Source organism: Thermobia domestica, chromosome 14 (assembly GCF_964235325.1).
Source record: "Thermobia domestica chromosome 14, izTheDome1.hap1.1, whole genome shotgun sequence".
Taxonomy (NCBI): Eukaryota; Metazoa; Arthropoda; class Insecta; order Zygentoma; family Lepismatidae; genus Thermobia; species Thermobia domestica.
This window is the reverse complement of record NC_137467.1, coordinates 171,280,143-171,508,283: the sequence shown is the minus strand read 5'-3', so window position 1 is coordinate 171,508,283 and position 228,141 is coordinate 171,280,143. Positions and strand designations below refer to the sequence as shown.

Below are 228,141 nucleotides of genomic sequence, written 5' to 3'. Positions count from 1 at the left end.
TTTAAATCTTATTTAGAAAGGCACAAAAGGGAGGAAACAGGCTGTTCCCTTCGTTCTACTGAGGAATCACCACTGCATTACCAACAACAACCGCTGCAAGATAAATTATACAAAATATCAACTAAAAACTAGTAATAATACCTCCTATTACATGGAATTTGCTCGTTTGAGAAAAGAGGTTAAAAATGTCATCAAATTAATCTATGAAACATTCTTTCGTAATTCTGAAAATATTATCACTAAGAATTCAAGTGAATTCGTCGAATTTTATTTAAAAATAGGAAGAGAGATCTACCGTCAAAAGCATTAAAGTTTCAGGGTCATAATCTCTGTAGTAACGATGAAATAACGAATACTTTCTCGAAATATTTTAGAACCTCTATCAAGAACCTTAAGTCCAAAACGGCAGTTGGTTCTGAAGGAATTCCCTCCTATATTGTGAAGGGTTGAGCTGATATATTTAAATATCCTATATTAATTGCATTCAATTTATCACTAAAAACCAACACTTTTCCAGAAAATTTAAATCTGCTTTAATTTGCCCAATTCCAAAATCCAACAATAGTCAAAATAGATCAACTTTCGACCCATAGCAATATTACCCGCTTTTGCCAAAGTATTTGGGAATATCATGTATTGGCGAATCTTTAATCATGTCAAAACGGTTATCTCAATTAAACATCATGGCTTTATTCCACAAAGATTCATGGTAACTAATCTTGCAATTATTACAGATTTTATAGCGAATTCATTAGATGTAGTTTGCCAAGTCGATGTGATTTATATTGACTTTGAAAAGGCTTTTGAAAAAATAAATCACAACATATCATTGGAAAAAATAAAGCTTTTTCACTTTTCTCCGCTCTTGATTAAATTCTTCTCGTCACACCTGTCTAATCGTAGACAATCCATTCTTTTTTAATGTGTACAAATCTAAAGAATATATTGCATCCTCAGGAGTTCCTCAGGGTTCAAACTTAGGACCATTGTTATTTCTCTTGTTAATTAATGGCTTACCAGACTGCATTCCTGACCATGAAAAATTACTATATGCTGATGATCTAAAAATATATGCTAAAATCAATTCTCTAAACGATAACATAAAACTGCAGCAAGGTTTAGATCATATTAGTAACTGGTGTTCTTCTAATCAACTTGGAGTCATAGTGCAAGCAAGTGCAAAATATTATTGTTCACTAGAAGAAAATTCCCTTGTCACTTTGATTATGTAATTAATAAATATGTAGTAAATAGACATGATTCAGTTAAGGATCTTGGTGTTACGTTTGATGCTAAGTTAACGTTTGATAGTCACACTGCAAATATAACAAGCGAAGTATTCAAACCATTAGGATTCGCAATTAGAACAGGAAAAGAATTTAGGAACTCTTTAACATTACAGGAGTTGTACAATGCATATGTTCGTTCCAAGTTAGAGTATGCGTCTACTATTTGGAATCCATATCAATTAAACAATCGTAAGCAATTAGAAAGAATACATGGAATTTTTTTGTAGTTTCTAACCTACAAAGAAACTCACATTTATCCTACTTACTACAGCTATAACATTATCCTTGAGAACTTTCGTCTTCGAACACTAGAACAAAGACGTCATATGATTGATTTATTATTCATTCAGAAAGTAACTCAAAATATTTTGTACCGTCCTGGCTTAGTTTCTTCACAGAACTTTCATGTTTCTGCATTAAAAACATATAAAAACTCTAGCCTCTATTACTGTAAAAAATCAAAACCTAATATATTGATGAAATCACCAATCTGGAGAACAAGAGCTTTGTATAATAGAATGTGTGCAAATAACAATGAATTGGGTATATGTGATATGTCGCCTAAGAAATTTAGAAATGCCGTTATGAATATTTAATTATGTAATTCTTAACACTGTAATTTGGCTATAGTCTGTTGTGTTGACAATAAATAAGTAAATAAATAAACATTTTTACTTCTGAAAAGGAGATCACTGGGGAGAGTTCTCGATGAAGGGGAAGGGTCCCAGTATAGCTCCGCCACTGTGTTTAACGTGCTTACTTGTATATGTTTAATAACAAAAGTAATAAGGTAGAAATAATGGTCATTATGCAAACCTCTATATTACCATGCAGTCCTCCATACTCAGGACATTAACTTATGGGGAGCAGTTTGAACCACTGCTTCCATTAAGGTTCGACGCAATTCAAGGGAGGGAACTTCGAGTTAAAAGTTTTTTTTTACTTCATATGATAGAAAACAAACATAAATGTATAAATAGAGAGAAGCATGGAATAGGTTCAGCATCTAAAAGCAATTATAAATAATAAATAAATAAGCTTTAAATGAAACGAAAATCTGACCTAGGCACATTTCAGTGAAGTGTCTATTATTAGGGCCCACTATCAGTAAAAAAGTCAAGGATGTTATAAAATAGAGGATCTGCCCATAAATCTGTTCCTATTAAATCGATGAAGCCAAAAAAAAAAAAAAAAAAACAACCGAGCGTCGGCACGTCTGATTGGCTACTCTCGTTTCTGCCATCGTCTGATTGGCTACTTTCGTTTTCGCCACGATTGTTAGCTCAAAACATTGCGATCTTATTGGACGGAGTGGGCAGAGTAGGGGTGGCGAAACTGTGAAGTATGGCTTCAAATTTTGTTGTAAGGGCAGATCCTCTATTTTATAACATCCTTGGTAAAAGTCATATCAAATATTGTCTCTACAATTAACTTAGCAATGGACGTCTAATACTATTTTCAAAAGAGCTGAATATAATTGTAGGTATTGCTGTTGCCCAGTATCTGAACAAAATATATTTCCATAAAATGAAGCATAAATGTAATTAAGCTCTACTTCAATGAAACACCAACTAATGCTCCTAGAAGTAAGTTTATTAGGGTTCAATTTCTAGGTGGAATAAATTTCATATTTATTTAGAGGGAAGCTTCTAATTTTTAAAAGGGGAATCATATATTAATGCTTGTCCCTAAGGAAAAATCCAAGTTAGAAACTGTCCGCAGTAGTACTAGGGAGAATCAAGGACGCCGATTTCTCTGTAAATTTGGGAGGCCCATTCAGATGAAGACGGCATATATGAGGATTTTAAGACAAATTGCAATCAATTATATATTGCAATTGCAATTATGCCAAATATTGTATATTCTTAAATACAATAAGGGGAAGCTTTGCTTTGTATATAATTAAACACAAACATACTATTTGCTGAGCAAAACAATATATTCACTTAAAAAACTACATACGTGTTACAGTTTCGCCAACTAATTTCGCAGTTAGTTGGCCAAACTGTAACACGTATGTAGTTTTTTTTTTATGTGAATATATTGTTTTGCTCAGCAAATAGTTTGTTTGTGTTTAAACAATAAGGAGGCCCCACATGAGCTTTGGGAGCCCCCCTCGGTCCTTCTAGGATCGGCGCCCATGGAGAGAGTATATGAGTCGTCCAGTTTCAAATCGGCTCTTGTCCATTTAGAGGAAATCTCGGAGAACAGAAAAATGTGGGATCGATATGTTTTGTAGATATATTTGAGGGTGTTCAAATGATTCACATGAACACACTCAAGTATTTCCAGTTGTACAAAACATACAGATCGTACAGTTTTTCCCAATTTTCCGAGATTTTCTGTAAATGGAGATAAGCCGGTTTGGAACTGGACGGCTCATATACACTGTTAATATGGTATTTGCATTTATGAAATCCATTTTAAGTGTCAATGACAGCAAATAACACCAGCACTTACATCTTCGGTATCCACATATCTGTACTATTTGAATCCCTCCGCTAGTTATCGGTCCCTCTGGTTCTCCACATTATGATAGATCATAAAGCAAACACTTTTATGTTCCTAGTACCTATCACCCAGGTGAATACGCCTGCCCTCCAGATATGATTTATTGTAATATAGGGAAGTAATATAAAAATTATTTTCGATATACGCAGTGGCGTGTTTAAGGGGGCTTTCGGCCTTAAACCCCCCGAAATTTTATTTATTATTTTAAAGTAAATGAAATATCTTGCAGAATTTTCACATTTCCAGGAATAAAGTTAGCAAAGCCCTCCCCGAAACAAAATCGTAAATACACCATTGGATATACGTATAAAAGTAGCTAGCTCCAAAAAACTCATATCTGCTCCTCCGTCTCCCCTCCAACAAGAAATTACAGCTGTCATTGTCACTGTTTGGAAACCATTTGTATATCTATATTGTAGTAATTTGAAGTAACGAACCGCATTATTATCAGTATGATGGGAGTGGAAATGAAAACCCGAGATTTGAACAAACGATTTAAGGATTAGGAGATTATTTCTTTGTAGAATCTCATTTTTACTCATTAAGTGGTGGCACTAAAAGTGACAAACAATTCCTAATGATTCACACTGAAATTACAAAATTCTTCATTCCTTTCGGAATAACTCTAGTCCTAGCAATGACATTGGTATTCCGTTTACAGCGCTAGTTTCTCCTGCACCTGTGTGTACGTAGCGGTGTGTTGTAAATAATGTACCTTTGCTCTGCTTGATTTCCGGTATGAGTGTTGGAGATTTCAATGGTGAATGTGATTTTGTGGGAGAGAACTTCGTGTGAAATGTAAAATAAATATTTTTTAGCTGGTTTATGCGTCAGTCTTCCTGTTACTGTATGTGATTAATGTGTGCGTGTGAGGTAATCAGTTTGTAAGTTTGAGGAGCGAAGCATAATGATGAGTGTTAAGGCTGAATTACTATTGTGTTTGTGTATTTTGATTAGTAGGTGTAAATGCTGTAACGGCTTGGATGAAGGTAATAGTGGAAGGGTAAAGGTTGCAGATGTAGTGCAAGAACCAAATATTAAAACACTTCACCCACATGAGACTATACAGGCTAAAGGCGTGGAAAATGTTCCAGCAAGTCAGTCGGAAAATGGTAAGTTGACATATTATGTAATAGCTTGTTTTCTTGTTTCTTTTCATGTGTGTGATTTGGCTTGAGCAAAAGAGTTTCAAAGTTATCTTATTATTTTATTTATAGATATCTCTGGGAAAGGTATACTACATCGTCCACGTACTTAATAATGTAGTGGGCGAATTGAATTCAGTATTTTTCAAGGACGTATCCTATTTAATGATTTCGTTGCACTTTCTTTGCTCTCGTATTCGTCCCCTACATGATGGTTTCAAACCAAGGCACTTCGACGATTTAGAAAAAAGTGACGTGATCTGCTTATATATTATTCGCTTTCAAATTCATATTAAGATAATAATAGAATAGTACAGAAACAAGAAGTATTTTTACTGTTACATATCTTGAGACATTAAACCTAAATAAGCAGAATTTTAATTTAGTTGATAATGTGCGGGACAAGTTTGGGTACACAGCTTGAAATAATTGTTGAAAACTATAATTTTTTCACTAATTTTCTTATTTCCTTCACAAGATTTGTGCTGGGCGACATGATTATATCCTGCTTAGTAGCATAGATAAAGTGCAAGGGGGCACCAGAAGTAGCACAATAAAAGATACGGAAACTTAAAATTCATCAGTTTTTATTTTAATTTATGGAGTGTGTTTAGTACAAGGGGTCCAGAAGCGGGGTATGTTTAGTACAAGGGGTCCAGAAGCACGTAAAAAACGCAAAATTTACAGGAAAAATGAGTGATGCAAGTACTTAGACATAACATAACGTAACCAATTCTACCTAACCTAACATAAACTAACGTAAGCTAACCTGAACTAACCTAAACTAACGTAAAATTAGTAGAAATAAGCGAAATTCTATCATTTTTTGGAAAATTATGCGGGAGTCCTACACTAATATAACATAAACTAAACTAACCTAACGTAACCTAAACTAGCCTAACCTAACTTAAACTAACCAACCCTATCCCAAACTAACCGAATGTGAACAGAAATTATCAAAATTGTAACATTTTTTAGAGAAAAGAGCTGGACCCCTTCTGCTAAACATAGGCCCCAGAAGCTCGTAAAAAACACAAAAATTACAGGAGAAATGAATGATGCAAGTACTTAGACGTAACATAACGTAACCAAATGTAACCTAACCTAACATAAACTAACGTAAGCTAACCTGAACTAACCTAAACTAACGTAATATTAGTAGAAATAAGCGAAATTTTATTATTTTTTGGAAAATTATGCGGGATCCCTACACTAATATAACGTAACCTAACGTAACCTAAACTAGCCTAACCTAACTTAAACTAACCAACCCTACCCTAAACTAACCGAATGTGAACAGAAACTACCAAAATTGTATCATTTTTTAGAGAAAAAAGCTGGACCCCTTCTGCTAAGCATAGGCCTAATTTATTTATCGAAGCTCACATTAAACTTAAAATCAAATCAAATCAACTCAATTCACGTAGTAATGCCAAGCGAGCGATAGCGAGTGAAGGCGGGTTACTAGCCGGGTTGATTTTCACATACTTTCAAAAGATTTTCCTGATTATCACCGCCTTGTTTCACAAGCTGTATTACTGTTAATTCACATCCAAATCATCGTTCCTGTCTGTATACCTGCAGCTATGTTCACAATACAAATGCTCATTGCTTTCCCACAATCCAACCATGCGATAACCTTATATATATATATATTTAAACGCAACTGACGCTCTCCCTACATATTATCAAGCACACAAACGAGCAAATTATCAATTTCTTCCCTGTTAACTTTTCCCGGTAAAAGTTTGCTAGAAACGGGCAGTCAACTTTGGACCTGAACCCAAATTCAGGGGCGTTTGTTCTGTATCAATTCACCATACGGAAATAAAAAATATGTGCCAGAATGTACTACAATTGATAATATTGGGTTATGTTGCGGTTAGATTTACTTACAAGTCAAGTTACCTTCAAAACAGAGTCGTGTAAAGTTTTACAGTTTGGAATAGAAAATGACTAGGCTGTTTGCGTGTAAATATGCCTTCCGGATGTATGGCGTAAAAACAACAGTGCAGAAAACGTAAACTAATATATTTTTGGTGGCTACTAAAAGAACACGAATGCTGTCTAACCGAGTCAGGGCAGAGCGAAGCTGGTGGGTCTGCACTGGGTTGGGTTCGAAAGGAGCGTTTTGGCAATGATACGAGTTTCAATAACACTTTTCGTGGTTTTATATTAGTAACGCTCCACTTGTAAACATAAAATATAGCTTGTGTACACTGTGCAGAAATTTATTGTCGTAGTGGTTAACCAGCAAATCAGGTTTTTATGTTTCATGCTCGTTATTTTTGTATAATTCTGTGACTCAAACACGATATGTCACGACCTTGACATGTACGTACCTTTCCCCCCACTAAATCATAACAAGTGTACCTCTCCGCCAAATATTCTTTTTCGCGTCCGCATGTAGTCCCGCATACAACACCAAAAACAGCCTCAACAATTAAGGTTACTAGAGATGGTTCTCTAGTAACCTTGCTCAACAATGACCACCTTAACTTCAGCTATTCCCATCTCCTGACTTTCTCTCGATCTTTCTCACGAACCAAAATACATTATTCCGGTAAATTTCCTAAAATTGATCCGGCGATACAACAATTAACCCATGACAGGTATTTCACATTTGCTGATAACACACCGTTCGGACATACCACATAAAAACTACAGCGCGAGATGACACAAACTAACCTTTATTAGATGGCCACTAAAAGGCACAAATGCTGTATAACCGAGATAGGGTAAAGCGAAGCTAGTATGTCCGCGCGCGCATGCATTTGAAGGGAGCAGACGCGTCTGCGATGATAAATTTACGCGTAAGCAAAGGTAGTGAAAACATGCGGGTTTTCGCAGTGATACAAATTCTTGTCAGTTGTAATTGTTTTACACTTGCAACAAAATATTCCACTGGCGGACAATAGTATGTAATACAGTCATCTTTCGTACGTATTTACTTATTTTAATCGTCTAGTTGTAATGGTTTTACGCTAGTAACTCTATACTTGTGAACATAAAATTCAGCTGTATTTCTTACTATTTAATTCTGGAACTTGCAGAAATTTGTTTCTTATAAATATGTATTTCCATACAGAGTACGTATTGAATTTTATCTGAAAATTTTGCAAAATGTGTGTCTAAACTTCACCAAAACCGATAATAATAATAATATTATCTTCTTTTAAATTCAAGTGGGTATACAAGAAATTTTAGTGAGAATTTCCGGCAGATCTAGAATAAATAGTTCTTTGGTGACACTTGGCTTCTGTAGTCTCAAATACCTGTCAACATGCCTAAAAGCTTGTCCGTTTATTGTTTTTATTTTGACAATGATGTTAATATAATGTATTGCTTTTGTAGATGATACAGTCCCGCTTCTTCATGGCCTCTTAAAAATGCGTTACAGGTGGATGTGGGTGAGACAACTTTTGGGTTGACTTTACAATGTCTACTGTAGTTGATATTCGTAGACAGACACGGAAATTTACACTCGATTAATTTTAATAAAATAAGTTCAAACTTTTCTACTCTGCCGTACTCTACTTGTTCCTAGCTTACTCCACTCTACCTTACCCTACTCTACTATACGGTTTTTTAAGCGTTCCTACGTGTCGATGAGTAGTTGGAGCGTCCAATGTAAAGTTTACCTCAACTTTTATACAAGGTGGGAAATGAAGCTGAAAATGAATGATTTCTTGATCACTGTTAGAGTTTATCTTATTAACCACTCATTCACGTTAGGCAAAGGCGAGATTAGATTAGTTCTGCCCTGTCTGTTGCATAGATACAAAAAATGTTAACTATTATGCACATTATCACTGAGTGATAGTTGCTAACGCTTTCGCGTTTGGTGCGAAGGGTCTGAGTTCGATATTCGGTGGGACACTCGGTCGGAAAAGGTAATACCAGTTAAATGCTGGGATGGTACCTAGCAGAATGCATGGCTCATAGTCACATTTTTAAATTTAAAATAAGGAACTTAATTAAAGTTACTTATTTTTCAAGTTGGTCACTAAAAGTTACTTTTTTGCAGGGTTGGCTGGTTTAAACCATAGTTTAAATCAGCTGTTTTTTTTTTTTTTAAACCAACTGGTTTAAACCGAAAAACGAAAAATGTTCGTAAAAGTGTAACTATTCGTAAAATCTTAATGAACACGTATTTGTGGGTTATCACGTTTCACTCCCATATATTATACGTACTATATTTAGACCTAAATTCCCCATTCTTTACTCAAAGAGATTATATTACTAAAGCAACTTTTTTGTGTGTAACTTTGTGGATGTTTCTTTTGTGATCAGTAAACGTATTTTTACCAGGAGTCCTTCGTGAGTGAGTCGGCAGACATATCGCATTTGTGGCCAATTAGTCCCGGTTTCGAGTTCAAATGGAAGACAATTTCTCTTGGATGTAAGCCGAGAAGCTGTTTGGATTTCGCTTTAAGCTTATGTGACAGCTTCCAGCGTAACCGGGTTGTTGTATACTAACACTAAGGCGAAACAAGCTCACTTCTGTCCATATGTGATAGAAATACATAGAGCAAATTATTTAAACGAAAAAAAAAAAAAAAACCGGGTTTAAACAAAAAATGTTTTTTTGTTTTGTTTTTTTTTTCAATAAAAACCATGGTTTTTGTCAACCCTGCTTTTTGGGTGTTAAAGCCATTTTTTCGTGTAATTTATGTTTTGTATTGGCAGTTTTCTAAGAAAAATTTTAGAAAAATTGAAAAACAAAAAGGCAGAAACTTTTTATACCTTTTTCCATTTCACATAGGCTAAGTTTTTGTGAAAATATAAAAACCTGTTAGTATACGTTCCGGTTACTGCTTTTTATTTCGTTATGTATGCAACTGCATTTTTAGGTAACCTTTGTAATTTATTTTGAAAAGTATAATAAGGGTATAAACATAATCCACATTATTTGCTTTGTTCTCATTGTGTTAAAGAAAAATGACCTATGTTACCTGTTTACAGTTTACTTTTCATTGTATGCGAAATGTTGGATGAAGCCATAGTACCTGTCTTTACCAATCATATGGTACCAAGACAAAATTTGTAACAAACCAATTGTACAAGACAAAATTTTATTACCAGTTAATGGTACGTAATCTAGATACTGTGTATTAATTACATTAATTTTGTATTATTGGACATAATGAAAATATAGAAATTTGCCTTACCCCGTCCACATCAAAATTGAAATACGAAACCGTGCGAGGTATGTAATTAATAATGAACCTCTAAACACAAGTATTCCATTTTTTTTTTTTAATCAGCTGACAAAATAATTAGTCTTAACGTGTTAAAACATTACATATTTCAGTTATGATCCAGCCGGCCCTATTTTGGTTGAAAAAAATAGAAAATTGTAAAATTCAATTTATGTCCAAGTTTGGCATCAATGTTTAAGAGGCCTTATCACTGCGAAATTAAAATACCGCTAATTTTACAGTAATTCTGTGATACCTTCAAATAGATAAAAGATAATCGAAATGTGGGACAAGAGCGTCCTAGACAATACTATTTTCCATGAGGTACCGTTATCACGAGTCACCTAGTAGCTTTCCGTTTGCAGCCATTTAGAAACGCGAAAATAAATGCCGGGTTTCTAAATGGCTTGAAATCAAAAATAGATAAGTGAGTGGTGATAACGGTATTTCATGTAAAATAATATTGTCTAGGGAGGTCTTGTTCCACTTTTTGATTATCTTTTATGTGTTTGAAGATATCACAGAATTACTGAAAATTAGCGGTATTTTAATTTCGCCGTGATGGGGCCTCTTAAAGTTATTTTTTGATGAGATTTTAGTTACTTTTTCTTGTGCTTTTGGTCACCTTTCAATTATTCTTTTAGAAAAGACTAGACACTATGAGCCCTGATAATGATACCAAACCGCTTCCTTCATTCCAGGGCCGTAATTTGTGGGGAGCAGGGAAGTTTCCCGCTGTTCGAGGGGGACCCATTTTAAGACAATTTTTTTTTACTACATATCAGAGTTGGCTGGTTTAAACCAGCTGTTAAAAAAAAATGGTTTAAACCAAAAAACGAAAAATGTTCGTAAAAGTGTAAGTGTTTGTAAAATCTTGATGAACACGCAGTTGTGGGTTATCACGTTTCACTCCCGTATATTATTCGTATTATATTCAGACCTAAATTCCCCATTCATTACTCAAAAATATTATACTACAAAAGCAACTTTTTTTTTATATGTTTATAAATGTTTGTTTTGTGATTATTTTGTAGTTACTATTGTTATGTAATTGCAATCAAAGAAAATTTCTAAATATTGTTTTGTTTCAATGTTTACTATTGATAAAATACATCGAAATACCTTACTTTTTGTGTGTGGGAAAAGGGGGGGGGGAGTCATACAGACCCCACGAAAGGCATTTATTGAAATGAGAAGTATCTTTGGTATCTGTATAAATGAGTCTGAGCCAAAGTGGACTCAAATAATTCGTATCTTTATTCACTTTTCTTACTGATATGCAAATTAAGTCGTCGTTTTCTTTAATTTCGACCAATGAAAGTCGTTGTTAACTGACTTGAGCTAAATTAGTTCTTCTGTACTCCGTAGTACTTCGAAATTGCCCATATGTAATTGTGTATAATGGTTTCACTTGTGCAACTGTTTATCTTTTTCTCCTGAAATGACTCTTGACAGTTATATTAAGAAGCATGTTAAGATCAGTACAACGTATTTTTTTATATCAGGATTCCTTCGTGAGTGAGTCGGCAGACGTATCGAATTTGTGGCAAATTAGTCCTGGTTCCGAGTTCAAATGGAGGACAATTTCTCTCGGATGTAACTCGAAAAGCGGTTTCTATTCCGCTTTAAGCTTATGTGACCCCTTCCAGCATAACTCGGTCGTTGCATAATAACATCAAGGCGAAACAAACTTATTTCTGTCCATATATGATATGAATATATAGAGCAAATTATTTAAACCAAATAAACCTGGTTTAAAAAAATGGTTTATACCAAAAAAAACTTTTTTTGTTTTTTCAATAAAAACCATGGTTTTTGCCAACCCTGGTTTTTTACATATACGATACGAACATGGAATTATAAGTGAAACATCGAACAGGTTCAGTACAATACATAAACAAAACAGCAGACAAAAGGCCAATAAAACAAAAAACTGAGCCGTGGGCTCATTTCAGTAAAAAAAAAATTACTATTAGGGGCTTAGAAATATATTTGTTCATATGGCTTTGAAATTTGTCAATATTGTCCCTTTAACTAATTTGCCATGTATGGAACGGGCCCAGGGGCGTAACTAACGGTCCTGCAGAACTTGCTGTTCCGGAGGGTCGACAGGCTCCGGGGGACCGATATAGAGTAAGAGAGAGATGGAAATAGGGGGCCCAAGAATTAGAAAAACGGCTTTTGTAGGGGCCCAAATACACGTATTAATGCTTGCCCCCCTCCCCCAGAAAAAATCTAAGTTAGGGCGCTGCTTCATTCCTTTCTTCCTCCACAATTTCCCGGGCATTATGATCGCCGAGGGACGTCATACCTCATACGTAACGGGTTTGCATGACCATAAATGCCGAAAGCTAGAAATCTAATTTATAATCCTAATCTTACATCATCACTGACTGTATACATTGCGTAAAAAACTTAACAATTATTGGCATTCTGTATATTTTTCTTTCTCCTTACGTATGAATGCATTGTGACGCTGTTTGCGCTGGAATATACTGCTGCTAAGTAAACGTTATGTAATTATTTATCTATTTGTAGAAACAACTGGAGACTCCGCAAACATTTTCTGATACGTATGATTCTTCATTATGTATTCACGGACCCCAGAGTTCTACATTTTGTGGCTACTTTCCTTTCGAGAAGCACGTTTATAATTGATTTAGTCTGTCAGTGTAGTAGATTTTTGTTCAGTGAACTCAGAATTAAACTTCATTTGGGTGTTCTCATAGCTTACCGCTGTCGATCACCATTTTGTAGTTGACATCTGTTGTTGTTTTTATTTGTTATTTATTTTACCACTATTGCTGTTTGTTCAGTAGTTGTAAAAATTGTCAATAATTTTTGTTCATTTAATGAAATATCTTCTATTTTTTTTCTTATGCGGTTTATGCAGTTCATGCGGTTTATGCATTAGGCTGACGGATATAATACTTGTCTGTCACGGGTTCGAATCCTGCTCACATGTATTATATTGTCACTAATGGAAGCTATCGAGATATTGACACGAGTGCTCACATATTGTATGATATAAGAAACAGTTGAGTCAGCTTTATACTATTGCGTTTTGCTTGTCTCTGCTTTAAGTAATTAATTTAAGTCTTTACAGAGATCAAAATTCACTCTGTTTCGCTGGAGAGATATTAATTCACATTCCTTGGGTATACTTCAGGGGCGGATCCAGGGGGGGGGGACGATCGGGGCGATCGCCCCCCCCGAGAAGAGGAAACTTTCTTATATATATAAATAAAACCCATCAAAGAGTTTGGAGCCCTTAAAAGTAGCAGTATGACAACCCACCGCCTCCCCCCAGAAGTCGGTCCTGGATCCGCCCCTGGTATACTTGTTGTATTATCCTCTTAAATAAATAAACAAATGATCCGCACAGTATCTAGAAAATAACGCCCATTACATCACTGTTCATAAATTTTTAACTTGATTTATATCTATCCATTAACATGTTGAAGAGACCATGACTTCACAAATAACTACTTATGTATGTTCCGCTGGTAATCCTTGATTAAGGTGATATAATGAATGTATATACAACTAAAAACACTATCTCACACTTTTTGTGACTCGTTATTGTTTTCCTGGTTCGATCCCAGCTCGCGCCGTGTGGACTTTGTGGTGGACAAACACCGTTCTCGTGGGTTTTCTCGGGGTTCTCCCGTTTCCTCCCACTTTCTTCATTCCACCATTTCATTCATTTCTCATAATCACCGTCTCCTTTAGCCTAACCGGCATAACCGTGGACGACGTAAAACTTACAGATTTCAGTTCATTTTCGTTATTGTTTTATTACTCGAGGGGCGTTCTGGAAATAACCTCCGTTTGGTTAAAAAAAAAAAGAAAAAGAAAAAGAAACACCAAAGTGAATAAGAATGATTTATTATATACATCTAAAAACTCTCTCAACATAGTTTCCATAAACATTCAAGAACTTATCGTAGCTTAGAAATTCCATCAGCATAAATATCTCCCGCCTGTGCCTTGAGCCAGCCTATGCCCGCTTCATTCAGTTCTTCATCTTAACAAAAGCGCTAAGATTCAAACTATTTCTTCATATGCATGAGGAGATGATTTTCACGAAGTTTTCCATCAATTTATTGAACGAGTTCATCAGTGACTACTGATGGCTTGCCACTTCTTTCTTCATCATGAACGTTTGTTCGTCCACTTTTAAATGAACGAACCCATTCACGAACAACTCCTTCACTCATCACACTTGGTCCATACACGGCACAGAATTCCCGTTGAATAATTGCAACGGAGTATTCTTTTGCTGTAAGAAAACTTATAACAACTCGCACCTCTCACTTGGTGCGATTTCCTATTGCAGCAAAATTTTAAGACGCTACAGAGGTGAATCTAGTGATCAGACAACCCTCACTCGACCACGACTGGATGCAGACTCATCTACCACATACGTCTGTGCAAAGATGGTAGCGCTGCCCCCACTTGTTTACGCAGTGATCAATCTAAAGTTACTTTCCGATCACACCTCATGTATATAAGAAATGAAATATTGTTTGTACATATTTTATACCAATACCTGGATCAAGGATTTGCAAGTGGAATACAAAAACCGTTATATTTATGAAATACTGATCTTTTCAACGTGTCAGTTAAAAACTGATAAACAGTGATGCAATTATGGTTGAAAAAGTAGCGAGTTTTTTAAAAAAAATTATTTAATTTTTTATGATTTAAATTACTGGTACTTGATTATTTTTAATTGGATAAAATTGAAATGGCACGGTAGCTCAGTGGTAGAACAGTTACGTCTGCTGCATGGGGTCCTCGGTTCGATTCTCGGCCAAGTAAGTTTGTAGTGAATGACATTGTGTTTGTGGGTTTTCTTGGGGTACGGCCGTTTCCTTCCACTTTCTCATTCCATTAATTCTTCCATCATTATTCACTTACTTTAATCATCGTCTCCCTTAGCCTACGTGAAAGTTCTTCAAGGACGGGGTTCAAGATCCCAAGTTCATATAATTTCATATAGGTATTTGTATACGTTATCTTAATATGATAACTGTTTAATTTTATGTATTATTTATCTTGCACAAGAGAGGTGGGGTTTAAGTACCCGAAACCCCCTTAAATCAAATACTAGCATACAGCGGCTACGCGACCATTTGAGTGATATGATTAAGTTAAATTTTATATCAGTTGTGAGTCAGAATTTGGGCTTGATGGTTGTGTCTGTGTTTGCTGGTTCGCGCGACTGTGTTGTGAGATATTCAGTGTTAAAATGGAAGATGAACCCGATTCAGGTCGGATTACACGTAGTGACCAGCGTTCTTATGTCAACATCGAAACTCTACGTGGAAAGAATCCAACAGAAATTTAAAAGGCTTTGCTAGATGTTTGCGGAAATAGTGTAGTTGATCGTAGCACTATCACAATGGTCAGCTCGTTTTCCTGAAGGTCGTGTAAGCACTGTAGACGCCACAAGAAGTGGAAAACTATCAACTGCAACCGACTACACCTCGGAGATTATTGTAAATGACATTTTGAGAGGGGATCGGCGAAAACCATGTGAGGAAATTGTATATGAGGCCGGAATGTCACTCACTTCACTTTACAGAATCATTACTGGAAAGTTAAGGTGAGAAAATCTGTCGAAGATGGGCTGATGTGCTTGCAGCTGGTGTCCTCATTTTGCACGATAATACAAGACTGCATACTGCTCTACAAGTGAGGGAAACACTCGACAAGTGTGGATGGAAATACTTCTCCATCCACCATATAGTCCTGCTTTGAGCCCACCAGACTTTGATTTGTTTCCCAGATTGGAGGAACCACTCCGTGGAAAACGTTTTGATAGAAGCTTCCACTGAAGTGGCCCGAGTAATGAGACAGCTCAAATGCTTTATCCGGAATACAGAATTTACCAAAAAGGTTGGAAAGCTGTCATAAGCAAAATAAAGATTATATTGAAGGCCTATAAAGGCATTTTGTAGAGTAAATCATTTTCTTGCATAATATCTTTCAGTGTGCAGAACTTTTAAAATAACCCTCGTAAAATAGGCAGTGTAGAATATGTTACCATTTTCCAAACTGCAAACAGTTTGCATTCCGCTGCACAGTGAATATATGACCTTTTGAAAGTGTTTTGTTTTATGAGTTGAATACATTTTTTTACACCTCTTTCATCATAACTTTCTCATTATAAATTGTTCAAGATAAGCTTGCATATCAGCATGAATTGTGCATTAATAGAAATATTTGATTTAAAATTATCTGCACTTATTATGACAAAGATAATAGGACAATAGTTAAAAGTGTTTCAAATCTAGAATGGCTTCTTTCTTTTAATGTTTTCATTTTTCCTATTTATTGACAATGAGTTAAAATGCAGTAAGAATAAGCTTATTATACCAAATAGCTTGTTTCAATGGTTTATTTTGAACCGCTCCTCTACCACCATCTTGGGACGTATATTTGAATCGAAATGAAGTACAGTAGAGCCCCGATTATCCGAGCTAATGTTGACTGGATCTAACTCGGTTAATACAGGAGGATATATAGAAAATTTTGCACAGTATTTATAATTGTTGTTTATTGATTATTTCTCTTTATTAGATTATTTATTATTCTTATTGGACATACAATATAGTACATATAATTATGCATACACAAATAGGAAATAAGGCATAATACAATAAATTAAATACAGTTTGATATTGATGCGTATATAAGAAGAACAAAACACATATAAGGCAGTGTGTAGCATATATATTTAAGTTTCATGGTCTTCTGCTTTATGAAGCTGTCTCGCCGCTATATTACACAGAGGTAGCAACATCATAATGTCAGCTGGTGCCATGTCGTTTTGCTATTCGTCTTAGAACAGCAAGGGCGCCGATTTCTCTGTAAATTTGAGGGGGCCCATTCAGATGTAGAAGGCATATAATGAGGATTTTAAGACATTGCATTCAAATTATGCAAAACATTGTGGATTCATAAATACAATGCGGGGGGCCACATGAGTTTTGGTGAGACACGGGCCCCCGCGGCTCCCCAGGATCGGCGCTTTTGTAGAACAGTGCCTTCTCAAACTGAAACTCAAGACATGCAGCAATGTGGCAACGTTGGGCAGAGTCGCTATCTTTACGCCACCTGTATGTTTGCTTGAGGGTCACTACAAAAGTTTTGAGACGCATTGTTGTGGCACAGTATTTGAATTCCAACAATTGCGTTCGGTAGTGGTATCAACTCGCCTCGCTTATCGGCGTGGCCGTATCGCCTTCACTTGTTTGTTGATGTGAGCAGTATTCGGCTGTCTAGAATGGAGCTCGAAAGGAACATGTTCGGGCAATGATCCTTTACGATTTCAAAAGTGGTTTGAACGAGACACAAAGCCTTGACCGTTTGCAGGGAACATTTGGGGACCTTGTTCCTTCCCGTGCTACAATTTTTCGGTGGTTTGGTGAATTCAGAAGGGGCCAGACATCGCTTAAAGATGAAGAGAGAGCTGGACGTCCGGCAACAGCTGTGTCAGATGAAAACATTGCCGCTGTGGAACAAATGATTCGAGACAATCCTCGAACAACTTTCAAGGACATTGACTCTACAGTGAACATTGGATCGCCAGCAGTAACAAAAATTCTTCATGATCATCTTCGGCTCAGGAAGGTTTCATCTCGTTGAGTGCCTCACACTTTGACTGAACAGCACAAGCGCATAAGTGTGGAATGGTGTGAAGAAATGCTTGCAAGATTTGATGGAGGCAATTCTCGACCTGTCTTTGACATTGTTACTGGTGATGAGACTTGAATCTATCAATTTGACCCTGAAAATAAACGCCAGTCTACAGTTTGGATCTTTCCAGATGAAAATCCACCCACGAAAGTGAAGCGACCGCGAAGTGTGTGGAAGAAGATGGTTGCAACTTTCTTCTCTAAATCTGGCTATGTTGCAACTGTTCCACTTGAAGAACAAAGGACTGTTACTGCTCAGTGGTACGCGACTGTTTGCCTAATAAAAGTGTTCCAGAAGCTACGGGAACGGCGTCCAAGAACTGGATTGCGTAGGATCCTGCTTCATAATGACAACTCGTCCGCACACACGGCCAACATCACGATTCAGTTTTTAGAATCTACGAAGGTCAAACTTTGGCCCCGTGTGATTTTTTTCTGATCCCCAGGATCAAAGATCGCATGCGTGGGAAGAGATTTTGCAGCCCTGAAGAAGCTGTAGTGGCTTACGAGAATGAACTTTTAACACTTAAAGAAAAAGACTGGAAACACTGCTTCCAAAAGTGGTTTTCGATGATGCAAAAGTGTGTACAGTGTAATGGTGAATATTTTGAGAAAATGTAAGTGTTAAATTGATTTTAACCTTTTCAGGACGGGCAGGGATTTCAAGAAAATCGTAGACCTTTACTTTGGCGGCCCTAGCACCCCTCCTACTTCTTCCATGGGTATGAATTATACCTTGTTGGAAAGCTTATGAAACAAAGCTTCTAGTAAGATAACCTTTGAGGCTACCGTACCCAACCCGTAGAAGAAGAAGAAGAAAGAAAAAATTTAAAAAATATTTTTTTCGAAATTTGTGAGAGTCTGGCAACACTTTCTAGTCGTACGCTAGAAAAAATATTCTGACCTGTAGGCCAGACATTGATAATAATTATACCAAAAAATGAAGGGCAAAGGTACAATAGCTAGGTAAAAAAGAAAATCGGAAGATAGAATCTTGGTGAATCATCCTGTTGCTATTTTCCCGAGAAATTTTCGTCTACCCTTACGTTGGCAGGCTTGGCGACGCCCCTAAATGTCACAAGTAAACAAACCATACCTCGTTGGACACCTTATAGAAATGACATTTAAGCAAAGTAACTTTCGTGTCTCTCGGACCAAATTAGTAAAAGAAGAAGACGAAAATCATTTTTTTTTTCAAAAATACAATTCTTCAGATTTTGTCAGACTGTGGCAACGCTGATATATACCGTATGCAAGCAAAAAAAAAAAAAAAATCTCAGATTTACCCCAGACACTGGAAACAATAATATCAAAAAATGAAGGGTTTAGATTCAATAGGAATGGAGGGAAAAATTCTGAACACCGAGCCTACGTGAATCATCCTGTATTTTTTCGATAGATTGTGGTATACGCTAACATTGGCAAGTCTGGTGATGCCTCTAATTGTCACAAGCATATCAGCTATACCTCGTTGGAAACGTTATGAGACACCCATTTCAACAGGCTAACTTTCGTGTCTCTCGAACCAAACTAGTAAAAGAAGAAGAAGACGAAAGTCAAAATTTTTGCAAAAACTATTTTTTCCAAATTTGTCCGACTATGGCAACACTGGTATTTGTCGTACGCAAGGAAAAAAAATTCTCACATTTACGCCAGACATTGGGAACAATGATATCAAAAAATGAAGGGTTTAGATTCAATAAGAATGGAGGAAAAAATTCGGAACCCTGAACCTACGTGAATCATCCTGTATTTTTTTCGAGAGATTGTGGTATACGCTAACATCGGCAGGCTTGGCCACGCTCCTAATTGTCACAAACATAACAGCTATACCTCGTTGGAATCCGTATAACACACACATTCCAACAAGGCAAGTTTCGTGTCTCTTGGGCTAAATTAGTAAAAGAAGAAGACGAAAATCAAAATTTTGGTTGGATAATCCATTTTTTAAAAAATTGTCGCACTATGGCAACGCTGTTATTTCTCGTACGCAAGAAAAAAAATCTGACATTTACGCCAGACATTGGGGACAATGATATAAAAAAAAATGAATGGTGTAGGTGCAATAGAAATGGTGGAAAAAATTCGGAGCACCGAATCTGCGTGGATCATCCTGTATTTTTTTTCGATAGATTGTGGTATACGCTAATATCGGCAGGCTTGGCCACGCTCCTAATTGTCACAAACATATCAGCTGTACCTCGTTGGAAAGCTTATGGAACAAACATTGCAGCAAGATAACTTTCGTGTCTGTCGGGCCAAACTATTAAAAGAAAAAGAAAACAAAAATGAAAATTTTGGGTAGAAAATCAAGTTTTTCGAAATTTGTCGGACTATGGCAACACTTTTGTTTGTCGTATGCAAGAAAAATAATTCTCACATTTACTCCCGTTATTGTGAACAATTGTGCAAAAAATAAACCGTGTAAGTGCAGTAGGAATGCACTCTTACTAACGGCAGAGAATAAACCCGCATTGGTTCACCTAACATTGTTCGTCGCAAGATCATTGCTTTTCTTTCCTTTTGCTTCGTCAGGGAGATTTTTTTCTAAAACTAAATAACTTGTCAAAGGAGGGAGTTGAAAGAAATGCATATTTACGACCCTTAGATTCAACTGATAGCTACAGCTGACTTTGACCAGGCTAAAAATAGAACGGTGCGTTCTGAGGTGATAACTGTTTTCCTTTCTCTCTCTCTCTCTCTCTGTGTGTGTGTCTTTCTGTTCAATAAGTTATCTTGTTGGAATGTCTGTTCTATAAGCTTTCCAACGAGGTATAGCTGATATGTTTTTGACAATTAGGAGCGTGGCCAAGTCTGCCAATGTTAGCTTATACCACAATCTCTCAAAAACATACAGGATGATTCACGTAGGGTCGGCGTTCCGAATTTTTTTCTTCACTCCTATTCCACCTAAACCCTTCATTTTTCTACATCGTTATTTCCAATGTCTGGCGCAAATGTGAGAATTATTTTCCTTGCGTACGACAAATAACAGTGTTGCCATAGTCCAACAAATTTCGAAAAATTTTAATTTCCCCCCCAAAATTTTGACTTTCGTCGGCTTCTTTTACTGGTTTGGCCCGAGACACACAAAAGTTACCTTGTTGGAATGTTTGTTCCATAAGTTTTCCAACGAGGTATAGCTGATATGCTTGTGACAATTAGGAGCGTGGCCAAGCCTGCCGATATTAGCGTATACCACAATCTATCGAAAAAATAGAGGATGATTCACGTAGGTTCGAGGTTCCGAATTTTTTTCTTCACTCCTATTGCACTTACACCATTCATTTTTTTATATCGTTGTTCCCAATGTCTGGCGTAAATGTGAGATTTTTTTTCCTTGCGTACGAAAAATACCAGTGTTGCCATAGTCCGACAAATTTCGAAAAATGATTTTCCACCCAAAATTTTGACTTTCGTCTTCTTTTACTGGTTTGGCCCGAGACACACAAAAGTTACATTGTTGGAATGGCTGATCTATAAGGTTTTCAACGAGGTATAATTTGTGTGTCTGTGATAATTAGGAATGTCGCTAGGGCTGTCAACGTTAGAGTACCTTACAGTGGATATTGAATAATATACAGAATGTGTCACATAGGTGTGGTGTTCTGAATTTCTTTTTCCATTTGTATTGTACCGATGGGTTTGACTTTTGTGTATCATTGTCCCAAATATCTGTCGTAAATGTGAGATTTTTTTTCTTGCGCACGATGAATAACAATGTTGCCAGGGTTCCTCAAATTTGAAATATATTTTTTTGTCTTTATAAGAAAATATACAATAAGAAAAAGGGTAAATTCAATACCCCTCCTATTCACCCCTCTCAAGCCCAAAAGTCATGGACTGGGTATGGCTAGTTAGTATGTTCATTTGTCTCTATGGATACCATTTTTTATCCTTGTAGCTCCCCCAAATTCTGAAGGGAGAGAGGGAAAACTATAAACACCCAACTTTGCCCCCCTCCCCCTTCACGGCGGGACTCATTACATGAATGATATACACAGGATTAGAAAGTTCCATCCTTTCTGAAGAGATACATACCAAAATCATATCTCTGGTTAATTAGGAGCTGAGCTAGAGAGGTTTGAGTTGCTGGCTCAAGGGTTGAGCCGTTCGTCCTGAAAAGGTTAAGTATGTAAGTTATTTCACATCTCAAAACTTTCGTAGTGGCCCTCGTAACAGAGTAAACCTATCCTAATATTTAGACCCAACGAAGGAGAGACAGTTAAGCAAATTGTTCAAAGACTAACAGAAACAATAGATCCAAGGAAGGAAAAGTTAAAAATAACTGGTATGCGTACGACAAAGGATATTGTGGTACTGGAAACCACAACAAAAGAAGACCTAAACAGGATAAAGGATAAAGAACAAATAAAAAGAGATTTCAAGTTTGAGTAAACTAGGAAGCGAAACCCATTGCTGATAGTGTATGGCGTACCGGCTGAAATAAAAGACAATGCTCTCATAGAAGCTATCATCCAACAGAACTTTGAGGAGGAAGAATTAACACAAGCCCAAAACAAAGGCAAGATTTAAGGCTGGCAAGAGAGGGTAAAAGAAATGCCACCTGGTTATAGAGGTCACACCAAACATAAGGAAAATGTTGATTGATAAAAATCGCATATATATCGTTATGAATTATATAAAGTTAAAGATTTCATTGTTACACGTGCCAAGAATTTGGCCACATCACAAAATATTGCGAAAGCAAGGACAAAGTACGATGCAGATATTGCGGAACCCTTCGCCACAAAAGTGAAGACTGTGAAGATAAAGGTAAAAAAGTATGCATTCTATGTAAACTGAGACACAAAATATGCCATACTCCAAATACGGAAGAATGTCTTTCATATCGGGTAGCGCGTGAAAGGATAATCAGTAAAATAAATTATGGATAAAGGACACAAAGAAGTATGCAAGAAAAAGAAAAACAAATCACCAAGCAAAGCCAGAATCGACAAAAAACGCTTGGAGGAATTTTTGGATAGAAAAAGAATAGCTAGGCATCTACAATGGATAAATATATACAGGGGTGTAGCCACGGAGGGGTCCATCGGGGCCAGGCCCCCCAAATGCTTTCCTGACCACCCCAAATGACCATCTTTTAAAACATCATCATGAGATTACCTCGCTTCAGCCGTTTAAAAATAACAAAGTTTATATATAATTAATAATTTATGGCGAAATAGTATTTTACCGCACCGATCGAAAAATAGTATCGTATCTCTTCCTTATAGCGATAGGAAAATAGTATGGTCTACTTCTTTGTGACAGGAGATTACACAATTTACGGCGATTTGTATTTGACAATTTGAAGACAAACGTTTTAACAAGGTGCTATAAATACTACCATAAAACAATAGTACTGAATACTATCATATAGTACTGAATACTATAAATACTACCGTAAAACAATATGGCTGTTAATAAAATAATTGTTTTTTAGTCACGAATAATAAATAAATATTTTTGTCAGAAAATCTTAAAGAAATTAAGTGTAATTTCAAATAAATCAGTCTTATGTAACTCAAGAGTTCTGTCGCTTTCTGAGGAGGTCTGTGTTCAATTCGCCCTCACACCGTGAGTTGAATGCGAATGGAGATAAGGCAAAGGCCAGTTGTTTATGTTGGTATATTCAACATACTACCTGGTTGTGGCAGTTCAGTTACACCGAGAACTTGCGTAAGGATAGAGTGAACACAAAACCACTGAAGAGCGTCATAAGGGCGTGTACGCTGTACGACATCAAACTAGGGTCAAACGCCGCTACAGTGGCCTAAGGACGGTGACGAAACATTCGAAGATTCACCACGTGCCGGAAGACCAACACATGTACAAAATGAAGATCTTCAGGCAGCAATTGAGGTGAACAGTGGCCAAACATGTGAGGAACTGGGACTACAATTCAGTGTAAGTGTAGAAAGCATTCGGCAGCACCTTCATCAACTGCGGAAACACTACGGCGTGGTCCGGAAGTGGGCGTACCCCTAATTGTTGTTTTCTAACGGTTTTAGGTTTTACCCACATTTGTTTGGTAACATTGCTTGGCATTAGACAATGCTCTCTAGGGTTTCACAAAGCAATAAGTAAGAAACACTAAATATCACACAACGCAGGAATTGCGAGCAGCTATGGAACACGCCTTCACCCTCGTGACTCCAAGTATCTCCGCAAAACATCTGCGAGAACTTGGCGTAGAATTCAGCTGTGTTACGACATGGATGGTGATCATACCGATGTTTATGACTCTTCAGACTTCAAGGTAACTGTGTACAGACATTCTACCATAACTAAACTATACTGTTGAAACTAACCCACTTCCGGACCACATTGTACCAGTTGGGTCAATGGATCCACATGAATTGACTCCGGGCCAGAAGGCAACGCGAGCAGACACTTGTGTTTTTTTCGCTGTCTCGTCTGAAAAAAGAGGCATTTCTGGGCAGGGTGTTGAAATGTGATGAGAAATGAGTCCTGTACGAAGTTCCACGGCGCCGTCATCATTGGTTAGCATCCTATGAACCACTTTCAAAGCAGCCAAAACCAATACTGCACCATAAGAAGGTCCTCCTGTGTGTTTGATGAACTGCTCGCGGCATCGGGAACTGCTACCAGCTGGTCACAGCATCAATACAACTGTGTACTGTCAGCAGTTGAGCCGTGTTCAAGAAAAATTTAAAACTTTGGAGCCAGACTTCTGAATCCCAAAGGGGTCCTTTTGTTACAGGACAACGGTAAGCCCTGCGTGGCTAGGATGACCCGGGACTCCATTCTACGCCTTCGATGGGAAACACTGCATCCACCATACTCCTCGAATATTGCACCGTTCGATTATTACCTATTCCATCCCATGAACAATCACCTTAGAGGACGCCAGTTCAAATCCCTAGTAGAGGTGCAAAATGCACTTGATACCTTCTTCGCGTCACGGCCCACCAAGTTCTACCGAGATGGAATCCTTGGCTTTCCAGAACGTTGGCAGAAGATCGTCGATGCTTATGGGAACTATTTTTGATCTTCCAGGTATGTCTTGGGTGACATGAATGTTCGGAGGTGGTGGGTGAGAAAGCGATAGAACTTTCTTAGTTACCTTTATAGATAGGTTCTGTGTATTGAAATAGTAATGCACAAAGGTATAAGTTTTTTTTCCGGGACAGTAGTTCTTGGTTAAACATAATAAAAATACCTGGAATAGAATTTATGAAGAAAAACAATAAATTAGTAAATAATAATAATAATAATAATCTTTAAAAAAACTATTCTTAATTTTCGGGAAGGAAACCAAAATTTTCCAGATTTTCTGGCTTCAAAAACACTAGCTGCAACACATTTTTTTCTTTTTGCACATTGTAGCTGGCCCCCCTTCAAAAACGACGGCCCCTCCTACAGAAACCTGCTGGCTACACCCCTGAATATATACAAACTGAAATAGAAAAAGATAATAATACTATTAAGAAATCTCCTGACATACGTATATTGGAAGAAAAAAGACAAACGAACTACTCCAGATCCAGCAGCAGAAGAAAAAACACCTAAAGTAAATTTTGTGAATGGCGAGCAGAAATATCTATTTCCACTCAAAGAAGAACCAATCCAAGATAACAAAATTACATCAACTCAATCTCCGGAAGAAGCAGAAAATACGAAACCAATTTTCATGGACCCAACATAATTATATGATAATATGAGCCATCAATATAGATTAGCCAAATTGGAGGACAAGAACATTCTTAGTGTGGCATTTCGACAAGTAACTAGAGATCTACATGACAAGGGACGGACGATAACGTACCCTACGCTGGAAGAAGTCGATACAATGGAACTGAGAACATACGATCTTCCCGCTAATGGATGGGAGTTAATAGATCTAATAAATGAAGTATATGAGAGAAGAGGTATACACTGGGAATTAGAGAATGTATACAAACAGATGGTGAACGCCCACATGCAGAATCTGTTTCGACTGCAGCAAAACTGGTATGGACGCCTCTGTATACACCAAACATGCTTAACAGCTTACTAACATTAAAAATTGCACAAAACAACTCGCACAGGTCGAAACTTACGACAATGGAAGCAAGATTTGTGGAAACAAAAAAATTCGATTTAATCGCTCTACAAGAACCATATACTCAAGCCGTACCGTAAACAGGTCAGCACCGTAACTTACTGGTTAGATTATTTTCTGGGGGTGGGGTGGGAAGCATTATTACGCTTGTTTTTTTTTCTAATTCTTGGGCCCCCTTTTACTCTATGGGACCCTCAAAATCTGTGGGCCCGTTCCATACATAAATTAAGGGGATAATATTAACAAATCTCCATAACCATACAAATAGATATTTCTATTTTTTATTTTATTTTATTTTACTTAATAATCACCAGATACAGCTCAGAGGCCATTTTAAACTGGATTTTATTTCCACATATGCTAAATGCACAAATATTATTTCTAGGGCCTCTAATAGTAGATATTTTTTTTACTGAAATGGGCTTGACGACTTTTTTTTTAACCTTTTGTGTGCTGTTTTGTTTATGTAATATAGTGAACGTGTTTCATGCTTCATATATAATTTAATTTCGTATCGTATATGGAGTAAGAAAATTTGTCTTAAGGTGGGTCCCCCTCGAACGGCGGGAAGCTTCTCTGGCAAGGGGGGCAGTTGCCCCCCATAAGTTACGGCCCTGCTAGAGGTACTGTTATTTTGGCCCTAAAGCCTCAGGAAGTTGGTCAAAAAGGACAGCAGAAGTAAGGGGGACATTGGTAATTAGGGATGACCAGACGGATCCGGATCCGAAATTTCGGATATTGGATCCGGATCCGGATATCCGGTTCCTGGGTCCGGATCCGAAATTTCGGATCTTGGATCCGGATCCGAAGTTTTGGATCTTGGATCCGGATCCGAAGTTTCGGATCTTGGATCCGGATCCGAAGTTTTGGATCTTGGATCCGGATCCGAAGTTTCGAATATTGGATCCGGATATTCGGTTCCTCTATCCACACCTGGAGCTCCTCCGTGGCTAAGCGGTTAGCGTACGCGCCTTTGGCGCGGGAGACCCGGGTTCGATTCCCGGCGGGAGCTCATGTGGTTCGGATTCCACGTTAATCAGTAGGTCCACGTCTCATATAGCCTCGCTGCTGAACGGGACGATAAACTCAAAATCAACTCAACTCCTCTATCCACACCCGAAATTTCCAAGTTCAGATTCGGACTCCTGATTTGAATATTTTAGGCCTTAGATTGAGACCCAGAACTAAAATATCCATATGTATAAAATTGACTAGGTGAATTTTATCTAACTCAGTGGGAAGACAATTCAATTTAAATGACAAAAGATTACATGAAAATCTCATTTTCACATTTTTCGGGGTTAGACCACTGTTGCGCACACCCCATCATTTAGTCTTTAGTATATCTTTAAACGTACTACAAGTATGCCACTTTCATCTCAAGTCAGTAATTGTATAGATCTGCCTTTTGTTATATATTAATCGAGTTAGGATTAAAACTCGATTGTTTGTGAGACCTAAGATAATATTTTCAGAATGAGTTATAACGTTGAAAAACTGCATAGTAATCCTGCATATTTTCTTTGTGCCACATTGGAATTTAATGTAGTCTATCTTATACAGTCGGCTCTTATGATTAATTCAATGATCTGAACTCCTGCAGCATTACGCTAAAATCATGGATGTCTTTGAATTTTCGTCATTATTTCTATTTTTTATTACGAGCAAAATAAATATCATAAGCGGCATTTTACATAATACATATAGACGCAGTTCAGTCAGTTGATTGCTTAAAGTTTATAGCAAAGCTATTACATTTCTAAGACACTGGCGGCTTTAGGACAAAATCCATGGCTTTCCCATAAAATCTTAAATCTCTATATAAAAAGGGCAAAGTCCTGAGTGAGTGAGTGACAGATCACCGTACAGGCCAAATCGCTTAAGCTATAAACGTGAAATTTGGACAGTTTATTGGCTTTGTGACGTAGGATACTAACTAAGGAAGGACTTTGGGAAATTCGACAAGGAAGGGGGGAAATGGGGTGGAAAATAATGATGATTCTTGACGTTAGATATTTCAAATTTGGTATTTGGGTTTCTCATTGAAAATAATTTGATACTTGTTAAAGTGCTTTTTGATATTTAAATTAGAAGGGGCAGGGAAGATGTAGAAAGTAAAAGAGCGGGTGGTAATTGCAATTATTGCAATTAGTATAATAATATGCCTATATCTTGGAAACTTAAAGGGTTAGAAACATGGAATTTGGTATTTGGACTTCTCACTTAAAATAATTAGATACGTATTTCAACGTTTTTTTTTTTTTTTTATATGTGGCCCAGAAGGGAAGAAAAAGGGCGAGAAGAAAATTAAGTGGAGATTAGAATTATTGTATTAATATGTTCAATCCTTTAAGGTTAGAGACTTGAAATTTGGTATTTGCATTTCTCATTGAAAATAATTTGACATGTGTTTCAGTGTTTTTTGACGTTTTAGTAAAAAGGAAAAGAGAAGAGATGGAAAGGAAAGAGGGTGGGGATTGTAATTATTATAATAACATGTCGATATCTGGGAACCTCTGAAGGTTAGGAGCATAGAATTTGGTATTTGGACTTTACATTTGAAATAATTAGGTATGTACTTAAGCGTTTTTTGATGTATGTCTTAGAGGGGAAGAAAAGGGGCGGGGAGAAAAGACTTTTATATCTCGGAATCCTGGAATGTTAGAGAAATGAAACTTGTTATTTGAACAAAAATTCTTTATAAAATCTTTGAGTTTTACGTCCCACGCTTATGCCGGTTAGGCTAAAGGAGACGGTGATTATGAGAAATAAATGAAATGAAGAAAGTGGGAGGAAACGGGAAACCCCGAGAAAACCCACGAGCACGATGTTTGTCCACCACAAAGTCCACACGGCGCGAGCTGGGATCGAACCAAGGACCCCAAGCACCGGAGGTGAATGCTCTACCACTGAGCCACCGCGCCCCCTTAAAAATTCGTTATGTTTGCAGGCGTATGATGTGCGAGGCCGTAGACCGAGCAAATGTGTGGGCTGGGGGAAAGCCCCCATGTACTCGCACTGAAATTCGGTATGTCTCGGGATACCGGAATGTTATTACATACAATTTGATATTTGAACTGAGATTCGGTATGGTTGTAGGTTTACGAGGTACGAGTTCATAGGCCGATCAAATGAGATATCAGAGGGTCTAAGGGCAAATCCCCAGACATTTCTTTTGAAATTGATTATGATTAGAGGCTTTAGTGGTGCGAGGCCCTAGTAACGGGGGTCTAGTGGCGAAGCCCCCAACTAGCCAAGGTCTACTAAGTACATAAATGTATTTGCGTAATGACTGGAAATTGCATGTATGCCTGTGGACAAAATTGCATAAGTAGCCACGAGAAATGACAATCCTTTAAGATAAAAATTTTAAAAAGCTACCAAAATGTACTCTTGAATGAGTTTTATATTATGTTTGCGCAGGGCCGAATCCAGAACGGACTTTTGGGAGGGGGCGGATGGATTCTTAGGGGGCGGTTGGGGATGCTAGCAGTGAAAAATTACTTAGATGATCTGAAATTGCCACAAATTACTACTAAAGTACACTGTTAATGGTGGCGCTGGGTAGAGGCGAACGACTTTTCGCCCTCCCCCTGCATCCGCCTATGTGTTTACATGAATGATATAGCTCCTTATACAACCTATGCAGAGTTAATAGTAGTGGATTACTAATTACAGAGATATGTGTTACTGCTCGAGGCTCCATATGGTATTTTGTATACACATACAGTACATTAATACATTGATTTTGATACATTAATTGCCATTTAGAACTTCATCTCTACTACAATTCTTAATTCTAACTGGAGTGGTACGGTCACAGAGAAACGTATTTTTAAAGAAAGAAGAAAATCTCATCAAGAGCAAGAAAAGGAAGTTGCTCCTTAATTTGATTTGATCTATATTTTATGGGCTGTTCTATTAGCAATGGCCTAGCCCAACACGACTAGGAAATGGCCTCATTCAGTGACCACAATAACTCAGAAAGAATTAGAAAAGTAAGCAGCCTGAGTCTAATGAAGAAGCTTGGGCTTGAGACTAAGGTTTCATCCCAGCATTTGACTAGTGTTACAGAAAACAAAGGACAAATTTCCATCAGGACGACCGCTTTAAAAAAGATTTACTACCTTTTCGGTCAAGTATTTCTACTAGAATCGAATCTGACAATGAGATTGCTCTCACCTAAGTCGACAGTTTTACTCAATCAAATTTGGAGTAATTGTGACATATTAAGGCACGAAAACCAAATATCAACAGAATGAAGAGAACGCAAGGCTGTCACACGATCAGATACCAAAAGTGTCTTAAAATCTTATTTTAAGCATAGGAATGAAAATCACTTTGTCAATAATTTCGAAAATTTTGCTGATTCGGAACACCCGAATTTTCTGACACGGAGTTTCGAATCCGGATCCAAGATCCGGTTTTTCAGGTCTGGATCCAAGATCCGAAATTTCGGATCCGGATCCAAGATCCGGTTTTTCAGGTCTGGATCCAAGATCCGAAATTTCGGATCCGGATCCAGTGTCCGGATATCCGGATCCAAAAATATCCGGATCTGGCCATCCCTATTGGTAATGTAGAGAAACTGAGAGCTTTTAGGAATGAAATCAATACAGTAATAAGACCACTATGCAAGCACATTTAGCATATGCTAGAAACATTCATAAAGAATAGCGGTAAACTGAGATATCGTCATAGGTAATGGAATAGGCAGCAGTTTTTACATGATGAAGAATGATCTCTCACTAGTTTCACCCTGTTCGTGAAGTTTCCTTGAAAAAAAATGTATGTCATATGCAAGCTCTTGAAAGGTTCTATACCAGTGGTGTCCAATTATAATGAGCCTGAGGGCCCTAACCGTCTTTAGTAGTAAAGTGGAGGGCCGCAGCTAAATAATAATAATAATAATAATAATAATAATCTATATATATAAAAGAGAACGTACAAATCCTTTGTCCGCTCATCACGCTAATACGGCTGAACCAATTTCTTTTATTTTTGGGGGGTTATTAGGATTTGGACCCTAGATGGTTTTTATCATATCACTTTATTTTTCAATTACCAGTGTCTTGAGATAATTGACCATTCAGGTGTCCATTACGTACAAATCCTTTGTTAGTTCATCATAGGTATAAAAATAAACGTATGTATATGCAACCCGCATGACCGTGTCACTCGGCGGGTTAACATAAATGACAGGCGTTATAATGGTTTTTATCATATCACTTGAAAGCGAAAAAGTAAAAATTATCTAAGTAACAAAGTTTATTGCGTTCCGGGGTGACCGCAGCGAAGCGGGGCGGGTTAACATAAATGACAGGCGATATAATGTTAACATTTACTGCAATCTTCTATGGTTTTTATCATATCACTTGAAAGCGAAAAAGTAAAAATTATCTAAGTAACAAAGTTTATTGCGTTCCGGGGTGACCGCAGCGAAGCGGGGTGAACGCTGCTAGTAATAATAATAATAATAATAATAATAATAATAATTATTATTATTATTATTACGAGGCGTGTTTTTTAAGTAAGGTCCGTTTTGTTGTAGACACTAGTAGTTCGCGCGCATACCGCAACGAGCGTGTGCGTCATGTATCGGCATGCCTCGGGAACAACTGTGCTCAGTTTCAGCTCTGTAGCTGACCTGTACCGTTGTGTTCTGTGCTTTCACAATGTTTAAGACTATCAAGTTGCTCGCCGCGTGTGAGGTTCGCTCAGTGATACGGTTTTTGTCAGCAAGTAACCTGTCTGCTGCAGAAATTCATCGACAGATTTGCGAAGTGTACGGTGATATTGTTATGAGTGTAAGCAAAGTGCGTAAGTGGGTACGAGAATTCAAAAATGGCCGTGACAACGTCCATGATGAGGACCGCTCCGGTCGTCGTCCTTCGATTACAGACGATTTGGTGGCTTCAGTTGAAGCGAGGGTTCGTGAGAACAGGCGTTTCACATAACAGGTCTCTCAAACGAATTTCCTGACGTGTCGAGATCAGTGCTTTACAAAATTGTTTCTGAACACCTAAAGTTTAGGAAACTGTGCTCCCGTTGGGTCCCGAAACTCCTAACAGAGGACCATAAAATCCAAAGATTTGAGTTTGCGATGAAGTTCTTGACTCGTTATCACGAAGAAGGTGACGGCTTCTTGAGTCAGATCGTAACTGGAGACGAAACATGGGTTACGCATATCACGCCCGAATCGAAGCAACAGAGCATGGAATGGAGACACACATAGTTGCCTGTAAAGGTGAAGGCCAAACCGACTCTGTCCCAGCGCAAAATCAGGGGATAGGAATGGTGTTTTGTTGGTCAACTTCATGCAACGAGGAACCACTATCAATGCAGAAGCATACTACCAAACCCTGAGAAAGCTACGCAGAGCGATTCAAAACAAACGACGCGGCATGCTGACAAAGGGCATTGTCCTTCTCCATGACAATGCAAGACCTCACACTGCAGGTCAGATCCGCGATTTGTTGAACAGTTTTGGCTGGGAAGTTTTAGACCACCCACTCTACAGTCCTGATCTTGCGCCGAGCGATTACCATCTGTTCCTCCACCTCAAACAACACCTCAGAGGCAACCGTTACAATGATGACGACGATGTGGAAACGGCAGTGAACTCTTGGTTATCGGAGCAGGCGGCAAGTTTTTATGAAGACGGTATTTTGAAATTGGTTGAGAGGTATGATAAGTGTTTGAACAAACTTGGCAACTATGTCGAAAAATAGAGTAAAGTATGTACTTTCTGAAAATATATTTACTTTTTTGAAATAACCTTTTGTTGTGTACTTATGTTCAAACGGGCCTTACTTTTAAAAACACGCTTCGTATTATGCTACATATATATATATATATATATAAAGGTATTTGAAATATTACCTATTCAATCTGTGACAAATGAGGGTGACTAGCAGCGTTTACAAGGGCTCGGATATCTACATCTTTTCTTATTGTTGCGAGCCGTAGGAGATGTAAAAGAAAAGAATCTCCAAGGCAGTTTCTGAGGCAACCCTTCACAACTTTCATGGTGGTAAATGCACTTTCACACAAATAAGTACTATCAAACATTGACACTCTTTTCCGACCAAACTCACAGTTTTTAAAGAAAGCTGTTGCCGTGGATGCCCGCGTCCTTTTTGTTGTTCAGAAGCGCTAAATGGATGTTTTATTTCGAAAGAAGAGTGGAAACATTAAACGAATGAATAAATATAAATGAAAATACTATCAGTAATAAAAATCGAGAATCGTGAAAGCTTTGTGGGCCGTAGAAAACGGTTTGGCGGGCCGCATACGGCCTGCGGGCCGCCATTTGGACTGCGCTGTGCTATACTAGACGTACATTATCTTTCGTCTGCCTTTGTTTTCTTTCGAGAAGAAATCTTCGTCCTATCACCTATGGCGATATCAGCTTGGCACTATCCTCTATGGATGCTTTTCACATATGCTAAATGCAGTTGCGTTCTGATCTTATTCCTATATTGATTTAATTCCTACATCCTCTCAGTTTCTCTAAATCACCAATGACCCCTTACCTTTGCTGCTCTTTTTGACCAACTTCCTGAGGCTTTAGAGCCAAAGGGCTTGGCGAGTATATCCTATTATACCTATTGGTCTACGTCTACCTTCTGGGGCCCTTGGCAATGGAACTGTGAATAAACCCCTTTATGGGTATCTGAAGTGATGAACACAATGCTTTGGTCATTATTTCGCTATAAATACAGAAAGAGCAAAAATAATAAGTTTAGTGCGGTATCCTGTATGTTCATGGTAATTTCATGGTAAATGTAAGTAGGATACCAACCTTTCAGAACTTTAAAATGTAGAAAGTGAAGGAAAATAATTTTTTAAAGTGAAATCTATAAATAATTAAGAAGTGTAAAACATTGAAAAATTAATGAGTTAAGAGTAGGTAAAAAAAAAAAAAAAAAAGATTACCCACTTTATCTAAAGAACCATGTTTCAGTATCGAGGGACAGTTGCACTACGAATTTTGTAGAAGAAAAATAATTACGGTGACCACATACCTAACAGTTTCAATTGCAGCGGCTTATAATAATAGTCAAGTTGATTAGTACTTCTACCAGGGCGGGCTCTGTTCATATTCGCAGTTCACGTTTATTCGCAGTATAATGACGTGTGTATAGAAGCATTCCACATCATTTCGGCTGCTCGTATTGTTCGCTTTTGTAAATTTCAGTTCCGGTGGAGGCATAGCCTAATCGGTGGTAACAATGTAAATATTAGCTTTTGTTAAAGGGGAGGTTAAATACGTATGTAACACATGTGTATTTATCACCCATCTTTTTTTTTTCTTTCTTTGTTTTTAACTCATGCGTTTGCATACTGTTCGGAGTCGCACTCAAGCGTAGTTCCCACAGTTTCAAAGACTACAATAGTTGATTCGTAAAATGAACTACCAATTTTCGTTTTATTAGAGGTACAGTACAATGACATTAAAGTACACTTGCATTACTTTAGTGGCTTCAAGTTTCACCAGAGAAATCACATTTAAATTCGTAAAGATGCTGCATCATTTTTGGACGAGTCGAGCCTGCTGGCATGTATAATAATTAGTGTTGCTAGCGAGACAAGAAATGTCTGGTCTCGTCTCGTTACGAGAGTCAAGGCGACTTAGGCGAGAGGTACCTTTTTAAAATCGAGAGGACTTGTGAGGAACACTGGTTTACCCAGGCCTTGTACAGAGTGGCCCAAAAGTAGGTATAGAGACTTCCCATGTCAAATCAACAAGTCGTCAGACTTGACCATCTCAGATTTTTGTAAAAATTAGTGTACAGCTTTATTACAGTGGAAGATGAAAAAATCCCAAATATTACCTCTCCCCCCCTGAAAGTGTCTCCATACAGGGTGTTCAAAAATGTCAAAAAATTGCTTTTTCAGTTACAGTGATTATTAAAACTTGTCATAAAATGGTTACTATGTGCACTGGAGACGTGAAACAAACACAATTGGAAAGGTTAAAGATTGCTTTACAAGTTATACTGTATTGAAAAACCTGTAAAATAAAAAATAACACTTCAAAAATTCAAATTGATTTGAATTTTGAACTCCGCAATAGAAATGTCCCTGTGAATTTGTTCAAAATTGTCCAGATTGTAGTCTCATATGTGTACTAAAACACGACAAAGTTGCATTTTGGGCACTCAGTGGGATCCGATTCAAAATTCAACATAAACCAAGCATTGCATGATATTGACCATGTGAATATCTGGATTCAGATCGATATCCATTTGCCTGGAGTTATTTACCTGCAGCATCAAAGGAATTTATATTCAATTTCATTTGTTACTTGATGTATTCATTTGAATTTACACAATTATCCACCTTTCGAGTTATTTAGAGAGGTATTACGTTTCCGAACATTGATACATGTTATTTTCATTCCTTTGTTTCAGCATTGCTGTCACAGATATGTGGAAGTGGATAATTGAAATAGGAAAAATAATGTATTGACTGATTGTTTGTGCTGAAAGTGTGCGAAGTGTCACTGTGTTTCATAACACATTTGGTACAGATATTGTGGAAGGAAGGAAGATATATCCCTCCCTTTCATAATATGTTCTGTAATAGCGATCCTGAAACAAAGAAATGAAAATAACGTTACCAATGTAGCCAACATAAATTTAGAAACATCCATACTGACTAACAAGAATAATGACCTGTATTAAGTACTGTTCGGAAACCTAATACCTCTCTAAATAACTCAAAACGTGGATAATTGTGTAAATTCAAATGAATACATCAAGAAACAAATGAAATTGAATGTAAATTCCTTTGATGCTGCAGGTAAATAGCTTCAGGCAAATGGTTATCGATCTGAACCCAGATATTCACATGATCAATATCATGCAATGCTTGGTTTATGTTGAATTTTGAATCGGATCCCATTGAGTGCTCAAAATGCGACTTTGTGGTGTTTTAGTACACATACGAGACTACAATCTGAACAATTTTGAACAAATTCAGAGGGACATTTCTATGCGAAATTCAAATCTTAATTTGAATTTTTTAAGTGTTATTTTTTATTTTACAGGTTTTTCAATATAGTACAACTTGTAGAGCAATCTTTAAGCTTTCCAATGGTGTTTGTTCCACGTCTCTAGTGCACATATTAACCATTTTATGACATTTTATTAATAATCACTGTAACAAATAATTCCTTTTTTTTTTTTTGGCATTTTTGAACACCGTGTATGGAGACACTTTCAGGAGGAGAGAGGTAATATTTGGGATTTTTTTAAATCTCCCACTGCAATAAAGCTGTGCACCAATTTTTACAAAAATCTAAGATCATCAGGTCAGATTTTGCCATTTCATTGGTTGATTTTACATGGAATGTCCCTATACTGTCTCGTACTGATTAACTCATTGCTTTTTATATAATTTCTTATTGTTATCCATCAGGTAGACTTAGTTTCTTTATTATTTGTTCTTAATGTCTTTTTACTTATATCTTAAGCTCGGAACAGACGAAGCAAATAAACCTATAAGCTAAAATATTATACTTATACTTGATCAATACACTGGTGTACAGTGGCGGATCCAGGATATGATCAAGGGAGGGGCTAAACCAGAGTTTGCGGCTTTATCCAGTGTAAAGCAGGATTGAAGCCCATTTTATCCAGAGTATACCTGAGCGTCAAGGGAGGGTCTAGCCCGTTTAGCCCCCCTCCTTGGATCGGTCTCTGCTGGTGTATACCTACTTTCGGGCCACTCTATATTTTAAACATTGTTTTAGTGTTAAATGATTCGTAGTACAGTGAAATCTCTAAAGCGGACAGCCGTGGGGAATCAAAAACTGTCCGTTATAGAGAGGTGTCCGCCTTAGAGAGGTATCAATATTTCCTTACCAAAATGATACTGAACCTGCATTATCCTCTGCCATTGAATACTCTATGTTCTAGACACAACATGGAGATAAGATGTTATAGTTTTCTGCACTTTACACTTATCACTACTTACTACGTTTACAGTATGTTCCTTTAATTTGTGTGTTAATTGCAGTCCAGTAGTGTCTTTTTCTTTTTTTTAGACAATATGCGTACCCGAGGACAGAAGATACTAAATTTGTCTTCTGCTTGGTCAGTGATTATAGAGGGACAGTAGAATAACGTGTCCGCAGGCAACTGTCAATCACTTTTGTGTCTAAAACAGGTTGAGTAAGGGTGAAATGCGAGCAAAGGACATGAGGGTGTTGTTAAACAGATAATGCTTCGTCTGGATTGCTGAGTAGACAGTTCAGGAGGCAAAATGTTGTCATAACGCTTCCTTGGTGACACATGTATGAAGTACCGGTACTAAAAATGAATTTTTACTGTATTTTTCAACTTGTTTCTAGAGGAAGTGTCCGTAATACAGAGGCAAATAATACCTATAAAAGACAGAAAATACTGTCCGTGTCCGTACTAGAGAGTGTCCGTTTTATAGAGGTTTGCCAATATGAATTTCCCTATTACAGTGTTTGGGGATTACAAAATATGTCCGTTACGGGAGGTGTCCGTTAGTAGAGGTTTCACTGTATAAAGAAATATAAACTGATAAAACGATTATACGAACACAATGAAAAGCATTTTTCAACATCCAAAGAATTGAAGGTACTCCATTACACAATGTACTCCAATAATAAACGTAGTTTAAATATTGTTATATTATACCCTTTGTGGACCCCTCGTGACCAGGGCCGGCTCTACCATATGTGAAACACGCGCATTTGCACGAGAGGGGGCAAAATCTGTCATAACTATATTATTTAAAAATAAATGTATCTTGTAAACAGACTTTATGGTGATAGTAGTTAAATTTACTAAGCTGTACTACGTTCATACATCATGTTTAGGTCGCATTAATGTAAGTTCACATGGATAGTACTAAAGCAAATGGTCAAACAAATCCCAGCATGAATTGTTTGATTGTTGTTAAATACAAGAACTCAGTTCTCGAATAGTAACAAACACCTGTTTCATTTAGTTAGTTATCACAGTTTTAACATGAAAATTAGTGTTGTCTTTGTCACAAACGAGTTCCTTATCCTTGAAGGTGAAAACAAGTTTTTTTTTTTTTTTTTAACAGATAGAAGAAAAATCAAGAAATAAAGATGGAGCCAGTTGCACTGGAATTTCAAACTGATATATTGAGACTGAAGCTCGACATTAAATTCTATACAAAGGATTACCGTCTTTCCTCTGCAGATGTGTTTGTATTAGTGATGTGATATTTCACTAATATTATAGATCGTTATTTAAAGAAAAAACAGACACAACGAAATTGTATTTGTAGTGTTTAGGGCTCTCTGAGTTCGAAAAAAAAAATGAAATGAAATCTTTGAGTTTTACGTCCCACGCTTATGCCGGTTAGGCTAAAGGAGACGGTAATGATGAGAGATGAGTGAAATGGTGGAATGAAGAAAGTGGGAGGAAACGGGAGAACCCCGAGAAAACCCACGAGCACGGTCTCTGAGTTCGAGTGCACTTTCCCGCCCCTTCATTGTTCATGATGGATTACATACTTAAAATCACGGCTTTTAAGATTTGTTCTTCCTGCAGAAGGAGGGACGGAAGATGATGCCATTGAACGGGGCGACTAATTGCATAGGGCTGGCCCTACTTGTGACGATAACATTTTGGTAACTTCTAGGGGAAAGTTAAAAAAAAAAAAAATCAGGGCATAAATTTCGTACATACACTTACAAAATGGAGGCCAGACAATCTTTTCGAGAATCGAGAAGAGACGAGAGAAAATTTAGAATCGAGACGAGACAAGAGAACCTTACGTCTCGTCTCACCTCGTGGACATGAGTAACGTTAAACCAACAATTTCGTTTCTTATATATACAGAAAGCATTTGCTTATTTTCAAAAGTGAAATACCTACCACTGACTGATCCTTTGTATTTTGGTGCCTGTTGTTCGGATGAGTTTAAATTTGGCAGGGTTGTTTGCTGTTATTTCCATGGTGCTCGCTAAGAAAGGATTTTTTTTTTTTTTAAGTAAAGGGTGCTTCCATTACAAAAAGGGAGGTACTTCTTTTACCTCGCCAGTCGTAATTTTTGAACGGTTAAACATAGAAGAACGAACCATAATTAATTAATACTTTTCTGAACAGAGTATATATTTTTTTTAAAAAAATAAAATAAAATAAAATAAGCCATAACAGTTTCAATAACGTAACATTATCTTCATCAGACGTTACTTGGAGGAGAGATCTTCATAACATTCTCTTCCAATTAACGTCTGATGAAGATAGCGATAAGTTATTTGAACCTGTTACAGCTTATTTTTAATTTTAAATAAAAAAAGGTATATACTCTGTTCAGAAAAGTATTAATTATTTGAGAAAACTGAACCTTTGGTATCTAAGGATTTTTGTCACAGTATATAATTGTGTTACACTAGTATATATGCTGTATGGCATATACAGGATCGCGAAAGGAGATATTTTTTCTGTCTTCCTGTGTCTCACTTTCACAGAAAAACTTTTTTTGATCGTTGTGGCTTTCTTTTGTCTCACGTCAGGTTCTCTGTAAGGGATGATTTATATGTAGCATTTTGAATACTAATTGAAATGCCCGTTCTTCGCACGGCAGATTTATGGATTTATGGAAAATGTTAGAATACTATGTTTTAGTACTCTTTTTTTTAGTAGATTTATGGAAAATGTTTGAATACTATATTTGAACCCTTCCCTCCTTTTACAATAATCATTTTAATCGAAGCGACATGTTATCTAGTTCGAATAGGTGATAACGAATTTCAAGAATTAACTTTTCTGAACCCGTCAGCGATTTGAACGAAATCATAGACAATCACGTTGGGAGCCGTAGTGAACCCCCTCATAATTATCACAGAGTCATGAAATCGAAAATCCAAGGAGAGGCAATTGCCCCCTCTTGCCCCCCTCTGTAGGCGCCCATGTTTTTAACTTATTTTCGCAAGTTTAATATATCTGGCTTTTTAACCCTTTTAGGATTTATGGTATATTTATATACCATGGCGTAGTATCGTCTTGGACTGATTATTTAGGATCTATAACAGGTATATAAGCCGTTTTTTATTTATTGGTCAAATCAAGGCTGGACCAAAGAACATGACCGATTCAATTTCAAATCGTCCAACCGCATGAACGGTGAACGGAGTTCTTTACATTTTCTAGAGACCTTATCGAGTAGATTTCGATGCTAGAAGCAGATGGTTGATATGGCTTGTGAGGACAGAAATAAAAATGTTTGAAAGTTAGCAAAATTTTCACCATAGTTGGCAACATTGCTAATGAATTGCGCGATTCCTATTGGACTAACAGACGAACTTTTCCCTTCCACCGAAACACACCACTTTATATTCTTCCTACTATTGCGATTATGTTACTAAGTTTTTCGAGCAATTCGAGAGGAGGGCAGCCATATTGGAAGGCTATATATCGAAGATTTTTTTTTTCAGCAAAAGGAAAAAATGCGGGTCTAATAATTTTGTATGTATTTTCTCATTTTAAAAAATAAACTAAATCTGAGTCGTGTGGACTACCCTGGATGATTTGAAATGGAATCACTCACACCCAAGATATGTTTTGGAATCGGATGGTTAGCCTGGCGGCATCTATCTATCTATCTATATCTATATCTATCTATCTATCTATCTATCTATCTATCTATCTATCTATCTATATATATATATATATATATATATATATATATATATATATATATATATATATATATATATATATATATATATATATATGGCCTAAATTCAGACTTAACATTTTTTTCCGCCCTTTGTTTTCAAGATACAAGACAAATTTTGCACGCGTATTAATGTACACAACAATGATTTTTTTTTTTTTAAAGTCAGATCCCTACGTGAATCCAGGGCCTGGGCCAGAAGGACATTGAGTTTTGGCGGGAAATTGAAAAAATCCGTTTTTTCCCGAATTTTCCTGCTGAGATGTATGATAGGACATATGGGTGGTACCGTTTCAAAGAGCTCGTTATACTGAAGAAAATGGCGTTTGAACCATGACTCTAGTTCAAATAGAAATGATGCAGTACATGTTTTATATATATATATATATATATATATATATATATATATATATATATAATAGGTCACCTTCAGACTTTCAAAAATTTCTCCAGACCCTTATTTTCAAGATAAGGGATTGAAATTTTGTACTTGTCTTATTTACATTGTTAAAAAAAATCAGATCCCTACGGTAACCCAGTCCCGAGCCAGAGGGGGCGAAAAATTCGAATTTTTCGAAAAATCTCCCGGTTTCTCCCGATTTTCCGGTATCTCGTGTATTATAGGGACAAGCGTAAAATGAGAAGTATGCTCTATCGTGACAAAAAAGAAAGATGTATGAACCATGATCCTACGATAAATATAATAGTAAGGAAGCAGTAGCTGTTTGAGTGAAAGTCTAAAAATTTACCACAAAAACTGGAAATCCTAAAAGGGTAATTTATGTTCATGATTTGCGTGAAATCTACAAAGTTTTTTTTCTTTCTTTTCAGCATACTTCTGTGAGTATAGTGTCTAATTTCTTTTTATGATTACACGATGTATGTACACACTGAAGTGTTTTGAAAAAATATGGTAGAGTTAAATTATTATATAGTAAAAAGTTCAAAAGTTTCAATATATTATCAGAAGGTAATCAATCATGTTCAAAAGTGTCAATTGAAAAATAAAATTTTCAAATTGAACCCCAATCAGAACAAACGGCCAGCTACGGCAGGCTACAGAAGCAAGAGGGGGAAGAGGCTGTGAAACTTGGCGCCAGTGCCGCCGGGTTAATATAGTGATCAAAATTTACCTTCTACGGTTTGGAATAGAAATCATTAAAAGTAAAGTGGATGTTTACTTTTTTATTTTACTTTTAAAACATTACTGGTCTCCTTGTTAGCGGACTTGTTAGCGCGCGCAATTTCGATGTATGTATTCTTGGTACTGTTCCCGATGGAAACATTAAAATTTCCAGTCTTAACTCAGCATCGTGAATCAATTTAAGAAGCTACCTGTGGAAGCAAGATTCGATCCAGAAGTCAGCAATATTGACGCCTGGGGGCCAATGCGCCCCTAGTACCCAGTTGAATTACACCATCGGTCTGATGCAATTCGACTCATCTTTTCTTATTGAAATAAACTGCTAAACTTTGTGCCGAAAGAGCCAATGAAGACTCCATAGTACTTTACCATATTGCAATTATGAGCCCCCTTCATGGCGTCTCTCTGCCTACGCCCTGCTTCACACGACTGCAGGGATTGCGGAAGCAGTACTTCCCCTACTTTTACGGATAATTAGACTGTTCTTTAAAGTTAGTAATATGTATAAAAAAATGATGTAAGGAAATTGATTATATATTTTCTTAATTTTGCCTTTTTTTTCTTCTTGTAGTTGATGCGTGTGCAGATGACGCAGCGTGTTTGTCCATAGCATCGAGTGATAAACTAGGATTGGAAGCTATCCGAGCTCTCCATCATCAACTAGATGATGATGCTAATGGGAATGTGGATCTCTCCGAATCGGATGAGGTTTGTAGATGTCTAATTTTACATAGTATAAATTGTACGGTATTAACAGCTGTAATTTGAACCATTATATTTCAGGAAAATATGTAGATTAACTATCATATTCTTTAATATGTAGTAAGTGTGAGAGCAGTTCCAAAAGTTTCCGGACTGATATTGAAATATTGCGCCACTGGTAGTAAACCGTTCATGTCATATAGTGCCATCTATGGACCAAATAGTGTATCAGTTTCAACTGTCTAGCTGCATTAGTTCGTTGGAGGCAGTCAATTGAATCAGTCGCCGTGCGTTGGGCTCGTATTACTAAATGACAATGCTCCAGTCCATAAGACTTTCCACCAAAGCTGGAGTGCCTAAATCAGTGCTGTAAGGTGGATGCTGAATCTCCTCCAAGCCACAGTCTGTCACTGCAACCGTAGCATCAACAGCCATGTGGACTGGAGCATTGTCATGCAATAAACCAACTGAATGCAGAATAATTGGTTTACTCACTAATTCTTCACTAGTGCTGCTGTGGGTGATAAGACAGTGAGTCACAACTATAGGAAAGAAAGGAGGTTGAGAGCCTTGACTGGACTAGCCATTCATCCTACTTTACTTCACGACAACTAATTTCCAGTTGAATTCGGGAATAAAATACCTCCTAGAGTATGACGTCATTCCTTAACACTTTGACCCCCTTCTACTCAAAAACACAAAACGCGCTTTGTTGTGGGTAATGGTATACTAAAGAAGTAACTATTCCCAAAATTTCAGATTTTTTTTTTATCCAGGCCCATTGGAAATATTAGACAGTGAAACATGCCAAATTGGCATAATTCCCCAACTTTAACGATATTTTCTCAGGCCTTTGGCAGCTACAGGTCTGCAAATTTTTGAATATAAACTTATGATCCCGGACTACATGCACACACAAATTCAGACCTCTGCGTCAGTTGCTTCCTCTTCCCAAACATGTCTTCAATGTCCAAAAATGTTGCTTCTGTAGGCCCTGATTTCACCCCTTTTAAGTGGTTTTAGTCAAAAATGTTGACAGGACAAAGTTTTAGCTCTGCACAAGTTAGACACGCTCAGCAATTTTCAATTTGCTAGGACAAATACATGCTGAGATATTCAAAACAACGTAAACGCCTGAAATCGAGAAAACGCAAAATGGCGGCAGAAGCTGTGTCGCTACAAGATGTTTTAAAAAATAATTAATTATGGTTTTGAAGTACCCTGATATAATATAAACATTCATGAAAACATTAGATTTTTTTTTTTTTTTTTTTGAAAAGGTCAACCGGCAATTTTTCTTTTTTGTCGATCACTTGGCGTGGATTGACCCTATTATGTATGACAGAAATACAGGAATACAAATGGTAATCATTAATATACGAATATTTAAAAAATGTTATGGTACATAATTCAATCAATTTCATACTTCTCTATTTATCCATCAGAAATCTGAAATTTGAAGAGAACTCCTTTTATTATCAAACTAAGGGATAAAAAAGGATTTTTTTAAAAAAAATAACATATTCTAATATAGAAAGGGAGGGAGAATTTATTTTTATTTATGTATTTATTTATTTATTTATTTTTGGCCAAGAGAATAGAGTATCTCTCGAATCCTAAAGTTGGGCAGACAGAACTCAGCATACAACCTCCTGATTAAATTTGAGAAAACGAATGCGTTTTCTAAATGTCCGCCCGTAAAGAAAGAAGGAACTTTTCTATAATATTCAAGTTTCTGACACTATTCGGGAAAATGACCAATATAAGGCTTCACTTGCGTTAGAGGTGTGAAATTATATAAAAATCCTTAAAAATAAGAAGAAAAAAATATTACTGCGTTTTCAAGAAATCCGCTTCGACAAAGGAAATAAGTGGGTGCGTGGGAATTTCTACGACGTTCAGTTTCCAGTTATTCGTTCAATCATAATCTTCTGGTGCGAAGAACGGGCACTTCCGTTAGTTATTAATGTAAATAATTGTTATTTATGTAGAAAAATAAAAGAGCGTTTTTTTTATATAATTAGAGGCACGAATTTTTCGCAATACGCGATAAAACGAAATGCGTCAGAAGTAATTAATTTTCAGTTTCTTGACGTTTTGTGATATTGTATGGGTATTTTCATTGGTCTCCGTTGCGCGATAAAACGCGAAATTGGCAGTTTTGCGCGAAATTTCTAACAATACGCGAAATAACGTGGAATTTTTAAAATATGTTTTCATTGATTTATAAACGCCACTGTTCCGCTGACGGAACGGTAGAACGTGGCATGAACGGTGCATTTTGGGTGGTTCGAACACGGCTATAGAAAACATGTTACGCGTTAATTATCGACTTTCTTTCAGTTTGATTTTAAAAAATAAAATTTTCTATAGGTGACATTTACAATATCAAGTGAAATATTCAGTGTATTTCATTTCTAGGTAATTAATAGTTTATTTCTGTAGTGATCTATGAACAAAAGGAACAGTTTTATAAATGTCAGGGAATATCTTTTCCACAAAAGCTTCAAAATGCGAAACTTCATTTGGAAAATGCGACAAAACGCGAAATATAAAAGACGAAACGCGAAATTTTCAAATTCTTAGTGCGAAAAACTCGTGGCTTTACGTATAATGTTCTTTTTGTTCCGATTAGATTAAATAAATAAATAGATCTTACAAAACCTGAAATTTGATTATAAACATTTAGTAAATCAAATTTTTGAGTTTTACGTCCCACGGTTATGCCGGCTAGGCTAAAGGAGATGGTGATGATGATGAATGAAATGGTGAAATGAGAAAAGTGGGAGGAAACGGGAGAACCCCGAGGAAACCCACGCACACAGTGTTTGTCCACCACAAAGATCACTTGGCGAGAGAAGGGTTTAAACCCGGGACCCCATGCACCAGAAGGGAACGCTCTGCCACTGAGCCACCGCGGCCCCTTATAAACATTTAGTGTGCAGTCTGTTAATATAAGTTATGCTTTTCTAACAGAGAAAGGTGGTGCTTATTTTCTAAATCCTTGACGCTTGTTAGTACAGTATTAGTATTTTATTCAATTTAATTTCGCTGCAGGGTGTTAAATTTCATTACTAGAGCAACCCACATTATGCTTTATTTTTTGTTTAATTATGCTTTATTTTTTTCCAAATTATGCTTTATTGTTAATTTCAATCATTGTTTTACATTAATCCTGTATAATGTATAATATTTACTATATATTAAATATTCTAAATGTCTTGATCTATTTATTAATATTTTATGCAACCAGTTTCTTTCATATTTAATGAACTTCCTACTTAATGCACTGTAAAGAGATATGCTTTACTCGAGTCAGTTTTTTTATCACTTGTGTGCATCTTAGAGATGTATATGCACAGAAATGGAAAGTAAAAGATGCCACCATAAAAATACACTTTCTTGTGCACTTTTTGTACATTTGGAATCATCATTCATAACTGCGCAGTTATACCTAGAGGAAAAATATTGTTTATTGCTTATTGGCGGAAAGTTTTCTTCTTCTTTTCTTTCTTTTCCTCCATTTCAAAGGATTACACCGAAAGCATACAGAAATAAAAACAAGCTTTTCATTGTTGCGTTATTATGGTCTCAGAGATTTTGCATAGTAAATACTGGTTTTAAAAAAAATTTAATACAGTATGTGAAACTTGCAGTTAAACAGAATTTTCCAAGAATTGTGCTATATATTTTAAATTATGCTTTATGCTTTATTTTCTAAAATTATGCTTTTAAAATTAGCTTCTTCTGGTCCCTTAAACAACCACAAACATATTCAAGGTACCAACCATATGTGTAAAATGCCATTATGCTTTTTAAGGTTTTGGGTTGTCCTATTGATTACCTTTTTTTATAATATAAAATGTTAATTTGCTTTTTTTTTTTTTTTTTTTTTTATTTCATTACAGTTCTTGAGAGAAGAATTGAAGTATGAAGAGGGCTATGAACGAAGGCAGAAAGCGTTTCATCGAAATGATGATAAACATGTAACCGTTCGAGAATTATGGGAAGCGTGGATACGATCTGAAGTAAGTATATTTTTATGAGTTTGTAAACCAAAGCTTAATTTAAGACACATTTTAGGGAGGAATAGGACCAAGAATTCTAATTAATAGAGGTTGAGAAGTGTCTCCTTTCAATGCTTTGAGGTGCTGAAAGTGCAAAAAATTCGTGAAAAATAAAACGAAAAATTGTGCAGAATCTTTTTAACGTACCGTTTCCGGTAACGCCACATTAGTCTTAGAAAAGTAGTTCTTGAAGTTGTTCAGCTAAAGGATTGAGAAAATGTTCAAATTTCGAGAAAATCAGAGAGTAGTGAAAAGGTCCCAAAACTATGAAAGTCAGTAGAAAGATCTTGAATAGATGAAAACCGTTTAGATCAGCGATAAATCGGTTGGAAGATTTCAGAATGTTTGAAGTTGGTCAACTAAAAAGTTAGAAGATTTTAAAAGTCAGAGAAATTTAGGGAGTTCGAGGTCATTAGTTGTGAAGGAAAATCCGAGAAATTATTTGAACAGGGTCAGCTGAGAAGAGCGAAAAAGTTTACTCATTGACACTATTGAATGCGTATCAAATAGATAAAAATCTCTTACCTTTAGCATCCATTAAGCTTGTTACCGCATACGATTTCGAGGTGCAAACTCGTCCCTTTCCCCAGTGTGACTAGTGAAGTCTCGCTATTGAGCAAATTACATATTGAAGACTTTTTTTCATTGTGATTACTCCTGTAAATTAAGTGTGAGAGATCTTACAGAAAAATCAGATCTCTGACGTATGATTTTCAGGGTTAATCACAATGAAAAATTTCTTTAGCATGTAATTTGCTCAACAGACGAGACTTTACCAGTCACACTGACGAAGGGATGAGTTGTGGCTCGTACAGTTATTCAGAGGAGAGACACAAAGGGCAAAAAGATAAATATTTATAATATATAAAATATATTATATATTTATAATAAATATATAATACAATATTTATAATAATAAATAAATATTTATTTATTATGATTGAAGAAAAAATGTTAACTTGTAAGTTTTGTAGGATATAGTGTTCGGAAGAGTTACCAGATCAATTATGCAGCAGCAGTGCTATATGAGTTCAAGAGTTAAATATATTTAATTTATTTCGTAAATTTGAAAAATAACTGAGTCGTCATATCTTAAAATATAGCTTATACGAAAAGAAAATTTGATTTTTTTTAAAAAAAAAAAATCAAAAGATCCAATATATTTCAGGCAAAAATTTTCTTGTAGGCCTTGTATCTGGGGAACTACATATAGCGTAGCCAAACCCAAACTATCACTTAACTCAGTATGATGTGTTTATTCCGTAGAAAATTCAACAATTCGATTTAGGATCGATTCAAGAATTTTGTGGCCCCTGATCCAAGATCAAAATATATTTTAATCAAATATTTTCTTGTAGGCCTTATATCTGGAGATCTACATATAGTGTAGCCAAACCTAAACTATCACTTAACTCAGTATGATGTGCTTATTCCGTAAAAAATACGGAAACTCGATCTAGGGGTCGTTCAAAAATTTGTAGCCCCTGATCCCTAATTATTGGCCAAAATCGCAATCTTTTGATGCATTTTTTGGATCATTCCTAAAATTCTTGTTAAAAAATTTAATTTCCCACTCATGCTAAAGAAGACGGATGATTATAGAAAGTGAATGATTGTGAAATTACATTTTTGTGCTTTCCCACCGAGAATCGAACCTGGGACCCGCATACCAAAGGTACATGCGCTACCCACTAGACCAGCGGGGAGGGGTATGGGTATGACTATGGTTTAGACTTATATGAGGCATGTTTAGAAAGTAGTAGTATAGTGGTACCCATGACATTGAGGCACTTATCAAAACGAGAGACATGATTTTGTGTTTCTTTGTCGTACATTTCTGATGCCAGTCCATTGGCAGGAGATGTTTTCGGAATATGAGCAGGCGATATACAAGTTTTTTCCGGTATGATTTATTGAAACATCATATGCACAAAGTATCATAACGTTTATACAACAATTAGTTTTCTTTGATTATAGTTTTAATTGTTCATATATGTAGGTAACTATACTATATCACACACTTACCATGAACTGAATTTTAATGTATGCATCAAATTTGAAAGACTTAATTATAACTACCGTATAATTGCTATAACTTGAGTCAGTTGTGTATGAACTTCCATGCAAGTAGAATTTGGGTAGTAGCTTTATGTATTGTTTCATGTTTGACGGTGTAACCATCCTCCGCTACAGCGCCGTGTTGTATGTCGCTGTACCCTCACAGCATCTATTTCAGAAGTTTTGAGGGTACCTGGCCGGCGGCCTCGACATCATCTTGAGCGATTACCATCTTTTTACGAAAGGTCTTTTTTAAGACGACAGGCTTTGCTGACAACGAAAAGCTCTCTAACAAACAGTAACTACATTCCTCAATTCATTGGCAGCAGAAGTGTATGATGAGTGCATATAAAATTGTATCCTAGGATGGTAAGTCTATCAGTGTTATGGATGGTTGTGTAGAAAGACAGTAATAAAAACTTTTGGTTAACAAAGTTTCTTTCATTTTCAAATTAAACAGGTACTAAATACATAGGCACTTACATTGTATCCAGAAGTTAATTTTTGTTGTGTTGCATTATTTTGACTCTTTAAAGCCTCCTTGAATAACAGTTCCTCTAGAAGGAAAGAGCAACTAGGGGAAATGTCTTTGAAGAACGCCCCAGATAGAACCAAAATAATATAACAAACCAAAATTAACTTCTGAATGCGAGGCGAGTGCTCATTTATTTATTTATGAGATACGTATCCTATAGTATTCATTAGTGAATAAGCAGGTACTACTTTCTGGATGGGCGTTATAAGTTACAACAGATTTCAGTTTCTAGAGATAAGAATTAGTTCTGTGTGCTCAGCAGTTTTCATGAGTAAATGGATAAATGAATAACTTCCAAATTATTAGAAGGTATTACATAAGGTTGTCCACGATAAAAATAATCGACTTTGAACCACTTACCTGGCTTAGTAAATCCCCTTCCTCCACTAATGATTGTGTTCATTGTGACGGTCACGGTTCGAACTATCGTCCAGCAGCGTACTTTCCACTATAGCAAAATTCTGCGTAAAATGGAAAAGGAAATATTTTGCTATACCGCTGTTGCAATTTTCCGAAGAGCTGCAAGGTACGGGAACGGCGTAGAACAAGTGCTGGTTTGAGGAATCCAAACCCACAGTAGTCGATTCGTGAAGCGTCCGGGAATTTCACAAGGATGGATGAAAATGGGATCACTCGAATTCCCGTCTCTTCTGCCTTTCTTGCTTAGAACGCCTGAGATCATCGATTGGTATGGCTGGAGGCCTTGTCCATGTGGATCCATAATTTTGTGGTCTCATGATCGTGGGGGCATGTCATACAGACAATGTTCTGGAAGCAAGCTGCATTGACTTCGGTGTTGGATGACACTTCGACGAGTGGGTGTGTTCCCCCACTGCAGTATCTCCCACCATTAGAAATCTCTTTTATTTTTTTTTCTTGCATTACAGTAGAAAGTCAGAATGACTCTTGTGGTCCGTTTGATGGTAGAAAATGCATCAAACTGTTGTCTAATCTAGGTACAGCCGCCTCTTATCAAGGTACACCCATTTCTACTTATCCCCTGCGAGGTCTGTTTCATACAGATTTTCGACGTTTGCAAACGTCTCCTGCCGTTATGTGTTCTTTAGCGTTCTGTGAGACGGTCTCCGCGCTCTTTGTGATGCGTTTCCGAGCAGAGATCTTCCGGATGATGTTGAAAACGGTGGCTTTTGAGATAATGTATCGTATGGCCAAATTTCTCTGCATTGGGAGATTGTCTATGTGACTGCTCTTCTAATGGCACGCACTGTATGGGGGTTCGAGTAGGATTGAGCCATGTTCTCATAATTTCTTGCCGACTACCTCAGGACTTGCTGGGCACATCGTCGGACGATGAGACCCACACCAGCTTTGCTTATGATTAAACCATTTCACTATTGCTGAGTGGTTATAATAGGCGGTGCAAACTCCACAAATGAACCCGTCCAGCATCTTCATCATTCCGCGAATTGTGTTCAACCGATACTGTTATCAAGTATAGGTCCTAGTATAGCTAGCAGTGTGTGAAATATAGTGGTTAAATATGTCTTCGGGAAGGCCAGTGAAAGTCGACTATTTTTATCGTGAGCAATCTTCTGTATAGACATTATATTCTATTCTTTATACAACAATTGTCTTGCTTGTGTTACAGGTCCATAACTGGACTGTTGAGCAAACTACCGAGTGGCTGGCTTCATGTGTTGAATTACCTCAGTACATTCCGGTATTTATTAAAAACAAAGTAGTTGGTGCTACATTACCAAGGTACGTAACGATTATTTTATTTGAGTTTATGTTAAGGCGCGAAGTATCTTTTTTTCTTTATATGTTATGTAAATGTAAAGTATTTCATTTTCTATTAAGCAGATGTGTACTTTATAATGTTTGCGCAAAGGATCCTTTTTAATATAAAAAGTATTTAGCATCCTATTTGTGAATCAATTTGGTGAATTTTCTATAAACTGTGCTGTCACTCTCTTTCGAGTGTATAGTTACGAATGGATTAAGGCTTGGTGAATTTATGTTTATTATAATAAGGAAAAAGCTATGAACTCGAAAATAAATACCTCTTCCTAAATGTTAATTTATGATGGTCCTTAACATTATTTCATTTGTTTCTACAAAAAGGTGACATATACTATAGTAGTGTTCAGTTAATGAATTTCTGTTTAAAATTCGCCATTAGTATGAGATGCAATGTTTAGGGTGATTCAATATGTTTGGATACGACCTTGTAAGTTTGAACTGACTGCAGAGGTTGGAATAAATTCTGTTCTATAGGTATCGAGAATGGAGCTGTACGTAAAGGGCATATTGACTGTCATAGCGGCCATCTTGAATGCAACTGAAACTCTTCAGCTAACTTTATTCCTGTAAGTAATTCACATGATAATGTGGGAGATCAGCAGTTACATTACATGGCCAATATAGTAACCAGTTCACTCGATGCATTCTGCGAGGCGTATCCTTTTGAGCACAACAGGATACCTTGTGATACAATCGTGTGTTATGCGTTGCTGGAGTGTACAATATTGATTTTGACCTGATGCACAAGAGTTTACACAGCTGAAAATCCAGAGGTGTGAGGTCTGGGGATCGCATAGACATTCCATTTGCCCGCGTATACTGATCCAGTGGCGAGAAAACTGTTGATCCATCCAGTGTCGAATCTGCATCTCGTAATTCAAAGGTGCATCATCATGTTGAAAATATGTTGGGAAATTATCTTCTGGATTCAGAAGTGATGGAAACGATCCCGTCACGAAATAATATTCCCATATCCGTTAACATTTAATGTGCTTTGAATAATGCCTGTCCCTCATGTACCACATTACGCCAATAAGTTTCTCTTCATCCATTTATGGTAGAGGATTCATCTCTGGTGCATGGGGTCTTTGGTTCGACCCCATCTCGCTCCAAGTGAACTTTGTGGTAGACAAACACCATGTCCCTGGGTTTTCTTGAGGTTCTCCCATTTCTTCCCACTCTCTTCATTCCACCATTTCATTCATTTCTTATCATCACTGTTTCCTTTAGCCTAGCCGGCATAACTGTGGGACGTAAAACTTAAAAGATTTCATTTTTTCTTCATCCATTTACACGCATCAGTCTAGGATAGGTTCTCGTTGTTAGTTTAACTCACCATTTAGGAAGAAAAGTGCCTCGTCGCTGAACAACACCTCTTGCAGAAACAGTGGATTAACATGGTATTATCCCGGGGCCATTGACAGAACTCGTAATCACCTGTCAGGGTTGATGAGGACATTCAAGATGGCCGACATAATATTATAGCCTTCTTAGGTTGAAATACGACAATGGATTTTGCGAGGTTTTCTTATTCAGCAAATGTAATAATTTTATAGTGTAAACTACATAATCTGTTTGCATTATTTATTATCACGTAAAACGATCCATGCAAAATTTTGTTTTTTATATTAGCGGTGTTCGTTATATTTTTAGTATAGAATGGCTTATATGTGATTGTTTTCTCAAAAACTCAGATTATGATGCAGATTATGATCATGCAGATTATGAAAATGCAGATTATGATCATGCAGATATAAATGTTAAGACAGATATAAGCGCATTCCCTTAACGATATCAATTTATATCCATTCGTATTTGTACTTGGTAGTAGTGTTACTTGACAGCATTGATGGTATTAGTTTGTCAACATATTCTTCCCTTTAACATTAGCACTATTACAGTAAATATTCCTTGGGCTCACAAAAAAAAAAAAAAAAAAAAAAAAAAAAAAAAAAAAAAAAAAAAAAAGTTGTATATTAGTTTAAAAGAAAGAAAAAAGTCGATGTTAGTTAAACAAAAGTGTATTCCCGTTAAATAAATTTTCTTTTCCCAATAACTTCTGAATAGAAGAAAGTAAATATAATTAAATTAAGACATAGCTATTAATAGGAAAATTGTATTTTACTTGCTAAATTCATTCTGACCAGAAGCTACTGACAAAAACTTCTATCTGGCAGAAACAATCAAGAACTAATAAATCCTCGTATGTCTACTAGATGTTATTTCCTGACCTGTGTCATCAGATATATACGAAGGTATATCGTGAAGTTTTAATTATCATAGTAAAAAATTCAGAGTACAGGGGTTAGTTGTTAACCCCTTTCTATGTAGTCACCACCCAGATATTTGCACATTTCTCCCAGCGCTCCTTCGCTTTACGAATATCATCATTGTAGAAGTCTGTGCACATTGTGCTTTAAACCATTTTTCCACCTCATGAATGACGTCATCTGATGACCGCGCAACGAATTCTTCATTTGGGGGAAACAAAAAAAAGCCATTGGGTGCGAGATCGGGAGAATAAGGCGGATGCTGCAATACCTGGAAGCCACACGCCCCTGCCTTGTGGACAGCTACTTGAAATGAATGAGCTGGTCTTCTGGAAAGGTGTCAGCAAACGAGGAACCCAGTGCGCAGATACCTTAGACATGTAAAGTTCGTCATGGATAAATTTTCCACACACTACCGTAACTGAGACCAATCTCATTCATAATCGTTTGGATGGTTACACGTGTTAAACACTGCTTTTTCTTCATAGTGGCCGCATCGTCCCTCAGGGATGGTGTTCCATGTCTTGGGTCATCTGTGAGGGATATATAACAATTTGGAATTTCTTTTTCACTTTACAGTGGTATTATAAGATGGACTATCCGCCATACACAACCTTCATCTCTTCGTGAATTTGTCCTGGCATTATTACTCTTCAAGTGCAGGAACTTTATCACACTCCGAGCCTCAATCTTATTCATCTTGCAATTTGGTCACTTTTAGCACACCCTGTAAAAAAAAAAAAAAAAAAAAAAAAAAAAAAAAAAAAAAAAAAAAAAAAAAAAGCTAATTTCCTTAACATTATGCACATAAGAACCAAACATAATATTGACAAAATGTCATCATCATATCTTAAAAATAACTTCCTAGTTATAATTAAAACTTTGCGATACTCCCGCATATATGTACGTGAAAGAAATATAAAAATACTGTGACAAAATTCATACTAGCACGCGTTATTCCGAATATAAGAAATCTGGAGCTGGTGGTTCCTAACACGTCGGATTTCCCGCTGAAGTACTCCATATCCACTGTTCTGAAGGCTTATCTTTTGCCTACTTTGGACCCACCTTAAAATCAGAGCATATGTGAAAATTCTGTTGGGAGCATCTAATAAGATAATTATTCCCTCTAGAGAATTCTTTGCACACCCATTACACATTGATGAATTTTTTTTTTTTTTTTTTTATTGCGTATGTATGCCTTTGTTTACGTTGATACGGACTTCCACTCCACATTTTCTCGAATTTGAGATAGCGCTTGTTGAAACTTAGCTTTTCGACGATTTTGGACAGCCCTAGCACAGAAACTATGCACTTTTCCCCATAGGTGCATATGAACTTTATTTCTTATTTTATTATGGGGAATCACTTTTTACATTTTGTCAGTAGGCCCTATAAGTCATTAATACACTGTATACTGCATATACGTGTCGTAGAAATGGAAATATAGAAATTACGTGCTGCTGCTTAATTTGTAAGAGAAATGTTAGGAAGGATGTGTTAGTTTGTAGTCAGAATTATAATAAGGATAACTCAAAAACTTTTTGTGTGTGTGCATATTTCATCATTCTATTTGGTATACGTATTATCATCTCATTATCTTAAAGAATATCACTAAATCTTAAATTTACGATTTGATTTCGTACATATTGTAAGGATCCCCACCTTCCAGTGTGTATTACTTCATCGTGCACATGTTACTAGTGGAAAAGACGTGCTATTGTTTATCAACATCAATGCAAGCAGACAATATACGAAAGTAACAGGAAGACACGAAACCGACACGGTGGAACCCGAAGATGGTCGACTCGCCCAGTTGCCACCCATAAAAGGGGACCAGGAGAAGACCAAATTATCAGTTCACCACTGATCATTTAACCGCAACACCTGCTCCTTAGGTCGCTCTGGACAAAAGAGTTCTCATCTTGCTAATCCCTGGAGGCCAAGGATATTATAAAATAGAGGAACTGCTCATACAACAAAATCGTGAAGCCATACGTCACAGCTTCGCCACACCTACTCTGCCCACTCCGCGCCACTAAGATCGCAATGTTTCGAGCCAACAATCATGGCGGAAACGAGACTAGCCAATTAAACGTGCCGGATCAGACGATGCTCGGTTGTTTTTTGGCTTCATTGAGTTCATATGTTGAAGATAGGTATGGGCAGATCCTCTATTTTATAACATCCTCTCTGGAGGCTGCCATAAGCAAATGAGGTTCCCTATAAAACCGTATCCTATACTCGCTACAGACACCGTGGAGGCTGCTATGAGCAAAGCGGTTGCCGTACAAAGCTAATTCTAACCTTCATCATCTGAAGCCACTTTACGTGTGCTAAGGACAAACATTGAAAACACTCATTTTGTATATTACAAAGAAACTTTTGTAATTTATTCTATAAAGAATTATTATAATAAAATTGAAGGGCTAATCCCGGACTATTATTGACTCTACCGAAAAGATATTACAATATATACTCCCCTCACACCTACATCGCCCAACGTCCCAATTTCCAATTTGATAGATTAGTTCTCCTTAAATTGTAATAACTCGAATTTTGATGAGTGACGCCTTTGGCGCTCTGTCTTTCGAGCGCTAACAACACCCCTCTTGCTCCGACTTTGTGACTCCTACAATCTCCAATAAACCTGATAAATAATGTTCTGTTCATACGATATTTTATTGTTTATTATAATTGAGCTGTAACTGATTGTTAGAGCAATAACACTATTTGCTAACAAACGAAATTAGCGTATTGTAAAAATACATGAATTGATATAAAATAACGAGTACTGACGTGGAAAGTTGAAATTTGGCATGATTGTAGCTTTACGGGACTAATCCAGAGAAAAATTGTCAAAAGTGTATATTTTTATTTCTAGGAGGTCTAAAGAGGATTCCTCGTGTTATTAAAATGGGCTTCCTTTTTAAACCTATAATTTCATGTTTTAGGTACTTGGAATTGGCATAAAAACCTGAAATTCGGTATGTTTGTACGTTTTCGTTTTCGTTATCAGCAAAAATTAAAATTTTCAATTTTAAAGAGGTGTTATGAGAAACTGAAAAATCTTTTCCATGTTATTTATGAAAAAATTCCCGTGTTATTTAAGTGAGCGTTTTCTTGGAATACAAAATCTTATCTTTTAGATAGTTGAAATAAGAGAAGAAACTTAAAATCCGGTAAAATTGTGGGTTTATGAGGTGCGAGGCATAGGCGGAGCAAACACGGGAATCTGCGGGCGGAGCCCCTAGTTAGTTAAAGGCTAGTGATTATATAAAATCGTTTCACGATACCGTTTCATATCTTAACTTTCTATATATACTGTATTAAGGCTTCATGTATATATGAAGGACAGAAGACTGCGTATTCTATTATTGCTGATTTCTTTCTGATGAAAAATATTGTCGGTAACTTTTGAAAAGAAAATTTGTCAGTAACTTCTGCTTTGAATGAATTTACCAAGTAAAAAGATTATTCTGAAACTAGCTCTCTTTGTCTTTCATTCAATACATTTATTTTGAGCATTTATTATTAATATTTTGTTTATTTGTATGATCGTTGACTAATCTCTGTTCTGGGAATTAGAAAATAATTTTGAAATAAAGTGCACCTTTTAGCTATAGATTTCTTTTGATCGTAGACTTGCAGTGAGCAATATGCAGTATTTAAGTAACGTTCTAGGAATCCGGGATCCAATTCATAAGCAGAAGATTGCGCTAAAAGCAATGGATGTAGTACTCTTTGGACCCCCTAAAGGTACGTTATGAGATTCATGTTCTAATAATAATAATAATAATGATAGAATTAATGAGTGTTGTCCTTACATTAGACAAATTAATTCAGTTAACCCTTATAAGATCCGGGGTACGTTTTCGTACCACAATGCAATGTTGTCTTTATCCGCTTATTTAGATCTTATAACAGGCGGGTTATTTTATTTCAGTTTTTTTTTATTGTTGTGTATTAATGTTGTGTATTGTTTTTTATTGTTGTGTCAAGTTAATTAGAGTGGCTGTAAATTATAAAAACCTGTAAATTTAGAGTTCTGTATGAAGAAGTTCGATACTTAGGATATATATATTATAAACATTATTTCTGTATGCTACAATTCGGAATAAATACTTATAATTTGGAATAAATAAGTCTAGGTGACACCTTGGTAAATTATTATTTAAAATAAAAGAATCTAGACTTTCTCCTGTTTAGCCAGTCAGATTGTATTCTGTGTTGGATTTATGTGTGTATCCTGGTCGAAATATGACTCATCCTGATCGAGATACGACTGGATACTTAGCCTCTCTTCTTGTAGCCGTAAGAAGATGTCTTCCTTATTGGGTGCCATATATTCTCTCTACTTATCCTCATGCCTCTCTTCCAACACTTCTTCGTTTATCCAGCTTCCTCTTTGCCCTATCTTTGGGTGTTTCATATAACGACATCATTCGCGAACAGCATGCTTCATTGTGCTGTAATTTTACCTCACTCGTTAACACATCTATTACCAAATCGAACCAATAATGGCTGAGAATTGATTCGTAATTTAGACCAACTTTTACAGGGAAATCTTGTGTCATATTCACCGCCTGTTAGAATCCTTACACTAAAAATACAAAATGTTTGTATAAAGAGGTTCGATGTTACAGTGAATGACTTAATCTGGTCAAAAAGCCCACAGAGTAACAGGGTGTTCATATTCTGGAAAGTCAGGGAAGTAAAAATGTATCAGGGAAAGTCAGGGAGTTGGCGGATTGATCAGGGAAAGTCAGAGAAAAATCGATTTAGGTCAATTGTTCAGTTATTGAATTTATGAAATAGTAAGTGTTATATCGACTTAATGCATATGTTTGTAAATTTACATTCTTTTGGATTAAAGAAAATTGTAAAAAGAAAGAAACAGAAGTGGAGAGAGCACAAGGCCAGCTATGGGGAAGGTGGAGACTGGAGTTTCTTTCTTTTTTCTTATTTTTAAATTATTCAACGGTTATGGAAATCTGGAACTTCAGTCATGAAAAGTCAGGGATTTTTTTTTGGAGGGGGCAAATTGTGTGGACACCTTGAGTTAAGTTTGTGAAACTGTTCCAGGAAAACTCTTGTAGATGCATTTATTACGAAGATAGGACTTATCTCCAATGAAAATTAGCTTCAGTTGAGTTTATACGCAGTTAGCACTAGAAATAGGAGAGCACAATACGGTGAAGACATGTTATGAGAGACAATCAGTGCATCAATTATACAACACCTAACATCAAGAGTTGTTCACAATGTTGAAATTGGATGGCCTATTAAAGATGTTGGATCTACGAAACCTTTCTGGCAATCTGTTATCTGTGAAAATTATTAAAAGTAATTTTTAGGTAATTTTGTCTTTATTTACCAACGTTATTTGATTTACGGTTTGTTCACAGATAAAAGTAAGAATTTCCACTCAAGTAAATATATTTGTTCCTGAAAGTTGTGTTAATAGAGTATCATTATTGTTTTATTATTATTATTATTATTATTATTATTATTATTATTATTATTATTATTATTATTATTATTATTATTATTATTATTATTATTTTGCTGTCAGATTCCAGTCATCACTTGAAAGATGTAATTCTGGTAACTTTGCTTGCTGGTGCCCTCCTTGGATGCTGGTACGCGTACAGTCAGAACAAGAGCTCACGACAGCATTTGCAGAGAATGATGAAGGATATGGAGAGCCTACACAAAGCAGAGCAGGCCCTTCAGGAGCTGCAGGTGAGGAACGAGAGTTCTTTTTATAAACAACAGTTTGTATTACGAGTGTTACACTGAAAGTTTCGGGAAAATGATAGAACGCAAGAACATCAAAGTCAGCAATTTTTTTTATTGCTTTTCAAAGTACTCCCCCTGTTGAGTAATGCATTGTTTCATGCGATAGAACCACATCTTGAAACAGTTATGCCATTCCAAAGTTGGTACGTGTGAAACATACATTTTGTATGCCTCGATGGCTTCTTTTAGAGTGCAAAAGTGCCTCTCACGCAACATGTTCTTGATTGTTGGGAACAAAAAGAAATCACTGGGGGCTAAATCAGAGGAATGAGCCGGGTGTGTCATGACTTCAGTGTTTTTCTGGTCCAGAAAATCACTTGTAGTAGCTGCTGTGTGCGAGCTGGTATTGTCATGATGCAGAATGATTGACGGTTGGGGTTGGACTGTCTGCTCACATTCAGTACTTCTACCTAGGTAGTAGATATATAGTTGTGTACCATTATGCATTGACTGTCCTACGGTTCTCCACTGGGACAGTTGCGATATGACCTGATTTACCAAAAAATGATGCAGTCATTTGTTTGGAGACACTGCGTGCACAAACAACTTTGGTTGGTTTAGGTTCATCCGGAACACCCACACAGCAGATTGTCGCTTTGTTTTCGGTTCGTATGCATAAATCCACGTTTCATCACGTGTTACGATGTTGAATACCAAATTAGATGATCCAGACTTGAACTGTTTCGTCATAGCTTTGCACCACTTTACACGAGCGTCTTTTTGTGCTTGAGTTAAATTATGTGGCATCCAACGAGCGCAAAGTTGTTTTACACCTAAATGATCATGCAGCATTGTTTGTATTTGGGTCATGCCAATGCCTAAGGTTCCCTGAATTTCGCAGTAAGTTACATCGATCAGTGTTAATTAATTCACCAACAGGTTAAATGTTTTTGGGCACAATAGCTGTCGATGGACGACTACACGATCCTCATCACTCAGGCTGACCCAACCACTTTTGAATTCCTGAAACCTGTAAATTGTCGTCTGGGGTGGGGCTTCATCAGGAAAAGTAGCAGTCATCCGAGAGACACACTCTTGTTGTGTTAACCCTTGGCGAAAATCGCAATAAATCATGGCATAAAAGTTCTCTCTTGTCAGGTCCATTTTTGATCACGACTACCTCACTTCAAACTGATGCCCTGCAACGACAAAGATTCCGAGTCGTGTACGGTTTTGCATTTACAGGGTGTCTATCAGCCACGAAAAAGTCACGAAATCAGAAAATGATCATGAAAGTCACGAAATTAGCTTTTGGGTCACGATTTTTTTTTTAACTGTTCAAGTGTAAGTACAGATTGGAAAATTTTGTTCTATAAAACGTCAAAGTTCACCACCAAAAATGTCTATGATCAGCTTTAGACGCTACCAAATCGCAAGCAAAGTACGTTTTTATCGCATGGATGAAAATTTGACTTAATTCGCACCCCAATTCGCTCTTGAAAATATTAGGAAATTTTATGATTTGGTAAAGAAAAGGTCACGAAAAAGTAACGAAATTTCATTTTGGGATTTTAGTAGACACCCTGATTTAGAGTGAACAAAGATGACAGTTCAAAACTACAATAAAATCTAATAGATTGCATTGTTCCCAGTACCTGATTCCCGAAACTTTCAGTGCAACCCTAATATTGCAGTATTCATCCAAGATTTATTTTATTTTATTTTATTTATTTATTTATTTATTTATTTATTTATTTATTTTAGCATTGTTAGAAATCAGATATTCTTGATATTGGGGAAATAGTAATTATCACATGCAGGTCCTAATTGCTCAGTAATGAAGCTGTAATTTAGTTTATAATTAGATGAACCTATGCTGGCTACACGGCTTATCGTTCTAATATGAGTATGAATTTCTTTCCCGCTTCCTAATTATATCTATACATGTCCTTTACAGGCACAAATAAAGGAAAGGAGGATTCACAAAGTAAGTGATTTACTATAGACAGACATAAACGTAACATTTTAATGTATATATATGATGTTCGGTTGAGTTTGGTCCTATTTGAAAGCTTGTTTTATTCTGCATAGAGTCATGTATCAACCATGATGCTCGGATGAATAGTGAAACAGCAATAGATATTTAACTGAAAGTGAACATTTTCCCTTAAAAAGCCGGAGAGAGAGTCAAAGGTATAACAATCCATCTTTTGCTGCTGCTTTTGAGTTTAATGTCCCGTTTAGCAGCAAGGCTATATGAGACGTGTACCTACTGATTGACGTGGAATCCAAACCACATGAGCTTCCGCCGGGAATCGAACCCGGGTCTCCCACGACAAAGGCGCGTGCGCTAACTGCTTAGCCACGAAGGAGCTCAAAATCCACCTTTTTATTTATTTTTAAGCCTGTAGGACATAAGGTGGACAATAAAAGTGAGATTTCATTTTCCATTTACACTTGAAATTTATTTTAAACAACTTTCATTTGTTTGATAGGATTTCCTGTTATATAAGATATAAAAATTAATAAATTCTTCATTTTTATAGTTGATTATTCTCGTAAATTTTTGTGATGAGCAAAATCAATTTAAACCCTTTGCAAATAGACCTCGAATAACACGGTTTTGCATAGCACGGGCGTTTTCTTGGAACCAGTTAACCGTGTTGTTCAAGCATTCCTGTATTACGTAATAGTATTGTGTGACACTACAAAGTAGTGTTATGATTTATTCTATGTAATTATTTGATTTTAATGATCGTGCTGCTATCTTCCTTTAATTTTTTATAATTCAGTTAAAATATGTTCTCTTGCAGAAAGAACTAGAGGATGCAAAACATGCTCAAGAATGTGTAGTGTCTGAAAAACTGTCTCTCGAACGACGACTGCAGGAACACGGGAGCGACCCAGAGTTTCATACGTCTTACTCAGACCTGGAAGTGTCACAGTTGAAAGCTGAAGTTGAGGTTTGTACCAATAAGCGTTCATTTCTTCTTTCCCCATCTGTTATGTGATTAGTTTCCATGTACTTACTGAACTATATATACTGTTTGCACAGTAATTTAATGATACATTTGCATGCAATTTGCTTTGCAGTATATAATAAATGGATTAAATAAATTCAGTATATGATGTACGTCACTGCGTAGAAAATGCTGATTTCAGATTTCCTCCGGGTTGGGATGAAAGTAGTACAGCGAAAATGCTGATAACCAACGCGTTAACTATGATCAGAGATACGTCCGACCGAGAAAATTCGTAGCTCCAGGGGACAATTCCATATGGTTGGTTATAATACAAAAAACTTCAATGATGACAATTAATGCTTAAATACAAGATTATAACAAACCATTATCCTAATTGGAAACACGCGTTTAGAACTTCATATTTAAAACTCAGAGGCATGAAAATAACATGAATTAAAAAAAAAAAAAAAGTTTTAATGGCTTAGTAAATTCTGCGCGTAGTTGAAAAGTGCGGCGCAATATATATATATATATATATATATATATATATGATGGCTGTCATCGAAGAAAGAAAACTTTTGTGTTCTCGATTTTCACATCAACTGAGTTCGCTATTAATGCTATACATGGGTTAAGAAAAAAAAGCACAACTGGACGGAGATTCGAACCCGGGTCTCCTTACCGTTTTGATACGTTAACCAATACTCCTTTTTCACTCTTTGTATATCATTGATTCGCATCAGTATAGAAATTGGTGTGATATAAAATATTTCCTCGATTTGTTAAATAACCTGATAACATTTTGTTGGAATTGTTTAACAAAAACTACCTTATGTGTCCGAGGAGTTCCTCCCTCTTCTCTTGTGGGATTCCTAGGGTTAAAATTCATGTGTAATAAGTATATATGATATAACGCATGTTAGATTTTTTTTCAAACACACGTCATTCGTTTTGTTTCATCAGTAAATTATTTATAATAATTATCCTTTTACACAATTACTATATTATACTGTATTTACCTTGTGTAATTTAAAAGCTTTCACTCACTTATAAAATACTTGCTTTCTTTCACTTGTATAATTTATCTTAGTTTGTAATTTCTTTTGGCACGCATGAATAGTCTGATTTTAACTAGTACACTTTTCGAGCTGTCACGAAACCACATAGCTGTTCTTACTGCGATTACAAAATAGCTCCTAGTTACATTATAGAATTGTTCAGTATATCCGAATAAAAGATACAAATAATCCTTTGGAACAACAATTCCGGAATATTTCGGTATTTATTGTCAGCGAGCATGGAGATCTCAAAATTCAATGATTTTGACTACATAGTAAATATTGTGATACATTTTTTTCTTTCTAAACCAATTGAAAAGTCTTTCAAACCTATAAGTATGTATGCATATGTACAATAATGAGATGGTCAACATACGTCACATTTTTCTTTTTATGTACAATCTTCAATGTGGCACTTGAGAACTTACAACTGCTGTATTTTATTTTTATTTCTGAAACCTATTCTTCCAGATTGTGCTAATGAAAGCGATAGATCTTCAGTCACTGCAATTCAGCAATCAAATTAACAAGCTAACTCTTAAGTATATAATGATCTTATATAGGATATGCCTTCATGTAATTTTTACCGGTGTGCTTGTAACCTGTTTGCATTAGTCCAGATAAAGCTCATAGAGTCTTGCCCGAAACAATTGACTAGTACTTTAGGAAAGCAGTTGAAGGGTTGTTTTGTCCCAATCCGTTTCCATTTCAGAAATTGGCTTTCAAGCGCTTTACTCTTGTTGAGATTCCAGGCGTTGAAAAGCCAGTTTAAATTAAAAACAAAAAGTTTAAAACAACTTGAAGATCGCGTAATTTTGTGATTCTGTTGTTTTTAAATCATTTACCAGAAAAAATTGAAAAATATTACACAACACTTTAGAACTTCTACATGTACTTTTGCTAAATGATTTTATCATATACGTGGGATATAAGTAAGGAAAGGAAAAAAAAAAAAAATAAAAAAAAATAGAACAGAATATTTTGATGCGTACACGTAAGCGTCATTATGAAATATAGTCATATCAGAATTGATAGTTTTACTCTACAGAAATATGCTCCCAATACTTTTACTCTTTAGAAACATGCTCCAAATAATTTTACTCTTCAAAAACATGCTTCCAATAGTTTACTCTTCAGAACGTGCTCCCAATAGTTTTACTCTTCAGAAACATGCTCCCAATAATTTTGTTCTACAGAAACATGCTTACAATAATTTTACTCTTCAGAACGTGCTCCCAATAGTTTTACTCTTCAGAAACATGCTCCCAATAATTTTGTTCTACAGAAACATGCTACCAATAGTTTACTCTTCAGAACGTGCTCCCAATAGTTTTACTCTTCAGAAACATGCTCCCAATAATTTTGTTCTACAGAAACACGCTTCCAATAATTTTACTCTTCAGAGCGTGCTCCCAATAGTTTTACTCTTCAGGAACATTCTCCAAAGAATTTTGTTCTACAGAAACATGCTCCAAATAATTTTACTCTTCAGAACGTGCTCCCAATAGTTTTACTCTTCAGGAACATTCTCAAAAGAATTTTGTTCTACAGAAACATGCTCCAAATAATTTTACTCTTCAGAAACATGCTTCCAATAATTTTATTCTTCAGAACGTGCTCCCAATAGTTTTACTCTTCAGAAACATGCTTCCAATAATTTTACTCTTCAGAAAGTGCTCCCAATAGTTTTACTCTTCAGAAACATTCTCAAAAGAATTTTGTTCTACAGAAACATGCTCCAAATAATTTTACTCTTCAGAACGTGCTTCCAATAGTTTTACTCTTCAGGAACATTCTCAAAAGAATTTTGTTCTACAGAAACATGCTTCCAATAATTTTACTCTTCAGAACGTGCTCCCAATAGGTTTACTCTTCAGGAACATTCTCAAAAGAATTTTGTTCTACAGAAACATGCTCCAAATAATTTTACTCTTCAGAAACATGCTTCCAACAATTTTACTCTTCAGAACGTGCTCCCAATAGTTTTACTCTTCAGAAACATGCTTCCAACAATTTTACTCTTCAGAAAGTGCTCCCAATAGTTGTACTCTTCAGAAACATGCTTCCAATAATTTTACTCTTCAGAAAGTGCTCCCAATAGTTTTACTCTTCAGAAACATGCTTCCAATAATTTTACTCTTCAGAACGTTCTCCCAATAGTTTTACTCTTCAGAGACATGCTCCAAATAATTTTGTTCTACAGAAACATGCTTCCAATAATTTTACTCTTCAGAACGTGCTCCCAATAGTTTTACTCTTCAGAAACATGCTTCCAATAATTTTACTCTTCAGAACGTGCTCCCAATAGTTTTACTCTTCAGAAACATGCTTCCAATAATTTTACTCTTCAGAAAGTGCTTCCAATAGTTTTACTCTTCAGAAACATGCTCCAAATAATTTTGTTCTACAGAAACATGCTCCCAATAATTTTACTCTACAGAAACATGCTTCCAATAATGAAACTCTCAATAATAAACGAAACAAGATTTTTTAAAAAAAGAAAAAAAAAAATGATTTTTGATTCAATTTTGTTGTGGTCAGGGAGAAATGTGCTGCCATCTGGTGATGAGTAGCACTTCTTTAATCTCACCTTAAGAAAGAAAGAAAAAAAAAAAATAAATAAATTCGTCACGTTATTTGTTTAGTACTGAAAGTTCAGTTACGGGACTTAGAGGGTAAGTAATACTCAGAAACTGCCTGCATGATTTGTGTCTTAGTGTGTGCTTAATTTTTTAACTAGTTAATATACAGTACATCTTTAGTTTCTTTGAGTAATTTAATAATTCTGATATTTTATGTTAATTAATTTTTTCTTATTTATGACAAATAAAGTGAGGTGAAGTTTACTAAACGTAATAAATTCACCTAAAATAGTACCAGATAATTAATGGAGTAACCAAAATTACTATATATAATACGAAATCACAAAATTGGTAACCCGGGTTCATATTGCAAAATAATTCAGCAAAGAAATCAAATAAAATGTAATAATCGTGAAAAAATAAAGTTTAAAATAGTGGTGAAGACTTAGTTATTCCTGTATTAGTACCTGTTTATTTGTAATGAGTTAAAAGTTTGTAGTGGAATGATTAAGAGTCTGAAGTAATGTAGATTTTTGATTTTGTGCATGCTTCCGATTAAGTTGGACCGAGGTAAGCTCTTTGTTTTTTTTACGTTGTATTTAAGTTATATTGTTAAAATAACTATCATATTCCCAACTTGTTTTTGAATTATTTTTGTTTTTATTCCGTAATGAATCTTGTTCAGCTCAATCAATTTATTTTAGAATCACATCTACCTACAATTTATTTATTTATTGTCCAGTGAAGTGCATGTTTTACTGCTTATGTAACTTGGTTGATAGTTATCATCCTTAATTTTCGTCAATATAGTTTTTTTTTTTCTCTCTCTCTTTGGGTGCCTATAAAATTATATTCCTATCACTATATTAAAACTGAAATGTGGAAAAGAATCTAAAATCTCAGCTTAAAAAGAAGCCAGCCATTAGTCTACTAGAAACACGACCCGCTTGCTTCGTTTCCGGTGGCTATTGAAATCTTCAGTTATAGTTATCACTAGCAGCGTTCACCCCGCTTCGCTGCGGTCACCCCGGAACGCAATAAACTTTGTTACTTAGATAATTTTTACTTTTTCGCTTTCAAGTGATATGATAAAAACCATAGAAGATTGCAGTAAATCTTAACATTATATCGCCTGTCATTTATGTTAACCCGCCCCGCTTCGCTGCGGTCATCCCGGTGCTGGCATATTGTAAAAGTGTCTGTAAAAATAAGCAAATCAATTAAAAAATTTTAAACAGAAGATTCAAGCTATTTTCCGCTGTATATCGCCTGTCATTTATGTTAACCCGCCGAGTGACACGGTCATGCGGGTTGCATATAAATACGTTTATTTTTACCTATGATGAACTAATAACAAAGGATTTGTACGTTATGGACACTTGAATGGTCAATTATCTCAAGACACTGGTAATTAAAAATTAAAGTGATATGATAAAAACCATCTAGGGTCCAAATCCTAATAACCCCCCAAAAATGAAAGAAATTGGTTCAGCCGTATTAGCGTGATGAGCGGACAAAATTTTGTACGTTCTCTTTTATATATATAGATGTAGTTAACATGTTTGCCTTTGGTGCATGTGGAATCGATTTGATATCCCCGGAGAGATATTGAGAAAGTGGACTGATGTAAACTTGTACAGTCATACACTTGTGATGTACTTGTGATGTACAGTCATGTTCAAAATGATTGTCGCATGTCTATAAATATGTTGTAGAAATATAATTAGATAACGATTTCGTCCGGTTTTTGTATAATGTTAGTATGTGTATAATCGGCAAAGACATGTATGTGGTAAATTTCATGTTAAAAGAGCAGTAAATAAGAACAATATAACGAGAAAAAAGAAAAATAAAGAAAACCTCCTTGTCCATTTAGCAGTATTTTGTTTTAGTCATTCTAATTTTCGTATTCACAATTCTTTTCCTGTAAAATATACCACAAATATACATTTCCCGATTATACACATAGCAACAGTATTAAAAGTGCCCTGTAAAATCATTATCAAATTATATTCCCACAAGAAGACAGTTATAGATATGCAACAAAACCATTTTGGGCATGACTGTACATTAAAAAAAATCAGTAGTTTTTTTTGGTTTATTTATTTGTTTCTTTGTTTTACAAGGAAGCTAGCAGATCATCCTATCTCATGACTATAGTTTGCACCCTAAATCAATTTTCGAAAAGTCAAGATTTTTTTTTTTTTTAATCGAAATCCGTAGCTTCAGTTTCGTAAATATTAGCTTTAATCTCATTTCATGACAATCGTTAAGACTCTGCGCTCCAAATAAAGTAAATAGGTTTTCTGAAAATCTGTGCATAAGTGGTAACGAAAAGGATTTGCAGGAGGCACTTTCAAACTTGAACGACTTCAAACTTGAATGAAGATAAATGAGAAGAAAACAAAAGTGATAAAGTGCACAAGAGTAGAACAGGAAGAGGCAAACGTATGGCTAGAGGGAGAGAAAATTGAAAACGTTAAGACGTTCCCCTATTTAGGAAGTCTAATATCCTTGGACGGAAGAAGTGAAAAAGACGTAAGTTCCAGAATAGCGCAGGCCAAACAAGCATTCAATAGGAAAAGAGGACTACTAACAACAAGAAATATGTCGTTGGACGTTCGAAAACGATTTATTAAGACCATGGTATGGAGCGTGGTGCTTTACGGATCAGAGACGTAAACGTTGAAATATCCAAACTTGAAGAATTTGAAACGTGGTGTTGGCCCAGAATGCTGCGCATATCATGGACCGAAAGGAAAAGAAATGAAGACGTACTAAAGAAGGTAATGAAGGACGACTGATCATGAAGATAATAGGAAAAAGAAGAAACAGCATGCTTCGCCATCTTATTCGGTACTCCGATTGGATCACCGTGTTGATAGAGGGAAAGCCAGAAGGAAAATCAGGAAGAGGAAGACCAAGGATAGAATATCTAGGTGCAGTTACGAAGAAGAGACCTTATCAAAGTATAAAACAGCTCTCCCAAGGGAAAGAGAAGTTTTAAAATTTCCATGTTGCCCACCAACCTATGGTTGAGGAAAGAAAGAAGATGCATAGCTGAATCACTTTCCCGCTTTTTATGGTAATTGTAAGGCTCATTTTCAGCATTTAAAATTTAAACCAAACATTCGTTCAGACATTGCAACAACATTTTTCGCTTTCGAGAATAGGATTTATGGTATTGAGTCCGATTCTAGCTAAGATGTTCGAGAAAGTCTGCTAATCACTCAAGAATAATGGGCTTTCTAGTAGTACATTTTCAGTTCACAACCTAATGTGAATTAGAATTAGAAGATACTATTGCTTCAACTAAGAATCGAATGCTTGTCTAATTTCCATCTTCATAATATCTCATAGTAATTACTCTCAGAATCTTACGAGAGAGAAGGAAAAATTTAATGAAAAGCATGTGTAACCAACAATTAAATGCTAAAGAAATTTTAGTGCAGTATCTAGGGATACAAGGACTCGGAAAAGAAATGACATTTTTTCTACCTTAAAAAAAAAAAAAAAAAAAAAAGTACTTTTCCCTAGCTTTTTTGTCTGAGATATTTTGGGCTCTTTTAAATATTTACATTTTAGTAAAGAAGTAAAAATACCACACAAAAAGTAAAAAAGTGAATGGCTGGACCGGAACTCGAACCCGGGATCTCCTGCATACCATGCCGATGCATTAATCACTACACCATCCAGTCCGCTTCCCAGAACAGTCATACACTCACACCTGAAGTCGGAGCTTTCCACTCAGACCATATGGCTTGTACCACACCATAGCTGCTGTACTTGGACAATCCAGTGTCCATATATTGAGGAGATCTGTTGACGGTTTTAATTGCATATATATATATATATATATATATATATATATATACTAGCATCAATTACCCACTTCGTTGGGTTAAATTAAGAAAGAATAGTAACAAGTTTCGTTAGTCAGTCACTTTTTATTATTACTAAAGCACTCCTTGATATTGGTCATTTTCGATTATTTTTATATATATCCCCTCTCCTCGCTATGTTGCGGGCCACGGCATCGGAAGTGTCGTTGTTCATCTCAGCGACCCCGAAAAGTATGAATTCGACACTGATATTGGTAATTTTGATTATATATATATCCCCCCTCCCACAATCTTTGCCGGACTCAATTTGGATTTACATAGCATCAGAAGTGTCACTGTTCATCTCAGCGATCTCAAAAACTAAAGATTCGACACTAATATCGGTCATTTTCGATCATTTGTAAATGTCTTACCGCTCCTTTAAGTTACATCGTCAAAGTGATATGACAAAAATCATCTCATGTTCGAACTTAATCTAGGTTGAAAATTTGATCCAGATCGGTCCAGTGGTTAAAGAGTTATTAAGTTTTATTTATTTTTATATATCTCCCCCTCCTACATCCTCGCGTAAGTTCTATTGTCAAAGTGAATAGATAAATACCATCCCAGGCCCGAACCTCATCTACGTTGAAAATTTGATCGAGATCGGTCAGGTGGTTCAAGAGTAAAGTCACATAGACAGTAACTTTCATTTTTATTTTTTACATATATATATATATATATATCTCCACCTCCCCCTCCCTTCCTCTAGGTTGCACACCGTCAAAGTTAAATGATAAAAAATATTCGAAGCCCGAACGTCATCTATGTTGAAAATTTGATCGAGATCGGTTGGGTGGTTCAAGAGTTATTAAGTTTAATTTTTTCTTTCCCCCTCCTTCCCCTCTCCTAAGTTCTACCGTCAAAGTAAATAGCTAAAACACTCCCAGGACAGAACCGCATCTACATTGAAAATTTGCTCGAGATCGATCGGGCGGTTCAAGAAATTAAGAGTTACATAGTCACTTTCAGTTTCATTATATATATATATATATATATATATATTAATGAAAGAAGGAAACAGCTGGGTGACGTACTGGTTAACACATCGGCACAGTATGCCGGAGATCCCGGATTCGAGTCCCGGTTCAGTCATTCTCTTTTTCATTCTTTGTGTATTATTGAATTCGCGTCTGCAGAGGATCTGGTGTGTAAAAATAAGTTTAAATCGCTTATTTTTTCTTTTCATTAATATAAATAAAAGTACGTTCTACGTTTGTTTTCCCATTATAATACAAAAAAAAAAAAAAAAATATTATTGTTGCGTTCTGAAGAGAAAATCTTGAAAAAAAAAATGCAAGAATCAAAGAAATTCTGCCATTCCAGAGGAAGGAAATTCTGCAAATGGGTGGACGTAATGGGTTTCCTAGTTCTAACGACTTATCTTTAGGTCTAATAGGTTAACGTTCAACGACAAAAATGATTTAGTAAAAAAATTAATAGTATTAGCAGTAACTCTTCTAAACGTGTAATAGTTTTTGTGGGTCAAAGTTATCGCTTGAAAGTTATAAATGAACTGAAACATCATTGTAACAATATATATAATTTATTGAGGCTATTAAAACTCATGGGGGAACATTTAAAATGCTATCCATAAGTTTTTCAATTTCAAAAATCTTGACACAGTATAACAGTAAAGAAAGAAGGGATTCTATATACAAGGTGTTTCAAAACAATACCGACAACGTTTGGGAGGTGATTCCTGGCACCAAGATAAGATAAAAAAGTATAGACCAACCTGGGTGCACAAATGTTTACTTTCGGAATTATAGGCTGCCGAAAACATGAAAAAAATGAACTTTAAAGATCCATAGCTCCAAAACTATGGGACCAACCTTAGTCAAGTCTGGACTTCCCTTAGGAACTAATATGTGCTCTATCTAAATATACATGTTTTGGAATCCTAAGGTACTCACGCAACAATTTTTACAGAGGGAGTTTTGCTGCGGGCATACAATTTGAAGTACTCACCAACTACCTCTATAAAATTGTTGCGGAAGTACAGCAGGATTCTGTAACTTGGATATTTGGATAGAGCATGTACTAGTCCCTAAGTGAAGTCTTGACCTGACTACAGTAGGCCTATAGTTCTGGAGCTATAAAACTTTAAATTTCATTTTTCCAGGTTTTCGGCGGCCTATAACTCTGAAAGGAAGCATTTGTGCACCCAAGGTTGGTTTATACTTTTTGTTTTATCTTGGTGTCAGGAATCACCTCTCAAACGTTGTTGGTGTTGTTTTGAAACACTCTGTATAATTATGTTAGTCTAACGTCATACCCAAAGTAGCAGCTTATGACTTTAATTTTGTAAACTGAACTCTGAAGCTCAGGATAAAATGTTTCTGGAACGGAGAACAAGATGTAAGGAATATTTGTACCAAAACTAAAATCATAGGCTTGGATGGCTTGCAAGGGGTATTTTTTGTTTGTTTGTCTCTAGAGAAAGTTTGATGCCAATCCAGGCCGTATCCACGAGGGAACTAGGGTGGGCCGGGTCCCCCTAGATTTTCACTGCCCCCTAAAAGTTTCACGGTAGGCTTGCAAATGAACTGTAATATGGTGATGAACTATAATATGGTTGGGTCGGGCCCCCCTAACTTCTACCGGCTCCCCCTACATTTTTGGGCTGGCTACGGGCCTGTGCCCATCCTTAAACATTTTAGAAACGAACGAGCATTTGAACACTTAAGCATTTATTCTGTTGAGAACAGATGTGGTATATAAACACAAAAATCTGGATGGAGAGAATAAGTGTGGTGTATAAGCTTCATTTCCGTTTAATTTGTCAAGTATATGATTCTATACATTGCTAATTCAGTTCGAAAATTGTTTATTTTTAATTATATATATATATTATTGTTATATTTTGTCTTTAAAGCAAGACTGATATAAAAGAACCGTCCGTAAATGGTTATGTGCGTTTCCATTTGTGTATTTTAAATTTAGTTTATAAGTTGCCGAAAGCGTTTAAATTTTGTTCATTTCTGTTAATGCATATTGAGAAACAACTAATTTATTTAATGCATTTTTTCCTTTCTTGTTCAGTTTTAGGTGTTTTATGTTTTCGAGATGGTATCATGTTTCGTTTTTGTAAATGTTGAAACAGAATAAGTGACTTCTCTTTGTACTTTATAAGTGAGTGAAAGTTTCGAATTGATTTCTTTCAATCGTTTCTTTATTGAAACGTTATGTGTAAGGGTTTCATTTACTTTTTTTTTTTTTTTTTTTTTAATAAAGAATAATTATGTCACGGACGCTCATCGATATCATCGTTAAACTTTGTCCGTGATTGTACTTTTAGCTCAATGTTCTTCAAAGGACATTCAACGAACAGCGAAAGGAAATTATGGATATTTCAAAATCAAATTCTATTTAATTAATGAATTCTTTATCTGTAAAACTGCTATGTAATTCCGTCTTTGAAATCATTGCCAAGCACTGAAGTCAGCTAGCTTTCACAATTCAACACGTAAGATCCATGCATTGACAAATATGATGACAGAAGTGAATTTCAGAGGTTTACGTCTTTACGTATTCCACCACGAGTACAGGAAGTTCCATAACCTCGTCTCGAGTGGAATAACAAAACTACTGGGCTCTTCCAAAGTCGGAGTAGTAGCTTCGAAAATCCATCAGGAGGAACACCTAGTCACTAGTGTGGATCATATTGCTTATCTAGACTACATCAATAAGAAAAGGTATGTACCTGTTAATATTTGTCAATGCCTAGTCATGAGTCAGTGCTTGGGAAGTTTCAAATAGACGCTACTGATCAAAACTACACACATTAAAAACATTCCCCACAGATCCTATTCTTTTATTTCAACCGAAATGATTAATGACGAATTTATTGGTGTACAACTTATCGATGTCTAGATTATTAAGAAAGTTTTGGTTATTGCTATGACACCTCTTGCGTACGTCCCGTTCTATGTAGATCATAGATAACTCATAGCATAACCGCATGGTGGAGGCGTTAAAATTTCTAATGAAAACTTAGCGATTTTAGTTTTCTTTTATTTAATTGTCTTAGTCAAGCATCGATCCCAACACCATTAGAATTAAAATAATGCATCTTCGTGTTTTTGTTTTCGATTCAAACAAAATTTATTAATGGCATGTCTTTTAGAAAAGTAATTCAAAAGCAATCACGTATAACTGATGAATTAGATGCGACGTTAGACCAGATACTTCAATGTGTAACACCGCCTAGGCAAAGGAAAGAAAGAAAAGCAGACGCACAGAAATACACAGTCACTCAGGTTTCTGACACGAGAGTACGATTTATATCAGCTGGTAGTTCTCGAAGCGAAGGTGAGCAAAGTTCAACAAACATGCAGGCAAATCCAGTTAATGTTAATGTCCAGACAGAACTATGTAAATTGCCGCGTTTTGATATTAAATCCGGAAAGGATATAGTTTCATTTTTTCAGGACTTTGACGATTGCTGTGAGATAAACAGATACGATGACACCAGAAAAAAAGCGTTGTTGCCAGTTGTATTTAAAGGTCAGAGTAGGCAGTGGATTAAGATTTTTCTTGACAGGAAAAATGTAGGCGAAACAACATACAATGAATTGAGAAAGGAACTGATAGATGAGTTTCGAAATTCCAGTTTCGTTTTAGACATAGAAGAAAGAATTAGAGATAGGTTGCAAAAAGAGGGTGAACCTATAATAAATTTTGTTTATGACATGCTAGCATTAATAGAGAAGTTTGACAAGGACATGACAGACACTAAAAAGATAGGATTAATCGCGTCAGGTCTTTTGCCATATTACATAGACAAGGTAGGGACAAAATCCTATGATGATCTAGATGGTTTTATAGAAGATTTATTAAAGGTGGAGAAGAATAAATGTAAAATTGAACGTAGACAACAACGTGCTAAAGGTAGAGAGAATTCAGAATCAACTTCAGTACAGGAATTGATAAGTAGAATAAGAAAACCAGTAAAAGTAGGTGATTCGTCAGATAGTGATTCAGACGATGGTGTAGTGGTAGCAAAGGAACCAAAGAAAAAATCACATGTTAATCAAAAACCCGAAGAAAAAGAAATTAAAGTAGAACCGTCGACTAGTTCATACATGGCTAGGATAGAGAAAACTCTTGAGGAATTAAAACTTTCAATGACAAGTCAAATGCAAGTTAATGACAAGTCAGGCAGCAATAATACTAATAGCCAAGAACAACAACAATCACAACCACAACAAAATAGTGCTCGTGGGGATAAACGTAAGAATTTTCGAAATCAAAATGGCAAGAACGGACAATATTGGAATCAGGGTAGGAATTCCCATAACAAAGGTCAAAGTAGAGGAAATCATAATCCGAACAGAGGTAGAGGTAGGAAATATTATAATAATAATGGACGACAAGGTTGGAATAATTGGAATCCACAGGCTGTCCCAATGTATTACCAACAAAATCACGCGCAACCGCAACCTCAACCAAATTTAAACTACAATGCAGCGCCTTTTGTTCCGTATAATCAAGGTTCTTTTCCATGCCCAAATTGTCAAAACTGCCAAGGACAAGGCCAATCCCAAAATTTAAACTAAAAACGTCTGTAAATGAAAGGGGCACATTTACAGCGTATAGGGCACAGAAACAAAAACAAATATTAGCCTCAATCCAGTGTGAAAACGACATGGTGTTTTTAACTGTAAATATAGAAAATAAACCAGTTAGAGCTATAATTGATTCTGCGAGTCAGTTATCGATTATTAACAAGAATTTAATTCCGCCAGGAGCTCTAGTCAGAAATATTGAAACGAGAATTAAAGGTATTACTCAGAATTCCATTTCAGTAAATAAAATAGCTGTAATTAGGTTTTCTGTAGCGGGGAAAACATTCCATCATACTTTTAGAGTTATTCCTGAGTTTTCACATGATTTATTGATTGGAAATGATTTCTTATTTCCACATGGAGTTAAGTTAGATTACGAAAGTAAAACAATAGCCTTACATAGATTTGGAAAACCACCATCCAAGCTATCACAAGTGGATAATATCACAGTATCTGTATCAGAAATAGTGCATAATATATTAAAAGCGTGTTTAGTGCCTAAGTTTGTACTTAGTAGAAACGTCTATTTCCCACCTAGGACAAAAGTGTATGTACCAGTAAAATTAGAACATTCTTGGTCGGGAAATGAATACTTGTTGGAACCAAACAAGAAATTAGAAGATCAGTATAAAATTTTAATTCCTAGATCATTACTCTCAAAAGATCAGAATTTGTTAGAAATAACAAACCCATTAGACAAGAAAGTAGTGCTAAAAGCGAACACAGTTGTAGGCTATGGTGAGGATTATATCACTCAGAAACAATGTAATATAGCAGATATGTCAGAGTCGGAAGAGGAAGAATTAGCAAGAGAAAAATTAAAATTTGATGCAAACAAATTGATAATAGGAGAAAAGGCGGATCCCGAAGTTAGAAAGAAATTGATAGATCTTTGCTATGAATATAGTAATGTTTTTGCGTGGGATTCTAAAACGATAGGAAGAGTGAAAAATTACGAACACCACATAGAATTAAGAACTAAAGTTCCCTTCCATCGTAGCCAGTATCCAATCCCCATAGCTCTGAAGCCGTTGGTTCGAGAACAGCTCAATATTCTGCTAGAACAAAAAATCATCGAGAGGGCCGCGTCGCCATACAATAGTCCTATGTTATTCATAAAGAAACCAGACAATTCTATTCGTGCAGTATTGGATATGCGAATTTTAAACAATCACGCAGTTTTCCATAGCACGTCATTACCACCAATACATAATATTCTATCAACAATGGGAGGACATTTGTGGTACAGCATTTGCGATATAAAATCTGCGTACTATACAATCCCTCTTAGTGAAGAATCTAGGGATTATACTGGATTTAATATCCCAGGTGAGGGTAGTTTTAGACTTCGAGTTTTACCACAGGGATATCTATCAGCGCCCGCTGTTTATACAAGAATAATGTCTATTACTTTAGCGAATGTAGCACCAGCAAACGTTTCGTTCTACATGGATGATGTATTTATTTTTGGGAACGATCAACACCAAATGGTAGACATTCTGGGCACTGTATTTGAAAGATTGAGAAATGCAGGTTTGAAATTGTCAGTAGAAAAGTGCAAATTTTTACAAGAACAAATACTTGCGCTAGGACACATAGTTAGTTCCGTCGGTTACCAAGTAAGTGATAAAACAATAAACGCAATTAAGGCTTTTAAATCACCTAAATCGCCTAAACATCTCAAATCTTTCCTTGGTCTCACAAATTACGTCCGGAGATTCTGCAAGGACTACGCTATTTTAGTCCAGCCGCTACAATTGATGACCCGGAAAGGTAAAAAGTTTCAGTGGACAGAAGAACATGAAGCTGCTTTTCAGAAGCTTAAGGACGCTTTGATGAAGGCACCCCTTTTATCACCCTACGTACCACATAGACCTCTAAGATTAGCGACAGACGCTTCGAGTCTTTCGATAGGCAGTTGTTTGTTACAAAAACAGGAAAATGGAGAATGGACGCCGTTAGGTTATTACAGTCGTTTGTTAAGACCGTCCGAAAGTTCGCGCCATATTGTAGAACTAGAATTATTATCAATTTTATCGGCGTGTAAAGCATTTAATTTCTATTTATATGGAAATGAATTCGAACTTTACACTGACTGTAAGGCTCTTACATATTTAAAGACAGCACCCAAACTATCGCCCAAATTACTACGGTATGCGTTGGAATTACAGGAATACAATTACGGAAAGAAGACACAGATGATAAACCTTTGGATCTGTCAACCGACGCAATTAATTCGAGCATTTCCGCCCTCTCTGATATTCGAACCCTTGACCCACTAACAACCCCTGTATACGCCACTGTTACACGCACACTCCCACATAACCCAAGTACTGACCTCCAGACTATTGGTCGTTGTTCAAATGGTAACAGGTATGTCTCATCCGCCGATGTTTTCCCACAACAACCACGTTGTGCTCTTCAGTATCCATCTTTTGGGGATTTGTCACAGCACGACTTTTCTAAGTTACAAGGACCTTTGACGGACAGTTTCAACTATAAGCAACATAGTTCTCAGGATGAGAATGTTTTCGAACACCTTCCATTGGAACGTTCGTCTTCTCCTCTGCGCCCTGCTGAGCACCGCAGAAATTTGATTTGTGTAGCCGAGTTACCTTGCTACAGATGATCTTTTCAGTGCTTCCATTATTTTACAATTTACAAGTGGTGTCAGTGATTTTATTTTGGTGATGTTTTTTTATTTTAGTGCTTTAGTGCGGCATATATGTTATTTATTTATATATAATATTTCATTATCTTTTGACGTATGGTGATGGTGAATTATGGATTTTGTGCTTTACTTTGTGTTATTGTGTAGTGGTCATTAATCTTATCCCCACATTCTTCAGAATGGCAGATGGAAACGCTGTGATACATGAATGTATGTTGCGTAACCGCTCTCCTCAAGTCAACTACGAACTCAGCATCAGTCTGTTTGCGTTCTGTGGACTTTGTTTGGTTGCGACCAGACACTGCCTTCTGTTTTCCTCTCGTCGATTACCGGAATTGATGAGCGAACATTGCAAATAATTTTATATTTATTTCCCTATATAATGGGATTTTCTTTCAATTTTTCGTGTTTACTCCTTTTATAATTTATTTCATTCTATATGTTATTCCTTTTAATTATGTCTCTTTGTATTTCAATTTTTTTTTCTGTCGCACGAGTGACGCCAGATTTTCTGGTGGGGGGTGTCACGGACGCTCATCGATATCATCGTTAAACTTTGTCCGTGATTGTACTTTTAGCTCAATGTTCTTCAAAGGACATTCAACGAACAGCGAAAGGAAATTATGGATATTTCAAAATCAAATTCTGTTTAATTAATGAATTCTTTATCTGTAAAACTGCTATGTAATTCCGTCTTTGAAATCATTGCCAAGCACTGAAGTCAGCTAGCTTTCACAATTCAACACGTAAGATCCATGCATTGACAAATATGATGACAGAAGTGAATTTCAGAGGTTTACGTCTTTACGTATTCCACCACGAGTACAGGAAGTTCCATAACCTCGTCTCGAGTGGAATAACAAAACTACTGGGCTCTTCCAAAGTCGGAGTAGTAGCTTCGAAAATCCATCAGGAGGAACACCTAGTCACTAGTGTGGATCATATTGCTTATCTAGACTACATCAATAAGAAAAGGTATGTACCTGTTAATATTTGTCAATACCTAGTCATGAGTCAGTGCTTGGGAAGTTTCAAATAGACGCTACTGATCAAAACTACACACATTAAAAACATTCCCCACAGATCCTATTCTTTTATTTCAACCGAAATGATTAATGACGAATTTATTGGTGTACAACTTATCGATGTCTAGATTATTAAGAAAGTTTTGGTTATTGCTATGACACCTCTTGCGTACGTCCCGTTCTATGTAGATCATAGATAACTCATAGCATAACCGCAATTATTTAAAGAGAAAATCAACTCATCGTATTAAAAATTGAAAAATGATAAGTTTTAAGCGTTTATCTTTATTGTATCATGAGAAGTTAAGTCTGAACTGTTTCAGTAGTTGTTGCTACCGCTTTTGTCAATAGAATTTGTTTATTTACAAGCATACATATTCACTTCTTAGAAACTCTCTTGCTTTTTTATGGCGTAAGCAGAATAAATTTAAATCCAGCAATCTTGGGAAATCTAGTTCCTTTATTCCTAGGTGTTTCAGCATCTGAAACTTTTCTTTATGAACAATGAACTTCTTTTGTTGAACAAGTTTATTTCTGGGATCCGATATAATTTCGAGTGTAAATGTCACATTTATATTGTGTAAATATTTTGTGTATATATTCAACATTTTTAAAAAACCAAGTTCAATATTAGTTTCGTAATTCAACAATAGGAATAGCGCTAACACTGCGAAATTATATTGGACCCTGTAGTTGGTGCCAAAACGTAATTTCTTCAGCATAAGAAGTTCCTTGTTTCTAGTGCTTCATAAAGAAACCAACGTGCTTGGTGCTGAAACCATTTCCCTGTACGGATATGTAGTTTTAGTGCTGACCGAACATAAAGAAGCGTTTGGAGAGCTGCTTGAATTTAAAAGTAGTTAACTTTGGCCTACAGAGCTAGAAATATAGGCAGATACTGGAAGTCAATACGCTGACCATATATCACCCACTTCAGCGTCGGACATTATATTGTGTGGGTGTTAATTTTTTTATCATTTGATTAGTGAGTGGAGATTAGGCGGAGATTTGAAATACGCACGAAATTTTCATTTTTCAGTAATTATAAGTTTTTTTTTTTTTAAAGCTTACCCGACTTCACACACTTAACCCACTTGTTTAAAATCTTACCCGCAATAGAGACAATATAATGTAATATGAAAGTGCTCCGAAACTTTGTAGTTCAACCTCTTTACTGTATGCAACCAACTGTACTTTGGTTGGGCGCAGTATCGTCCTGATTAACAACAAAGAAAACATACAAGTTCGCCTAGATTTTTTTTTTTCAGTTATTGATAAATAGATGGAAATAATAAAACAAAACAAGTCTAGATAAACACAAAGGATTCCTTTCAAAAACTGCATAAATGCTGTTACACGACCTTAACAATAATAGTTGTAGGCGTACTTGAACTCTTACATATTTATACTATTATTTCATTAGTTTTTTGAATGATATTTACAACAGAGATCAAACTAGTCCCCACTGATTTAAGAGCTTGATTAACAAATCAGTTACTACAAACTCAAATATAAAACATTTTGTTTGTCTTCACGTAATCCAACTTCGAAAATTGGCCTTTTGTTTTAACATTTCGTAGCAAGTAGTTAGCAACTTTAATCTAGTGTCGTCAACAGCTTGAGCGGCTCGGCTCACGGCTCATTCACCATCGAGCCGAGCCGGTGGCTCACCTGAGCCGAGCCGATGATTCACCTGAGCCGAACCGAACCGATGGCTCATTGCAACCGAGCCGAGCCGGTTCATATCACTGTACGGTACGTCTAAGTATATGGAAAAGGAGAATAAGAAGTGTATAGTACGTTTAAGTACATGGAAAAGGAGAATAAGATAGGAACGGTACGCTTAAGTGCATGGTAAAAGAGAATAAGATGTACATGGTACGCTTAGTTACGTGGGAAAGGATAACAAGATGTGTGCGGTACGCTTAAGTACATGGAAAAAGAGTGTACGGTATGCTTAAGTACATGGAAAAGTTAACAGTGTTTGTTAAAAGAGTTATTCACACTATCTGGATATGAATTTTTTGAGCTCTGAAAGAAGCTTCAGACAGAGACCTTGAAGATGAAATATGTCCAAAATGTCCAAAAGCGAACGTTATTCCCTTTTACACTGAACACACCAAGTATATAATTTCAGTTATACGTGAGCAATTACTAAATCCTTCATTTACTTTACCTTCTTTTTTTTTTATCCAAATGTTGACTGTCTTACTGTACTTTTAATACATTTTATTAAGTATTTCAATATCATTGATATTGTTATTTGAACAGATGCTGCGAGAAGAATTGCGAAGAGCGGAAGGCGAGTTGGAAGACAGATGTTGGGCACCACCTTTTGGACTTCAGCATTGGCTACAGCTTACCCATGAAATTGAGAATAAGGGTTACATCAAGAAAAAGGCATCGGCCGAGAAACAATTACAACAAGCACGAGAGGCTGTAAGTACTATTTCAGTTTTCTTGAGTCAAACGTATTGACCAGTCCAGGCTTAGCATTTATTCTTACTACAGTTATAAATGACGACTAACCCTCAATAGGACGGATTTTTATTGATACAGAGTTACATTCTCACAAGACGAATTATTGGATTTTCTTTTCTTTTCTATAGATCGACTCCTTCTTCTCACCAACAGGCATTACTTTTTGTTGGAAAACAATATTTTAGTTTTTCGATGCTATCATTTTACTATAAAACTACAAGTAGCGATAAATGTAGGAACTAAGGGGAGAATTAATGAACTGTTCATTTCCTTAACGTGGTGGGATATTATTCCATATATTTCCCATCATTTTTAGGTCATTTCCTCAAACATTCCACCACATTTCTTTGAATTCTATTCAACATTTGAAGATCTGAGCACTTTTTGCAGCAATGTTAATCTTTTTTGGACATAGTTCATATCCCAGGTTTTCATGTCATACTTCATAGATAAGGCAGAGACCATGAGGTTGAGCCTCGTGGCTACATGATTAGCATGTGCGCCTTAGGCATGGGGGACCCGAGTTCGATTCAGAATGGGAGCTTACGTGGTTCAAATCCCCCGTTAAACTGTAGGTCCAGCTCTCAGTTTCTCCACTTCAGTAATCATCATTGGAACGCTTTTATGTAACGAACTAGCTCGTGGCTATATGGTTTTTTCGGAGTGGGGGAATCCGGGTTCGAATCCCGGTGGGAACTCACATGGTTTGTATCCCACATTGAGCTGTCCACATCTTACATAACCTTGGTACTGACAGAGATACTGACTCCAATCCCATAAATCAACCAATTTCGGTTGAAGTCAGTTGATCGTGATGTCCAATCTTCAGATCCCCTTTTCCCAATCGATCGAGTAGGAAAGATGTCATTCAACCACCATGTAATCCAAACTGTATATTTAATTCATACCATCAGTAAAGTGGTATAACGAGAAATTATTTTGGTACCGGATAGAAGAAAAGATATAAAAAGGTGCTGATGTAATCGTTGAAACATATATTCGGTAGGTACGAGTGAAATGTGTGCCCCAGGTGCGTTATTTCTAAAGAAAAAAAAAAAAAAACTGCCATACGTGGTTAACCAAAACAGTTGCGATGTTCAACCACACTTTTTTCTGTCGCTCAGCTAACTATTGAATTCCATGCCGAAAAAAGTTTGCGATGCGAATATCTCAGCCCCATATTTTACCGCACAATCATCAAAGATCTTTCTTCTCAAAAAGTTATCGAGATGCTGAAAAAAAAAAAAAAAAAAAAAAATGGTAGTGGGAGTGAAAGACATCAGTAGAATACGGTGGGTAAGTTTTTAATACGATACTCATGGAAAATCGACACCATTCTTTGAGCGACGTATAGGCATAAATGATCATGCAACATGAGGATACCGAATCTGTTGACCATTGGTGTATGCTTGGCCAGGCCCGCAACCAGAAGGGGGTAGGGGGGCATGCCCCCTAAACTTTTCGTGGCCCCTCCAGACCTTAATACAAAATGCTATTATTAATACATAAAACAATTTAGATATTTGTAAGAGTATTTTTAATGACTGGGCTCCCCGTAACATATACATGCCCCCTCCCCCAAACCTCTGTGGCTGGTTTCGGGCCTGTGCTTGGCTGTAACGATGTGTAGTGATGGTTTTGTCGCAACGGAGAAAAACATGATGAATCATTCCCACCATAATAACAACACCTTCTGTTGGTAGAAGAGTTATCTGGACACTGTTCTGGACGTTGATTAGGACCAAACCACTGTACTGACCATTTATGATTGTCATAGAGATCCATATTTTAATAGAAGTGACAATCCAATGCAGATCTTTCAAGTTATTCCGCGCAGAAAATTGCATTCCTCGAGATGGCGATTCTTGATGGCCGGTGTCATCCCAAATGGCACTCTCGAGCTCATTTTTCTCACCTTACCTATTGCATGGTATGGTGTATACTAGTCTGTTATGTGTGGCCCCGCGTAGCGTAACCGCTAACGTTCTTATCTTTAGTGCGAGCTATCCCGAGTTCGATTCACGGTGGGGACACAGGGTCAAAAAAGTGTAAAACCTTTTTCAGACGAGCCATCCTGAGTGAGGTTTCCCTGGGTTTTCCTCATTTCCACGAGGTAAATGTCGGCATAGTACCTAACATATAGGTCGCCAGCGGCTTCCTTTCCCAATCCTTTCTTCTTTTTCCTCGGATAGTGTGATCGCCGAGAGACGTCATCCCTCATACGTGACAGACTTATATGGCCATAGATGCCGGAAACCCAGAAATCCAATTCCCAATACTAATCCTTGTCTATAGTGTTACGAACGCTTTTCCGAGGGTCTGCTTTTACGATATTTGTGAGGAGCTTATCCAAACATGATGTTGGTCAATGCCTACTGGGCTAATTTTGCAGACCACCGAAACGAAATTTGACAAACTATGATGAATGGTGCCTGCATTTGCAATTCCTGCCTCAAATGAACTGTTAATGTTTTTTACTGCTTGCTGTGCAGAACGCGCCTGTTTGAATCGTAAAGAAGAATCATTCATTATTATGTGTTGTCCATGGTACAGTGTCATACGAACCTGTTCAAAATCGCACAAGCGCAGTGTCTTCTGACAGTTCGGGTACTTCAACCTGTTTGCTGTACGTGCACAGAGTTTATGACATTAGACGTTTGACTTTAAACCATCCCGGTGTTGTGTTGATGAGGTGAGCTTTCCACCGGGCGGACATTTCATTCGAGTTAACGTGATACCTAGTAACAAGACGGCCCTAGATCAAATTCCAGGTAACAACAACCGTGTGGACTAGAGCGTTGTCATGCAGAATGCGAGCTCAATACAGAGCGACTAATTCAGGTGACTACCTCCAATGAACGACGCAGTTAGACATTCTATTCAATTAATTGATACATTATTCCTTATATAGATGGCACCATTTGCCATAAACGGCTGTTACCAGTGTCAGGACAAAAACTTTTCAAAATTTCCTCGTATTTTGAACTTTCCGAAAAACAAGATGACATTATTGAAAATCGCCAGAAGTACAGTTCTTAATGACATTTAACTATAATTATTGCAGTGGGCAAATAGCAGGAAAGCTGAAGTGTGATATTGTACTTTTTTAAAATTATCTCAGTAATTCATCAATATCTTCTTACGTTTCAGCGCAATATCCCTAGTATAAAATTCATCCCAAAAGAAAAGGATTAATGAAAGCGTTATGTAACTTCCGATGCGTTGTCTTTTCGTAATTCTTAACATTGATCTGAAATGAAATGAAATCTTTAATTTTTACGTCCCACGGTTATGCCGGTTAAGCTAAAGGAGACGGTGATGATGAGAAATGAATGAAATGTTGGAATGAAGAAAGTGAGAGGAAACGGGAGAACCCCGAGAAAACCCACGAGCACGGTGTTTGTCCACCACAAAGTCCACACGGCGCGAGCTGGGATCGAACCAGGGACTCTAAGCACCGGAGGTGAACGCTCTACCACTGAGTCACCGCGCCCCCCTAACATTGATTTGAAAAGTTCTAATTAAACTACCGATGCTTTATAAGGATAGCATCTTCTCTTGACGTTTAATATAGGTTGAATGCTTGGATATTTGTTTAAGGAAGGCTTTACTGTAATGATCTACACACTTTTTTTTTTTAAATTCTTACTACTAATGTTAAAGCATTATTTCTCAATCAGCAGAACTCGAGTCATTAAAGTTAGTTATTGTAATTAGTTTAAAATCATGTAATAAGATGAGAATATATATATTGTGGGACAACTGATGGTTAGCATATGTATTTATCCACTATTCAGTTTATGTTTTGGTATTAAAATTAAAATTCATTTCTTGGGTATAAAATTTTCTTAATTAGTGATGTTTGTGGACAAAATATTAATAGTCTAATAATTGTGTCTTTGAATAGTGCGAGAAATTGAGGAAGAAACGATCCAGTTTAGTTGGAGCTTTCGTTTCTACACATGGCAAGTCTATTGACGATGTAGACAAAAGCATCGTTGAAGCCAGGTAAGTAATCTGTTTTGTTTTATCTCAATTATGTAATGTGAAAGTGATTCAAGCTCTAATCTATATTTTCTGTTGCGAGCAACGTACTGGTAATATGAATATTGTTTGATACACTTGTGAGGCATGAGCCATGTTTTGTTATCAAAGCCGTAGCGACGAGACATAAAAGAGTATATGAATAATATACGTCTAAAACGCAAAGCGAATCTGAATCCTTTGTCGATTTGCCCGGTGGTCTTCATAGTTCGCCGCAGTTAAATTGATTGTGTAACCAAATGTTTTGGATCAGTCTTTTCCACTTGATGTTCGTGACGTCGTAGCTTGCGTCTTACATTCTTAGAGCTTAGCTCAGGAATCTCTGCCGCGATTCTAATTCTTCGTAGGCGTCAATCGCGGCAGAGATTTGTGAACTAAGCTATAGTAAACTCATAAAACCAATCGTTTTTCGACACGATGCTCTGTAACGTCATTTTGCTTCTTTAATTCTCAGTAAATCCATAGATCAGTCATTTCCAGCTCTATGATCTGTGACGTCATAATTTGCTTCTTTCATTTACAGTAAACCCCAAAATCAGCATTTCCAACTCGAAACTTTATGACGTCATGGTTTGCTTCTTTCATTCTCAATAAATCCATAAATTAGTTATTTGTAGCTCGATCTGTGACTCATAATTTGCTTATTTCATTCTCAGTAAACACAGGTCAGGAATTCTCAATTCGATGGTCTGTGACGTCATAGTTGCTTTTCTCATTCTCAGTAAATCATTAGATCAATAATTTCTAACTCGATATTCTGTGACGTCATGGTTTGTTCCTCTCATTGTCGCATTGATTATTGTTTGTCTCATTCTCAGTAAATCCTTAGATCAGACATTTCTAAATCTGCTTTATACATCGTGGTTTGTTTCTCCCATTCTCGATAACCGCATAGATCATTGTATGTTTCCTTTTCAGTAAACCCATAGGTCAGTACTTTCGAACAAGATGTTCTGTAATGTCGTAATTTACTTCTCTTGTTGTAGTAAACCCATAGACCAGTAATATTCCACTCATATTTCGTGACACCATAGCTTCATTCTCGCATTTGCAGTAAACTAGACGAACAAAGATATATATATATATATATATATATATATATATATATATATATAAAGTACGTCAATAATTTTGTCTGTACCGGACAACCAAAGCATAATGGCGCTGATTTGTGTATACACTTTTGGTCTAGATATAAAAGCAATGAACAGGATCATAGCCTCATGTATTTTTGCCCAAATTATTATCAATGGACAACTTATCCTCTTCCTCATTTGTATTTACTGACACTGTGAAACATAAAACTAGTGGAGAATTTTCTTAGGGGGGTTTTTAATAAAGAGATCAGATATGAGTAGCGCTTTTGGTGTCCAACATACACAAGTGAATGTACTATTAGCAGCAATAGGATAGCATTGCTTCAATTTAGGTCAAGCTCCAAGACCAAGCTAACTTATAACGGTATTTCTTTTACCATTGTTTGGATACAGATCTCATACAAGGTTTTGCACTGGTGAAGCTCACTGTTGAAATATGCAAGATACAAATACAAGCCACCAGAACAAAACTACTCTTTTATTGTGCGCTATTGAGAACAGAAATAATGCAGTGCGGAACTTTATATTTCTGTGTAATTCACAACAACGGAGAACACAAATAAACTGTATTAAATTAAATTCGAAAATCTCAGTATTACTTTCAAATAGAAACGTTGAAGTGGCTTCATATAGAGATTTAAACGTCTCACCATGTGTCCTAAATATACTGTATCGCATAGACGAAGCATCGAACGCAAGCATGTAACAATTAGGCCCGCTATATATTATAGGATAGATCCTAGGAAATCTCTTAAGATTTTTGCTAGAACCAAAATCTCTACGTATATGGCATCAGATCGCATGTCATTTCCTATGTTCTGAACGATCCTATGAGATTTCTCTTGTTTAGAGCACACTCTGTTTCAGAAAGAAAATTCGTAAGATTTCGATTTAAGGGACATCTGGTGGGAGAAAATGTGCTTTTTTTGCGGGGGGGGGGGGGGGGGAGTGTGCAATTTAACAATTGACAAATATAGGCATAGTTATCCTAGTGCTATCCTATTTTAGGTCTCGCAGATTTGTGAAGTGTGATACAACAGGGTGTCTATCGATCACGAAAGTCACGAATGTCACGAAAAAGTCACGAAATCAGAAAACGGTCATGAAAGTCACGAAAAAGTCACGAAATTTAGCTTTTGGGTCACGATTTTTTTTTTAACTGTACAAATGTAAGTACAGATTGGAAAATTTCGTTCTATAAAACGTGAAAATTTACCATCAAAAATGTCTGGTCGCATGGATGAAAATTCGACCTAATTCGTACCCGGATTTGCTCTTGAAAGTGTTAGGAAATTTTATGATTTGGTGAAGAAAAGGTCACGAAAAAGTCACGAAATTTCATTTTGGAATTTTAGTAGACACCCTGTATAATTTTGAAAGAACATTTCACAAGAAATCTAAATGTGTGAGCGCTGCACCCGTGATTTTAATATTTCGTGAGAAATGCAACTTTTCAATCACGTAATCAGGTCAGATAAGAAAAATCTTCATGTGTATGGCACACAAAGGGTAGGATTTCCTACGAGATATGTCGTAACATTTTTTCGAAGATAAATCGTAAGAGATTTCGTAGGATTTATCCTATAGTGTGTAGCAGACCTTATTAGGATACAACATAAAATAACACATAAACACCAATTAATATAGCATACCCCTTTATAATTGGTTTGGTTTACCGAAACTACTTGAAGAAACATCTCCAAATTTGGGATCGCTAAAATAGAGGGTCCAAAGTTAGAAACAAAGTTCGTCCTTGGAACCGATACTCAACTCTGAAGTGCTAGAAATTAACTATTTCCGGTTTCAACGTTCATCACTATTGTTTCGTTTTTGGAACCGATACTCAACTCTGAAGTGCTAGAAATTAACTATTTCCGGTTTCAACGTTCATCACTATTGTTTCGTTTTTGGAACCGATACTCAACTCTGAAGTGCTAGAAATTAACCATTTCCGGTTTCAACGTTCATCACTATTGTTTCGTTTTTGGAACCGATACTCAACTCTGAAGTGCTAGAAATTAACTATTTCCGGTTTCAACGTTCATCACTATTGTTTCGTTTTTGGAACCGGTACTCAACTCTGAAGTGCTAGAAATTAACCATTTCCGGTTTCAACGTTCATCACTACAGAGCAAACCCGATAAAAGATAGAGAGATGTGGTTTTCTGCAATAGGTTAAGAGTCTTTATCCCGGCGAAATTAAAGTACCGCTAATTTTACAGTAATTATGTGATATCTTCAAATAGATAAAAAGATAATCGAAATGTGGAACAAGAGCGCCCTAGACAATATTATTTTACATGAGAAACCGTTATCACGACTCACTTATCTGCTTTCGATTTCGAGCCATTTTGAAAATCGGCATTTATTTTCGCGTTTCTAAACAGCTGAAAACGGAAAGCCACTAGGTGACTTGTGATAACGGTACCTCACGCAAAATAATATTGTCTAGGGCGCTCTTGTTCCATATTTCAATTATCTTTTATCTATTTGAAGATATCACATAATTACTGTAAAATTAGCGGGATTTTAATTTCGCCGGAATGAAGACTCTTAAACATCCCAAGAATACATTACATCTCTCTTTAACACTATACCAAAACCATAAGTAGTAGACATCCATAAACTTCTGGTTTCAATATTGATTTACATAAAGCAAAAACAATAATAGATAGTGAGAGAGGCTGTTTTTTTTTGGAGAAGCGTCCTAAGAATAGGTCCGTTTTCTCTCTTAACCCTCTATTCAAACTGAGACACTTCCGATTTGAACGGTGATATCCTTGGACTAAAAACCGTAATAGATAGCAAGAAAGTGTTTTTAATATGGATTCATTGTCCGAAGTACAAGTGTCTTCTGTGATCTTATCCCTCTGTTGCAAATGATAGTTATAGATCTATTTCGTCTGGTTTCAGTATTGAATTAGCATAGTTTTAAAATCTACCGTAGTTTCGTAATTTGAAACAAAATTCGCGTGTTTCCTGTTTTGACCTCATGTACGTACTCTCAGCCCTTTGTCATTGATTAATCTTTCATTCTGTACAGATCTAGTTCGTCGAAAATTCTTTTCTTACCGTCCAGCGTGAAATAGGCTGTGTATACAGGGTGGGCTAAAAGTCACGAAGTGCTTATAACTGTGAATAACGTTTTTCATTTATTCCATTGATATTTATTCATTCCATTGATATTTCACAGACTGAAAGACCAAGGATGAGCGATTGTTTACGCTTATGTATAAAATATAATGTCAGGTAGGTATCCGTCATTATGGGCCTTATTGATAGGGCCTATGTAGGGCATGATCCGTGACAGAAGTCAGTATTTCTGCTCCGAGTGCCCGTATTTCTGCGCAAATATTGTCTTGAGCTGCTGTATTGTATATGGTGTGTTCACATACACTTTGTCCTTCAGATAGTCCCAAAGAAAATAATTAAGTGGAAATATGGGCACTCGGACCTCTGTCATGAATCATGTGCTACACAGCTCCCATATCTGTGAGACCCATAATGGCGAACACCTACCTGAGATTATATTCCTCATATAAGCGTAAATAATCTCCCATCCTTGGTCTTTAAGTTTATGAAACATCAATGTAAACTAAGGATAAATAAGAGTTATTCACAGTTATAACTTCTTCGTAACTTTTGGCCCATTCTTTGATTATTTTGATTTTCTTAATACACATTGCCAGTAAACGAAGGTGTGAATCTCGATATATATTTCATTTGTTATAAGGTACTGAATTTATTTATTTGTTGTTTGATTTTAGGACGGCCTTGAATGAAGTTACTCAGGAGCTCCAAGAACGTGTCCATCGGTGGAAGCAAATTGAGCTTCTGTGTGGTTTTAACATAATTAACAACAACGGGTTGCAATTTTTGGAAGGTTTACTTTATAGAGGAAACAACGGACGGGGAGCCAGTATGCGTGGAGGTCAGTATAGACAATCATTCTATTTTACGTACCTTTTTTTTAATATAAAAAAAAGAGAGTCAAGTAATTGCCTTTTCCACTTACTAAGTTTATGACTGAGTAGGGTACGAATAGGCAGAGGAAAGCCGGCTTTTTACCCAGATCTGTAGCGAATTAGAATTAGACGCTGTTAGTGAAGATACAAAAACCATTATTAGTTCTTTTGATACAATAATAAATATTTTGTGAATATGTATGTTCTAAGGTTTTTTGTACTCTTTGTTGGTTTTAAGTTGTTCGCTATTTTTTTTTTAAATGGTGGAGTGTGTAGGGAAGAGACATGGTAGACTAGTGTTGGACTCATGTTCGCGTGGTCGCGGGTTCGATTCCGGGCCGATGCTTCCTAATTTTCGGCGTTCACCCAGCGCACAGTGGGGCGAAAACGCAAAAAGCTGGCCAAAATATGATAACTATATTCAAATTGAATGAAATTTAGTATTAAGGGGTTTTGAGGTTGCTAATTATGATTCTGCAACTAAAGTTGAGAAAAACAAAATGGCGGATCCAAAATGGCGGAATAAAATTTGCAAAAGTCGAAAAAGTCGTAGAAATGTTCTCAAAAGTGGCGATAAAGGGGTTATTGAGGTTGCTGATTACGATTCTGCAACTAAATTAAAAAAAAAAAAAAAAAATGACGGAATATAAAGAATGCGAACATACTTCGTAATTTTCACAATGTATCTTTAACAACATTCACTTTTTTCACATATTTTGATGAACAATTACTTGTTACTTACGTTCTTATTTATTAGAAATGTATTATTACTTAAATGACACAAGTTATTGGTATTTGACTCGGTTATAACTGCAACGGCTTGTCACTGTAACATTAAATGAACATCAACACGCTTCGTAATTGGCACGTTTTGGCAGCTACTTTTTTGTCGACAGCATTAATTAATATTGAGACTACCATTCTACAAAATATGAACGTGGCGCACGAGGGTGCACATAATGTTTTCAACGCTTTAAGTTAATAAAATATATAAACAATGTGAAAATTTTGCCTGATTTGCGATTCAAATTATAAATTATTACTTCATTATTATTAATTTTTCACTTCATACACTTATTCTATTTACCAGTACGATATAGAAAAACTTTACAGATTTAAAAACTATGAACGCGTTCGAAAGTTACAACCGTTTCAACGGACGCGTCACAATTCTTCTATTGTTCTCTACTCATTTGACCTGCTGAAGGGTCTGCTTAAGAGTGGCTCAGGTAGTAGGAATAAAGTAAAAACCCTATTCTATTTATGGATTTGGGCCCTTGTAACATCACTCTAGCCAACTACATAAAAAAATTCCTATATTACTAACTTTCGTTTTTTTACTTTTGGCCAGCTTTTTGCGTTTTCGCCCCACTGTGCATCGTAAGACAAAGTGGGGAGTCACGTGAATAAAGGACGTGATGGTCATTAGATCGAGAAGGCTCATGATATGCCTGTTTAGAGACGCATTGGCCACATGTTCGTCGCTAGACAACGTAGTTCAGCCGGACGCTGACAGATGGCGTTGGATGCTAACAGGTCCACAAAGCGCTGTTACGCCAAGTTTCTTGAAAAGTGTAAGGAAGATTAGGTTGTTGATATCGGGAAACAAATGAGAAAGGGTGATCAAAGAAAGGATGAGAGAACAACAGTTAAAATAAAATTTTAAAAAAATTAAAACCATCTATTATATTTAGAAAATGTAGGTGTGTGTGTGTTCCAGCATAAGTCTGGAACGCCTGGAGTAATTTCAACCGTACACATGTGATTTAAAATCTCAAACATAAAAAAAAAAGCTGTAGGGCTGAGACAACCCTAGCACCTCTTGAGGCAGGAGTGGGAAAGGTGTTACGTTTAACAACAGTCCCTAACAGATTAGGAAACATTTAATAACTTAAAACAATATTGGTTGCCTATACAACACGGATAACACTTCCCTTGAAATGGCGTATCCTATGGAGGGAAGAAGTTTACGATGGACGATATTGAAATGAATAATCCTTAACAGGTTAAGTGCCGCAATAAAAACACCCTTTATGGCCAAAATATATTTTCTTCATTTCTGGTTGCTGTGTCCTAAGTAGTCATTTAATCATTTTAGATAATTCTATAATATTGGTTCTATGTAATATTAATACTTCCTTGTGATGATACGTTAGTCTCATGCGGCCCCAGATAGACCGACGCCCACAATAGGCTTAGTGGCCGCGTCAGATCAACATGTCACCATGGAAATTTTAGCCGATTGTATCCGGATTTTCTCGGGAAAATGCGAATACATAAGTTCGTAACGAGTTTAGTATAGTGGCAACTTCTGTACGCTTCGTTGTACTTTTACTCCACACAATTATTGTCTCGCCTTAGTTTTGAGTGACCTTTGAGTAATGCGGAAAGTACGATGTATTTTTTGCCACTTTGGCTAGATCCATGTGAGACTACGTTGGACTCACAATTTCACAGGTCAAGGCTGTTTCTCGTGGTTGTAGACCAACTACTGTACACTGCAATAGATTTTAATGTGAAAAGTGAGCTCAATGAGTCACCACAGTCCATAAGCTAGCAAAAGGTTGTGTAAAACCAACGGTCTCACGTGACATTTAACCTGTTAAATAAAACTGAAAAGGCCACTTCAATACTTTAAGCAATTTTACAATTTACAGCACGAGATCTATTATTACTGAAGACTTATACATCCATGAAAATGTCTATTTGTATGTTTGTCCGGTATATAAAGCCACACCGTTCGTTTGGTATACTCCTAAGAAACCGTATCGATGAGACCGTAGGCTATCTAGAATTTTTTGATGTGTATCTTAAGGAGGTGAAGGGAGGCTCAAAGGGAAAGGGGTGGTTTAAAATTTATGCCAGAAATAAAGTATCGCACGAGCTCCTGATGTTAGGAAGATGAAACTCGGTATAAAAACTCATTTTTTAAAAAAAACAAGTTGACACTCATATAAAGTCCTACAATCTAGAAAAAGTTCTGTGGGGATACGACAACCCTAGGGGAGTAGAAAGGGGATGATATGTAAAAATAATCGAAAACGACCGTCATTTGTGTCATGTCGCGTTCATAATTTTCGGGATCGCTAAGATGGATAGTGATACTCTCGATATCAGTTAAGTCAAAGTTCAGCCCCCATTAGCTTGGAAGTGTCGAATCCATAGTTTCCGAGGCCACTAAGCTGATTGGTGACAATCCAGATGATACTTAACCCTAAGTTAAGTCAGAGACTTAAGTGTCAGCTTGCCCCGGCGTTGCTCGTCGTTATTTGGCTATTTTACGTAGTTCTTTATTGTCATATATTACGCATAAACATGATTTATGATTTAGTCGGGCACTTCTGCTAGTGTGTCGGGCACAGAGTTCACTAACCTGGAAAGTCAGGGAAATTGCTAAATTTAACAGAAAAGTCAGGGATTTTTTTCTTTCTTTTTTGATGCTTTGCTTCCGCAATAATCAGTATTTATAATGTATATAAATATGAAACTAAGTTTCTTCGAAATGAAACTCATTACGAAGACATTTTTAGACTTCAAATATATTTTAGAAAATGCATGTCAATCTTCAAAGCTCGATTATTTTCATTTTTCTATAATGGTACGAAATAAGCCTTATTCCGAATTGTGGTAGATTATTAAATAAATCTTGATATTTTCAAATACGAACACTGCAGTGGAAAGTTTTTTTTTTTTTTTTTTAATTTTCTTTTTAAATAGAAACTTGTAGAATATTTAGATGAACATACTCTACTTGCTTAGAGATCAACGGAAAATGAAATCAGATTCCACAAAAACATTCCGAAAGTACCTATTCCTCAAGAAATGTTAAACATTAAAGCTGCCCACAGAAGATACGAAGAAAGCGCAGAACTTTAAGCTGTGAAAGAACAAATTAAATAAAAAATGTCGGTTGCTGCTAGAAAAAGAAAGAAAGAAAAGTTTGTTGGTTGTCAATAGTCAAAGAGAGAGGTCAAGCTTCTGACATATATTTACTTGTGTATGTTTGCCATTCAATCTAGTGGATCGTGGGGCAAACAAGATCTCAGCTTTATAAAGGAAGTAGGTAAACGCATCACACATGTATCCGCTGGTGATAAAGCGACCACCTTCCTAACTCAAAGAATAAGAATGGCAGTACAAAGAGGTAATCTGCTGTGGATTCAAATGAGACACATTTGTGGATTGCCGTATTTTGTTTACTTGCACATGAAAAGTCACAGTTTTTGCACTCATGACACAATAGACATTCTGCAATCATATGAAATCAGTTAATGACAGAAAGAACATCCTGATTAGCAGCCGCTCTGACTTTCGTATCCGCATTCCCCATCAGCTGTTCGAAGTAGTTTGCACTGAATTGACGTATTATTTTTCGGGCTCGTTTTCCCAAACATGATATATTTTTTAGTTTATATGGTTTCTGGAATATTTTTGCTTTCAAATGAGCCCAGAATTTCTCAATGTGACAGATTTGTGGCACATTTGGTGGATTGCACTCTTTGCGCAAAAACTGCATTTCCTTTCGGTCCAACAGCTGCTACTTCCCTATTGCATTGTCAGAACAAGCTAAATCAGGCCAAAAGATATAATCACCATTGGGATAGTTTTCTTTGATAAATGGAATGTCTCTTTCGAATTCATTCATTTTAATTAATTGCACCCATTGATTGCTTATGAAAATATGACTGAGAATGACCTTTTCTGCTTATTGCCATCCAGATGAGTAGTTTCAATGGAAATTTAGTTTTGAACTTAAATTTTACGGATTTATGGACAGGAATGTGACGAGATTCAAAGTACATGTTTCTACTAAAATCATACCCATTCATATCAATATAATTATGTTTCATTATTCATTATTATGTTCCTATCATCATTAGATGCATGAAACTAGTCCCTGGCAATTTTGTTCAGAATGATTTTTTGTTGCTCACCTGCATATGGAGCATCCTTGTTATATCTTTTTGATCCCCAGTTCCAGTAGCTACTTCCTCATAACATCACGACTCACTTTTAATGACGTAAAGCACTCGAAATGGTACATTCTTCGCTAGAGTCCATCAGTGACACAATCTCTTTGATTTTTTTCATCATTTTTTTCTTTCCTCCCCTTCTCTTTTTTTTACCATTAAAACTCCATCGTTGATCCGGGGGCCGCGGAGGCTCAGTGGTAGAGCGTTCACCTCTGGTGCATGGGGTCCCGGCTTTAAACCCTGCTCCCTCCAAGTGAACTTTGTGGTGGACAAACACCGTGTGCATGGATTTCCTCAGGGTTCTCCTGTGTCCTCCCACATTCTTCATTCATTTCTCATCATCACCGTCTCCTTTAGCCTAGCCGACATAATCGTGAGACGTAAAACTCAAAGATTTTTCCATCGTTGATCCTTTTTAATGTTCTGTGCATAGTTGCACGACCTGATCCTTCTTTTTGAGAGTGCTTCACGACTACAGCGTCAGAGAGTCCCGCATTCCTCAGCACGAAATCTCAAACACGAGTCCAATTGACTTCTGCTTTCGACGGCTATATGTTTCCCGCTGACTGTCTCCTCAGCTGATACTGCCTGTAATCGTATAACAGAGGGTGTAATGTATGAAACAGTGCAAACAGCAGTCTGCTTGGATGTGTGTCATGAGTAATACACGTTCAAAATACTCTCTCATTTGAATCTACAGCAATATAATTTACCCTCTTTATTGGGACCATATCACCAGGTAAAGAACTGGATGAAATTTTTCTGCTTTAAAATATCTTTTACCCATATAAATATTAATTTCCATAATATTAATTTAAACTATTTCAATTGTGCACGAATAGATTGATTAGTTTCCTGTTAAATGAATCATGAATATGTATATGACAGGCTAGATCGTTGGCTCTGGAATCCGTGAAGATTCCGTTGCCTATTTCCTTTGTATATTGGAACAACGTATGAATAGTATGTCGTAGATGTATTCAATTTAATCTGTTGTAGGTATACGTAATGCGACACCATCGCAACTGTATGTTACTGAGAAGAATTTATGTATGGCATTATAAATACGAGGGATGATCAGAAAGTCTGGTTACAAAGCCTGCAGTGAAACGTGTATATGGGTGATTCCACGAAAAAGGGAAATTTTCACTTGGAAAATTTTTGTTCCGTCGATGGTCGCCTATTTCAATAAAAATATCACATGCACTTACTACTACTAAGTACATGTTAATTAGGTGATCAGCAGAGCTGAATCGTTATTGGTGTAGTAAATAAAAAATAATAAACTTTTCAGTGCCCACGGAGTTGAGACCATAGGTCACGGAGTTGAGATTAGTTAACACGGAGTTGAAAATTGCTGTGAAGTTGAGAAACGTGATACATCTGGGTGATAAGTTTTCGGTTTATAAGTGATTAAGCTTATAATTTACATAAAAATTGAAATAATTTTCCAATAGTTTTTGTAAGTTAGAATTATTGTCCTTATGTTGAATAAAATTCTAACAAACTAGATGACACGTAATTTGTGATACAAAAATACTCCAGAAAATACTGCAAACATATGAAAATATATCTAATGAAGGTTCCAAAATTGAATATATATATGAATATGTGACGTAAATAAGAAAAAAAGAAATACACATACACTTATCAAATACTGAAAAATTATTGCGCTTTCAATATGTTGACTATCATATGGAGAGGACAAACTTTTCACATAAGCTTACGAAACAGACGAAGTAGTCACTAAACCAACACGTCGAAAGTGGAATACTTTTTCAACATTTGGTAAGTGTATTTGTATCGTATATTTGGTATATATACAAGGTGTTTCAAAACAATACACACATCGTTTGGGAGCTGATTCCTGACACTAAGATAAGACGAAAAGTATAGACAACTGGGTGCACAAATGCTTCCTTTCGGAGGTATAGGCTGCCGAAAACATGAAAAAAAAATGAACTTTAAAGGTTCATAGCTCCAAAACTATGAAACCTGCCGTAGTCGGGTCACGACTTCACTTAGGAACTAATATGAGCACTATCCAAAAATATGTTTCAGAATCCTGAGGTACTCACGAAGCAATTTTTATAGGAGTTTGGCTACGGGCGTATAATCTGAAGTACTCACCAACTACTTCTATAAAAGTTGTTGTGGAAGTACCTCAAGATTCTGAAATATGGATATTTGGATAGCGCACATACTAATTCCTAAGTGAAATCTGATCCGACTACGGTAGGTCCCATAGTTTTATGCTATGGACCTTTAAAGTTCATTTTTTTTTCATGTTTTCGGCAGCCTATAACTGCGAAAGGAAGCATTTGTGCACCCAGATTGGTCTATACTTTTTATCTTATCTTGGTGTTAGGAATCTCCTCCCAAACGTTGCCGGTATTGTTTTGAAACGCTCTGTATAATGCACACTAAATGACAGTGTAAGGCACTCATCATTTCTGCTTTGGATAATTTGATGTTCTTTGTTAAATAGCCCTCATTTTCCACTCCAATGAAGGAAATGTCTTGAGGAAACAGGGAAGGGCTGTTCTAGTCTACACAGAATGACAACTGCCAACGCTTTTTAAACGTCAGGTTTAGTAGGTCAGGAGAAATTCCTCCCGATCCGCGTCATAAAATTGACTGTCCGTATATTGGCCTCAGACTCTTCGACAATCCCTGAAAAGAAAACAATTAGTTGATCATAAGATTCAGACGTCAATAGGTTAAAAACAGATACCATCCATCTTGACTTGACTGAAGTTTTACCTCCGGCTACCTGACAGCCCAAAATCTGAACTTCCGCGAAACACTCCTTAAATGGGCTAGGACCCACCAGCCGGCCTTTGAGTGTGAATGACACGTGGTCAGCGTGTCGGCTCCTACGACCGTTGCGATGGTCTGCGCGATCAAGTTTCAGTACATCTCTACTCAAATGAGTTTTTCAATTGCCTTACTGTACGAAGTAAACACCATTAATTTTTGAGCTTCCACCGGGAAACAAACCCAGAACCACGCACGAAAGGCGAGCATACTAGTCACTAGACCATAAACGAGCTTTATTTCTATCAATATATTGAAAGAACAAATGTTTGGAAGAGCGTGAGCATAACAAACACTATAGGATTATCAACTCCGTGAACTTGTCTCAACACCGTGGATTCCTTAGTTTTCAGATGGACATGGAGTTGAGAAAATCGAATATAATTTATCTTTACCGGCCCACTTTTTAACCAGTACATGTGAGTAATTGTGTACGAATTTTCTAAGTTAAGGCGCAGGTTCCTCAAGGGAAAGAAGGTATATACCATACAAATACATTCAGTAATAAATACCATGGTGTTGAGAATCAATTAATATACGCACCTGCTTTCCACACACAAAAATATTTTTCCTATAGCTTTTAACACATGCACACAACTTTTTCTATTATTCAGTCAAACATGTCTGCCTTGTCTTCTTGTGGGTGTTGCCAATGTGGACGATCATGCTATCTGTTGAGAGCAATGATAATTTTTTCTATTGCCATGGAGTTGAGACGAAATAGAGGTGACAGAAACGAAGCATAGTCAAGCTTTCGAAAATAATCGTTATAAAGGTTTACTTTCCACAAAACCGAAACATTGAAGTGTTCTCTTCCATTTAATTACCATTAAATGATGTTTGATTTGCGACTTCAGTTGTAATTTATTGATTAAAATCAGTCAACTGTAGTCTGTGACAGCCCACGGTGTTGAGAAATTGGGTAGTAATTAATTTTTTACGTATGTTTCGTGTTATATTTGCAAACTGTTATACATGGCATACCTACTTTGTGACGGTTACTACCAAACAAAATAAAAATGAGGTGATTCTTTCTAGTAGTAGTTTGAAGAAATGCCCGTGACAGAAAATTTCCCTTTTTCGTGGAATCACCCATATATTATTTCCCACAACCAATACAGGCAACAGACAGTACATACATTATGTTATTTTTCGACATAGCCTCCATATCGGTTGACCAAAGTAAATCACTTAATAAATACGAGGAGTGATCAGAAAGTAAGGTTACAAAGTCTGCAGTGAAACGGTTATATATTATTTCATACAACCTATACAGCCAACAGACAGTACATACTTTATGTTATTTTTCGACATAGCCTCCATATCGGTTGACCAAAGTAAATCACTTAATAAATACGAGGAGTGATCAGAAAGTAAGGTTACAAAGCCTGCAGTGAAATGTGTATATATTATTTCATACAACCAATACAGGCAACAGACAGTACATACATTATGTTATTTTTCGACATAGCCTCCATATCGGTTGACCAAAGTAAATCACTTAATAAATACGAGGAGTGATCAGAAAGTAAGGTTACAAAGCCTGCAGTGAAATGTGTATATATTATTTCATACAACCAATACAGGCAACAGACAGTACATACATTATGTTATTTTTCGACATAGCCTCCATATCGGTTGACCAAAGTAAATCACTTAATAAATACGAGGAGTGATCAGAAAGTAAGGTTACAAAGTCTGCAGTGAAACGGTTATATATTATTTCATACAACCTATACAGCCAACAGACAGTACATACTTTATGTTATTTTTCGACATAGCCTCCATATCGGTTGACCAAAGTAAATCACTTAATAAATACGAGGAGTGATCAGAAAGTAAGGTTACAAAGTCTGCAGTGAAACGGTTATATATTATTTCATACAACCTATACAGCCAACAGACAGTACATACTTTATGTTATTTTTCGACATAGCCTCCATATCGGTTGACCAAAGTAAATCACTTAATAAATACGAGGAGTGATCAGAAAGTAAGGTTACAAAGCCTGCAGTGAAATGTGTATATATTATTTCATACAACCAATACAGGCAACAGACAGTACATACATTATGTTATTTTTCGACATAGCCTCCATATCGGTTGACCAAAGTAAATCACTTAATAAATACGAGGAGTGATCAGAAAGTAAGGTTACAAAGCCTGCAGTGAAATGTGTATATATTATTTCATACAACCAATACAGGCAACAGACAGTACATACATTATGTTATTTTTCGACATAGCCTCCATATCGGTTGACCAAAGTAAATCACTTAATAAATACGAGGAGTGATCAGAAAGTAAGGTTACAAAGTCTGCAGTGAAACGGTTATATATTATTTCATACAACCTATACAGCCAACAGACAGTACATACTTTATGTTATTTTTCGACATAGCCTCCATATCGGTTGACCAAAGTAAATCACTTAATAAATACGAGGAGTGATCAGAAAGTAAGGTTACAAAGCCTGCAGTGAAATGTGTATATATTATTTCATACAACCAATACAGGCAACAGACAGTACATACATTATGTTATTTTTCGACATAGCCTCCATATCGGTTGACCAAAGTAAATCACTTAATAAATACGAGGAGTGATCAGAAAGTAAGGTTACAAAGTCTGCAGTGAAACGGTTATATATTATTTCATACAACCTATACAGCCAACAGACAGTACATACTTTATGTTATTTTTCGACATAGCCTCCATATCGGTTGACCAAAGTAAATCACTTAATAAATACGAGGAGTGATCAAAAAGTAAGGTTACAAAGACTGCAGTGAAACGTGTATATATTATTTCATACAACCAATACAGCCAACAGACAGTACATACATTAGGTTATTTTTCAACATAGTTTTCATATCCGTTGAGACACTTGTCGCATCGTAGGATGAGTTTGAAGATTCCCTACTGGAAAAGATCCTGTCCTTGAGTGTTACGCCACGTTGTCACGAAATGTTTTACCTCCTTGTCTGAAGTGAAGCGACGGCCTCCTAGGTGGTCTTTCAATTGCAGGAACAGGTGAAAGTCGCTTGGAGCGAGGTCCGGGCTGTAGGAAGGATGGTCAGTGATGTTCCAGCGAAACTGCTTTCGCAGCGTGGTGGTCTTCTAAGCTGTATGCGGGCGTGTCGGTTTTAACCAGCCGCAAACTTTCGACACCATTCTGCGACATGGTGACGAGACATTACAGTCTCTCCGTAAACCTCTGCCATCTGCCGGTGAATTTGAGCCGCGTTTACATGTTTCGTCTACAGAAATCGAATAATTGAGCGGACTTCTTCACGAAGCCAGTTTTCCAAACGAGTCGTCATTTGTGTTTATCTACAACAAGTGCCGTACGTGGCGACTGGCTGAAACTGCACAGGTGCCAACGCCATGTATTAAGGTTTGTGTAAAGAGACAAGCTTTGCCGATAGATGTCACTACTGTCTTTGTATCTCTCTTATGTAGTTTTTGTCTTTCACGAAAATTCACGATTTCTCTTACAAGTTTCAACCTAGAGACTTCAAATTTTTAGAGAAGGAACTTTATAACCTATCGAAGGGAACAATCCGTGCCGATTTTTTATTTAGAATTTTCTTCATTGTTGAAACAGTTATTTTGTTAAAGGTTTGAATATCTATTCCAACAATCAAGCCATTTCAATAATGAAGAAAATTCTCAATGCAAAATCGGCACGGGTTGTTGCCTTCGATAGGTTATAAAGTTCCTTCTCTAAAAATCTGAAGTCTCTAGGTTGAAATTTGTAAGAGAAATCGTGAATTTTCGTGAAAGGTAAAAAATACATGAGAGAGATACGAAGACAGTAGTGATATCTATCGGCAAAGCTTGTCCCTTTATACCAACCTTAAAATTCCTGCGTACTTCTAGTTTCTTTATAACAGACGAAACTTCAGAAATATTAGCCTTGTAATCTTAGTTTCTGATCCTCCCTCGTATATTCAGAATGCCAAGGTATTAAAAATGTGGTATATAATTATTGTTTGATACTAGTGTTTTATTATATTCCGAATGCAGAAGTTTGACCTATAATCATTATTTACAACAAGAAAGTAAGCTTTTAATGTATGTAAAAAATGAAAAGGAAAGCGTTGGACCATTATGGGACTGATATAGGTGGATTTTTTTTTTTTTTTTTTTTAAATACACCTACACGGATATTGCTTACGGTGTCATGGATCAGGGAAAAATTACTCAGCCATTTAAAGTGAAAGAAATCAGTATCAGAATTTCAATGTGAGCTGTGATAAAGGTAAATCTTTTTTCGTTTGTCTTCTGTATAAATCCACACCATTGGCTTGGCATACTTCTAGGTGACTTAGGAGAAGAGACCGTAGGCCATTAATAATTAGAATTTGAATTCTTGGGCGATATTTAAAGAGAATTCCGTAATCAAGCGTTAGTTACGCGATCAGTTAGTTTCGTATTACCTACGTATGTACTAAGGAAAGTGTACTTTTTGCTATTCAGAGTCTGCATGAAGTTCAGCTAATAATTTGATTTGGGAATGATTAACAAATATAACACCAATACCTCGAGTGAGAAAAATAAATGGCAACTATAGAAATATAGATGTGCGCATGCGTAATCTGGAAAAATGAAAATATATGAAATACGAAATTCGAAATGTTTTCTTTGTTATTAGACATCACAACGTATAAATAGTTACGAAAACGAATTATAATTTACGAATTCATTTCTGAGTTATGTATTTACGGAGGTATATGTAGAATTCAATTAATATTAATGACAATAGAAGGATTATCTTGTAATTATAAAGGAAGATAATTTATCGATCCGTTGTATGTATCCCTTAGGAAACGAAAATTTCTACTCATCTCTCACTGTTCACTTTAAGAAACAGTTCTACTATTGTAGAGGATTCAGCTTAATACCTGCTTCATAGTTAACTCACCCGATGAGGTGAAAGGAAAGAAAGAAAGAAAGAAAAAGAAAGACAGGTAAATAATTCCCTATGTATTTTCATAATGTAAATTTATTGTGACTAAACCGTGTCTAAACGAGGGTACCCTTTGTCCTAAATTAATTAGTGACATGAAATTATCTTAGTCAACTACTAAGTGCTAATCAGAGATTCCGAATACACTTCTGATAACCATGCGTTAGTCAAATCCTTAGTATGGCGTTAATTATACGTCAAAACGGCTCTGCATAAGGCCTCTTATGTTTAATATACAGTATATTTTTGCTGTATAAAACCATAGCATTGGCCTGGCATGTAAAGCTAAATGTTTACGTTTTATGTTTCTTTGCTATGCAAGTCTACACCCGTTGAACTGTTGAAATGAATTTTGGAACACTCACTCCTCGATCTGTTGTTATTATTATTATACACTTTAATAAAATGCTTCTACTGAGGGACGAAAGGGTGCCAAAAATTGTATCTCAGGAGTCCTAACGCCAAATGGGGAAAGGGTGGTCAAAATATACCTTTCAGTTATGTTATGTAAACCTATTCTTACCGCACGAAGAACTTGCATTTCCGATAGCTATGCTTGGCCTATTTCGAGGTAGCTGTGATGATGAGACCTAAGCCCTGTAAAATTTTTTGGTATCAATTCATAAATTTTTAGTTTTCCGCTATTAGGTCGAAAACTGCTGCAATTAATTAAACTAGGTATGTGAACTGCTGTGTGAAAAAGCTATAACTCCTTATATTTTACCCGACCAACGCCAGGTACTTCATCAGCTAATGATAATAGTAATAATAGAGTAATTTCTTTTTTTTTTCTATTTAAAGGTCGATTGAGCGGTAGCCAAGATGATTTGGATGATGATAGTTCATCGTTGTATACTCCATCCACAGGTAAGGCTGCTCCTGAAGAGAGCTCGCAAGAACACTTGGATAATTTTTAATCGTGAGCTTCCATTGTAACATAGCAGAGACGAAAAGAAAGTGTGCACTGTGGCGTTTTTTTGTGGCGGAAACCGTGAAAGGAAACTTTGTTTTTTGAATAACATCAGCGACACATGATTCAAATATTGCTTTCATGCGGGACGAACATAGACAGGCGTAATACTCGAAGCAGGCAGTTTTATTTTTCGTGATGTTCTATTTTTATTAACCAATAGTGTTTGCGGTATATGACATGCAAACAGATACTAAAGGAGAGCATGGCCGATAGTAATTTTGTAGCATTAATTCTTGTATATATTATATATATATATTAACTTTTGATTTTTACCAATAGTACATCATAAGTGAGGAAGTGGTTTGTAAAACCTTATAAGTTTTTGGTTTTTTTCTGGAACGTTACGTTAAAAATTTTTAATAATAGAATTTTTAAATTAGAGAGTTTTATAGTATTTGTGGAATGCATTTTTGAAATACATATACATATATTTTGAAGTTACCATATTAGCATGAAATTAGTAAATGAATTGATAGGGGAGCATATTTAATAGTGAAACACTAACCTTGAACTCCACTAAGCACCCGTTTTATTAATTTAATCATATACGTTTGGAGAACTTCAATTTTAAAGCATTTTTGTTCGTCCATCTTGATTTTACGCAAAAAATAGCGTACCGAAACGTTTGTACAGAGAAAAATTCTTATGGTGTAGGTTTGACGGTTAGCATTCAAGTTGAAGTGACCGCAGAGTTGAATTTAAAAACAAAAAATCAATTTCATCGAATAGCGAACATTGAAGATTGAAGAATTTGAATTCAGGTTCTATCGAAGGAAATAAGAATTTGAATTATTGAAGAGAATAATTTCTTGTATTATGTTGTTTCGGTAATTAAAATCTAATTAAGCATTTAGATAATGCACACAAGACTAAAGTAAGTTGGTTCTTCATTCATGGATTATTTTATTTTCCGAAGTCGTAAAATGGAGGCTACCCTTTGTGTAACGGCTAAGTTCATAAGCCCCTTCAAGCAGTGGCGGCGACTGGACGTTAAAGGAGGGGGAGGGGAGACATGATCTGAATATTTTTACATCAATGTTAGTTTTCGTGGTTTCTAACATTTGTTTGACGAAAGGTTGTATAACTAATAGGATACTATTTTTTTCAGTTGAAATAACGTATATCGTATTTCATATTTTATTAAGTAAATTGACAAGAGCAACGCAAATAGATACTAACCCTTTGTATTCTTAAACAACGAAATTGTGTGATCAGATTATTTAATAACAAATTTGCAAAACAAATAAATAGAAAGGATAATATTAATCATGGTAATGAATAATGAGGCTTGTTTTGTAGAAGTTATATTGAAACTAGGAATTAATGAACAACTTATATTTTTAATTCCATACATGTCATCAAATGTACGTTATCACTCTTAGAAAATAAAAATACAGCACATACTGCAAGCATATGCTACAACATTTAAAAATATACGCAATTGCAACGCAATTCCTGTAGGTTTCTTAATTCCACACGAAGACAAATAACCAATACGTACTCACGCAATGGCAAATATTATATGGCACCATTTATTCTTTGACCCAGTAATACATACGAAAATTTTACGTTTCCAAATGAAACTATATCCATTAAGGAAATTCTTCAAAAAAGTGGGGCAGGGAGTACTGCCCCCTCTTTGCTCCCTAATTGCAGCCTCTGCCTTCAAGTGTATTATTGGAGTGAAGTAATACATTCACAGTTGAGTTATTTTGGTGTTAATGAAATATAATAAGTTTTGTACGCACTGAAAATGTACCATTATGTCGCGTGTATGAACCAATGTGAAAATCCTTAACATACAGTGGTTCGAAACTTTGCTGGCGCCGCTCTTCGTAAACCTTACATACTTCACATCTCTTCCTTCCTGCTTGGTGATACCCCTTTTTGTCTGACTCCTGCTGCGATTTCTGATGCAGCATTGAATTTCAAAATTCTCAATAATAATAATAATAATAATAATAATAATAATAATAATAATAATAATAATAATAATAATAATAATAATAATAATAATAATAATAATAATAATAATAATAATAATAATAATAATAATAATAATAATAATAATAATAATAATAATAATAATGCAACCAATTTATACTTATTTCCAGCAAGACTTCTGCTTACCCTTATAGTACAGTATTAGTTTCTACCAATTTTGTTCTTAATAAAACCACAGTTCTTGCTTACTCACAGTTCTTATTTGTACGATATTTTATTTAACGCCTCTTCGCTACAACATTCGTAATATTTGTAATTGCATATGTAGTTTGCGTCTGTCAGTAGCTTGTGCCCTTGTTACTCGAGCTTCACGCTCACCCAAGGGGTACTTTCTGGCGCCTTCCCCTCCAGCTTGGAACCACTGCTTAAGAGTCACGATGATAACAAGAAGTCATCGAAACGTATATGATTAAATTAATAAAACGTGTGCTTAAGTAGAAGTCGACGTTAGTATTTCATTATTAGCATGGTTTAATGTCATTCAAAATCATAAATAATTTTGTTGTAGTGATTTGATCGCTTATATTTTTTTTTCGTAAATTAGAATTTTGTGATTTTTTTTTAATATCCTTAGAAAAAAATAAATAATGGTGTTTTCTGCATCATTAAAACATGTAACACACATCCACACGTACTACAAAGGGGTTCTATGTGTAGTAGTTGTACGTATCAATTCAGTACATTGTGGTTGCTTATTGTAGAGATGTCTAGTCTATTTTGACTGATCTAGTTACCATTAGACAAATGTTGTACGATTTGTTTTGTTTTGAGGATAAATTATACGCTGATATTCCGTATATGATATAGTCTTTATTTTGCATGAATAGTCCTTGATAATTTTAATTAATTTGTGTCATTTTTCATATGTAAAAAGTTCAGTAAAGCATGTTTAGAGATGAGCAAGTGAAGGAATAAGTGCCTGCGGTGATTTCGCACAGCTTGTGTGTGTTAAGCTTCTGCAAAACAGCTTAGTTAATATGTTATTGTGTTCCATGCACGCACACAGTAAGTATTGGCATGTTGCTATGTATTAATACCCCAGTGTTTTTTTTTATTGTATTTCCTTATATGCACAATCATACACGATGTTTTCTTTCCCACCAATTACTCGTCTTTAAATGTATGTGTTGTTTTGTGCTTTTAAGTCGTCTTTGTTCTGTATAAGTGTTTTTTTTTTCTTTCTTTAATTGGAGATCATCATTAATCTTAGATTAATTGACCGTTTCGAAACACTTCCGGAAATGCATTTTCTTATCTTATGTATAAGATTTTTATTTCTTTCGTGTTATAAGGACAATTAACTGTAAACGTAAATTGAGTTGTTACCAGATGAACGTACACAGATCTTCTTGCTGTAACGCAAGGAAGCTAAGAAGTTTTTCTAAAAACGATCACTTACACAGAATACTACTGACAAAGAAAATTTAAAATACAAAATTGAAATCGACTTTCAGGTGTGCAAAACCGGGGAATAGCATAGAATTTAACAAGAAGGCTTCGATTTTTTTTTTTAAATGACTTTTACCAATATTCTCAAAAGCAAATTTTTCTAATAGAAATTTGCATATATCTTAGATTTATATGTACGTATTTTTTAAAAAAAGTTACTTTACTTTTTTTTTTTTTTTTTTTTTTGTCATCTAGCTATCTGGTAGGGGGTGATGTCATTTAAAAATTTGTTGGTATGAAATGTTGACACTGCGTTTTAGTCGTATTTTTAATAATATTTCACAATATATTAAGGGTGTATAGCGGTATTCCTACTGCATTTTCTAGATCTGGAAAAGAAGGTAAACAAACCTGAAAATATTTCGGGTGGAAATAAATAGGAGAGATATTGTTGCATATGGTTTTATATTTCAGTGTTTGTAAACACACGGTAATACGAGAGCTTTCATACAGTGGACACTTTTGAGTCGAAAGCGAAGACATAACATTCATTATAATTATTCAGGATTCGTGAACAACACTTCTTCTAATGTTTCACCATGTTTCTTTGAACTTTCTTCAATACGTGATGATCTATAGCAGCCGTTGCATTGGTTATCTGCTACCGAAGATGACGCGCTTCCTGAGTTTTCACAGCATGCTTCTCTGATTTCAGAATCACCCGTATGGTATATTTGATTGAGGTTTCAGAAGCCTGCTCTGAATCGAGTTGCAGGGAAGACATGTCATACAATAATAATAATAATAATAATAATAATAATAATAATAATAATAATAATAATAATAATAATAATAATAATAATAATAATAATAAAAATAAAAATAATAAATATAAGCTGCCATTGATTTCAAAGCCCTAACCCCCCTGATCTGGGGGCTCCGTAGTTTAGTGGTTAGAGCAGTACCGTAACTGAGGGACCCGCGGGGTTTGGGGGCCCACTGCGAAGCAAATACCAAGAACTATAGGCTACAAAAAGTGAGCTGAATACGGACTATCCATTTCTCAGAAAAACATTATTTACTTTAGAAAAGAAAAATGAAAGAAAAATGCTCTGGGTGAAAACTCATCCATTCTAGCTACATCAGTTTAAAAAAATCATCTTAGCATTCGAAGATTAAGGGAAAATAATTTTTGCCTTTTTCGGTGAGTATTAATTTTAATTGTAATTTTATTATATTCCATGGATTTAACCATTGTCTTCTACAGGCACATAATATGGTGGGAAGTTAACCCTTAACGAGTTTTCGTTACCATTTGGCTACACATTTTTTGATTTTGCCTATTGCCTTTGAAGACTATTATTTTTAGGTATTGTTCCTTGTGGTTATTTGTGTACATGCTTTACGCGATCCAGAGAAGCTATTGCCTCCTGGTGACAACTCTGGTAAATTTTACGCGGAAGGTAGTCTGTGGATATATTGTTTTGCAAGCAGTGCTGGCAACAGACAGAAAAGATATTGAACCGAGGAAAGGGGGCCCAAAAATATTCCTGCGGGGGGACGACACTTTTGCGTTACGCTAAGGGTTAGAGCGTTGGACTTATGTCCGCGTTCAATTTCCGGCCGTTGCATCCCAATTTTCAGCGTGCACCCAGCGTCGTGAGGAACACCGGGGATTCATTGAATAAAAGACGGGACAGGCACTAGGTCTAGAAAGCTCCTCATACGCCTGATAGAGATAGAGCAACGTAGTGCATTGTCCACATGTTCGTCGCTAAACTGGACGTGGTTCAGCCGGTTGCTAACAGGTAGCGTTGAAGTGGCTCAGGCCCAGAAAGGGCTGTCACGCCAGTGGTTAATCCTCTGATCTAGTGGGTCGTCACCAAACACAATGCAGCGGTTCTGATCCCAGTTTAAACTGTATTTCTCATCCTATATAGCTTGGTTATTGACAATGAAGGTAAATAGATATCAGTCGACCAACTACTCATCCAAGCTTTATAGTTGCGCATAGAAGTGTACATTTCGGCGTTATTTATTTATTTAACAATCACCAAATACAGCTCAGAAACCATTTTATACTGGATATCTAACAACAACAACAACAACAACAACAATGGAAAGGATTTGGGAAGGATCAGCTAGGGCCTATTTTAGTAGGTACCATCCCGGCATTTGCCTGGTAGGACTGAGGGAAACCCTGGAAAACCCCAGTCAGTATGGTACCATTGAAACGCTATTATGTAACAGCACTTTCAGACAGTGAAAAAGAGAGAAAAAGTAACTAGGAGATTAAGGTGGGGAGATCAAAATTTCATTTAGTGGAACTTTCTTTTCAAAAATTACGCCTTCAGATTATTTATTCTTTCAGTTGTATTCAATTACATATCTTAAAAGATATCCATTCAGAAAGGAAGCATTTTCCATTCCGTTCAGACCCCACTAAAAGAGAGACTCTTTTTAAGTGTTGAAATCTTTTGGGGAATTGAAACATACAGCAGTGAGGTAAGCATAAAACCTTGAAAAAATGAAAGCTTCATACTTCAGCTACAATAAATTATCCGTGAGGTAGTGGTTCGAGAATGTGTTATTATTCTATTACACTTGATTCATTTTTCCTACTGCGGATCTAAGTATTTTCTCAGAAAATAATGCGTCAGTGACGAAGCCAGAGGAGAAACAAGAAGGTTGAATGCCTCCCGGTGGCTATGTCTGCCTCCTCCCCAGACATGATGTATCGTAATGTAGATCAAATAGATGAAGCTGCTCCGATTGCTTCAAGATATTGTCGTCAATCCTGTGTATAATCTTCAAGGATCGTGTGATGTGTGCATTTAATTTTTTTTTTTTTTTTTTTTTTTTTTGCAGAACCAGATTTTTTTTGGGTGGTATAGCATATACTCGTGCACATTTTTTTATTTACTTCACTAGTTTCCATTGTATATACGCAGGACAGAATCACAGTTCGATATTTAATTTTCTTGGCACAACAATAACCATGTTGATTCGTCTGATGATAGTAACTGCTTGGTTTTTATGGGAAAACGGAATACATATATGCGTACAATACTTCTATATGTCATGTGACTAGTTGTAGCTTGTGTTCTGCACCAATCACAAAGATTTGGGCACAAAGAGAGAAGTAATCAACACAGAAAACTGATTATGTCTGGTAGATTATACAATAAACCCGTCAGATAAGCAGAAGATCGGAGTCCGAGCCACTGACTCCAGCGATTAGAGTTGCCTTGTTTTTTGAACTTGCATATTGCATCCCTGGGACATATTGCACCCCTGGAAGCTCTGTGACTACAGACAAGATTGTGTTTGTTTGAACGCGTAAATACCCGTCTGTCTCTGATGAAACAAGTTTACCTGTTGTTATTTAGCTTTTCGCTTGACCCTTTAGGATTGATACCTCTACATTATTAGGATAGTGATGTTGGAACAAACACGCAGAACATATAGTTTATATAACACATAAATATTGTTAATGTTGAATTGTCTTAATTTTTTTTGAAGCGCTTTTCTATTTTTTCCTACTATTGTTGGTAATGTCCGTTATCTTTGATTTATTCTTCTATGGAGTTTGATGTATATTCATATTAAAGGAACGCCGCGTAATACTGTATTTTCGTTCAGAGAATATTTGCTTTGTCAACAAGTGTGTAATAGTATAAGCATCAGTTCAAGCTTCGTCTTCAGGATATTCAACTACTGCAAGAGAACGAATTAGAAGTTGTATTAAGAAATTGAAGTCAGATATTTGTCTACACATGCCGTGGAAAGAAGCAGTCGTTCAACATTACACATGACACTTCTGTGGACTAATTGCCTCATCTTAGCATTAATCTGTTTTCATTTATATATATATATGGTGTTCTAAAAATGGCGCCCACGGACCACAGAGCACTATTCTAGAGGTCAAAATAAAGCGAAAATGTTATATGATAGTTTGTCCTACGGGGCCTCCTTCAGTCGCTATGGGAAATCAAAATTTCATAATGTGGCAACGTCGCACATTAACTTGGAACCATTAGTATTACTCTTAATCGATTGCTACACTAATAGGTGATGCTAGTGTCAATCAATATCCACTTTAGCTGCCATCTGGAAAGAATCGATATAACTATTCGATAGATTGGTAGATCTAATCCATGGTTCTTTCCATGCGACGTTGCCACATAGTGCAATTTGTCTATAAACGAGGACTCGAAAAGTATATAGATCTCGAAACCTAGAAATGCAAAAATTATTTATCATACATCATTCGAAAGTCTAACGTTTCTTCTTTATTTTGATTTATCATATTTTACATTCGAAGAATAAGGCAATATTGTGTAAACTTTCATTTCGTAGTATGTGATTGTTGTCCAAACAGTATGGCTTTCACTTCTATATTTATGGCGAGTTTTACGTTTATGAAAAACTTTTCTATACTTATCACCTCTCCCGTCTGCGAGTGGCTTGATTAAAGTTGACCCTTGAAGTTTACAGCATTATTTGCAAATATTTCTAAAATAAAACACACAAATTCGAAAATGTAATTTTTGAGTTCGTCTAAAATACTATAACATAGTATAAGTACTTTAAAAAAAAAAAAAAAAAAAAGACAAGAAAGTTAATTATGACATAATATTATTTGTTTCTCAAATATACAGCGTGCATCATAGTTCCGTTCTGAATTTCCTAACTCAGTAAAAGCGAAGATAGCCACAGTAGAAAGAAAATGAAAAATACCAAGTACTATTCGTTGAACAAGAATGTTTTGCACCGCAGCGTAAAATATTTTCTTCGCGAAGAGCCCTAGGTTAAGCATTGAGTTTAATTATTTCTGTCTTGCGTCCTTATGCAACAGCGGTGTTATGAAGGACTGGAGCTACTATTAACCATGACCGAGTCTTGAGTTCGATGCGTGTGGTCCCACTTAGCGTAATCGCCAACGCTCTAGCCTTCGGTGCGAGCTGTCCTGGGTTTGATTCCGAGTGGGGGCACTCGGTCGAAAAAGTGTAAAAAGCTTTTTTCAGGCTAACCATCTTGAATGAGGTTTTCCTGGGGTTTCCTCATTCACACCAGGCAAATTCCGGGGTGGTACCTAGCTTAGGCCACTTCCTTCCTTCCCTTTCCCCGGATAGTGTGCTCGCCGAGGGACATAGCGCCTCATACATGATGGGGTAAATGGCCGTCGATGCCGAAAGCCCAGAAATCTAAATCCTAAATCCTTGAGTTCGTTGCGCAGAGAAAATATATAAGATCAACCATCTTGTAAGCGGTCCCGGCTTCATGAGTTAATATTCATATTGCCATTATGAACGCTACGCTTAAACTTAACGCGCTTCGGGAAAAAAAAAAATGGAAATCAGTTAACTAACAGTAAAACCATTTAGAATAGCTGAATGTTCTTCAAAGAAAATATTACTGGCTTTTAAAAGAGAAAAATGCTGTTGACTGCAACTTGGTTTTTCTTAACGACATCAACGAATCCACTGTACAAATTATTTTTTTTTTCATCTACCATGACCACCAATTTCATCTGACGTAACTCTGTGATATTGTTACCTCTTGGATTACATGAAAGATCCGTGCGAACGGTTCCGGGTTCGAATCCCGGTGGGGTCACTCGGTAGAAAAGTGTAACGCGCTTTTTCAGGCCCGCCACCCTGAATGAGGGTTTTCCTCATTCACACCAGGCAAATGCCAGGGTGGTACCAAACTTCTAGGTCCCTGGCCGCTTCCTTCCTTCCCCAATCCTTTCTTCCTTCCCTTTCCCCGGATTCTTTGCTCGCCGAGGGACGTCATCCTTCAAAACATGAAGGGCTAAATGGTCATAGATGCCCAAAGCCCAGAAATCTAAATCCTAAAATCCCCCCCCCCCCTAGTGTACAAATTTCCTATACCACGTTGCATACCAAAAGTTTGATAAAAAGGATCTCGACTGAAGTCGCTACTTTTGATAACAGACGTTACAGAACACATGAGAGGAGCTATATTACAGATTTGGCGTCTGTAAGGGAGAACTATTAAGCGTCTTTAACGTGTTGAAAAAAAAAAAAAAGTTTATGCATCTAGTAATATGCTTTCTTGGTTGTTTCTGTCTTGGTTGTCTTGAGCCCTGAAACCTGGGAAAAAATTCTGACGCATTGTATAACGTAATACTTTTTGTGACGTATTGCTCAAAAGTAAGAAATTGAAAACATCTAGATATTTTACGTTCTAGATTGAAAGCAGTAACATTTTACTTTAAAAATTAACTTCATATTAAAATATTTGAAACTCACCTGTAAAATTCAATTTACAATCTTAAGTAGCATCCTATTAATGATCGAATCATTTTGAATTGTTAAATTAGAGGATAGGTACTGTAAAATGTTTAGAATGTCTCGATTCAGAGATTTGTTTTACCAGTTGGAGAGTGAAACATTATCTTCTGTGGCTACATAGAATTCAAATAGCCTTCCATAGTTGCTTGAAAGGGATTTCATGGGCTTTTTCGAACGTTTATTTGTCTAACATGTCTTATAGAGTGATTGCAAATTTAACGTGTTGATATGTATTATTTACTCTAATACATGTAAGAAATCTTTTGAGGAATTCGTTACAAAGAAGCTTTGAAGAAACCTTATGTATCAGTAAGTTAATTTTGTAGCAGTCATGTAGCTACATTGGCTTGCCTTGAAAGGCTATAGGGGTTCGTCCAAAGTATCTACAAAAGGCAGTTAAGAAGTATATGAACAAGAGCGTTGGGAGTAAGGCAGAGATAAAAAGTGCAGAGAAAAATAGAGCGTTATCTTTATACTACTAATAAGAGTGCAGTAGCTTAGTGGTAGTGCTCATCTTTAGTACAAGGCACCTTTGGTTCAGTGCAGACCAGGAAGTTTTATCATTCGTGGCATTCTCCTGCTGCCTCCAACACACCTCTTATATCATTATATGTTCCTACATTACCACGTGGCTATTATGTGCCCTTTCTTTGTACGTATCCGGGATCCGAATCCGGTGGAGATGCTTCGACACAAACTTGAGTAGAGGTTCTGGCCCCACTTTCAACGTTGAGAACCTGACTTACTAAAAATAATACAAAATTTACCATTTTTCTTTTGATTTTTTATTCATAAGTGAAAGGAGATAATGAAATGCAACTTAACCACAACCATTGATAATGTTATTCTACAACAGAAAATATGAACCTGAAGAATTTTCAGTGTTACCATCCATAGAAATTAGTATTGCCAGAATAACATTTTCCCCAAAATCTAAGTTAAAGCAGCGACTAGAGGAACGAACTCAGCTGCATTTGATTACGTATCATGTTGTCTTGGAATTCTGTGAACTACTTTTTAAATAGTTGTATTTTGTTTGTAATAAACTAAATAATTTTAACATACAGTTAATAAAATTAAATAATAATTTAAGATACCAAGACAACATGATACGTAACTAAATAGAGTTGAGTTCGTTTCTGTAGTCGCTGCCTGAACTTAGATTTTCAGGTACTGTTATTGTGGCAACACTGTAATTTCTATGGATGGAAACACTGAAAATTCTTCAGGTTCATATTTTCTGTTGTAGAATAACATTATCTATGATTGTGATAAGTTACATTTCATTATCTCCTTTCACTTACGAATAAACAAGCCAAAGAAAAATGGTAAATTTTGTATTATTTTTAGTAAGGGAAGTTCTTAAGTCCCATCTGGTATTAGCTCAATGCTTGTAAGGGACATGTTAAAGTCCAGTCAACAATCGTAGCACTTATTAGTCAATCAGTCGACAATCACATCACTGTCTGTAATTTGTAGTAAATGATTTATAAACCGTTGTTATCGATAAATAATCGATTTCACCACTGTGTACTAAGTAATTAGTCTGTGACATAATTATAGTATTAGCAGTTAAGGATGAAATTTATTTTATGTATAATAGCATGGTCATGAAGGATTGAATCTGCTATATGTTGAAACGTAGATGGTACTACTTTTCTCCGAAGAAAATGGCTGACATAGAAGTTTACTTCAGTTTAGCATTTAAATGTAATATACAATAACATGTAGACATTTATCCTTCTTCATTATGAACCTGCCAGAGAAAGACATTTCTCAACAGCACTGGACTGCAGACCTAAGTTAAATATGTATTCGACTTCTAAGGACTCCAGCAATGAATACGCACATTTATAGACTTGTATTATACCAGAATTAGCTACTTACCTTATCTCTTCTGTGTACTAATTTTGCATTTCCACTAGGGATGGGCAAAACCGGTTTCTAGTAAAACCGCAATCCGAAAAGCCGTCATTTCGGTTTTCTCGAAAACCAGTTCGGTTTTTCACCGAAACTGGTTTCGGTGAAAATTTTTTGAGAACCCATAGAACTATTTCTGTGAAAACGGAATCGGTTTCCGGGGAAGAACGAAATCATTATACTAGTCAGAAATAGAACAAATTTTTTAAAAAAGGAACCGGTTTTGAAAAAACCGGATCCGGTAAAAAACCAAAACGGTTTTGGAGAAAACCGATAACCGGTTTCGGTGAAAACCGAAACGGTTTTGAAGAAAACAGAATCCGTTTTTTGAAAATTTCCAAAAAAAAAAAACGGTTTCGGTTTTTCTAAAAACCGAAAAAGCGGTTTTTGTGCCCACCACTAATTTCTACAACTTCTCTACAATGATGGAAATCGATTGGAAGCTTTCGAAATGCAGGTGTAGAGAAGAATGGAAAGAATTAGTTGGGTCGAGCGGAAAACGAATGAGAGTGTTAGAAATGGTGGGTGAGAAAATAATAAGTTATTATTAAGAAGAGAGTTGGGACATTGGTTAAGAAGGAACTTTATCATGAGGGTCGTCCTAGAGGCTACGGTGGTAGGGAAGAGAGGGAGGTGGCGAATAAGACTACAATTAATGGACGATATCAAAACAGAAAAATCATACGTGAAAATGAAGAGGTTAGAGGAAGACCGTGGAGCATGGAAGCTTCTCAGTTGTGACGAGTGGCCTGCCAATAATGGCAGAATACCTATGATGATGATGATGATTATAACAAGAAGAAAAAGAAGAACATTAACAACAACAACTACTACTTCTTCTTCTTCTTCTACATATAATCTGTATATTAATACGACAGACTCCATAAACTTATCTATCGTCGTGATGTGGGGATCCTTATAATATTGTGTACATTTATCACACTCACCTCTGTTTTTCCTGAAGCTAGACAATGTACTTAAACTCTAACTTCAGGAGACTTGGAAGAGTGTGTAGTAAATTTAAATAAGTATTCCGTCCTTAAGAATACGAATTGATGCATGCTTATAATCGAAACATCAGAGTTAACGGTACATTAAATATTGGACGCAGTAAATAAAAAGAGTACGTTTACAAAATGTTCCTTGTTCTTTAAATGACTGTAACTATAGTGTGACTATATATAAATCATTTCCTTTTCTTCACTGTATGTACCAATTAATTAAAGCTCTTTACACCCGGTTTCATATTTTTTTCTGGGTTTGATGCACAACGAAATAGCGCTGAAATTATGAGGCTGCAGGAAGCCCACTTTTGTTTTTTGAGTGGAAGTGTTCTGAATTAAGAATCCTACATAGCATGTTTGATGTAAGTAGCTAGCAGAACAATGTAAGATACTGAAAGAAAGGAAAAGAGTAGAACCTACCGTCAGTTTTATTAAATGGGAACTTTAGATGTCATGTAATAGATGTGAAGCCCCCATATACACGTGATAAATCAAATGAATTATGTATTCATGCAGACGGCAAGATTGCAAACTATTTCATTGTTTACAGTGACGTCAGACAGTGTTGTCAAAGTTACTTGTTTTACGTGAAATTCTTGAAGGTGTAGAAATGTTTCAAAAAATAAAAATGATAAGTTGAACCTAATCAAATTTATGTGAGAGCAGTCATGTACACTTATGTTCAAAATTATTGTCACATGTGTATAAATATGTTATTGTAGGAATATAATTTGACAACGAATTCGCCCAGTATTTTTTATAATGTTAGTATATGTATAATCGACAAAGACATGTCTGTGGAAAATTTCATGTCAAAAGAGCAGTAAATAAGAACAATAAACCGAAAATAAAACTTTCTTGTTAATTTAGCAACATTTTGTGTTACTCAATCTAATTTTCGTATTTATAATACTTTTCCCGTGAAATTTACCACAAATATACATTTCCCGATTATACACATAGTATCAGTATTAAAAGTATCCTGCGAAATCATTATGATATTATATTCTTAAAAGAAGACAGTTATAGATATGCGACAATAATTTTGGACATGAGTGTACATACTTTAGGTAGTTGTGGGTTGAATATTTAAAATTATTTAGCATGGATCACACATTAAACCATCTGATGGCTACTAGTGTGTGGGGTCCTTGGTTCTATCCTTGGCCAAGTAAGTTTGTGGTGAACAACATTGTGTTCGTGGATTTTCTCGGGGTTCTCCCGTTTCCTTCTACATTCTCATTAAACCAATTCTTCCATCATCCGTAATCATTTGTCTCCCTTTGCCTAAAGGGCATAATTATGGGACATTAAACTGAGAGATGGTTACAAACTGTATTGTCCCGTGTGTGTGAAAAAAAAAAAAAAAACTCTAAAACATTAAAGAATATTTTTGAAAAGCGATAACATTAATACGTCTGAAGTGCAGGAATTTTCTTCTTGACAGAATTTAAATATTTTAAATTAATTTTTCTACTATCGGACCGAATTACTTTTTCTGGCGGTAACATTTTCCCTTTCAAATTATACACAGTAACAAAGCAAAGCGAGAACTGGACTGTATTTACTGACTTTTACTGCTCATGTTTTGGCAATCTTGTAAAGTAATCGAGAAAACTACCCATGTCTCCTCTCCCAGCACGGTGTTCAACCAATAACTCCACGTATACACAACAGCAGCGACTGCACAAAACAAATTCTGTAAGTCACGAGATAACGTAGTATATCCAGCATTTTAAACAGTTGATTATGACTAGTTATAGCAGTTTAGGAAGGATAATAAGACAGGCAAAGTATATACAAGCTTGCTTGCATCTTCTCGTATTCCTTATCGAAAAGGAGTTTTTTCGACAACAGAGCAAGTCAGTAATTTATGGAATGTCGAGAAAAACTGCCTCTACTCAGAATTTTTGACGAAAATACATCTACACATGAAACTGATGTTATATTAATATTGTTCACACTGCCTAAGTGCATATTTTAGTCACTGAGGAGAAGAAAACTGACTTTCCTAATTTCTACATGTTCTGGCAACTATCTGTAGAATGTTATAACATATTTCGTTGAATTAAAAATCTCAATTGACCAAAGATTATTTTCAATAATTTTTACAATTAATTTCTGAAAGATAAGTATCCGTTTATTTTATTTTATTATTATTATTATTATTATTATTATTATTTTTTGGAGAAAAAAAAAACATATGTATGTGTCAAATAAAAGTTCGTCATGTAACGTGTTCGGCAGACCATTGTAATTCATAAATTGATACTTCTCGTACGCAACCAAAATAATAATTATAGAAAATTTGTTCTGTAAAGTTTGAAATATCTTGTAAATGTGAACCGAATCAATTTTTTTGGTATATGTGAGGATACTTGTTTGGCTGTCAACTCGATACGTCACGTTTTCGTTCTTTTGCGTCGCAGAATTCCTCGTGAAGTCAGATTTCAAGTTTCTGTTCGAGTTTATTTTTTTTAGGGTATCATTTCACCAATTGAACTACCACAATGCTCTAAGTACAAGTTAAGTTACATAAAGAAATATATACATAAGTTTAAGCATAACCATTGTGCGGTCGTGTGTAGAAAATTATTACGTAAATTATAGGAAGCTGATTTTGAATGGGATTGTGCCTCGTAATTTTGTGAGATAGATTAGCTAAGTAGTTCATGGTGCTTCCTCATATTTTATGTTTAATATTTTACTCTTTGACACATATTTCCTTTCTGTTCTTCGGCTGACAGGTCTTATGCTTGGGTATTTAGAAAAAAAAAATATAGTAGTAGTATTTAAAGATAGTTTTTCGCAATAGAGTTATTTATTGTCCAGTTTGTTTTATGTTTCATTGGTTGAACTCAAGAAACACATGGTTTTGTAGTAGACATTATGCTAACTTAATATGTTAGATATTATGTGATCATCAGTGTTGATATAAATAGTGTACTTGTGCGCACGTTCTCAGAGTACAAATACATATATATGACAAGCGCACACAAGTGTTGTACAGTTGTGTACATAATGTTTTTCCTACGTCTTTTCGAGTAATTTTGTAGGGTAAATTGTGACTGTCTTGGATGTACTTGGTTTTATCCAAGGCTAGATTTTTGTGAGTGTTCTTGGCGTTCACTTGCTTCCTCCCATTTTCTCATTCCGTCGTTTCTTTCTTTATCATTCACGCACGTCCGTAAATCTAAAATATAACTCGAAGTTAAAGCAGTTTTCATTTCATTAACTAAGTCTTATCATTTACTTTTTTTAATTTTGTTTTTAATATTTATTTATTTGTATTGAAGGCCTTTGGCTCATAATACAGCTCTACAGGTTTGTGACACACTCCTAATGTGAATATACACAACAAATACAAATGAATATGAATAGGTACACTAAAAGATTAATTAATATTTTTTCTTAGAGGGTGCATTGTTGCCCGCAGTCTGTTTTAAAGCTTCTTCTTGTAAGCGGTAGAATGACTCCAGAAATCTCGCAAGGGTTGATAACTTCTGTTTATCGGTTGTATTTAGAATTTTGTTTAATTACAGGTTGTTGTCACTGATCATATCCCTTATGCATCCCCTATTGCGTTCTTTCTGCAGCACCTTACATTCGAATAAAATATGTATTTCATGTTCGATATCTCCACATAGACTACATAAATAATTTCCTGTTTTATCTTTCGGACTTTTCCACCTGTACATCTGCATTCGAAATATTGCTATGGTGCGTCTTGGATCCCTTCCTAACTCGAGATAGTTTTAATCTTTACGTATGTTGTCAAAGATTGCGTAGTTTCGCAATCAGCTTTCAAATTTTTAATTGCATCTGATATTACTTTTTCTCTAATTGCTTTATACATTTCTTTTGATTTCTTGTTTATTTTTTTCAGCAAATCGATCATATTTATCTCTTGCAATAGTTTCACTACTCCCATTATCCATGAGTTATTACTTCTCTGTTTCGTTTGGTAATCAAGGCATCGTTTCTGAATTCCATCTCCCGTTTTCTGTTTCGCATAAGTTTAGCCAATACTTTAGTACCCGTATTTTTATGATTGAGCTCACGGGATACCTCTCTGTATCAAGTAGGACCGCGCTGTTAGGTGCCGATTGTGGTAGTCTTAATATTTGTTTTATGAATTTGGTTCCTGCTTTGTTAATTACGTTATCAGCACAGTTTTACCCCAAACTTCACACGCGTACAGAAGTATGGGCTGCAGTAGTATATTAAATGTACACGTGGCCAATTTGAACGGAATTTGTTGTGTCTGTTCAAGTTTTTACGTGTTGCGAATATGCTTTTTTTTTTTTTTTTCTGTGATAGCTGCCACCCTTCTCTGGTGGTCGATCCAAGTTCCATTATACGATATATTCACTCCCAGGTATTTAAAGCTTTTAACTGTTTCTGACTCTTGGCTCGGATATGACTATCTCTCTCCTTTTGCCAGGTTGTACTCATTTTTAAGTACTACCGCCTTGGTTTAAGGTTCCTTCTTTGCAGTACACTTCTGATGCATTTAATGCTCTTTGTAATCCTACTACGGTTTGTGACATGATTGTCAAGTCGTCAGCGTACAAACATTACTGGAATCGACGTTTGTAGTACATGCGAGGGGTGGCTATCGGTTTTCTCTGGTGCATCAACTACGTCATTGATGAATAAATTAAATAATATTGGAGAAAGTTGGCACCCCTATCTTAGGCCTATGTAAGATAATATAAGTTCGGATATTTCATTTCGGCCGTTTCTTACACAGAAATCGACCCATTTATGTATTTTTGGATTGTTTGAAGTGTTTGAGTGGACATCTCGTACGTTCTTAGTTTGTACAATAAAGCAGTTCTGCTGACGGTGTCGAAAGCTTTTTCAAAATCGACGAAGCAGCGAACAGTTTGCCTCGTTTCTGCGTTAACGCCTTTCAATTAAGGTGCACAACACCATTATATTGTCTATGGTGCTTGTAGCCTTTTCGAAACCCTGCATATAGTGGCGATACTTTGTTATTATTATGCATTAGCATGTTGATCGATTCCAATATCCTTTCTAAATTCATATATTCCATCTGTACATGGTGTTCCGCTATCTTCATAGTTTTGGTGTAGTTCTTCCTCGAAGGATACAGATTCAGATAAGTCTTACGTTACATCACGGGTTATATTGAGATTTTTTTTTAAGTCTGTTGAAAATAAAATCTCCTTTCTGAATACTGAAATGGACTAGGCTTTTTAAAAGAAAGTACGGTTATAGGCTTATAGGGATACGACTGACTTGATTTAATGTCCTTGCTGTGAGTGAAAGATTGGAATAAATTTCCTGTTCAAAATAGTGATAAGCCTATAATCTGTGCTTCGTACTTTCTTTCAGAAGCTTAGTTCATTTAAGTTTTGAGAAGTGAGATTGTTACTTTTTCCCTCAGAAAGTTCCGCAGAAAAAAAACAGTAACTGTTTCACATGTCTCCAGTGTAGTATCTGTCAGAAGTCGTTGAAAAAGGTGTCAGAGCGCGCCGAAGCCTTTTGATTAAAACTCAGCTACTTCGTTGATTGAAGACTATTATCTGAATCATTCATTATGTATCGTATAGCATCAATCTGCAATGATGCTATAACAGCACGGTTTCAATTGAGTTGCATAAAAATCAGTAAATAGTGGAATCACAAAACTAATTTTTTTTTTTGGTCAAAAGGGGACGCAAGTCAGTGAAAAAAGTGTCGCCACCATTATCAAGGGTTAATCGCTTAACATTATTACCAAGAGGCACAAGAAGATGAATTTGTTTTCTTTGATTAATACCACATTAGGTCTTGATTAAGGATGGGTATAACCGAAAAACCGATATTTCAGTTTTCTCCAAAAAGCAGTTCGGTCTTCACCGAAGCCATTCTCAATCGTTTTCTCCGAATGAGCTTTGAGATTGTACTGAAATCAGTGTAATTTTCGCCGAAGCTGATATAGCTTCTTGTAGCATTAATTTATAAACAAGTTAACAACGACAACAACAAAAGTTCTGTACAACTATATATTTTTTCAAGTTTTCAAAAATTAGTTTCGATTTTCTAGAAAGCGAAAAACCAGTTTTTGTGCCTAATATTAGTCTTGATGTTCAAGTATTAAAAAAAAAAAAAGTTATTTTTGTTTATTTGCAGACTATAAGAAAATTTTGGAGGGAAAAATATATAGTACAGACAAGTGGGTTTCGTTTCTCATTGTGAAGGTACGGTGACTTATAACAGGACTTGGGGGTGGAGGGGAGATTGAATATTGAAACTAGAACTGGTAGATCTATTACCTCCCGCAGGCGCTTACCCAGAAGTTTTTGTTGGGTGGGATCCGAAGTTTGGGGAGGAGTCGAATACTGCAAGGCATCACGTCTTTGTAGTATTGAACGGGTGTAATCTACACCCGAAACGACAGTAAGTAATTGATAAGCACTGACACCTATATTCTCAGAAAAAAGTAGTAAACTAAATTGTTTTTTTTATAAGAAAAGAAAGAGTACAGATGAAGAATAAGATTAAATCTTTATGCTTCATGAACAATTTCTCTACTAAACAAGTATAGTTCTATTAAGGAAATGTATAAATGTATGTCGAGCTACGAAGTTTTTTTTTTTTTTCGGGGGGAGGTTCGGACTCTGGAGACCACCTTGTGGATGCACCCCTGACCTCCCGTTTGAGCAAGGTTGGGTCGTAGGTGAAACCTATTCTTGAGACGCGGAATCTATATTAAAAAAAAAAAAAAAAAAAAAAAAAAAAAAAAAAAAAAGCTTCCGATCTCGCTTTTGTAGTTTTTTGTTTTGTGAGACTGAATATTAAAACGGGAAGCATAATAGATCTGCACCACATCTGATTTCAATGAAAAGGTAAAGAGTTGAGATCGAATCGGTTCTTGGGATATTGAAATTCATACCAGGAAACTTTTCTCATTTTCTATTATTATATTTTCTCTGTGGGGGATGAAGATTAAATCCAAAAGTAGTATATAGATTTCTACTGCTGCCGGTGTTAGGAGGAGGATGAGAGGGAAGGTAGAATCTATTTTTGGGACATTGAGTTCATATCAGAAGACCCTTTCCCACTATCTCTAACCGTTTTTGAAACATTTGAGTCCATATCAAAGGACACTTTCCCACAATCTCTGACCGTTCCTGGGACATTCACTCCATGTCAAAAGACCCTTTCCACCGTTTTTGGGACATTGAATCCATATCAGAAGATTCTCTCCCACTATCTCGTACTCTTTTTGAGACGTTGAGTCCATATCAAAAGATTATTTCCCACTATGTCAACCATTTTTGCTCTGATACATGCAGACAGACGGGCGGAGAACAACGACATTTCTATATGGCTTTCCATAACAATTTTGAAGTCTAATAATATCTAATGTAACGGAGAATTGAAAACATGCAGAAAAAAGAAAATATATTGATAGATAGATGTATATAGAACGCAAAATGTGCATCTCAAACAGTACTAGTTTCTTTAGAAAGATTAGTTTTAAAATCTCTATGTCTTTAAATTTTGAGTTAAAAAAAAAAAGTAATAAGATTTCCAACTCTCCCATCCTTCTTTATATTTAAAATTTTAAAAGTTACTCTTCTTGGAGATGTTGAACCATAATGTCTAATTTTTCGTTTATATCTTGAGTTCATGAAATTTAATAATAATATTTGATACTGGCTTAATACTCGTAAAATCTTGATACTCATAGAAGTGTAGGTATGACGTTCGTTTGAGAATCTTATACCTTTATTCTCATCTCAGCAATTTGTCGATCTGTTTTACAGCTTTGTTCTCTTCTCTTTTTGAGGTAGACTTTTCATTTCCCTTACATCATGTATTATTTGGTCGACATATTTCGTGGTCTTCCTGTACTATTTTTCGTTTTGTCATTCCTCTATGGCTGAGGTGATTTCTCCATGTCTTGTAATATGTCCAGTCGTCCTCTTTCTTTTCGAAATATTCTTCAGAATGCTTTTTTTCTCCTCTCATTTCCAATATTCTTTCATTTGATACCTCTTGTACACCCATCTAATTTTCAGCACCTTTCGAATTTTCCTTTCTCTATATTTCCTCTTCTCTTACAAAGGATTTTTTTTTTTTTTTTTTTTTTTTTTTTGACAAGTCGATTTCTGAAAATGCTTGCTATCACCGGATACAACACCCAAAGAAACCGAGAAAAACAAGTTTTTAGCAGCAGACCGTAAACAGGGCCGGAGATAAAGGAGTCCAAAGTTTTAATATAGAACGCAAAAGGTGTATATAAACATCATGTAATTTTGAAACGAGTGGAAGAATTGAGATCAAATTTGAGGTGTGAGTATCGAGTGTGAAGCTCTTCGGAAAAGGTATATTGCGCGTTATGTCTGCCATCTTAAAAGTCGCCATATTGGAGTTATTGAAAATAAAGAAACGGGAATGAAATCATGTGACATATCAATTTAGGCTAGCTTGTTCTCAGAAATTCAAATATGAAGTTAGTTTTTACCAAATCTTATGTGTTGGGTAGTTACGGATTCTGGAAATTTTGAACAGGCGAAATTAATGGTAGTGTCTTCTGCCATTTCAGTTGATTCAACGTAAACCAAGGATAAGATCAAAATAGTGATTGAGATCAGTTCTACAATTATTACAGTTATTCTACAATTATTATATTATATCCAGCTACGCTTTTGGTTTTATTAATTGCGTGCAGTTATTTTGATCATGTTTCTGGTTCACGTTGAATCGGCTGAAATGGCAGTAGATACTACCATTAATTTCGCCTTTTCAAAATGTCCAGAATCCGTAACTACTCAACACATAAGGGAGCACGTTGAAGTGGCATATTTAAATTGATTGACATTTCGTATTTGAATTTCTGGGAACAAGCTAGCCTAAATTGATATGCCACATAATTTCTTTCACGTTTCTTTATTTTCGATAACTCCAATGTGGCGACTTTTAAGATGGCCGACATGGGGTGCAATATACCTATTCCGAAGAGCTTCGTACTCGATGCTCACACCTCAAATTTCATCTCAATTCCTACACTCGTTTCAAAATTACATGTTGTTTATATGCACTTTCTGCGTCCTGTATTCAAACTTCGGACCCCCTTTATCTCTAGTTCTGTTTACGGTCTGCCGCTAAAAACTTGTTTTTCTCGGTTTCTTTGGGTGCTTCATCTGATGATAGCAAGCATTTTCAGAAATCGAATTGTCAAACTCTTGTTAGACCCATGCCTCATATCTATACAACGCCACACCCCATACATATTCAGTGGCTCCCGTGTGGCGTAGTCGTTAACGCTCTCGCCTTTTCTGCAAACCCTCCTGGATTCTATTCCTAGTGGGGACACTCGGTCGAAAAAATGTAAAACTTTCCCAGGCCAGCCATCCGGAGTGAGGTTTTTTAAATTCACACCAGGTAAATGCCGGGATAGTACCTAATATACTGGTCCCAGGCTGCTTCCTTTCTTCCTTCCCTTTCATCGGATAGTGTGATCGCCGAGGGAGGTCTTATTCCTCATACGTGACAGGCGGACATGGTAATAGATGCCGAGAATCTAGAAATTTAATTCCTAAGCCATACATATGCTTTCATCAGCCCTTTCTTCAGATCGATGTTTTTGCGCTTTTCTTTGTGTTCGAGTGCCTTCTTCGCCTGAGCTATTAAGTATCTTTAAAAATATATTTGGAAGTTGCACGCAATTAATAAAACCAAAAGCGTAGCTGGATATAATATAGCTCCCTAAATTGTTAGGAACATAAAAGTAATTCTTAGTGTGAAATTTTAGTGCATTATTTTGATACTTAACGGTATCATTGCCGAGCTCGAAAACACACATGTTTTCTTCTTTGTTGAATAGATGTTTATAGAGACAATTCGTATCTGGAGTGCATGATTTATAGATATTTGTATAAGCTGTACAAAACACTGGTGATTCCTCAGGAAGTAGATGACGGTGTAGATCGCTTAAAGTTTAACAGTAGTGTGTGTAACATAACGCTGTTCAGCCGTTAATTGTGCTGGGTATCTTGTTAGTTCGTGAGCTTAAAACTTCTCATTTCTTAACATCATTTCTGTCGTTCATATTATATCGTATTAATTAGATGGTAGCAGTCTATGTAATTTTAGAAATAATTGTGTGTGTGTGTTGATTCATTTAATTCGATTTATCAAGGTATTTTATTGGATGCGATATCTGATTAGTATGCGGTATGTAATTAAGTGTAAATATCATTAACTTTTTTTTTTTTCAATTTCTCAGTTATAAGTCCCGATATTTTTGATCTACATTTTCTGTTTTATTTTCAAATCCCCCCCCCCCCCCCCCGGTTATAAGTGTTAGTACAGTAGTACGTTGAAATGCGAACTTAATATGTTCCAGAAACCTTGTTCGAATTCCAAAGCAGTATTTTTCCCCTTTAAAATAATACAGGGCAAATGAAAATGATGGACTAGATTTTAGAAATTTATTCTATAAAAATATGTTAATGTGAGACATGTGCTTAAAAACCACGTATTACAAGTGTTCTATATGAGCACCTAGCGTAACACACTACACATCGAGCTGATAGTCTATCTCCTATGCCAAACCTTTTGTAATGTGTTGCGGTCAATATCATCAATGGCTTCTGTGATGCGTGGCCCGAATCTGAGTTGTTCATACCAGTTATGAATGGCCTTTCCCGTAGGTGGGTCTTTCCGATATTTGGTACGGAAATGCTGTTGCACACTAATCACAGACTTGTTTACATGATAATTAAACACTAACTAACTAACTCACTCTATGGTCTATGGAACCCGGAGGTTCAATGCCGCGTTCACAAAAGCTCTCCACTGACTTCTATCCTTAGCAAACTGCATCCAGTTTCTACTTTGTATTCCAATCTTTGCGAGATGCATCTTAATATTGTTCTCCTATCTGCGCCTAGGTCTTCCTAATGGTCGTTTTCCGATTGATCTTCCGGTCAAGACTTTGAAGGCGTTTCTACTTTCTTCCATTCTAGCTACATGGCCCGCCCACCTAAGCCTCCTAGACTTGACGACCCTAATAATGTTGGGTAAACCATATAACTTATATAGTTTCTCGTTATGAATTTTTCGCCATTCCCCATTCCCGTTCCTCTTGGGTCCGAATATTCGCCTCAGGATCTTGTTCTCAAATATTTTCAGTCTTATCTTCTTCCCTCAGAGTAAGTAACCATGTTTCGCAATCATACAAAACAACAGGCATGATTATCGTTTTGTATATTTTAAGCTTCAAATTCCTCGACAGAATTCGCGACGACAAGAGATTTTGAACCGAATAGTAACACGAATTCCCTGCTTTTAGTTGACATTTAATTTCTTCGTGAATATTATTTTCGTCTGTTAATATTGATCCTAAATACTTGAAACTATCAACTTTATCAAAAGTATTATTTAATATTTTAACGCATCCATAATTTGCTGTATTACGGTCCCGACGTACTTCCATGTATTTAGTTTTCTCTGCATTTACTTCATAATTAAACACAGAGAATGATTTCTATTCTTTGGTCGGCGCCATTTTCCTTAATTGCTCGCTGCTGACTCGTAGCGGTAGAAAGTGGAAACTAAACTTTGAAAGATAACCTTCGAAGGTCGCTTGTCTTACAATAACATACGTATACTAGATTTCACAGAATAAATTTCTGTAATCGGGTCCATCATTTTCACTTGCTCTGTACAAACTGGATTAATCCATTTCTGGGTACCACACTGAATGTTATAGTAAAATATTAACAAATAATATAAACGCTAAACTAACTAAATCTGTGGCCCATGAAACTCAGAGGTTCAATGTCGCATTCACAAAAGCTCTCCATTGACTACTGTCCTTAGCCAACTGGATCCAGTTTCTACTTTGTATTCCTATTTCTGCGAGATCCATCTTAATATTGCCCTCCCATTTGCACAGAGGTCTTCCTCATGGTCGTTTTCCTATTGGATTTCCAATTAAAACTTTGAAAGCGTTCTTACTTTCTTCTATTCTGGCTACATGACCTTCCCAGCTGAGGCTCCTACACTTAATGACCCTAACAGTGTTTAGTAAATCGGTATAAATTATGCAGTTCCTCGTTATGAAATTTCCGCCATTCCCCATTCACGTTTCTCTTGGTTCCGAATATTCGTCTCAGGATTTTATTGTCAAGCACTTTGTCTGCCTTCTTCCCTCAGAGTAAGCGACCATGTTTCGCAACCATACAGCACTACAGGCAAGATTATTGGTTTATATATTTTAAGCTTCAAATTGTTCGACAGAATTCGCGACGACAATAGATTTTGAACTTACTAATAACACGAATTTCCTGCTTTCAGTTGGTGTGTAATTTCTTCGTGGACATGGTGTTGATTTGTTAACATTGATCCTAGATATTTGAATGTATATATTAGGGATGAATGTATTTTATTTATTTGGGACTTCTTTTTTACCTGGCGAAGTTAAAGCTCTGCAGCCTTCTTCAAGTACTTATGTATATATGAGGAATACCATTAATACACACTACCAACTTTAAGAAATTCTTAATACTCAGTAGTGATTAGCAAGTATACTATCCCTTGGCTACATTTCAGATTTTTTTTTTATTCTATTCGCCTGAGCGACCAATGAAGCAATTAATTACTAATGGAATCGAACTTACATCTCACTTTTGAGCGATTGTCTTCATGGCAAAGTTGTTTCTGTACAAATTCTGTCCCCAGCTCCAATATAGAAAATCTAAAAGTTCATATATCTATCAAATTAAAGTACTGCCACTGTTACTAAACTTCAAGTATTGAGTATGCTTTTAAAGTTCTGAAAAGAAAAAGGGTTGCACAAACCAAGCGTAATATTGGGTTTGTAAGTATAAAACAGTCCTATATTTCAAGACCCATTCATTGGCAGTTTTATTTTAATGGGAACTCGTTATTTCGCTGTATGTTGCTCAAGTTCGATCGTGTTAGTAAAATTTGTGTAAAATTAAAAAAAAAAAAAAAAAAAAAAAAAAAAAAATTGTGGATGAGCTAGGAATCTCATTTGTGAGGATAGATAGAGAATAAGGCGAAGTTCATCCAGTGTCGTGAAGACGATGGTGAGCTGCCCTTGAGAATTTCCAGTCAATAAAGCCAGTAATAACGATAGGCTAACTAACATTTCTCTCTCTATCCCCAGCCAATTACCTTAAATCCTTCGAAGCTTCATGCAGGAAGTTTGTGTAGCCTGAATTTAAATACTCAGTAATGACAAATACACAAAAATTTTCCAAAATTTGCAAATGAAAAATTGATGTCTGATACAATAAAATTACTAGTGTAGGTACTATTTAAAATACCATACCGTTAGATTTTGTAATTGAAAATTTCATTGAATTGTATGAACATTTTTTCTTCCATTATTTTTCTTTGCAAATATCTACTATCTGATAATGTTTCCGCAAAGAGGCAAGGTATACATATTTGAATTGTTCCGATGGGCTCAAGATTATAAGGTAACAAGTATCAGCACTTATGTAAGAAGTGAACCGCGGTGGCTCAATGGGTAGACGACCATTCACCTCTGAAGCATGGGGTCCTTGGTTCGATCCCAGTTCGTGCCAGGTGAACTTTGTGGTGGACAAACACCGTGTTTGTTTTCTCGGGGTTCTCCCGTTTCCTCCCACTTTCATCATTCCACCAATTCATTCATTTCTCATCATCACTGTCTCCTTTAACCTAGCCGACATATTCGTGGGACGTAAAACTTAAAGATTTCATTTCATTTGATTCATGTAGGAAGTATTACGAAAAAAAAAAAAAAGATCAAATTTTCAGTTACTTTTGTAAGGATAGCCACTTACAAAGGGAAAAGGGAGTTGTTTTTGTAAATATAAGATGAGCTCTTTCCTGGCTAAACGGTTAGCGTACGTGCCTTTGGCGTGAGATATCTCGGTTTGATTCCTGGCGGAAGCTCATGTGGTTCGGATTCCACGTTAATCAGTAAGTCCCGTCTCATATAGCCTCGCTGCTGAACGGGACGTTAAACTCAAAATCAAGTCAAGTGTAAATAAATAAAAAAAAGATTGTCTTGTGAATAGTGAAGATAGCGCATCAAATAAAACACCAGAAATCTTTGCGTTCCAAATTTCATTGTATTTGTGTTACCAACCTGATTTTATTATATACGTGTGTATATTGTACATAATGTGACATATATTTTCTTCTATGTCTCATGTCTTGTATAATGGTGTCTGTGGGTTTCATTTAGCTGTAGTGGTCTTCTATTTTATTCTTAATAGAAATAAATATTTATATTTTACTCCTTTCAACAGTATTTGTAGTGTTAGTAGTGAATACTTTTGTTTCTGTAAAGGCTTCTAATTTCCTATTGCTTGCGGTGGTCCATTTGAGGAGGGCATGTTAGCAGAATTCTTCTTTCTCGTTTACTGAACGATTGAAGAGTCTTTGCTTGGAGATATTGCATGAAGATTTTTTAAAGAGAAATGTAGCACTAGCATCGTAGTTTTGGTAGCGTCTTCATATTTGTAATAACAGTATTCTAAAAGCTATATATTCTACATATGATATTCTAAATAAAGTACTTCCAATATATATATATAATACAAATAAAAAATATGTTAAAAATATATTATTATTAATAATAATAAAATAAAATGATTGGTTCTGGTGTCAAGATTATATTTATTTTTTTATGTTTTTGATTTATTTTATTTTTTGTTCTTAAACAAACTACTCAATTTGTTGTACTTTTTGTTGTATTATATAAATTTCATCTGTTATAATAAATATTTTACGTTACGTTAATGTTTGTTTTTTTCTGGTTCTGTTTTTTTTTTTCTGCGTTTGTTTCGCTAAAGTCTGAAATAAGATTCAGTTTACAGGGTTAGTGTTTTCGTTGAGGTTGTTTTAATTCACAATAGAGAACATTTAAAAATGTGTAATTTAATGATCCCATTAGTATAGAGCACTCTGTTACTTTGAGATCTCAAACTTGCTAGTTTATTCGTATCATTAAACAAAACTACAGTCTGTGAAGGGCTGTGGCTTAAAAAATCATCACAACATAGAACATCCTGAAATAAGAATTGAAGCTTTCTTGATGCTGTGATGAATATACAGAAGGTTGTTCGCTTTATATCCGACCATTTTTTACGGGTACTCACCTTAAAAGATATCGCGCCGCCACCACCGATCATGTTCTATGCACCTCCAGGTTGTGGATCATCACACGGCATCGCAGCAGTTTCCATTGCAATAAGTTCTAGCGCAAGACAAGCATGGGAATTTTGTTCCATTCCTCCCTGCAAGCTTTCCATGGACCATCCAGGGTGCGCAGGCGGCGATGTTGAAGACATCGTTTCAACAGTTCAAATGCACAAAAATCCATTGGACTGGCAATCCTGTTCATAGGAAAGTCTTCAAAGGGAAAGACACGAATCCCTAATTCCTCTTTCCTTTGCTGATAAAAACGTGGTGATTTTCTAGCAGTATGACTCGAAGCCTTGTCCATATGGATCATCAGCTGATTCGTGTCGCGTCTGTTTCATAGAATTGTGGGATGTCTCGCCGATAGATAGGTGTTAAAATGGATTCTTGGAAGTATCTTGCATTCACCTTCACGTTTTTGTCTACCTTGCGTATCATCAACTTACTCTCATATCCAAATCCCATAACAGTTATAAAGTCATGAGTGTGAAATTTTCTCAGCACTGACGAATAAAGTTGCTGCGCCCCTTGCCTCAATATCACTGTATGTGATCGCCAGAATGTGACCACCAGCAGTGAGATGGACATATGATTTATCCATTGTGACAACTTCCTTCCATTTGGAACCCACTAGGTACTTTCCATACAGTTTCCTGCAGTTGGTCGTACGTTTTGCAATGTGACACGATAGCAAATGGTGTTCACGGGCCTTGTGCACACACTTCAACTTGAGGCACTTGCGAATTGTTTTGTTCACAGTTGACGGTGCGAGATAAATCTGTGACCCATATGACCTTGCGTCGGGGAATTTTCTTGGCACGCCAATCGATGGATCCCCCTTAGCATTACAGGTATCACTTTGCTTGCAGCCCTTCTCCTAGTGGTTTCCGTGGGTGAATGTTCCGCAAGGGGAGTCTGTTGTGTGTAATGGGCCACAATATCTTTCGCAGTAATCACCCTGAGTGTTAACCCATCCTCCTTTTTTTATAGTGCGTACGTACGAAAACTTAGCATAGAAAAGGGCCATTACTTAACCCTCCCAATACCTGTTGATTTTCGGCGCCATTTGATAACACTTACACATCTTCAAGGTCAGTCACAGTACTGCAACCGCCAACAAATCCATAGTTCCAGCGTGATACGCCAGTGGCAACACCGAATCGAAAATGGTCAGATATACAGTGAACAAATTTCTGTAGTTGTTCTCTGAATCAGCCAGGTGAATTCTATTCTTCCATCCATGAATCACGAAGCTATCCAATTCAAGAGAAAAAGAAAAAAGAAGAACAAAGAGGAACTGCCTGTCTTCCATACACGAGCCAACTTTCAGGAAAACAGCAGAATCCTACGAAACCACGGGATAAACCTCCTGCCAAACTCAGGGCCTTTCTACAGTACGTGCAGTAAAAGATGATTTAGGACTTAAGACACCGGGAATGTTCCGTATTCTGTGTGAATGTGGGAAAACCTATATTCTAAAGAGTGGACATACAATTGAAATTCGACTAAAAGAATGTTCCGATTACATCAAACGACGTCAAACAAAAAAAAATCAGGATTAGCAGAGCATAGCATAACTGAGGGACATATCACCTCTTTCTCTGAAACTACTTTGATAGCTACTAGGAAAGAAAGTGAAGGAAGCAATACCAATACTAGAAGAAGGCAGGAACCTCAATCGGGATATCGGTCTTCAACTCATCCAAACGTGGCTCTCATTGGAAGAAAACGTGCCAAACAACCAATCAGGGCTTGCTAACCAACCCAGTCAACCAGTCAATCACAATTCAGGCCATAGACTGACGCCGATTTGACGTCGACGTTGACCAATCAAAATCCGCCCCATCTTGTCAGCACTTATATAATAAAGACTTCTGTTTTTGGTCTCTTATACTTTAGCCTGAACACGAGAACAATGTTGTCAGTTCTCCAAACGTTGGGCGACGTGGAATTCACCTGGCTGATTGTCCGAGAACAACTATATTTGTGGGACATCCTGTAATGCAATTATTTTGAGCATCAATTTACTACTGTACCAGATCGAATTTCTGTTAGTGAAATATGAGGAGTCTAAGGCCGCGCCTCCATTGCATCCGAATGCGACTGCGAACGCGAATGCGAACTGAGAATTCATGTGCCTCTACTACATCCGAAGTTTTGTGAATGCGAATCAAGTTGCAATATCTCTTTCAAACCTTCAATGTGAAATATGTTTGCTTAACGTTTTCAGAACAATAATAATAATAATAATAATAATAATAATAATAATAATAATAATAATAATAATAATAATAATAATAATAATAATAATAATAATAATAATAATATCTATTAATTTCCTTTGTGAGCAAAATAGAGTAAATGTCGCTCCTGTTATTATTATGCTTCTGTGCTAACCGCTATTTTCACTTTAAAATAAATTAACTAAATAAAATTAGAGATTGTAAAATCAACCAACTTTCTAAGAAAACTTTCTCCATGAGTAAAAAACCCGTTTTTGCTATTTCAAACATGTTAGTCAATAATTACATGTATTCGTAAAATCATTATTTGACAAACAAAAAGGAAATATAAATTGACTAAAAAGTTGCAGTTCGTGTATTAATTAAATCTTCATATTTTAAAGAGAGAGAGAGAAAAAAAGAAAACTATAAATATTTTGCACTCCAAGTTCTTTACTTACATCTGCCCATAATTTGTTCAGGACATGTCGTTTGTGGTAATCTGGATGAGCTTGGACCCACAATGGAACTTTATCAAAAACACAATTTATTAAAACATCAACATCTATTTCCATTTTTATTTTTATCTCCGCAGCTCGCAACGAACGCAAAACGAACTTTCTTCTCTCACGTAGCGCTCAATTTCTCTGCAGACAACTCTCCATTCGCACGAATTCGGACAAACAATCCGAGCATGTTGAGATCATTAGCATTCGCATCTTTTCGTCGGTTTTCGCAATTCGCAGGTCGGAACTAGTTGAGGTACTCCAATTTATTTACACATGCTGCGAAATTCGCATTCGCATTCGCAATCGCATTCGGATGCAATGGAGGCGCGGCCTTACATTATATCCGAAGTCTATGTGCGTTGACATCTTCGTTAATGACCTTCGAATATTGCTAAATTGGAGTCATGTATGAGAGTTTCAGTAGAACTTTTCTGCTGAAAAATAATAATTAGTTCATTTCTCAAAAACAGTAAAGAAATCGGCTTTTTGGGAAAAGTTCTATATTCAGTCATAGACTATCACTATTTTAATTTGTTTTTCCTTCCCGCGAGTAATAATTAGAATGTACTTCCTGTAATTCAGTTTTCACCTAGTAAGCACAAAAGTCTGTGAAGCGAACAAAGTTAACTTGATTACATAGGATTCAATTAGTATTACGGCTGCTTTTCTCAAGAAACCGAATTTCTTACTGTTTTTGAGAGGTGAGGTTGTTTAATTTTTAAGGGGCTTGGTTTACGCAAACTTTTCTCTATACAAGGTGTTAAAAAAAAATTGTTACAATATTTTGGGAATAGATTTCTCACATTAAAACAAGAAAGAAAGTTCATACGAACCTGTGGTCGGAAGTGTACAGTTTCATAGTTATAGGATGCCAAAAACGTGGAAAAATGAACTTTAAAGGTCCATAGTTCCACCACTATGGGACCAATCGTAGTCAGGTCAAGACATCACTAAGGAAATACCGTAAATACGCGCGTAATTTTCGCCCTCGCATAATTTTCGCATCCCAATTTTCAAGGGCATTTTCTGTATATTTTATTTTCCTCGCGTAATTTGCGCACGCGAAAACTTCTTGTGAAACATCATTTTTCCAGGAATCAATTACGGTAGCTAATGAACAATTGGCAACGCAGCAAAGCCATTGTCGTAAGGTAAGAAACCACACGACTTCTTAGTCAATTTTTTAATGTTATTTTTCTACAAATTTAGAATTAGTTGTTTGTTGTCAATTCTTGCTACAAAGAAAATGTGTACTGGTATTTTCGTGTTATTTTGACTGGGGAAAAAAATTAGATGAAGTTCACTGATGTGGTTATTTTTTTTTCACATAATTTACGCACCCTTGTTTCAAAACAACTTTTTTCGTCTAAAAAAGTGCGAAAATTACGCGAGTAAATGCGGTAGTATGTGAACTATCCAAATATTTATCTTTCAAAACCTCCGGTATTTGCACAATCAGTTTGGGAGTACTTGATCACTCTCCACCTACCTCTCTAAAAATTGGTGTCCAAATACCGGAGCATTCTTAAACATGGATAAAGTTCACATATCAGTTTCTCAGTAATGTCTTGACCCACTACGGGGCGCGGTGGCTCAGTGGTACAGCGTTCATCTCCGGTGCTTGGGGTCTCTGGTTCGATCCCAGCTCGCGCCGTGTGGACTTTGTGATGGACAAACACCGTGCTCGTGAGTTTTCTCGGGGTTCTCCCGTTTCCTCCCACTTTCTTCATTCCACCATTTCACTCATCTCTCATGATCACCGTCTCCTTTAGCCTAACCGGCATAACCGTGGGACGTAAAACTGAAAGGTGTCATTTCATTTTTTTGGCCCACTACGATAGGTCCAATGGCAGTGGAACTATGAACTTTTAAAGTTTGTTTAACGTTTTCGGCACCCTATAACTCCGAAACTATCCACTTTTGAGCACAAGTCCATATGAACTTTTTTTTTTTTCTTATTTTGATGTGAGGAATGTTCCCAAAATGTCGTGACATATTTTTGGAACACCCTGTATGTACCTTGTCCATACGTTCGTCCGCCCGTGAGACAAAAAGTCTCGAGCTACTTGATCAGGTTGTCTACTGATATTGGAAATACTGGAAATACTTGAATTATACTGGAATTGAATTTTGATACTTGAAACACTGGAAATATACTGGAATTTTGATCCACATACTGGAAAAATCATGAAACTGGTAGTTTGTCAACAATACTTTTTTGTAATTGTTTTAATAGTCTTAGAAACAATTTTGTATCTATTGAGATTCTATTTTTTTTTCAAAGCAAGAGTTGTGCACATTTTGTAATTAGACATTTAAAACAATGGGTGAAATGGAGGAGTGTGAAGAAAGTTGAGAGGAATTCCTTTAAAAAATATTAAAAAAATCATTGTATTTCTAAAAATCAAGGCTAATTAAATTTGTTAAAAATAAAATATTCTTTTGATAGTAAAACAATTACAAACCTGAAATCGTCAAGAGTGTGATTATTCCTAAAGAAGTTTTTTTTTTTTTTTTAATCATTGTATTATTACTGGAATTTTGCTGATTAGTTATATTGAATATACTGGAATTTTGAAAACGAAACTCAATAGACACCCTGTTGATGAATCACCATCAAATTTGGTTAGGATGTACGGGGTCAGAAGTTAGGAATTGAGTCCGTTGATGGAGGCGATATTCAAACCGGAAGTGATAGAAATAAACCATTTCCGGTTTTTACTTGAATCACTATAGAGCAAAAACATTTATAGATGGCTAGTAGGAGTTTTCTGCAATCGATTAAACGTCCCAAGAATACATTTGATCTTTATACCTATCTCTACTAAAACCGGAACTCGGGAGGCGCGGTGGCTCAGTGGTAGAGCGTTCACCTCCTGTGCTTGGGGTCCCTGGTTCGATCCCAGCTCGCGCCGTGTGGACTTTGTGGTGGACAAACACCGTGCTCGTGGGTTTTCTCGGGGTTCTCCCGTTTCCTCCCACTTTCTCCATTCCACCATTTCACTCATCTCTCATTACCATCGTCTCCTTTAGCCTAACCGGCATAATCGTGGGACGTAAAACCTAAAGATTTCATTTCATTTTCATTTTTAAAACCGGAACTCTTAGAAATCAAGTATAACTTCTGTTTCAATATTGATATACATAAAGCAAGAACATGTAGGAATAAGGAGATTTTTTTTGAACCGATTTACTGTTCTGTAAATCGGTGTATATACTAACTTTTTTGTTAACCTCATATTGAAACCAGAAGGGTAAGAAGTCAATCACTTACGATTTTAACATTGATTGCCATACAATAAAAACCGTGACATAGCGAGAAGCGTTTTCAGTAATCAATTAATTGTCCCAAGAGTATTGCAAAACTTTATTTATGTAGGTTAGAGCAATTATCGTACACGGGAGATTAGACCTTCTCATCACTTTATATTATAAAAGTTATCCTCTTGAGCACAAAAGTATATTACAATAGTTTTCTCTAATATACAGTATAGGTAAAGTAAGGAACCCAATGACTATGCGTCTTAGGGCTTGTGTAGGTAAGTTTACTCTCTTTGATCGGGAGTCGTGGGAGAGAATACGAATCTGTCGATTAGGTGCCTCTCTTTGACCGGGCGTCGTGAGAGGGAAAAGAAACCCAATGACCAGGCGTTTTGGGGCTATTAGGAAAGGTATCTCTCAATTGACCAAGCGTCGTGAGAGGTAGGGTATTCCCAATGACCAGGCGGCTTAGAGCTTTTGGTGGTTTGATCAATCTGGAGAGATTGATGCTTCTCGAGGTATGCTGCCATCTTTTATCACAAAATGTCGGCTACCGCTTTTCGAGGTATGCTGTCATCTTTTATCCTAAAATGTCGGCTACCTTCGGTGATCTCCGTCTTGCCGATTGTTGGCGATGGTCAACTCCTCGTCGTTACTATTGTCTGCGCTGTATTTGTTTATTGCAAACACGTGTAGTATAGGGATGGCCACAAAGTTCCGGTTCCGGACCTGGATCCGAAAACCCGGTTCCAGATCTGGATCTGAAAACCCGGTTCCAGAACCGGATCTTAGAAACCGGTTCCAGACCAGGATCCGAAAGCACCCAAAGACACGTAAAAGAGGCACAAAGTTCTTAAAAAAAAAAACAAAGAGGACCATGCGCTTGTGCCTTCCCCGCCCAGACCCGCTTGTGCCCCCAGAAAAAAATTTGGTCCACCAGTGGGTGTTTAGCCAAATGAGTTGGCCAGTTTGCCTGTTTAGCCAATGAGTTTGCCAGTTACCAGTTTATTTAGCCAAATGAGACAAGCTGCTGCTGCCTGGGCGCCTGCCTGTCGCTTCCACCATTTCATCTAGCACACTGTTCACAGCCTGCTCGGGTTTAGCGTAGGGATGGTCACAAAGTTTCGGTTTCAGCAGAACCGGTTCCGGAACGGATCTTCTAGAACCGGATCCGTTCAGACCCGAAAACCGGTTACACCCGAAAACCATGGCCATCCCTAGTGTAGTACACACATGGTCATATCATAATGTGAAGACATGCGGAACCTTACAATATATTCCATCTCCACTCTAATCTCTACTAAAACCGGAAGCGGTAGAAATGTACGGTTTCATCATTAATTAAGAAAATATCACGACATACAATTCAAACTTCTTTATATGGTGTACACGTGGCAGTGCTACTTATTTTCCTCAGAAACGTCCCACAAGAAGGCAGGAAGTTCCACAGATGACTCCGGTTTAGCAGTACTCAGAATTCATGGACAAAGGTGTCAGAGCACACAAACTATGAGTGTAGCTCTATTTCGGAACACTATAATACTATTTATATTTTAATTCATTTTGTATCGTATAACATTGATCAGTGAATATCTGTATAGTTTATTCTTACACCCATTAAGCTATAGAGATGAGGATGAATACAATTGAATAATATTTAAATAATGAGGAGAAACATGGTCACACCGAGAAATCCATGTATTTGCATTTTCCCGCGTGAACGAGAGATTAAATTTGCGACGCATTCATCGTGGTCAGTGCTTTACTACTGAACTACTGCACTCTTATCGTCAGTTTACATAAAGGTACAATGACATATTATTACACTCGTAAACGAGGAGAAATGTTGGTTTCAATTAGATATTACATTAATTGATGTACAATAATTTCTCCATACAAACACACATACACATACACGAGTCATATTGTAAAATGTCAGCATGGCCAAAATTTGGGACAGGTTGGATCAAAATTACATTGAATTTACATAGATTGTTGGTACACAGATCCATGTGATTAGGATTCTTAACAATATCAGCGCGTTTCACTTGAGCGTGTTAAAGGTGGCTTATTTATCGTTATATCATAAATACTGACACAAGTTTGAAATATGAATAACACAAGGAGTATTAACACCAAGGCAATTTTTTTTTGGTCATGTTTTACATTGATATGTTGTACACCTGACGCATGAATCATTTTTCGAAATGTCCCCCCTTGGCCTTGATGCAGGCGCGAAGTCCGTCCACGCACCATGTCCATGAGAAAATTGTTCACTGCTTGGGCCAAGGATTGTTTCAGACTGTCGACAGATGGATGCCGTTTATGGCGGACCTTTGCCTGAAGAACTGCCCAAAGTTTGTAGTCCAACGGGTTAAGGTCCGAGCTGATAGAAGGCCAATCAGCGGTAGAAATGAAGTCGGGGACGTTCCGTGCCAGCCAGTCCTGGGTTGTTTTCGCTTTGTGCCCTGGAGCGAAATCCTGCTGGAAGGTCCACCTTTCTCCAGAGAACATGGTAGCAGACAGTGGTTTCACTACAGGTGTTAGCACTGTGTCCTGGTACACCTTGGCAGATGTTTTAACACTTTGTTCGCAGAAATGCAGCTGGGTTGCGCCTGAATAGTTCACTCCCTACCAAATCATCACTGAGGCAGGATGATGTGCCCTCTGAACCCTTGTAACTGCCTCAGCAGCTGTAGTAGATGACGTGGCATACACACGGTCATTTTAGGCGTTGTAGGCCTGCTCAATTGTGAACACCTTTTTGTCAGTGAACATAATCTTTGTGTGCAGATTGTTGGCGTAACGCTGCAACAGTGTCTTTGATTTAAGGACCCTCTGCAACATTAATGTTTGGTTCAGAAAGTGACCAGTCCGCCTCTTATACGCCCGTAGATGTAGGTCACTCCTGAGCACACGAAATATGGAATTTCTGCTGATGTTCATCTCAGCAGCCATCACCCTTTGTGTTTGAACAGGATTTCTTTGAATTCTTGCTGCGACTGCTTTCTTGACCTGCGGGGTTCGTACCGTTCGTCGTCTGCTATTCCTTGCGCGATCAGCTGCCGTACCAGTCTCGGTGTATCGCTATAAAGCGCGATGCACGAATCTCTTGGTGATTTGTAGGGGTTTCGGGAGGTTGAAAATTTCACCTACTGTCTTCTCGACCTTGTGTAGTGCAATTACTGCTACACGATTTTCGTAATCATCGCCCCACTCCATCAGAACTCAGTACAATATCAGCGTATGTCATGAACAGTCAAACACACACTACATGTATCTTCCGCTTTATACACAGATGACAGCACTGTGCCACTCCGGATGCCTACAGCGCCACTCCAAACTTTGTGACAGTATTTATGATATAACTAGGTATAAGTACGGTTAAAGAAACAAGCTGCTACAGAAAATATTACTTCAGTTTAGATGCTTGTATGACTCAGAGCCTTGTACGGAGATTTGTGTTTTTATAGCACGGTTACGGCTATGAAAGAATAGATTCTAGAGACACAAAGTTGTGCCAGGAAGAGATTTGAGAATTTTTTTCACAGTCAGGTTTCCATGATTTGCCCTGCAGTGGTTTAATTGTGTGGCTGCAGATGTAACTGTGGAAATGTAATAGTTCAATGGTTAGTGCATTGAAATGAACGGATCTTATTTTGTGTATATTAGTAAAGAAGCATGCAATTATTAATTTTCAACAGCGGTGCTCACTCGTATGTGCGAGTTCTCTCTTTTTCCTTCAATTTTATTATTTCCGTCAACTGCAAAGAGAAAAAATTGTACCCACCATTTTAAATTAAAATTGGAGATCAAATTTTGCATATGGGTAATAACAACTTTATGTAGACGTGGTGTGGGTGCTGTGAACATCATGGCGGTCTTGTTGAAAGTCGTAATCTTGGATTATATCGAGAACTTTAAATGTAAGCTGTGCATGAAGACATAATTAATTATTACAATTATGGAAGGTTCCATAGAAAGAATCGTTATCCATCATTAGGTAAAGGTTGTTTTAGCTGTGTTTTGGAAAATCTCATCAGCGTGTCATACATGAAAGGAAACTAAATTCAATGCAAGTAATTACAGAGCAAAAATGACGGAAATGACATATTGTGTTTGGCTAGCTTTTTCCAAGAAAGTCCTGTATATGAAAGCAAGTAATTTTTTCCAGATCTTACGATTCTGTGGGATCAATAGCGGTACCGGCATACAGAATCTGTTCCTAAATATTATGTATGTCTTCGTTTTTTTTCACGACACTCCATGTCTTTCAGATGATCCCAGGACGTGAAATTTGCTAGTCACTCGATGGGCCATCTCCCGACCGATCCAACATCTCGGAAATTGATGAGTAAATCACCTTGATCTCTTCAATATAGTAGGTATAGTTCACGAGAAAAATGACCTCAAATTTGGTATACTAATTAATTCTATGTCCTATGGAACCCAGAGGTTCAGTGTCGCATTACAAAACTCTCCATTGACTTCTGTCCTTAGCCAACTGGTTCCAGTTTCTAATTTGTATTCCTATTTAAGCGAGATCCATGTTAATATTGTCCAACCAACTACTCCTAGGTCTTCCTAATGGACGTTTTCCGATTGGATTTCCATTTAAAACTTTGAAAGCGTTCCTAGTTTCTTCCATTCTGTCACATGCCCTGCCCACCTGAGCCTCCTAGACTTGATGACCCTAACAATGTTTGGTAAACAGTATAAATTATCCAATTCCTCGTTATAAAGTTTCCGCCGTTCCCGTTCTTCTTGGTCCGAACATTTGTCTCAGGTTTTTATTCTCAAATACTTTCAGTCTGCGTTCTTCTTTTAAAGAAAGCGACTATGTTTCATAATTATACAGTACAATAGGCATTATTATCGTTTCAAAATCCTCAGCAGAATTCCCGATGACAAAAGATTATGAACTGAATAATACAAATTCCCTGCTTTTAGTCGACATTTAATTTCTTCGTGCATATAATTTTAGTCTGTTAATATTTGATCCTAGATATTTGAAAGTATCCACTAAGTCGAAAGTATTATTTAGTACCTTGACACATCCATAATTTGCCGTATTAGGATCCCGTCGAACTTCTATGTGTTTAGTTTTCTCTGCATTTACTTTTAAACCCATGTTCCTGCAAGCGTTTAATAAGATCTCTGCATTTCTTGCTGTTGTTTTCCTATCATCCCATATCAGATTTACGTCATCCAAATTTCTGATACAAATAACTATAAATATCCCAATTTAAAGGTAATTTTTCTCGTGACCCCATGGGAGCATATGTTTGAAAATAGTTACATTGGATTCAGGATTCTCAAATTAGTAAAAACAACGTAATTAGAAATGTATCCAAGCGTAAGCACTTCTTACTAGGGGCATGATAATTAGTTTTTACTATATAAACAGTCAGCTTATCAAGAGGTCGTATTTTAGTTTTAGAATCCTTGCAACAAAATGTGTGTATAAAATGGCTCAATCATGTGAGTGACTTAACCTGGTAAATAAAGCCACGGGATGAGTGGTTCAAACGTGCAGAGAAACTCTTACACAATTAACGAAGAATTTTTAAAATTTATTTATTTATTTAATTATAACCTAGTTCATTTTCTATAGTTCACAACTATAGTTCATTTTCTGCTATAATCCGGGCGTGCTTAACTCCGTTTACCCAGTAATCCTGCGTTTCCTGATGGACTCTTCCTTTTTTATATTTGTTATTTTCACTATATATTGTACAGTACTTCATGTTATTTAAATGGGTTTGAAAAGAAATTTAGTAAGCTGTTAGAAAGCTTGAGGGAAATTGCGAAGAATATAGGATGACAATAAATGTTGGAAAGAGAAATGCCATCGTGATTAAAACGAAGTAGTCAGTGATAAAGAAAAAAAAACAAAAAAAAAAACAGTTGACTAGTTTTCAATATCTGGGTAAACTATTAATAAAGATATGAAATGTGAACGGAAAATAAACTCAAGGATATGAATGACGAAAGGACCATTCACGAGGTGCAAAAGTCTGTTTTGTAGTTCTTGAATAAAGAGTGAGAAAGAGAATAATAAAATGTTTCATGTTGAATCTGGTACTCTATGGGACAGAAAAATGAACAAAAGCGCTTAAAAAAGAGAGAGATTGGAGATTTTGGAAATGTGTGTGAAGAGGAATGAAGGGAATTAACTGGATCGAATGGAAAATGAATGTGCTGTAAATAGTGGGGAAGAAAAAAAAAACAGTTTTAGATGTAAATAGGACGCGGAAGAGAAACTAGTCGGAACATTGAATGAAAAGGTCATGAGGAACGTGGTAGAAGGTACCATGGAAGGATAAACGAGGGAGGAGGCTGCAGATGATGAACGTTATTCAAACAGAAACTTTCAGCGTCAAGACGAAGAGCTTAGCTCAGGACTGTGGTGCATGGAAGCTTTTCAGTTGCAGCAAGTGACCTGCCAATAATGGTAGAGTCACCTGTGAAGATGATGATGATTAGACAATCTTCCTGTAATCCGGTACAGCGTGATCTGTTTTCTGCCGAATTAGTGATTCTTTACCAAACACTATAAACCTTGAATAAGCCATAGTGTATAATTGACGCATCTTGTAAAATTAAAATAAAGGAAAGATATTCAATCATGTAATACATCCAGTAATTATGTAAATATGGTTACGGTTTCGATAACTGCTGGTGCCTTCATCTGATGAAATATCTTCTTGCTTACAAGGGAAGCTTCCACAAATTGTTGCTCAAATCTGATTGCCACGTAGCACATCTAATAGAGCATCATGAGAAATGAAAATGAGCAAAATTTGAGGTGCTATGGACCAGAAGGATAGGTCCTACAGGGCTTCAACATTTGAATATCAAAAAATTATATCATGAAATTATGTAAGTTTAAAAGCAATCAAAAAAAAAAAAAAAAAAAGCACAATGTAATGAGAACAAAATGCCGTACCGAAAACCACGAGCAGTGTTGCCATAGATGAATACTTTTGTGCTGAGTTGGGAAATATTCACAAAAGCCTCGGACAAGGACTGATAACTTGGCACGACCTCAGCAAAAGAAAATGGACATGAGATTTGGACGAAACATGGTCGCTTACTCTAAGGGAAGAACATAGACTGAAAGTATTTGAGAACAAGGTCCTGAGACGAATACTCGGACCCAAGAGGAACGGGAATGCGGAATGGCGGAAACTTCATAACGTAGAACTATATAATTTATACGGTTTACCCAACATCGTTAGGGTCGTCAAGTCTAGGAGGCTTAGGTGGGCAGGTTATGTAGCTAGAATGGAAGAAAGTAGAAACGCTTTCAAAGTCTTGACTGGAAGATCAATCAGAAAACGACCATTAGGAAGACCAGGCGCAGATGGGAGGACAGTATTAAGATGGATCTCGCAGAGATAGGAATACAAAGTAGAAAGTGGATCCAATTGGCTAAGGATAGAAGTCAGTGGAGAGCTTTTGTAACGCGGCATTGAACCTCCGGGTTCCATAGGCCATAGTTAGTTAGTTGGCAACACTCATCCATGGCAACACTGTTTGTGGCTTTCGATACAGCATTTTGTTCTCATTACATTGTGCACCTTTTGCTTTGATTGCTTTAACGATTTTCAAGATATTTATTTTAAACTTACATAATTCCATGATATATTTTTATCGATATTTACATGAAGGTCCTATCATTCTGGTCCATAGTACCTTAAATTTTGCTTCATTGTATCATTGGATCATTTTCATTTCTCATGATGCGCTATCAGATGTGCTATGTGCCAATCAGATTTGAGCGACAACTTGTGGGGGCCTTCCCTTGTTAGAAATGTAGCGTCCTCCCTACATTTTTACTGTATTCCCACGCATTATGAATTTGTTAGATCGTATCTTGTAAATATTCACGTAGAATATGAACTTCTGATTCCTCGTGTGAGTTGAGAGAGAAGCAACAAAAATGGAATTATCTACAAACTCCTATTTCAAACAAGTCATAATTGTTGTTAGAAGTTAAAGGTACGAACATCTTTTGTTTTCAGAGATACTACATCAAGTTATAACATATTCTGACTACCAGCTTACAACTGAACAAAACAAATGTATTTCGAGAAGAGCATTGCAAATTTTGAGACAGATGCTAAGAGATGGATTGCTCAGATCATGACACACAGATTGCATAGTGCGTGAGAATGGTTGGGGGATCCTGATGAAAATAGTTACAAATATGCAGCGTTAGTTCAGAGAATTATTTATGTTTGTGGAACGCTGTTTAGTAAACCTATGTATTTTTGTAAGCGAGGTTAGGATTATCTTCTCCAGATCTACTCTCATCAACATCAATCAGTCTTTCTTACCTATTGTGAAAACTGTGTTAAGGCGTGAACAATTTTTTTCTTCGTCTTTCTTTCAAGGTTTTAGTGTAATATACAAGGGGGCGTTCAGTAGGTTTTGCACAGATGATTATAATATTGTTATTAGTTCCAATATGATGATTAAATGTTACGTGAACATACGTTGATCCTTTGGCTAGAAGACAATATCACTCCATGTAATTTCCATCAGCTGTGACGCATCTCGTCCAACGTGTTTTCCGTGTCTTAAGAGTCTTCATCCCGGCGAAATTAAAATACCGCTAATTTTACAGTAATTATGTGATATCTTAAAATAGATAAAAGATAATTGAAATATGGAACAAGAGCGCCCTAGAGAATATTATTTTGCGTGAAGTACCGTTATCACAAGTCACCTAGCGGCTTTCCGTTTTCAGCTGTTTAGAAACGCGAAAATAAATGCCGATTTTCAAAATGACTCGAAATCGAAAGCAGATAAGTTAGTCGTGATAACCGTTTCTCATGTAAAATAATACTGTCTAGGGCACTCTTGTTCCACATTTCGATTATCTTTTTATCTATTTGAAGATATCACATAATTACTGTAAAATTAGCGGTATTTTAATTTCGCCGGGATGAAGACTCTTAAATGCACTTCAGTAAAATTCAAGTGGCTGAATTTTACACCATTGTTTCACACAAGAAACGAGGGCCTTGTCACTGTGGAATATTTTTCCTCACAAGCGGACCTTCAGATGACCAAACAGGAAGAAATCCGAAGGAACTAAGTCGGGAGTATAGGGACGACTTCCCATCTCATTTTCATGATATTCTGCTGTGTCATTATGGCTATGTGTGGCTTGGCATTGTCATGATGGAGTTTGATGACCTTACCTTTAAGCTTTGGTCTCTTGGTCTGGAGAGCACGTCGTACCTTATTCAATAATTTTCTGGTTTGATCTGGAAAGTCTAGTTTCTTAAACCACTGGAACCAACGTTGGATACTGGTGCGGCCCAGTGTTTGGTCCCCGTAAACCGGAAGCAACATCCTATGAATCGATGTGGCTGATTCATCACCGTTTGAATAAGAATTCCATTACCGACCGTTGTTGGGTCCTCATGTCTACATTGGTGTCCATTGTGGCTTACGTGTGAACAATAGGAAACAATTTATTACCATTTTGAAGTCAGAAGATGAAAGTATGTTCACCTAAAACTTCTTCATCATATTGCAAGTAATAAAAATATTATACGCATCTGTGCAAAACATATTGAACCCCCTTTGTATATTTATTTTGTTCTGTATTATGCTGGCATTTCATTTGAAGACAGATTGAAATGAATTTTTACCGAATTGGCAACTCTACTGTACTTACGACATAGGTTATAATGTTTGTGAAGGGTCCATGTAAAATATATCAAGTAGTATATTGTCTGTTTTTCGGAGTTTCTAGATCCTTTCGGATTTGGGAGGCATTTGTTGAGAGTTGATTTTATTCTCATATTTTATTTCCTAACGTTTCGAAATCGGCGATTCCCCATTTTCAGAGTGAAAACTAGGGAGACAGACTTAAATCATTACAATAACAAAGGAGTGAACCTGTAATGAACATTGTACAAAAGGAAGAACATATTCTAGTTGTGAATAAACTACAGGAAATCTGATTACTGGAGTGTTGAGGATTGATTCACTTCGGAGTCTTTAACTCGGCTGTTTACGAGATGGGGATGAGGCAAGTTACTTTTCCTGTAAAGGGTTTCTGGCCGTATGAACTTGTGTTGTCAACGTCATGTCCAATTGTCTTTGCGGGATTTTTCCGATCGTTCCCATAGTTTCCTTTCTCACAATTTTCCCGTCATCTCTGCTTAATGTACATAATAAGGAATAGTGCTGGCTCTTGAGTTGCGAACCAGAAACTCCATGCGTTTGACTCGCAGGGTAATAGATTTTTTATGTATTTAAATCTGAGAACTTCGGGGTAATTTGAAGATGAATGATGAAGCTAAATGAAGTGTGCTATATAGATTTAGTTAATCATATACATATGTCAGTTGATCTTGGAAGCCAGAAATATGTTTGCTGTGCTGTGGTGTATGGAAGATTCAGACTAAACTGTAACATTTTGCCATTTAGGAAGCGAAAACATGTATGCTGAGTGATGTTCAAAGAGGGTTCCCAGTTTTTACGAAAAAAGTTCCCATATCATCATGAAATATCTCTGCTTTGAGTAACCTTTTTAACAATGTCCTTAAGTACTGTATATTTACGCGGGTGACTTCTCGTTTTGTGCCGTGTACTTGTAAGATGGACAGTTTCTCCAAGTATAACTCAACGAATCAACGAAAAATGTGTGACTAGGCCGTAGATCGAACCCGGTTCTCCAGCTAACTGTACTGGTGCCCTAAACACATGCCACCCAGTATTTCTCTTGATTAGCCGCACACTCTGTCACACATAATTAGAGTACAAAGGAGAAAGAGTTGTCTGATTGAATTTTGAGTTTTTTTTTAAATCTCGGAGGAAATGGGGTGCCACTAGTCAACTCTAAACGTTCGACTTTTTGGTACACTGTTGTTATGCTTCAGATGTCTGTTATGGCTGTAATAGTTGAATGGATATTCTTCATAATCTAAAGAGATCTTTCTCCGCTTTGAAGCCGGTTGCAGCGACGCAAGTAGGCTAGTTGTCGCTCGGGGAAAGAACTTGCCTTAGCGACGCTCCCCGCTCCCGACCAACCAAACCAAAACGCTCCCCGACTACACCTGATATTGACATCACACAGTAATTCTCTTATTCCATTCTTTCTTCAAGTAGTAAAGCTTGATTTCAAAATTACAATACGTAATTTAATTTTTAGTACAAGATAAAATACCAAACTAATTAGTATCTGATTGTCAAATAATCAGAGAGTAACATGCTTGACATATTCTTATAGTCTTACCACAATAACTGCAAATCACAATGTTTTTGAAATTATATCGGAATGTGTATATCTGTTGAATGAATCACCAGTTGGTTGCTTTAGAATACAATATTTCATTATGACAATAACTCAAGCTTTTGTCTCGAGTGTTAGAGTCGACTCGGACATTTTGCAAATCTCTTAAATCGATAACACAAAAAGCTGGAACTAAAATTTAACTTCGCGGCCTCTTTTTGCTGCAAAGGTTTTTACAATGTCCTCAAAAGATAACTTCGAAGCTAACTTATACTCTATGGATATGATCCTAAGATTTGTGAGTCGTTGTTGTTCTGTTAAATTTCCGAGGTAATTTTTTATGAACTTTAGTTTGCTAAAACTCAATCTTGTAGTAAAAATAAAAAATTGCCCAGTTTTGCGCCTCCTCAATCTGGCGCCTGGGGCACAAGCCCCGTTTGCCTGCCCCTCTTAGTTACATCACGCCTATTGACAGTCACTAGGACGAGACACAACTGTAGTTCCTTGTTTTTCTTTCTTTACCCTTTTCATCATCCATCTACAGTTTCGTTCTCTATTCAAGCTTGACGGCGAAGTACATTATTATTTGCACTCGCATTAAACAACAGGTTTTAAAGTACAGATAAATAAGCCTTCCCAACTGGTCTAGTGACTCGATCGCGCGCCTCTGGTGCACCGAGTTCGGGTTCGATTCTCGGTGATAGAGCATTGAATACAATACGACGGTTTGGATTCCATCTTTAGAAAGTGTAGATCCAAGTCTTATGTAGCGTTAGTATTCAAAAGGGATGCTAAAATTCAACAATCATTCAGGTTAGACATGTTAGACTTGTATCCCATTTGACTTATGTCTATAATACACCCATGTTACAGACTAACACACGGTGTTTTCTACACTCAACGTAACATTGCTGGTCCAGTAGTAGAGGTCCTTAACCTTATCATGACGCTTTTATTATTATTATTATTATTATTATTATTATTATTATTATTATTATTATTATTATTATTATTATCATCAAAAGATCCAATATATTTCAGGTGAAACTTTTCTGGTAGGCCTTACATCTGGAGAACAACATATAATGTAGCTAAACCCAAGCTATCATTTTACTCAGTATAATGTGCTTATTCCGTAAATAATACAAAAACTCGATTTACGGGCCTTTCAAAAATTTCGTGGCCCCTGATCCAAAAACTAAAACAAACAAACAAGATCGCAATCTTTTGATGCATTTTTTAATTAAACAATCAAATTAAGCACTGTATGTTTGCCTGGGTAACTTTTTGTCCAGTGAACTTGTAAGAGAGGTAATTTATGTACGAATACTTGTAAGATGGACAGACTCTCCAAGTGTAACTTAAATCACAGTAAAAATGTGTGACTGCGCCAGAGATCGAACCCGCTTTTCCAGCTTTACTGGTGCTCTAGCCAATACGCCACCATCGGTTTTTCCAATCTACCCAATCAAGACTCCTTTTGACAAGCCGCACATTTGCAATCTTGAAGTAGTGTTTAGCCACTTTATGGAATGCACACTTACAGTTATTGTGTTTGGGTGAACCAGTGCCTTTGCATTATTGAACACCAATGACGGTTGAATGATTGTTTTTGTTTTCTTTGTTTGTTTGTTTGTTAAATTCCTCATAACTGAGAAGCTTTGCATTCTTGTCCAATGATGGCATTAAATAATCAAATATGAATAATATTTGCTGAATTCAACTTCATTTCAAGTGATTGTATTAAAATTTCCTACTGTGGTTCAAAACACGGCCTTTAAAAGAGAAATGGATGGCTATATATTTTTTAACAAGCTTGTACTTATAGAAAGAAACCGAAGAATCCATTGACCCTTTTCAAAAGCATATTCGTAATTTGTTTTTAAAGTGCGCTACGAAAGAATACAAAGTACTTAGAGATAAACCATGTACGGAAACGGTAATCCCTATTTGAAACACGACATCGCATAAACCTGAAAATTCTGGCGTTCAAATCCTGTTGGAATATTGTGTGAATTTGATCTTAGCGGAAAGCGCCACACGAGACTGAGCGCACGCCGTTCGTTAGTTGTTTGTATGCATATTGTCTGTGAATTCAGATTAACAAGGAGGTTTATGTACAATGTAAGATATGACATCAGGTATTATTTTAAAGAATAACGAGAGCAAATGAAAGATAGTTGGTGAGTTAATACCAAATAATCTTGTAATAGGCACTAAAATAAAGTATTCAAATAAAGATCAAGAATATAGCAATGAGTGTGATGTTTATAGAATAAACCGTAGATTAGGAAGTATAGTATCCTTAGATTACAACTGAATTATCTAGTCTGTCAGATTTGAGAAACACAAAGCTAGATCAACGACAGCTTTCTTCACCTTATATTTTTTTGCATTGTAAGAATTTGAGAAGTAATAAATCGTGAGTGTTGTAAAGCTACAAAAATACAAGGTGTTTCAAAAAGAATGACGTGATTTTAAAAGTCTATATGTATTAATGAAAACATACTACCAAAATGGGATAAATTACAAAATACTCACAAAAGCTTAAAGTTTTAGCTATGCTATTACGAATGCTCTATGAGTCCACCAACAGCAGCACGAACAACATCTAGACGATAGCTAAATTTGTCGTTCGGAACCATTTCATCGGAAAGAGCGAGACCGGCCTGTACTCTTACTTTTGCACAAGTATCCTGTCTCTTCAAATTGGTGATACCAACGACGAATGTTACTGAGTGCAGGCGGACCAATGCGAAAACGCCGACGAAAAGCACTGGACCGAAGTCACTGACTCAGTCTTTGTAAACTACAGCACACAAAACCCCTTTTGTTGAGCGTGCGCCATCTTACTTCTGACTCTCTGTAAACTGAGAAGACGCATTGACTAACATCTAACGGCGATTTTCTAAAACTCTACGCCACGCCCGTTGAAATAACACTCATTTCCTTACCGGCACGTCCCATGTTCCGTAATTATTACCGTCCAAAATCAGGACATTCTTTTTGAAACATGGTGTATTTCGATATTGTGATTTCTCCCGATTTCCTTTACAGCTTGTGCATGTTACTGTTTTTTTTCCCCTTTCCCTTTCCAATATATATATTCCAAGAAGGAAAGTTGACGGTGGATGCGCCTGCAGCAGTGTTTTGCAGTTTTTGGCAAACTTGTAATTTAAATTTTAATGCAGACCAATAAAAATTTAACATTCAGTAAAAAAAAAAATGTATTATTGATCATTTAGAAAAGTTTCGTGCGGTACTGACTGTCAAATGTTTCCGTTTTGAAACACAAGTAATAAAGTTTTTCGTGTTCTAATTTTCTCCTTGCATATCAGCAGTTTCATCGCGGCACACTAGTGCGACGGGACATACCGTTTGAAGGTAGCTGGCCTACGGTAGAGAAAAATAATACAAGACAAAAAAAAAAATGATTTTGGTTCTCATAAAGAAAGAAAAATATAATAATAATAATAATAATAATAATAATAATAATAATAATAATAATAATAATAATAAAGGAAAAGATGATTAGAGTGCGTTTGTAATAGCAACGCCATTTTTGTCCCAAGAGCATTGGAGTACAACAGTCAGGATAATCTGATATACAGTAAATCCTAGTAAGTTGCTGTTTTTTCTATTTGGAGACTTGCTAAACTTGGTCACATAGCTGTGGAACTGTACCAATCATCGAAGAAATAAGGTTTACGCAGTATGCAATATCGGCTCCGATTTCTTAGAGTTGATTTATAATGCCTTGGAAAAAGGCATTATATATATATATATATATATATTGTTATATAATACTTGGCACCTGGAAATGCATAAGGTTTTTTTTTTTTTTTAAATTAAAATTATATTTTAGTGTACATTTTTGTACACAGTAATTAAAAAGTGACAACATGGTTAAGGTTGTGTGAATAGGGAAACAAACTTTCTCATCAAAGACAACAACAGCCAGGTGACCTTTACATAAGCTTCTCGGCCCGTTACTTTTTCCAAAACAAACATCTCGTGACGTGATGGACTTTCCTAAAGAAAAATAAAAACAAAAATACTTACTGAAAACAATTTTTGAATTTTTCACCTTTCTTTACTACAATATCCCTTTCCACTTTGAAGAGGAAATTCAGCAAAACTCTGCCATCTGGCATGTAACAAGTCATTTATCATTGTGGGTGTAAATCTCCTGAGTGGCACGCAACCCACTATGCTATACTTGCAAATTTAAAGATTTTATTTTCCTCTATACATGCAATTTAAAGATTTTATTTTCCTCTATACATGCAATTTAAAGATTTTATTTTCCTCTATACATGCAATTTAAAGATTTTATTTTCTACTATACAAATCAATAATAATAAATTGCATTTTTAAATGGGGCCACTCATTTTTATTTCAAAGCCCTAATATAGCTTGCTTCAGCATTTTTTAAAAATATTTTAATATATATATATAATGACATGTGAATATGGAAGAATGAGGGTGAAAATAACACAGCACCTTGATTTTTATATTCAGTTTAATGTATTTATTAATTTCGTATATGTTATTATTAATTGTATATTATTTTAAGTTCGAACTTTATCTTTTTTTCATCTTCAGTAACAGTTTTCCTAATTTTTGAAGTTCTCTTGTTAGTTTTTAACTAGTAGTCCATTCATGAGAGGCAACCTTAAGCCATGACCTTCAATGTACGCCGACAAATACAGGGTGTATCAAATAGAACTTTACAACTTCGAAAACTCATATTGATTTTCATTTATCTTACAGACATGGGTTTGGTTTCATTTTGTAGCAAAATACATCAAGTATTAAGCCACCGCAAGCGCTAGCAGCAGTTGCAGCAAAGATGGCTGAATTTACTGGTCCCGAGCGTGCTAGCTGTGTGTTTTGATTTGAAGAATCCAAGTCTGCGACAAATGTGCAACGTAATTTTCGTATGAAGTATGGTAAAGATCCTTTCAGTAGGCCTACTATTTAACAGTGGCGTAAGTGTTTTATTGAAACTGGATGTTCGGTAAGGCACAACAAATCTTCAGGTCGTCCCCGTGCGTCTGACGATGTTTAGAGCAAGTGAGACGAAGCTTTGTGAACAGTCCTACAAAATCAACCAGGCGTGCTTCTCGACAGCTGGACGTCGCGCACATGACAGTTTGGCGTGTATTGAGAAACGGTTTATCTACCAGAGCTTTTACAGCTAGGATTAACTTCGCAATTGAACAAGTCACACCTGACATGTTGCAGCGGGTTTGGCAAGAAATTGACTTCAGATGGGATCTGTGTCACGTCACTAGTGGAAGCCATTGAACCTCTTTAAGGTAAAAATAATAATAATAATAATAATAATAATAATAATAATAATGTATTTTGCAACAAAATGACACCAAAACTATGTCTGTAAGCTAAATAAATAAATCAATACGAATTTTCAAAGTTGTAAAGTTCGTTTTGATACACCCTGTAGTTTCTCTGTTGATGTCTACGCTACAAAGCTAAATCAATCAACTAAACGCGAGGTGATATGGTGTGAAAGGATTTATTCTACGCACAGAGATTTTAACTCCTTCAGTGTGGGTGGCGAGTTAACTCGTGTCTTCAAAACGAACCTGCTGTGCGGATGGCGTGTAAATACGCTTTCATTTTGCTTTGGCTATTTTGTATTGCGTATGGCGAATATACTTGCCCATAGTATGAGTAATGTTATCCCGACAACATTTAGCGAGTTTGCACTCAGATGGTTTCAATTGTTGCTTAATTAAAAGAAGAAGAGGAAAAAGAAAAACTAAAAAGCGTTTGGGCTTCGTCAAATACAGTTTTCATTCTTTGTTTTGTTTGAGAGCAGACAGCACAGTAATGGCTTCAAAACGATATTTCAACGATGCTGACACCGAGGAAGAGTTATTAATTAGTGATTCTGATGTAAGTGATTTTGAAACAGATTTAGAATCAATATCCAAAGTTCTCAAAAAAGAAAGAAAAAAAAAAAACTTTTTACAGCGGTTCGCATCTGAAAATTACGCACTGAAGGGGTTAAGTGATAGCTTGTGTACCTGCCAACTGCAACTCGTCCAAGTCCCGGCGTCTTCGACGTTTACGTAAAAATATAGTAGGTTCTGTTCTTAATAACTTCAGTGTGTATAACCGAGTAATGGATGTAAAAAGAAGCCAGTCGATCACTCGCAGGAAAGCATGCCACCTCTTCGTTTCTGCCATTTTCAACATATTGTTACTTCGTAGTCTTACTTCCTTAAAAACAGATTTACAGACAGAAATTGAATACCTGATGAAACAGGGTAGTTTGAAGGGGACCCAGCTTCATTATTAAATGATCGGTATAAAGGTATTGCAGGTTAAAAGGAATTTAAGTTCCGATAAACCTGAAACCGACATGAAAAATAATAATTATAAAAATGGGTTGGATTGCCTATTTTCCCCAGATTGATAACTGTATTAAATAGAATATATACACAATGCAGTTTTCGTACAACCTTAAAGCCCCCAAAACTTTAGAAAAGAACATTACCCAACTTAAGAGTTACTACACGGATCCTAATGAAAAAAAATCGTATATTTAAGAAATAAATTGCAGTTGCCTCTTATTTAGGCAAAACAAGAAAAAATCTAAAAGTCCGAGTAAAGGAGCATATTAGAGATTCAAAAGTGGAAAATCGGTGACAGGTTTATCGAAGCATTTAAAAGAAACGCAACACAGGTAGAAGATTCAAAACTTTTATTTGGAGCTAGAAATGAAGTAGAGAGACTGGTTTTAGAAAATTTATTTATTTATTAAAAAAAAAACCTAAATTAAATTTAGACAAGGGATGGTTGTGATGAATGGAAGGCGGTAATTTAAAAAAAAATATTTATTCATTAAAAAAATTTAGACAGGATGGTTGAGTGACGAATGGAAGACAGTAATTACAAAATTTTCACATTGGTATGACAATAAAAATAATAACGTGAGTTGGCAACGTTCCAACAAAAACAGAAAAGGCGCACCAACTGACTCCGCCATGTTTTAGTTTCTTCAAGACCATCTGCAGATTATTGACGCACTTGACAACGTGTTTTGCCCACAGCTCTTCTCCTTGGTAAGTCCGTTCTTTTTTTATTCCTTGATGTTTCTGTTCTTTTTCTTTCTGTTTTTAAGTCCCCTGACCAAGACTCCAGGGGAGAGTCGAAAGCTTGGAAGCTTAAAAAAAAATTCAGGAATTAAAGAAATCTTTAAATAGAACGATCCGTTACAGTAGTTGAAGATTTTCCGTGGAACCAAGAAGAATGGCCAAGTTAGACAAGGTTATTATTATTTCCTCTTTTTTATTTTCTAACACTTGATGAGGATCTTTACTTACGTTTGACAACATCATGTATGATTTATTATGTTTTTCTGATATGTATATGTTTCTTCGTACATATTATAAACTTGCAAGTACTTTTATTTCCGAAGTCTTATCATGTGAATGATAGATATGCAATGAACATCAAAATACCTATACGCACAAAACAATTGTTTCCGACTACCAGAGTGTATGATAAATACTTTGAACAGTGTCCGTGTACAGTAATTGGTGGTTGCGTTCGACAGTGTTTTGTCTATTCCCAGTTGATTGCATGATGGCTGAAGGTCTTCGTGGTTGAGGATCACACTGAATGCTATGTATGCACCGTCACACAGGAAAGTGGTAAGCTATAGCTATATATGTGGTGGAGGATATTAGGGAAAGCATCTTTCTGTTTAATATATATATATATATATATATATATATATATATATATATCTTGGTATATTATATCTTCTTCCTTACTTTCAGCAGTGGCGACTCGTGGCATTGAAGTTAGTGAAGGAGCAAGATTATTAGAAATGCATGGCATAACTTCATCGTATTTGTTGATAACACAGCCCCCTCCCCCCACATACACATAAACTAAAACAAAGAAATAAAAAGTAAAATAAAATAAAGAAAAAGTAAAACAAAAGTTCTGTGCACCTGACTTCAGGATAAGGATTCGATGCATTGTGTTTCGCCGAATCCAAATTTCTTACCCCCAGGACGATCGATCGTTTCAATTGTTTGTTATGGGCGAAAAACTTTAGCGATTTTGGATAGAGAGAATACATGTAAGACAGCCATAACACACAGACACACACATACACAAAAGTTCTGTGCATGCGAACCGAAGGGTATTGTTACGCCGAACACAAACTTCGAAACCCCAGGACGGTTGACCGCGTCAGTTTTGTTTTATGGGCGATAAACGTATGTTTCTCCTATCCGTAGCCTGAAGTTCACTGCACAAAACTTTCGTTTTTTCTAGTGGTGGGCACAAAAACAGGTTTTTCGGTTTTTAGAAAAACCGAAACCGGTTTTTGATTATTTCAAAACGGGTTTTGAAATTTTTCCATAAACCGGTTTCGGTTTCCTCAAACGGTTCGGTTTTTCACCGAAACCGGTTTCGGTTTCCTCCAAAACTGTTCGGTTTCCTCCAAAACTGTTCGGTTTTCTTCAAAACCGGTTGCGGTTTTTTCTAAAATTTGTTCTATTTCTGACCAGAATAGTGTTTCGTTCTCCGGAAATCGAATCTGTTTCCACACAAATAGATTTCTCTCTTCCAAAAGTTTTCACCGAAACCAGTTTCGGTGAAAACCGAACCGGTTTCGAAGAACACCGAAACCGGCTTTGTATAAAACTGAAACCGGTTTCGGTGAAAAAACCAAACCGGTTTCTGGAGAAACCGAAATGTCGGTTTTTCGAATTTCGGTTTTTCTAGAAAACGGTTTGCGGTTTTTTTTTTTATAAAAACCGGTTTTGCCCATCCCTAGTTTTTTCATGTGACTGTTTTACGTGTATATTCCCTATGCAAAATCGCTAAAGTTTTTCTCCCATAACAACAAATTGACACGATCAATCGTCCTGGGTTTTCGAAATTTGTATTCGGCGAAACAAAATACATCGAATCCATACCCTGTGTAATTAATTGGCTATTGAAATGAAATTATATTGTTTGTTTTAGGTAATTATTGAATAACTAAGTAGAAAGTGGGTCGAAAAGTTTTAAGTTTTAACATTTAAGGCTCTTGCGAAAAGTCATATCAGTAAAAAAAAAAAAAAAAAATTATTACTGCATGCTAAGAGAAGAAAAGTTGTCTTATGTATACAGGTATACTAATTGTATACAGGTTTCTGAAGATATATGGTGCTTTCTTCTCTAAGCTTTTCATGATAAAATTTAGGTTTTTACCGTTGTGACTTCTCTCTAGAGCTGTTAATTGAGGAAGAGCACAGCAAAATTGGAAATGAGATGTGGGCAAGAGCACACTCACGGAGTTGGTCCACCGGCTCCGAATTCCCGCTCCCAAAACTTCCTAACGCAGCATACAATTGTGTACTTCCTTAATAAAACCGTACTTGTTTAACAGGAAAATGATTGATGTAGCATGAAAATTCAATCTTACATTTCAACTGTACTCTTTCTTATATATATATATATATATTTATTTATTTATTTTAATATAGGTGGAAGATTTTGCAGTTACGTTTCGTCTTTTCGGATGCAGAGTGATACCCATTCAATACTACATAGACATGGTAGCTTGTACAGGGTGTCTATCGGTTACGAAAGTCACGAAAAAGTCACGAAATCAGAAAACGGTCATGAAATTTAGCTTTTCGGTCACGATTTTTTTTTTTTTTTTAACTGTACAAATGTAAGTACAGATTGGAAAATTTCGTTCTATAAAACGTCAAAATTCACCACCAAAAATATCTATGGTCGGCTTTAGACGCTTCCAAATCGCAAATAAAGTACGTTTCTATCGCATGGATGAAAATTCGGCCTAATTTGCACCCAAATTTGTTCTTGAAAATGTTAGGAAATTTTATGATTTGGTGAAGTAAAGGTCACGAAAAAGTCACGAAATTTCATTTTGGAATTTTAGTAGACACCCTCTTGTAGTATTGGACTCGTCCCAACCAAAATTTCTGGCTGCGCGCCTGGATGTGGGTCCGAAACAAAGTTATTATTTCGTTGTGACCAAATTACTTATGCGTGTTCGTTCAATATTATGCGGTGTCCGGGATTCGATTTCCCGGTGGGAGTGCGTGCTTGCCTCTGATACAAATTCGAGTAGTGATTAAACCTCTTACTTTCAACGGTAGGTTTTGTCTTGGATAAATTTGTTCCGGAAAGGAACGCTAAACTGGAATCAGTCAGCCGATTAATAAATGTGACTTTTTTCGAAGTTACTAATATTTTGAAATAAAACAATACTAAGCATAACATATCTAAGACCAAGTTGACAAAGTAAGTGAGCGAAACGATATTAAAATATTCACGACAATAGCGAAAACTGTTATTTCTGTCAGACTGTAAATCAGTGTAGCCAAATAGCGGCCTGTGAATACATATATATTTCAAGAATTAACAGGAAGAATGTAGTGGCCATCATAGTATACTTAAATCATGACCTGACTTTTTGAAAACATATTCTATTGTTTTTTAAGCTTACTCTACAAGATAAGGCTGTTAATATACACCCTTACGTGGTTGGCATGATTTTATGCATCCCCCTGTGTATTAGTGACATCTTTTCCGCAACTAAACAAAAATTTTTATATTCCCTCTTTCGAAACTGTGATTGTTTAATTCAGATACGATTGCCCTTTTTGTACTAATACACAATAACATACTGAGCACGGCTATGTGATAATATGTAAAAAAACAGTATCACGTAACAGTTTCAACACAATAACTGTGTCTTATCAGACTTCCACTCCTGGCTGCTTGGGAGTTGGTCATCACTTATATAGTCTCCGGAGATCAACTTTTAATTAGGCTCCGCCCCTTCATTAAAAAGTAACACTTGTGTGGCTTTCACTTTCACTTTTTAGCTGCACACGTGTCCAATTAAAAGTTTACTTTTTTCGTTGGATACATTCTGTCCTCTAATTATCCTTCTTTTCCTTATTAATTTTTCCTCTTTCTTTCTTCCTTTTCATTTCTTCTTTAAGCAGAATCTTCTCCCACTCTTTATTTATCGAGAATCCTGCATTCCAATTCATCACCTTGTCTCCTACCCTCATTATCTCCCTAGCTTCCTTCCGTTTTCTCACCAAAGTTCTGTTCTCTACTTCTATGACCTCTACTCCTTCCCACCCTATCCTGTGGTTTGTCTCTTTGTGATGCTTGTATATCGCATTGTTGTCCCTTTTCAATCTTACATCATCCTGGTGCTGTTTAATCCTTTCTTGCATTTTTTTTTCTCCTATGTAAATTTTGCTACTCTATATATTACTCCCCTTGCCCTTTTTCAAGCTATAACACTTTGAAATCGAATGAAGACTTTACAGACACATTTGGTGACCATGAACTGTCTCCCATCTATCCTCGGACCAAGCCTAACACTGCTTTACTTCGTTGCTCTCACGAGAAACTGTATTCGAGTGCGGTTCGGACGTTGACACTATTTTCAACTAGTAAGTAATTACGCAAAGAAATTCTAATATTATTCTTTGATTATCATGTTACGAAATATACAAGTCCTCCGGATAAATGTATACACTCTTTGTCACCCTGTACCAAAATACTGGCGTTAACAATTGTTCTGAAATTTAAGTATGTTGTAGTATGGTTTTTCGACCGACAGATGTCAGCATTGTCAATTGTTTTCAGTTAAAATTATTTTGTAGTACGGTTTTTCGCTCAACAGATGTCCATACTGTCAGCCCGATTTTTCCTTTGTGAATATCGCAAATCGTTCCATGCGCCTCAAACAATGCGTTTGATTGTTAGGCGGGTTGGTGGTTCAACTGACGCTGCACTTCGTTGGCATTCACAAACCTGATAAAAACACTTCAAAACCTGCTTACGCTGCTCGAACACCAAGCGTGCTTCTGCCATTTTCTTATCTAACTAACCGTGCTGACAGTACTGACATCTGTTGAGCAAAAAGCCGTACTATAACAATTTTAACTGAAAACAATTGACAATGCCGACATCTGTTGGGCGAAAAAGAAAGTACTACAACGTACTTCAATTTCAGAACACTTGTCAATGCCAGTATCTTGATACGAAATGACAAAGAGTTTATACATTTTTCTAATGGACTCTGTATGAAAAAAGAATGGGACTGGACCACATTTAAAAAAAATCTCTATGTCTGTGAGAAGTTTTATTTATTTATTTAATCCATGTGCAAAAATTATCTGGAAAGGCTTTCTTCCACATTTTCTTTGCACCCACTAGAAATATTTATGGTATAAAAAGGATTCGTCTAATTTCGTTTATAATAAACCAGAGGAGCACTTCACTAGCTTTATCTTACAAGCCGCCACTGACTTGCTAGAATGTCTGTGCTTGTTTGTTGGGAATATCAGCATTTCTTTTGGGGCGTCTGCAGTTGAAGAAACTTCTCCTTGCTTTGGGTTTATAGTAATTGTTTCTTCTAGTTTATGTTTGTACCATTTCAGTTTAAATGTGGCAGTCTTTATTAGAACGAAGTTAAATTGATATTACAATTAATTACGATTATGCTATGCAAATTAAATTTGCTCACTTCCAATGCCGTTGAGTTGATTTTGAGTTTAACGTCCCTTTTCAGCAGCGAGGCTATATGAGACGTGGACCTACTGATGAACGTGGAATCCGAACCATATGAGCTTCCGCCGGGAGTCAAACCCGGGCCTCCCACACCAAAGGCGCGTACGCTAACCGCTTAGCCGCGGAGGAGCTCTCACTTCCAGTGCCGTTTGGAGATTCAGATTTTGTACAAAATTTGTAATATGCTGATAAGCTACTGAAAGTGGGAGTGAATTCAGTGGAGTTGTTTTGAGGTTTTAAATTTAAGTTTGTCTGCGTATAAAATGTATTGCTCATATGTACACACTTGATTTGAATCGGTGCTCCTCCGTGGCTAAGCGGTTAGCGTAGTGCCTTTGGGGTGGGAGGCCCGGGTTCGATTCCCGGCAGAAGCTCAGGTGGTTCGGATTCCAAGTTAATCAGTAGGCCCACGTCTCATATAGCCTTGCTGCTGAACTCAAAATCAACTCAACTCATTGATTTGAATGAATACTAGTGCTTTTAAATTTACTGCTCTAAAGTAATACAAGATCCATTCAATAAATAACCGGAGGAGTTGTATAAAAAATACAAAACTTCGACGAAATTTGTGCATCTTTGTTATTTTTTGGTGGTGTCCTAGAGCTATTATCAGATGGGCCTGGCACGTCTGCCTCGCGAACGTGATGCTGGGAATCAGTGAAACAAGATGGCGGCATCCTTGCAGATTTGCATCAACGTGGAGAAGCGGACAGTCATTAGATTTCTGTTAGCTGAAGGGTTGAAATTCCCCTTCGGATGGCAGTGTAATGTGCTGAAAGTTGTTTGAGTCCAACACAAGTATACGAATGGGTAGATAGGTTCAACCAGGGTGTAACAAGTGTTGAAGATTTGCCACGCCCAGGATGCTCTGTCTGTGCAGTCACGAAGAACAGCATTGCGAGAGTTGATGAGTTGATACGGGAAAACATACGTATTACGGTGAGTAATATTGCAACAAAGATGAACATTAGTGACAGATCAGTCCACCATATTGTTCAGGACGTACTGATGTTCAAGAAAGTGCGTGCAAAGTGGGTTGCAATGATACTCCGCTGCTCCACATTGCAAGGGTGCCGCCATCTTGTTTCACTGATTCCCAGCATCCTGCTTGCAAAGCAGGCGTGCCAGAACCATCTGATAATAATTGTAGGACACCACCAAAAAGTAACGAAGCAGCACAAACTTTGTCGAAGTTTTGTAACTTTAAACAACTTTTCCAGCTATTTATTGAATTGACCTTGTATATTCAACGTGTGCAAATTAGTTCGAAGTAATGTAGATAAAAGCGTCAATTTTACGTCGATGCAAGTCTTCCAATTCACGAGTTGAACTGGACCCCACAAATCAAGCGTTACATTCAAAATTACCTCATTAAGCAGCATTACTCCTACGTCCATGTAAGTCGAGGTTCACCGCACAAATCAAGCGTGGTCAAAATGCGTCCGAAATGACCATAATTAAGACTTCCAATTGACGAATGCAACTCGAGCTCTCAAAATAAGGTCATTCAATCGTGAAAGGTAACGTACCAATAGTAACAGATGATGATGATGACAAAATTTAAACGCATTTGACCTTACTTGATCTTATTTAGGCGTATTTTAAAATTAAGGACGTTCATTATTAGTTCTAGAAGCAATCTTATTTCCAATCCAGTTAAAAAAATGTAATGTTTTTTTTTTAAATTTAAAGTTGTACTTTTATTGCAATCTGTTGAATGATTTTATTGTTTTTTAGTACTTTTAGAACATTTAGTTCTCTATATGATCTATTCTACGAAATATCTTGAAAAGAGAAAAGTTATTTTTCTAAGTTTCCTAAGAAACGAAATATTGTCTCAATTATAGGTTTTAACAAGTACACAAAAGCCAATACATTTCTCAAGAGTACTTAGACAGATCATCCCTTCTGCTTCTAAAACCACTATGTATAAAATTCAAAATTTTATAGGAGAGAGAAAAGACGAATGCCTTATCTGCTAGGCAGCAGACAGAGAAATCAGATATATGGAGCTGCTGGGCGCGCATTATTGTTACAATTTGAACATAAAATCTGTTGTGTGTCTTTGAGAAAACAGCCGAAAATGATAGGAGAATTTAACCGCGACATTACATGGCGGGTTTTGTTTTATGACTTAATTACGCATTATGAGAATAATGTCACATAACTCTTTGTAGATATATGCTGTACACGAAACTAGTCCTATATATGTAAAAAGTTTCATTTTGCATACAGTGATTTTTCAAGGTACGACGACGAAAAGTTCAAACTGGGGAACTTAGGGGAACGTCATAACTTCAAGATGTCTTGCACAGTCGCGCGGGTAAACCCTTGCGTATTCAAATAGCATCATAATTTAGTGTTCTGAAACATTACCAAGAAGGATTAGTTTTTACGAATGAAGCCAGTGATGTTCTATATTCGGTGTTGTAAAAAGAAAAAGGGTGATTCCAGCCTACTTCATGTAGCTAGTGAGGCTACTAGGTCATTGAAACAGGCGTAACGTGACAACTTCATTTTCCCTTAGTTCAAAACTGTATGGATAACTGAAGATATGGGTAACTAGGATAAAAGGATATATTGTGGATTAGGATTATTAATTCCAGATATGTAAGAATTTTGTGTTCGTCACAGGACGGTTCCTTGCATACCGGTACATCAATTCATCCGATATAACACTTTCATTTCTTATATAGTGCGAAGAAAAGAGCTTGTTGACACAGACAAAGTATATACTCTAAATTTCTATCCCAAATGTTAAAACATTGTCAGAATTTTATATCGAGTTTCACTCCAGAAACTGTAGAAAAAAGTAGAAAGTTACTGTTATTTATTTAATAAAAAAGAAAAAAAGTAAGAAAGAAAAAAGAACATGAATAGTAACCATTTTAGCTATCCAAAACCCTACAGAACTTAATAAACAGTATCTGTTTGAAAACTCCCATATTCTAGCTCATTCTAGCTTGATAGATCGAATGGCATATTTTAGTAGGAACTTAGTGTTATTGAGCTGAAGCCTATGGCGTGAATCTGTAATCCATCTCTGGCGTGTTTTAGTAGGAATGTAGTGTTATTGAACTGGAGCCTCTGGTATAGATCTGTAATCCAGTTCTCTTTGATAGAAAAAGATATATTTTGTGCAAGTCGTTACATAATAATCTGTGCACCACTACTGCATCAGATTCAAGTCTGGACGTAGTTCTGGCTCTCATGATACTATTCCTTGTTCAACGTAAGCTGTAAGCTCCGATAAACAAAATATTTGTATCCTTTCGCTTGTCACAAATACGATTGGCTAGTGATGTATCACTCCCACTCCCCACGGGGAGGAGCAAATTGTACACGTGCATTTTGACAATATTGTCCAGATACTTACAGCAGCAGCAGAAAAGAAAGAAAAATCTCGAAAGATTAAAAAAGTGATTTGCATTTCGCTGGTAAACAATTGTTGCTTAGTGAGTAAAGGTTTCCCTTGTTGGTGTTTCACAATCCGGGATTCATGCCAGCCGTCTTTCAGACTTGAGAGCAGAACACGCCTCCACAGTTGAATTGGCGCCATAATTACTGCACATGCTTAGTGTTTATTTCTATTGTTTCATTAACCACACTCGATTGCAGTATTATTATAGTTCATTCAAGGAACGTTCAGTACCTCATGTAAACAGATACACGTGGTAATTGTTTCACTTTATTGGTTAAAGAGGCTTGGAACATCCATGCGGCAAAAGAAAATAGTCCATTGTCAAATAAGCTGTTTTTCAATGTTTTTGTTGCTTGTAAGGCTCATTACCAGAAATGCAATTTCCTTACAGTTATATAACAGAAACAACACGGTGTATAAGAACTAAATCGAATTAATGCATTAAAAGAGAATACGCATGCGCAGAAAGTGGCTTTGACCCACCTTACGCGCGAATCACAGTTTACAATATGGCTGCGTGCGGGAAATATGCAAAACGCCGACAGGGTACAAGCACGTGCTTCTCGAAAGAAGCGGTGACCGATAACCAATCATCCGATGACTGGAGGAGTAATACCATTCTACAATGTTTACATCAGGATCAGAAGGTTCGTTGAATGACCTTTAGATAATCCGTATTATATTTTTGTAATTTATAATAACGCAGCTGTATAGTAAAAGTAATATTCAAATCATATGAACTATTTTTCGGAGGAGTACAAGCGTCGGTAGGTCAACAGCAAATCAGCGAGATTTAGTTTCACGTGGTTTTGTTTATCGCAGTTCAGAGGTTAGGCCGAACAGGGTTTAGACACGTCTGTCATAAACTTATGTTGCGTAAGGACATAAAGAAAAAAAAATCAACCAAATACTCAGTTACGTTATTATATTTAACATATGCAGGATTAAATGAACACATTCATGGACTTTCACAAGCAAACTGAACTTGACTAGGTTATTGATAGTCTCGCAGACGTTAATTTTCTTCTATTGAACAAGATATTCTTATCTCAGGTACAGGAGCAGGGCCAAAATTAAAACTTGAAGCGCTCGTTATTCCCACTGAGAGAGGAAGACAAAATATAACTTGCTTCTATTTTTTTTTTTAAATATTTTACTTTGTTTATTTATTGTTTAACGTTCCACGATTATACTCAGTGACTAACGGAGATGATGATGATGGGATGAATGATATGGTTGAATGAGGAAAGTGGAGAAAGAAAAGGACATTCCCGAGAAAACGCGGTGTTCGTCTACCACAAAGATTACATGGCGCGGGCTGGACGTTCTACCACTGAATCACCGTGACTCCAGCTTCTGTTTATGTTCGGCTTAGAGGGAAAAGCACGTAAAAAGTTGTTTCTTTATTCAGAGTGTAACATCTCTTTTGAATGCGGAGGCTATATCAGTTGATGTAACAAGTGGGACCACAAGCATATACATATATTCACTTCTACCGGGAAAACGAGAACGTTAACTGCGTAGCCACCAGGGAAACTGGTAAGGAATCAGTAAAATAATAAAAAAATTAAAAAATGATAATGGAATTTTTCTGCATTTTATTTTACTTGTGTGAAACTTCTTTGTACATTTTTCTCTTAAAATTTCCCTTATCGTGGGTCTAGTGGCTAACACCTGTGCCTTGTCTTTCCTGCATGAGATGCTCATTGAGAGAATTGAACTCACTAGAGTGATTCAAAATCCCATTTCAAGCAGTAAATCTCCTCCTGTAGTCCTGGCTGCTGATAGAAGATTTAAATCAATTTCTCTTAAAATTCTCCAATATCGTAACGAGGTTCCCTGAACCTAATATAGCTCAGTGGAACAATTTTAAGTTCAAGCGGATTCGATTTAGAATTTTGGGTGCCTCAGCATTCTACCACATTCGGAAAGTGACTTGATCATGGAAGTAGCAAATATTCGTCTATAACACCCATTTCGAACTCTCCGAGTGGCCCCGCGTACCGTAGTCACTAACGCTCTCGCCTTTTGATGCAAGTGGTCCCGGTTTCGATTTCCAGTGGAGACACTCGGTCGAAAATGTGTAATAGCTTTTCCAGGCCAGCCATCTTGAGTCAGGTTTTTCCTCATTCACGTCAGACCAATGCATGGATAGTACGTAACATTCAGGTCCCAGGCCGCCTCCTTCCTTTCCCCTTCCCCAGATAGTATGCTCCCCGAATAACGCCATCCCTCATACGTGACGGGCTTAAGGCCATAGATGTAACACTCAGAAATACGTACGAGGGGTGATCAGAAAGTAAGGTTACAAAACCTGCAGTGAAACGTGTATATTTTATTTCATACAACCAATACAGCCAACAGATGCATTAGGGTATTTTGTGACATAGCCACTATATCGGTTAAGGCACTTGTTTCATTGTAAATTTCAGTAGCTGTTACATGTTTCACCCGGACAAATCGAATAACTCAGCGGACTTCTTCGCGAGACCAGTTTTCCGAACGAGTCGCCATTTGTATTTACCCACAAGTAGCACCGCAGGTGGCGGGTGGTTCAAACTGTGCAGAGTTGCCAACTCCCATGTATTAAAATTACTGCACACTCTTCATTCCTCTATAAATAAATAAAAGCGAACTCCTCGATGTATAACGTAGTAGCATTCTTTTACAATCAGAGAAATGCCACAAAAGAAGAGAAAGGGATGAGGTGGGAGAATGAAAGTAGCTACTGTCAACAGTGTGCAAGTAGTCATGGAGCTACGGGTACTATGCCTCCAAAACCACCGATCATAGTATTTATGTGCTTGTTTGCCTCTTACCACTATCTTCTCAACGCCAGATTTTCTTTGCGCTCCTTGTTCTCTCTGTGTAGTTCACTAGAAAAGGAGTAGTGTACTGTGACGTCACAGAGCATCCAGTTAGAAATGAAGTGTAGAAAATCAGAAGTACAGAATGCGTTCGGAGTCCAGTATTAGTTGAAAGTACAACCATTTAGTCAATCATAGCCCTTTGAGGACTGTTGTGCCATTCAATTTAAATATTAACGATCAATGTTAATTTTTCTTAAACTGGTTAAAATGCCCGTTCTTCGCACAGGCTGGGTTTAAGGAAAATATTTTAACGTCCTCATACTGCAAATTATTGATGCGTTAAAATATCAGATAGTACTTTCAATGAATTCTTTAAAATATCTAGGATCAGTATTAACAGACAAAAACCATATTCACGAAGAAATTAAATGGCAACTAAAAGTAGGGAATTAAGTTCAAAATCTTTTGTCGTCGTGAATTCTGTCGAGGAATTTGAAGCTTAAAATATGTCGACGAAAATATAAACGACAATCGTACATGTTGTGCTGTAGGTTGCGAAACATGGTCGCTTAGTCTGAGGGAAGAACATAGGCTGAAAATATTTTAGAACATGACCCTGAGATGAATGTTCGGACCCAAGAGGAACGGGAATGGGGAAATAGCGGAAATATTGTAACGAGGAACTACAGAGTTTATTATACCGTTTAACAAACATTGTTAGGGGCATCAAATCTAGGAGGCTTAGTTGGGTACGTCATGTAGCCAGAATGGAAGAAAGTAGAAAAGCTTTCAAAATTTTAACTGGAATTCCAATCGTAAAATGATTATTAGGAAGACCTAGGCACAGATGGGAGGACAATATTAGGATGAATCTCGTAGCAGTAGGAATACAAAGTAGAAATTGGATCCAGTTGGCTAAGGAGAGAAGTCAATGGAGAGCTTTTGTGAATGCGGCATTGAACCTCCAAGTTCCATAGATCATAGAGTTAGTTAATTAGTTATTTGATCCTTCCCCCTCCGAATACACATATCAATAAAAATGCAATAATAAAAATTCCATAATATACTATTTTTGACAAATTTTAAATCCCAACCTTCTTTAGAATACGCCCTTTAATCAAAGTTAACATGGTAAAATCTCAGCTTCAGGTAGGTGGTATGTTCAAAAAGTTTATTTGAAACTGTTTGAACAGTTTTCCTATAACGAAATCACGAACCACAAGTAACATCGATTTCAACGTGAAGAAAGACATTAAAGAATATATCCTCTCCCCCCACCCCCTAAAAGGGATATTTTCAAGAATGGCGAAAGAAATGTTCTCTTATCTTTAATAAAGGGTTTATATCCCGACTGTCATTTTCCTAACTTGACGGGCTCATGAGATGCTGTATTTTTGGCTTGAAATTTTGTACCTCTTTAGGATGCGCTTGTTAGTTAAAACAATATAATAAACATCCAGCTCAATTACGATACTAGCTATGTTCCAAAATGCACGTCAAACTGTTCAATAGTTTCACCGTGATGCGATCACAAACAACAGGCAACATTGCCAGTGGCGGATCTAGGCCGGGTAATTTAAGCTATTATTTATTTTTGAAAGTTTGTAGTAAACTCATGATATACCTAATATAATCTGGTGTGGCTGCCTCCCCAGTTTTTACGTTATAGATTCGCCACTGAGTATCGCTTTCAATGTAAAGAAGAAAAGAAATTATAGAGAATGCTCGCTTCCCCTTTAAAACGGGAATTATCAAAAATACTGAGATACGTATTCACTTATTTTTAATCAGGAGTATATATACACCGAGTTTGATTTTCCTGAATTGACGGGCTCGTGACATACTATATTTTGACTTAAATTTTAAACCCTTTCTACTCCCTTGGGATGTACCCTTGAATCAAAATTACATGATAAATCTAGCTCAAGATAGATACTAACTGTACTTCAAAATTCATTTCAAACTGTTCAATTGTTTCCCCGTGACGCGATCACAAACAGCAGGCACATCGCTTTTAATATGAATAAAGAAATTAATAGAAAATGCCCATCCTCCTCCTTAAAATGGAAATACTCAGAAACGTTGGGACATGTGAGCACATATTTTTAATGAGAAATTTATATACCAAGTTTCATCAGTTTTGTGAGATAATCAAGTTTGGACTCCCAGCTCTCCCAATAAAGATACGCATTTCAAACAAAGTAATATGATAAAAACTTAGTTCGATGTACGTGATCACTATATCCGAAAATTCATTTTAAACGTTTTCCCGTGCTGCGATCAAAAACAATATCATTTTCACTTTTATACACGGTGTTCCAGAAATAAGCCGACGAACTTCGCATGTGTGTTCAGGACTTCATTTCAAGAAAAAAAGTTTATCTGCGACTTTGATCTAAAATGCCTAATTACGAGGATGGGGCAAATTTAAAGTAATTAGCGGAATTGATTGGAGGATGGCTACACTGAATAAAATAACCAACAAATGTATCACATACGTGTTCATGACTTAAATACAAGAAAAAAGTTTATCTGCTTCTTTAATCGGAAACGCCTTTCTACGGAGATGAGGTCAATTCACCCTTCCATCAAACGGTGAGGTTTGTCGGTTGTTTTATTCAGTGTAGCCACCCTACGACCAATTCCACTAATTATCTTAAATTGATCCTATCCTGTATAAGATTATTTTAGAGACAGTTTCACTCATAGTCATATTACACGTATGTTATGTGTGTGTGTGTTCTTTTCCTGGGCTTCGCTGCTTGGTTCAGTTTCATATTCTCTTTTTCCGCTTGTCTTATTCCACCTGTGCACACTCTTGATGTTTGCTTTTCTGTTTTTCAGTGTTTTAGATGTAGTACGATTTTAATTAGCGGGAATATACAATGGAGAGCCATTTTTTGTGAACTTGAACTTGAAGAACCGTGATTAAATTAAAAACAAATTAAAACTTCGATATTTCTTCTCCGGCTTCTTAACGCTTTTTAGCATAACGCATGGTATTAACTAAAAGGGGAGAGGAACAGGAAACGCTAGTATATAAGTGCCGTACAAGTTGGAAATTTGATTTCTGAATTTCTTATTCATGATAGTTAATTCGTATGAAATCAGCTCACTGTTTTTGCTTTATGTTAAAAAATTGGTGGTACGTGGTGCGTTTAATTCCTTCCGTCGAATATGTTAGTAATTTACAGTGATTTCTTTTCCAGAGTCTGTTCATTTCAATCCATTCCAAATAAGAATTTGTTCCTCCGGATCGAATCCTTTAATACCAGTAAGTTGTATGATTCCGACTTCCTTGTTTTGGAATTTGACCCCACCAAACGAAGATTCGATTTTTCTTGAATCAAACCTTTTGGTTACAATGAATTGAATACCGTATTTGCGCGAATATAGGCCACACGTTTTTTCCTAAATTTCGGCTTAAAAAATCATGGTGGTGCCTATAATCGAGATTTTTTTCCCTCAGATAATAAATCGTCAATTTCAAAATTACATGTACACCTACTTATCTTTTGGGTTGAAATTAGTAACATTATAAGTTACTTCAGTTACGTTTGTAAACCATCAAAGATTTAAAAAGAATATAGCAGAAAAACTTACCTTGTTCGCAAAAATTGCCACTTTCATTGGGTACCGATATCTCCGTACGCTGGCACAAAAACCACTTGTACACTTAATACTTTTATTAACAGGAATACGTATCTTTGTTATACAGTATATATAATATATACGGTGTATTTAATACAGCACCTGTTCTTAAAAAAAGAAAAATAACTTTGTTTAGCAAAACTGCGTCAGCTTGTTTGTACCCACCCAAATCAAGCACAATCACTTCCCACCATTTCAGCATCACCAGCGTCTGATTTTTTACTCTCGCTAGACAATCTATAATTCTGCTCAGAACCACAGTTACAAAGAAGGTCATCTTCAGTCTCATCAAGATTATTGGAAATTCCGGTTTTTCTGAAACTTTTCATGACAAGTTCTTCCGATATCGACCGCCAAGCAGCCAAAATCCAACGGCATACTTCTGACACACATACACATTGCAGACTGCCTCCTGGAGTTGAAGTTGCTTTGTTCGTTATGTAATTTCTTGAGAATTGTCTTACATTAGCTTTGAATGGATGATTGATACACATTTCCAAAGGTGCAACACACAACTTTCTCGTAAATTTAGTAGTGTGGCCTTTATTCACACGCGGCTTATATTCGCATAAATACGGTAATTTCGAGTTTCCATATGATTCTCCAAAATAATTTTCCTTACAGCCAAACCACTTTTATCAAGTAAGAAGTTATTGCAAAGTTGGTTTTGGGTGGGGAGGAACAAGAATAATCGTACAAGGAAGAATTGTTATGTTTCGAGACATATAGTTCCATTTCTTCCTGGTTTCTAACTTGCTTTTATATGCAAAGGAGGGGTACAAAAATGATGAAGGAAGGTTTAATTATTTCTAGGCATGCATAGTAAGTACATTTACATGTTTATCGTGCAATGGCCCCTTGTTCTGAACTATTGTTTTTGTCTGATTCTATCTTTATGAATCTAGCAACTTGGCCCACTCGTCTCTTGTTTGGTACCATAATCTGGTTACACCAACCAAATCCACTGACTCAGTCTGACAATTACATCGATTGAATTTGTCTTTTTATTCTCCTGAGTCAATATATCTTGAATCCGTCGAAGCCAATCCAGTTCCTTTCAGAGATTCGATCCTTTCCTTCCTTTGAATGATTCATTCTTTTGGAACAAATCGTTCCAGAACTACCCATCACTAGTAAGCTGACAATATTGTATTTTAAATTGGAAAGTGTCTCTTCTCTCACCCCGTGTAGTCGAAATGGACACAGTATTTTCCGTTGCTGAATATGTTTCCAGCATGTGAATACCTTTCCGATTTATCCTCATGAAACCCTTCGTTTAAACATAAACTTACTGTGATACTCCAATCATAAAGAGCTCCGTGATGTTAGATAAGGATGTTAGGTTGTAGTTGCAAAATTTAAAATTCGACATGTTGAGAAAGCTAGAAAACTAACCTATATAAGTCATACCTTTCTGCAAAATATCCTATATTCATTCGAACTTTACTATCGCCTGTTGATTTAAAAGAAACATCCTGACTGTTATTTATTTGAGCCATTAAAAAATTCCATAGGAGCTTATGAACACTTTTTATTTGAGGTATTTATAAACCCCATAGAACTTAATGAATAGTGCTTATTTGAGTTGTTCCAAACCTTTATATTAACTGAATGAACACTAATTATTTGAGCTCTGTAAAAACTCACAAGAACTTAATGAATATTATATTAAATCTATTCTAAAACCGACAGCGCGTAGTGAACACTGTTTGAGCTATTTCGAAACTCCGCAGCAGCATAATGAACACTATTTGAGCTCTGAAAACCATAGGAGCTTAGTGAAACATATTTCTTTGAGGTATTTAAACACTCCGTAAGAACTTAATAAGCATTATTTATTTGAGTGAGCTGAAGGCAGTGAATAATGCTTCTAGAATTAATAGGTTTTCTTGCTTTGGGGTTTGAACTCAGAATTAGGCTTTACATAATATAAAAAATATTGTTCAGTGGAACATTATTGCATTCAGGTTGTCATATTCTTGCAGTAGTTAGCACAAGTTGCCACGTACCCTGTTTGTTTCATGAAGATGTTATCGTATATGAAAATGGCTCTCGATTGATTATATTCCTCGAAACGTACTTAAAAAAAAAAAGGTATTTTATTCATGGATGATTGTCATGTATGTTTTCTTAATAATTAACTGAATATGTAATTGCAGCATGCCACCCAGGTGAAGCGAACGGCAACAACGAGCTGTGGAAGGACGGAGGTGAATCGTCTGGCAGCAGCGACGTTGGTCGAGAAGAGACTGATAGTTTCCCTACAGAAGTCAGCAGTGTAGGCAGTGGTGTGCATTTCATTGTTGGCAGCGAAAGGTAAACAGCATTAGAATTCTTAACAACTTAATATTTTTCTTTTAACAGAATAATAAAATTGAAACTACGAAGTTTTCTTTTCTGGTTGATAACACTGCCGAAGGCTCCAAGGTCCTAACAACCTTCTCATGTTAATCAAGTGCAGGTTCGAGTTGTAGAGTAGAATAGAATTGAATGGTTTTTAAGTAATTAATATTTTTCTAACCAGAGTATGTATTTCTTTATTAATTAAAATAAGTTGTAACAGTTTCAATAACGTACTGTTATCTTCATCAGACGTTAGGATTTAAGATTTAGATTTCTGGACTTTCGGCATCTAAGGCCATTTAGCCCATCACATTTGAGAGATGACGTCCCTCGGCAAGCACACTGTCCAGGGAAAGGGAGTGGCCTGGGACCTATATGTTGCCTGGTGTGAATGAGAAAAACCTCTCTCAAGATGGCTAGCCTGAAAAAAGCTTTTCATACTTTTTCGACCGAGTGCCCCAACCGGGAATTGAACCCGGGACCGCTCGCACCGAAGGCGAGAGCGTTAGCGATTACACTATGCGGGGCCACTTTCATCAGACGTTAATTGGCATATATATATATGTACTTATTAATGTAGGTAATACAAACAATAATATTAAATTATTGATATACAATTTTAATTTTTGCTTTTTATATTTTAATTAATAAAGAAGTACGTACTCTGGTCAGAGAAATAGTAATTATTTAAGTAAGAATTCCAGAGTTAAGATGAGTGGAGTCACATGTGAATATTTTTATTGTTATTAAGCAACTTTTGTTGGAATAGGCAGCGTCAATTGCTCTGTACTACAGATGTAAGGAAGTTTTATATAACGCGGACATAAGCAACCGTTTTTTGGATAATTTTAGCGTGTTAAACACGAAACTAAGGATGAAAAACTGAAGTAGGTTTTTGTGTTGAAGTTACAGAACGAAAAATGGGAAAACTCGAGATTAATGGCAAATTTAGTAATTTTGTGATTTATCATGACGAAACTCCTCATAAGATTATAAATTCTACCTATTTTTCATAGTCACATATATCAGAATTCTGTTTGTATACCCTGTTTGTATGCACAAAGTATGCGCCAGTTTATTCAAAGGAAAATGCGAAATTTACGAAAATAGAGAGAAAAAATGTGTTTTAAAACTTACGACGAAATCTGGCAACTTTTGTAATTTTAATGCTGAAATTTCTAAGATGTTCACAACTTCTTTACATTTGTCATAGCCGCGTATACTGGGACATTCGTTTATTTATTTATAAATCTTATGCCACTGTTAAATTACTCATATAGGGACAAATCTTATACTGCTTTGTTAAATTACTCATATAGGGACAGATCTTATGCCAGTTTGTTAAATTATTCATATAGGGATAAATCTTATATCGCTTTGTTAAATTACTCATATAGGGAAAATCTTATGCCACTTTGCTATATTACTCAATGTAGAGACAAATCTTATACCACTTTGTTAAATTACTCATATAGTAACGTTTCTTTCAGTTTTCCTCCAGTATACGGAGTGGAACACTCGGCCGTTAATTCTTAGCGGCAAACAGTAGCTTAAGTTCTTTTCCATAACACGATCTTCACATTATCGTCTTGTCTCCACAATGGGAATTAAGGAATATTACGTAATTTTATCGATACTCATGGTCGCTTACCTTTCGCAATAGTCAAATTGGCATTAGACTGAAGTCCCGAGAAGACAGAGAAGCTATATCAGGTTTATCAAATCATCTAGATATTACTTAACCTTGGTACAGGATTTGAAAGTTCTGCACCTTGTAACCTAAAAAAGAAATGTACCTGAAGCATTTTCATAAGTGCAAAAAATCCAATGCTAAATATCGACAAAGGAAATCTTGATAGGGGTAGGGATGTACTTGTTGCCAACTATAGAAGGGTCCAAAATATACACTCACTGTTTGCTAGTCCATATCACGCGACAAATTTGACTTGACTTGACATTTTGTGGGACTGAGAGAGGGTTATGGTATGTGCTCAAAATTACCAGTGCAGCTTCTATGCAACACCCATGACGCCGAACTGCACACCAAACTACGGCTGTTAATGTATCTGACGTAATGGTAGCACATGAGTACGATTTTTTCACGTAGTTTTTCGATTGTTGCTGGTTTCTGTCGATATATGTCATTTTTGACTGTCCCGCAGAGGTAGAAGTCCAAAGGTGTCAAATCAGGAGACCGAGGTGGGTTTTCAACAGGACCTGTTCGCCCAACCTACTGTCCAGGTTTTGTTTTATCGAGGTACAACCTGACATTTCGATGGTAGTGAAGTGGGGCTTTATCGTATTGTATGTAAAAACGTTCATCACCAGACAGATTTTGAATGGCAGACAAAATTCTTGTCTGCAGCTTATCAAGATATGCTTCACCAGTTACGGACGGTACCCTCGAAAAAGAAGGAACTAATCACACCATGCATTAGACCACAACACAGCAATCCCCGATAGATTCACTGCCGTGTCCGCATGAGCGTGAGGATTTTCAGGAGCTCAGTAGACACAACTGTATCCTTTCACAGTACCGTTAAGTTTGAATTGCACCTCGTCAGTCCACACAAACTTCTCTGCAAATTCCACATCCTTGCCAACCGTGTACTGAAACTATTTACAGTACATCATCCTTCCGTCTGGGTCGTCGTCATTCATCGCGTGTAGTAGTCCTAGAATTTCCACTTTCCACTTTACCCTCTTCAGAATGAGTCTTACACCTGATCGGCTTTCTCTACTTTCGCATACTTCCTGATTCACTGATTTTTGCGGTGATCGGGTGAAATGTTGCAACACTACAGCACTGGACACCGGACTTGTAGCTGTCGGATTTTTCCGTGTGCACATCTTTAACTGTTCCGTCAACTTCGAATTTATCGTGAATGCGGGCAACTGTTCCAAACCCTCTCTACCAATGCCGGTTACCTCGTAAATGCCCTCGTACTTCCAGTACCATTTCAGTATAACCTTGCGTGCAATAAACGATAAGCGAACCACAACAATTGTTGCTACTCAGTTGTCTTCTGGTTCACTGGATAATATGACTGGCTCGTTCCACCAACAACAACCCGCGCATGCTCAGTATAAATTTAATACTTTACACTACACTACACATTAGATTAGTGAGTGTAAGTCTTTTTGTTTAGAAATTGTTTAATTACAAACAGTGAATACACTTTTGGACCGCTCTGTATACCAAGAAAGAAAAAAAATCTTATAATAAATCTTTAATACACATTTATTGCTTAGAGACACATAAAAACTATCTAATTTACATGAATAAAAATGTGAGATTTGCACATGGTTACAAAAATACGAAAAAAAGTTCGACTTGCAGGGTGTCTATCGGTCACGAAAGTCATGAAAAAATCACGAAATCAGAAAACGGTCATGAAAGTCAAGGAAAAGTCACGAAATTTAGCTTTTGAGTCACGATTTTTCTAAAATTGTATAAATATAAGTATAGACTGGAGAATTTTGTTCTATGAAACGTCAAAATTCACCATAAAAAATGTTTACAGTCGCCTTTAGATGCTACCAAATTGCAAGTAAATCTCTCTTATATCACATGCATGAAAATTCAGTCTAATTCGCGCCCAAATTCGGTCGAAAGAATGTTACGAAATGTTATTGTTTTGTGAAGAGAAAGTCACGAAAAAGTCACGAAATTTCATTTTGGAATTTTAGTGGACACCCTGACCTGGCTACATTCGACCTGAGAAACTGTCAAACTGTGATACCAATATTCTTGTCAGAACATATCTTCCTTAAGTTTTCTGTCAATTTAGTTTTATTACGCATACCGTTCTTCAATTTTTTTTTAGTAGTATCCGCTGTAAATTTGCCTCACTGTGGCCCATTAGTAAATATGGGCCTGGGTATATATATATATATCATCTTTTGGACAGTTTTTCTCTCTGCTATAAAACACTATAATATTGTAAAATTTTGAACTTTATTTTTGATCCGTATATTATACTCACAGTTTTTCAAAACTTATTTTCAATTTGACAAGTACCTATAGGGTTGGTATTCGTTTTCCCAAGACCAATTCTCGCTTTACGTGGTATTGTACCTGTAGCAGCAACTTCACTATCTGCTTCATAAAGACATCCTAGATGCCGTTTCATTAGTTAAAAGTACTAATAGAAAATGTCTGTTTACTTAGCATTCATTAGTATTGTCATAAGTCCCCAAAAATATTAATTAGGGGGCATGGTGGCGCAGTGGTAGAGCGCTTACCTCTTATGCGTGGGGTCCCTCGTTCGATCCTCAAACAAATTAGTTTGTGGTGGATAACATTGTGTCCGTAGGTTCGGGGTACTTCCGTTTCCCACCACATCCTCATTCCATTAATTCTTCCATCATTCACTTGCATTAATCATCCGTCTCCCTTAGGTTAATGGGCATAATCGTGGGATGTTAAACTGTAAGATTTCATTTCATTTCATAAGTGTAAGTAGTGATATGGTTCTGTCTTACAGAATTATAATAAAATGGTGGCAAAGTACTAGTCAGTGGCGTAACTAAAGGCTTAGGGGCCTCCCCGCAGACAGCGTGGAGTGGGGCCCCTTCTCCAAGTCCCACTTTATGATTTGGGGTCCCTTTATGGCTTGAGGTCCCCCGCAATGCGGGGTCTGCGGAGTCCTTATTTACGCCCCTGGTACTATTAGTGTGTTCTTATAAAGGAGATGAAATACAGAAGGTCGATCCGCGTATATGTGTCCAATTTTACACCCATACCCCTGACCACAGAAGCGACCGAACCAAGCGGTTAAACGCGTTTGCTATACCTGGAGGTTCATTCTATCGTCTGCCAAGCGAAACTGTGTATCGTGTGCATCATGGCTCCAAAGGTGAACCGTTTTTGGAAGGGCTACGTAATTGGACTTTTCCACGCCAAATATTTGGTTTCTAAAATTCAAAAGCAGTGCAAAGAAAATGGCTGTGCATTGGGTTCGACGACTATCAAGAACATAATCAAGCAGTATAAAAAAGAAGACATACCATGTAAGCATTCACCCACTAAGGGGTCGAGGAAGCGAGCGTGTACCACAGTGACTCCACAAGTAGCTCAGAAGTTGCGGCGAATGGCCTTACAAGAAAATCCCCCTCCGCAACGTGTGATGGCAGCTCGACTCCACATACCACAGTCCACTGTTAACCGCGCCCTGAGTGGGAAGTTAAACCTCCGAAGGGTCTTTAAAAGTCATAGACATTACCTAAGTTCGTCCCATCGCCGTGAGAAAAAGACCAACAGCAGGCGCTTCTATGGACGCCATCTATCTGGGGAAAAGTGGAAGTTTGTGGCCACACTGGATGAAGCATGGGTGTATCTATCAGATTGTGGCAAAATTCGCTCAATAACTTACGCTTCGCGAGATGCAAAAAGCCGTCCTGCGTTCATTATGGTTGTCACCGGTTATGATGATGCGAAAGGATTTATGGTTGTCACCGGTTACTCTTATCAGGGCAAGTTAACAATTCGTCAGGTTCCTAAAAACTGTAAAATCAACTCTGCATTCTTTCAGCAATATATACTGACCCCAATTTATACAGAAGATCTGCCTCGTTTGTATGGGCATGCCATAAAGCAAGTGTCTGTGCATATGGATAAGGCCTCCTCATATACATCTCGTTCTACCCAGAACTTTCTGAAGCAGATGGAGACAGACACCGGTATTCGTGCTATTCCATTTCATGACATACCAGTGAAATCACCAGATGCCAGTCCCATGGAATTCTGCGGGTTTGGTCTACTGAAAAGGGCACTTTCTTCTCGTCGTGTCACTACTTTCGGGGGCCTGTGGAAAGCCTGTGGGGAGGAATGGGAGAAGATTCCACTTCCTGTACTTCGTCGTAGTCTTCTACAGTGGAAGTTACGGTGCAGGGCTATTGCCAGAACACATGGCCATCACATTGAGGCCAACCGATAGTGGTCCCATGGATTTTCATAAGGTTAGTGCTATTTCAAAATTGGACACATATACGCGGATCGACCTTCTGTATTGTTTCCTGTGTAGTGCGCCTTGGGATATTAAGGTATTATTTTTCTACTTCGTAAACCTTGCTGTTTACTTACTTATGTAATGACTGGGTTACTTTTTAAACTGCTTCTTAATTAATGTTTTTGGGGCACGGTGGCTCAGTGGTAGAACACTTACTTCTGGTGCATGGAATCCCTGGTTCGATTCCCAAGTAAGTTTGAGTTGAGTTGATTTTTGAGTTTAACGTTCTGTTCAGCAGCGAGGCTATATGAGACGTGGAGCTACTGATAAACGTGGAATCCGAACCACATGAGCTCCCGCCGGGAATCGAACCCGGGTCTCCCCAAGTAAGTTTATGATGGACAACATTGTGCTGATGGGTTTTCTCGGAATACTCCCGTTTCCTCCCACTTTCTCATTCCACCAATTCTCCCACCATCATTTATTTGCCTTAATCATCGTCTCAGAGCATAATGGTGGGACGTGGGACGTGGGAAATATTTGATATCAGTTCATTAATTAATATTTTCCCTTTTTGCTTGGGAAAAAGAATAACTTTAGCACTTAATGGTCGAAATTTACCAAGACGCACCATACAGGTAACAGTATTTGCTCTCTCTGTATAAATGAATTAAAATTAATACTTGGATGTACTGTAGTCTTAATTACCGTTTACTAGAATAAAACGCAGATCAAGACCTATATTAAAAAATTGGCATATTTTACGCACATTGATTTTTCAGTACAAGAAAGAAAAGCACAAACCACGTGAACGAATACAATATTTACAAGAGAAAATTACGGTTAGCCTGTGTGCATTCGCAATAGAAAGGAGTTCCTGATTTTATTATTTTTCAAAATAAAAATATTTAAAAGGAAAGAATCAATCAGTCGATGAAGTAAGATGTTTAAATATTTATGAGCATCAAAAATATACATGAAAACAACAATCAATCGGAGATATCTAAGAAAAATATATAAGAATGGGAAATAATACTGTAATTTAAGTATGCTTCAATAAAAGCTTGTCAAGAAGTGTATGAGTTTTAAGTGATTTATGCTCTCCCCTTCCCGATTGGCTTAGTGGCTGGTGCGTGCACTTTTGGTGCACATAGGGGCCGCGGCGGCTCAGTGGTATTCACTTCTGGTACGTCGGGTCCCTGGTTCGATCCCAGCTCGCACCAAGTGAACTTTGAGATGGACAAACACCTTGTGCGTGGATTTTCTCGGGGTTCTTCCGTTTCCTCCCACTTTCTTCATCCCATCATTTCACTCATTTCTCATCATCACCGTCCTCTTTACCTAGCCAGCATAATCGTGGGACGTAATACTCAAAGATTTTAATTTCATTTCATTTTATTGCATGCACATGGTTCTGAGTTCGATTCCCGGCGGGAAAGCACAAAAAATAATTTGACGGTCATCTGTCTCCTTCAGGGGCGGATCCAGAACGGACTTCTGGGGGACGGTGAGTTGTAATACTGCTACTTAGAGCTACTTTTAAGAGCTCCAAACTCTAGGATGGGTTTTATTTATATATAAAATAAGAAGGATGGATCCGCCCCTGGTCTCCTTTAGCCTAAAAGGCATAGTCGTGGAACACTATACTTAAAAAGTTTCATTTCGTTGTTTAAGTGATTTATAATAAAATAAGTAGAGTGCTATTTGTTCTCTTGTTTGTTTTTCAGCCCAACGAAGACAGAAGATGATCATATTGTTCCTTCATCCGCTAGCCGCCATCGAGGCTCAATGATACGATCTTATAGTCAGGACACAAACTATTCACCTAAAGAGACTGAGGTAAGAGAACTCCACTTTTACTTAGCCTAACTTGCTTTTTAAGAATAATGTGAGAAATTGCTGTATTGTATGTAGTCGAGGGTAGTGCGACATTTTATAATCAAATTTGTGCACAGAGAACAAGAAGTGACACTATGCATAGGCGCTGGATTTAAAATTCATGACTTTTCAGTAAACGTAATCTATTTACTACAGTCTCATGGTGTTGGTGGCTTATTTTAATAGTATCGTTATTCATATTCAGCATCTTTCAGAGTAAGGTAAAAATAATATACGAGTTAAGCACTGAAAAACTACACAGTCTTATTAATTAAAAAAAAAAATAATAATAATAATAACTGAACAGTTCGATATTATTCCATCGTCCGCTGTGAGATGTCACAAACTTTTTTCTTTCTTTCTTCCCTTTTTACGTTTTCATGTGTAGACTCATTTTTCAAATGTTGTAACATGTATTTTAAACCAAGAAACAAACTCTGTTTTAACCCTTTTACATTATATATACTATTTTTAGCATATTGGGTAATGTCTTCATTATTCGATTAAAAAAGTACCAATAAAGCTTTTATTTATTTATTTTTTTTAAAAGATGGAGGCATTGTAGAACGTGTTACACGTAGGCGTATGGTTTCACGCCTTTCTGCGTCGAGACATAGGAGGTGATGACGCCATAACTTACAAAAAAAAAAAAAATATATATATATATATATATATATATATATATAATTTTTTATTAGGCCTATTTTTATAATTTTTTGGCGGGCTTACTTTTGCACCTAGAAGATAGAAATTTTGCAAACAGATTCAGTGCACCTCTTAGTATTTTTTAGATCTGTGTGTTAAAACATGGGGGTCCAGAGGGAAAAAAGTAAAAAAAAAAAAAAAAAAAAAAAAAAGAAATAAAAAAAAAGATATTTTAATCAAAATATCCATTTTTTCGCGATTTTTCAGTCTCGCATACATAATGGAGACATGTGAATGGTACCGTTTGAAAGTCTGTTCTATTCTAAAGAGAATGGTGTACGAACCATGACCCTAGAATAAATAAGGATGTCTCAAGAATTTTTTAATATTACATCCTGGTCTTTTGGTGTAATTTAAGGCATTGTGGGTCTCATTGGTAAATATTTTTCCCGCCCTTATTATTCAAGATAGATGCTTGAAATTTTGTACACACATTTAATACATTACCGACTATGTTTTAGTTGATTTTGTGATCTGTACGTAAACACGGGGGGGGGGGGGAAATCTAGAGGGGCTCAAAATTTGAAAAGAAAAAATCCTATTTCTCTCAAAATTTCCCGCCTCAGGGACATGATAGGGAAATGTGAATGGTGCCGTTTGAAATGCTGTTCTATTCTGAAGAGAATGAGGTACGAACCATGATCCTAGGATAAATAGGGATGATGCTGTAGCTGCTTGACTGAAAGTCTGTAATTTACCCTAAAAAAGTCAAAATTTAAATGGGTTAAACTACTTTAGTCTTCTTCGTTCATTGAATTGACTTCTACCTAACGATCAGTTTAATGTATATTCGCACACAGCCTCACAACTCTAGAACAGTCTGGTACTTAATAACACACAAAAAATGAAAAAGTGAATGACTGCTCGGCATACCGGGGTCTCCGGCATACCGATGCATTAACCACTACGCCACCCCAGTCCACTTCCTAGAATACCCACACACTGTCCCACTCTCGAAGTTGGTGCTCTCCACTCAGATTACACACGTGTTTGAGTCTCGGTCCAGTCATTCACTTTTTCACTCTTTGTGCGTTATTGAATTCACATCTACAGAGGATCTAGTGTGAAAAAAAATGTTGTTTCCTCCTTGCATTAATAAATCTGGCACTTATTTAATTTATTATGAACTTTTCTTGTACACAATTGACCCAATACTGCTGTTAAATTCCTGTATAGATATAATACACTTAGACAGACAAATATCTCCCACTAACTGGAAATTATTTCAACATTTGCCATACAGCTGCATCCATCAACAAAACTCAAAGAATACAAACATTTCATTTTTAAAAAATAATAAATAATGGCTTCAAGAATTGTCATTTTTACCATTCACAATATGGGACCAGCTACTGATACTTTTTAACCGCAACAATACCTTTCATATCTATATATATATATTAGAGACTTGCACGGGCCGACAGTGTTATTTCTTTGGGCCGGGCCGGGCTTGGGCTGGCCGACACTGATTTGTCTTCAGGTCGGGCCAGGCTGGGGCCGATCAATTGCAATTCTTTAATAATTATTGACTTTCGTTAAACGATAATTGGAATAAAGCCAAACGTTGAAGAAGTGTGCCCGTGAAAAATATTACAAAGAATGCAATAACTATTTACAGTTTGTGTTGCTTAGCGGCTCCACTTTCACTATAGAGGATTGCAGGCATTATGCGGTAAATTGAGCTCTGACCTTGACCTTCACCTTCACCGAACTCAAAATATAAAAAGAAGAGGTGGGAATGTTTTGCCTGTCGCTAAACAATATTGCCATCTTCACTTTATGCTAAAAATCAATTTAGTTAGATTTTTTGTTACAGGGAATGGAGTTTTTGTTCTCTCGGTGACAGGCAAAGTTCTAGGAGGCCATGGTACCATTCGGGAGGCAAGAGTCAGATTGTGAACCAGAGTTTAGAAAATGTTTCTGAGGGTTAGGTCAAATTTAGTACTAAATTTTGAGAAAGATTCGGGCTCGAGCTAATTTTTTAAAAAATTATCGGGCCAAAAACTTTTAAAATTTATCGGGCCCGGGCCGGGCTTGGGCCAAGAATTTTGAAAAACTTATCGGGCCGGGCCGTGCTAGGGCCGAAAATCTCCAAAACTTTTCGGGCCCGGGCTGGGCCGGGCCTAGGTACGTTCGGGCTGGATTGGGCTTGGGCCGAAAAATTCGGCCCGTGCAGGTCTCTAATATATATATATATATATATATATATATATATATATATATATACGACGCTCGTTCGGAGAGTAACCTTCGATTGGTCACTGTGCGTGAAGTAGTGGGAGCAGCGCTACCATCTTTGCACAGACATGCGCGGTAGATCAGTCTGTACCTAGCCTTGATAGAGTGAAGGTTGTCTGATCACTAGTTCCACTTTTGTAGCGTCTCAAAGTGTGTACTGCAATAGAAAACCTCAACAAGTGCGAGGTGCGAGTTTCCTAACGGAAAAACGATATTTGGCAGCAGCTATTCATCGGGAACTTTGTGCCGTGTATGGACCAAGCGTGATGAATGAAGGAGTTGTTCGTGAATGGGTTCGTTCATTTAAAAGTGGACAAACAAATATTCATGAGAAAAGAAGAGTGGCAGACCATCAGTGGTCACTGATGAACTCGTTCACAAAATTGATGGAAAAGTTCGTGAAAATCGACGTTTCACAATTATCTTCATGCGTATGAAGAAGTGGCGTGGATCTCAGACTTTGGTGATGGTGAGGAGCTGAAAGATGCGGTCACCGGCTGGCTCAAGGCACAGACGGGAGATTTTTATGCTGATGGAATTTTAAGTTAATACAGAAATAAGATAAGTGCTTGAATGTTTATGGAAACTATGTTGAAAAATAGAGCAAAGAAATAGTTTTCAGGTGTATATAATAAATTATTCTTATTTACTTTGCTGTTTTTTTTTTTTTTTTTCAATCGGAGGTTACTTTCCGAACTTCCCTCGCACATATAACTTTTCCTCTTTACTAGTTATTGTTTTTGCCGTCATTCCGACGTTTCAATCGTCTGGAACTTGATTTTCATCTTTCTAACTAAATTTTTTGCAGCTTTTAACGTGATTATACTATCACGTGACTGTGTGCCATGGCGTCGTTGCATATGCTTTTTTTTTTCTATACTCCTCCATACTTCTTGCCCTGCATCTGCAGCAACATGCGAATGCATAGTTACTAAACTGTGCTATTGGATACGTAGTTTAAGATTCAGAATCTTACCTTGTACCCGTAAGTTCCATTTACGTTTAAGTCATTATCCTCAATAATATTTCGATGCTCTTCGAAATCATCTTCAAGCACTTATTTGATGCCATCCGGGATCTATTACATTATAATAACACTTCTACCTAGAATTTTATTTTTTATTTTAATTTATTGGATTTGAATACAACAGGTTAGAACCCATTTACAGTGTTCATACATTATTTACACTATTTTTACAGATATTATACATTATTACAATTCCTTTAACTATATTTTTCTTAAATGTTTCTTACAACTTAAATCAATTCCTTTAATTATATTTTTCTTAAATGTTTTTTACAACTTAAATCAATTTCTTTAACTTTTTTGCTTATACCATTATCAGTTGCACTCATTCTCCATGTTGGAGAATTCTAGACTATATTAGTCCTTGGTTTTCTGAAATAAAATGTATCGAAGTTATCTGTTCGTGTGTTTCGAGGTGGAACATGAATATGGAAAGATAAAATAAACTCGTTACAGTCAACTTTACCATTAAATATTTTATAAAAGAATGCCATGTCAAATAGAGTTCTTCGGTGTATACTCATGATAACAAAATTAGTATTGAGAGAGGCAGTGTTATCTGTCCGTGGGTACATGTGTGTTGCTTTCTACGTTAGATGCCTTAAAATTTTTGATTGAATTTTATCCAGTTGGCAGTATTACTTTCCAAGAGCTGATTCCAAATAGTACTTGCATATTCCAGTTTGGAACGAACATAGACTTCGGACTTCGTAAAGTCTTTGTAGTGTTTAGTTTTTCTGAATTTTCGCCCAGTTCAAGTATCAATCTAATATTTCTATGCATTTCATTAGTGATATTGTCAATACGACAATGGAATGTTAATTTGGAATCATATAAAATACCTAAGTCTCTAACTGTTTCCGGAGTTGGTAGTATTATGTTGTCAATTGAATACGAAAAATGTGTCGGTTCCTTTCGACCTCAAAACCTGTAAATAGAATACTCGGCACCAGATGTTCCGCGGTACACTTCTATAAATTCTGTTCATACTCCTAAGTTTTTGCGCAAACAAACTGTTGCCTTAACGTCTGTAGCTTCCAAGTTTTTACCACTGTTGCTGCTTAAATCTGTTTACAGGTTTGTAAAATAATTAACAAATGCCACTACGCACTCAGAGCGCTGGAAATGTTAATCGAGCAATTTTTATGTTTGACACTACATAGCTTATACCACATAGCAAATGCATAGCTTATAGCCTGCTTCTCTTAAATTATGTTGTGTTGTGTTATTGTGCTGTTTTCTGTTTTACTCTATTATCTCGTTACTTTCACATATATATATTTTTAGCTATAATATTTATAACAAAATAATAATAAAATACATATTATTTACAAGATACAAATGAAAAGATTTTTTTCTTTTAAAAAATCGAAATTACTCAATGAAAATTTATTAAGTTGAAAATTTCTCTCAAATGACATAATCTTGTCAGAATTCCAGATTTCCCATACTAATAGTGTGTAACACACACTGTATTCCAAGGATGATAGAACTTCGGATTAAAGAATTCCCATCTTCCAATACCATCTAGAGAAGATTATGAAAAAGAACCTACATAGTGAAAACGGTATTTTAGTATTAGGTGGAATAATTAGTTTTATGGTTTGTAGATGATACGCGCTTCTTGAGGAATCTGCGAAGAAAATTAATACGATGTTAAAATACTTCACGAAGGACTGTGAAGAATATGAGACGAAAGTAAACATTAGAAAGTCAAAAGCCATGATGATTGTAATGAAGTGGTCAGTGTCAAATCTAGAAGTACGAGGAGAGAAAATAGAACACGTGACTAGTTTCCGATACCTAGGTAGTGTTACTAGTGCGAAAGTGAAATAAAAGCAAGAATAGTAATGGTGAAAGACACATTTACATGGAAGAAAAGTATATTTTATGATTGTTGAATAAAGAATTGAGAAAAATGATCATAAAATGCTTCATGTGAAAAATTGCACTGTATAGTGCAAAAACTTGAACATTGGGTAAAAGCAATGGAAAAAGACTGAAGGCTCTGAAATGTGGGTGTGAAGAAGAATGGAGAGAGTTAGGTGGGATCGAACGGAAAACGAATGAAATATTAGAAATAGTAGGAGAAAAAGAATAGTTTTAGATGTAATTGAAGAGACGAAGATAAACTGGTTGGGACACTGCCTGAGACGGAACTGTATCATGGAGGTCGCATTAGAGAATATGATGGCAGGAAAAAGAGGGAGGGACGAAAGAGACTAAAGTTTATTGGTATTAGAACAGAAAAATCGTACTTGAAGACCAAGAGGTTAACTGAAGACCGTATAGTATGAAAGATTCCCATTTGGGGCAAATAACATGCCAATAATGACAGAACACCTATGGTGATGATTATCTTCCTCTCCTGGTATGATCCTCCATCCATTAATTCCAGTATTTGTTATAAATATGAGATTCTACACAATGCCATATTAATAACTTTACTATAAATGAACTTTATATGACAGTTTTACTATAAGTGAACTTTTTATACTTTATATATGATTCTTCTTGAGCTCCTTTGTGGCTAAGCAGTTACCGTACACGCCTTTGGCGTGGGAGACTCGGAGATTCGATTCCCGCTGGGAGCGCATGTGGTTCGGATTCCACGTTAATCAGTAGGTCCTGTCTCATATAGCCTCGCTGCTGCAAGGAACGTTAAACTCAAAATCAGCTCAACGTGTGATTCTTAATTGCGTACAGTCGTACATAATTAAACAGTTTTTAATCTTCATTATTTTTAAATTCTTATTTAATGTCAATATGTAATTTCATTTTTCTGTTTTGAAAGAATGTGTGTTTGTATGAAATAAATGTATCTATGTTTAGTGTGGATTTACGCACTTGCTATTGAGTCTGAATTTGTAGGAGTTAGCTCATGGGAAGTTATACGATGTTACAGAAGGAAATAATGATGATACCACATAATGCTTACGGAGTATTTAACTTCAACTTATTTATTACAATTATTCATAAAATCATCTTTGCAGGGTCACAGAGTCCTAGAGGCAAGGGCACTACAGGTAAGCGGAAAGAAGCCCTAGTAATCCGAATGTAGTACCCTTCAGTTGTGATCCCCAGTTTCTAGCTTATTTTTGTTTTTATAATTTTTAAAGGCCCTTTGCAATTTAGATGACCTATTTGTTGGTGCTTAAAATTCGAGCCTCAGCTTTCTTTTTCCATGTTATCATAGCCGGCCATTTATTCCCAATAATTTATCCATGGAAAATAGCAAATATTGCTACCTGTATGATGCGTCGGGTTGTTGTATTTTGCCGTTAATTTCAGAAACCTCACTGTATACTTTTCCTAGGAGGCCTTTTCTCTGGATTCTTCTTGAACCGCTACACGTTCATGTTGTTCTGGTATTTCAGGGGAAAGAATTGCTTCAGCGCTGACAAAAAAGAAGTTGGGGAGAAAGCAAAGAAACTAAGGTTTCCATTTGAAAGACCAATTCATGCTAACTACAACAAGCTAATAAAATTCCTATACGGTTGAGAACTGTTCGAGAGATTCAAAGTTAAGTTCACATTTTGTATCACCATTTGATTTGTTTGGATTTCAGCCAATCAAATATTATGGCAGGAGATTTGTACATAGTATGAAACTTCTTCATCCGGACATTATGATGTACAATGAAACAATCAAATAAAGTTCGTGTCAATGCTAATGAATCAGTTGCGATCACCGCGACATATTGGATTCTTTCTACTACAACCCTTCTTTCAAGTGTAAACCAAGTAGCGGTTCGGATGTCACTTTAAGCTAAAATCTTCTTACTTCGGTATTACATAAGGATGTTAAGCCTAAACACACGAAACGAAACCAAATTGTATGCCTGAATGTCTGTTGTTTTATAAAGAAGGCAAGGTTGCTTAATAAATATATCGATAGAAATTGGTAAAATTGATCGACTGCCTGTTTAGCTTCCAGCATTAGCTTGGATTGGACTTTCAGTTTTGAATTAATTGAATGGTATCTACATACTAAATTTGTAATTTAATACCTCAGTTTTAGCGTGCTGATTATGATACGCTGATTATGCCAAGGAATTAACAGGACATTTTCGTTATTGCTGTACATTTAAAATAATAACAGGATTTTCCCAATGGCTAAGGCGGGAGTTTCCTGATTTATATATAATTCTGTATAATAGTTTCAATTGTACAGTGTTTATCTTTTTGCCCTTATAAAATGACTCTTGACAATTATATTAACAAATATGTAAAAATCAGTACAACGTATTTTTATCAGGAGTCCTTCGTGAGTGAGTGGACAGACTCATCGCTTTTATAGCCAATTAGTCCCGGTTTCGAGTCCAAATGGAGAACAATTTCTCTCGGATGTAAGCCGAGAAGCGGATTGAATTCCGCTTTAAGCTTATATGACCCCTTCCAGCATAACCCCGTTGTTGCATAATAACACCACAGCGAAACAATCTTATTTCTGTTCATATGTAATATAAATACGTAGAGCAAATTATTTAAACAAAACAAAACAAACAAACAAACAAACAAACAAAAAAAGATTTAAACAAAAAAATAACTTTTTCAGTAAAAACCTGGAACAGTTCTCAACCTTACAGGAACTTTATTAGCTTGTAGTAATCAGCATGAATTGGTCCTTCAAATGGCATACATAGTTTCTCTGCAGGCGAGTGTTTTCTCCCGAACTTCATTTGTTAGTCACAATTAGGTGGATTAATACACTAGTCCTCTTGTGAGAATTGGTAATTTGCATACAGAAACACTGCTACAAACATAAGGTAGCTGCCATATTCCTTCTTTCTTTTTTTTAATCGGGTACTTTACGTTTATACTGAAGTATTTCTGTATATAGTTTATCAGTTCTCGGAAGAGATCTGGCGCACTACTCCACTTTAATTTTGACCTTTAAGTTCCGAAGTAATCCTTTTTCTTAAACACAAGAGGAATAACATAAATAAAGGGCGTCTCAAAAAGAACTCCCCGCGTAACGTAGGAGCTAAAGCTCTTGCCTTTGGTGCGAGTGGTCCCGGGCTCAATTCCCGGTGGGGACACTCGGTCGAAAAAAGTTTAAAAAGTTTTTTCAGGCTTTATGCTGAATGAGGTTTTCCTGGGTTTTCCTCATTCACACCAGGCAAATGCCGGGATGGTACCTAACATATAGGTCTCAGGCCACTTCCTTCCTTCCCCAATCCTTGCTTCCTTCCCTTTCCCCGGATAGTGTGCTCGCCGAGGGACGCCATCCCTCATGCGTGACGGGCTAAATGGCCATAGATGCCGAAAGCCCAGATATCTAAATCCTAAAACCTAAAAAGAACGTCAGATTTGAAGTTACTATAAATCTAATTTATTTATTTGAAAGAAGAAAAAAACCCGGAATATACGGAATTTTGAAGTTTAAACGTGAAACACAATATCGGGCATTTGACCCCCTCCTTCCTACTAGCCCTACACGCGATCACTCGGTACATGAAATTAACCATCACCCCGTCCCCTCTTTTTTTTTCATCAACTTTGTCGAGGATACGTCAAATTTCTTGTGAGTTTCTACATATTATGGGGTTTGTTCTGGTAAATTCATGACGTAGCGTACCCCCGTAGGAAAAAGTCACAAGGTGTCAGGTCACAAGATCGAGGTGGGTAGGTTTGGCCTTCTCGTAACGAGATTAGTCTGTCCGGGAACTTTTCACGCAACAGAGCGATTATGTCTTCTGAAGTGTGGCAAGTTGCACCGCCCACAAACACTCACCTGAAAAACAAAAGCACAGTATCAAAAACATAACCTCAATGATCACTGATAACAAAACATGCAAAAACAATGTTGCCAACAACAATAAACAAGAATAACGGGCTTTTCAAATTCGGCTTTCTTTTCGAGGCACTTGTTATATAGTTGTTCAAGAGGCAATCCAGAGAAATAGGCCTGCTGGAGAAAGTAAACAGGGAGGTTTGTGAAATGTAGCAGCAAAATACAATTCCACGACGTACTCAGGTAACAATATTGCTCTTTTATATATTAGCGCGTTAAACTGTAAACGTAAAATGTATTATCCATATAAAGTTTAAAGATCAAAGGAAGGAAGGATGTAGAAATTTCTAGATCTTACCATAAATTTTCTATGGTTACATACTCCTAGGTAGAAGGCAAGTGCATTCGTAGCTTAGAATAGGGTAAGGGTAATGCACACTTCCCACTTTATTTTAAGTGTAAGTTTTAATTATTACAAAAGACTTTATCGTATCTTATGACAAAACGCTTGCATTGGAACTGCACGGTTTGTGTGGGTTGCACGTAGACAAAAAAAGGGATTTGTAATTTGTATTATTTTTTTGAGTTCAGTTTTCTGTGCTAAAAATATGTAGTTTACTCGTGGTGGTTGAATGTATTTTTGTGTATGGTAGTTGTGTTGACCCTGAATATATATATATATTTGTATTTTTTAAAACAATATTTAGCTAAGTTTTTTTCTTATAATAGTGTAGAATATACCTATATTGAAGGTATCAATAGTAAATAGAGACTTTTAGCCTTCATACCTCAAATAGTCATCGACAAAATTTTAAAATGAAAAAAGGATAAGAAAAAATGCAGTCGTTAATATATGTGTTAATGGACTGTATCTACAAACTATAAAAGGTGATTCCTCACATCAAAATAAGAGAAAAAGTTCATATGGACCTGTGGGGTAAAGTGCATGGTTTCAGAGCTAGGGCTGTTCAAAATCGCAAAAAAGCTAAATTTTAACACGCCCTATTTCGAATTCGAGAAAGTGGATGGCGGCCTTATCAGCGTAAAGGAAGTCATACATACACAAACCAAAAATGTATATTTCATCAATGTGCAATGGGTATGCAGGGGATTTCCTATAGGGTGTAATTCCCAGATCTGCTCTAAACAGAGTTTTCAGATATACTCTGATTTCAAGGTGGGTTCAAAGTAGGGAAGAAGTAAACCTTAGAGTAGTGGACACGGAATGCTTCGGTGAGAAGTTGGAAGGGTTAGGGACTGCCAGCACCACGCATAAAGTCAGAGCATGGTAAAGTTCATGCCATGATGTATACATCGGGACAGCTTTAAAGGGCTCTTTCCCCAACCACTGCTTCTTTTCACCCCCACAACCCTCGGTTAGTCCTCGCGAGCGTGTAAGCTGTCACTGCTCTCAGTGTTGCCGTACCTCTGATCCACTTGTGTAGTTAAAGTCTGGCAAAATAAGGAGAAAGTTTCCTTCCTATTTTCAGTTAACAAAAATTTAAAAAAAAAAATATTTCAACTAGGAAAAAGGAAAGAAGGAAAAAGAATCGAGGCAACATTGGTTTTTAGCCAGAAGGGATCATAAATCTCTACCACATGTCGCGAAGACTAATAGGGGAAGGTCCTGGGAGGTGAACAGGGTTTTTAGAATTCCTGGAAAAAGAGCCCTCTTTTTCTGTCCCAATGTATACAGAAGTGTTTATTAAAAAGACCAATGTAACTTCGCATGTCAGTGCAAAGAAAGTTGCTTGAAACTTTTCATCGTTGTTACTAGTTGCCACAAGGAAGAGATCAAGATTCATGATGTCGAAAAAAAATCTAAATTAATGCTTCTTATTAGCAGGAAAATGTCCTATTCCCAGTTAATTTAGATGAAATACCAGCGTTGTATGATGATAACACCAATCGGCAGAACTTCATCAGAACTAAGCTTCAATAGGGTGTCTACAGGTCAAGAAAGTCAAGAAAGTGAAAAAAAAAGTCAAGAAATCGAACACTAGGTCAAGATTGTCAAGAAAAGTTAAGAAATGGCACGGTAGATCAAGAATTTGTGTTTTATATCCTAGTGATGATATTCATCCAGATTGGAAATTTTGGCTGCAACCAGTAGAGGCTGACAGATTCAAACAGGGACGTCATTTAGGGGGAGCAGGAGGGAGCAATTGCCTCCCCCCCCCCAAGAGTTTGAGGAATACATATACTTTAATTAGCAGGAATACATTGTCTGCTATATACTAGTACAAAACGTAAAAGTCGTATGTCGGTGGTACTTGTGCCCCCCTCAAGCGAAGTCTGAAATGACGCTCCTGAATTCAAAGCTTTTTGCAATGTGTGTAAGACTAAATTTGATGTAACATGCAGTGGTTCAGAATCTGTAAGGACTCATGAAAAAAAAAAAGAAAACGACACTCAAAACTCGTTGGTGCTCTCATTAGTGGTAAACAGTCTCAGCTGAACTTCAGTAATGTTGCTCCAGTTCCACTAGTGCAGCAAAATGGTTCTGAATCAGCTCCACCAATGCAACAAACTCCCTGTTTTGTCAGTTCCACCAGTGAAGCAAACTGCCTCTACATAATTTTCATGTGCTTCAGTTCCTTTGTACAACAAACTGTAAATGTACCATCTGCAGTTTTACCTTCTTATTTTGGAAGAATATCTGAAGACACTGTTCATGAACCTGTGGGGTAAAGTGCACATAACACAGTTTTCTTATAAAGGATGATGTCACAAAAGTTAAGATTTTGTGGGCTCTATATAAAGTAATGAGCCATTCTTCGAGCAAAAGTAGTGGTAATACAACAAACTTGTTTGCACTTACGTTCCATGATAAACATAATTGCAGTAAGATGCACAGGATGCAAAAAGTTTCGTATGTTGTTACATACGGGCTTGACCCATTTTTTCAGAATAAGCTTGTTGATGAAGTAAAGAAGAAAAACTTTTTTGTAGCTTCCGTTGATTAGAGCTTAAATAAAGTAGCTCAAAGATGTCAGAGACGGATTTTGTTATTAGGTTTTGGGATGACCAATCGAACATAGTGTCAAGAAGGTACTGGACATCGGAAATTCCTTGTCGTGGCACAGCAAATGAATTGATGGGTAGTTTCACCCGGGGTATTTCAAAACAGGTTGTCACTTGAGGACTATGTAAGTTGCAATGGACGCTGCAAATTATATGTGCAGTCTTTATTAATTACAAGTTGCTAAGACGAACGTGTATAATTCCTTTAGCTTTCATCTTAACCGGCCATTGGTAGGGGATTTAAAAAATACCCTAAAATACTATAGTACCTGGCCAAGAAAATTCGAAAAATCTCGAGAAAGGTCAAGAAATTTGGTTTCTCAAAACTTGTAGACACCCTGTTCAAGTCACACGGTCAGAGCATCGTTGACTTTCTATCAGCGAATGGCAACTCAATTGCTATTCATGCTGTTTCGTTCGATGATAGTCCATTAAGAGTCCAGGCGCTAGCCCCACGCTAGGAGTTCTCAAGCGGCACCATTTATTACGTCTGGTTCGCACAGAAAATTAACTCTAGAACACGCCTGCAAGTAGGAGTGGGACAATATATCCCGGGTACAGCTGCAACGAACCGTGTCTGTAGCCATCAACCGAGCATGATCGATGGCGGTGCGGTTGAATATCTTAGGAAGGTAAACAACACTTCAATTTGTTTTGATGAAAACAAATCATCTTTTGTATATTATATGCATAACCAGCAACATAATTGGACACGCTTACGATAGACAGATGGGCACACCCTACTCAGGCACGTTATTTTATGTTGCCGGTTCAGAACACATATACAAACTTCAGTGTACACTGGCGCCGAGTACATAGCTCAAGGACTGCGGAAGCATAGTTGTTGGCTGCAACCTCTGGTACAGTAGGGAAATAGGTGCAAAAATTAACTGGCCTAAATCGATTGTGGTGTTTATCTTGTGGAAGTTGAAAAGAGAAGAGCATTGTTGACGCAATAAACCTATCTCTGGAATGCTGAACACTGCACCTTGAGATTAGTAATAATAATAATAATAATAATAATAATAATTTGAATTTATTGATAGTTAAGACCACAGCCGAAGCCAAGATGGTCATAATGTACAATAGTATACAATGAAAGATTACAAAGGAAATACAAATAAAACAAAATAAGTAAATTAAAATACATCAAATCATCTCGACCAAATACAAAATAAAAGATTAGCACATGAGCTTGATACAAGCTAAATTGTAAAGTAAAGTTACAACATAACCTCAATTAAATAACTATTGACTAGACCATGATGTATTATGAAGAAGTAAAATATAATGAAAATAATAAAAATGAACATATTACAAAAAAAAATATATAAAAATACACAGAAATAGGTATAACAAGGTACATGAAACAAAGACAATAAGAATTCAATAGACAATATAATAATAATAATAAAAACAAGTGAAGGGTATCATCTGCCAGGAGTTTCAGGTAAGATCAGGTGTGTCATTTTCTATCTAAACATCGCACACTGAAGCTTACCACTAGCTCAAATAGCTCGGCAGAGCCCTAAACGGAAACCGTACATCATCAGGTCAATAGAGCACAGTATTTCCGGTGGTATTTACGGTATCAATCCTGCAGTTAAGTAGTGGAAATTACTTCCGAGTTATCAATCAAGATTCTCCCAATCAAGAGAGAAGCATCGGATTCCGCAGGCGAGTGTTGTGGAAGATGTTAGTTATCAACTCTTTAGGTATCCCAAGAAATCTCTCCATTGTTTGTCGCAAGAAACCGGTTATAGCTATTCAATATGTAATTTATGGGTGTTATCACTAACGCTTAGTTTGTTGTCATTAACACCTAATTTGTATTCTGCAATTTCGCTTCAAATATCCAAAACTTCATTCCAGTTGTAAAGTACACTGGCGAATATTTTCTGTTTTTTTTAAGGTGTGGTTGATATTACTCCGGATGAATTTAAATCAGTGAACATAGTCCCATAAATCTTGCATTCATCCTTGATGATTTGCCACAAACCGCATGAAAATCGGACTTAGTTAGAAATTCTAAACCCAAATGAAATCCGCAAGTTTTGAAGAAAGTTCCTTTGTAGAATCTGCATCCCAATGATAACTTGTGGAATAACTGTGTGGTAAGTTTTTCTCAACTCGCATGATCAGAGCGTTTTAAGGCATATCAGAATAAGTGCTGTATTACTTTCTGGTAACAATTTGTTTTTACAAACATTGATTTGCATTTTTCGTTGTGACTAATAACTGTTTTTTCGTAGGTTGTACCACAGAAAATGTCCCAATCAGAAAGCTGCCTCTCGGCGAGGATCTCGAATGCAGCGAGCGCTGCTACAATTAGGAAAACAATGGAGTTGGCCCCGTCTTTGGATGAGGAGACGTACTCCACCGATTCGAATTCTACAGTCGAGGAACACGAGAAGAAAAAGAAAAGAAAGTTAAACTTTCGATTTTCTAGGAAGCACAAAAACAAGACGTCATGACATAGTAACTTTAATAGACTAGAAGAGAAATGTTTTAACTTGTTATTATTACCGATTCTGCGTCATAATATGCCCCATCGTGTATCCTAGAAGTTGATAAAAGTTTTATGCAGTGATTGCATAGTATTCTGACGTATTTTGGTTTTGATTAAAAAAAAATAATAACTTATACCAACTTTTTTTTCGGTAGAAAAAGAGGCAAAATAAAGCAATAAAAATGGGGTTTGTATTTTTTCATACCAGTGTCTTTTTTTTTCGGTTGGTGATTTTTTTTTTTTAAATAGACATTGCGTACTGTTTCACCGTAAACAAACTGTTCATAAAGGCCTTTATGGGAGAGTTAAAGTAATAAGCCTTTTTCAAGAGATATCAATAGAAACTTTTAAGAAAACTTACAGATAGACCGAAAACTGAGGTTTTTGATGCTGTCTTTAGACAAATGAGGAAAAATAGTTTTTAATAAAATAATAATAATAAAAAACGGTCTTATCTGTGGGGGAAATACTCTTTTATTCTTCTTTTGTGAGTGTAGTATTATTTTACAAGTGTAAGGTGATATTTTGTTAAAAACTCATACAATCATATATATATTTTTAGTCGAAACAGTATTTATCAGTGCTTTTAAATGTACATCTTATATATATATTATATACATATACAAAAAAAGTGAGATTTATATTTCATAGTGCAAATGGATTTTACTGTTGATAAAGTTTTTATTTGTGGTTTGGATATAGCTATGAAAAAATCAGAACTTAAAAAAGTTAAAATGTTATTTTATTTAAATGATGATAACGCCCTGTAACTAGAACTAAATGAAATACAGTTTTTACCTGAAAAGTTAACCATGTGATGATGATTTTTGCTTTATCCCTTGTTTCTAAGGCACAGAGGTAAGATTAAGGCTGCGCCCAGAACACTCGCCAACTTTTGAGGGTGGCTGTACTTCCGAGCGAAGTCAAGAGCGGGATCGTGAAGCATGAGTCATTGTTGGGTGACCTGAAAAAGCGTAAAGGTGTCAGGTGTAAGTGTTCAAGGAGTTACGGACTGAACTAGGATTTCCATGCTTACAAACAACGCAAAGGGCATCTGATGAACTGAAGCGTCAGAGGCTGCTAAAAGCCAAACGCTTACTAAAACGTTACGCAGCAAATGGGTACCGTCGAATGTTTTTCACTGATGAAAAGATTTTCACTGTTGAGGAGACTTTCAGTGCCCAAAATGCCAGGATACATGCCACATCCTCTAGAGAAGCTGGTGAAAAGGCTCCAAGAATCCAGAAGGGTCAGCACCCTGTCTCAGTCATGGTGTAGTGAGATGTGAGCTATGAGGGCACAAGGGAGCTCCATTTCTGTGAAAACGGGGACAAAACGTCAGCCAAAGTGTACCAGAAGACAGAATGAAGCTTGCAGCGACAGAACTGAGGACTAAGCCCCAATAAACAAGACACGGACAACTCAATAGTAGCTAGAGGCAAATGTTCCGGACTTCATTTCCACCTAGTCTGGATCTAAACCTTGGACCACAAATTCTGGTCCAAGCATCAGGATATGGTTTGCAAGAAGAGACATCCAATATTGAAAGTTTAATACAGTCCCTTCGGAAGGCCGCTGAGGATTTTCCAGTTGATGTGTTGCGTAATGCAATTCATGAGTGGCCACAAAGTCTTAAGGACTGTGTGCATGCTAATTGATGGCCGTTTTGAATAGTTATTTCTGATTTTGATTCATAATATATCCATGTAATTCATATTATTAGGATATTAAAATATTTTTTAACCATTTTGTGTCAATGTACACTCATGTCCAAAATTATTGTTGCATGTCTATAAATATGTTGTTGTAGAAATATAATTTGATAACAAATTCGCCTGGTATTTCTTATAATGTTAGTATCTGTATAATCGGCAAATTCTTATAATGTTAGTATCTGTATAATCGGCAAAGACATGTATGTGGCAAATTTCATGTCAAAAGAGCAGTAAATAAGAACAATAAAACGAAAATAAAACTTTTTTGTCCATTTAACAACATTTTATTTTAGTCATTCTAATTTCCGTATTTATAATTCTTTTCCTATGAAATTTAGCACAAATATACATTTCCCGATTATACACATAGTATCAGTATTAAAAGTACCCTGCAAAATCACTATCAAATTATATTCTTACAAGAAGACAGTTACAGGGATGCGACAATCATTTTGGATATGAGTGTACTTAAAACTTTGGAACAGTATTTATAGTAAGACTAGATATATATATGATCGCCATTGGTGACCAAATATTGTAGTTTGGCGAAAAGCTCTTGCATAACTTCAATTCGTGCGAGAAAAATGGGAACCATGCCTTAAAAAAAAATATAAGCTAAGCAAGAGCTCACGAGGAAACCGATTCAAGTGTGACACGAAATTTTGGACGAGTTTGTTCGCAAACGAAGTGCTTTTGTGTACAATTAAACCTATTAGAGGGAAAAACCCTTGATCTTAACCGTTCCGGAGATATAGAGAAATAAGGGGAAGGCTGGTGCTCCGATATTTTTGCGAATTTTTGGATATGTAGCGTTAGTACAAGTGAAAGTGTCTTTTTAAAAATGAATAATTCCTTCATCCAGGCAACTGTAGTAATACATCGCCTTAGACATGAGGGTTACAAAACCAAAGAGTCCCTTAAAAAAAAAAAAAAAAAAAAGTTCTGGACTGAGAAGGCGAAAATACCAGAGTTCCATTGTTGCCTGAAATAGGCGTGTCAGGTATTTATGTTCAGGTTTCTTGGTACGCTGAATCGAATAAAAGTATTATCAGTCAAATAGGATGAAAAATTTAAAAATGGTGGCTATCTGAACTTTCCAAACATTTATAATTTCTACAATTATTAACCAACCGATCGAAACTGTATGATATACAGTATATAAGGCGTACTGGTTTTCGCTTTTTAAGTTGAAGATACTATTTTTGCTTATTGACCCATACATTGAGTTTTAATATAGTATATGTCACACAACTACACATTGTCGTACTTATATTTGCAACAATATGTGTTTATGATTCATATTATTTAATTTGTTTTTCTATAGCACTTTTGCACAGGATATAACATTGTATTTTTGTTCACACAATAACGTCTCTGTTCCTTTGGCTATGTAAATAATACACTTTTATATCACCTTTTCTCATTTTCTACGAACTAACGACATGATATATTAGCATGTAATATCATACAATCTTGTTTTTCGTGTCAATGGCGTTTGTTATTCCTTAAGCTCCTTCTTTCTCTGGCCCCGGGTAAAAGCTACGCCACTCACCTCAACATTCAACGCCACTTTTATTCCATCCTGATGCATCTTTTTTAACGTCTCAATGCAATTTTCAAACATATTCACTCGCAACATAGCCGAAAATTCGCAAAATATCGGAGCACCAACCTTCTCCTCATTCCTCTATATCTCCGGAACGGTTGAGATCGAAGGTTTTTCCCTCTAATGGGTTTAATTGTATACAAAAAAACACTTCCTTTGCGCATAAACTCGTCCACAATTTCGTGTTGTACTTGAATCGGTTTCCTCGTCAGTAAAAGCTTAAAACATCTACTTTTGTACCGGTTTGTATTCGTATCCGCAGATGGTGAATTCTGACGCATATGCTACAGAGAAGGAGCTAAAAAAGACGGAAATACATCATATAACTAGTTTGCTGCAATTTTACGAAGCGCTAAATATACAGCTTCTGAAAAGTAAGTTTTTTTATTAACATGAGTGTACATTTTTTCTGTGATTAATTATAAAAATAACGTCGTAACATCGGAATCACAAATGGAACATCCAGGTCATTCTGTCCTCTGGCTGCACTAATTGAACCGATTTCTGTATAATTTTGGGGCGTTCAGGTATCTGTTTCATTTCAAATATCCAAGTGAAGATATCCAGATCTTGAAGGGACGAAATAAAATTTGGGGGGGGGGGGGGGGCGGGCCTCGTTGGCCTCCAAAATCGACGTCCGTGGGCTACGCCACTGGCTATGTAATCGCTTTTTGGTTCTGCCCCCTGTTGTCCCACCAACGAGTACTTTTAGGAAACCTGAACTTACCTGGTTAAGACATAAAAAAACATTTCCAGAAAGGAATTATAGAACTTTTCCCGGATCGCCCTCCGGTCTCAACAATAAGATGAGCGTCAAGCACGGGGAGGTTCGGATGTCTCGTCTCGAAATATCCACGGACATCCAGATGATCGCTCAGACCACAAAAATATCATTCACACATGCAACGAAAACACATTAAATAGAATAATACTATGCTTATTTATTAAATGCACTATGAAAAGAAAGTAGAAGAAAAACAATCACAATACTAAATGCTGATCTAGACGTAAACACGTAACTATTTCCACTAATATAAAATTACATTTCACATTTGTCGACGTTATAGCCCTTTACTTTTATATCACATATATATATATATATATGTGTGTGGATGAAATATTATATTTTTGGGTTCACCACAAATACTTTTCTCACAACACTCACTAATGCACGTGGGGGTTAATACTGTGGGGTAACACTAAAGTAATCCCACGACATAAGTTCCTGGCTGGTGCAAGAAAAATCCATATCCAACAGGATAAACGTAGACAGTCGCACTATGTAGAACTAGGACATGGGAGTACCTGTACTACTTATACGCACTGAGTCTATGGACCCGGGACTTCACTAAGCGGGGGCTGGCCGTGAAAGCAGTCCTTGATCGGCTACTAGCTCATGCCCCTTTGCGTAATTCTATATTGAGTTAAACAAACATGTCGGTTGTCTCGATACACGGAGAAAGCTTCTAGAGTTCAGGTGTTCTAGATGTGAGCTGGGTTGACCGACTGCTCAATGTTGGTAGTTATTTTAAAATGTACTCAGGTCAAGCCACCTGTATGGATATGCAAATTAGATGTTGAAAGAATTATCACTGGCCACAATGTACAAAAACATTACGATAACTTTGTTGTGAAAATTTTTAGATAAGAACTGGCTGAATGGTAAGTTAGCACCACTGAGTTGTTCACACACTTGGCAGTCTGGTCTATCCTGCCACAGCGCAGTATTTCCATAAATAATTGAAGAAAACACTTAATTTAGTTCCAAGCACTCATATAACGTAGTCTGTGCATATTAATGAGTAAGGAAGAAACACTGAGATTCAAGTAAGAGAAAATACAATATCATATACTGTCAATTCGAATCAAAAATACAATACTGTCAATTCGTATTATGAGGAAACATGGACAGCGCAACTGATGTCCTGAGGTTCCACAAAATTTTCTTTGAGTTGTACAGTAAAGAGATTGCTCTTCTGAAAATCCCGAGTGTGAACTATCAGATTGTGACCCAGATTGTCTTGAAACTTTGATCCAATACTGATTTTGCAGCTTTATAAATCTCTGGGCCACAAACTAATGGTAGCTGGTTCACTATATTATACTTTTGTTGAGTTTTACTATAACTTAACTAATGATAGCTGTTCAATGTAACCTGCGTACAGTATTGAACTTCTTACTTCTCTAAACTAGACGAAAATTAAAGAAACCCTTGTTTTATTAAGACAATATTGCGTAAATTTAATAAATACTACATTGACTAAAACCTTTTTATTTAATTTTACCTACATTTACCAAACCTAACCTAAATTTCCGCAACATAACTTGCCTTATCCATATTGCCCGTACAAAACTTGCTATTTTCAGTTTTCAAAGGATTTTTTTTCATAGTATATGCACATTAATATTTTAAAATGAAATTCTAAAGCAATTTCTAGGACTACAGAGAAGCAATAGTCAAATTTTCGTGTACTGAGATTAGAAAATTAAATAACAAGGAGTGTTTTACGTTTTCTGAAAAATTTACTAAAATGAATAAGGCGAGTTTTGAAAAGGCACAACTCATATATTGTATTTAGTTGTTATTAGTTATACACAAGGATTATATTTTTTTTTTATTATAAGAAAAGGCTTGAATTCTTTTAATTGTTGCGCATGTATTATCGCATAGCATCAACACTTTTTTCGTTTAATGATTTAGCAGATACGGGGATGAAACTTATAATTAGTTTCGATGCAAATGAACTGTGCAATGAGTTCTCTATTTTGAAAATGAAAGGAAATCTTTAAGTTTTACATCCCACGGTTATGCCGGCTAGGCTGAAGGAGATGGTGATAATGAGAAATGAATGCATTGGTGGAATGAATAAATTGGAAAGAAATGGGAGAACCCCGAGAAAATCCACGCACATGGTGTTTGCCCACCACAAAGTCCATTTGGCACGAACTGGGATCGAACCATGGACTGCACGCACAAGGGGTTAACGCTCTACCACTGAGCCACCGCGGCCCCATTCTATGTTTTGAAATCTATATTATCAATACTTGATAATAATTGTTGTAAGTTATTGAGTACGTTTTTCTAGAAAGCAGATGTATCAAATTTGTTCTAAATAATGCAATATATTCTCGCTATACGAGTCAGTAATGTACAAGACGAATGACTGTGAAAGATTCAGATTACAGAAACGGAACTTGTGATGGCCGAAATTTGTGTCCAGATTTTTCCACAAAATTGTTCTGAAAATTTGGACTCTTCTTCAGCAGCTTCATGGGCTGTTTTATGTGGATGACTTTACGATTTACTGTAACTCACGTGATGTTCGTACTATTACTCAACAGCTGCAGCTAGCGCTCAACCACCTCCATCAATGGTCTGCCAGTACTGGTTTCAACTCTCTCATGAAAACACACTGCGTTCATTTTTGTCGCCTTCGTCATTGTGCCTATGACCCTGAGCTGTACCTTGGCTGCTCTCCCCCATCCTATGTGGACCATGTTTGTTTTCTGGGCCTGCAGTTTGATAGATGCCTCACTTGGGCTGTTCATATTCAAGACCTTAAGTATCACTGTCTCCGTTCCATGTGGGGTGCTGACCGTGTGGTGATGCTGCGTCTATATCGTAGCCTCATCCGCTCACAACTGGATTATGGCTGTGTTGCATGTGGTTCTGCTCGACATTCCATGCTTCGTTATCTGGATACTGTTCATCATCTTGGCCTTCGTTTAACGCTTGGAGCATTCCGAACCAGCCCTATTCCTGGTCTCTATGTTGAGGCTCATGAACCATCTCTTTCATACCGTCGGAACTGCCTATTCCTGCGCTACTAGATTTATGTCCGTACCCTAACTGACCATCCTTCGGTCTTCGCCTTTGAGGGTGGTGCTCGCTATGACATATCAAGCACGACCTACTGCTACTCGGCCTTTTGGCATTCGTGCTATAGACCTTGTGGCTTCTCTTGGACTGGATGTCCCTGCAATTTGTCCATTGGGATTTCTGCCCATTCTTCCGTGAACTGTTCTACCAGTCGTCAGCCTTCATCTAACGCAGTTTAAGAAGTCTGTCACCAGCAATCAAGAATTTTGTCAGGAGTTCTCCTCTTTTCTGGATTAGTACCTCAGCTTCACTGTCTTCTACACAGATGGTTCGAAGCATGAGGATTCTGTTGGCTGTGTCTTCGTCACGGATGATCATAGCGCTGGTTCAAGCTCCATTCTACTACCACTATCTTCACTGCTGAATTGGTTGCTATTTTGGAGACTCTGCATTATATTCGTCGACGCCATCTTCGGCATGTTCTCTTGTGCTCTGATTCCAGCAGTGCTCTATGTAGTCTCACTGATGCGTCAACTGTGCACCCTATAGTTCAGCAAATTCTACTTTCCTGCTACTTCCTACGTCTAGCAGCCTGCGATGTACAATTTGGTGGGTGTTTGACCATGCTGGTATTCCAGGGAACGGGCGTGCTGACTGTGTTGCCAAGGAAGCTGCAAGTATTGAACTGACTATCAGTCACCGCTTTCCAGCTCAGACCTTCGCCCTGCAATCGACTGTCGTCTCCTTCAGCACTGGCAGAGAAACTGGGACGACCACCTTCTGAATACATTGCACACTGTCAAGCCTCGACTTGGTGTTTTGGCCACGAGTTACATTAGGCATTTTGTTCGTAATACAATACTTCCTTGTTATAACCTGAAAATAATAACAATCATTCACAAATGTTGTAAGATTATGACACCAATGTTGTAGAGAGTTTGTTTATACATACAGTACTTTTCTAGTTAGAAATTGTTTTGATTTGTCAACGTCAAAACCGAAGCGTAACTGATATTACTCTGCAATGTCTATTCGCAAAGTGCCTGGAAGGATTTAACATGTAATATCTCGCAAATGGTACAAGCTACCGTAAAAATCAATACGCCAATGAATTTCCGAGAAAATTGTATATGAATTTGACGTATCACATGCACCTATTCACATTTGAAAATCTGAATGTAGAATCCAATATGGCGGACTCAAGATGGCTGCCGGTGTGGATAACACGTGTCAGAGAAGTAGTACTTGATCCAATTTGTTTTGCATATGCCCACATTCATGTTTAGTTACATCTAAAGAAACTAAAAGCAATTTTGTGACCGAACGTTATAGTAGTGTATGATTGAATTCCAGGTATATGAAGACTCATAAATATGCAAATTACCCGTATGGGCCGCTAAAATTAGTACAATACACTTTGAGCCGCGGAGAACTTTGCATTTAAATCAGTTTTACGTGAATCCTGTGGGGACACTTCGTGAATGTACCATGTGAGACATTCTGCTGCATATACAAGCCACCTGAACCCACCGCGACAATTTTTATTTTCCGTCATCAATAGAAAAGGACAGTCACTACTTTGTTGTGCAATCATTTGTCAATGATAATTAAAAAATAAACAGTATCAAATAATTAGAAAAGTACATATTTCAATAGGAGCCCCAGAGGTACAAGCCCCTTGGGCCTTTTACGTTAGTATAAAAATAACCCTATTTTTCTGAGGTAAAATAAAAAATGTATAGGAAACGCAATCAGAGGGTGTATTTCAAAGAGATAGGAGAATTCTAGAGCGTAGGACACGAGACGAAATATCTATTAAGAATAATGGCATTAAAAGTGGACCATGGTGCCTTCGAGGCACCCCTTGGCTTTGTCGGGTTGTAATTATTTTTCGAACTTTTTTTTTGTGTGTATATCGTTGACCTAAAACGTTTATCAACTCCTTATATTGTTCATTGTAATCAGTTAGAAATGTTTGTGGCCCCGCGTAGCGTAGTCGCTAATGCTCTCGCCTTCTCTGCAAGTGGTCCGAAGCTCGATTCACTGTGGGGGTACTTGGTCGAAAAAGCTTTTTCAGACCCACCATCCTGAATGAGGTTTTCCTGGGTTTTCCTCATTCACACCAGACAAATGCCGGGTTGGTACCTAACTAGTAGGTTCCAGACCGCGTCCTTCCTTCCCACATCCGTTCTTCCTTCCCTTTCCTCGTATTGTGTGCTTGCCGAGAGACGTCATCCCTCAAAACGAGAAGGGCTAAATGGCCTTAGATGCCGAAAGCCCAGAAATCTAAAATTCTAAAATCCTGTTAGAAATATTTATTGCAGATTGTGAATCATGAGACATACTTATTCGATATATTCTCAAGTAGATAAAAGCGCATAGTAACGCCCAAATCCAACGCTGAGAAACTTTGTATTTCTCAGGGACAATGTATTCATGTATTTTATCGATACAGCAGTTTCTTTTTTTTACCCACTTTCGTCAAACAAAGCAGCTAAAACTCTACGGGACTTGCCCGAGCGGTCAAAGATGAACAGTACTAAAAAATGCATTTTATTATGAAATTTAAATTTCAGAATTATTATGGACACATAAAAGGTTACAATTAGCCGTATTCAAATTATCAATATTTTCAAAATAGGGAAAAGTGAGTAAATGTGATTTTTCTGAATGACACAATATTTCAATCTTCCTCTCTCTCGTTGTGTCCTTTGCAGTTCGCGTGAGACGACCAATTGAAAAGTTGAGGAGAACAAAGGGTCTTGAGTGTTGATTTTTGAACGAACAGGATATAAATGAATTTTGATGCGCCTTCAATTGGCGCTTTAGTTTACAAAATCAGACTTCATCTCTAAAATGTAACCATCAATATTAGTGCAACTAAAATTTTACTCATCAGTTAATATGTTCAAAATATAGTTTGTTTGTAGTGTTGAACTATGAGAATCCAATATATCTAAGTGTCAATTTTATAAAAGTGAACATGGTGCAGTGCATGTCTATACCCAGGGATTTATTTGTAGCCAGGGAAGCCTGGGAATTTCCTCCCTTCTAAGTTTTGACTTCCTTGTCTCTTAGTTCAGTCTTCCCAGGGAAAATACCCCTTTCATAGGCTATATAATCTGTTATAAAGTACAATAATTCAACTTCACGTTTTAGTAGCAATCCTTTATAAAAATTCCCCCTTTCTACAAAATCCACAAATAAATCACTGTCTATACCTAATCATGATGTGTAAATAAGGATATCTTCAACCATGGGCGGCGATTAGGGAGGGGAAAAAAGGGGTAGTTTCCCCCACTTTTTGAAGTAACCCATTAATATATATAATTTCATTTGGAAATAGGGATGCGCACGAGACAAAATTTGTGGCTATCTCGTCTCGAAAATGTGCTGTAAAAGTGATGTCTCGACTCGAAAAATGTATATTTCTCTATTGGAAGAGCAGTGTCTCGACTCGACTCGAATTTTCTCAGGAAAATCCTGTCTCGACTCGTCTCGTGCGCATCCCTATTTGGAAATGTATAGTTTTTGTATGTATTAATGTTTCATAGAAAAAAAATGGTGCCATATAATATTTGCCGATGCGTATTGGTTGTCTTCCCGTGAAATTAAGAAAGGTACAAGGATTGTGTTTTAATTGCCACGGTAAATAACCCCAAATTAACCTATTGGACCATAATAATTCCAGCATACTTTCAATTCAGGTGTATAGAAGCAAAACCTGCTAAATCCATTTTTTCAATTTTGTCCTGTCAAGGAAACGAGGAAGAAATCGCTCCCTTATGTTTCAGAATTGTTGAACATTTTTTTTTGGGGGGGGGGTTAGTTGTCACTACTTAATACAAATGAGTGAAGTCAACCCAGTAAACAAGAAAAAAATGTTCAACAATTCTGAAAACATGAGGGCGTCACTTTTTCTTCGTTCCCAGACAAAATTCAAAAATGGAAAATGAAATGAAATCTTTGAGTTCTACGTCCCACCAGGCACGTAGCCAGGATTTCGTGAAGGGGGGGGGGGGGTCCGTGACATGAAATACTGTGGTCATCACAAAAGGGGCTCGATCACTCTAAACTATTTTACTGGAACATATATTGGTTCGTTTAGCCAGGATTTCGTAACGGCGGGAGGGGGGAGTGACATGAAATTCTGAAGGCCCAGGAGCTCGATCAATCTAAACTACTTTACTATCAACATATATTGGTTTGTTAGGACAATAAAATGAGGATATGTTGGCAAGTGTTTTAATAACAAACTATGAAGAAATTTCGAGCAAAATAATAAAAAAAAGTATTGAAAAAGATTTTACAATATTTATGTTCTCCTGTTTATTCAAATATAACAATTTTCCTTTCGTTATGACCTCAATTATTATAAAAAAGTACATACTGAATACTGTCTTATAAACTATCTTCTAATATAAATAAAATAAAGAAAATGAAATGAAATGAAATCTTTGAGTTTTACGTCCCACGGTTATGCCGGTTAGGCTAAAGGAGACGGTGATTATGAGAGATGAGTGAAATGGTGGAATGAAGAAAGTGGGAGGAAACGGGAGAACCCCGAGAAAACCCACGAGCACGGTGTAAATAAAATAAAGAGTTTGTTTGTGTGTTTGTCTGACTGTCTGTCTGTGTGCGGCCTGTGGATCAGACGAGTGGACCGAGAGTTACCAAATTTTAGTCACGAATACCTTGGTCTAGGCTCCAGGCCAGAGTTAAACGTTTTTGTCAAAATTCGAACCAGGGGGCCTCAGGGGGGCGTTTACCGGGACATGTAAAAGTAGTAGAAAATGACCGATATTTATTTATTTATTTAACAATCACCAGATACTGCTCAGAGGCCATTTTACATTGAATATCCAACAACATTAACAATGGAAAGGATTTGGGAAGGTATCGGCCAGGGCCTGTTTAGTAGGTGCCATCCCGGCATTTGCCTGGTAGGACTGAGGAAAACCCTGGAAAACCTCAGTCAGGATGGTAGGCAGCGGGATTCAAAGCCACGACCTCCCGTATGCGAAGCCAACGCTCTACCACTTGAGCTATTAGTATCGAATTCATATTTTCGCGGTCGCTGAAATCAATGGTGAAACTCCAGTCGCATTAACTTCCAAATTCACACTATTCGGCTCCGGGCCGGGTTACCGGAGGGGGGTGAGATACCAAGGCATATAAAAACAACCCAAAATGACCGATATTAGTGTCAAATCCATAATTTTCGCGGTCGCTGAAATCAATGGTAACACTTTGATTAGCGATGACTTGCAAGTATGAGGGCCGGGAGTCAGCGGGGGTGGATACCGAGACATGTAAAAAAAAAATAACCCAAAATGACCGATATTAGTATCAAATCCATAGTTTTCGCGGTCGCTGAGATCAATGGTGATACTCCCACAGACGTTGACTTCCAAATACAGCCCCTGTGCGAAGCATGTGTATATTCAACTAATTTTACAGTATTATGCGTTCCTTTCTCTGTTGAATCAAATGCTAACAGAACTTTCTTTCAACATATATTTTTTTTTTTTTGTTTTTATTATTCCGTCAACTACTATTGGTTCCAAATAACAGGTTAAAGGAGCAACAGAAAATTGTCCTTGAAATAAAATGTTTGATACTGCAAGGATGCGATGACGAAAAGTTATGATTAAAAATGTCTACGCTGTTACACAACGGCACTTATGCTTTCGAAAGCTTGAAATCTCCCTCACTAGTAGCAGGAATTCTGAGAATTCCATAACTTTTCTTGAAATTTCAACTTCCCTGACTCTTCCAGAATACCTCGCTTACTTCGCCACCATATTGCAATACAAATCTCCTCATAAGAAAGAGTAAGCAAAAGCTTCCTGTAGTTTTCTTTTTAATTTTTAACGCTGATCCTTCTTTTTGTCATTTTATTTTGTTTTATCCTTTCTTAATTTTTTTCATTTCTGGTCTCGAAGGGGGGGTCCGGACCCCCCCTTGGCTACGTGCCTGGTCCCACGGTTATGCCGGTTAAACTAAAGGAGACGGTAATGATGAGTACCGGTAATTAATGAAAATGGTGGAATTAAGAAAGTGGGAGAAAACGGGAGAACCCCGAGAAAATCCATGCACTTAGCAGGTTTTGTTTCTATATCCCCTTCTTACAAGGGCTCGACATGTTAGTCAGCCGCTTTGAAACTAACTGAGAGAACTTTTCGCAAAAAAGAAGTATTTCACAAGGTATTCTTTAATTGCACAAAAATTGACAGTTCCTAAAATGTCTTTTCTTCTTTCTAAAGTAAGGAATATTGATTAAAAAGAGCGTAATAAAAAACAACTTCTACCTTTTCCATTGTTTTGTTGTGTAATATACGAGTGAAGTGGTGTGTTTAGGGGTGTATGAGTGTATATACAATGAAATTTAGTGAATTCAACATAATTCTAGGTTTTAGGATTATTTCGTATATACTGGAGTGTGGAGTGATTCTAAGTATTGTTGTGTTTTAATGTGTTCCAAGAAAGTGATAACTGCACCCAATGGCAATGAACATGTTTCGGAAAACTGCAAAAGTATTTCTCTAAATGTCGTAGCATATGCTTGTAGTATTTACTGACTTTCATTTTCTAAGAGTAATAACATGCATTAGTAACATGTGCGGAATTGAAAATTTAGTTATTCATTAATCCCCAGTTTCAATATAACTTCTACAAAACAAGCCTCATTAATCATTGCTATGATTAATATTTTCCTTTCTATTTATTTGTTTTGTAAATTTGTTATTAAATAATCTCATCAGACAGAATTTTCCAGGCAGAATTTTAAGATGTTCATGAGCAAGGAATCAAATCTCTTCTTACATCTTCGTTGTTTAAGAGTACAAAGGCTAGCACCTTCTCTCGTTACTCTTGTCAATTTACTTAATAAAATATGAAATACGAAATACGTTATTTTAACTGAAAAGATTGTATCCTAGTAGTTATACAACCTTCCGTCAAACACAATGTTAGAAACAACCAAGGAAACTAACATTGATATACAAATATTCAGATCATGTCTTGCCCCCTCACTTTTAACGTCCAATCGCCGCCACTGTCTTCAACCGTTATAGCTAGGATTTATTCCAGTTTACAACTGTCACACCTAAGGAGCAGCAGAAATATGGAATAATCCAAGGATAGTATAATTTGGGATTATGTTATTTTGCGTTCGAAAAGCATGACAAACTGAATCGTGCGTCCGCGACATGAATTCGAGAATTGACGCGCTATATATAACAAAAATATAAAAGAATAAAAATGTTAATTTTCACTTAAAGTATATAATTATCATTACTTTTCAATGCATTAACATTCTTATTTAGTAATTCTCTAGGGTACGGTAAGTTTTATACCATGTTTCAGTGAAAACGTTTATTTCATATTTGTAATAAGTATTTATTAATATTCCTAAATATTTTTAAAGCTCCCTAAATATCATAGTTTCTATGTTAAATGTTTGATTAATATACATTGATCAGTGCACGACGAATTACTACAGTATGTTTGAAGAATATGCTTCGCAGTCAGTGGATAGGACAAGGAGGATCTCTCAACTGGTCTGCTCGTTCTCCAGATTTGTGATCCTTAGAGTTTTTTCTCTGGAGGAAGCTGAAGGATATTGTCAACCGACAGGGGTGTAGCCAGCAGGTTTGTGTAGGGGGGGCGTCAGCTACAATGCACAAAACCAAAAAAATGTGTTGCTGCTAGTGTTTTTGAGGCCTGAAAGAAAGGAAAATTTTGGTTTCCTTCTGGAAAACTAAAAACACTATTTTCGCTTCTTCTTCTTCTTCTTCTTCTTCTTATTATTATTATTATTATTATTATTATTATTATTATTATTATTATTATTATTATCCATAAATTATATTCAAGATAGTTTTTATTATGCTTAATCAAGAATTACTGCCCGGGACCAAACGGTATACTTTTGTGCATAACTATAAAGGTAACAAAGAAAGTTCTGTCCCATTTCGTGGAGGTCTGTGTTTAGTTGGGCCTCACACCGTGAGTTGAATGCGAGTGGAGATAGGCGAACGTCAGTTGTTGGTATGGATATATCCAACATACTACCTGGTTGTGGCAATTCAGACACACCGTGAACTTGGTTAAAGACAGAGGGAACATGGGACATCCACAGAGTGTCATAAGAGCATGTATGCTGAACGAGTTCAAATGGAGGTCAAACGCCGCTGTAGCGGGACAGACGGTTTGCCAGGCCTTTGGTGAGGGTGTAGTGACGACGCGGACATTGCAGCGATGGTTTAACAAGTTTAAGGACGATGACGAAACACCCGAAAACACCACGTGCCAGAAGACCAACACATGTACAAAGAGGAACTGGGACTACAATTCAGTATGTGGAGAAACCATTCGGCAGCACATCCATCAACTTGTGAAGCACTACAAGTTGGGTCGATGAGTCTCTCATATTTTTACTCCGGGCCAGAAGGCAACGCAGCAGTCGCCTGTGTTTATTTACTGTTTCGGAGTCATTTCTGGATAGGGCGTTGACATGTGATAAAAAGTGTGTCCTATACGAAGCTCCACGACGCCGTCATCATTGGTTAGCACCCCATGAACCGATTTCAAAACAGCTGAAATCAGCACTGTACCAGAAGAAGGTCCTTCTGTGTGTTTGGTGCATCGTGCATCGGGAACTGCTACCAGCTGGTCAGAGTATCAATGCAACTGTGTAGTGTCAGCAGTTGAGGTGTGCTCAAGAAAAAACTCAAAACTCTGGAGCCATCACTTCTGAATTGCAAATGGGTCCTCGTTTACGGGACAACGCTAAGTCCCTCGTGGCTAGGATGACTCAGGACACCATTTTTCGCCTTGGATGGGAAACAATATTGCAACCACTATATTCCCCGTGTATTGCACCGTCCGATTATCACCTGTTCCATTCTTTGGACAATCACCTTAGAGGACGCCAGTTCAAACCCCTAGTAAAAGTCTAAAATGCACCTGATACTTTCTTCGTTTCACGGCCCACCAAGTTCTACCGTGATGGATTCCATGGCCTTCCAGAACGTTTTCAGAAGGTCGTCGATGCTGATGGGGACTATTTTTGATCTTCCAGGTTAGGTGACATATCGATGTTCGAAGGTGGTGGGTGAAAAAGCAACAAAACTTTTCTTGGTTACCTTTATATTTCAATTTAAGACCTTGTATACAGAACCTATCTACACAAGATTGATTTTCTTTGAAATTTCACTTAATTTCTTACAGTTTCCTGACAAAAATATTTATTTATTATTCGTGACTAAATAAAACATAATTATTTTATTACACTGAGTAGAAATAAAAGAGAGAGCGAATGAAATCCAAATTCAATAAAAGCATTGTTTCTCACCAAATTTTCCATCCTCTATGTAGAGACCTGCACGGGCCGGGCACAGCCCGAAGCCCGGCCCGGCCCGATTAATTGCAATTCTTTGATAATTATTGACTTTCGTTAAACGATAATTAGAATAAAAGCCAACATTGAAGAAGTGTGCGCGTGAAAAATGTTATAAAATGAAACTTTTAAAATTTATCGGGCCCGGGCCGGGCTTGGGCCAAGAACTTTAAAAAACTTATCGGTCCGGGCCGGGCTCGGGCCTAAAATCTCCAAAATTTTTCGGGCCCGGGCTCGGCCGGGCCTAGGTACATTCGGGCTGGATTGGGCTCGGGCCGAAAAATTCGGCCCGTGCACGTCTCTAGTCTTTTAAAAAACTTGTTAAAGCATTTAAAAATAAACTGTACTTACAAATCAGTTTAGTACCTTTGTTTTATTGCTGTATTTGTAGTACCTTGTTAGAACGTTTGTCTTCAACCTGTCAAATATAAATCGCAGTAAATTGTGTAATCTGCTGTCACAAAAAGTATCCTTTCGATCGGTGTAAGGAAGAGATACTATACTATTTTTCGATCGGTATGGAAAAACAATATTTCTCCATACTATTTTACCATAAATTATTAATTGTCAATAAACTTTGTTACTTTTAAATGAATGAAGCGACATAATTTTACTATGATGTTTTAAAAGCTCGTCATTTGGGGGGGCAGGAAACCATTTGGGAGGGCTTGGCCCCTATGCCCCCCTTGGCTACACCCCTGTCAACCGGGATGTGTTAGACTTTACTTTAAAAAAACTAACACTTTAAAAAAACTAACTAACTGTATGGCGTATGGAACCCGGAGGTTCAATGCCGCGTTCACAAAAGCTCTCCACTGACTTCTATTCTTAGCTAACTGCATCCAGTTTTGTACTTTGTATTCCAATCTCTGCGAGATCCATCTTAATATTGTCCTCCCATCTGCGCCTAGGTCTTCCTAATGGTCGTTTTCCGATTGGTCTTCCAGTCAAGACTTTGAAAGCATTTCTACTTTCTTCCATTCTAGCTACATAACCCGCCCACCTAAGCCTCCTAGACTTGACGACCCTAACAATGTTGGGTAGATCATATAAATTGTGTAGTTCCTCGTTATGAAGTTTCCGCCATTCCCCATTCCCGTTCCTCTTGGGTCCGAATATTCGTCTCAGGATCTTGTTCTCAAATACTTTCAGTCTATGTTCTTCCCTTAGAGTAAGTGACCATGTTTTGCAGCCATACAGAACAACAGGCATAATTATCGTTTTGTATATTTTAAGCTTCAAATTCCTCGACAGAATTCGCGACGACAAGAGATTTTGAACCGAATAGTAACACGAATTCCCTGCTTTGAGTCGACATTTAATTTCTTCGTGAATATGATTTTCCTCTGTTAATATTGATCCTAGATATTTGAAACTATCCACTTTATCAAAAGTATTATTTAATATTTTAACGCATCCATAATTTGCTGTATTTCGGTCCCGACGCACTTCCATGTATTTAGTTTTCTCTGCATTTACTTCTAAACCCATGTCTTTGCAAGCGTTTAATAAAATATCTGCATTTCTTTCTATTGTTCTCCTATCATCCCCTATTAAATTTACATCATCAGCATATGTCATAACCTGGTGAATACCGTTCAACTCTAGGCCCTGGTTGTTATCTTTGATTTTCCTTATAGCGTATTCCAGAACGAAGTTAAATAATAATGGCGACAACGCATCTCCTTGTTTCAGCCCATTTTCGACGTGAAAGCTCGTGGACAAAAATTTTCCTACCCGGACTTTACTTTGGGATTCATTTAAACATATCTTAATTAATCTAATTAGCTTTCTCGGTATTCGAAGTTCTGTAAGAACGTTGTATAATGTTTCTCTCCTAACCGAGTCGTACGCCTTTCTAAAATCAATAAATAATTGATGTACCGGGGTATTGTATTCCCACTTTTTTCCGCGTATTTGGCGAATGGTAAATATTTGGTCGATAGTTGATCGATTTCATCTAAATCCGCACTGATAATCTCCAATAATTTCATCTGCGTATGGGGTCAGTCTTGCTAACGGAATATTTGAAAGGATTTTATAGGATGTTGATAGAAGAGAAATGCCTCGATAATTATTACAGTCAGTTTTGTCGCCTTTCTAGTAAATTGGAACAATGATTGATTCTTTCCACTCTTGTGGCCATTCTTCCTTGTTCCATATAAGGAGAATGAGTTTGTGTATCTTGTTCCACAATTTTTCGCCTCCAGATAAAATTAATTCAGCCGGAATTTCATCTACACCCGGAGATTTGTGTTTATAACACTATCGTTTCGAATTCTATATCCTCCGATACCTAAAAATAAGGGTAGTTTACTGAAGGATGAAAATTTAAAATCATTAAATTGTCTCAAAAACGGCTGTAAAGATTTTGTTTGTATTTTTACAAATATAGTATGAATCATTGCTCTGAAAAAATACATAAGGTGTAATTTACTGTATGGGATGCATTTTTTTGAACAATTTTCTCAATCACATTTTATAAATAAATGTATCATTAATAACCTGACAATATGACACAACTCGTTCGTCCTGTAAACATTCAGAAGAGGTAGTTTAGCCTACTCTTCGACGATTTTCCCATTAACGCCTGACCCAATTTTGTTCATATTTCGTAAATAAATGTTACATAAATAACCTAACGATATGGTATAATTCCATCATCCTAAAAGGCTAGAAGTGGTATATTACTTTTCGGAGCAAGTTTTACCCTACGATTTTGTCGATAATTACTCTGGCAATTTTGTTCGTATTTCATAAATAGCATAACTCGTTTGTCCTGAAAAGATATACAAGGGATATTTTATTCTTGAGGATGACTTTTTTAGCGATTTTCTCAGAAAGTACTCAGACGCTTTTGCTCATAGTTCACATACAATTATCTCCTTAATAATTCTAATGTATGGCATAAGTTATTTCTAACAGAAATATGACGAATGGTTACTTTACTTTTGGACGTAAGTTGCTTCGAACAAAGTTTTCTAAAACACGTTATTTTAATCGCATTTCCCAAATAAATGTTTCAGTAATAGCTGCAGCCTAACACGAGTCAGTTTAAGAAATTCGAGCGAGAAAATTCAGTGCGTTTCATCCGTACCCATTCTTAAATATATTTTTAAATGTTACACCCAATCACAATTTTCCTAACAAAATCAAAACTTCTTTTTAAATATGCCTTGTTGTGGCCAAATGGTTCAAGTGCATTGGTTCTAGATTTGATTCCCGGTGAGAGCTAGTGTATTTTTATCCAACGTTAAGGAATAGGTGCAAAGAGAAAAGTGTTTAAACAAGTCTAACCAAGCTAATGAATAATACAAAGAAATAATACAATATTACGAAATTATAGAAGAAACGTTGTTAATATTAGATATTTGCGTGTAAAAGTCCAACCCATGACTGTCAACTCCAAAGGTAAGAAAGTGAAACATCCAATACCAGGTTAATCAGTGGTCTCTAGTTAAAGCTATCCTACTAGGAAGTGATTGAGATACCAAAAAATATTGTAATCGCTGGGAGACATGTTAGGAGAATACATTGGGTGAGTGAGTTTAATACTGGAACTCATGAATAGTCTCTGCACCTTCGTTGAGTATTGAAGTGCGTAGGTCTATATAGGTTTGCATTGAAATGAGCATTAATACACAACATCTGTTGAACATTACGGGGGGCTTGCGGACAGGTTTGCAGTACATTTTACGGGGTTCAATATTGTAACGATCCTAGCAAACTCCTGAGCCTTTCCGCACTGTACTCTATAAGTTAAATTCGTGCTTAATTAAAACTTTGTGTTTAGATTTAACACTGTTAACCGTTAATACCTGTGCACAACGGGCAACAATCCGCCAGTAATTCTTTATTTTTGCCCTTTGTTTTAGCGCCATAAATGTCTTTGTTCATAAATTTCTTTGTCTATGGTTTTGCATATACGTAGCGTGGACATTAAATTTTGACTTCTACGCCATATGCATCTAATTACAAACACACCTATAGAACGAACACAACAAACTTGGAATATATAGTTTATGTATGGAAAATCATACACGAGGCGCTGCACGGGAGAGCAGTGTGCATACATATGGCAGTCAACTTCCTAAGAAATTTGTAATAATAATAATAATAATAATAATAATAATAATAATAATAATAATAATAATAATAATAATAATAATAATAATAATAATAATAATAATAATAATAATAATAATAAAAACAGAAAACGAAACAGTTATTTACATAATGTATTTATTTAAGCATGGAAGTGCAATAGACTTAAGTTATTTCTCTCTCTCTCTCTTTGAAGGCAACAACCTTTAGGGTGCCAAGACGTAGAAAAGGACTTGTTGCACTCATGACTATAGAGTGGTGTGTGTTTGGCACATCGGGTTCCTTCGTTGTTAGCCCCAGCTTTCTAGACCGGATGCAGTTATTCCCGGTAGAAAATACAAGAAAATATACCTTTCTATTACTATTAAAGTAAATAATTACACTCATTCCCTCAACGTGATACTTGTTTGTTTAACTGTATACAGACAGCTGATCCATGGGAGAATCGTTGATAATAATAAATAAAATAAACTCGACAAATATTCTTGTAATTTGCTGGGCACGCCAGTGTGCCTGTTATCCGGTTGTGGCACACTGGAATTTTTCCCCAACTATTTTAACTGCTTCAATTGAAATTAATCTATAATAATAAGAGTGAATTTAGTTTTCTTACCCTTCGATTTAGAAATAAGGTCCGCTAGAATTGTATATTTAAAAAATAATAATACTCAGAATTTTATAGAGTAGTTTGTTTTATTCGAAATGACATACTTCCTGCAACTGTTTGGGTTGGAATTATTTGAGATCAAATCTTTAAGTTTTACGACCCACGGTTATACCGACTAGGCTAAAGGACACGGTGATGATGAGAAATGAATGAAATGGTGGAATGAAGAAAGTGGGAGAAAACGGGAGAACCCCGAGAAAAACCATGCACATGGTGTTTGTCCACCACAAAATTCACTTGGTGCGAGCTGGGGTAGAACCAAGGATCCCATGCACCAAAGGTGAACGCTTTATCACTAAGCCACCGCGGCCCCTCTGAAATTATTTATAGGAGACAGTGACTACTTTATGAAAACTTGATATCGAACACATTTGTTTAAAAATACCAGCTTTTTGTGAAATATTGCTTAATATTCAGGAAAACCTAAGTCAATAAAATAATAATAATAATAATAATAATAATAATCATCATCATCATCATCTTAAATTAAAAACTCTCTGGACCTAGTGCATTGGCACAATTCCACGAATTAAAAAGAGTTTGTTTACTTCTCATGTAAGTGTAGAAGGACTTAATCCCTGTTGCTTTCAGGGTATACGAAGAAAGTGTCCAACTGTCAAATGATATGCTACATAAAATGCCCTATGCAACATAATGTAATATAGAGTCATCATTTCAGGTTGTCTAAAGAACACTTTCGTTTTAGCAAGAAAGGAAGAAAATAGAAAATACTCAGTTTTAACCTAGTAGAAAGTTTGCAGATTTAAGAGAAAATGTACAGAGTTGTTGGATATTAAATGTAGTTCGGATTAATGGAGTAAGACACCGTAGTTCATTGTATGAAATATACTGGGAGTGACCAAGCCATTGCCTATGGAAATATCAAAAGAGATACGTTAATGGTGTTAGTTGCAAACTGTTGTAGAAATGAAAAATTTAAGGAAATCTCTAAAACTCTGAGATCACAGATCCAAATTGACTAACTGCTAAGTAAAACTGCTAAATCTGACTAAAGCAAAAAAAAAAAAAAAGTCTTAATGACCTGTGTTACAGTTTCAGACACATCATTCTCATATCAAAACTACGATAGAAGTAAATTATGAATGCAGGTGAATTTGCAGTTCTGGAATACCAACAAATGATTTTGCTAGATGTAAATTTTGGTAAAACTTTTTTATAAGGTTTTAGATTTATTTATTGGTTTGTTTGTTTATTAGCTTCTCCATGCCGTAAACGTCGCCAACACCTAGTGGCCCACTTGCTGGTAAATGGCGATCGTCAATATAGCGACGCGTCGAAGGATTGCCGATAGTATGCCACTAGTGGCAGGAATTCGTCGAGTCGAAGCAGATATCTAGAATCGGGGATATTGAAGTTACCACCACGTAACAGCGAGGACTTCATTTTGATCCCCGCTCCTTTGATTTGTCACGGAGAATCGCAAAGGGACCAACACGAACTATCGCCAGTCATGTGCATGCGGTTATTATTATATATTACTTTTCCCTGACGAATTGTTATTATAAGGACAATACTTGAGCTCCGGGGGTCAAGAGTAACTCCTGCCTTTACATCATGAAGTGAAAAATCTTGAGATGGGTGCGTATAATTGTATGAATTTAGTTGGCAACTGTCGCCGATCACTAGCAAGTGAATATGGGAGAACTATGAAAAAAGTAAATAGACGCTTGCCATTTTGTTATAAAATTACATGAGTGCATTTGATCTGATTCCAAACATTTATCGTCAAATATACAGGTTAATGGAGCACTCTGATTAGAAATATTAAAAATACTTAAACGATTTATCACTCTACAAGCTGTGTCTTCATAATAGCCTCCGTGGCGAATTCGGAAGAACACGCAACTAATAACCCTAAGGTTGGTGGTTCACGCCCAGCTCAGGGCACTTTATTTTTACTTTTTTAAAAAATGTTTGTAGACTCACCTTAATGCAAAGGCGATTTAACGTAGTTTAGGGGAACAATTTTGTGGTTAGTTGGCGTTCCGTCGCTTCTCTGCCAGTGGTGGTATAATTTTCAAAGCGGAAGTGGGACCAATTTTTGGCTGCGGGACCACCAATTTTTGGGGACATGTCGCTAGTTGCCTATCGGTAGTCCACCGACGCTTACTCATGGGGTTGTCCCCTCACAAGTGAGGCAGATTGTAATCGACCAAGAGTGTTTGGGAAAAATGGGAAACATCTTCCGACTTCGACTTCTGAATAATCCGTTTAGGATCAAGTCGAATCAAGGCTGCGTCACGGGAAGGTAGAACAAGTGAGGCAATCTTTCCAAGCACTACGCTGAAGAGCCTCTGTCTCATTCAAGACTTAGACTCTTTAGGAAAAGTAACAAGTTTATTACTTGTAATTTATTCTTTGAGTCAAAGTATTTTGCAATAAACCATCGTTTTGTAAGATATTTTTTCGATTGTATACTATTAATTTCGAAAATTGTACACATAATATAATTTCCCATCATGGATTTGAAAAAATCAAAGTTCGAACAAAGAAAGATCTTCGATCCACATGTCTCTTTCATTATTGACCCTTAATTTACTTTAGTCCTAGGCAAAGCGAATCGACGGGATGGCTCTAAGTGAAAACATTCATTTAGATGGTTAAGTAATCTGGAAATTCCTGCTGTTATTTTACGAAACACAACAAATCTTGAGAAACAAAAACAATTTTGCTTACCAGGGGAAGGGAGTAAATCATCTGCTTACGTTTGCTTAACTAGGAAGAAGGCAAGGGCGCCGATCCTAGGGGGCCAGGCCCCCCAAAGCTCATGTAGGCCCCCTTTGTATTTATGAATATACAATATTTGGCATAATTTGAATGCAATTTGCCTTAAAATCCTAATATATATCGTCTGCATTTGAATGCCCTCCCAGAAAAAAAATTTACAGAGAAATCGGCGCCCTTGGAAGAAGGTCTAGTGAAAGGAATAAAAATGTGATAACTTAATGCTTGAACAACTCTATCTAAAGGAGAAAAGTAAATTAGTATTCAACACTTCTTTCAATTTTAAGCATTTCAAAGATTCTCGTAATTTAGTAGCGTCCCGGATTTGCATTTTTGAAGTACGGGTACTCTATCTATACCTTAACGTTTCAGACCACGCACTTAAGCCGCTTTGCCACAAGAGGCACATAGGAGTTTTTCTTTCGATTTCCTTAGGAATATTGAGAATGGTATGACTTTTAAAATTATGTTTAAAAAAAGAATACATATCGACACAATAAGATGATAATCTAATACCTAGGAAATATGTTGAATTGTTTTTAATTTGTTCTCACGCTACCAAAACAGTATTTTTTTTTTTTATTCCAGCCTTTTAATATAAGCATTTCACAGTATTGTCTGTTCTAGGACAATACAATTCTAGTCCATGTATATGCTAGCTTTGGAAATACAGTAGAATTTCGCTTATCCGACATAAACAGGCAGGCAGAACGTTGGATAATATGGATGTGTTAAGGAAAGACCTATTAAAAGTAAAACTTATGATATAATTTTACATATTACACATCTAATAATAATGTTTTATAACAAATAACTGCACTGCACTGAATCAGGGACGTATCCAGCGTGAGGGCCTGAGGGCTGTCCCCCTCCGAAACTCAAGCACTTTTTAATAAACTTGCTTTTACCCTTTTGAGATTCTTTTATATCAGTTTACTAATAGTCAGTGTCCAAACTTTGGGCAATGTGCTGTTGTCTTGTTATAATTCTAAGAACATACCATAATGCCATTATACCATTTGGAATTAAAGAACAGGAATTAAATAGGATTAACATTTTGTTTCCGTTCTGTTTTTAACTTTAATATATTAGAACGATACACTCAATGTCTTCTTGCTATTTTTGTTATGTGATATACGTAGCAGACAGTTTTCTTTAGTTACATTTCTCTCGAAAATATGTTTCATTTTGTTTGTGCTATAATGCAGTTTCCAAAGTAAACCGGTTTATAAATGAAAAGTAGGAAAAAGTTTAAGAGAAATACAGAACTGTTGCATTATTATTATTATTATTATTATTATTATTATTATTATTATTATTATTATTATTATTATTATTGATATTGATATTTTAAAAAAATTAGAATTACGTGCTTACGAGGATTCGTGTTGGGCCCCCTCCGAATAGAAAACCTGGATACGTGTCTGCACTGAATGATAGATGTATGAGTCAACGTGTAGACGGGCGCGCTAGGCGATATACTCCAGAGCATGAAAAATAGATTAAGACCACAACTTGCAGTTCTTCTTGCCGATTGGTGCTTTCTGCAATGATATATCGGATCATACGGTATGTGTAACAAAGGATGGTCGGATAAGCGAGACCATGGTGTATTGGTGTTTCACGCACCTAAACCTGTAAAATGTTTGTATAAACGATTATCTTTCACTCCCTAGCTAAATTTGTGGGTATGATCACACACCTTGCCTCATAAAGTATAGTCTTATAAAGAAAAAAATATTTTTTTTTTAGCTAAAAGCTAAAGGGAAGTCAACTTCAGTAATTTACGTTAGTTTTTTTCTTTTTCTTTTTTTTTAATAATGGCAAACTAGTCCATTTCATCACGGTAAATCACGTTTGATACTAAGATGTCTTTTTCTGTCCGTATATATCCTTTACATTTTGTTGGAGACAAAATTGTTATTTTCCCAAGAAAACAGGGTGAGAGAAGCTATACAACAACATGAACTGAAAACAATAGCTATTACCAATAATACTGTAATCCTGGATATCAATAAGTTGTCCTTAGTATATTGCTTCGGTTCTTATTAACATGAAAATTATAATGTTTTGTAAAAAAAAAAAAAAAAAAATGGGATAGGATGGGATTCGATGTGGTGTCAAAGTAATAAAATAACTACGAGTCTGCCACTCTATCCACCTAACCACAGAGACTACGTTGTGTTTGTTCTTTTTTCTTAAGAAATAATCTTCATAACCATGGTGCGTATCGCTTCGAACCTTAACATAAGAGTTTTTCTGTTTAATTCTATATTTTCGTACGACATCTTAGTTACAGAAGCTAATTTATATTTGGCAGGCAATCTACACACTAGGTTTTAACCAATAAATGCAACAGTTTAGTCCAGTATCCAGTTCCTTGATCCATCTCCTCGACTCCCCTACTGAATTCCCTCCGCAATCGTGCTGTGCTACTGAAAAAATCCCTAGAAATCATCGTTGCCAGTATACACAAAACCGAGCATAATTTTGTTTTTTGTTTATATTTTTATTATTTTATTATATTTTTTGGAAAAATCTCCTTAGATGGATTGCTCTCTATTATCTCCACATACTAATAACTCAATTTTACCCATAAACGTAAGGAAAAAGGAATAAATACGGAAAATCGTGAGTTACAGTATACGCACAATTTTTTTTTTTTTTTTTTTTGCGCATGGGAGTACATAAGGCACATACTGGACACATTCCCATGTACCTGAGGGAACATGATAGGCATATACCTGCTATGTAATTGTGCTGTTAGGGCAGGTAAAGGAAACAGAACACCGAGGAAACTCATGCATACAGTTTTTGTCCACCACAAAACCGGGATTGAACCTGTGACCCTGCATGCCAGAGATAAGCACTGTACCGCTGAGTCATGGCTTTCCCTTTCAAACGTTCTGTTGGAAATTTTTAACATTGTCTCTGTGATTTTAACGAGTGTAGTAAGTTAATATAAGTTTGTTTTAATATTGACGGCAAGCAAGATATATTGTTATTTATTAGCCTGTTGGTTACTACGCAACGTTACGCAACTCAACATCAACTTTTCCAATGAAAGCAATAATAAAACAAGGAGGTAGCGATAACAGCACCATTTTCCAGAAGGGAACGTTAAGTTTCGTAACGATTAGTTTTCTTTTCAACTCTCACTTTAACGTTTGAATGAAAAATAAGTGCTCAGTAGTAGTCCCCCCGTTATGGCTAGCCGAGTCAGCAAAAATTTTTGTGACGTCATAGGTCAAAGGTCAATGACCTTGGCCCGGGGTCAATGACCTAGGGGTACCTAGGACCACCCCCTCTAAATTTTGGCAGGGGTACAATGGCCCACCCCCTAAATTTTGGCAGGGGTACATAGGACCACCCCCCTTAAATTTTGGAAATTGCCAAATCTAAAAATTTGGTATGGTAGGGTAGGACCATAGTATGTACCTCTATCAGTATTGGGGGTCTATGTCGTTCCCTTTCATGGGTAAAAAATTGCCAAAAATTCAAATTTCGGGGGTTTTTGACCTAATTTATCCCCTTTGATGAGGTGTTATTACCTTATATAGTTATATAGGCGTATACAGGGGTCCATTCCCTTTCATAAGACATGGGTATATTGGTGCACCCCTTGAAAAATTTGGGAGGGGTACCTTGGCCCACCCCTTAAATTTTGGAAATTGACCAATTTCAACATTGGGTATTATAGTACAGGACCCTAATATGTATTATGATAAATTTGGGTGGTCCACCTCGTTCCCTTCTAGGGGTACAAAATTGCCAAAATATAAACGTAAGCAATACGTAGTACCACGTGTTTGGTTTTTGGTCGATTTTATCCCCTTTGATGAGGTGTTATTATCCTATATAGTTATATGGTTATGTATAGGGGTCCATTACCTTTCATAAGATATGGGTATATTTGTGCACTCCTTTAAAAATTTGGGAGGGGTACTTTTGCCCACCCCTTAAATTTTGGAAATTGCTCATTTTACATATTTGGTATTATACTACAGGACCCTAATATGTATTATGATACATTTGGATGGTCCACTTCGTTCCCTTCTAGGGGTATCAAATTACCAAAATATAAAACGTAAGCAATACGTTGTACCACGTGTTTGGTTTCGACATAAGTTATTCCCTTGGATGAGGTCCTATTACCTTATATGGTTATATGGTCATGTATAGTGGTCCATTATCTATCATAAGACATGGGTACATTTGTGCACCCCTTTAAATTTTTGGGAGGGGTACCTTGGCCCACCCCTTAAATTTTGGAAATTGCCCAATTTAAACATTTGGTATTATAGTACCGGACCCTAACATGTATTATGATAAATTTGGGTGGTCCACCTCGTTCCCTTTTAGGGGTACAAAATTGCCAAAATATAAACGTAAGCAATACGTTGTACCACGTGTTTGGTTTTGACCTAAGTTATCCCCTTGGATGAGATCCTATTACCTTACATGGTTATATGTATAGGGGTCTATTCCCTATCATAAGACATAGGTACATTTGTGCACTCCTTTAAAAATTTGGGAGGGGTACCTTGGCCCACCCCTTCAATTTGGAAATTGCTCATTTTATATATTTGGTATTATAGTACTGGACCCTAATATGTATCATGATAAATTTGGGTGGTCCACCTCGTTCCCTTTCATGGGTACGAAATTGCCAAATTTTAGTACAACCACGTGTTTCGTTTTCACCTAATTTATTCCCTTGGATGAGGTCCTATTACCTAATATGATTATATGGTCATGTATAGGGGTCCATTTTCTATCATAAGACATGGGTATATTGATGCACCCCGGGAGGGGTACTTTGGCCCACCTCTTTATTTTGGAAATTGCCCAATTTAAACATTTGGTATAATAGTATAAGACCCTAATATATATTATGATAAATTTGGGTGGTCCATCTCGTTCCCTTTCATGGGTACGAAATTGCCAAATTTTAGTACAACCACGTGTTTCGTTTTCACCTAATTTATTCCCTTGGATGAGGTCCTATTACCTAATATGATTATATGGTCATGTATAGGGGTCCATTTTCTATCATAAGACATAGGTACATTGATGCACCCCGGGAGGGGTACCATAGCCAATCCCTTAAATTTTGGAATTTTTTTAATTTAAGCATTCGCTATCATAGTACATGACCTCAATATGTATCATGATAAATTTGGGTGGTCCACCTTGTTCCCTTTCATGAGTAAAAAAATGCCAAAATATAAACATAAGCAATATGTTGTATCACGTGTTTGGTTTTTGGCCCAATTTATCCCGTTTGATGCGGTTCTATTACCGTATATGGTCATATGGTCATGTATATAGGTTCATTTCCTATCATAAGACATGAGTACATTGATGCACCCTTTAAAAATTTGGGAGGGGTATCTTGACTCATCCACTCAGTTTTAGAAATTGTTTTAATATAAGCATTTGGTATCTTCGTACAGGTCTTCAATATGTACCACTATAAATTTGGATGGTCCACATCGTTCCCTTTCATGGGTAAAGAACTACCAAAAATCAAATTTCGGAGGTTATTGACCCCTATTTAGCACGTTATATGGTTTATTACCTTTATATGTTTATGTTCTCTTTTAAATTTGGGAACTATAAAATAACATAATTTGGTAAACGTTTTCTAGGACCCATTGGTGTTCCTCTTATGGCCAAATATTCAAAATTTAAAGGTTATTGAACGGCTTTATTATTGAATAACTACAGGATTTATTACTTTTTCATAAGACACAGGTGTATTTGTGTACCAATCTTAAATTTCGGGAGGGGTGCATTTCTTATTGTCATATCAATAATTGGTAATTGTTCTTAAAATTGGATAGTATTTCATTCATTGGGTAAATCATTATGATCACGTGATCAGTTATTGACCTATGATGGGATTAGGAGTCCAGGACATTGGTACATTTAAACTTTGTAGGATAATTTGAGAATGCGTCATTGGTATTGATTATTACAGCCAAATATAAACGTAAGCAATACGATGTACCACGTGATTGACCTTGATGAGGTAGTGTACAGGGATACATAGCTAACCTTATTGAATCTTATGACTCATAGTCTTAAGGGAATACATGCTACAACACTGGCAAAGTTATTGTTGATGTAATTTGATTGGTTGATCACTATCTTTCGTGCAATCTGATTGGTTGCTGATTTTCAAATCTTTGCTGCATTCAGTTTTAAGTTTTGTTTAACATTTAAAAATCTTGGTTTCGTTCAACATTTTGCACTCACTGATAAATATGATCAAAACCGTTTATTTGTTAATCGAATAGTTAAAAACCGGATAAAGTTTGACGGTTAACCGTGAAACGTAAAATTTTTAGTTTGACTTTTTTTGTTTGAAACTTTTTGTTTGAAAATTCTTGCTTTCAAATTTTTGTTTGAATTTTTTGTTTCAAAATTTTGTTTGACATTTTTTTTGACAACTTTTGTTTCAAAATTTTTTTGTTTAAAAATTTTTCGTTTGAAATTTTTGTTTGGAAATTTTTCGTTTCCAAATTTTTTCGTTTAAAATTTTTTGTTTAAAATTTTTTGTTTCAAAATTTTTTCGTTTGAAATTTTTTGTTTCAAAATTTTGTTTCAAAGATTTTTGTTCTAAATTTTTGTTTCAAAGTTTGGTTTGACATTTTTAAAAGTTTGTGCACTCATTAGTAAAGAACCGGAACTGTTTAGAGCAAAAACCTTTGACAACATTGTGGTGCAATAGTACACGTCAGAACCTGGGGTTGTACTTGAAATGAAAAAACACAATTCATTGAAATGGATCATTTTATTACACTCCACATACATCCATACCAGATAGTGGTTCTGGATATTGTCGATACAATGTATTTTGAACTTCTTGCACTAGTTTGTCTTTAGCATATAATTTTAATTCCAATTGAAGTCTTTTAAGATCTAATGCAATATCAATTGGTGGAAACTCAATGTCCATTTGATCACAAATAAACTGTTTATCAATACAGGTATGCACTAGCCGGAACTGTTTAGAACAAAAACATCTGGCAACGTTGTGGTGCAATAGTACACGTCAGAACATGATCATGCAACGTCATCAGTTTTGCATCATATATAAGTATCGTTGGAGTTAGTATTCATGATAACGTCATCATGGCTAC

General features: G+C 36.5%; 1 protein-coding gene across 2 annotated transcripts; it reads left to right on the top strand.

The window, feature by feature from the left end:
- The first annotated feature begins 4,435 nt into the window (after positions 1–4,435).
- On the top strand, positions 4,436–197,743 carry Stim (stromal interaction molecule). Of its 2 annotated transcripts, XM_081739176.1 has the most exons (15): positions 4,436–4,912; positions 42,330–42,466; positions 46,369–46,488; positions 50,730–50,842; positions 56,798–56,913; positions 58,730–58,899; positions 61,710–61,859; positions 80,918–81,085; positions 85,035–85,135; positions 90,036–90,199; positions 103,797–103,862; positions 173,682–173,838; positions 181,544–181,655; positions 188,658–188,690; positions 196,677–197,743. In XM_081739176.1, the coding sequence occupies exons 1-15, from the start codon at positions 4,708–4,710 to the stop codon at positions 196,896–196,898; spliced, it is 2,034 nt and encodes a 677-aa protein (XP_081595302.1). In that variant the 5' UTR covers positions 4,436–4,707; the 3' UTR covers positions 196,899–197,743. The 2 variants fall into 2 exon arrangements, with proteins under 2 accessions (XP_081595302.1, XP_081595303.1); XM_081739177.1 differs by lacking the exon at positions 188,658–188,690.
- Positions 197,744–228,141: the final 30,398 nt, after the last annotated feature.

Excerpts from the sequence above, each read along its gene's own strand:
- Stim (XM_081739176.1), top strand. The coding sequence starts at position 4,708 with ATGATGAGTGTTAAGGCTGAATTACTATTGTGTTTGTGTATTTTGATT. Across the intron at positions 50,843-56,797 it reads GTTGGTGCTACATTACCAAG|ACTTGCAGTGAGCAATATGC; the intron begins GTACGTAACGAT and ends TTTTGATCGTAG. Across the intron at positions 58,900-61,709 it reads AGGCCCTTCAGGAGCTGCAG|AAAGAACTAGAGGATGCAAA; the intron begins GTGAGGAACGAG and ends GTTCTCTTGCAG.